At 37.5% G+C, this 262500-nt stretch overlaps 2 protein-coding genes and 1 long non-coding RNA gene across 4 annotated transcripts in view; 2 read left to right on the forward strand and 1 right to left on the reverse strand.

Annotated features, from left to right (window-relative positions):
- Nucleotides 1–26181: 26181 nt before the first annotated feature.
- pcdh1a (protocadherin 1a) lies at nucleotides 26182–135611 on the forward strand. The gene is made up of 5 exons (XM_077505467.1): nucleotides 26182–26993; nucleotides 37404–38218; nucleotides 38375–40558; nucleotides 106928–107147; nucleotides 131285–135611. The coding sequence occupies exons 2-5, from the start codon at nucleotides 37424–37426 to the stop codon at nucleotides 131653–131655; spliced, it is 3570 nt and encodes a 1189-aa protein (XP_077361593.1). The 5' UTR covers nucleotides 26182–26993; nucleotides 37404–37423; the 3' UTR covers nucleotides 131656–135611.
- Nucleotides 135612–140508: 4897 nt separating this feature from the next.
- Nucleotides 140509–177624, reverse strand: LOC144006078 (uncharacterized). Of its 2 annotated transcripts, none has more exons than XR_013279739.1 (5): nucleotides 177543–177624; nucleotides 175688–175837; nucleotides 166109–166290; nucleotides 165877–166023; nucleotides 140509–140628 (listed from the first exon to the last, which is right to left on the reverse strand). It is a non-coding gene; the product is annotated as an uncharacterized LOC144006078 (long non-coding RNA). The 2 variants fall into 2 exon arrangements; XR_013279738.1 differs by lacking the exon at nucleotides 140509–140628 and adding an exon at nucleotides 151634–151713.
- Nucleotides 177625–252786: 75162 nt separating this feature from the next.
- LOC144005811 (roundabout homolog 2-like) overlaps nucleotides 252787–262500 on the forward strand; it is a 101145-nt gene continuing 91431 nt past the window's right edge. The window contains exons 1-2 of the mRNA XM_077504177.1: nucleotides 252787–253308; nucleotides 259225–259551. Of these exons, the coding sequence (XP_077360303.1) occupies nucleotides 253251–253308; nucleotides 259225–259551 (385 nt within the window). The 5' untranslated portion in view covers nucleotides 252787–253250. The remainder of the gene's footprint in view (nucleotides 253309–259224; nucleotides 259552–262500) is intronic.

Genomic DNA, 262500 nt, shown 5'->3' on the forward strand with positions numbered 1-262500 from the left:
AGCAGAAACAACATTAAATAGGATCTACCTTCATGTTTAATAGGCAGTTATCCAGAGATATTTTGATAGCATTTTGGGAAATAAAAGCCTCTAAGGTATATAAAATTGAGGTGATGCCAGTACAAAAAAATTAACAGATGGCCTCTTCCACTAAATGACAGAGCATAGCCTTAAATGTGCAAATACATACATCATTCTCTGATATGGAGACTTCATACAGTAAATCGATACTTAATACTTGCTTGACAAATGCATGTTATGATGCAATGTGCCTTTTGTGTGATTTTGCATAATAAAAAAAAATGTATACAATATATTCAAACAACTCACATTGGTGCATAGTTTTGCATTTGTGTTGATATTGTTTTTCTTTTTTTTATTAAATTAAATTATTCAAACTCATTCGTAGCCAATATTCGTTATATTATTTAAGCTCTCCAACAACACCAATGTTCAGCTAAAATGGTCATTTTATTACTTGACACTGGAAATCGCAGCAAAATCCACAGTGCACAGAGAGCATAAAAGAACTAAAAAATCTGTGGGCTGACCAGTAGAGCTTTGGACAAACGAGATGACCTCACAATCAATATAGTTATTTGGTGTACAAGGAAGAGCGGGAAAATAAAAGCGAAGCCACGATTTGCACCTTGGTGGAATCTTTCCATTGAAAGGCTATATGGTCCCAAAAAAAATTTAAAAGAAGAATAATTATCTTCATTTGTCATTGACACAAAAAATTTGACCTCTGCTTTTGACCTATCACACTAGTGGGTACAACAAACACATTCAATATGGTGGATGTCATATTGTATTCAACCGCAATTATGATTAGATTACATCATCTGCAAGAGGAGATTTTAGGGCCCAAAAAGTTGAAAACATTATTGGCGGCGTTCTTTCCTGCTTTCCATCTTATAATACCTGAACGGTTTATCCACTCCTCTAATTGATCATTTGCACATGTGGACGATGTTTGCACCAGATGTGTTAAAACTGAAGTGAACACCCCCGGAGGAAGTGTGGTTTCACAGGAAGAAAAATGAGGATAAACGACAAAGTGGTTTGACAGTAATTGAGAAGCCAAAGAAGTTCAAGAAAAACAACTTTCGGCTATTTATGTCCCTAGTGAAGAATTACAACAAATAAAACAAGTATTTATGGATCTGTTACAATTTACATTTCAATCTGTGAATTTTAAATTGTGTGCTTGAACACAAGCACTTATACATTTATAATATGAAAACTATATTTATTATGTATTTTTTACCCTAACAAGCAATACATACTGATATTATTACTGATTGTTTTGTTTGTGAATTCCCTTTTGCACTGGCTTTCATCTACATTTCCATTTCATTTATTTTCTTTTTTTTTTAAATTAAGGTTCAGAACCTCCCTTGCCACTCATAAAACTATCACATTTATTAAGTTAAATTTGTTGCCTTTTCATTTATATTGCATACTGTAGTCAAATTTGTATTTTATTATTTAGTTTCCTCTTGTTAAATGTACAGCGTGTTAAGTGAAGATATATGACCCAAATAAATTGCAATTGCCTCCAAATTAAGACACCAAAAGCGGTGACGTTTTTCAAATGGGTTGTCCTCGGGGCCCTCCTGCCGGTGGGATATGTCCGGAACACCTCTCCGGGGAGACATCCTAACCAGATACGGGCATCTGGTTAGGATGTTTGGACCTCAGCTGGCTCCTCTGAAAAAGCAGTGGCTCGATTTCAGGGATCTTGTGCTCTGCGTTTGGCTGGCAACCAGCATGCCCAAGTGAACATATATAAATTTAAAGTGTAAACACAAATTAAATATGATGATAATAATAATAATAATAATAATAATAATAATAATAATAATACAATCAATTGCACTACCTGCACCACGACTTAGACCCGGTATCACCTGGTCTAATCCAATTGCCAGGTGTGCCCGAGTGATATAATAGTAAATGCCTTCTGCCCACCGGAATGCCAAGCACAAAAATGTTTATGTCTATTTTTTTACGCCGGGCCTGCCTGCGAAAATAAGCCCTAATGATTCAGCCACCTCAGATTTTTTTATATGACTTTTGAAGAATAATTTTCTAGAAATGTTGGACTAGACTCCAAATCATACCACGTTTGGGGTGTTGGACTTTGGAGGATTCAACGTATGATGTAGGCTACCTGCATCAATTTCGCTAAGCAAACTGTAACAAGTTCCAGGCAATTTGCCAAAGAACACTGCATTCTGTTACATACCAGATGCTCCCATTCCCAAGATTAATTTACACTAGAATAGAATGCAAACCCTGCGATGGCGAAAATCAGGTTTTATCAGCAGCACACAGGAATAGTATCACATAATAAAAAAATAAAAATAAAAAAAATCTACAATTCTCAACTTATTTGTAATCATACATACCGTATTTTCCGCACTATAAGGCGCACCTAAAAGCCTTCAATTTTTTGAAAAGCCGACCATGCGCCTTATAATCAGGTGCGCCTTATATATTGATCAATATTGAGCCGCAACAGGTCTCGCTATCGGTGACCCTGCACGATCGGTGACTCGCATGCGCAGAAGATCCCGCCATCTTGGATCGCTAGCTAATACTAATACTTCACCTCAGAGAAAATAATAAAACAGCTGTTTATTCATTTTGTGAGTGAATGGAGTTGTCAGAAATGTGTTTTTTAATCTATTAATAAAGTTTGACTGACCTATCTGACTTTTGTTGACATTTCCTGTAGCGCAGCACCATCTAATGGATGCATAACGTAACCCCAGCCTCTACTGTAGCGCCTTATACAGTATATGGAAAAAGTTTTAAAATATGTCATTCATTGAAGGTGCGCCTTATAGTGCGGTGCGCCTTATAGTGCGGAAAATACGGTATATTATATAAACTGATTAATTAATAAAAAAAAAACACATTAATTATGTATTAACGCAGACGAAAATCACACTATTAATTTTGACCACAGATGAGCCATTAGCTGGCAGCGTATGATTATGTTTAAGGTAGCACAGGTTGGGTTTGCGCAATAAACACAACTACATGCATTAAAGCAAACCCTTTATTTAATGTTTGTGTATGACATTCAGAATATTGGGGTCATTTTTTCCCCCCCATTTTAAATTATGCAGTGGATCAGAAAATGTTGAAGAATTAACACAACGGGTGCTCTTCATATTTGGCGGGGAAAAAAAATGTTGATAACATCAACACTAATATTCTCCATCTAACAGTTGATGGAGAATATTGAATGAACCTTCACATTCGTTTTGCATAATATCTATCAGTTATGTCCATGCACAGGGTCGAACACTTGGAAGACGTGCACATGAATGCCAGTTACGAACGCACCTGGACCTTGAGAAATGACGAAAACAAATTTATGAGTTCTGTCCCACTTTAACGGCATTCATATCCACCGCCACTTGGCCCAATGTGAATAGTCATTTTTGAATAGATGCAATTTGAGCAGACAATTCAAGAGGATGAATAAGAACAAAGTTCTAAACAAGAGCTGAAGGTGCACGTAAATGAGATTCATTTTTACGTCATTCGAAAGAGAATATTGCAGAACCCCAATGATCGCTGAAGAAAACATGAACAAGTGAGGGATTTTGAGGTTTAAATGGGTGACTACAAAAAGAAAAAATGTGAATAATTTGCTTTTGTTAGTGCTGGATTTCACTTTGATGGACTGGATGTACTGGTTTCTATGGATCTCACTCTGCCTCATCAATCCTTCCCTCCTTCCTCTCTTTAGTTTTTCCTCTGGTCTCCTGAGATCTCGTCAATTTGTTGGAATTTAGAGGCTTCTGGGGTTGGCGTAAGACTTTGATTTTGTAACCATGGGGAAGGCAGGAAGTGTTTGGTCGCTGCTGGATTTCACTTTGATTTATCTTTTTTATCTTTTCTGACCTTTTCTCTGGTCTCCTGACCATTTGAACCTCACGACTCTGGCGAGACTCTGAAGTACCTGGTTAAGGTGAAGGGTAATGGGATTTTTATGAGGTTTTAGGTGAATCACTGAGTGTAAATTTATTCGTATTTGCACGCGCAGAAAAAAAAAAAAATACATGGGATCCCAAAAATGCAGAACACAGAGAGACAATTGAATGATTTATTTTACAAGGGTAGGAACAAAAAGCGCTGGACGAAGCCAGGAGAAAAACAGGTAACAAAAAACACTTGCAAAAGCTGCAAGGAAGATAGTAACAAAAATATACCCGAGGGCTACAAAACCGTTACGCGAATAAACAAAAACTAAACACAAAACACGCTATGCAAAGCGGATAACTAAAGAAAACACGTGAATAACAATTCTCAAGCATAAAGCTGAGGAAACAACAGAAAACTGAATCAAAAGGACTCACGAAGATAACTAGAAACAAGAAACATGATCAACAGAATTCACATGAGGTCATCATAATGCACAAAGCAAAGTCGCAGCAAGGTCAACACTCCGACGAGGAGTGTCGGCAGTCACAGTCCTTATGAAGGCTTGATTGAGGATGGGAAACAGGTGAGGCGCAGGAGGACACGCCCCATCCCTCAATCAGAGGCTAATAGGAAAAAAAAAAAAAAAACACACAGCCTGAGAGCACAATCACAACAAAATCTGAGTGATCAATTTATGTTCTGTACCTCAATAATTTGTTTGCTAGTTCACTGACAAAGGGAAAAAAACTCTTAAAAAAATAACCAATTGGGATGTTATTGCTGAATAAGTTTGCTTTGCTTGAAATGATAGTATACTGTCAACAACGGTGTAGTTTTGTAGTGGGTAAGATCTGGAGCTGGGTTAGTCCTTAAAATTATAGATCTGTGACATAAACAGAATAAAAAGTGTGATTTTAAACAATGCAAACTCTGCCAGCCAATCACAGTTAACACATTCACTGCCAGCCCAGCAAAAATGCATTATTTGTCAATGGCAGTCAATGACTTAAGATGAGATGTAACCAAAATTGATAGATTTTTAAGCAACATTTGCCTTAAAAAAAAAAAGAAAAAAAGAAAAAAGGAAGCTGCAATATAATCACAAAATATATTGGCACATTGTGTTTAACACATTCACTGCCAGCCCAGCAAAAATACATTATTTGACGTCTTTTTCCATCAATGGCAGTCAATGAGTTAATTCACTCATTTTTATTTATTTATTTTCCATTTATAAGTCTTCTTGGTCATAAATAATTAAAATATTTTTACCATAATGCATCATGTTAAACAAATGTATCTGTCTGGCTCAAAATGTTGCCATCTTAAGACCTTTTTAATTTTTAAAATCCCATTTTAACATTAATATCTGTTATACAAGTATAAAGAGAGGTAAATTAGTGGAAAATGACCGACACCAGTGCCACAACTTAGACCTGATCTCACCTGGTCTAAAGTCTAGTCTACTTTCTTTCATGAAGTTGTCAAGTGTGCCGGTAGTATATAATAGCAAATGCCCTCTGTCTGCCAGAATGCCCAGCGAGATGGAGCATGTACTACCAAATGAATCGGTAAACCTGCACAGAAATGAAGATCCGCCATTTTTACGCTGAGCGTGCATGCGCCTGTCAATGAAAATAGAGAACAATGACTAAGCCACCTCCGGTTTTTCATGTGACTTTTGAACAATTATTTTCTAGAAATTTTGGGCTAGACTCCAAATCACCATTTTTGGGGTACACACATTATGGAGGACTAACGGGATAGTGTTGGCATTGGTGTCTCAGGCACACCTGTGAGGTGGGATGGATTATATCGGCAAAGGAGAAGTGCTCACTATCACATATTTAGAATGGCTCTTGAACAATATTTGAGAGAAATGGTGATATTGTGTACAAGTATGATAAGTAGGGGTGTGAATTGCCTAGTACCTGACGATTCGATTCGTATCACGATTCACAGGTCACGATTCGATTCGATACCGATTAATCCCGATACGAATTTATAAGTCGATTGTTGCGATTTTTTTTTCATTCAAATTTAGAAAATACTAATCAGTAAGCTTGTAGAGTGTAAGATTTATATGAAAATGTATTATTTATTTATCTGAAATTTCAGTCTTATAGAGGTTGTAATCTGTTTCATGTTTGAACAGCATTAAAATAAAATATTAAGGCTTAATGTTCCCTTCATATAACATTCTTCCATGCTCAAGGTGTGAATCCTAACCCAAAGTCAGACGTTTTGTTGAATATTTTTCCATTAAAAATGGAAGTTTAAAAATCGATTCACACACACAAAAAAAGAAAAAAGAAAAAAAAAGGCAATGATGATAAGACGTTGAATCGGTAAGACTACCGAATGAACAATTCTGAGCTCTTAAAAAAAAAAAAAAAAAAAAAAAAAAAAAAAAAAAAAAAACGATTTTTTTTAGTGAATCGATTCGAGAATCGCGCGATGTAGTATCGCGATATATCGCCGAATCGATTTTTTTTTTGACACCCCTATTAATGAGCGCAATCAGATAGAGACATTGAAAGAAATCTGAGCTGCTGTGTAAATCCAGCCTCAATTAGCATAACTGTATTATACTCAACATCACATCATCAATTCCAAGTGCGGTTTCCTAACTTTTCCACAAGCCATCGAGGTCCTGTTGTGGCCTTGATACAGAGTGTTCATATTTGTGTCTGTCACTCAGGGTGAACGAGACACTCTTGTCAATGTGTCCCGGTCGGGGAAGGTGGCATTAACCTCCTATTCTGCCTTTGTGAAAGCTATAGGCCATGAGTGCTGGTAGAATTAATGATCAGACTCAGGCATGAAAAAGGAATCAGGCTCTGCCAAAGGGTACACAGAGCTGTCAGCTGGAATAATGACTGTAGCGCTGCAGATCACTAATGAGAATTGTTCCGTAGTATTGCCAGAAGAGGAAGATTATGGCCAGCCGGCTTTCATGGTAATACAATTTTAACTTGATATGTTAACACTAAATTAGTCAAATGTGTTAATTCGGTGCATTTTGTTAAAAATGTGTGTTTACAAATATCGCAAAATATGATGTACCTATCCCCATAGTACGCACACATAGATATTATTTGAGGGAGAATATTCAAATCACAAGACAGAATTTGCAATTACCAATACATCAACGGACTCAAAAGCCCGGTTTCAAATTGGAACTCTTTGTCACAGCTCTCGTCTGCTGGCGTATTAAGCATATTGGGCGATGCTGTTTGGAGGGACAATGAATTCCAATTTTTCAGTCTTTTTCTCTTTTTACTTACCAATATCCACTGTCGACGTTTCTTTTAGCGGTGAGTTTGGAGAACCCTTTCTTCGTATAATATCTGCTCCTACAGCTGGCCAAGTGTCATCAGTATGCACTGTGCTAAAAAAAAAAAAAAAAAAAAAAAAAAAAAAAAAGTCAAGTAAAAGTTCAAACAGTATACTGCAGTTTGTCCAAGAAAATGGATGGATGGATAATTTGTTGGAGTATGGGACCAGTAAATTTCATGTTAAAAAAAGAAAAAGAAAAAAAAAATCCCAATATACTTTTTTCCCACTTCAGATCACTGATAATCTCTCTCTCTCTCTTTCTCTCTCTCTCTGCGTGATCAGCCAGAAAGGGATGTGCACCGCGCCACATGCACTGCTGTCATGATCCAGGGATTGAGGTTGCGCAGACTTTCCATAAACGTTATTTGCGTCACGCAAACTCCATGTGGCTATTAGACGCTGCAAATCAATGAGTCTCATTTGCATTGGGGTGGGCATATTTTGTGTCAAATGTATGCAAATTACCTAATTTACATATGCGCAAATAACACCGGCGCACCGTGGCGCAATCTGGTTGGCAGCACACTTAGTGACGGATGTCCCCATCTGCGCGTGTTTAGTGAATTAGGCACCCCCGGATTGCTCCATTTTTACCGGTTAGCGCCGTGCAAAGGTGACGCAAACCTTTAGTGAATAGGCCCCTAGGACTTTTCTTTCTTGAGCTCCAAAAGTCTTGATCTTGTCTCGGTCTTGACCTCCACAAGTCTTGGTCTTTTCTTGTCTCCTTCTCCAAAAGTCTTGGTCTTTCTCAGTCTCAACCTCCATTAGTTTTGGTTTGTCTTGGTCTCGATTGGTTTGGTCTTAACCACAACACTGCGATTCGATATTCGGACAGAACTGGATTCAGTCACATGGTGGGACCAATGTGGAAATGGCGACATGTCCAAGAAAACACAGAGGACTGTCGAATCATTACGTTCGATGAGCAACAACTCTCCGTCGTGGAAAACACTGGCTTTTGTATTCTAATGAACTTTTTGGAGCCAAGAGATGAACTTCCTTCTCGGCACTACATTTCAGAGACGCTACCAGATGCAACCGCTATTTCATTTACAACAAACATATGCTGACATTTGCCCCACGTGTCTGCTGAGCCTCGCAGCTCACACAATTGACGACACTTTGAGCCCGGTTAATGTTGTGCTTGAAGCCACCGAGTTCCGCGTCTTTCATACAACAGAACATAAAACCTGCCATCAAGGAAAATGGTAAATGGAGTGCATTTATATAGCACAATGAATGGCTGACAGCGGGTATACGTGATCTTATAGACAACATCAAAAACATGCGCAAAGTCATACATTACGACAAACAGTTTCTCCTTGTGACTCTAGAAAACAAGGACTCAAAGCAGGTTCAACAGGCTTTATCAAATTCAGTTAAACTCCCAATATGAGCTAACTGGTCTCACAAATGTGCTTAACTCTTTGACTGCCAAACGTTATCCAAAAACCCCAACGGTGCCAGCCGATTTGGAGCATTTCCACTCATCTTTCAAAGCAATATTGTGCGGTATGATGACATAAATATGGTGGATACCATATGAAAAATTGGATTCCATTCTTTCATGTTTCTACCTTATTCCGTTCTTTAGTAATCACCATTTGAAATTAGGTCATTGGAGTGACATAAGCGAAAATACAAAAATATTAACTCTTTTACTGTAACACGTTATCAAAGAAAAACTTTGATATGACAGAGGCTTTGATCATTGACGAAAAAGAGATACAATACTGGCCATAGTTTAGAGTGTTTTAGATTCCACAACCCATTGACCAGGCAGCGCTGCACTTAGACGTTGCACTGAGAAAAAAAAAAAAATTGTTGACGTTATTTAACGTTTATGGCAATAAACGTGGTGATTTTACTGATCATTATTAAACGTTTTTGGCAGTCAAAGAGTTAATGCTTCCGTCCCGGCTTGCAGCGTCCGACTCAGTGCACACACTCACAAAAGGGGACGCTTCACTCATCATTTTATGCAACACTACCCTCCTCCAAAGACATTCTATTAAATTTAAAGCTTCAGACTTCAGTGGATTTCTACCCCCCCAAAAAAGGCCCTTTTCCAGGTAGTGAATAGATGTTAACCAACAATGGCTTTTTTTTATGGGTAGTGTAAGGAGAAACTCAGGACATTAACTACTTTAGTCTGAAGCGAGTTTGGAACATAAGTTACAGTGATGGTCTTTCTGGGTTAATAGAGAGACGCCCTGGTGGTTTTATGCTCAACATACTTCGCTAACACACTAATCTCACACACTCAGTATTGAATACACCTTATAAGTCATTCTTTGCATTGCAATAAGGCCCAATGCGGCCAGTAGTTTCTTCTCTTCTGTAAAACATAAATAAATAAATAAATAAATAAATAATCCTAATTTTAAATGTTATTTAATATATTTATACCTATAATTATACTTAGAGATCATACTTCTCTTTTTTTTTTTTTTTTTAAACAAAATATACAAGTGCATTTAAATTTAGGCTTGAGTCAGTAAATCCAAATTGCAGAGCCATTATTCTCTTCTGGAACCAACAGAACAAAAATGTATTAAGAAGATCCAACATATGGCCCGGGTTACGTTATGTGTCCTAAACCAACATAGAAAAATTTCCCCCTACCTCTCTCTCTCTCTCTCTCTCTTTGTGATCAGCCAGAAAGGGACGTGCACCGTGCCACATGCACTGCTGTCATGATCCAGTTCCAGTTACAGTGGAACGAAACAGAACAAAAATGTTTTAAGAAGATCCAACATATCGCTACTTTGATCCATTAAGATTTCAAAGAAACAAATTGGTCTGCTCACAATAAATATGTTTTCTCTTTGCAGAAAAAAAATAAATAAATACAAGATTTACCAGAGATTGGATCTTTTTATTATACATAAAATCACGGGTTTGTTGGCTCCAATTGCAGCATGTCTTTGCATGAGAGGCAGGTTACATCCTGAACTGGTCACAGGCCACAACCAGACAAACATTTATAGTCTTCAACCGTGCATGTTTTTGGAACGTTGGACGAAACAGAAAGACCCGGGCAAAACCCGCGTAGGCATGGGTAGAACATGTAAACTCCACACAAACATGCATGCGCGTATATGCCGTGTTTAGTCTGGTCCTTTTCAGAAAAACCTTTCTGGGCTTTCATGCCTTGTGCATATCACCATGGCAACATACCAGACCCTACAGGCGTCTGATAAATTGACAGTGTAAAACAGAGCCCACTGTGCCATCCACCCGTTCATTCAGCTCCTACCCTGATTACCCTCTTTAAAGCAAAGATACTGGTTGTATAATTAATAAATATATATTCATGATCATTTGTCCAACGGCTTATTTTTTATATATATACAGCACCTTCTAAAAAAATCATCATCTGACTTGTTCTCATTTAGTGGTTCATATCTTGTGGATTAGGAGAAGCAAATTGCGAGAGGTGTTTCTGACCACAAGCCTTAGAGGTTGAGATGAAATCAGGCGTAGGAGCAGGATCACAGTGTAGGAGGATTTAATCGACTCTTACCTGCAGGGTACGCGAGCATTTTCAGCAATTGAGTCACAATGTTGGCATGAACGCTAGAGATGACATTAAGGCTGACAAAACAGGGCACCAGACTAACTTTTTTTAAATTTATTTATTTATTTATTTTTTGTTTTTTTTTGTTTTTTAAAGTCGTCCCTAACCTGAAATTTTAGGGACGCAAGTAAAAAAAATTTCGGGGTGCCCACCATATATAGACTTGCCAATTTGCTATCCACATTCTTACTATATTACCAATAAAGGTAATAAAATAAAAGGTTGGTTGAGGTGTGGAATATAAGTTTGTCAGCAACAACAACAAAATAATAATAATAATAATAATAATAATAATAATAATGATTCTACAAAAAAAAAAAAAATCGGCACATATACATACTGGTGAAACTAGGGCAAGTAGATGAAAAATTCTCAAATTTTAGAGGCAAAATGCCACCATTTAGCGGCACATACATGAAGGCAAGCCATGTATGAAAACAACTTCTATTGACTTACACAATTCCTTAAAAAAAAAAAAAAAATCAGACATTCAATGCCTGAATTTTTACTGTTGGATGCAGTTCAGTGAACACCAAATCGATGAGGCGTGCTTGTTTGAAGACATTTTTTTTTTCCAAGCTCTGTATACTGTGAAGTGAGCCTGCTGTGTGCAAGGTGTTTTTAATAGGCACTCCCAAAGGACTCTCGAGTTGTTTTTCATTTCAAGCAAATGTATGTTATCAGTTAAAACATTGAAGATTATGTATGGTCATGTCAGTGTTAAAATAGTCAGCACAGCACGTATATTTCAACATGAGCAATACGGTATCTGCAAATTCATGGTGCAATACTTTTATGAAGTGGTGGCTTCTATTGCAAACCAAAACAGCTGGCAAGACAACACCAGTCATAAACGTGCGGCGATATTTTCACTTATATGGTCTTTAACAGTGGATGGGGGGGAGGGTCACACTGTGCTAAAATTGAAATGATCTATGCTCATTAACAGTCCCTAGTGCGGTCTAATTAGCATGTAATAGGACACCCAATCTAGAACAGGAGGCTTGTTATTTAAGGATAAAGCCCATCTCTCATTTGAATGCATTTTTCATAAGCTTTTCTAATTACGTTTCATTAGCATTATTAATTAAACATGAAAAGCTTCCGATTTCCTCTGTTTCATGGCATCTACTTCAAAACAGCCCAGACTGACAGTCTTCATAGTTACAGGCGTCCTCGATTTCACAATATCTAATGTCCAGCACATAAATAACCTCCAGATCTTTCAACACAACTATCTCAGTATGAGGCATTTTTTTAAATGGTACATTTTTCTCAACATTTAATATAGGTACATGTAATTCCCAGTGTGATTAAAAAAAAAAAATGTTCCTACCACCATTCTAATACTCTGCCGACCCAAGATTTCTGACAAGTAATTGGCTTCAGCTTTGCTGTGTGAAGCTTGTTTGGCCAGCATGTTTGTTTCTGCACAGACAATCAAACCGCCCAGTCTTTTCCACCTTGCCTTAAAGGGGAGAGCAGTTTTGCAATACTGTGGAACATAAATTCGATGGAGCCCCACTTTTGGGAAGCACAAAAAACAAGTTGCAATCATCAGACCCCAGCAGAACAAACACGTTTGTTATGTCGTGGATTCGCATTATTCCTTGATGATGTCCAGAGTGAGCAGTGTTCGTCATGTTTTTCTTTCCTCTTTCATAAATTTCTACCCTGATTGTTGTAGGCGTTAGCGCAAAACGATATTTATGTTAATCATCGTCTACTTGTGCTCTGGCAAATATTGCGCTTCATCAGCGTTAAAATACAATCGCAGTCATCACAACAATCAAGAAAGCGTTGTTTTCTGACTGCACCCGTTGGTGCACTTGATATTCTATAGAAACTTTGTTGAGTGGGCTATTTCAAAAGCTTTCAGTTTATCAAACAACCAAAGACGCCATCGTGAAAGAAAACAACACAAACACTTAACGACTGACATTTTACGGACCATGAAACAAAAAGTTCAAGTGCACAGACATACATAAGTGATAAAAAAAAATCATTTTAACCCATTTTTTAAGCCGGAAATTTGTTTATATAAACACATTCGGGATACCTGCATTGGAAGGTGCCTTCTGCACATGCCCTCTTTGCAAAGAATCTTGGTTTTTGGAGTATAGTGACGACTTGTATGCATGGCGGAGGCCCACTCACGAAACGAGCCTCACTTCAATACATGGATTTCTCCACTGCGTTTTCACGTTATTTTAATTTCTCTTCGGCGAAAATGCCACAATGTGTACCGATAAACACTTTTGGAGCGAGGAGAAATTTGACTACTTTATTTAGCATGATGAGTGACATGAACATAATGTCTTCTATTGACTAGTGTTGTTCCGATACCGTTTTTTGGCCCCCGATATCGATACCCAGCTTTGCAGTATTGGCCGATACCGATACTATACCGATACTTCCGTTTTTTGTTTTTTTTCCTCAACATGAAAAAGCTGTCCTGCTATTGGTTCAGAGCATTCAAGGGCCAATAGGATATCTTAGATCGGCATGCAGTGAACATACCAGTGAATGTCGTGCACGAGCAAGACACAAGATGGTGCATCCAAAGTCCTATATTAGCGTTGGAATTAATGGTATCGGCATGTTACTCGTGAGTAGTCACCGATACCGATACCACTGTTTTAATGCAGTATCGGCACCTCTGCCGATACCAGTATCGGTATCGGAACAACACTACTATTGACCATAGAAAACTGAAAGTTAACTTAAAAAAAAAAAAAAAAAAAAAAAAAAAGGGAGCAATGATGATAAGACGTTGAATCGGTAAGACTACCGAATGAACAATTCTGAGCTCTCGAAAAAAAAACAAAAAAAAAACTAAAAAACTAAAAGTGGAAATAACATCTATTTGCATTGTCCGTGCGTTGAGGGTTTTTACAATGACCTTGTACCTTGTATGACCTTGCTGTCGGCAACAAACAGCAACAACAAAAAAGGAAGTAACTCACACATATAAACAGGTTATCCCAAATATTTCAGAAACTGAAATTTTGACTTTCAAACGGAAACAACAGATTGCGATAAATTTTAGTACTGTTTTTCTTGGCTAATTCACTGTAATATGTCCGTAGTTAGACTATTGAATTAAAGATTCAAGTTTGTACAATACATTTTGTAGCACACAAACCTTTTTTTCAGATATCCTTGCAGGTTCACCCATTGATTCACATATAGGTCACATAGAATCGCATTGACAAAGGGTCTTCAAATCAATATAGTTTCAAAAGTCACAGTGATTTGTTGTCACTCAATAGTGCAGCCGATGTATCATTCAAAGAAAAGCCACTTAAAACAGTTATCATTATGACCCAGACAAGGTCGTTTTTACAAATGACATGAAAAACGTTTTTTTTTTTTACAGCTTTGCCGCCTTTATTGAGGAGTTTTCAACAATACTTCCAACAACTTTAGCAAGTAGCCTCTTGAAGACTGTCAGTATTGTGTTACTTCCAAAGTTTCATTCAGTCAGCTGAATGGGAAAAAAGAAAAAAAGAAATAAAAAAAGTTTTAGGTTGAGTAAAAGCTAGTTCGTCTGCATATTTTCAAGGCTCTCCTCCTTTGCAAAGGTATAGCATTCTTGGGCTTGCAAGGTCAAAGCCGGTCAGTCTTGCAATGTCATGCATAATATTGACTGAACAAAATCAGGCTTGGGGAAGAGATTGATGCTTAAAACACTGAAGCCTTTTAGGGCAGTGAAGCAGCAGCTCTCCTCCCAGTGTGCTGTAAAATGTGTTTTTTCCGCTCCATTGCCAGTTGCACTTCAGATGAACTGGACTAATTTGCGCGTATAAAACTTCAAATCAAACAAACAACCTGACAAAATTGATTCGCTCGTGTACTTTGCCAAGTCTTGACTATATAATTGTCCCAAAAATACAAAATTGAATACTTATATTTGAATCCTTGCATATTTCCCAGAATTGTTTAGCTTTGTGTAATAAAGGAAAATGATTTCCACCTTACAAAAATACACATATATTATTTCTCACATGTTATCAAGTATTCCTATGGGATAAGGCACATCCCAGTTTGTAAAATGAAAGAACTCCCAGTGGTTAAATCTAATTAAAATTTGGAGGCCAGATGCTCTGCCTTCACTCTTTACCCTGATGAATACATTTGGCTGCCATCAGCTTTTACATTTTTCAAGAAGCTGTTTGGATTCACAATCAAGCAATACAAGTGTGTTGCATTTTCATCCAGTATCTATTCTCACACCAAAACCCTATGATAGTAACCTATGGTTTCATTGATACTGTATATGGGACATACAAATGGTTAAAATTACATTGTATCTTATTAGCGACATGCGTACTCAAATCACAATACATTTGGCTGTTTACCACACCAGTCCCCCACATAGTAAAATCTATAACAATGCTTTAATTGAAGACTCTGCATATTTACTCAAACTAGAAAAAATTTCCACGGAAGTTTTGGATGTGACTGCCGACTCTTGCAAGGTGGAAAGCTGCATGCACTGAACAGTTTGCCAAATCCTGTTGAAATCAAGTCACTTCCTGTTGAAATCAAGTCACTTCCTGTTGAAATCAAGGCACTTCCTGTTGAAATCAGGTCATTTCTGGGTCACTTCCTGTTGAAATCAGGTCACTTCCTATTGATTTTAGGCCCCTTCTGGGTCACTTCCTGTTGAAATCAGGTCACTTCTGGGTCACTTGCTGTTACTTCCTGTTGAAATCAGGTCACTTCCGGGTCACTTCCTATTGAATTAAGTCACTTCCTGTTGAAATCAGGTCATTTCTGGGTCACTTCCTGTTGAAATCAGGTCACTTCCTGTTGATTTTAGGCCACTTCCAGGTCACTTCCTGTTGAAATCAGGTCACTTCTGGGTCACTTGCAGTTACTTCCTGTTGAAATCAGGTCACTTCCGGTTCACTTCCTATTGAATTAAGTCACTTCCTGTTGAAATCAGGTCATTTCTGGGTCACTTCCTGTTGAAATCAGGTCACTTCCTGTTGATTTTAGGCCACTTCCAGGTCACTTCCTGTTGAAATCAGGTCACTTCTGGGTCACTTGCTGTTACTTCCTGTTGAAATAAGGTCACTTCCGGGTCACTTCCTATTGAATTCAAGTCACTTCCTGTTGAGATCAGGTCAATCCCTCGGTGCTTGATTTGTGGACCCCCCCTTTTCCATTCATTCTTATGGGACTTTTTGGCGGGGTTGTTTGGGAATTGTGTCGCCACGGTAACTCAAAATTCCGAAAAAAAATAATTCCCCGCCGAGTCAGATCGAGCGGCATCTTTTGATACCTCATTTGTGCCGGTACGTTCAACGGTTCGGGCCGCATTTTGTTTGAAAAATTCCGTTAAATAAAGAAAAATAATAAACGCTGTTTTCCCTTCTCAAACGGGAGCTCCACTACGACATCTTTCCAAATTCACGAGTGAATGTGTGTATTACCACACGCTGGTGTAGTCGTATAACCGTCAATAAGTGCCATCTTTCTTGATTAATACAGAGTCTCATTGTATTGATTGAATGTTTTTATTTATTATATTTTTTTAAGTCACTCTGGATTCTGTACTTGATGACATTATAAAGCCATTCTGACATAAGGATCTGAGATAAATTTTGACACCGCATTGGAGTGGCACTATGTGGTTAGACTTAGATAAATAACCTTCAGCGTTGGACCTTCTGCCCAGCGTTGCAACACTTTACTCTGCATATTAAACCGGTGACCTCAGGTGAGCTGCAACGGAGGAAAAACAACAGTGGAAAAACATGAAAATGCAACTAAGTTGTAAATAGTGTGACGCTTCACACATGATAGTAAGATTCGCACATATTTATAGTAAGCAATAATTATGATTTATTTTCATCAGATCTATTAGAGCAGTGTGAATTTAAATTGTTACTGTGCATAACGCAATGGCACTGCATTATACGGAAAGGTGTGCAAGGGTTGCCTCATGTTGTGACTGGAAATTATAAAACCGAACACCACCATATGACTGTCACATATTTATTATCCCTCTAAAAAATATACAGCAAATATAATATAATGTTCAAGGTGTGCTTCTATGAACGATTAAAAATTAACCCTCATTTTTCTGTTAACTGGCCTCATTAAATATATTGCAGGAACTAAAGTGAGGGTCAAAGTTCATTTCAATCACAGGATTACAGCTCAACGCATCTCAAAAGACAAACAGTTAAAATTTGAAGTGCAATAACCTTAACCTCAGCTTAACCTTGAGGTTTAAACAATGATGCCGATTACTTGTGGAATTTCCTCATTCCAGAAGTGTCATGGTCGCATCTAACGTCTCTGTAGCGCACCACAATTGTGTTTCTTGTTTATAAAATGTCAAGTGCGCACCCAAGTCATGTCAAGAATGTGGCATCATGCTTCCTGGACCTTATTTTTGTTGTGCATATTTTAAGGATGTTCAGTGCCACTTTTTTTTTCTTTTCTTTTTTTTTTCAGATCGATAACAGTCATGCTCAAGTTGAGTTATTAGTTTTGGTACATAAAAAAAAAAAAGACAGATAATTTGAAAGAAATACGTATATATCCCTATATAACAAATTTTATTTAATTAATTTAATTTAATTAATTTATTTTATTTTATTTATTTTATTTATTATAATTGCATGCAATTAATGGCAACTTCCTATTATTTCATTCTGTTCATATTCTAATCGAATAATCAAATCTATATTTTGTAAAGAACACACAATAAAATGAATTTAAATAAATACATTCTCAATGGACATCTGCTTTATGTTCCTGATTGTTTTTCTTTTGGCCTTTTCCAATTATGTTGTTTTCTTATTTGTGTTTTATTCATCTCATACTCTCACAATAGTATACAAGAAAAATAAATCCACCAGTAAAATTGAAAATTCAATAAAAATGAATAACAAAAAAATTGTGAACAGACGTATAGGTTAATTTATACGCAATATACAAGATAATAGTGCATATAAATTAGTACAGTATGTGTAAATTTAAATAGGCTGTACTCATATATCCACCTCAACACCTCCATACATATTTACTCTTAATATACCCCAATAATATATATAATCCGTATATACCGACCTGGCTATTCTTACTGCAAAATTTAGCACAATCTACATTTGGCATGACACAATGAAACATTGCCAAAACCAAAGCGAATATAATGTTTTATTTAGAAAGAGAGAGAAAGAATCCTGAGGCATTGTATCTGTTAATCTCCGTCTTCCCTTGCAACACATTTCTTGCATTTCACTTGAAGTCATTTAAAATTTTATACAAGATATTATATGGCATCTCACCACATGGAACTTAATTTCACACATCATTAGAGGATAACATCTTTTAAAGTACTGTCATTAAATGCAGCCTGTAATCGACTGACTGGTTTAACACAATGCATGATAAATAACCCCCCCCCCAAAAAAAAGTTTGAAGAAGGAGGGATAATAATTCAATTAATTGAACCCTGACTTAGGCTGGAAGGCTATGGATTCTGCCCGCCGATTTTGTTTATGACTTTTGTACATGTTTAATCCTTTCAAAATGAAATGCCATATTGTGAAGTAGTTTTTAATACGCTCTCTCCTTTTTATTCACTTTGGATGGCGGAAGAGTTAGCAGTAAACGAGTGCAGGAGAATCGAAAGTCGACTGTTTCACTATCAGCAATGTTATTGTTGCCGCTGATGCATGCCTAACTGTCAGGATCATGTGGATATAATCCGAGCCCAGTGGCAAATATAAACAATAAACTAAAAACAGAAATGCAAACTAAACCATAGCTATAAGCAATGTTAAAAATCACTCACCCTCCCCACCCCCCCAAATACCTAAAAGACAAATTCTGACATCCAGCACGACTGCACAGATAAACATTATGAATATGATGAAGACTCATAATACCGTACAAGACACGTTGATGGTAACTAAGAGGATTACTTCACTTGAACTCCACTCATCATAACCGCAGGCTTATTGTCAGGTCGTATTTAACCCCCGACCCTCCATTTTTTATTTTTTTTTTTTAATGATAGGCAAACTGAGTTGAGGAAAACAAAATTGTATTTGTTGCCCTTTTTCTTCTATAATTTAGCAGGCTAGAGCGGAGGTTCACAACTGAGGAAAAATAATGCAAAATACTGCATTTATACCCTTAACTATTGTTCAGTAGGTGAACATGAAGGTGCAATTCTTTCAAACAGTTATCATTATATAACGAATGTGATGATGCAAATTTGCAAGAAAAAAAAGGAAGCTAATATTGCCTTTTGCTTTTGTCTTTTGTTTTCTCATCATGGTAAGCATGGAATTTGAAACCTACGGGGGGGGGGGGGTCACGGGGGTGCTGGCGCCTATCTCAGCTAGCTCTGGGCAAAAAGGCAGGGGACACCCTGGACTGGTTGCCAGCCAATCGCAGTAAATCATATATAATAATAAATAATATCTAAATAAATATGTAAATAATAAATAATAATAAATGCCACAGCACTCTGTTTAATTAATTCATTACTTTTTGTATGTATTTATTTATTCATTCATTCAGTCAGAAATGCTTAGCGCTAGCTTAGCGCTAGTTACGGCTACTTCGCTGAGAAAATATTTCACAGTGCGTACATCACTGAAAAAAAGATTGAGAACCACTGGTTTAATACAACATATTAAAATGGGTGAAACTCATGTCCCATGCACTTGTTAAAAGCTCATTTCTGTCACTATTTTTATTCCTTGGAAAAAAATGTCCAGTAAAGGGTAAATTAATATTATTGGAGAATTTGGAAAATTAACAACAAGTGAACTAAAAACAGGCAACAAATAATGTCATGAAATCAGAATTTACCTGGAAAAACAAACAGAAAACAGGTCACTCTTGGTGCTTAAACAGTTAACTCATTCACTGCCAGTCATTATAGAAAATTTTTACATTTCCAATACTCACGTGATATTACATTCAATAATTATATATAAACCGAATCTACCAAATAACAGAATAGACTCCCTACTTTTTGTCCCGTCCCGTTCTTTTATAATTGACAGCAGAAAAATGTAGGTTTGCCAAAATACAGCCATTTCTCCCATGGACTCTGAAACTGTGTTTATTTCCTATAAAATGGGGCAATGATGTCATCTACCGGTGGTTGGGCATCAGTAAAGTTGTTTCCAAGTTTGATATTTACAGTGGAGCATGCTCAGATTCGCCCCCATTTAGCACCGCTCTAAAAAATACAATTGACAAGTATACTTGTCAAAGGCAGTGAATGAGTTAAAATACAACATTTCTCTCAGTCTACCAGCCGGACTGTCTTTCCTTCAGAAGCTTCAGTTTTCTCAGACTCTTAAGAAGTAAATCCATGTCCGTGCTAAATCACATAGCAGGTCCTACAGTGATTCCCGTTGGCTTAAATGTTGTAGCATGTCTTGCCACACCTTGGGATGCGAGCGCGGGTGTTTTCAATCAGCTGTCAAGGGCGAAATGCATGCTGTGAAAGCATCCTTGAAGATTTGTGCCCTCACAGAGCCGTACAGCAGCAGATTCTCATTCATAGTGGATTTATCCTCTGTTTGTGGACATCTTGTTTTTTGTGTCACCCCCCCCCCCCCAAATATACATTCTGTTGACTTATCTCCTCTTTTAAAATTTATCCTCAAATGCAATACATGTGCCCCATGTGTGTGTTTGTGGAGGTGGGGCAAGATGCTCCAGGTGTGTTGTGTGATAAGAGGTTAGAAAGATGCAAATGAGCGCAGATCACAGCCACATAGTGTGTCGCTCTGAAACCATCCGGATAAAAGGAAACATCTTGCGGGTGGGTGGAACCTCCATTCTGCTGATGATATTTTGTCAGATTTTCAGGCGGGTGAATTATGAGAGCTCACAAATTGTAGAACGCAAAATCTTTAATGCGTTTAGAAGATAAATATTTTACAAATGCACAACTTGTCAGACTATACTTTGACCATTTTCCTGACATCCTTATATCGATCTCATTGCAGTGATGGAAGTCTGGATTGGAAAACGAAAGATTTATTTTTTTTATTTTTTATTTTTTATTTTAATAGTCAAAGTTGAGATGAGGACAACTCAATGTTATCAGTCAATGAGCAGTTCCCAAATTGTTTTTGTGGAGGAATTCATGTAAGCATGTAATTTAACAGAGTGACTGAAATAAAACAAAAAACAACAAAAATAAAAGCATAATACTGAATTTAATTACTGCTGGTCTCATCTTGTGTTTTATAGCATAGCTTGTTGTTAACAATGTAGCCAGAAAATTAAGCATTTCTCTGTTTCACTGTTTTGTTTCACCTGTCTTGTATTTATATAGCTTGCGTGTGACTATGCTACCGGTCTTGTTTTTGGTGAAAGGTTTACACATGTGTACTAGGGATGTAACAATATCCAAATGTCACGATGCGATATTATCACGATATGAAGCTCACGATACGATAATTATCACGATATTGTGGGGAGGTTGCCGACATTTAAAAAAGGTCACAATATTGTAAAAAAAAAAAAAAAAAAAAAAAAAATAGCTCCTACTAAAAAAAGCACAATATTGTGCTTTTGTACATCACAGTAATATTATGTTATTATTAGGGATGTCACAATCAGGGCAATATCGTGATATCGTGATATTAAAACTGCCACAATATCGTCGTCGTCATGTTCACAATATTTAAAAGGAACACACCTGTTAAAAAAAATCAGGTTGATTTCCCTTTGTGCCATTCTAGCAACCTCTAGTAGCTATTTTATTAGTGCAATTTAATTTTCATTAGGGATGTTTTGGCCTTCTATGTTTAAAGTCATTTAAATATTGTCAACATGACGACGACGATATTGCGACAGTTTTATTATCACGATATTGCGCACTACTGGACCTGCACAGATGTGTAAAGCCTATCCTTTCGTTGGCTAGACAGTTTGCTACTCGACAGAGCATTACAGTGCGATGACAGCAGCAATCGGGCGAGTCAGAGGTCCTTTGTGAATTGGTCAAATGGAAGATGAAATGCTAAAAACACGTGATTACCGATTAGTCAACTTCAAGTGTGGAAAAATACCCTTCTATCATAATACAACTTTTTCCACTGTTTTAGGTACAACATGGAGGACCGTGGCCATCTCACGGTGTACTGTGCAAATGGTACGATTCCACGACAACCTAATAAATTTCAATGGAGCCAGCGAAATGAAGAGAGACGGTGGCCACAAAACGCCTGAACCGGAAATTAACCAATCAAGGGATATACGTTTATAATTAGGGGTGTTAAAAAAAAATTGATTCGGCAATATATCGTGATACTACATCGCGCAATTCTCGAATCGATTCAATAGGTGGCTGAATCGATTTTTAAACTTCCATTTTTAATGGGAAATATTCAACAAAACGTCTTACTTAAGCATGGAAGAATGTTATAAGAACGGAATATTTATTTTAATGCTGTTCAAACATGAAACAGATTACAACCTGTATAAGACTGAAGTTTCAGATAAATAAATAACACAGTTTCATACAAATCTTACACTCTACAAGTTTACTGATTAGTATTTTCTATATTTGAATGAAAAAAAATCACAACAATCGACTTATACATTTGTACCGGGATTAATCGGTATCGAATCGAATCGTGACCTGTGAATCGTGATACGAATCGAATCGTCAGGTACTAGGCAATTCACACCCCTATTTATAATAAAGGAGAACAGACCCAAAAAGCTTATTTACAAATTGTCACTTGATAGTGGCCCAAGTCATAAACATCTCCTCAGGATGCTAGCCAACTCTAGCTAGCTAACTCTTTAATTAACGCAAATAACATGGAAGTAATTGTGTAGTCCTGTTGTTCAAGAAGATCAATATTTTCATTACAAACATTTTTATTTTATTTTTTTGTCCGACACATGATTGCGATAGCACCTCGTCAGAGAGATTCTTGTTGAATCAGTGGCGCCGACTTCTACATATACGCGGAGTAAATTTAATTACGTTAAAACACCGCCTTGACGTCCTGTTTTGATTAATGCTTCTGGAAACGTAGTGACATGACACAAAACTGTTTACACAGCAACAGTGTAATAATAATGAATGTCTTTTCACTGAAATGGCTCATTTGAATTGTTATTGTTGCGTAGGATATCGTAGCTTATGGTAGATGGAGCGACAGATCATATTTTCTGACTCGTGTTTCTCTTTTGAGACAAAGGCATGGACCACCTGAGTAAAATGCTTTCATATATTAATATAGCTGGTTAGGAGCAGCTTTGCAGTAGTAGTGCGTAGGTGGGTGCTCTAATATGATTGGCTCTGGGACATGGTAAGCCTGAGTGGCAGCCCTTAATGGGAGCCCTGGAGAGGTAACCCAACAGCTGTGTGTTTGCAGCTAATGAGAGATGGGGGGTAAAAAAAAAAAAATGCAGAAAGAAAAGCCTATGATAAACTCTGGCTTCAGAACGACGGAGGGGAGATAGAAAAATCTAATTTTCTCCAGAGGACACCGCTCAAGGCTTTTTGCATTGTGGCAAAACACTGTGTTTGTCTCATTGCTCCTAGTTCATTACTTATGACTAAGCGTTTATGATCATTGCCATTAGTGTTTTGGAAGAAAGGAAGTCGAGAGTAATGTGGTGTGGGGATGGCTCTCACTCCCTGTAGAGCCATACTGATTTCGAGCCTCGAGCAAAGGTATCGGCTTTTTATTAGTGTTGTTCCGATACCGTTTTTTTGGCTCCCCATACCGATACTCAGATTTTCAGTATCGGCCGATACCGATACCATACCGATACTTAAGTTTTTTTTTCCTCAACATGAAAAAGCTGTCCTGCCATTGGTTTAGCGCATTCAAGGGCCAATAGAATATCTTAGATTGGCATGCAGTGAACAAGTCACATACCAGTGAATGTCGTGCACCAGCAAGACACAAGATACTGCATCCAAAATCCTATATTAGCGTTGGAATTAATGGTATCGGCATGTTACTTGTAAGTAGTCACCGATACCGATACCACTGTTTTAATGCAGTATCGGCACCTCTGCCGATACCAGTATCGGTATCGGAACAACACTAGTTTTTATGATTAGACTGGTGCAATTTTGGTTGGTGTCCGACTAACTAGTCAAGACAATGCAAGTCTATTTGGAGAGGCTCTCAAATGGCTTCACAAGCCCAGAGTTGACATCTTACTCTGATCGAAAATACGTAACTGGGCAGTGGGTGGGGGGTGGACAACAAAAATGTAAAAAATCGTCACGTCACGGTGTTTACTGGAGGCAACGAAGTGCAGCTAGAATGTAAACAACGCTGGTTATCTGTTTATTCTATTCTATTTTGATCAGTTTACTCACATATTAACTCAAATGGCCGTTTTCCGCGTCCTTTCCGAAGTGAACTTTCTGCGAAAATATTAGGGGTGTGCTAAAAAAAAAAATCGATACGGCAATATATCGTTGCGGGCCTCATTACAATACACGTATCGATACGCAGGCGTCAGAATCGATATCGCCCGTTAACTTTAAATCGGCAGTTAACGTTTGCCGTTGCAGCTTGCGTCGTCGCTAAAAAAATAAAAACCAGCAACGTCTTTGAAGTTAATTGCCTTCAATTAATGCAAAAATAGCTCACTCGTGATTGGACACTATCTTGCTAAGAAAAATTAAAGCAGAGGAAGAATATTAATATTTATTTACTTATAAACTTAACATGGCACGTGTCTTAATGTACCAGTTTTCCTATATTTTGTTTAAAAAAGAAAAAGAATGTGTTACATGAAAGAAAATGCTGTTATTATTTCCCCAAATATTTCAAATAAGCACATTTTAGAGCTGTAATTTTAACACTTTGACATTTTTGCTTATATCGGCTCATGCCTATTAATAAATGTTCCCGGTGTGTTTGTGAAAGCTGCAAATTTAGACCAGGTGGTAAACCAGAAGAGCTGTTAACAAAAATATTTTTGTCAGTCAGCATAACAAACATATCCTTTAGGCATACATATGACTGTTATTATAAAATGCAAGAAAATTAATGTAACATATTGGGATACGTATCGCCTTGAAGATCACGTATTGGGACACATATATATATATATATATATATATATATATATACTTTGGGATGGCTCTCTCTGTGAAATTTACATGTTCAGCAGCAATGAGAACAGATAATAAAATAAAAAATAATTCAATCAATCAATAAATAAGGTTATTACACAAGAGTTTTAATTAATAAGAAGAATAAGTAAAATAAATAAAATGAAAAATAAAAATTCAATCAATCAATAAATAAGGTTATTACACCAGAGATTTAATAAATAATAATAATAATAATAATAATAATAATAATAATAATAATAAGTAAAATAAATAAAATGAAAAAAAATAATTCAATAAATCAATAAATAAGGTTATTACACCAGAGTTTTAATTAATAATAATAATAATAATAAGAAGAAGAAGTAAAATAAATAAAATGAAAAATAAAAATTCAATCAATCAATAAATAAGGTTATTTACACCAGAGATTGAATTAATAATAATAATAATAATGATGATGATAAAAATAATATTAATAATAATAATAATAAGAAGAAAAATAAAATAAAAAAAATACAAATTCAAAATAATCGCAAATTAAATCATAATTTCAATATATATTGATTTTGAATCACAATGCGATTATTTTCCATAATTGCTCAAGTGTAATTTCCTTGCTGCACACATTATATCCAATGAGGACACAACAATACTACTAATTGCAGCATGAGATCATCAGGTCTCTATCAAAAATGCAGAATATACTCAATTTTGATGTAATATTTATGGTCAAGGGCTCGATCAAAAAACGCTCAGTTACTCCTGCAATATGTTTATTTTGACTGCTGTGTAGCTACAGGTAATTGGGGTAAATAAATACACATGCATCAACTCATCTTTTAGACTGCTAGTTGCATTGTTACCCATAAATAAATACATGTAACGTTAATGCCACTCTGGTTTTCAATTCAAGCTCAATATATTAAGACATTTTTTTTTTTTTTTTTTTGACAAAGCTCTTACATGGAATCCAATTTTATTGTGCTATTACATATTCCATGCATGGCCTCCTTCTAATAACCGCCTGAGGGTGGCGCCAAATGAATAAAGAGCAAAACCGGTGCAAGTGGCTTCATTTTTTTTCGGTCCTCTCATGTTCAACATGGAATGCATATCAACAAGTAAACTGTCAGCGCGTGATAACCTGTTGTTACTTCACATCCAAACAAGCGGCATCATCATTTCCATCATACCTCGAGTGGGTCTTTTTTTTTTTTTTTTGGCACGGAATTGAATGGTGACGTGCAAGAAAAGCGCATCCGAGTGAATTATTAGTGTGCTTGATTTGATGAAGTGACCATTTTGAGGTGACCCACTTTGATGGCATCTCGTTAAACTGCGGGAATCGGAACAATTTCGCGGTAGGCAGCCCGGGCGTAACGTGATGTTGAGTGTGAAGTTGCATGCGTACATGCAGCTGATGGGAGCCCCACCTCCTCCTCCCACCTTCTGATGGAGAGGAAGAGAGGCAGCGAAGGGAGCAAGTCAGCCAGCATCTCACCAACCACTTGCTCTCTGGAACTGCTTCAGATGCAGATCTTTTAAATATTGTTTTTTTTTTGGGTGGGCTGTTTACGCTCTCCTTCCACATACGTGTTGATCTCATTTAACCGACTGGTGTTGTCTTTGAGAGTGCGCTCCAGGCTACTTTTCTGGTGGACAAACTTGGGACCGAAAGCGATGCGCCAGCCAGTGCATTTTGGCTGAGGACTGAAGATGGCTCACAGGAACGCGATCCCCATTGGAACGAGGCCGCTCATTTCCCAGTTTAATCGTCAAATAATTTAAAGCAAACCGCAAACTTAGAATATTTCTCCTGAGAGGGAAAAGGAGGAGGAAAAAAAAATTAAATCAATCTCCCTTGACCACTGTCGGGAGAACCAGACGAGGTTGCAGTCTTGTGAATTTTAATGCGGGAAAGTTATAACCGGATTGAGTGACAGCTGAAGTTATTTTTGAGGAGGTATTCTGTTGGTGGATGTACCAGTTTTTTGGACCGATTGCCACCAAGCGCCCTTCCAAGTCGTTCAGGTACTGTACACAAATAATAATAATAATTAATAATACATGTTTAATCGCAGTGCTTTTTGTAAGTGCGGTGTTTATTTTGAATATATTTTTTATAGCCGACTGCATGATCCAGTAACAAGTTGCCCGCCGTGGCGCACTTCAGTCTAGATTAGAGGAATGTTAGACGTAATGATTGATTCACGTCTGCGAGTATAAAAAAACAAAAAAACAAAACAAAAGAAAACCGATGTCTCGCGCATACCATTGCACTTGACTTCAATTTCAAGAGAAGTCAATTGCACTGAACGCTATGCGGTAATTGCGTTATGATGCTGCGAAGCAGAAAATGGGATCCATATTGTTACATTTCTCTGCGGTCCTTTTTCTTTTTTAGCTACAAATCTCACACTAATTGCGCGCATTAGCTGCGTTTGCTCACGAGCAACATTTTGTGCGCAAAAAAAAACCGAATCATCGGCTCATGCGCGTCCATTCGGAGAGGGGAAGTGTGCGCGCGTCCACATGGGAAATCTCCCCCCCCCCCCCTCCCCTCGCTCCAAGTGAGAGTCTTGGGTGTTGTTTCTCCCCACTCCACCGAGCAATAGCCTCATTTTAATAGTCTGCTAGACACATTCGTGTACACACTACAAGGCCGTCAAAACAGTCCACAAAAACACAACAGGGTTGTAAAGCGTTCTAGCTCATATCCCGCAAACTGCCTGTAACATGAGCCCTCTCAATGTGGTGATCTCATCTGTGAAGAGCTCAAGGCAGTGGGCATGTTGAGAGATGAGATTTGGCCAAGCTTTGATAAGGGGGGGGGGGGGGGGGGGGGGGGGGGGTCTTTCAGCTTAATTTGATGTGCCATTAGAACTGCTTGCCATTATGATAATTAATGAAAAATTTGCTTTTGCACTCAAATGCAAAAAAAAATAAAAAAAATAAAAAGTTTTAGGTGTGTTAACTTGCAGTATTTTGTAGGGGTTAGTGTTGTTCAGATACCAATACTGGTATCGGCAGAGGTGCCGATACTGCATTAAAACAGTGGTATCGGTATCGGTGACTACTCACGAGTAACATGCCGATACCATTAATTCCAACGCTAATATAGGATTTTGGATGCAGCATCTTGTGTCTTGCTGGTGCACGACATTCACCGATATGTGACATGTTCACTGCATGCCGATCTCAGATATCCTATTGGCCCTTGAATGCTCTAAACCAATGGCAGGACAGCTTTTTCATGTTGAGGGAAAAAAAACAAAAAACGTAAGTATCGGTATAGTATCGGTATCGCCCGATACTGCAAAGCTGGGTATCGGTATCGGTATCGGTATCGGGGGCCAAAAAACGGTATCGGAACAACACTAGCCGATACTGCATTAAAACAGTGGTATCGGTATCGGTGGCTACTCACAAGTAACATGCCGAAACCATTAATTCCAACGCTAATATAGGATTTTGGATGCAGCATCTTGTGTCTTGCTCGTGCACAACATTCACCGATATGTGACATGTTCACTGCATGCCAATCTAAGATATCCTATTGGCCCTTGAATGCTCTAAACCAATGGCAGGACAGCTTTTTCATGTTGAGGAAAAAAAACCTTAAGTATCGGTATGGTATCGGCCGATACTGCAAAGCTGAGTATCGGTATCGGTAGCCAAAAAACAGTATCGGAACAATACTAGTCAGGGTGTGCCAAAAAATCGATTCCCAAAAGAATCGAGATTCTCATTTACTAATCGAATCAAATCGATATTAATATCCAAAAATCGATTTTATTTAAACTAGAAATGAAGAAAAAGGGGAAAAGGCAGTTGTAGCCCACATGCTGTTTTTTGTGGAAAAGGGCACTTACAATACAAAATTAATCAATGTTTAAAAAAATAAATTAAAAAAAAAAGACACTCATGTTTCTATTTGTCATTTTGTCTTGCAAATCAGACTGGAGTAGAGCATGGCAATGTTGTGCATATCTGTAAATTGAAGCAGAAATCATTTGTCAATCAAATCATTTTGAATCGAAAATCGTTTGAATCGAAAATTGATTCTGAATCGGATCGTAGACCCAAAAATCATAATCGAATCGAATCGTGAGACAGTCAAAGATTCCCAGCCCTAGTATTTTGACCACACAGCATGTTTTTGAACTGACACAGTAAAACAATTGTGCACAGTCAAAAAAAATAAATAAATTGAAATCAATTCTTTGCAAAGATCAACCCTTTGAGGTCACTCAATATAATTCCAGCCATTATAAAGGACGTGTGGGGGAGGGTAATGGATTTTTTAAAGGCTAAAGACAGCCAATATAGAAAATGACCCTATTTGAGAAAATCATAAAAATCGTCCATTATCATTATGTCCTCCAACCTGGGAGGAGCAGACCCCCCTACTTGAAACCTTCCCAGTTTTGCATAAAAGTCACAATAATGCTGTGTCCCACAAAATGATTAATTGATTCCTTTAATGACATTTCCCAATGCTAGTCTTACCCCTCTGCAACATCTTATTGTTAATTTACCAACATGCCTCGGTTGATTTTCTGCTTGACTCATTTTGGCTGTACCTGTAGCACAGCAAATGTCAGCCAGTCAGTCACTGCGTTGACTCAGTCCACAGATTCATAGATCATCTGTCTCTATGGTAACCGGGACAGGTGCAAAGGGGCTGCAGCATAATTATCTTAGACTTTCTTTTTAATACCCCTGTTATCGTCTCAAAAGATACACATTGCACGTTAAGACTTTGCGCGTGTTTAATTAAGATTAGGTTATAGAATGCACTTAAAATGGAACGAGGAATGGAATTAACAGTATAGATTGTTACACACAAAGATTTGTTTGCTTTTTAAAAGCGATAAACCTCACACATAAAAGGTAATACGCGGCACTCTTACTACCTCTTAAAGCAGCGGTGTCAAACATAAGGCGTGCCGGCCAGAACCGGCCCATCAGGGGGTCCAATGTGGCCCGTGAGGACAGAACATGAAGAGCAGTTTTTGCACTCAAATGAACTGTTGTTGCTAATTTTGTGTACTGAAAGGTGCACTAACCATTAAAATGTCATCAACATTCTGAAATTTTTATTTGAAAATAAAATAATAAAAATAATTTTGTAAAGATTTTTCAGATTACTCTGCAATAAAGTAATTATAGATGGGAATATTACCAAATTTGACGATTTGGAGAATTCTCACTCATCTTTCAAAGCAAACAGAATATTGTGCGGAATGACAACATAAACATATAAACATATAAAAGATTGGATTCCATTCTTTCATGAGAAAAAAAAGTATGTTTCTATCTTATTCCATTCTTTAGTAATCATCATTTGAAATTAGGTCATTTGAGTGACATAAGTGAAAATACAAAAATATGAAGAGGAAAAACAAGCTTTTTGTGAAAAGATTATTTTTTTTTGCACAACAGTGACTTTGACACGAATATTTTTTGTTTAGTGACAAGGCAGCTCAGCACAAGACGTTGCGCTGCCCGTTGAGAGAAAAACAAAAAACGTAATAAACGTAAATTACCGTTTTTGGCAGTATTCATGAGGATTTTAGAATACGTCATTAAACATTTTTGGCAGTCAAAGAGTTAAATGACAATGTGTTGAAAAATGCTTAATGTGCTATTTGGTAGCTATTATATGATTATGGTATTGTATAGAAATCATGAAAAGAAGGCTTTTTCCATATGTTTCAAAGTGGTTCAGATACCCAATTCATGCAGGGTTTGTACTGTTTACAAACTTGGCTGGTACATCCTTTTCAGAGGACCTTGTTACCTCTAAGGTCAGCACCGTCTGTACAATAAGGCTTGAAAGTGTAGCTCTCTCGGGACACACACTGCGCACAGTCTGATATATAGCTAAAAGTTGATAATAGACTTGTAGAAGTTGAAATCTGCTCCTGAACCACGGGGTCGCAAAGGTCGCACACTATGTGAGGGCTCCGGGTGAGAATCAATCACCTTGCAGTTAAACTGATGTTTTGCTGCAAGGAGCGTAGCTGTTAGTAATGGCACTGAAGGCACCGAAGCCTTGAGGGAGGCCTGCGGTCAGATGCTAAAAGGAATTGGAGGAGTTCACTGTCATTCAAAATGACATTGGAAGTGATGTGTGGAACAGCAGATGGAAAAAGATAGGAAAGAACCTACCATGCGTTTTCCTAAAAAAAAAAAAACAATATTTCAATGGTTTTACCACAAGTAACCATATTTATAACTCAATAAATGCGCCTACTTGACTGCACTTATTTTGGAATCGGTGAAGAAAAATACGGATAATTATGAAAAAATTACCGTGTATTTTTCTGTGCCCGTATATTTCCGTGGAACCTCTACTTACGAACGTCTCTTCATACGAAATTTTCGAGTTACGAAACGCCTCAACGGGAAAATATTGCCTCTTGTTACGAAATAAATTTCTAGATAAAGGTAAAAATACATTACCGAACGCGCAGCATACTTTCGGCTATGGCTATTACTACCATAGGACCTATGAGCGTAAATACTATCCAAATTTATTGTAAATACCATCTCAGTTCTTTACAAAACACCAGGCAAAAAAAAAAAAAAAACACTTCTGAGAGAGGAGAACATGAACCAAAGAGGGCAAAAAACGTAAATGACCATCATTTTTATTCTTTACTCTATTCTTTGTTTTTTACATTATGCACAACTCTCATTTATTGTGCAATAATCTAATTGTAACATGTATTTGTTACATGTTTTGATGCATTTTTATGCTTTATAAAACATTTATGTCTGAATTTTGGGAGGCTTGGAACGGATTAGGGCATTTACATGGAAAATGCGTCTCTACGTACAAAATTTTCTACTTAAGAACTTTCTTCCGAAACCAATTAATTTCGTAAGTAGAGGTACCACTGTATACGTTTCAAGTACCTGTTATTCAGTCGGTCCCATATTAAAGCCATATTTTCTACTTTATTCAGTTCCGATACTCTTTCAAACAAATCATTCGGTTCATGCATATAATGTTAAGGTTAAATTTCCGTGTTTAATCTTCAGCATCTATAATTGGAGCGGAGAGCTATTATGCAGATCTCATCAGTGACCACTGGACTCTCAAGTGACACATAGGAAGAGAGTGAGAAAACACTTTCCTTCCACTTTGAGCGATCCTTATCTATTGAGGTCATTGATCAGCGACGGGCTGTATTTGGGCGACCCTCTCCTGGCGCTTGTAGGTCAGCGAAGTGACGGCTTTGCTGTGCGTGAATCAATGCCTTTCTTGCCCCGTTTTCTCTTCGGGCTTGCCACCCCGATGGGCTTAATAAGCTGGCTTTTAGCCAGGTAGTTGTTTCTGCAAGCCTCATCTTTGCACTCCTCAGGGTCCTAAACCCCAGTGATGATTTATTTATTTATTTTTTTTTAAGCCTCAAATGCACTCTTTTCTGCAAAGTTGAACGTCTCTGCAGAAGATAGAGCACGTAGTACATAGATTAGGCCGTTATAGAGGCCCACTAGTATGCTTGCACTTTTTATTTATTTATTTATTTTTTGTCTGAGATGGAAGCGTCTGTACCATTCATTGCACGCTCACAGCACGAGGTTATACAGTATGATGAATGTTGATCTGATAGAGGTAAATGTCTCTCGATGTGTTATTGCTTTTTTTTGTATTCATTTATTTATTTATTTTTTCAAAAAAAGAAAAACTGTCTCATAGATAAAAAAAATATTTCATAACTAATAGGGATGTTCGAAACCACTTTTTTTCAGACCGATACCCAGACCCTCAGTACTCACCGATACCGATACCAACTGCCGATACCAGTAGTACATTTTGACAAATAAAAAAAAAAAAATACTAAAAGATGTTTTTAAACAAATATATTTCGTTTAATTTTGACAAAAAAAACAACAAAAAACAAGACAGTCACTCTTCAATAGTCTTAACGCTCAAAATAAAACACAAAAATGCTCTTTTAGTTTAAGATTCACAATTTTGAAGTATTTCCAAACCGGTGAAGTTTTGGTGAAAAACTGCTGCAAGCTAGCTAGCGCCACTTACAGGCAAGGAGGACTCACTTAACGTCTTCCCCCTCTGCCATCGGTCGCTTGTACTCGTCTGCGTCACGAGTACTCGAGTACTTGAAAAAAGGCTGGTATCGGTACTCGCCCATCCCTAACAGCTAACATATGCAGTATATAAGCTGCAGGAACATTTCTGCTCACATGGTGAACGTATGTCAATTAGCTTATTCCCTTTTTGGCACAGTAATCAATTTTTTTTTCCTTTTTTGTTAATGAAGTTCTTTAGGTCACTGTTAACCTTTTCTGGTTGCTGTTCACATACAATTCGAGAAGTGACACTGAAATTAAAAGTTAAATCTTCGTAGCTAAACAATGCTCTGGAAATTCACAAACCTCAGAGGGATTTTGAAAGTCATGTTGTGCACGGCATCCCTCCTACACTGAATATCATCATTTTGTTATATGAATGAGAAGGCAAGAGTTGTTTAACAATATCTGAAAGTACTGAGGTAGGGGCAGCAGAAAGGGCGCAAGCTTGATGTTTTTGTATAATAATCAAGTCAGATAAAAGACAAAACAACTTTGTAACGATTTTACCTCCAAACAAATTTCTCACTATAATAGAAAGTAGACTGGCTTATTATTAGGAGCATAGCTTTTATCTAATTGCCACGGCAACCACAGATAATGTGGTTGTACACATAAATTGGCATCATCATTGTGATTATGTATTTGGGTGACTGTTCTACGTTTCTTCATCTTGAAGTTCAGTATTCCAACTGATCAACTGAAATCAATAACAAATAAATGTAAATGATATGCAATGCAGTATATAACAGTTGTGGTCATCCATAGCCTTGTGTAAGTCTCCTCTATGAACAATTAAAAAAAATAAAAAATAAAAAATCCTTTTATGCTGAGTTATGTGGCACAGTCTGCCTGAATCAGCTTGTAGCCGTTCAGGTCGACCACACCATCTGGGTCGGCAGATGATAATCACATTTTTAGGGAGAATAAAGTGCTGAGTTGCAGGAAATTGCACGTCCTTGCAGTTGTTGCAGTTTTAATGTTGCCATTTTGCATTACGTTTCATAATTATAGTGAAACATAAAACGTCGACATCCTCCAAATTATGCTTCCACAACTGTTAGGTTGGGAAATTAGAATTGTCATCCTTTTAATAAAAAACAAAAAACAAATTGTGAGATAGTTGAGGAATGTTTTCTAAAACCTATAACAAAGTCTAAATAATAACATGCTCCACAAACAGCATGATGCTGAATTCAAATGTAAACAAAGGGAAAGAAAATAAGCTCAGTTTGCTGTGACTGCAAGGCATGATGCCATCTGGAAGACAGGCAAGAGGCCAACTGGAAGATATTAAGTCATGAGTGTCATCAACCATAACAATCATGTCACAATCAAGGCACGCCTATTAGTTCTGTAAATAGATGGAATGAAAATGGGGATGATTATGTCACACACAAAAAAAAAATACCGCAAGACACAATCTTGAGTTTAAGCTACAATTATGAGGGTTTTATGAAAAACTATTTATCCACAGTTTACTGAAATATAATGCAAAAACAAATACTGGAAAATCGCATAAAAACACTTTTTTTTTTTTTTTTTTTTGCCAAAAAACTCACTTTATTATTTTGATAACAAAAGAAACCAGCAAATCGGGTGCCCGTATAGATGGAAAAAAAAAAATAATATATATATATATATATATATATATATATATTTTTTTTTTTTAAGGGTGATTTTGTGCTTGCGTATTTATACACGGGTGCATGTTTTTCACAATATTTAAGGTATTATTAGTCACATAACTTCATTTACAGTTTACACTGTTTTTGTCCTTTTATTTGTTCTTAAATAATTAAAGAAAGTATTTAATATAGTGGTATTTTTTTTAATTATCTGTTCCTAACAATGTTTACTGTGAAACAGAGTGTCACTTGGTCTGTCCTTTCTGATTATCTTTCTGTCGTTCCCTTTTGAGCATACAAACACGCATAGAAATCATTCTTCCTTTTCATCGTACCTCTATATTGACTAAAGCTTCTCCTCCAAAAATTAGAATGGGACATATCGATAACTACGCGATTAGCCCATCAATACATACAATTTCATTTGATTGGGTTTGTGTGTGTTTTTGCTTTGTAGCTCGGCAAATATTTGCTTTGACCTCTGAAAAATTGGGTTCATGTGACAAAGACGTACTGCTTACTTCCTGAAGCTCAGCATAATTCAATAAAATGTCTCTATTCCTTTATTGCTGTCATACTACCAGAAATGTATTTCATAATTTTCCTTTTCATTACCTGATTAATAATTAATTTTATTGTGTGGTTGATGATTCAAAACGGGGGTGGAACAGCAGTTTTACAGCTTTGGCAAATCATTGACAAAGAAGCTGTGCTTATAATGGGGCAGGTCGATTATTTTCCCCCACTCGATCATTTGAAGGATTAATGCATCACTATCACGTTGCTGAAACACCACAAATTGAGGCAAAATCAAATGTAACTAGACTAAGTGCAATTTCTGAAGAAATTGCGTTGGAATGCTGAAAGCGGAATGCTAAGAGTTTGAATGTATGTGTAATGCTTATGAAGTAAATTGAGAGATAAATTATGAAATTATGACTTCCTGGTTACTGGGCAATGGGCTTTACCAACTGTGCCACCAAGCAGTATCAGACACCTGGTAATGATGATAAGTTATATGTATAGAAGTGACACTTAGAAAAAGTTCAGTGTCTGTCCCACTGAAAATGAATGGGGAAAAGTTGATATTTAACATTAAATTGTGTGAGTACTGTAAGTAATGTGGAATCAGGCGATTAATACCCCGGAAGGCGAGAATTTTTTAAGTAAGTTGAAATTTGAACGGCGTAAATTGGAAGTATTATGTGGGAGTTATTACGCGGCAAAAAAGTGTGGAGAATAAAAATCACAATAACATATGTGGGAATGCTTCAGCATTCTCACAATGATCTCGTGATTAAACAGCCCACATGCACATCCAAACATGACGAGTTTGTCCACCTAGAGGTTTTTCATAGCACGAGACCTTGATTGCCCCCCCAAAAGTGTGCTCTTATTTAAATTCTACTAATAACTCACTACTGTGTGGAAAAAAAGAATGCTGTAGGGAAAATGGATCAAAGGGCTGCAGTTAACATGCTGTAATTACAATTGTTGAAAGGTTAGAATTCAAACAAAATGACTCCGGTGTTGGAGTTTATCTGTAGCAATGGAGCATGGAAAGACATTTGAATTGTACAACAGGGCAAGTTTAGCTAAACACTAATACAATGGTGTACATTCTCTACAAGTGAGAAAAGTCTGACACCTCCAGTGCGTTAAATGTATCATTGCCACATTCAAAATGAAATGCGTTCGTATAACACCCTCTCACACATTTAGCATAATATATTTTTGAGAGCCTATTTTATATTGACAGTTAATTTCGGTTAACCTAATATAAGTCATTTTGATCTTGCTATTAACAGTTTTTTTCCCCTTTCTAAAGCTATACCACTAGGATAGTGATACCATTTTGAGCAATACTTATAGCACTCAGCATTTGTTAGTGCTAGAATTTATGAAAGGTTAGCATGAGCAGAAATAGCTGCAATTGATTCCCCGGGCAAACAGATGTGAAAGCCGATGTACCAATCTGACACACCCAGGAATGTGTCTGTCAAATGAGCAAAATTACCATGCACTTAAATTTCTGGGATAAATAGATGCAAATACATTTTGAAGCACGCACAATCCGACTTGTCAAATCTGATACTAATTTGATCTTTAAATACCGCACTCAGGCCAGGTTAAAATATGTATGTTTGGTGGTCTCCCACCACTTTTCCACTTGTTGCCAATGGCGCAGACAATCTGTAAGAATGACTGAATGTGTAATTTAGTGCCTGTTGTGATCTTATTAAATCAAGCCCTTGGGGTGCAAACTTTTGAAATCATGTGCAACACGTGGGCAACAATGTGGACAGGGTCAGTGTGAACATGCAATTTAACACTCGCTATTTGGGATCTAAGGTAAACCAGGCATAAAGTGTTTATTCAGTAGTTTTGAGTCCTTATTACATCTGTTACATTTGCATTTGATTATGCAACTGAAATAATCCATATGGACCCTGAGATTCTTTGAATCTCTGACCGAAAACATTGGAAAAATGTGTATTATTTTGCAATACTATATAACACTGCTTAAAGGCATTTTTTCTGGACTTACTTTATCACCCTGACTCACCCCGCTTTGTCTTTCGTGTTAAGTATATGAGAGATGTGAGATACTCTAGCGTTGGATGTGTAATGCACATCACAGCTATGCTTGTATAGTGTTCAGAATTGAATGTAAACATTGACAGAAATTATCTTTGTTGTTTTACAGGAAGATCTTCTCATGACCCCATGGAACAAAACTTACTAGTGATGCTGTTTTGGCTCCTGGTGCTGCTCTGCAGCTCTGCTGAAGGCAGCATTCTGTACCGTGTCCAGGAGGAGCAACCTCCCAACACCCTTATTGGTAGTCTGGCCGCAGACCAGGGGCTGCCGGACTCGGGTCATCTATACAAGCTGGAGGTTGGTGCCCCTTATCTACGTGTTGATGGAAAAACTGGAGATATTTTTACCACTGAGATCCCCATCGACAGAGAGACACTGAGAGACTGCCGGTTGCTTGTTAGGGGTAAGCCCTGCTACCTGGAATTTGAAGTATCTGTCACAGATCTGATACAGAATCAGAGCCCGAGACTCATTGAAGGACGCATCGAGGTGCAGGATATCAACGACAACACCCCTCAGTTCCCTTCTTCTGTGCTGACCATATCCGTCCCTGAAAACACGATCATGGGTGCACTGTTCTCCATACCTTTAGCAACCGACAGAGACACAGATAGGAATGGGGTGAGTGATTACGCCCTGACAGCGGGACAAGATGCAGCAACACTGTTTGGTTTACAAGTGGCGGATGACAGGGGTGGCAAGCTCCCACAGCTTATTGTTCTGGGCAACCTTGATCGCGAGTTAAAGGATTCCTATGACCTTACCATCAAGGCAGTGGATGGAGGAAACCCACAGCGCTACAGCAGTGCTTTGCTGCGAGTGGTCGTCACCGACGCCAATGACAATTCACCAAAGTTTGAAAAATTAACTTATGAGGCAGAAGTGTTGGAGAATAGTCCAGTGGGGCATTCTGTGCTGCAGGTAAGACTAAATAATATTTTATATAAAACTATTTTACTACATATGGTTTCATTCTTTGATTGCCAGAACAAATAATGATTGTTTATTGGCACATATTGGCATATAATTCACATATGTTAAGTGTAATTTCTACTGTTGTTTATGTTGTTGTTGTAGGTCAAAGCAAATGACTCTGACATGGGCCCTAACGGAGAAATTGAATACACACTTCATCAAGCAGGCGACCCCGTGCCAAAACTTTTACGAATTGATCGATCCACTGGTATCATCTATGTCAAAGGACCACTGGACCGAGAGGAGATTGACAGCTTGTCCTTCTATGTGGTAGCAAGGGACAAAGGTCCACAACCAAAGAGCTCAAAGACCTTTATTACTATTGAAGTGACTGACCAAAATGACAATCCCCCAGCTGTGGAGATAAGGGGAATTGGCCTTGTGACCCACACTGAAGGAGTAGCTAACATTTCAGAAGACATGCCGGTGGGTACAGCGGTTGCTTTGGTGCAAGTATCAGACAAGGATGAGGGAGAGAATGCTGTGGTCACGTGTGTGGTTGCAGGGGATGTGCCCTTCCAGCTTCGCCCTATCAGTGACTCATCCAGTGACAACAAGAGGAAGTACTTCCTCCAAACCACCACACCCCTCGACTATGAAAGGGTGAAAGATTATCGAGTGGAGATAGTGGCTGTAGATTCTGGAAATCCAGCACTCTCTGGTACCAACTCACTGAAGGTACAGGTAACTGATGTGAATGATAATTCTCCAGTGTTCTCCCCAACCTTGTTTGAGGTAGATTTTGCTGAAGAAAACCAACCTGGAGAAAAGGTTTTGGATGTTATAGCTTCAGATGCAGACAGTGGCACAAATGCAGACCTTCTCTACAACATTGTGGCAGACACATCCATCAAGGGTCTCTTTGAGATTGATCCAAATACGGGAGAAGTCAGAGCCCGGAACCCACTTGATCGTGAGCACAAAGAACACTATGAGTTCAGGGTCACCGCAGCTGATAAAGGGTCACCTGTCCATAAAGGAACAGCAAGTGTTGTAATAAAAGTCCTTGACCGCAATGACAATGACCCCAAATTCATGCTAAGTGGCTACAGCTTCTCAGTTTTAGAAAACATGCCTCCCCTCAGCCCAGTTGGCATGGTAACAGTCATGGATGTTGATAAAGGTGAAAATGCTCAAGTTCACCTCTCTGTTGAGTCAGATGGTGGGAAATTTGTTGTTCAAAATGGAACTGGCACCATTCTATCTAGCATATCTTTTGACAGAGAAAAAGAGAGTAGCTACACTTTCCGTCTAAAAGCAGTGGATGGAGGACAACCGCCTCGGTCGTCTTATGTGGGCGTTACCATCAATGTACTGGATGAAAATGACAATGATCCCGTCGTGACAAAGCCCTCCAACTCTTCCTTCAGGCTTTTATCACCCCTTGCTTCCCCTGATAGCCATGTGGAAATGGTAGAAGCTGAAGATTTGGACAGCGGGCCCAATGCAGAACTGATCTTCAGCATTTCAGGCGGCAACCCTTACCAGTTATTTCGCATCTCACCGTCCAGTGGAGAGATTACTCTAGCAAAGGAGATGGCCCCAAAATATGGTGGACTACATCGCCTGGTAGTAAAAGTGAGTGACAGAGGGAAGCCTGCACGTCACGCCACTGCCTTGGTCCATATCTATGTCAATGAGACCATTTCAAATGTCAGCTTAGTTGAGGCTCTAGTTGGACACAGTCTTTACACTCCTCTAGACAGGGATATTGCTGGTGATCCTGACAATGGCTTTGCTGCACAACGGAGCAACATTTTGTTCGGAAGCCTTGCTGGGGTAGCAGGTGTTGTCATGCTTATCTTGGTGGTGGTGTTTATTCGACACCGCATCCAAAGAGAAACAAAGAGTGGATACCAACCCGGCAAGAAGGAAACAAAGGACTTGTATGCACCCAAACAGGCACCAAAAAACGCCAAAGGAAAACGATGCAGGAAAGGAAAACCTCAGAAATCTCCAAAGCCACTAGGGGAGGAAGAGGAGGTCAGCCTCCAAAAAAGCCTCAAGTTCAACCTTGATGCAGTCAATGATAGCCCAAGGATACATCTGCCCCTGACTTACTCACCAGAAAGCCCTGATATAGGTCGGCACTACCGCTCCAACTCCCCGTTGCCCTCCATTCAGCTGCAGGCCCAGTCTCCCTCAGGCTCGCAAAAACATCAGGCAGTCCAGGACCTTCCAGCTACCAATACCTTTGTCGGGACTGGAGGAGATGACAACTCTACTGGGTCCGACCAATACTCTGATTACAGCTACAAGACCAGTCAACCCAAGTACAACAAACAGGTAAGGTTGAACAGTCTTGATGCACTGCGACAGAAATAGATGGTTGCGCTTCTGAAAAGCATAGCTACGTTTGTTTTTTTTAAAGAAATGATACATGTAGTTTATTGTTTATAGAGAAATAAAACATTTTGCATTCAAGTAACGCTACTTTCACAATATATCATGTCTTTTTCAAATCATTGACTACCAAGCTAACATTAGAGGCAGACCTTTTAATGCCACATCAGTTTAGTTTTCAATCATGTTGTTGTGACTTTCAGCTATCAGGGGTCACTACAGCGAGTCACTTGTTTGATTTGATTGACTTGGAACCCGCAGTGGCTTCTATTGGGGCACTGGCCACTATTCCGGTAATTCTGGATATGCCTACATTCCGAAAATATATTTTTTTAAAGACTCTAAATCGTAGATAGGAATGGTTAATGGTCAATTAATCCCTTGCTCACAGACTGAATTAAACTGTGAAACAATCTCTCTCTCTCTCTCTCTCTCTCTCTCTCTCTCTCTCTCTCTCTCTCTCTCTCTCTCTCTCTCTCTCTAAAATAAAATAAAATCAAATCCAGTAGTACTGCCATTGAGTGTCCAACACTTCAGTATGATCTCGAGTAGACTGCTCTCTTTGGGTCAAATGCTCATATCTTCCTTGTCCGTTTGCACTTATCTCCACTTATCCGTTTAGTATTTGGAAAAGTGCAAATTACCATGGAAACAGAAATAGACTCAGCTGGTTTACAAAAGGCAAAGTAGTATGATCTTGGGATTTATAGCCTGTGTGTCTCTGGGTTTATGGGCCATTTATGTCGGTGCATACACTCATTGGGCTTCACGGCACAAATTTATAATCCCTCCACCACCACCCCACGGCCACGGCTCAGCTATTGCTGGCTGGGGGCACACATGGACAAGAACAATCGGGGTGGAAGGTGGTCTTGAAGTGTGCACTCCACAGCTAAGATCACCCGCCTGTAAAGTACTGCGTGCCGTTCGTATAAATGTACTAGGCGCACTTTGACTTCCTGCAAGTTTCTTCTTAACATTGTCAAGGAGTCACCTCTCATTGTAGATCTATTGTATTGTTGATTGTAAAGGGAATACGATGAGTGGCTTCGATTGGTGGAAATTAAGTTGCCTCGCCCTCAACTCCGCAAAATGCTCGTTTTCAAAAGTGCCAATCTGCGTGTGTCTAAAACTTGGTCTAACATGCTTCCACAGAGATTTAGCTTACACCGGGTCTACATTTTATGAATTGCTGCTTTTAGTCCTTAAAAAAAAAAAAAAAAAAAAAAACAAGACTCAGATGCTCTGATTTTGTCTATTTATTTTAAATTCATTCAGAATTAACCAAACAACAAATGACGATCAAAATATTTGTTTATCACAAGTCATTATCCTGCATCAATATAGTATGTATGTTACATTTTCCTATAAATAGCATTTATTTATTTATGTATATGCATTGTCCAAAAAAGTTGAATTTTTCTAAATAGTATACTGTATAACTTTATGGAATACTGTACATGCAAAATTGAAATTCTTCTAGGCATTATTCATAAATAAATAAATAAATAAATAGACAAAGCTGACAACAATAGACAATAGACTGCCATGAGTATGAGAAGTAGGATTTTGTTTGTTTGTTTTTAATGAAGACATCAATAGTCCCAGTCTCACTGTAGGCTTGGTTGATACTTTCAGCAGATGCTACCTGACATCTTAGGCGATCACAAGCCTTTGTGGATGGCGTCAGTTAAGCAAACAATCACCACTGTCGCCTTGAATGACAACATGAGGGAACAAAAACCACAGGGTGTGTCTCTGTGCGTAGTTCCAGCATGTAGCGTAAGATGAAACTGCGACGCAGACGTAAGATCTCAGCACTTGACATTACTTTTTTTTTTTCCAATATGATAACACAAAGGACTACGAGAAAATACCCAATGACTGACAGGCTGTAAAACGTCAACAGATGTTGAAGCTCCGTGACATAACTCTACAGATGTTGTTTCATGTACGGCATCTCATCTCACATCAGGAAGAACAGATTGACCAAAATATATAATTAAAGCAGCTGCCAAGTAATGTGACAGCTGTAGCCTGGTGCCCTTTACCTTAATATTAACAATGTTGTTCTTGAGGGTGGCTTTTGTTGTAGCGAATGTGCTATTGTGTCTGATGTGTTGCATTTGCTTGTCACTGTTAAGGTCTGTTACATTTTTTTTTTACAATGGTGTTACTTTAGTCTTTATTTTATGAAATACAGTCCTATACTAGTTTAAAATAAGGTTTTACATATACACTTTAGATTTTATCGAACTAGAACGTTAGTTTACAATCAATACTCCCTTTACACCTAGTCTCAAATGTATTTTGGTTGGTAGCCTTGTGAACAATTTGAGAATGACTGCTCTGGGAAGTGTTCATCCACGATCAAGCCCCCCCAGTATTTGCATGTTAACATTTACGGAAAATATATGGCCATTTGTGTATGAAGAAAAAAAAAAAAGTTTTAGATCCTTGAGAACCCAAAAATGCAAAACACGGAGAGAACAATCGAACAATTTATTTGACAAGAAGTGGAAAAAAAAAAAAAAAGCGCTGGACGAAGCCAGAAGAAAAACAGTTAACAAAAAGACGCTTGCAAAAGCTGCAAGGTGAGAAAGTAACAAAATTACACCCGAGGGCTACAAAACCGCGCTACACGAATAAACAAAACCAAGACACAAAAAGCGCTACACGAATAAACAAAACCAAGACACAAAACGCGCTACACGAAAAACAAAACCAAGACACAAAACGCGCTATGCAAGGCGGAAAACTAAAGGCCACGTAGAAAACAACGTGAATAGCAAACTCTCAAGCGTAAAGCTGAGGAAACAAAAAAACTACGGAGCAGAAACGGCTCAACGCAAGAATAACAAACACTCGAGCAAAAAGCTGAGGAAATAACAGAAAACTATGAATCAAAAGGACTCACGAAACAAACTGGAAACAAGAGACGAGGCTATCGGTTTAACAAATTCACACGAGGTCAGAATAATGCATAAGGCGAAGACGTAGCAAGGTCAACACTCCGACGAGGAGCGTCGGCAGTCACAGTCCTTATGAAGGCTTGATTGAGGATGGGAAACAGGTGTGCCGCAGGAGGACACGCCCCATCCCTCAATCAGAGGCTAATAGAAAAAAAAAAAAAAAACACACAACCTGAGAGCACCATCACGACAGAGTCTAACTTTCAAAAAATGGGAGCAAAAACAAAACTGTTGTGTTTATATTTTTCTTCAGTGTAATTTTCATTGCTTTAGTTAAACCCAATTTTGTACGGAATTAGACAATTGCAACACTGGGAAAATTATGTATCGCCTCAGACATGCTGCCTACAAATATGGTCGGAGTTGTGATAATAAATGTAACTGCTTTGCAGCAAATAGAGGAAAGAAATGAGAAATAAGTCATTTTACGTAAATATTTACCAATATGATATCCCAAACTCTCAAAATCAATATTTGTCGGATGCCATATATGCATTTACTATTAATAAATGACAAAATTAATATATTTTAATATTTATCTGTAGCCAAGCAAACTGATCCACAAAAATGCAGCATGCAGCCTACTATAGATTGACTGCTGATGTAAGGTGCTGATGTTTGTCTCCATATTGCAATTCTGCATACAGGACATTAAGGTAATATTAATTAAAGTGGGGACACTGGGAATTTTCTTAAGGTCTGGGCAAGGTAAACAACTCTCCATTGTATAGAAGAGTTTTGCCACATACAGAAAATCAGAAGGACGCAAGGGCTACATAATGTTATGAAGAAAAATTGTATTTTGTCCTAAAAATTGTACAAATAATGTATTTGTGCTTTTGCATATTTAGAAAAATTCTACAGTATATAAACCAACTTATTTGTAATATGGCAGCAGGGTTATTAGAGTTTTAGAATTTTTCATTTTAGTTATTTTTTATTAGTTTTCAGGGTGGTTCTGTTAGTTTTTATTAATCATTCTTTAAAAAAATGCTTAGTTTGAGTTTAGTTTGTTTCAGTATTAGTATTATTTTTTTTTTTTGTTTATTTTATTTATTTATTTATTTTTTAATGTGTATTACTTGTGCGCAATATTTAAAAAAACACCATGGGAGCAACGTCATCTGAAGGTGCTTTTCTATTGGCTGCTGCTAGATGACGTCACTTTCAAACTTTCAAACGTCATTATTCCGGTTTATATAAAAATAAATCAGATTTAAAATCATCCCCTAAGTCTCATGCATTAAATTAATTGCCAAAGACTAAAACGAAGGACGTTTGCTATAATTAGAGTTAGTTTTAGTCAGTTTTGTTAACATAAAATGTAGTTTCAGTTTTCGTTTTTTAAAAAGCATTTTTGTTTATATTTTATTTCGGTAACAATATTGCTTTTCGAATTTTAGTTGTAGTTTTTTCATTAGTTTTAGTTAACTAAAATAACCTTTTTTTCGATACCCTCCCTTCTTACTTTGACCATCTCCAAACATTTTTGTTTTGTTTATTTTAATTGAACTGAGTCAAATGCCATTTTTAGCATATGTCGCGGGACACTGAAAAATGGACGGCGGGCCGCAAATGGCCCCCGAGCCGTAGTTTGGTTATGTGTTAATGTGTATGTACAATGCATATTTAACAGTATTGATGATACACTGCACCTCTCTGACAGTGTCGGGTTATTATTAAACTTGGAAAGTTCATTAGTGTGCAGGTGTACCTGATAAATTGTCTGCATGTGATTCATTCAGATGTAATAGCATGAAAGTTTTAGGGATTATTATAAAAATGAACCCGTGATTCATTTTATACGACATTTGTCTAAACCGCACTTCCTTCTTAGTCATCGTGAAAAAATAAATGCCACACGAGGTTATCACACCATTGCCGTGCCGTCATATCCAAAAACAACTGATTTTAACAACCAAGCTGATGGCTAACATCCTCTTATCTTTGCACAACTAGTTTTTCCTCTCGTCACATGCGAGCGTGTGATGTTGTGTGATGGTTGCTGCAGGAACCCGTGACTCACATCAGCAATTGGAAGATGATAATTAGCCCTGTTGGGTCCATGCGCTCGCACCTTTTTTCGCACCCGTCTAATGAGAGTTCCACATTTGTGGTAAAACGTGTGTTCCGTGTGACGTCATTGAAATCAGAAGTCCAAGCGTGGCGTTCCACTTTGGATGTTCATCTAATTTACGTGCTGCGTTCCCTAAAGCCAATCCAGAGGATTCATAGTGCCTTGGAGGGTAAAGAATGAGTGAGCCAGTCTTAATTAATCTGGCCTATTATTAACAAGGGCCATACTTTGTGAACTTTTGGCATTCCTTTAAAAGGGGATTACCGTATTTTCCGCACTATAAGGCGCACCTAAAAGCCTTCGATTTTTTCAAAAGCTGACCATGCGCCTTATAATCCAGTGCGCCTTATACATGGATCAATATTGAGCCGCAACAGGTCTCGCTGTCAAGACGCTATCGGCGACCCTGCACGATCGGTGATGCGCAGAAGATCCCGCCATCTTGGATCGCTAGCTAATACTAATACTTTACCTCAGAGAAAATAATAAAACAGCTGTTTATTCATTTTGGAGTTGTCAGAAATGTGGTTTGTAATCTATTAATAAAGTTTGACTGACCTATCTGACTGTTTTGTTGACATTCCCTTGAGCGCAGCACCATCTAATGGATGCATAACGTAACCCCAGCCTCTACTGTACCGTCTTATATATGGAAAAAGTTTGAAAATATGTCATTCATTGAAGGTGCGCCTTATAATGCGGTGCACCTTATATAAGGAAAAAGTTTGAAAATATGTAATATATTGAAGGTGCGCCTTATAATGAGGTGCGCCTTATAGTGCGGAAAATACGGTATGTCAAATTCGGGCAAAGTAAGTAGAATAGCCAAAAATCACTGTCTTACCTTTATAAAATAACATAAATGAATGCCAATTTAGCTACAAGAAATAATCTTTCTTTGGCCTGCCGAACATTGTGGTGAAAAAATGACATTCCTCACTATATTGTGACAAGGCAAATCTAGGATAACAAAACAGAGGTTTTAAAAGCCAGAATACATTTCTCTTTTTACCTCCTGATTTATTATGTGGACAGTAGAAAAGAAACTAGTCAGTTGAAGCAGTTTACTGAGTTTTCATGCCCCGTTATTCTGAAGTGCGCACTGCCGTTTTTCATTTAATTTCAATAAGAGTTTTTTTTAGTTTTTCATTTCTATTTAAATTTAATCAAGCATTTTACAGCAGGTCGTTGCACAACACAGCAAGGATGATTCTGCCCTCCGTGAGCATCCGGCTCTTAGTGCAGTTTGGCAGAGAGCTAGCAGTTACTTGCAAAGAGACCATCATGACATTTGCTGGCAACATTTGTAATTATTATTATTTTTTATTAATTTGATCGATTCCTTGTTGCAGCCTGAGTTGGCATAGTTAGTAGACGGGGATCATTTATTTGTGACAGACGTCGTTGGCGTGATGTCATCTTCAATGACAACATCCGAAATGACGACGTCGAGGCACAGATATTTCAATCCGCCAAACATTTGTCCCGCCTCTTTTGTTTCACTCAGTAAACAGAAGGCAATGGTTCAAATGCCACCTTAGACTCATTACACTTCAATATTTTAATAATAATAATAATAATAATAATAATAATAATAATAATTACGGTGAGCATTCATCTACAATTGAGCATTTGCAATTTTCACACAATTTATCTTTCAATATCCTTTGTAAGCATTTCACAAGCAATCCACGTGTATATTGGCATTCAGCTTTTGTTAGCATTCAGCTTTCAGCATTCACACACAATTTCTCCAGAAATTGCACATTGTCTCGTTAATGTTTGTTGTTTGTGTGTTTTAATTACTAGTTGTGGATGATTTTTTTTTTTACCTTGTATTTTTTTTCTCCTTCTTCATAAAAAATCCCTTAGTATTTTGCATTGAAACTACTCTGACAATTACAATTTATCTATCAGAAATGTTTCATCCCGACACGCGAAAGAATCCTTGAAAACATTAATTTTTGTAACAGTTGTCAATGCAAGAAAAAATGAGGAAGAACTTTGAATCCATTATTTCATCTCTTTATTGAATCTGGCTTTCAGTAGTTTTCTGACAGTCATGACACAGACGCATATATGCCCACGCAGACACCCACAGCTCTTTGTACTCTACATTTTTTTTTTCAGGAATTCCATCACTCAGAATAGGAAGTCTAAAATCAAAATGTGGATTGTATTTGCTGAAATAATTCGCATTTCCTGTAATTATCTCTGTATTGTTTTATAGATTCAAAATAAGGTACTGAATTTGTGAGGTTCTTTGAAAAAACGGCCATCACTGTACACCAAGGAGTACAATTCTTTGGTTTATGACTGGAGGCAGGTTTCAAATTGCACGTTCAAATTATTTCAATTTGAAAAGATTGCATGTGAAAAACACCCAATCGAAAAGTCGGCAGGCAGGATGGATGAGACGTCAACAACGCAGACGTCAATACTGAGAGAGCGGCTGATGAGTAGCGTTTTGAGTGAATGACTTTTCCAACTTAAAAGTACACAGCGAGCAAGTGATGAAGATGAAGGCGGCAGCAGGTTGACAGGATACAAGCAGTTCAATCAAGAAACAAACAATTGCGGGCAGGAACAAGGAGTATAGAAAGACAAATGTCTGACCCACTTCAAAAATTTAAAGCCGCCCTTTAGTGGCTATCAAATGTTGCGCAAAATACTTACATTAGAAAAAAAAAGTATGTTTCTACCTTATTCCGTTCTTTAGTAATCACCATTTGAAAAGAGGTCATTTGAGTGACATTGAGCGAAAATTGAAAATGAGAAAACAAGCTTTTTGTGACGAAATGCATTTTCTCCACAAAAGTGACTTTGACACTAATATTTTTTTTGTTTAGTGATGCTCTGTGAATTAGATTTAATGTGACAAAGGCTTTTTGATCATTCACGTCATCCTTGAAAAACGTTCGGTTTCATGTTTCATTGTAATTCCGTACACTGGCAGCCCCTTGAAAAGATACACAATGCTGCCATCTGCTGGCCATAGTTGGTGGCTGTTTGTAATTCCACAACCCATTGACCAGGCACTTAGACGTTGCACTGATTTAAAAAAAAAAAAACAAAAAAAAAAAAAAAACACGTTTATGGCGGCATACATCGTGATTTTACTAAACGTTATTAAACGTCTTTGGCGGTCAAAGAGTTAAATTCTACCCAAAAAACAAACGTTAACTTTTTTTTTAGTAGTGTATATGTCCCTGTTAAAACTTTGTCACAGAAAACACATCATTTATTGAATAAGTTCCCAGCTGAATGTCAAAAGAAAAAAAAAATGGTTTGATGTTGTTCACTATAGCAGCTAACTGCTATAATGATTTGGTTGGATGAGCACGGTGTAACATGACCTTGTTGAAGACTGTTAATCTGAACTCACTAATCTTCACCGATGCGACGCAGTGTTTCCAACAAATAACCACCACAACGGTGCTAAATGAGATGAATTTATTTCAGTCTCAATTTAATGCAGCTGCAGCGGACCCAAAATCTTCACATAGCATTGGCAAACATTCTTTGAAGTTGGTGGACAGATGGGCAAGGCGTGCGTTTGAGTCATGCAAGATGATGTCGTCAACTGTGTCTCTGGCTTTTCATGATATAAAAGAGCCCTTGCCTATTATGCAGATGACCGCCTGTTATACTCAGCGTATTTACATTTTCTCACAGCATTTTTAAAAAATTTTTTTTACCCTTCTGCTGATATCTTTATATGAGCTCCCTCCATGACTGCATGGACAGTACGTTAATACATTTCTGTTCCAAATGTTGGATTTGAATATCAATGTCTGGACTTGCTGTTTGAACAAAAGTAGAAGCGAATATATCAAATGCAATTGTTTATTTTTTTTTAATAACAGACTAAAAACATTATTTTCACAGATGTTCTCGAAACACAATGCAAAATAGCATCTGGTACCATTAGGGGTTTTAGTCTCAATACCTCTGAGCCAAAATTTGACCAAACAATGAGTTTTCAGGAGTTTTTTTTTTGTTTTTTTTTTGTGACAATGGAATAATTTAAGTGCAAAATGACAGACACTAAATCATAAATAAACTGTTGCATGTTGAAAAGAGTGGCACTATCGAATTATATATGCATCTACTATTGTGCCCATAAATTGACTTAATTTGACTGACCTATCTGACTGTTTTGTTGACATTCCCTTTAGCGCAGCACCATCTAATGGATGCATAACGTAACCCCAGCCTCTACTGTAGCGCCTTATATATGGAAAAAGTTTTAAAATATGGCATTCATTGAAGGTGCGCCTTATAATGGGTGCGCCTTATAACGCGGTGCGCCTTATATATGGAACAAGTTTTAGAATATGTTATTCATTGAAGGTGCGCCTTATAATGGGTGCGCCTTATAACGCGGTGGGCCTTATATATGGAACAAGTTTTAAAATATGTCATTCATTGAAGGTGCGCCTTATAATGGGTGCGCCTTATAACGCGGTGCGCCTTATATATGGAAAAAGTTTTACACTATGTTGTTCATTGAAGGTGCGCCTTATAATGCGGTGCACCTTATATATGGAAACGTTTTAAAATATGTCATTCATTGGAGGTGCGCCTTATAAAGGGTGTGCCTTATAATGGGTGCGCCTTATAACGCGGTGCGCCTTATATATGGAAAAAGATTTAAAATATGTTATTCATTGAAGGTGCGCCCTATAATGGGTGCGCCTTATAATGGGTGCGCCTTATATATGGAAAAAGTTTTAAAATATGTCATTCATTGAAGGTGCGCCTTATAATGGGTGCGCCGTATAGTGCGGAAAATACGGTACTGTGGAGAGCCATCTGGCTATTGCCAGGTTAGGATATATCGGTAGTTCTTTAAAATTATCTGTCATTATTTTTATTTATTTTATTTAGTTTATCAAAAGTAGTATCAAAACTGGTACTTGGAAATGGTATCGGTGGCTATTCAAGAGTTGAGTTTGAAAAAAAAAATATCACTACATTTTTTTTCACATTTCATGTGCTCTTTTTGTGATTGGCACATGCCAGACTCTCTCCGTTTATGCTAAAAAAAATAAATAAAATGAGCAACTCCTTTAGGTAAAGCTGTGTGAAGGCTCAGCTTTCTGACGGCGTTCCCCTCAGCTGCGATATTATATCACCGCACATCCCAGCCTCCTTACCTTCTGCCAGGCAGATTACTGCTTTTATCAATAAGCAGCTTAGCACCAAAGTGTCCCTCAATAATACGCCATGGTATTTTTCTTCCTCTGGCAGCTTTAATGTCTCCTTAGGTGTCCCCCCCACACACACCTCCCCACCCCCCTGCTATTAGAAATTCTCATAACCTTCCATTTCTGTGTTTTCACTCCCACAACACTTTCCACTTTATTTAACCCTCTCACCGAGAGAACGCACTGATACATTATGTATCCTTCTCTTCAGGTCACATTAGGAACCTAGAAACGGCCCAGGAGGGCCAGAGAGGAGCATCCCCATCAGACATACTGCCCCATTAGAAGTCTGTGCCGCACTATAAAACCCATTAAGGTCCATTAGGGAAGCGTTCTGGTCCACAGACACCTGTAAGGCCAGTCAGCCTCAAAGGTGCACGCTTACAGATGGTATAAAGCATATTTGATTTCTCATTAAAACGCCATGTATTATCTTTATCCCCAACCGTGTGTCAGAAGTAGTTTATCAAAAAAGCGTTTCAGTTTCAGGAAATGCAACCGTTGGGTCATAATCGCTCCAAAAATCGAGGATGCTTGGCGACAGCTCTTTTAACTATAGACTCATTAAATGATGTTTCTCATTAGGAAGGCAGTACATAATGCACAATATCATAAAATGTAAATCAGCGCGAGAAGAATCATTGCGCTTAAAGAGATCCCATCTGAGATTTCACACACCCTTTTATAGTTTGCGAGCATTCTCTTTAGCAAATGCCAGCTCGGTCACCTCCTCTATTGGGAACAAAACTGCATGCAGCTGTGAGGTTTCAGCACCGTGACTGGCGCACTGCTTATTATTGCTTGATGAGCTTGACCCAAATTTTCCACAGACCGACACATTTTCAAAGCGACTTTTAAAAATCTAAACCCTAGATCAGCTAAAGAGTGAAAACCTGGCTTGGCTGCGAATGAGATTTGATGGGCTTTTTTTTTTTTTTTTTCTGGGAGTCTTTTTTTTTTTTTTTTTAATGTCTAGTCTACCGTTGGGATATTTTTCTGACATAAAATGAATAAACATTGTTAGAACAGCTACAAATGTGCATATATTGTTTTGAAGCAATTCAATATGCCTCACGCTGACATCAAAACAGAAGTATTGGATTATTGCCGAACAAAATGAGTTTTTATTAGATCAAGGGGAAAGTTTTTGACAAACTATTCTGCACTAATGACTGTGCGTGTTATGAGTGTGTAGTATTATGTTGTAAAATAAGGGGGAAGCTTGAGTAATGAACATTGTCCTAGTAAATGAAATAATAAACAAATAACAATCTCGACAAAGTATGTAGTAATTTGTTTTTTGAGCTACTAAGTCATTTACCAACTGTCACATCAAAATTCATCTCGGAGACATTGCTTTCAATAAACAAGGCCCCGTTACCAAGCAATAGAGTGACTATAGCGGTGTTATTGACATTTGTTGGAAAATAAAAGATACACACAGTGAATAAATCACCAGCAGGAGAGATTAATGTCAACGTATATGAAGTGATGGCAAAAAGAAATGAAAGTTTATTGAATGAATAGTCCCGCTGTCAAAATGGCAAAGGCGGTTCGGAGAGAAAATACTTCCTCAAAGTTAAGTGAGACTCAAGACGTATGGTATGCTCACAAAGAGACAAACAACTTACTTATATTTGTGAGTAGCATATGTGATAGCATACACTATTGGAAACTGCAGGAGCAGCAAAATACATTTAAAAAAAAAAAATGTATCACACTCGGGTGCAGCAAATGTGGACTTACAAACACACTACAGACAATTCATGTTAATTACACCTGCGTGTACACATTTTCCACGGGGGAACAAACATGCAGAATAATTGCCAGTAGCTTCATGCTTCTTAAGCCAAAGAGCATTTTAAAACCTTTGAGTGGTTTTTACTGAAGGAAGCACCACCGTCGTATCAATTCCATTCCCCTCGTTGGGGTAGACATCCGGCCAATAAAAGCTTTTCTACAACTTTGTCAACATGCTACTGCCGCTGTGAAGAATATATATATATATATATATATATATATATATATATATATATCCTGCCATGCATGTCTTTGGAATGTGGGAGGAGACCAGAGTAACGTATATACACGTATATATATATATATATATATATATATATATATATATATATATATATATATATATATATATATATATATATATATATATATATATATATATAAAGACGTATAAGACGTATTTTTCCTTTTTTTTGTTTTTTTATTTTATGCTAGAGCATACAGAAGTCTTTGATGCAGCCTCTCAGCTGCAAAGAACGGTTGCAGAAATGGTAGTTATTACACAAACGTCCAGCGGGTGGCAGCAGAACAAAGGAGATCAACCAGGGCCATCTAGAAAAAAAGCTCAATTACTTCGAATTTTAAATAGATTTGTGAAAACTGATTAAACTTAGCTCTCTTCTAATGCTAATTGCTGCAAAACGGAAACAGATAGTAACATACTTTTTTTTTCCTGATGAAAGAAGAGACTTTAATCTTTCTTTTAGTAGGTTCCATGCTTTTATAGCAATAGAACACAATATTCTGTGGGCCTTGCAAAATCAGTCAAAATCCAGTAAAACGGCCGGGAGCGAACGGAATTGCTTCTGTGAAAATGGCTGGGAGTGAATGAGTTAAGAAGATATGCTGTATTGATATGGTATGCAATATCACATCCGTTTAGATCACCATCTTTGAAAGGACAAACATTTCACATTCATGTATCCCATAAAAGAAATGCTAGCATCACTCAGGCATGCCATTGGATAGATAATTCACCTTCAGGCTATATGTTGCGACTGCTGCTGGGACATGTATCGGATTAAGCTCAATGAACATGTCCACACAGGCAGACTAAATTGTGTGAGTGCAGAGTGCAGCGTTGCATGGGTTTATCCCCAGTGATGGGAGACAAGGCAGGTGCTGGCAGAGGTTGGAGGATGGAAGATGATGTGAGGATGGAGGCCCGGGTCGTGGGCCAGATCCCGTCCTTGCAGTTATGAAGGAGAAACTAACTGATGTGACAGTGACAAATGAAGCAACTCCAACGTCCCGAACTGCCACTTTTATGCCTCTCAAACTCAAGGAGTCTCTTCCAAACCCACCTACCATTTTCTTCTTGGGCGCTCTCAACCCTTCAAGTCTTCTTTATTCTTACCTACTGAGAGCTTTTCAGCTTTCAGTCCCCACTCTGTGCTACGCATTTTTAACTTTCACTTTGTACATCCTGTGGTGCTCTTTCACATCTCTGCCTTCCACAATCACCCCCTCCTCTCCTCTGTCTTCTCTTTTTGCTTGTGAAGGATTGGAATACCTTGCAGCAGAAGATGAGCCGTGCTGGATACCGTCCAATGAAAATTGTATATTTTTTCCCCATACTCCTGCATGTCATGTTGACATATGAAGCGAAATGAACGGAAAAATATTCCCAGATTTGCAGGATTCTATAATGACTAAATTTCTTACGTTTTTTGTCTCAAGATCTGTGCAAATCTTTTTTGTCTCTGTTTACTCGCCTTCTTCCCGGTCATTTTCAAACACCGTGACATGATTTTTCCCCATTTTTTTTTGGAGGTGGATATTCTGTGAAAGATTGGCAAAGCTCCTGAAGCCCGAGGTAACAGGTCAGTGTGACGATGTGGAAGTGTGCCTCGGGGTGCTTGGCAAGTGATTGACACCTCATTGGTGCCTTGTGTTTCGGATTGATTGTTTTTCAACTGCCTTGGGGATTTCTTTAAAAATCAAATTCGAGGTACAAGATGGGGCCAAATATTTTTTTTTCACAGGTCATCTTACTGATGTACGACTGTCAGGTCGTACAGAAAGTGTGGGATATATATATATATATATATATATATATATATATATATATATATATATATACCGTATTTTCCGCACTATAAGGTGCACCTAAAAGCCTTCAATTTTTTCAAAAGCTGACCATGCGCCTTATAATCCAGTGCGCCTTATATATGGATCAATATTGAGCCGCAACAGGTCTCACTGTCAAGACGCTATCGGTGACCCTGCACGATCAGTGACGCGCATGAGCAGAAGATCTCGCCATCTTGGATCGCTAGCTAATACTAATACTTTACCTCAGAGAAAATAATAAAACAGCTGTTTATTCATTTTGGGAGTGAATGGAGTTGTCAGAAAGCTGGTTTGTAATCTATTAATAAAGTTTGACTGACCTGTTTTGTTGACATTCCCTTTAGCGCAGCACCATCTAATGGATACATAACGTAACCCCAGCCTCTACTATAGCGCCTTATATATGAAAAAAGTTTTAAAATATGCCATTCATTGAAGGTGCGCTTTATAATGCGGTGCGCCTTATAGTGCGGAAAATACGGTGTGTATATATATATATATATATATATATATATATATATATATATATATATATATATATATATATATATATATATATATATATATGTTGCAAGCTTCGCCTTTAAAGTTGCAGTATGAATTTGCTCAAATGTTTAAATATACACACACAACATACAATTAAATTCATGTGTATGTTTCTCGTGGTAAATCTGTCAAGTTGTCGTAGTTGTTAGTAATGGGTTTCTCTTTATTGCTCCTGAAATTCCTTTGACAGCAACAATATACGAATACAGTTAAATAGTTTAGCGCTTACCAGGTTGTGTTCTATGGCGCTGATGCGACTAACGTGGCATTTACATCCTTTTACATTGATTCCCTGCATCAAAACTTGTACTGGTGAGTATAATTGACACGGTTGAGTGTCATTAAACAGGAGATGGTGAAGTAGCACAAAGGATGAAGGAATAGCTCAGCAGTGATTATTGTTGAGGTTTAATGACTGCCTTGCTCCTGTAATAGACCTTCTGGGCTGTTGAAATGAGATGCCAAGCAGAGAAGACAATTAATTGCTTGGCTTCCTTTTGTCCCTGCCCCCATGCCCATGTGTATTGGGCTGAAACTTGATAAGATAAAGGCTTAGGGCCACCCTAATACCTTCAGACACTCATCTCTCTATCTTGAATTTATTGTGGGTGCATTGTTTGAGTCAGGTGGGCCGGTGCTGCTGTTTGATACGCAGGAGGGAGCATCAAAATACTGTGGAGGTCCACAATGCCACAAACAGCTTTTATTAGACTATCTATCCAGTATGTAATATATTTTGAACACATTTAGAAGTATCTTGGCTGTGGAAGTGTGGAACTACCCATGTGGAGTAAACATTTTTGACTGGCGAGTACAATCGAACGTATTCGCAAGTATGTTTGAATGTATTTAAATATGTTCAAACATCATCTTCATACGTGCTCTCAAATACGTTTGAACGTCCTCGCGAGTAACCTTTGAACATACTTGTAGGCTAAATGTTGCAAACAGCATATTTTCCCGTAATGCAACGGGTTATCATTTGCCCATTTATAAGTCAATACCCGGTTGCATTATAGGGAAAAAATGCTGAACCTAAATCATGCAAGTGTAGACCAAGGGTGTCCAAACTACGGCCCGGGGGCCATTTGCAGCCTGCCGTCCATTTTTTACTGGCCCGCGACATATGCTAAAAATTGCATTTGACTCAGTTCAAATAAGATAAAAACAAAAATGTTTGGAGATGGCGAAAGTAATAAGGGAGAGTGTCAAAAAAAACACAGGTGCTATTAAATGTTATTTTAGTTAACTAAAACAAACAAACAACAACAAAAATTCAAAAAAACAATTTCATTAACGAAATAAAACAAAAACGAAGATGCTTTTAAAAAAAGAAAACTACTACAACTAATACTGAACCTAACTAAACTAAAACTAACCATTTATTAAATAACTAAAACTAATAAAAAAACTAACAGAACCACCCTGAAAAATAATTTAAAAAAACTAAAAACAAAAATGAAAAATTCTAAAACTACAATAGCCCTACTGCCATATTACAAATAAATTGGTTTATATACTATAGCATTTTTCTAAATATGCAAAAGCACAAATAAATTATTTGTACAATTTTTAGGACTAAACACAATTTCTCTTCATAACATTATGTGGCCCTTGTGTCCTTCTGATTTTCTGTATGTGGCCCTCAAATGAAAAAGTTTGGACACCCCTGGAGTAGACATAATAGTAAAGCATAAAAGTTACAAATAATATTTTTTATTTAACTTAAGAGCATATTAGTCGAATGTGGGTCAAATGCTTACAAAAAACTTGTTTTTCTTCTTTTTTTTTTTTGTTACTTGCAAACGTGCAAATAATACCCCTGGCATTCGGGGAAACTATGTTTGGAGCATTTAGCCTACAAGTACGTTCAAACGTACTCGCGAATATGTTGATATGAATTCTAACATATTCATTCCACACTTCCGTACTTGGCAGTGTTCTGCCCTGCATACATATTTGATCATATTTTTTAAAAACATCCATCCATCCGTTTCCGTAACCGCTCATATGAAGTAAAATTTATGATACCGGCTCTGTCGTGCCCTATGCAATATGTAGAGGTTTAGTGGCAAGTTATTAATAAACTACAGTAGATTATCATATGAAAGGCCTAAGCTCCCCCTATGGGCCAATCTGCATCTAAAATGCTCATTGCATTGTTAATGTGCATCACATCGCTGATCACTGGTGTGTGTACTTAATTTGTGCGTTGCTTGCAGGAAACAACTAATCAGTGTGATTTTGGAAATGTTTAAAAATGCATCACTCAGGTTTCCTTTGGTATCAAAACCTCAGGCCTTCAACGCCTGTGATGAGATGCACTATTATTTAGATGCGTCTTCCGAAGGCAGTCGTTTTTTTTTCCTATCGTAGGTGGCCGACTAATGACTAATCATTTAAACACAGCCGTTAACTAGTGGCGCACCTAAAATTAAACTCAACATCCGTCTTTGTGTTTTAGTGTCCCGTGACAGCAATATCCTACCAAAGCATGGCTGCAATTATCACAAGCACATGAACAGTTCAATGTCACCGTAACGCTGCGCACGTTCCTGTTTATGAACATTAAAAATGCATCGGTCTTCTCAATCATTATGATGCAAATGTGAGTCTGTTAAGCGGCAGTATATAGCACACATTAAACGAGTGCAAAATCCGTCAGGCAGAGCTAAGAAATGTCGCGTCCCGAATGTAATTGGAATAATAACGAGCGGACTGTACTTATTCGACGTATGGTCCACACAATACGCATCGCAGTCGAGATGAAAACTGAATAAGAAAATAGCCAAAATGTTTACCACATCGTATTCATCTGTGCACAGCACACACACAATGTAGCAGTGTTATCAAGAGGACAGCATGCAGCCGGTAATGGAAAGTGTGATAAATAATACGATCTCAAATAAATACGGCCATTCAGTTAAATATGCGGGCGTCAGGCTCCTAATGCCTGCACGGAGTTTCAATATTTTGCGTCGATTTATGCATTATTTAAAAATATACTCACATAATTGATTTAAAATCTGATCATTTTTTTTCTTTCTGCTTTAATATGAATTTGTTAAAGCAGCGCAGTGTGAAATTTCAGCCCTCAACATAATGACTCTGGAGCTGCGGTGACTCATATAGGGAAAGGGTTGTTTCTGGTCTGCAGCCATATGAAATGTCATCTGAAATTTGACAAGATATGAAGAAGCAATCCCCTTTGAGAGCTCCACTGAGCTGCACATTTTTCTTATATTGTTCCCGCATTATAATTGAGCCCCTTACGGGTGACCCGTGTCGTTCTGAGATAAAACTAATTATTTGCCAGAAGAATTACCGTTAGCGTCTCTGTCTTCAGGTCAGAATAACTGCTAGCTGCCTTGTTACAATAACGATGTAACCATGTGTCACATGGTCTTGTCTATTGAAGCTTTGTTGGAACACATTTTATTTCTCAAAGTCAGAGATGTCAGGCTTGTTCCTTTTTATTGAATGTTAGTTTAAAGACATAATCTTAAGGCCAATGGTTCCATTATGGGGATAGTTTATAGACAATTATACTTTTATCTGTATTAGGGATGCACGATAATGCTATTTTCAACCGATACCGATAAACCAACCATTTAGAAAGTGCCGGTGTCGATAACCGATAAGCAAGCCGATAATTGTTTGCAAAATGAAATTGAATACAAATATCGAGTCCTACTAAAAGTCTAACAAATACATTGAGACATTGTGTAAACAATGTATGTAAAGCACCACGAAGCTGAATTTTATTGATATGAGCCACAACCACAACAGATGGACCAACGGAGCATGTCGATTATTATCAGCCCGATTTTTTTATTCTTGGTTTATCTGTATGAAATCAAATTGGATGATAATTGCCGATAATTATCGGCGGATTTCTCTATTATCTGGTTTATCTGTTTGATGTCAAATTGGTCGATAATTGCCGATAATTATCGGTCACCGATATTATCGTGCATCCCTAATCTGTATGCATCCTTTTTGTATTCACATCATAGACTGACAATCATGGGAGTGGTCAAGATTCAAATCTCCCAAAGCTCAATGGTGCACAATTTCTCCAAGTGGTGTGATACGATTTAAGAATGGTGTATTTTCAAGTGGAATCGTTCAATTTGATTCAATTCACAAGGATTATGATTCAATTTGATATGGTAGGCTGTGGATTTTGTCATGATTATTAATATGTAACATGTAAAAGTTCTCTAAAGCCCCTAACTAGTCAAGCTACCGTATTTTCCGCACTATAAGGCGCACCGCATTATAGGGCGCACCTTCAATGAATGACATGTTTTAAAACTTTTTCCATATATAAGGCGCTACAGTAGAGGCTGGGGTTACGTTATGCATCCATTAGATGGTGCTGCGCTAAAGGGAATGTCAACAAAACTTTATTATTTTCTCTGAGGTTAAATATTAGTGTTAGCGAGCGATCCAAGATGGCGGGATCTTCTGCGCATGCATGTCACCGATCGTGCAGGGTCACCGATAGCGTCTTGACAGCGAGACCTGTTGCGGCTCAATATTGATCCATATATAAGGCGCACCGGATTATAAGGCGCATGGTCAGCTTTTGAAAAAATTGAAGGCTTTTAGGTGCGCCTTATAGTGCGGAAAATACGGTAATTAAATTCAAAGAAATAACTCGCCAACAACATCACTCACTGTGCATTACTCATAAAAATGATTTGATATTGGTACATGGCGTACAATACGATTCAGGGAACACACTTTTTTTTTAAAATGCAAAATCAAAACAATTTTCCTTACTCCCTTCGAAAAGAACCTTTTAAAATCAACAGAGGAATGGTGATGTGTTATGTCACTTTGATAATTATGCTGGTGCCAAGCGACATTACAGTATTTGTGAGTACATGTCAGCAACACATAAAAACAAATAAATAAATGAATGTGGAAGATTGGTCTGTTTCAAGAACCCCACTGTTCCAGAAGCACACCTTGCTTGTCCAGGTTTGGACCTTCAAGCGCCATCTTTAAGTGCCTTAATGCTTTGTGGCAGAGATTCAATAACAGGCTAGAATTGACCTGATCACATTATCCAGTTGGTGCAGATTCGTCGACTGCACATCTGTGATGCAAATCTCTTGTTCGTCACATCCCAAAGGTGTGCTTTTGGATTGACAACTGGTGACTCTGAAGGCCATTTGAGTAAGTTGAACTTGTCTTTAAAAAGAAAATAAACATCCCCCAACCCGCCCCATTAAACAAACATGAAACCACCAGCATGAGTCGAGCATTCAACTGTTGCAATGCAAACTTGGGCTGCTCAGACTAGCAAACATTTGTTCTGAAGGCTGAAGGAAAATTTTGCTTCATCCAGTTGCTATGTTGCTCTACAGAGTGACATACTAGGCTAATTGAACGGCTGCCATTTGGGGACATTGATAACTTATAACCGTGTGTCATCTGCATAACCAGGATAGCCAACATTGGCATTTGGAAGTACCCAAAGGTAACATATAGACGGAAAAAAAGGGGCTCAAGGACTGACCCTTGAGGTACCCCAAATGTCATCATGGCCATTTGATTGGATTTAAAATTTGCAATGGTCACAAACTAAGTGTACAGTATTTTTCGGATTATACGTCGCTCCGGATTATAAATCGAACCAGCCAAAAAAATGCATAATTAAGAAGGAAAAAACATAAATAAGTTGCACTGGAGTATAAGTCGCATTTTTGGGTGAAATTTATTTGGTAAAATCCAACACCAAAAACATACATGTCATCTTGAAAGGCAATTTAAAATAAAAATAAAAGAGAGAACAACAGGCTGAATAAGTGTACGTTACATGACTGACATGCCTGGTAATGTCAGTAACGACGTAACATATTAAGAGTTTGTAGCGAGCAGTGACGGGAGTCGGAGGCGGAGTGTTGAAGCACGGAACGTTTTATTGACATCAGCTTCTGAGGTCTTAACAGCAACTCCCCACTCAGCTCGAAGCTAACAGGCTAACTCCCCTTTTCCACATAACAAAACCTTCCCACCCGGAACTCTCCCTTCGTCCCAACGTTCCGTGGGGGAATTATGTTCCCATCACGACAAGTTATTCATATAACTCTAGCATAAAGAACATGCTAACACGTTTACCAAACTATCAGTTTCAATCTTCATCCTCTGTGTCACTTTTAAACAACTCCCCCAACTCGGGAGGTAGACGACGCAATGTTGAACTTATCAACACAGGCCTAGAGTGCCCTCTTGCGGTTTAGTGTGAAAATAACGTGAAATGATATAATAATGTGTTAATTTCAAACATAAGTCGCACCCCCGGCCAAACTATAAAAAAAAACTGCGATTTATAATCCGAAAAATACGGGAAGTACTTTTTAGAGTTCAAGTACAATACCCGTAACAAGCCACACCAGTCCACCTTCACTCTTAGGTAATTCTCCTGCACTGATAAATACCCGGTAGGTTAAATCTCACTCCGTACCGGAGGGATCACTCAACATTTCCACATCATAAATGGACACATTTGCATATAACAAGGTACGCTTACCTTTGAAATTAACATATAAGGATGACGACGATTAAACATTGAGCTACGTTCAAGTTTTTCTTGGCTTACCTTAACCGGAAACCGGGTTATACGAGTCATAATTGGTCACAAATGAAAAATTGTGAAATAGTGAATTTGCAATAACTGAACCTCAAAGCGGTCTCCGGTTCGAGTCCAGGCTCGGACCTTCCTGGGTGGAGTTTGCATGTTCTCCCCGTGCCCGCGTGGGTCTTCTCCGGGTACTCCGGTCTCCTCCCACATTCCAAAGACATGCATGGCAGGTTAATTGGGCGCTCCGAATTGTCCCTAGGTGTGCGTGTGAGTGTGGATGGTTGTTCGTCTCTGTGTGCCCTGCGATTGGTTGGCAACCAGTCCAGGGTGTCCCCCGCCTACTGCCCAGAGCCAGCTGAGATAGGCGCCAGCAGCCCCCGCGACCCTTGTGAGGAATAAGCGGTCAAGAAAATGGATGGATGGATGGATGAACCTCAAAACAGTGAGTTTATAATGTAATTCAAAATATTATTAAGCAGAAGTTAGTGCATGTTGTTAGTGTTGCTTATGTTTTCAGATTAGGCCGCCTCTCACTGCATTTTGGTCGGCACAAAAACTAGTACGTATTTTCCGCAGTGCTTTTATAAGGTTGAGCATAATCAATCAATCTCAGCTTTCTTTGTTGGTCTATCCAATTTCGGCCGGGGGCATTTTGGTCTTGAGCATTCATAAAACTCCTCGGAAATTGAATGTGAACTGAGAGAATGTGAATGGGCTCTGCAATACCAGGCACAGGGCCTGTGTAAAGTTAGCGTTTGGATTTGCATTCATAGAAAAAAAAAAAAAAAAAAAATCAACAGAACATCTCAGGCAAAAGTGAGTACGAAGCACATTTCACACAGAAGGCTCATTTTACCAATTACAGCTGAGGCCATTCATGTTGGCTAGTACTGGTTACACTCAACTCACAAAGGTATCACCACTTATCAGCACATTTTTAGTAATTAAGTTATAGTGCCCCAACATGGGCAGTTCTATTGCATTATTATAAAAAAGGTTATTGGAAGGTTCTACCATGTCTCAAGGGTACACGCTTGGGTATTACTGTTCCTCCCTAAGCAACACAAAAGAAACAACCATTACAGAGTTAATGTTATCTGATAAAGTGTACGCTGGTCCGTACGTAGCAATGCCCCCTTTTAACTTGCCCGTTTTAAGACGCTAAAGACGGTCTGCAAACACGGATAAGCTCACGATACAGTGCATCGCAGAACTAAGCAGTTCAACAGGTTTTGCACAAAAAAAAAAAATCCCATCCAAGAAAAGGTTTGCGTAAATCCATGCATTTAGAAGTGATTCTGTATGTGCTTGATAAGCATATTGTATGTGTTAGATCAATGGGCTGCAAATGTGTGATAAGACCCATATTTGATTACAGTTCTGCATAAAGCGTCTGATTGTGCCACCCCCCCCTTAAAGCCGATGGATTATTGTCTGTAACCGTGTGTCTTTTATCATGTTAAGCTGATTTGGTTGCATTTCATGTCACACTTGGGTTGCAGCACCTTCATTAAATCAACTTTCTAATACGGGCGCTGTGTAAGACTTACGTTGTTAATGCGTTACGTTACGTAAGACTGAGTCTCATTCACCTCAATCAGATGTAACGTACATGTGACTAGTGCTATCACAAATGTTTTTAAAATCGATTATTCAGTCGATTAATCGATTATTCATTTTAAATTTGCATTACAGTGTATTATAAAAGCATTATTTTCTCTGTTTACTGTTTATTAACCAGTGTTTATTCTATACTTCAGATTTATATAGTGATTTAAAAAAAAAAAAAAAAAGGGGCCGGTCCGGTCATTGTTTTCCAGAGTAAAAACAGGTGTTTGCATATGTCTTATTTTGATTAAACATGGAAAATAATCAATCTTCTTTCATGAAGGACAATAGAAATCAAAGAGCAATTACATACTGACATGCTGAAATCAGATGAATTGGACAATATTAAATAAAAAAAAATGGCTCAGAACAATTATTTGATTATTAAAATAGTTTAATTTAATAATTACTTAATTGATTAATTTGATAATCGATTACTTGTTGATTAATCAAGTAATTTGACAGCTCTATCTGTGACATTTTTGGGAAGAACCATACAAATAATAGTCTTGTCTTCCCTTTGCCTTTAACTCATTTGCTCCTAATAATGTGTAAATACGTTTTTTTTTTAATGTTCTAAGTGTCCCAAAGACGTATTTATACGGGTTTTTTTTGTGTGTTTTTTTTATGCTAGAGCATACAGAAGGCTTTGATGCAGCCTCTCAACTGCAAAGAACGGTTGCAGAAATGGTAGATATTACACAAACGGCCAGCAGGTGGCAGCAGAGCAAAGGAGATCAAAAAGCTCAATTACTTATCATTTTAAATAAATTTGTGAAAACTGACGAAACTTAGCTCTCTTCTAATGCTAATTGCTGCAAAACGGAAACTGATAGAAACATACTTTTTTTTTCCTGATGAAAGAAGAGACTTTAATCTTTCTTTTGATAGGTTCCATGCTTTTGTAGCAATAGAACACAAAATCAGTCAAAATCCAGTAAAACAGCCGGGAGCGAACGGGACTGCTTCTGTGAAAATGGCGGCGAGTGAATGAGTTAAGGTCTTATTTACATATAGACACATGTAGTCAATAGTCAAACCCTTTACAGCTCACATTTTCACCTGTGGACAATTGAAACCAGTCAATTAGCCTGAATGGGATAGTGGAGGAAGCCAGAGTACACACAGAAAATATACATTAAGAAATAGAAATGCTAACTCCACACAGGAAGACTACAACCAAGATTTGATATTGTGAACATGTAATACAGTCATGTATCGCAAAAATGGTGTGTATAATGTTTACCTTTAACTAAAAGCTTTGCTCCAAAAAGGGCTTTTTTTTCAGATTGTGTCCAATTAAAAATAGTGTAGATTCATCTTGGTGCTGCTCATAATCCCCTGATAAAATATTTACATATATTCCGATGATCTTGCATAAACAACATTAACACAATTGCTGTGTCATTATTATATTATGTAAGGTTTTATTCAAATGAATTGAGGAATTGCTATAATGGGCTGTTAAAAATGAGTATAATGATAATAAAATTTTACATTTTGGACTGACATGACCAACTGAACCGCAATGACTTTCTTTCCCTTGAAGCTTTTTTGATCAAAATATCATTCTAGTCTGTCAATACACTTTTATGGACACTATTGTACTCTTACAATCCAGCATGTTTTGTGTTTCTTTCATCACCTGATAAAAGCAGGGTCTTGATATTTGTGAGTTTTTGAAAAGATGAAAGAAATGATCGTCTTTTCTATGAATGTTGACGATTGTGTGTTTCCACTACGTGCTAGCTGAACAGCACAACATGGTGACTATATAAAGTTCGTGCCCAACACGGCAAGGAATTTGAGACAAATCGGGGGGGGAGGGGGGGGGGGGGACACATTACATTTTCAGCAGCAGAAGAAAAAGAACAGCGAGTGAGTGGGTTGAGGTGAAGAAAAAGTGTAGTCAGAGATCGGTGGTAGTGGCTCACCTGGGGATTAGGGCAGGTGCAGAGGGCATCGGAACATGAGTGGGCTCACAGAGTGGGTGGATTGTGTGTAAACGTTGCAGTTGTTACTACCAATGTTTAAAGTGCAGACAGTGTTGCTAGGCGACAGGAAATTAGAGAAAAATCTCTTGATTGAAATCGGACAAATTATTGTGCTGATTCCAAACAATTATAAATACATGTTTAGATCAGAAAAGAACGTTATAGACACTTATTAGGGCCCCAGCAGCGACCGCTGAGAGGTCCCTAATGTTCCTGAAGGAATTCTTATTATTCTGCTTCTTTGTTGTTATTATTCTTCTCCGCAAACGATCGCATTTTTGAGATTGAAAATAGGGATACCTATCAGCCTAAGACTTACAAAAAAGTATTCTGAAGTTGTATGCTAAACCAAACAGGAAGTCCGCCATTTTGATTTACTTTGGTATATGTAGCCATTTTTTGGGCCCTTTCATAGGGGTCTTATTTTCAGATCAGATCGTCTTCAACTTTGGCGTGTTTCATCTTGAAATATTTAAGATGTAAAGTTGACATTTTTTATTTTGCCGCACGCCTTTGCTGTAGCGATGCATTGTTTGCAAAGAAAAATGCTTTTTTTGAGAGTCTAAACATGGGCGAAAACTCAAAAAACTTTGCACACACATCAGACCTGTCACAAACATGAATATTTTAGAGATTTGTTGTGCAATTTGTAATAAATGGCTCAATAGCGCCCTCTAGACATTTTCATGAAGTATTTCCGATTATATGATTCAGCTAGATGTGTGAATATTTACAATTTTACAATTTAGACGGTTTCCTATGAAACAGTACCCCAACATGCAAGTACCCCAACGTGGCCCAGGATGCGAGGGCCCTTTATAGTCGCTTGCAGCTCTAGTTAGGGCCCGAGCAGCGACCGCTGCGAGGTCCCTATTGTTTGATGTTGAAATTTTTGACGGACAATGCACCACTAGAGTTTAATATATTGCAAATAATAATAATAGTTTGTTTGATTCCTCTTAGATCCATCCTCCACCGTAACAATAGTAACAACACAACACTATAGGTTTACATTTTGACTTTTGTTTTTTTGATATTTGTCCCAAATGGTCCAATAATAGTTACTGGAGGTGTGTTCCTTCACAAAAGACGATTCAATACGGGTTTCGATTTCAAAGTGGAGTAATTCTGTTCGACTCGTGGGGTTATAATTCAATTTGATATGGTAGGGCTCAGCTCAAGAGTGTCCGACGCAATTACTTTTTTTGTTGTTGTCATTTTACATCCATTTGAATAAACTTGACACTACTGTAAATGTGCCATTTCCTTCTAAGATTTATATTTCCAATAAAAGACAATTCAATATATGCCTCAATATATTTCAAAGTAGAATCCATTTCGGTTTGATTTGTTGCACTCACATCTTTTAAATCAGAAAAAAAAATTCCCGGTACACATCGTTTTTTGTCATGCCCCTGATAGTTAAAGAAAGGTTTTACAGATGAACTTTTGCCACCTTTAATGGAAAGAAAGATGGAGGCGTCACAAAATTCCGCTTGTGTACAATCATCAAATGAGCAAATAAAACCAACGTGTCAAAAGCAGAACCTTATCAGATTTCACATGATTCATTCTGAAATGGCACGGTTTTGATATGGTGAGCTATCGTAATTGAATAGTCTTCTCACTAATCGAAATGTGTCAAGACATCCGTTCTTACACCCAGCAGACTGCATGCAGACAGTGAGTGATGGAGCATAGAGATGAGTGAGTGAGACGTTGAAAGTAGAAGAAAGGAAATCCACACTTATTATTATTATTTTTTTTAACTTGGCCGTGGAGAAGATGTCATGATGAGAAAGAGTGGCGAGGTCATTCTGTTCCTTCTTTTTGATCTAATATTTATCTTACAATAAACTTACAGTTAGCTCCAGGGCTATCCGAGTCCTGTTGGTCTTGTTCTCATCAAAGCCCTCAGGGTTCTTGAGTTAGGTTTGACAGCAAACTGTGGGGAAAAAAAATAAAAAATGTGCTTTTCCCTTTAGTAGAACGACACATAGTATTTGCAGATAATTTACTAATGTAACAAATTACAGAAACGTTACGATCACTTGGGCTATGAAATGAATTAGTCGGATGACAACGGGTTTACGGATTGTAACTGTGATGCATATGTATGTGCTACAGCATGTACAATATACCGTATTTTCCGCACTATAAGGCGCACCTAAAAGCCTTCAATTTTTTCAAAAGCTGACCATGCGCCTTATAATCCAGTGCGCCTTATATATTAATCAATATTGAGCCGCAACAGGTCTCGCTGTCAAGACGCTATCGGTGACCCCGCACGATCGGTGACGCGCATGCGCAGAAGATCCCGCCATCTTGGATCGCTAGCTAATACTAATACTTTACCTCAGAGAAAATAATAAAACAGCTGTTTATTCATTTTGGAGTTGTCAGAAAGCGGGTTTGTAATCTATTAATAAAGTTTGACTGACCTATCTGACTGTTTTGTTGACATTCCCTTTAGCGCAGCACCATCTAATGGATGCAAAACGTAACCCCAGCCTCTACTGTAGCGCCTTATATATGGAAAAAGTTTGAAAAAATGTCATTCATTGAAGGTGCGCCTTATAGTGCGGAAAATACGGAAATCTTTTTGGTCATTTGAGGTCACTACGGCTGGCTATGTTTGTTGCACCTGCCGCATAACACGAATCAGACGATTTTGACACATGGTGAAACACGTCATTGTTAATAACCGTCTGTCCGATCCATTTGTTACAACATCAGGGAGTGAAGCGGAAATGATTTTTGTACAATAATGTGTTTATGTCATACAGCACAAGAGTACTAAGTCCTTCCCACACTGGAGGGGATAACAATTCACAGCTCTCTATTGACTATCTATTGCGCAGTGTCTCATCCCCCAGTGTGCAAAACAATGCCTTGAAAGCTCCCGTGTGTTGGAATGAAGCATCATCAACCAGGGAACAGACAAGAAAACAAACAAATTCATAATCGTAAACCTTTGTGAAGACACAATTTGAAGAATAACCGGGACGAATTGTGCATTTTGCAACAAATTAGAAGAGCTATGTGCAACAAATTTGACGATAGGAACAGCAAGGACTTTCTTGTTTTTTTTATACCCTATTTGCATTTATTGAACAAACTATTCAGTATTGTATAGAATACTATCATTGCAAATGCACACAAAATGGATGCCCCTCACTCCCATAGCAATGCCTGGTCGCAATATTAGTGTAAGTACTACATTACAATGTAGCTACATCTAATATTTAATTTTATGAAGCTACCAATGAATGTCCAAATATGACCTTTTCTCAACTGCGCTGCATTTCTATATCAATATAAGCTACAACAATAATAACACGAAGAGCTGGGAGCAGCTAGAAAGAGACCTCCCAAACTTGCCTGCGTCGGGGTACTGACATATAGGATAATAATGCTCTAAAATATTGTGTTTGCCAGACCTCATGTTTGTGCAATGTTCCATGAGTTTTCACCTAGGTTTAGACTCTCAAAAATCAAAAAGTGCATCGACGTGGCAACAGCGTGTGACGAAATGATATATTGTTTTAAACATCACGAGATGAAGCAAAGATCGAAGACGATCAGCTAAATACTGTGGAGTTTGTTAATGTGACCTCTACAAAATGCAAAAATGGCACCCAATTCCAAAATAAATTCAAAATGGCGGATTTCCCGTTAGGTTTAGAATACGGCTACAAAACACTTTTTTGAAGGTTGGGCTGTGTTATTTTCTCTGTAATTATCAATCAAAACAATATTATTATCCTTTGTAAAGACTGAGGGATATATTCACTAAGAATGCGCTGCGTAATAGCGCGAAATAATGCACCACAACTGCACCCGCAGTCTGCGCCCAGTTACCCACATATTCACTAAGGATATTGCTCTAATCATATACTGGCGCAAACACGTCCACAAAACTGACAGCTTGGAGCAAATTTGCACTTGATTTAACACACATGGCAATGGATTTGCGGCAAGAACATTGTGCACCATGCCATGCACTGCTGTCATGATCCCGGGATCGAGGTTGCGGCAGGTTAATACATGCTTTCCAAAAACATTATTTGCGTCACGCAAACTCCATGTGGCTATTAGTGCTGACGTTAGTGACGTATATCAATGAGTCTCATTTGCATTGGGGTGGGCATATTTTGCGTCAAATGTATGCAAATGACCTAATTTACATACGCGCAAATAATACCGGCGCACCGTGGCGCAATCTGGTTAGCAGGGCACTTAGTGACGGATTTCCCCATCTGCGTGTGTTTAGTGAATTAGGCGCTCCCGGATTGCTCCATTTTTAACGGTTAGCGCCGTGCAAAGGCGACGCAAACCTTTCGTGAATATGCCCCTCAATTTCTGCCACAATTCTTGTACTGGACCTCTTCAGATATCCAATCGTTCAGTCGTCGCCGAGAATTTTAAAAGTTGACTCAGTCCTGTTTCACTCACTATTTAGTGTGCAGGTCATGTTGCATTTACCACAAGATGCTGGCATGCCTAGTTGTAAAGCCGTCACTCTTAATTAACGGCCGCGTGTGTTTTTGTTCACATTAGTGAAAGGCATGTTGTTTGCTTTATTTGTCACCAAGCTGCTTCTGTCGCGGAACGGCCATTTCAAAGCATTACTACACAGGGAGCCATTGCAAATTCAGTGAGGACGGCACAGTAAAAAAATGAGATAATGAAAGCTCAGAAGCTTTTTTTTTTTTAAACCAAGCCAGTCAACCAAATTAGGTGTTTTTTCATGTGTCTTACGTTTTGTTTACACAAGAAAACATTTGGTTGATGGAAATGTAAGGATGCACTTCCAATTATCAACCATACTTTAATCAGAGATTATACAAATTTGGATGAGAAAAACTAATTACGAATGTATAAACTTGGTGAGGAGACTAAGGACTCATTCCCAAATAGGACTTCTCTTGAATGTTCAATTCCATGTAATGGCCAACAATATTTTGTTTTCTACAGTTCATTTTTAACATTATGTCCAGAGTTAAACTGTTGTCTAAGCATAACATTAAAGCTAAATGTTTCTCACCCTGGGACCCAAATTCTCATTAAGCTGTGACCTACTTTTATAGACATAAAAACCAGGCAAATATTTGGGTGGGGCCAAAAACGCATTTTTAAACATGAATATTAAATCCACATAATTACATGTACAAAGTGAATTTCAGAGCACGTTCTTTAAGACCTAAAGTGGATTCATACTGAATCTAAAAATGAAACCAAATAAATAAGGCCACAAAAATGTTATTTCACATCTGCATTCAGAGCACTGACTGAGAAGGAGCTTAACTGTGTGCACAAAGTCAATAAAATAAGTTATCAACACTGCACCACATAGCCTATATAGAGGTTGTAAACACAGCACAGCTGAGAAGAGAGAGATGACAGCTGCATGTATAAAATTGTTGGAAAAAATGCAACTTCATTGCATATCATGCAGTGGGCTTTCCTTATTAAAATCTACATTAAAATCTACAAAAAAAAAGTGTTGTACATTTTGCCACTTTTTATCTGAATATATTTATCTGAACAAACTAATACTATCCCATGCCTAGCCAGCTATACAGTTAAAACACATATTCCCATAAAATGATTTTCAAAATTTGAGTCCATCGTTGGATGGATCTGAATTATTATGTCGTGTTGCCCATGACCCAATTTTGGCTTGAGAATCATGGCTTTTTATTGTAACATTTTTACAGTTTGTTTTTTTTACAGGACACCAAGATTATTTTAGTAAAGGCCATTAACGAAATAACTACAACTAAAACTGTGTGTGTGGGGGGGGGACAAAACATTTTTATTAATAAAATAAAATAAAAACAAACAAACAAAAATTAACTGAATCTACATTTTATGTTAACAAAACTAGCTATAATTATTTCGTCTTTGGTAATACATTTAGTACATAAGCCTTTTTAAACGTGAGTTTTAAATATACCGTATTTTCCACACTATAAGGCGCACCTAAAAGCCTTCAATTTTTTCAAAAGCTGACCGTGCGCCTTATATATGGATCAATATTGAGCCGCAACAGGTCTCGCTGTCAATACGCTATCGGTGACCCTGCATGATCGGTGACGCGCATGCGCAGAAGATCTTGGATCGCTAGCTAATACTAATACTTTACATCAGAGAAAATAATAAAACAACTGTTATTCATTTTTGCAGTTGTCAGAAAGCTGGTTTGTAATCTATTAATAAAGTTTGACTGACCTATCTGACTGTTTTGTTGACATTCCCTTTAGCGCAGCACCATCTAATGGATGCATAACGTAACCCAAGCCTCTACTTTAGCGACTTTATATGGAAAAAGTTTGACAATATGTCATACATTGAAGGTGTGCCTTATAATGCGGTGCGCCTTATAGTGCGGAAAATACGGTATTTAATTTGCTATTACAGCACAGCTGTTAGCCGAAAGAAGGAAGGTCAAACAGGTTCAGTCGTCTGGAAGTTGTGGTCCTTTTCCTCTTTGTCACGTAGAAATGGCGTCATCTCGCGGCAGACAATAAAATAAAGCCAACAGATAATGTCCTTTTCCCCGCCAAAAACAATCACGGAAATTCCCCATATTGTCGCTTGGAACGAATGCATCACCCGTGAAAAGTGAGGGAACCCTGTACAGTAAAACCACGTTTAATACTTTTCAGTTCAGGCCACAGATCCACTTTAGAAATTGGCAACTTGGCAAACAGGGGCTGGAAAACGAAGTCCATCTTAATTTGGACATTTGGGTTCTGATGCGTCTAATGCGTCTAACTTTAGAAGCAAAATTATGCACTGCACTTATTGTAATTCAAAGTGTGGGCTGTTACGCAGCACTTGTATTGGATTTGCGTATGGTTGTTTTTTTACAGTAAATGACGCCAGGTGCTATGTATCGTCGCTTTTGACACTTTGCTTCACCCCAAAGTCCCCGTGCTTCGCAAAAGTGACGATGAAGGATTCAATTTTAACTTGAAATGTTTTTTCAGTTGAGTGACATGGAGATTGACAGATTAAAAGTCAATTTAGCTCTCTTAATGGCAAATAATAATATGACTCATTTGACAAATTGGAAGCAAATGTTCTCCGTTATAGTTACATGGAATAGTGTCATCACTTTATGCCTTTGGCACTTTTTTTTTTTTTTTTTTTTATCATGGCGATGATTGTTCCTCCCCTCCAGCGGGGCGGAGTTTTTTGAGAGTGATGTGTTGTGCTCTGTTTCTCCTGTTTGAGCAATGCAACACCCCAGCAAAATGTCGACAGTTGACAGGCCCGGTTGAATTCCATTTTCACCATGACAGCATAAGAAAAGAGGCACATAATGTGTTGTTTCGAGGGTTGTTAGCTCCTCTAGTGTATCATGTGAAAGTAAGAGTGACTGAAATGTCGATCTGAATGCTGCATTTTTATTTTTTCCCTCTCTGACAGTTCGACAATATTAAGCAGAGGTGAACAACGTTAATTTCCTGAAATATCGTGTTATTTTAGTAACCGCTGAAAACTATACTTACTCTTAAATGGCGGTTTACGTGAACACACGGTACAATTTTCTGTTTTGTCAACAACGGTAGCCTGTGCTCAGAGCATCTCTGCAGTTATTTTGTTCAAGCCTTGGTAATTACAAAATTCAATACCTCTTGTTCTTTATAAATCAAGTTAGCACATTGATCTACCAAGAAGCCGTTCTACAACAACAGTGAGTGGTCCAAGGAGAAAATAGCATCATCCGTCTTTTGAAGTTAGCAGCACTTTGCTGCATTTACAGTTATTGCAAACCTCATTTTTGTCCGCTGGGATTTTTTTTTTCGTCTTTTACTGCTGGATTTTATTGGTGTCATAATACGGATACCTGTACACAAAACCTGCACCTAGTAATAGTTGTATTTTTTTTTTTTTAAAGAAACTTATTGAACCCCATTTACATTAGTGAGGCGGAACAACCTTGTCGCCACAATGCATCAGGCAAAGACAAATGAATTGTAACTCCGAGATCTTCGCGAAAACAAACCGTCTTTTTGTTGAGGTGAAATACAAAATGTCAGCACTCTCTCCCGGCAGACAGCAGGCGTTGTTTCAGATGTTGCGAGCACGGTTCAGACTATTTCTGTTGTGATTGACTGGCATGTCAGCCACAGAGCAACCGTCAACAGCTGCTGAAATAACCCCATTTGGGGTTATCGCTGTTTGTTTTATGGTTTGATTTTTGTGGGTCAGAATGCAGAAGGAACATCACTTAGAAAGGAATATTTAACAATGTGCCAAAATGGAATATCTAGGGACATAGTCTGTTGAAACCAGGACATATTCATCTATTTCAAAGAGCCCTCTGGACTCCTACTGTGTCACTGAAACTAGAGGCGCGGGCTACATTTGAAGTTACCTCTCAAACAATTCCTGTTGTGACAGAATGCAGAAGAATTTTGTCTCTTTAAGCCAATCGAGTGAGTGGGCAATTCCCTCCTTTGCCACCAGGATAATGCGATTTAGTCACGGCGTGAAAAATTGCCTCGGTGGTGGCATAGTCGCGACGTGATTTATCTTCGCATTCTTCAGCAGATCCTCAGTTTCGGTTATTCTTAAACCGTCAATTTGCATCACTATGCCCAGCAATATATCTGTGTCTTCATCCACTAGGCAGGTAATGAAATCCTGTCTCCCTCTGTATACCTACAATTTAAGCGGGAGCATCAAAAGCATTACCCCGCAACGACCAAATATCTACTGCGGAATATCAGAGGGAAAACATAATGCTCAGACCATTAGTCAAGCAGTGGACAAATAATTATGCTGTGCGCTATTAAACCAAGAAATGGGAAACGCATAGCAGATAGGGTGCAAGAGAGCGATGGATTTGATGGTTGGGGGAAGGTAAGGTGGGTGGGGCAAAGAACAGTATGACACGAAAGAAATTAATCCTGAATATCCACTGCTCCCTGTGCACCTCTACTATTGAAGGCTCAGTCAGTCTAGTCCATTCATGAATCAGTGGGCCTTGGAGACACACTGGAGAAAAACCAGCAGCTCTCATAAATAAAGCAGCAACTTACTGCTGTCGTGCCAATGAGTCATCCAGGTCTGCTCTCGTTCACTTTTGAGATGTGGAAAAGCTTTTTAAATCACACACACACAAAAAAAAAATCCTATTTAGTTTTGTTGTGATGAGTAAGATGTTTTGTTTACTGAAAATTTGTACCAAAACATAAGCTCTACATAGAGTTGGACTGGCACCAAAAATTTACCCTGATATTTTAACCCGAATCCAAACCACCCCTGGCTACGTTATAGCTCTGCCACTGACGTTGATAGGTTCAGTTTGTTGTCTATATTTTAAATGGATTAATGGACTGTTCCGTCTAAATTGTGGGGTGGTATCTTGTGGAAAAATGGAGGACAATTATCATAAATTAGCATCACTGAGCCCCAAAAGGTGTCGGCCCACCGGGCATCTGCCCTCGATGCCAGATGGCCAGTCCAGGCCTGGCTCTATAATTACGTTTATAATAGATTCCAATAATGTCAGTGTTCTTTGCAAAAATCATAGTAACTCATACACAAAACGGTGAGCATTTTCAAAATATTATCCATGTTAATGAAAACGCGACACAGTAAACACCCGCAGGGTGCAATAGTGAAACGCCGTGAGAAATTGATGGTGCTCTAAAAAAACGTTATAATTGCCCATATTAATAGCGTGAGGGATTTGATTGTAAATATATCACAAACTATTATTGCAAATCACTTCAATACTTTAATTAACTTATCTTAAAATGTTACCCTTAAAAATAAACAATTGACAGATTATTTGATTTTGAAAAAAAAATAAAAATATTGGAAGTATGTGTATACATGTGGCAAAAAAAAAAAAAAAAACTGTGCTGAACTGACTCCCACAGAGTTGATTTTCACATTCCTTTGGATTTTATATAGTGCCCCACTCCAGCGTTTAATCAACACTTTTAAAATAGTCAAATATTTAACACTCGACTGTACATTTTTAACTCACTAAGTAGAGTAGCCAAATATTGTACTCAAGTAAGAGTTGTGTCACTTCAAAATAATATTACTCAAGTAAAAGTAATAAAGTAATCATCAAAAAAATCACTCAAGTACAGGAATAGGGGATTTTTTTTCTAACAAATACCTAAGGATAGTTTTCACAGAATAAAACAAAACAAAAGAAAACATGAATAGAGGAAGTTATTTTGTGCCCAGGGTTGTTCAATCCAACCATTATCCAACTGAGTTAAGGTCATTCTAACATTCGATTTATATAAAGTTCATTGTATTTTGGGATGGGTAAAACCGGTTCTTTTCGAGAACCAGTAAGTGTGGGACGATACTGGTAAACCACGATTCGATACTGTGACGATATTTGGCTCACAATATCGATAATATCACGATACACGGTATATATATATATATATATATATATATATATATATATATATATATATATATATATATATATATATATTAGGGGTGGGACGATATGGGTAAACCACGATTCGATACTGTGACGATATTTGTCTCACAATATCTCATAATATCACGATAAACGATATCTATGATTTTTTATATATTGTCCAAAATTCATATCACGATATGTGACTGAAAAAGCCAACAAATGCACATAGAAAATGTCTAATTATGCATTTATTCAATGCCAAAACTTTGTACAATGTACAAAGTTCTGCATAGTGCCTCGCTGCCTCTTTGTCTTTTCAATGTAAACGTAAAGTGAGAAAAAATAAAGTGCATAAACATTTATAACATAACACTGCGCAACTAGACACATTACATCGATAATTTATTGCAACAGAGAGCGCAACAATGTATCGCGACATCCATTTTTTTTTCTCCCACCCTATTTGCTACCTCTGTGAAAATGTTTGATGGGCCATTTAAATTTTTGTCATTTGAAGATAAGCACACATAACGTCAAAGTAAAATGCATAAATTTAGATATAATCGACAGGTGTGAGTTAAGGTAATATTTGATGGACGTTTTGCCAAAAATAGGTAGCTTTACATAAACAGTCTTATACTGCGATGATAGAAAACAGTTTTCTCTTCATAATCTCAACACTGCTTCCATTATACCAAGAACAGAGGCAGTCGTCATTACACACACACAATCCTCTTTGCTTCGAGGGAAACCTGGTTTAAAGATTAGATAAGAGGCGTGCATTTAATTCCATTTTATTGATTTAGTGTGGTCATCTGGAATTCGGCTCCTTCCATCGATCTGGGATAGATGATACAAGATGGTTATCAGGCCCCAACAACATTGTGTTTGAACATGTCAAAAAAATACTGTACCAGATTTCTGCTCAAATCACCGGAGAGGCTTCACAGCAAAATGTCACTAAAATGCCACTGGGGAAATTGAGCTGTTTCTTTCCCATAAGCCTCTAATGTTGGTAGCGGGGAGAACAGCAGAAAAAATCCTGCGGCGGTTGTTCATTATCTTTGTCAAATAACATTGCTATCAAACCGGGCATATCTGGCGATTGCTTTCTGGTCCGTTTAGATTTCGAACATGCGGCTTAAAGTGTCGGATGTCGCATGATTCTTACGTGCTCGTTTTTGCAATGTTGTGTCAATGTTTGATTTCATCCAACTATTATATATTATTTCACAATCTAATACAGTTTATATTGTATGTTCAAAAAAAAAAAAAAATACATTTAAGATTTATACGATACGATACGATACGATTTATACGATTTAATATTTATATGATACATTTAAGATACATTTAAGGTTACATTTAACCTTTAAGACCTTAACCTTGTTTGAGGAACGGAGCCCCACCACTTTTCTATGCGCATTCACCGAACCCTTCAATATTGAAAAATAAATATTTTAGGTATATTGTTCGTCACAATGGAAATTACATATTAACTTAGTTTTTTTTTGCATTCTCAAATTAAAAGGGCTTTTGTTTTCACTATTACAGTTTTATCGCATCTTGCTTGACTGACCTGGATAAATAGAACTTCAACTCATTACAAAATGTATTTGTGGCCCATTAGGATTTATATTTGACTACTCCTGGTTCAATTATGAACAATTTAAATTGCTCAGTTAAATTAGCATGCATGTCTTGGGAATGTGGGAGTACCAACACATGCACGGGGAAAAAAATGCAGACTCCACATGAAAAGTATGGGTCAAGATTTAAAAAAAAAAAACAACCTTTGAGTGTGAGGCAGAAGTGCTTATCAAATGCCCACCGTACCACCTTTTAAAAAGATGAATTATTTTTCTGGTTTTATGACATGGAGGTTGATGAATCCAGGATTGTTCTTGCAGTCGGAATGAATTCATTGTAATGTCACAATGACTGTCATATATCTAATTTGCCCATTTTAATGAATGATTGAACATAAATCTTCTTCTTGTTCAAGATAACATTATGCCACACTTCTGACTTGTGACCATTTTCTACTCTAATTTAAAACTGTTTCCAAGTTGAGATTTGGCATTTCAAAAATAATAGTCTCATAGGTTCTTCCAATGTTATTTTCTTTTTTTTAAATAATTTGTGTTCTGATTAGTTATAGTTAGTTTTTATGTTTTGGTTGATGGAATATCCTTTGGCTAGCGACTAGGCAGTGCAATCTGTGCATGGTTTAGTATTTGTATCTTTCTTTTGGTATTTTCTGAGGATTGAAGGGGCATTATTGTTAACTAGACTATTTTCTGGAGAAATTGCGTGAGAATGCTGAAAACACATTGAGAGATAAATTGTGAAATTCTAACCTCCTGGTTACTGGACAATGCGCTTTACCAACTGTGCCACCAAGCAGTATCAGACATCTGGTAATGATGATAAGTTATATATATGGAAGTGTGCGGGGAAAGTGTTACTTAGAAAAAGTTCAATGACTCTCCTATTGAAAATGGATGGGGAAAAGTTGATGTTAAATTGTGCAAATACTGTAAATAATGTGGAATCAAAGACTATATACCCCGGGAGGCCTGCATTTTTTAAGCTAGTTGAAATTTGAACAGTGTAAATTGGAAATATTATGTGGGAGTTGTTAGGCGGCAAAAAAAGTGTGGAGAATAAAAATCACAATAACATATGTGCGGAATGCTGAAGCATTCCCACAATTACCGGCCATTTCTTCTTTGGTTCTTTCTTACCATTGTTGATATATGCTTTTTGTTGTTTACCATGATGGTATATTATTTCCATTGCTATCGTTGAAATGGAATTATTGTTCAAATTGTTCTAAATTATGCAGACTATCATTTATAGAGTTACTATTTACAAGATGTTAATTTTCCTTAATCTGTTTACCATCTGCTATTTACAGTGTCATTTGTAGAGATGTAACTTTAGCAGTATGGAAGTTAAAGTAGTGTGTCATGTTTTATAAATGTGAGATTGGGGTTGGATTTAAGAAATTTCCTTCTTCCCACTCCTGTTTTGAGCGGTACGCATAGGCCTTGTTTTGTTGTCGCTGCTGTATACAATTGTTTTTTTTTGCCATGATCATTTTTTGCTTATTAATGCATTTGTGCTGTTGTTCGGCTTCTTGTATCAGTGAGATGTTTTGTTGTGCTCTGCTAAAAAAAAAAAAAAAAAAAATTAAAGTGAAATGACTACTTGAGAGAGAGAAGCCAACCCACATACTGTATATAGGTTGGATAATAGAGTCAATAGCTGTATGTGCCCTCTGACTTATCGACAAGTGAAGCTTACTGTTTCTTAAGAATGATGATAGCAGTGATAACTCATAAGACATATTAAAGGGCTGACAGCGATGTAAACGTATGCACTCGTCTCGAGACATTGTTACCCTGTGCATGTGAATGACCCCAGCTAGTTTGACATCATGACATCAGCCTTTCAGTATGTTGATGGACAGGGTCAAACACCACAATCTGTATTTATCAGCAAGATACTGTTCCTGTGCTGTAAATGTGATTCTAAAGCCTCTTTATCCTCTTTCCGCGGATTTGCAGTATAGCAGATCACATGTGAGTTTCCCTGCACTTAAGCCCAGTGGGCCGTCAACATGTGCAGGGACATCGTTTTATTTTTTTTTTGTGTGTATTTAACTCTTTGACTGCCAAAAACGTTTAATAACGACTAGTAAAGTCACGATGTATGCTGCCATAAACGTGAAATGACGTCATCTACGTTCTTTGTTTTCTTTTCTTTTCTTTTCTTAAATGGACGGAGCAACGTCTAAGTGCAGCGCTGCCTGGTCAATGAGTTGCGGAATCAAAAACGCCACCAAACTATGGCCAGCAGATGGCAGCATTGTGTCTCTTTTCAATGGGCTGTTGGTGTATGGAATTAAAATGAAATATGACGGAATCTGATGAATGCTCTTAATCAGCAAAATGGCACTGTTTTGTTTTGTTTTTTTTCCTAATGCGTGGCAGTAAAAGAGTTAATTTGAGCCTACACTCTTTGGAAAACTATGGAATGGTAAACCAAAGTGGCTTTAGGCTGAGTGCTTTCGGTTATTCGTAAAAACCTGTGACATAACTAAAAATATCAAAAAGTTACATGACATCACAGTCAAATTTGCTTTTCTTCTGATTTTTACAAACAAGTGTGGTTCAAATTACCACTCAAGGTTAACTCTATCCCGCTAAAAGCACAGTAAAACCAACGGATATCATCATGCTGGCTTGCGTTGGATTCCGGAACACTCTCTGAGGTAAATACTGCTGTGACTGTACGTTTTATTACGATGTCATCTTTGGGAAGTCTGCTTAAATGGTTGATTAACAGAATTAACAGAAAGGGTTCCACAGCAAGTCACTCGACTGATTTGCTTGGCACCGTTTTTACACCGTATGTCCTTCCTGAGGCAACGCTCCCATTTATTAAAGTTTGGGACCAGCAGTTGCCGGGTAATGGGACACGGGCAGAAAATCAAACCAGTGCTTGTCTGCGTGAAAATTATGCAAACTAACAGTGCACACAATTAATAGCAGGCGAGTACGTTTCCCAGATCTGCATCTTTATTTGCAATGGCACTAGAATTGATCTGTTATTTTAGATCAGGATATGACAAGGGCTTCCAAGTTTTGCGTAAATTATCAATTCAATTTTGTAGGGGCGTTCAATAGCACTTGTTGCTTTTCCTCAAAATGATACCGATAACAAGTAACGATACCGCTAGTATTAATTGAATAAACATAATGTAAATTTTCTAGTCCTCTAACTTTTATTTATTTATTTTTTTTAATTTGTATTTTTTTTTTTTTTTTTCTTTTCAGAATTGTTCATTCGGTAGTCTTACCAATTCAACGTCTTATTTATCATCATTGCTCTCTCTCTTTTTTTTTTTTTTTTTTTTTTTTTTAGTCCTCTAATTTCTAGTTCCTGATCATAAAACAGTTTCACGAGTGCCGATACCTTGAAATAAGGCCTGACATCAGCCCAATACCAATACCTTGCAACGGTACTCACCAATCCCTATACAGTATATAAATTTGGTAACTCACTAAATTTCAACCAAAAAATATATATATATATTATAGATGACAAGTATTCATAACAGATTTAAACACAATTACATGTGTGATAAAATTCAGATTCTGACCAAGGTTTTTAGACATTTCGTTCCAATTGAAATTTAACCTAGAATTTCATATTCCTGTCTGTCAAATGTTCAACATGAATATGGTATCAGAAGCAAAATCAAGTTTCTCCCTCGCCCATATCACTCATTTCATTTATTGGATGAGACCTGCAACCACGTATCAATATTGTGCTAATACCCGACTTTATTTCAAGGTTTCGGTACTCGTGATGCGGGCGCCTCTAAGTCTGATTTACAATCAGTAACTAGAAATTTGAAACCAGAAGAATAGAAAATTACTGTTTATTTCATGCAATTAAAAAAAAATGCTATTTTGGGATGTATAGGTCTTTAAAATGTTTTTGGGACATTTTTTGTATCACGAGTACGAGTGGTAGTTGGTATTGATATCGGTGACTACTCAAGTACTTTTTTTATTATTATTATTAATTCAATCTCTGGTGTAATAACCTTTTGCAGTAATTAATTGAATTTTTATTTTTTATTTTATTTTTATTTTATTATTATTATTATTAATTCAATCTCTGGTGTAATAACCCTTATTTATGAATTGATTGAATTATTTTTTTTTATTTTATTATGTTCTTATTGCTGCTGGATATGTAAATTTCCCAGAGGGAGCAATCCCAAATGGATCAATAAAGTCTTAAGTCTAAGTCATACTGGTATCGGACTGAAAAAAAGTGGCATCGAACATCCTTATGTCATAAATTGAACAAACATCAACACCACGTCGAAACAATTACTATTTCGTCAAATTTGATTTCATTTGAACATGAATTGGTTCTCTGCATTCTTACTGTGGCTGTCGTGTTTTTTACAGTCGACTATGTGTAAAATCAAGAATTCCGATGTCACATGACAAAAGAAGTCTGTAAAGCTCCAAAAGAATTCCATCCTATCATAGAGATGTCTTTCAAACATGACGCTGTACAAGCTTACCGAAAGAGAAGGTAGCATATAAAGGAATGTATTTTGGCAGCAAGTCCTGTAACCACCTAAAACAGACTTCACAGGGAATAAAGAAAGTTTGGGGATGCTGCAGGGACGAACGCGGCAGAGCAAGTCGCGGGGAACGGTGTGCTGTCAGAATTGTGTCTGTCTAAGCTTCAGGAATCTTGGAAGCTATAATTCCGTTTGATGTATTAAGCATGATGAAGGGGGCAGGGTCTGTTCGTTCACAGTCCTGCGAGGATTTGGGTACATTGTGTCTTTATTGTGCATGGTGGGTACGCTTGTTTGTCCACATACGTTTTTATGTTTGTGCCCAATTGATGGAGTAGAAAAGGATGTACTATTTATGTTGTTTGATGTATTAAAGATGCATATGCGGGATTGGGAGGCTTTCTCGCTACTGATTCTGCCATTCTATTAGATGCTCATTTGGGTCCCATGGTGTAAAACTTAAGTTTGTTTAGCAGAAAATAAACCAAAGCAGATTCTCCATCTAGTATATACATAAAGCAATCTCATTTTAAAGTGATATATTTCAACCAGCTCTCGATTGTCGTATGCAAACAGGAAATGTGTTTTCGAACAGCAGCTGAATAAATCAATAATTCAGAGGACATGTTCAGAAGGTATGTTGCTAACAGTGTTGCCGGTAACGCGTTACTAAGTAACGAGTTACTCAAAAAATGTTGCTTTTCAAAGTAACTAGTAGTCTAACGCGTTACTTTATTCTACAAAGTAGTCTGATTAAAGTTGCTGTCCAGAGATTCAATGCGTTACTCCACAAACAACTGCGGCTAACTACGAAGATGAGGCGGAAGTCATTGATCACCACACTGAATTCAGCCATGGTCTGGTCATGAATGGTTTGCACATTCAAAAAAAAAAAAAAGCTGATAATTTTACGACTAGTTTTATTAACCAACAGGCAACAAAAAAAAAGTGTACATTATGGACCATAAAAGTGGTAAAAAAATAATTTATTTCCATCCTCAACTGGTCCGTGAAGCATTCTGGGATGAGGTCGTCTCCGCCCTCTCGCCAGGGGGAGTGACGTCAGACAAGTCACGTTTTCAGCATGCACGAGTCCACTCAAGTGGACACACTTGGAATAGCGGAACAAACAATAGAGGAGTTAAGGGGATTTTCATTTTCAACCTGGATAGATTTTTATTGTTTGTTTTATAAAAAGTATTTACGTTACAAGAAGTCAAGAGAGACTGCCTATTTTGTTTTTCATTAAAAAAATCTTTTATTTTCATGTTAAAAATGCACTTTCAATAAAGTATTTGGAACGCCGTTTCTACCGCATTATTTTTATGTTGAGATGGTGGTGTTATCGGCAGCTGATGAAAGTACCTAAAAAAGTAACTTTTAATCTAACTTAGTTACTTTTAAAATCAAGTAATCAGTAACGCAATTTAGTTACTTTTAAAACCAAGTAATCAGTAAAGTAACTAAGTTACTTTTTCAAGGTAACCGTGGCAACACTGGTTGCTAATTTATAGCCTATCAGTCTGTCACCTCCATGTCCACCCATGTGATACAATCTATTCCATATGTGTGTAATCCACATTCATTAAGGTTGACCATTTTAAACCTGCACGTTTAATTTGCTGTCTTTCTTTTGTCTTTATCCAGGCACACTTTTATTGTAAATGGTCTTTCACTTGTATAGCACTTTTATACCTATTAGGGCACTCAAAGTGCTGGACACTGGCCTTACATTCACCAACTGATGACACAGCGTCAGAAGCAACTGGGGTTCAGTGTATTGCTCAATGACCACTCTACCACGGAGCCATGCCGCACTATTATAAGAACTTCCAAAAATCATTGAATCACGATTCTTTTTTTTGTTATTATTATAGATTAGGGCTGATCGAAATCACAATTACGACAATCATTTTTTTTTTTTTTGCAAGAAAAATAAAATTATTTGAAACACTATAATTATGCAAGTCCCTTTTAGATGAAACAAAATTTAATAGGTGTTTTAAATTTAAACAACTCCAAATTAGAAATAATAATCTCTTTTTGTGATCATGCTGATTGCTGCTAATTGTGGAATATAATAATTGAAATTGTAATTGCATTTCAATTAATTGTACAGCGTGCAATCTAATAATGTCCAATAAGAATCCAAAATGATTCCAGGTTGATTTTGGATTATACATGTATTTCATTTGACACCTTAATTCACTGCTGAGCTCTACTTCTGTTGCCAAGCAACTCTGTTAAGGTGCACACAAAAGGATCATTATAGATTTCTTGGATGCTAACCTGTACTTTAATAAAAAAAAAATAAAAAAATAAAAAATGCACAATTCTGCATCCAGACAAACCTTTAGAATGTGTATTCCTGTATGCGCCGTCACTAATGCAATCTATTAAGTTCAACAAGGTTGTTTTCGCTAAATAGATGTCCTCATAAAAATCATTTCCCGCCAGTAAATTCACTGGAACACAATCGGAGGAATCAAGTTGAGCTCCTCTTCTTATGCATCTTACAGACATATGTTGCTAACAGGATATGACAGCATGGCCCTGAGTATTTAAATGGTTCATGGTGCTTGTACTGTGATGTCTACGATACGACACAATGAGCCATAAATATGTCAGTTTTGACTCAAATGGGCTCTGAAAGGAGATGGCGATGGAGTATTCATGCTAGATGTTTTTTTTTTTTTTTGCTTTGGGGCTTTGTCTAAAGCCCATTTTGAAAGACTCTGCCAAAAAATCATCAGAAGATTAATCAGATCTGTCATCAATATCATACCATATCTGTATCAACTGGGTCTCATCAACCCCCCCCACAATATCAGAGCTAAAGACGGTCTGTGATCTGCTCTCATTTTTTTTCAGCATTTCAAAATGAGAGCTCCTTCTTTTAGTATGCTCAAGGCAGTCCACTTAGATGTCTTAATATATTTCTTTTTTTTTTTTTTTCCCGATAAATGTGGCATTAATAATAGTATCTGTTTTGCTGAGGCTGGGAATCTAAAGGCAATATGGGGCATACATCAAATATGTGTTCATTAACTCCCTAAACACGAGGGATGGAAGCTGCAAGTTGCTGTTGGCTGCCGTTGTATGTGATGGGAAACGGGGCCGCCGGATCCAAGAGGGGGGGGAACGATTTGAGGCAGTAACTGAGAAATGCAGTAGGATTTAATTTGCATGAAGACGGTGAGGCAGAGGGCATGACTCCGTGCTTATGTTCCGTTGCTTTTCCGAGATGATTTCAGATGCGCTAGTTGGATTACAGACCTCTCGCGCTCCTAAAGGCCACAAACTGAACACACAAAGCAGCTCACTCAAACGGCTTTAATCTTTTCATCTGATGATTGACAAGTTGTTTTTTCCGCATCGCTTCGCGGCGCAGGATTCTTCTCGACTGTTGGAAGTTTTGAAACACTTTCTGCTTTTCTGCAATCGTCTGGACAGCCAGACATGAAAAAGGTCATTGTGAATTTAATTAAGCGTGATTGTTTTTTTTTCTCCAATGTCTTGATAACATCGAGGAGCATGAGACCTCCCCATCGAGTTGCATCAAAATAATTACTTTGAGGGCGAGAATGAGATGCACACACGCTCTTTCGAAATAATCCAACCCTCGAAATGTATTGCCAATTGTCGCAAATCTTGACGAGCAGGACCATAAAAGATGCTATTATTAGCGCGGCGTATACGTCGGCATGCACGCGCACTGTGTAACGGTGACTCACATGCAGACAATATTAGGGGGGGACGAAATTTTAAGCATGGTTGAAGGATTTTTATCCCTTCTCCCCAATCCAATTATGTTCTAGTTCAAACAAAACATAAGTGTATGTATGCTTCTCATCCAGATGCTGCAGCAATAGATATTAACTCTGATGATGGGAACTTTGAGAGGCAATAAGGTATCCAGCAGAGAGGATATTGAGGATTAATTTCTCTCATGTCTGATTCTTTACAGCCCATTTTCGCCTTTGTTTTTAAGCTCCCTTCCGGCATTATTAACTCTTTCCACAGTCTGCGTGGAAGATTTCTTTTGCAGAATAGCAAAGGAAATGGAGTGATATGTGAGCAAGAGGCTAAATGTCATTCTCCGATATAAGTACGTACTTCAGGTAAGTTCAGGAAACGAGCCTTGTTGAAAACCTGTTGACAACGTGTACTATACGGATCAAGTCAAGAAAGAGCCACTACGTTGTTATGGCTGCACAACTCCTGCTTGAAAATATTGATCGGATTCACAGAACTTAAAACGGTGGTTCTTAGCCTGGGTTTGGTGGGTCAGTCTAAGGCAGGGTTGTCAAACTCATGTTAGCTCAGGGGCCGCATGGAGGTAAATATATTACCAAGTGGGCCGCATCGGTAAAATAACGGTCTATAACTTAAATACGATTGCTGTCAATTAGACGCAAATTTTTGCTATTTGTGTGCCCACCCTAAATTACGGAGTTCAGCTGTAATCATATTGTTCCAAAAAAATAATACAAACGCGGCAACACTGAGTTCCGGACGTGATAAATCGACCTGTTTTGCATGTATATTGTTCCCAGAATGCATTGCGTGGCGCAGTTAATAAGGACGCTAATCCTTGTCATATCTATTTGAGTTACCAGTAATTGAATTTGTGTCATATTTAACGACCCAGCCCGAGCCCGACCAATTAACTTGATTTGCAGGCCCGAGCCCGAAGCAAACCCGAAATTTCAATTTATCCCATAGTATTTTTGGCAAAAAAAAAAACACACAAGATTTTTTAAGGTTAAAATAATCGACATATTTTTATGATTGCACGACGAAATAACGCTGGAACACAGAATAAGAGGCCAGACAAAGAGAGTGAAAGAGAGATCTTGATGCGCACTCGCTTAATTAAGCGGATAAATACTGTAGCGCCGCCGCTCTTTTTTATCCAAATTATTTATTTACAACAAGTATTCCTTAGTTTAGTAACCACATATCGTTTTAGTATACATTTTTATAAACATATATTTATTTTTTTTTAAAAGTCAGCGAGAGAGAAGCCTGGCCCCACCCGACCCAAACATAGTGATTGACATTTTAGGCCGGGTCGGGCTCGGGCTAAAGATCTTACCTCTAATATGAATTCACGTGTAATGGGACACATGGTGTTCCACAGGGTTCAATTCTGGGGCCTCTGCTGTTTTCATTGCTGCTCTTGGGTTCCATCTGAAGAAAACAGCGGCAGTTGTTTTAAAGTGCTCTATAAATATCGAGTTGTGTTCAGGTATCAGCGTCCTAACGGCAAGATTTGCAATGCCAAGTTGCGCAATTCTCGTCCGGCACGTATAGCTATCTGATACTTTCTGAATTCAAGGTGAAGAAAGCCAGATTCAATCAAAAGGATATTCTCCCTGTTCATTTTATTACTACTATTATTATTTTATATACCTATGTCTTTAATTTAAAAAACAAACAAACAAACAAACATATTATTCTTCAATAAATAAGTGTTCGGTGACTGCGCATAGTTAACAGGTGGGGTTCAGTACCTCCAACAAGCCTACCACCGATGTAAAATCACTGCTTGCAATATTGTGTTGGTGAAACAATAATTTATCAGACAAATTATTCAATATAAGAGCGGCAACATGCTGGTCGTAATCACTATCAGCTGCAGACCGGAAGTGACGGCGAAGCGACGGTAAGCGGGTTGCCTGCTTATACGGCGCGTCATTGAACTGTGTCAGCTGACAGATTGCAGATAGCGCCGGATTTACTCGTTCGGGCCTGCGTACGGCTGAGGTGGAAAACATGCAGCTGTCATCAGAGGAAGCGTAGCGAAGAGTAAAAGTGATGTACATCAACTTCTTGATGTGAAACAGATCTGCTAAAAAGAGCACAGATCGGCTCGCAATTCTGTTGTATTGTAAATATGGAAGGAAGCTTTCTGGACTTTGGTATTAGGGATGTAACGATATCCAAACATCACTATATGATATTATCACGATATGCAGGTCACAATACAATATTATCACAATATTGTGGGGGCGTTGGCAATATTTAAAAAGATCACAATATTGTAAAAAAGAGAGTTCATACAAAAAAAAGATCAATATTTTGCTTTTGTACATAACAGCAATGCATATAAACAACCTACAATCTCTAATCTCTAATCTCTAATATTGAGGCACTTGCTAATGCAAGCACACATTGATCGCTTCACAAGCAAATTGGGTTCCCCTTCATCTGACAATTAGCACAGATTTTAAAACATAGAAGGCGAAAACATCCCTAATGAAAATTAACTTGCACTAATAAGTCACTAGAGGGTGCTAGAACTGCACAAATGGAAATCAACCTGACTTTTTTAACTAATGTGTTCCTTTTAAATATTGTGAACATGACGACGACGATATTGTGGCAGTTTTAATATTGCGATATCACGATATTGCCATTTGGTATAAGACTGAATGGTAGAATTTGATAATAATATTGCCACCTATCACATATTGCATTCTGGGCACTTCCTCTCTCCCGCTCCCAATAATACCAAATTGTGATGTACTTCAAGTCATATTTCCTCCCTGGTTTATGCCGTCCCCGCTAAGCGTATCCACTGTGAAGACCTGCGCTTAACTCAAGTCACATCCTCTTCAGTTTTCACTTTTGCTTAAATGACTCTCCTGATCCTCACTGTTCTTCGCAGACTGAAGCCGTGATGGTAATTTGTTGGAGCTCATCTTCGTTTAGTTTCGTCACCTCCACCTTGTGCCGTGACAGCCTGCTGCTTGCGTCTGACCATTTTAAATACCACTCACGGCTACCCAGAAGCATTTGCACGTTATGAAATGAATTTGGTTTCTCCCTTCATTTTTATGTCAAGGAAATTCCATTCATTTTAAATGTGTTATTGTATTTTATGTTTGAATGTATTTTTATGCTGTATAACAAAAAAAAATAAAATGTGATTCGTCTTCCACTATATGCCACTAGAGGGAGCCCACCACCCTGTTCTCACTGTTTGCGGACACTGTTGGGTGTGTTGCGCTTGATTTACTAAGATGGACAATTCTTTTCTCAGTATCCTAAATAGCTCTGATGGTTTTCAACATGGAAATGTTGGAACTTCTGGTGCTTCAGGTATAGCGAACAGTTGGCTGTTTGTGATGCCCTTACTATGCCCACGACTCAATCACATTTACTGTATTATTATTATTATTATTATTATTATTATTATGCGACCCTCTGAAAACTGGACCAATTGTCACAGTGCGCTAAAATGATCGAGGTGCATGAAAATGAAGTTGAAAGGAGTTTTATGACATGACTCCTTCTTGTGACTGCATGGCTCTAAGTCAGCATTTACTGTATACCAAATGTTTTCATTAAAGTTTGATTTAACAGGACTACAACATTCTATTGTCATTTACATCTACATTTACTTTAAGTGTGTGTTTTTCTTTGGTTTTTTGTTTTTTTAAGTTGCAGCAAAGCTCCTATTTAGTATTCAAATCCCGCCTTTGCTTTGTAGAATCGCCCCTCACGTATTCAACTCAATGTAAAAAACAAAACAAAACAAAAAAACAAAAAAAAAACGAGCTATTACGGTGTCACTCCAGTGTATTTATTTAAAAAGCAGGTTGAGTTTTGTGTCTCGTGCTATATGGGTCCAAGTTATGAAAACTTTTGTTTTCAAATTCAAAGCAGACAAAGCAAAACTTTCAGATATTCATTTGGACATCTTCGTAACATCTCACTTGTCTGAAAGAATAGTTCCTCACTTTACATCACCATGGCAATCTGTCAACGTCTCTTGATTTTTCTGGCAGACATTGACTTCTTGCACTTCCCTTTTTTGCTATTTTTCCCTTTTCTTTTTCATCTTCTCCATCTTGTCATCCATTTCGCTGCCCTCTTACCTTTTTGTTTCTCTGCATTAAGGAGTTATCCTTTTTTAGAATGTAGAGGCATGATGCCTACAAACCTCAAGTCATGTCAAGTAATGACTTTTCTTGTCCTTTGGGCTCCGATAAGCATATTTGGTCCCCGCTGTTTAAGAAAATGAGGGTCACGTAAAAAAAAAAAAGAGAGAATTCATTTTCTTAACCCAAAAACTAATCAAAATGTTAATCCTGTGCTCTTCCAATTAAGTTTTCCCACTGATCCTTTCTGTATTTTCCAAAAGCTGACAGACCAATCTCCCCTGACACCAAAGCATATTATATTTGTCTACCACTTTCCGTCATCTCATTTCATTTTGCCAGAGGAAATATTAATTGATGTATTTTGTGTGTTGTTAATTGACTCTTAGCCACAGTGTCTTCACCTAAACAGACTCATCATTAGAATCTCATCTTGGGCAAGACATTTTGTAATAGTGTTGTCCTACATCGCTGTATACAGAAAAAATGCAGGACATATATATAGATATATATATTAGTGTTGTTCCGATACCGTTTTTTGGCTCCCGATACCGATACCGATATCCAACTTTGCAGTATCGGCCGATACCATACCAATACCACTGTTTTAATGCAGTATCGGCACCTCTGCCGATACCGGAACAACACTATATATACATATATATATATATATATATATATATATATATATATATATATATATATATATATATATATATATATAAATTAAAAATACCACTTTTTTCAGATTTATACCGGTGTGACTAGACTTGAGTACTTACTAATACCGATACCAAGTATTGATACCACTGGTACTTTTGATCGATAAAATTTCCACAAAAAGAAAAAACAAACAAACAAAAAAACAGTCACAGCTAATTTTAAAGAAATTAGCTATGAGCGAATTAGCAAAAATTAAAGAAATTTGAAAATTACCTCAATATAGCATCTTTCCTTAAAATTACATTAAATTAATGGCAATTTTCTATTCTTACGATACAAAAAAGTTGCTCCATGTCAAGAACGCGGAAGTGTGGTGGTGGACCTAAATGCAGGAGGCGGACGAGTCAGGGAGGCAGAGGTGCGAAAAAAGAAGTAAATTTAATCCAACAAAACCAAAGTAGCAAACAGGGCTTGGTGACAACGAATACAAAAATACCAGAGGGAAAACTATACAGGAGCAGACGAAAACACTGACAACATGAACGTGGGGAAACAAGAATAATGAACCGACAAACACTGACACGAAAACCGATAACTAAATACACACACTAATTACACACGACGAGACACAGCTGGGCAAGACACAAGTGGAAGGAGGTGCTGATTGGTTGGCACATGAGGACGGGCAGGTAAACACAGGTGGACATGGAAAGGCTTAACGAGACTAGGGAAAACCAGGAAATCAAAACCTAAACATGACAAACTAAAAACCCAACAAAAACAAAGCAAAACCCACCCTAAACAGAACCAAAACATGACACTCCACAATGGTGAGGAGTGTGTGTATATGTATGTATTGTATATGTTAATGTAGATGTTGGACTTTTTTTGGACACATTTGGGCATTTTGAATCTGTACCAAAGTCTGGTTGGGCATCCCTTTTCATGTTTTGTCTATTGAAAGACAATGACAATTGTTAACTGTAATGGTTCAGGGTTTTTCGTCCTTTTTTTACCAACTGTTGCCACAGAACAACACAAAACATCTCATGGGCTAACACGTGTTGCAGTCCTGCCTGCGTCAAAACAAACAATATCATAACATTTATCAACATTACCAAATGGTGCAGGCAGGAGGATGTGTTTGTTCATGCAGGAAACCACTGTTTTTGATTGGTGCGAGGAAAAAAAAAAAATATTACCAATGGATTTTATTGTATTTTTCTTCCATACTGCGCTTCACAATTGATCATGCATTTAATATGTATTACGACTTCCTTCAAACTGAGCTGCCTTTGTCGGGAGGCTTCCACGAATTTGCTGTAGCAGGGGAGCCGGAATCATTACAAGATGATGGCCTGCAGCTCACCACGGTGAACCAAGAAGAATATTTTCCCCACACCGTCTTAAAACGTGTTCCACGGTGAGACGTGTCCTTGTAATGGAGAATAGACATCCATAGCTCATCGCAGGACAGAGCGGCTGACGAAGAGCTTTTTGTCAAAGGGTGATGCATTCACGGCAGCACTCCCACATCCTGTCATATGGAATGGCGTGAACGCTCCGATTTGTCATTAGATGTGGCAGCTATATTCACACTTGGTGGGTCCCGCTGCAGTAATACTTGATTTTACTGTAACAACATTATGGTATTTCAAGGCCAGTGCTTCCAGTGAAATGAAATTCTCTTTGGGGGTGGGGAGTGGTGGTGAAAGAAGCACTCCGGAATAGGTGACACAGACAGTGAAGGATGTGAATTCAGTCTTGCCTATCAAGACCATTAGTGCCCCGTGTGATTGTTTTTTAATGCATTCACTCTGGCCGTTTTTTCTCTCCATTAACAGCACGTGAACAAAGGGACTTGTGGTCTTTATCCACCTCCCTTTCCTCTTCCCCTGTCTGATCACTTCATCCTCCACCCAAACCCATGCTGACTCCCTTGCACTCTTCCCCCCTCCCCGCCTCTCGCTTATGTTCTTTCCCTCCCCCTCTGCAGCGTGTCCCCTAGTTTTCTGGTAGCTGTGTCTCTTTGATAATCCAAGACTCTTTGAAGACTCCAATTCCACACTGCTTGCCTCCGAGCTATTGCACCTACAAAAAAACAACTGTGTGTGTGTGTGTGCGTGTGTAGAAGTGTCTAAGGAGGAGGCAAGAGAGCAGTGGAAGGGATGGAAATGGAGGACATGATGGTGGAATTAAAAATACATATATATGCATTTTTTTGCGTAATACCTTGTGTCTTCATGGGATTATATGCTTGCTGGATACACTAAGGAGTGCATTTTTTTTCCATTGGCAACTTTGTTGGTTGAGCCAATTTTTTTCAGGTTCCGACTCATTGATCCCAGCATGTATGCAGGAAATGCCAGAACAAGTGAACTCCATATAAATGTAGGGATTTTTAAATGCATTTTTAAATTGGTATTATGGCTTTTCCAGAAATGACTTTCTGTACTATTATAAAGATTGTCATAATTATTTAAAATAATATCAGATCTTCAGTGTTTTGTTTGAAATACTATGACTCATGCTGTATTCACAGCAAAATGTGCACAATTTTGTATCAATCCTTTTTTTTTCTTTAGAAAAAAAGAAAAAGAAAAAAAAATTGTATCAACCGTAACGTTTCCATACATACGTTGAACCGTGTTTTGGTGAGGGAACACTGTACTTGAAGATGGTGAAGAATAATATACCCAATGTGCCATTTGGATAATAAACATCATGTTTGTAGCACATTTAGTGATAATAAATACGTTGAGAGAAGCATGAGCAGCTCTTAAACGAAGCCATTATGTACAAGTAGGCCTGTGCCCTCGAGTGGGCTTGCACATTCGAGGAAAGTCCGCTTAATGCTTTAAAATGTTACATGTACATACACAACAAAGTGTGGACAACAACAACAAAAAAGAGAGAAATGTATAGGGTATCCATATGATAGCAACAATTTAATTTAAAAAAAAAGTTGCATATATTAGCTTCCTAAAACCCGGTTGAAGCACTGTAGGCAACTAGACTAAGTGCAATTTCTGGAGAAATTGTGTGGGAATGCTGAAAGCTGAATGCTAAGATTTGAATGAATGTGGAATGCTTATGAATTTAATTGAGAGATAAATTATGAAACTATAACCTCCTGGTTGGACAATGCGCTTTACCAACTGTGCCACTATCAGACACCTGGTATTGATAATTTATGTGTGGAAGTGGGCATGGAAAGTGATACTTAGAAAAAGTTCAATGTCTGTCCCATTGAAAATGAATGAAAGTTGATATTACAAGTTAAATTGTGCAAATACGGTAAGTAATGTGGAATCAGACGATTTATTTACCCCAGGAGGCGTGAATTTTTTAAGCTAGTTGAAATTTGAACAATGTAAATTGGAAGTATTAAGTGGGAGTTGTTACATGGCAAAAAAGTGTGGAGAATAAAATTCATAATAATATATGAAAGCTACTTCTTGAGTAGATTCATGTGAAGGTTTACCAATTATATACACTCTTCTTAAATAACAAATGTGCTCAAATGACTTTCAATAAAATTATGTGTTATTGCTAACAAGTAATGCTATTCAATCATTTGAATCAGAATCAGATTTTTTGGCCAAGTATGTAAAAACACACAAAGAATTTATTTATCTTCACATGCACAACCCGTCCGAGAAACACGAACGATAACAGTGACCAACAGAGGGAGACAAAACAAGAAGCCTGGTGGTTCGCTAATTAGCGCCCTGAGTTGCTTACATGGAAAACAAAGAAACACGAGTAAGGAGGGAGAGAAAAAAACAAGGCCTAATCTTGATTTATACAAACAAACAGCAGAGAAACAAAAGAAGAAAGAAAAAAAAAAAAAAACTCATCACAGTTTACATGTTCCAAAGGGAGTAGGAAGAAGTTAAAAACGGATCTAGTCCTACCCCTTATACATTATATATTTAAACTTATTTCATTATTAATAATAATAATCTGTGCTCCTTGAAAGGGGAGCACAATATGGACCTGGAAAAAAATAGTTGTTCAGAATCATTAGGGAACAGATAAATGCTAATATGCGACATTTATCTTATACATTTTTTATGCAATCACTGCTGAGCAATTTTTAGAACAATCCTGCAGGCTACTCAAAGTGGTCCATGGGGCTACCGCCATGTTGCTGACCAGAGATGGCAAAACCAGGTCAAGAAAGTTAAAAACACTGCCAGAGTTTGGCTTGAGCCACAGGTGCTTCTCGTAATGACCTCGTTTACCTGCTGGAAGCTCAAGCCAAACTGTGGCAGGGTTTTTACTTTCTGGACCCGGATTTCCCATCTCTGTTGGTGACCCAGTTCTTCGATCTATACAAAACTGATTCAAGCACTGCGATGGCTGTCAGATGCTTGAAAGATGTAATTAGTGTGGCTGTTCCACAGTTGTGCCAAAGGTCAAAATGTATCTTTGCTCAAATCATTTCTGTCCACTTCTCCTCCACTTTGTCACTGCGACTCGGCTGCTATTTTCACCTTTGTTTCAGTCTCAATCTGTGGTCCCTCTTCTTCCGTCTTCGTCTGCAGCCCTCTCTGTTTGACTCCATCATGCCGCCTCACTTTGGAAGAGGAGCTTGCTCGCTGGGATTTCGAAGAAATTGAATTGAATTATGAAGGAATTTCTCTGCAGTACGATTGGCATCACTCCCTCCGCACAATATAACATCATTGTCATATCTCTCAGTGTGGGACGAATGAAAATGGGCCTCGCGCCATTCTTTCGCTCATCCTTTTAAATTGAATTTTTCATATCATGGGGGGCACCAAGACATCCGCCGTTTCCTTTAACATGGGCAGGAAACCCATTTCATAATATCTGAGTGACACATAACGATGATTCACGAGGAAATGGCCGGCTTCCAGCTCCAGTACACATTTGCTATACCGCAGCTAAAGGTTGATAAACAGGACCACATAGGTTTTCTCCAGTTTGAAATCTTAAAGTGTGAAAGCAGAGTATACGATATCACTTTTTTTTTTTGCTATAAAAAAAGATATAGGTCTTCTCGTGGAGGAGCATCGTACTCATAATCTTATACATCCACCTGTCCCCTTGTGTGAAGTCATGCACACTCGAAACATTCCAACTTCCAAAGCTCCCTGTTTAATTTTATTTGAAGAAAAATATATGGCTGCCAAGCTGTTTTTTTTGCAGAAGTTGTATTTTCCAGTTGCAAATTTCACTTGCAGAGTTGGTTATTATTCAGAGTTTATGAAACGATGTTGTGCTTTGAGCATGTTCCTGAAATTGTGTTTTCAGCATACAGGGCATCACTTAACTCTGCATAACGTGTTCAAATTCTAATAAGCGCACATGGACAAAACAAAAAAACAAAAACAGGACTAAATGTATTAGGCTACCATCTTTTTAACATGTTGAGTACCAAGAACATAAGTACCATATTTTCCGCACTATAAGGCGCACCTTCAATGAATGACATATTTTAAAACTTTTTCCAAATATAAGGCGCACCTTCAATGAATGACATATTTTAAAACTTTTTCCATATAGTCGCTAAAGTAGAGGCTGGGGTTGCGTTATGCATCCATTAGATGGTGCTGCGCTAAAGGGAACGTCAACAAAACAGTCAGATAGGTCAGTCAAACTTTATTAATAGATTACAAACCAGCTTTCTGACAACTCCATTCACTCCCAAAATGAATAAACAGCTGTTTTATTATTTTCTCTGATGTAAAGTATTAGCATTAGCTAGCGATCCAAGATGGCGGGATCTTCTGCGCATGCGCGTCACCGATCGTGCAGGGTCACCGATAGCGTCTTGACAGCGAGACCTGTTGCGGCTCAGTAATGATCCATATATAAGGCGCACTGGATTATAAGGCGCATGGTCAGCTTTTCAAAAAATTGAAGGCTTTTAGGTGCGCCTTATAGTGCGGAAAATAGGGTACATGAAATGTAATATGTAACTGGAAGGGAGGGTGACACGGTTATAACAGCATTTGGAATTGCCTCGTGTATAAGTATAATTTGGTGAGCTATCTTAAAAAAAAAACAAAAAAAAACATTAACTTACAGTTTCACTACATGTCTTGGCCTTTTCGAAGGTTTGAATTAGCTTATCGGTCTTAAAGAATTTACATGTACCGGTAGAATAGAATTGTGAGTTATATTGTGAATTAAAAAGGTAGCACACAACTATCTGGTAAAAGGTGATTTAAAAAAAATAAAAATAAGGAATTGCACATTGTGAGCCCACTTGCTTGCCCCTTTTGATGAAACGCTACCTTGATCCTTGAAGTTGATCGATGCGCCGTGTAGGTTGCACCATTTCGGGTCAGAAACTGACCCGTAACACTATTTCTGACAGCGTATGTGCTCCCACAACATATACACAAGAAAAACAAAAGGTACTCATACATAAACACATACTGCTTCTTAATCATAGTGCAGCTTATTTCGAAAGAGAAAGCAACAATAATAATACAAAAGCAACAACACAATAAAACATGGTAAGAGTTATTTCTAATTTAGGAGTCGAACTATTCTCTCAGCTTGCTTTTGGGGCTGATGCTGTCTTCCCTGAATGGGATCTTTGCTGGCTGCCCAAACTATTCTACTTGGCTGATTTTTATATTTAACGCTACAGCATCCAAACCAGGAAGTGAAACCGAGTGTTCGGGTGCTTGAGCGTAACAGTTTTTCCCCGAGTTTATGGACTGAATGGAGCCTCTGTTGTGCTTTCTTGGTTACCGCTCTGGCGTTTGTAGTTGAGTGGAGGTGATCAACAATACGCCCTCCCAGATACTTCACACTGCTGACTCTCTCCACAGCGGTCCCATCGACACGAGAGATGCAAATGCAAAAGGCTAGCTCACCGACCACTCTACAGAAAATATAAAGGTGACGGAGTTGATGAAAAACGCTTTCGAATCTGCATAAGTAGCGGCAGCCCGGTGCTGGCAATCAGTGAGGCTTGGCTGAGTGACAGGGGCACCTGACGGTAGAGTGGTGTCAGATAGCTCTGTGGCTTTCAAAAGTGGACTGAATAGTTGGTGCAGTGGGAAAGAACGGTAGCGCCGGGGTCCGATGTCCCACTCGGGACCAGTGGTGCAAATCAGCAGACGCTGCACAGATTCTTTCCTATCATCAGAATGGTTTCTTTTAGTGTGTGGCCCAGAAATTGATTTTATCATCTCATTGGCATTCTTCTAGACTGCAATTAGATATAACTATTACTGCTGTTGTGGAAACAACACGTGTTGACAATAGTGACGTGATAGTAGTCTGTAAAACTGAGTACCCTTTGGTGTGTCCTACGACTCCAACATGGCCGTCCATCAATGTGTCTGTCATTCGTCAGCAAAATGGGCATTCCGTCATTGACAGATTGACGAATAGATTGATAGCTTTGCGATTAGATTGACGGATGAAAACCCACACCTGGCAATGTTTAGTCCGTCAATTTTTTCCGTTTCCCGTTATTCGTCAGTTGTCAACATAATGGGTGTCCGTCATTGACGGATACACGGGAAACTGAAAAATTGACGAAAGTGGGTTTTCATACGTCAATGTAATCGTAAATCTACACGATTATATATTTACCTCTGCTTTTAACTCATTCACTGCCATTGACGGAAAAAGACGTCAAATGATGCTTTTTTTTTCTGGTCTGGCAATGAATGTGTTAATAAATAACTTAAAAAAAAATAAAAAATCAAAGTGGCCCTTGCAGCTTTCTATTTTTCTGTATGTGGCCCTCGGAGGAAAAAGTTTGGATACCCCTGCTGTACATTATATCAACAATTTATAATTGCTTCATTGATTTTTACCATGTTTAACTCATTCACTGCCATTGACGGAAAAAGACGTCAAATGATGCATTTTTTTTTTTTTATGCTGGTCTGGCAATGAATGTGTTAATTTGAATTTATCATACATATTTGTTATTGTTACTACTATATTCTGAAATACATACATACTAGGTACGGATTAAGAGGCAGGTTAACATTCAATTTGGCTGTGTTTTAAATAACCGGTAACTTAAATTATTTAAATTATTTAATTCAGTGCTAGAGGGCAAAAAAATGATTCTTCTTCTAATGTTATCAGTGCTTCTTGTTTACAACCAGCGCAATGCCTGGTCAAATTGTATGTGCACTGCACATTAAGGAGAAGTTTTCAGGGACCTTCTGGGAAACTTTAGAAATGAATGTGCAATATTGATTCAGACACCTACGTATCAATACGTGTATTGTAAATAGGTCCGCAACAATCTATTCCCGTCTCGATTTTTTTTTAGCACACCCCTAGGTGAACTCTATTGTACCATCCTTAGTAGACATTGCTACAAGTGTTGATCTCATCTTCCAAGTTCACAAAAAATAGCAATTAAAGATCGATTTAAATCCACATCATTATGCATCACATGATATCACATTAGACGTAAGTGGTGAAATGTTTGATATGTTTTTTTTTTGTTTTTTTTTTGTAGTCAGGAATAGAACTGTTTTATGTAAATGTGGAAATGCCCACCACAATGGAGTGATAAGGGACATCTTTCAATGATGATAAATCTCAAACTTAATCGGAATGCGCTTTGAATGTCATTTTTCGGTGTCTCTCATTTTGCATACTTTCATGGAATCAGGAAGTCTTCCTCGAGAGGATTCTCTATTTATTTATTTTCAACCGCAGCACTTGACACACCGTTTTACAGCTTACATGTGTAAAAAAATGTAGCAAGATGTAGGGTTTTTTTTTTTTTTTTGTTTAATATGAATTATGTTTGAAAGTGTTACAGCACAAGAGCATCAAACAGCAAGGATTAGACAAAACAATTTAACACTATAGGTGTTGACACCTGTGACGTAATGCACATGATAAGCCATTTTTATATCATTGAAAAAAAAGAACAATTTACAATAATTTTAAATGTTACTTTGTTGTTGCTTTTTAATGCAGAGTATTGGGGTGAACAAATACTAGAAAATATGCAATTGCTTGAGTGTCAATGCATTTAAAAGATTGTTGCCAGTATCTTTTTTCTTTTTTTTTTTTTTTGCATTGTGAAATACGGCACAAATGTGTTTGTGGAAATAAAAAATGAAAAGTAGAAGGCTGCGGCTACAATTCCTGCCATTGTGACCTGAAAAAATAAAAATAAAAAAATAAAAAAAGGTTTCTAAATGCTGTGGGAGCACTGCGTAGGAGGCTGAGCATGATTGGTGTTTATTACTACTTTCAAATATGCTTTGGCCCCCATGTGAAAAGAACATCCTTCTCCTTGCTTTAGGATCATAATATTATGTGCACAATGAAACAATTGAAGCTCGGGCTAATTGGAGGTATGCATATTTACTCCCCTACAACAGTAGTGTAACAATTATGCAAATTCCCGTTTGAATTTACATCAAACAATGAATATTATTTTATTTACTTACTGATCTGACTACCAATTTAGAGATAGCATTGTCCAACCATCCATTTTCTATACCAGCCCATTCCATCTGACTTTAGGCGAAAAGTACTTTGGACTGGTCACAGTCAATCACAGCCGACCTATCCAGGCTGTGTCCATTTTTTTTTTCTTGAGAACCATTTAGCTGAACCAGCCAGACAGAAAAATGCCAACATCACTCTAAGCCTTTGCAACTGCCAAGAGTGGTGAATCTGATTAACTTAAAAAAAATAAAATAAATAAATAAAATGCTGCTGATATTGTGTATGAGTCATGGGGCCATCACGCTTGACTCTGAAGGCCCTCGGCAGATTATATTGACATGGCAAGAAATAGAAGCTGAAATCTGAATGGGCAAGAAAACTATAACATACATATTACTAGAGGCTTGCCAGCCAAGAGAATGAGGATAAAAAAAACAAAAAAAACATACAATTTCATTGAAGTTGTAAATGTAGGTCAGTGATTCTGATCGCCTTGCAGGCCCGGACTGATTTAAACAGATAGACTTAAAATTGATTCAAGTGAATATGACTTTATTTACTTGCAAATAATTTGCTTCAGGCACGTGAGTCACTGACATCATGAAACATTTTGGGATGGGTTCAAATCATAAATAAAGGAATTAGCCTCACTGTTCCAATACTTTTAGAGGACAGTCTAGTTGTCATCATAAATGTTCCTTCTTTCATTCTTAGTCCCATAGCTAGCCACAATGGCTAAACAATCCCCTACGACCGCCTCCAGTCTCCCAGAATCCAATCCTTCTGCTTGTCCCCTCCAGCCAAAGTGTTGTCTTTGTCTGCCTGACCAACTCTCCACTCCTGACCGGCCTTCCCTTCCAATCCTTCTGTCTTGCCACATCCCTGCAGCCCCGAGGCCTGGCAAAGGATTTGCGCTCAGTCTAAAAAGAGAATCTATTTCCCATCTCGGCAGCCTTTGCTAGTTATCATACCCTGGAAACATGCTGACTCTTTGGAGTGAAGCCTTGAGGATAAGTTTAAGTAAGAACCCATATTTGAACAACTAAATGCTACATTCACATTTAAATAGTCACTGAGCCGTAGCATCATATTAAGAATGCGCCACTGAAATATAGTGCAGATTGCTAGGGCAGCTGCACGGGATGTTTGATTAAGTATCACAAAACATGACAACATTTTGGTAGAATTATGGTCTGTTATATTGACAGTGTGTTTTAATGTAAAATTAATCTTATTCCTAACACTATAGTACTCACTAGTCATGAAACAAAACAAAACAAACTATATAGAACATGTATGTGAGGGGAAGTGTGATATTTACAGCTTCATCATGGTGAAAGGCATTGTGGGAGTATTCAAAATCACATTACCGTCTGAGGGTGTGACCTCATCGTTTTCAGCCTATTGATTTACTCATGTGTCGATAAACAGCAATGGAGGAAGAGTCAAAGAGATTTGTGTTCTTTGTGTTAGATAAAAAAAAAAAGACATTAAAGGGTATGTAAAAAAAATGACATGTAAATGTGTTACTTTTACAATCAAGTTATCGATGAAGTAACTAAGCTACTTTGTGAAGTAATCATTAAAGTTACTTTTTAGGGTATCTGTTGCAACATTGGTGATTCTTCTTTCAGAGATACGGTTTTAAAACACTTTGCTCAAGCACTGACAAGGGATTTTGTTAGAAATTGTGGCTTTTCAGCTATACTCGCTTTAACGGGCACATTTAACTCTTATCCTGCCAAGAAGGGTAATTAACGTAAACGGAAATCACAACGAGTTCTGCCAATAACGTAAATTGACGTCAACTGTGTTTTTGTTTTTTGTTTTCCCAATGGGCACCACAACATCTTGTGCAGCTCTGGTTTCATGAATAAGTTGGAAAAAAAGAAAAAAAACAAAACCTAACTATGGCCAGTAGATGGCAGCATTGTATCTCTTGACAATGGTCTCCCGTAAATCAAATTACATGAAAACATGGCGGATCTTAGGAGATGCGTTTTCAAAGATATCGCAAATGAATAAAGCATTTGTCACGTTAAATCTTATTCACAGAGCGTCACTAAACAAAAAAAATATTAGTGTCAAAGTCACTGTTGTGCAGAAAATGTATCATTTCACAAAAAGCTTTTTGTCTCATTTTTTTCCATTATAGCTCGGTGTCACTCAAACTGCCCATTTTAAAATGGTAATTACTTAAGAATAAGGTAGAATCATACTTTTCTTTCCTAATGAGAGAATGGAATCCAGTCCTTCATATGGAATCCACCATGTTTACATAGTCATAGTGCCCAATATTCTGTTTGAATTGAAAGATGAGTAAAAATGCTCGAAATCGGCGCTCACTCTATAGGGGTTGTCTTTTTGGATAACGTTTGGCAGTAAAAGAGTTAATTGAAGAGATACAAATGGTTTATTCTTATCGGTCCATATGAACCCCTGCTCCCTTGTCTTGATGTTGCACCATGCATACAAATCATAAGGACTATAAGGAGCCATTGTTTGGTCAAGAATCGTTCACTTCTATTTGGAAGCCCACCTTCGTTTCCATTAAACTATAACGGATATACCGAAGACAGTTTTATATTGCATACTGGATTTGATGTATGGACGTAGCAGCACTACTTGCAGAAAAAAATATGATGCACACTAAAACTCAAATCAGATGAAAGATGAGGAGATGCGGCGGCACAACGCAGGAAAAAAAACAACCCATAGAGATAGCCGGAGATGAACAGAAAACATTTTGAAGCCCTTTAACTACATAAAGGACCCAGTGTTCGTAGCACTTACCGACACTCTAAAAGCATTTTCTCCATATCTGGCACGTATGCACTAAAAGGATGATGATTTGCGTGATTTCCAGCAGGGTTTGTGTTTGCCAGAAAAAGTGGTTTTTACACGGTGGAAAGCAGAGACCCACAGTATCGATCCAGGCTGGCGGGTCCAGCCCAGGCAGACCTGTTCTGCTGTCTCAGTGCTTTCCCGACTTTTGCAGGAGATGCACGTGCGGGGGCGGGGAGTTCGATTACACGTGCGGCGTACAGAGTCATCTTTCTGTTGTCGATTGGCGGTAAAGTCGACATTAGTAATCTGATCTTTAGAAGAAAGAATTTAATGGTCCCCTAACTGTATTTACAATCCATTCAATTTGATAAAGGGTGTGATCCTGAATGATTTATTATTTGCCGCCCCCTTCCTCCTCAAGCCATTGATTTCAAGATTCCATCGGTACTTGCATTCATGCATGTGGTCTTTTATTCTTTCATCAAATCTCATCAGCATGTAACGAGGAAATAGTGACTGTCACAAAGTATAATTGCCATGCTCCTTTTTATTCGTTTTTTTTTTCCTAGCACAGACACCTTAAGGATTAATTTTCCGCTAAATCACAGTCATATTTCCTGCCTTTTCTGCTTTGTTAAACTTCAAAATCTGTGGATAAGTATGCTAATATGGGGATTTAGAATGCCATTGGGGTTTGTGGGCTGATCACTGGCCTCGGAATACGTTTTAAATTAGCAAGACATAATTTTTTTTTTTTTAAAACATGGATGTAACACAAATAATATAAGAATTATTGCTGTTTTGAGCAGAAGAATAAATCAATAATAACATAAATAGACTAATAACATTTGAAATGATGCATCCGTACACAAAGCATAAATAATTACAACTAACTTAGCCTTCACTTACCACACTTAAAGTTACTTGGATTCAAAAAAATTTAAGCAACTTTAAAACTTAGCGACTACTGTAATTGCTGGACTATAAGCCGCACCTGACTATAAACCGCATGTGCCCACATTAAACATGAGATATTTACAAAGAAATATGGTACACAGAAAGAGTTTTCAAAGGTTGAATAATATACCTTAGCTTTTCTTTCCAAACAGTCACCGTGATGCGGCAGTAACACGGCAGCAATACGATAGTACGGTACGGTACGGTACGGTAATACGGTAGTAACTAACAGGGCTGGTTAACATGCCGGTAAAAGTCACTCAGACTGAGACTTCTTGTATTTTACATGACGAGGGTCTGTTTATGCTCATTTCAGTCATGCACAAAGAGCCAAGTTGCATTAAACTTGCGTCTTCCTCAACACATATATTGCAACTGTCTCACAAACTTTTCTGCTCAAGCTCCCCTTGCGGCTGTCAGAAAAAAATCCATATATAAGCCGCATCATTTTATAAGCCGCAGTGTTGAAAGCGTGTGAAAAAAAAGTCGCGGCTTATAGTCCGGCAATTACGGTAATTTTTCATAACATCAGTTATCACCAAATGTGGCCCCTTTTTCTGGTCCGTGGGTCGACTGTAAGACTCCTTTCAGATCAGGAAATGTTCACCGAGCAGTATCCAGTTTGCAAATTAATCACATGTGCGAAACCACCACTGTCCAATGTAATCATAACTCCTCCCATACAGAAATCCTCCATACATTTTTGAGTGAATATTCACTCGTGGATGCACCATTTCATCAGCCGCTGAATTATGTCAGTTAGTGTGTGGCTCCGTACACCGTCAAACACAAATATCCCCGATCATGCGTCGACAACTCATATTTTTACATGTGCCGGCTATCAGATTGCTAACATTGGTCTTATACATGCTAACATTGCAGCTCTGCTTACCTAATGTCAATTGACAATGGCATTAACGGACTTGCTGCTGTTCGGGAAGGAGATTGGAGCACAAAAAAGTACGTTTACGAGTACCTGCAAGATCCCTACTTGAGGATGATGTAAAGTTGGCCGCTACAAAGTGGGCACCTGGAAACTCGTGTTTGAGAGGGTTCCATGACATTTATTTATGAAATACAGTGGCATCCACCACATATCAGTGGAATGCAGAATCTGTCTTCCTGCGCCTGGATCAAATCCACCAAAATTGCTCTGCACCACAACTTAGACCTTGCTTTCACCTGGTCTAAGTCTCATCTAGTTTCTGTCTGAGAATATAAAACGTACTCAGTTTGCCAGAGGTCCTAGCAAGGCACAGTGCGGTCTTCCATATTCCAAACGTGAACTAGATTTTCTCCGGCATGAAAATGAAGATGTGCCAGTTTTTAGGTCAAGTGCAAGTGTGCCTATTTAAAAAAAAAAAATAGAGTCGTATGAGTGGGTAGCAACTCCAGACCCAACTTTTTGTGTGCATGCAATTGTCTGCTTTCGCATTCTTAGAGAAAATGTGATTGTGATTTTGACAGACTGCAATCTGCCTTGGCATAACGCCACGAGCCTGCCATCTGCATTGTTTTCCTTCTGTAATGTTCTACACTTTGACTGTTGTTTTGTTGTCACAGATGTTGTTGATGGCGTTTTTTTTTTCCCCATCACTTGTGTAGTTGGGGTGGACATTGATTAGTGTATTGTGATTATGCCCAGCTGACATTGGCTCCGTATGTACGTACAGTCAATTTACGGTGCATTTGCATGGACAGGTTAAAAGCTTCATAGAGGATTTAACCCACATTTTGAAGATTTCTGATACCAATCAGAGAACATTTTTGTCTGGGTATTGCCGTGACCTATCCAAATTTTGCCGTTTGGCAGCAAGCGGCAGTTTATAACATTGTCAGCGTAACCATTGTCCTCATTACACAATATCATCCAAACTGTGCAGGATACAGTCATGAGACTTGCCTGAGATCAAAAAATAAGAATGGAAATAAGAAAAATAGATGAAGCCCATGCGATGTTGGTAGAAGTAGTGGAATGTTTGGGAGTAGAAAATAAGCTACCCACTGACTAACCCTTTAATGTCACAAAGCTTTGTCCGGAGTATTGTGAAAAGGGGTAGGTTTGCGTCGTGCATGAGTTAGTGTAAGAGTCCCTCTCAACATGTTCTAGTTGCACATTGAAAATGGAAACATCACACAGAGCAATTAAATACAAAGACGTTCACATCTTATATAGTAATTTCCATTTTATAATGTATGCCAATTATCTCAATTTCTGCTACTGTTCATACGCTAGAACAGACCATGGCCTTTAACTCATTCAAACCCAAAACCGTATAAATACGTTTTTTAGTACTTTGTCCTGCACTACCAAAAATATATTTATACGTTTATTTATTTTTTTATTTTTATTTTTTTATGCTAGAGCATACAGAAGGCTTTGATGCTGCTTCTGACATGAAAAGGTAGCATAAAGTAATGGTAGTTATTGCAAAAAACGGCCAGTAGGTGGCAGTAGAGTATAAGAGATCAGCCAAGGCCATGTTGTCTTTTTGTTATTGTTTTCACCAGGAATGTGAATAATGGTGAAACTTAGCTATATGCCAATTGCTGCAAAACGGAAACAGATACAAACATACATTAATTTCCTGATGAAAGAAGAAACTCGTATCTTTCTTTTGGTAGGGTCCATGTTTTTATAGCAATAGAGTACAATATTCTGTGGGCTTTGCAAAATCAGTCAAAATCCAGTAAAACAGCCGGGAGTGAAGGGGGTTGCTTCTGTGAAAATGGCTGGGAGTGAATGAGTTAATATACCGTTTCAATCTAATAAAGCATAATTCCCTCGAAAGAGTAACATTCAGCAATATTTCCAAATACATCATGTGGTCAAAGATATCGCGACGCACTCCTTCAGTTTGCTAAATTAACTAATCAATCACAAGTTGAGACAGACCTCTTAGTTTCAACTTGGAAAATGTTGCGGAAAGTCATCTCAGATGAACAGGAGCTGTTATAGCTGCCAGGGGTACAACAACTTGATATTGTCTTCCGTTTTCAGCTCCTGTAGGTGCAATAGCGACGTGTACCAATACTTTTCTCTGTACACTGTATTTCATCTGTAACTCCAAGCATACAACCTGTTGTGTCTCTCAGCGGAGCACACAAACAAAAGGATAAGCGTAGCTGTGAAAAAAAAAAAAAAAAAAAAAATCATGTGTCTACTGTATTGTCTCTGTTTTGTAGCATCCCCATCGGCGAGTGACCTTCTCTACCACCAACCCCGTGCAGGACCTGCAGGACGCCTCACAGCATAGTTACTATGACAGCGGTTTGGAAGAATCAGAGACACCCAGCAGCAAGTCATCGTCTGGCCCTCGCATCGGACCCTTGACCCTGCCTGAAGACCATTACGAGCGAACCACTCCAGATGGCAGCATTGGAGAGAGCGAACACCCTGAAAACGGTACATGGATATTCTTTCTCCTATGAATATGTATTGAAATGCAAATGCCGCCATTAGGGGTTTTGCTTGTGTATGTTTTGAAGGCATTTGTGTGAGGTTTGTGTTTTTGCACCCCAGAAAATTGAAGAGTTGAAATGTTTTGGCACACTCGGTGTTAAGGCGCCATTTTTTGTCGAAGATCCTCATGAATTGTTAAAATGTTTTCAAGCGGCTTTGTTGCTCGTGTGGGCGATCCCGTGTTTGTGCATGGTATCAAATTTGGAGTTGGCCATGTCTCTGTCCCCTTCATGAGCAGGCCCTCTGTCGGGCATCATAATGACCCTCTTTCACGAGACTGCTAATTAAAAAGCCAAATCATGGAGCATTTGCCCTCTAAATGAATTCAAACCATGACATCTGTGCAGATGATACTGTGGCTCACAATCAATCACCCCTTGATTCTTGGACCCCCAAATCCACATTTGTTCCCCTAAAAGAGAGAAAAAAGTTCAGTATCATATCTGTCTATATTGAAAGAAAGTCATAGTCAAAGCTTTAACTGCCATTCTGTGAACTGACTGTGGCCTTAAGCTGTCCAACATTATTTGTAACACACTGATTCACCTAATGTGCTTCTGGTTTATTATAGCTTTTACATTGGACTGCCTCCGCAGAACAGACATTTTTACGTGGTTGTATCTTACCAGACCACTAGACCATTTTTCATTTCCATTTTTATTTGTGGTAATGTATAGTTTCAACGAAAAAAAACATGGTCACCTCTAGTAATGGGTGATACAAGACAATTTGAATTCAATATGACACCATTTACTGTTTTGACATTTTTTTTAATACCTATTTGATATGTGGTGTATTTAATTATTTATGTATTTATTTATTACCTAAAAATATTAATGTGTTTTGTTCCTTCGCATACTTAATTTCTATGTAAAAGACTAAACCTCCAAAAGGGGCACTTAAATTTTACTTGAACTAGCCACCATTACATTCAAAACAAAGTAATGAGAGAAATGTCAATAATAATGAATAAAGAAATAAATAATTAACACGAAAATTAATCAAATTAAATATGAATGAATTCAACAAAATTGCTCTTTATTAAATGGTTTTGGTAAAAATAATTATTCATCAAATGACCTGGCAGAAAAGCACATAAGTACTTCTAAAATTGTAAGTAATTGAGAAAATTATCAAATAAATTATCTTAAAAACAATATACAATTGATTTGAATATTTTGTTTTAGCAAAAGCAGCATCTTCACATTAATCTTATAGACTGTATGTAATAAATCCAAACAATCGTGCAAGTGACACATGCATGTTTTTAATGAATACGTTCAATTCAATCTAATTCTCCTACTCTACTCTTCTATTCTAAGAGGGATCCTTTTCTTCAAAAACGTTTTGTTGACAAATCCCCCATCAGCACACAACCCTTGCACCTTGCTTGTACAGCTTCCATCTTGTCCGGCCTGCCACACTGGTGCCCCATGTCCCCAATCATAGTAGCCAGAGGGCATTTCGGGAGCTCCCATATTTTGGAGAATAACTGAACGGCACATTTCAACAACACTCTAAATTTCCAAACGGTTGAAGTTGAGCAGAGCGCACTTGACTACATTTCGAAACGCATCACGGTATTGAGACTTTATCAGTGCAGTTGATATTCAAATGAAATTTATATCGCGATAGTTATACCATTTTATATATATATATATATATATATATATATATATATATATATATATATATATATATATATATATATATACACACATGGTATATATACGGTGTATATATATATATATATATATATATATATATATATATATACGGTGTACAAATATATATACGGTGTATAAATATATATACGGTGTATATATATATATATATATATATATATATATATATATATATATATATATACACACACATGGTATATATACGGTATATATATATATACGGTGTATAAATATATATACGGTGTATAAATATATATACGGTGTATATATATATATATGTATATATATATATATATATATATATATAAAATGGTATAACTATCGCGATATAAATTTCATTTACGGTATATAATGTTGGTATGTTGGTATACTGTGTGCACAACCTAATGATGTCTTTTTGTTTTTAAGTTTCCATTTTTGCTCCTGTTTTGCCCATCTGCAGAATGCAGGTTTTAGTCAGACAGGGCAGTCTTTGTTGTCAGCAGCAGGAGAGCCTGACTGTGAATGGAGATGGAGCCGTTACAGAATGAAAAGATGCACACAAGATGTGGGAGATGTTAGATTGTGACAGGAAGTGGGGACTAAGAGTCTCTGACACGCAAACCCATCGGGCATACACATAGGACAGGGAGATGCGATGATGAACCGCTAACCAAGGATAGACCTAAATGTGATTCCAACTTCAGGGAGATAACCTAGAGCCCAGATAAAAGGAAGGTTTAGACAGAAAAATCAAAAGAGACAGCTGAAATTCTCCCCAGCTCCACCTGAATAGTGACATGAAGTTCTTTTTAAGCATTTGAGTGACAGAGTGACAGGCTGCACTGGTGCAGGGTTGTGTTCATCACAGTCGAAATGACTGGCAGGCATAAAATGAGGCGGGGAGCATGATGTGTCACTCTATTAAAGTAAAATCAAACGCAGTGTGAACCTCAGACTCTACCCCTTTGCATCTCTGATCCCTGCTAATATCGACAGGTATGACTATTCAGTTATACAAGTTGAACTTTAACAGGAGTCTATTTATAGAGTGCCTTTGGCCCCGTATTAAAAGTATTAGATTAGAGTATCCTCTATTCATTTTTTATTATTATTGTGAAACAGCATCAAACAGCAACTCAGAGGGCCCTATTTTCAAAGATGTCGATGGGCGACTGTTGAAAGACATATTTGCACCGGCTCGGGTTTGAACACAGCCGGCATACTTCCAGGACAATGGAAAAAGCTCCATTCATTCGGTTTATATTCAGTACAGGAGAGGCACTCGGTCTTTGACATTGTGGAAGAAGAAATAGATTTGCACTAGTCCGTGCGGGAGTGCACGAAATATGGTTATAAGGAAATGCAAGCGGGTGATGTAAAGTTGATCACAGATCACCGCTGACGAAAATAGAGCGCAGACTTGAAGGGTTTTTGGGTTCTTTCTTACCGCACTTCTGAGTTCCTCATGGATTGCCCATCAAGAACACCAAGCATAAGGATGTCCATATGTGCACTTGTCAGTAGGTCACCCAAGGTCACAGTTCCATGTGGTGAGACTTAATTGTGGCTGCATGTCTTGGACATTTGGGCGAAGAGGGTTTGGAATAGGGATAGACCGATAATCGGCCCAGCCGATAATCGGTGCCGACATTTGGCATTTTGGCAAATATCGGCATCGGCCATTTTTTGAATCTGAAGTCCGATAAAGCTGGTATCTCACTGAGCGGTAAATACTTACGAACGTAGCGAATTTGGGGTTTTCATCAGTAATTGTAAGACGTTCACAGACAGTTTTTACTTGTCGTAAACACTTTTGGAACATATTCAGACAATTTTTCACTGCAAAGAGCTTTTGAAACGTTTCATGAACCCTAACAAAAACCCAAAATGAGCGACATTCACATGCATTTGTCACTCAGTGAGATGCAGGGAACTTTTCATTTATGGATTGATTTCAATTTCCACTTTATATAAAAATAGGAACTCCCTACAATTTTTATTAAAAAAATAAATAATAATAATCAAGAAATTATGTTGAAATTTTAGAAAACATTTACAGTAGAAATCTTTAGGGATCTATTTACTAGCCTTTTATGTTTTATTTATTTACTAATTTTAATTTAGCTTAACACATGCTAATGACCCTGGAAGCACACTGCAATTTTTGTTATAATTTTTTTAACAAATCTGTCAATATAGTTTAAAAGAAAAAGTTTTTTTTTTTTCCTATTATACTGCAAATGAATATCGGCTTGAAATATCGGTTATCGGCCTCCTTCACCACTAATAATCTGTATCGGTATCGGCCTTGAAAAAAAACATATCGGTCTATCACTAGTTTGGAGCTGTCAACGGATCACCACCTGGTAATGCGTTGGCTCCAATGTTAGGGGCGGATGTCGGTCAGCCCTGCCGGACCCAAACGTCTTGTTGGGGTCTGACGAGAACATCTGTCATACTCCCCCCTGTCAGAAGGAGTTCAAGCTCCCATTTTGGGCAGAAGACAGGGGACACGAAGCCCGAGTGGGCCTCCATTGTTGACGCAACCAACCTGAGCTGGGGCCTCAACGAGGATGTTGACTTATCATGGCGGTAGTCCCTGAACCCATTTGAAGACACCGATAGTGAGCGATTCTGTTAAACTTGAGAAGTCCACTCGGGCTTTTTAGCCTGAGATAAAAAAAAAAGAGAATGTTACACAACTCATCGATTGGTGACAAACACAAATGTTTTCAGTGCTGTACAACAATAATCACTCACTGTTTGAATACTTTTGGAGTGAGTGAATTTATATTAGGTGTCGGAGGTTGTCATAGCACTCCCCCGAATCGCCATACCATTTTGATTGCGGTGCTACTTTCCCGGGACTCGCATTATAATCATTGAGACAATCGGTAGTTATGTTTAAACAATTAGCTTTGAAAGCCATCAGACATCCAGCCGTGTGCGCGTTTGATTGTCGTCAAGGAGAATGGTTTGTCTATGACTCATTTTTTTTTATTCTTTCCAATCTGTCCATCCTCATTCAAGACACTGCATATTGATTAATGAACAGATACTTTGAAATTGTTCTCCTACCAGGATTGCTTTAATACGTACTGCATGGTATGTCATGTTTGTGCGTGGAAAATCTGAGAGATACGGTAAATCTGTGATTATACATTCCACTCTATAAAATATCAGTCAGTTTTAATTAGTTTTAATCCGAGTGTTTCTCTTACCTTTTCAAACCAACTGCGTTCTTGGAACACGCCAGCGGGATCTGGCCAACCTTCAAACTGATACGATTGATGTTGAACAGACCATTGACTGTCCTTTGAGTAGATCGTGAAGAAGTGACAAATGTGGTTTAGAAGCTGCACATAACATAGGATTTCTTTTTTAATCTAAACATGACATTTGACATTTCTTGGACGCTAATTGTCCAAAAAGGACAGTAATTGTCACGATGACATGATTTTAGCATGAGATTAGCTGATAATTAAGAACTGTTTAAAAAAAAAATGTTTTATTGATAATGACCAATAACAATAAGCAAATTGTCATTGAGCTTACTCTGTTCGTGGGGCATTAATTTGACCGGCGATTCTGTCATGCCTACTCCAAACAAATGAAGAACAACCAGAGATGTGAGAGACTTAAGTCGTTAATGTTTGAAACTTGTAACTGACCTTCCGACTCGTCCACTCAAGACTCGAGACTTGACCCGGACTATCCGTTGGGACTCTTGAACATTATGAGTCTGTATGGTGTGGCTTGCTTTCATTTTCTCAACGCACTTCAAATGTGTGTGCTGGCTCATACGTCGTCCCTCTCCCTACCTTTACGTGCACCAAAGTCCGATGTTAATGGCATAGAGTAGACAAATGTGGCTACAAGGAACAAACAATCACCAGCATGGCAAACTCAGAGCAACAGGCTGCTGCAGTGCTGCCATTTGTGATAGATTTTGCTTTTAAAGACTATCCAGCTTATGGTCTGGGACTTGGATTTGACTTGGACTCGTGTTCAGAGACTTGAAACTTGACTTGGACTTAGAACCTAAATACTTGGACTCGTGGGTCAGAGACTTGCGACTTGACTTGGACTTAGAACTTAAAAAACTTGGACTTGCGGGTGAAAGACGAGACTAGACTTGGACTTGGCCTGAGAGACTTGTGCCCATCTCTGCTCGTCTCTTCCCATCATTGACGGATGCTCACATTTCCTCGCCAAAAAAAAACAAAAAAAAAACGGGCATCCGTCAATGACTGGAAGAGACGAGAGACAGAAGTGTCCACCTTTGATAACAACTTTCTTGGTGATCAGCGGTTACGACACTCTAAACTCATTCACTGCCAGCCCAGTAAAAATGGATCTTTGACGTGTATAGCCGTCAATGGCACTGAAAGAGTTAATCACGTCTTAGAATTTTGATTAATCACCTAATCAAAAAGGATTTTTCAATATTTTTTGAAGAACACCTGTTATGTGTTCATTCTTTCTACATTTATAAGCACATCTTGAACATTTTTTGATCCACTGCACATTCGCTCATCCTCCTCTTATTTTAATCAGTTAATTACTTTCAAAATTTGATTTTTTTTTAAATAAATTTCCTCCATAAAACAATAACAGATCATTTTAAATGAAGACATAGATCCCAAAATAATATTTTACCTTAAAATTGCATGAAGTTAATAGCAATTTTCTGCTTCTAATTAATATTTCCTGTAAAACCACCACAAGGGGGTGTAAGAGTACATATACTTTGATTATTTTTTTTTTAACAAAAATTAGAGCTCTGAAGTGATTATTTTTTATAACCATTAACTCATTCACTGCCAGCCCAGTAAAATTGGATCTTTGACGTGTATAGCCGTCAATGGCACTGAATGAGTTAAAAAAAACAAAAGACCAATACATATATATATATATATATATATATATATATTGTGTCCACAGTTGAGGAATTTTGATATGGACGCTTGCCTCGCGTGCGGTCTCACTGTCACTTCCTCTGTGCGGACTCATTGCCACGTGGGATACCAAATAGGGTGAGATTAAATGGCATGAATGCCATTTGCATGATAATGAGGTTCTTTAGAAATGCTGTCTGATTTTCCAGCCTTAGATCTCTCAGAGGATGCATGTAGTGTCAAATGTTTGTTCTTTTTGAACCCCTGTCAGGGATTTCTTCTGTTTTTAATGACTGCCATACCAGTATCATGCAGGGATCAACCTTTTCAGCCTTTATTGCCTCTTCCTGGCAACAATCTGTTCTATGTTTATACGAAAAATAACGAGCAAAGCATGTGCAGTGCTTAAAGAGTTCTGGAGGAAGACAATGTGCCAGTGAGCGGATGTCACCCTAATGGGGCTTTTTGGCCTGTGAGTCACAGCTTGGGTCTCTGCCTGCTGACATAATATTACACTAATGCACAGGTGCAGGTGTCCTCGTACAGGTGCTGTGTCGTTTTTCTAGTTAAAACTGAAGTGGACTATGCCTGTCTGTACTAAGTGCTGGATTTGCTAGCAGAAAGGACAAGTCGTGGAATTTTTTTTTTTTTTTTTTTGTTTGTAGGAGGCATCTGTGGCAAAAAAAAAAAAAAAAAAAAGCCCCATCAAGTGGTCCCCTGCAGCGAGTTGTCTTGAGTAATATGTCTATAATTCTGAGATCATTCTTGCACACGCATTGTGTTGCTGCTGTTTGTTACCCCCCCCCCCCCCCCCCCCCTACTTGTTTGCAATTTTATTGCGGAGCAAATAGGTCACTGGAAGAACCTAACTGGAGCAGAATTAAACTTTCTAACCTGGATTAGGCTTTGACACCACAGATAGACAATGGTTTATCATCACCCGATTTTACCACTTTAAGTAACATGACATCTGGATGTGAAATTGAACCAATGGTGGAAGGAGGCATCATCATGTACATTTATTTTAAAAAAAAAAGGCTCTTGTTTGTGTGATCATAAACAGTGCGACTACACACTGAAAATTTGGTCCTGACTGTAGATAAACATAATTATCAAACAACCGCAGAAAGGCCAAACCTTTTGAATGGGGTAATATGAGACACGGGCTATTAACTGAATCAAATGATAAAATTGGCTGATTTTAAATATGAGCTGACATCTAATAGAGTAGCGGAGATTGCAGCCGCATGTGAAATCTAGAAGGAGCCGGAATAGAAACCCCATTATCTCAATAAATCTACCCCCTCCAATTTCATTTCACCTTCTTTTGCGCATTAAAGTGATTTCGCTGTAGTTTCATCATTGTGTCCTGCTGACATGAATAACAATAGTGATGATCATATTTTTTTCTGTAATAAAAACCTGAAAGTTGTTGAGGTTTTATTCCACCTACTCTGAAGTTTGAGAGAAAACATTGATAAAATATGTATAATGCATTAATGTAATGCTGTTTTAAAAATAACAGAGAAAGAAAGGGGTAAAACAACAAAAAAACATCAGCATAATTTATTAAGGAATCGCAGAGTTGAAGCCCCCTACACTTAAAACACATTCACTGCCATAGACGGCTTTAGACGTCAAAGATTCATTTTTTTTTTTTCTGGACTGGCAGTGAATGAGTTAAATGTAGATATACACCGCCGTTAACCCACTCGTGAATAACATTGGTAATTGATGAAAACTGATTAGTGTACTGAATAACTGTCAAAAAGAAAAGTACAGCAGACATTAAGCTCCAGCTGAATTGAACGCCACAGTGTTGTTCAAAATTTCTGGGTTTCGCACTAAGCTTCGAAAATTAGCGAGTGGTGCCTGAGTATCCCTAAAAAGCTTAAGACACGCTCATCAGTGGCGCTAGGGTGTTGCTCTCTCCTACAGCTGAGTCACACTTTGAAAAGGACAAAAATTAAATCATGAAAATACTTATTTGTGCGTGATAAATGGCATACAGTTATTGATGAGCTACTCTCATAGCTTTTGCTGCTCTTTGAATGGCTTAATAACGAAATGATTATTATTAGGGATGGGCGAGTACCGATACCAGGTATCGGTATTGGGCCGATACCAGCCTTTTTTCAAGTACTCGAGTACTCGTGACACAGACGAGTACAAGCGACCGATGGCAGAGGGGGAAGACGTTTTAAGTCAGTCCTCCTTGCCTGTAAGTGGCGCTAGCTAGCTTGCAGCAGTTTTTCACCAAAACTTCACCGGCTTGGAAATCAAAATTGTGAATCTTAAACTAAAAGAGCATTTTTGTGTTTTATTTTGAGCGTTAAAACTATTGAAGAGTGACTGTGCTGTTTTTTTTGGTCAAAATTAAAGGAAATATATTTGTTTAAAAATATCTTTTAGTGATTTTTTTATTTGTCAAAATGTACTACTGGTATCGGTAGTTGGTATCGGTATCGGTGAGTACTGAGGGTCTGAGTATCGGTATCGGTCTGAAAAAAAAGTGGTATCGAACATCCCTAATTATTATACATAATGATTGTAAATAATACATTTGGCTATATTTGTAACAGGTGATGATTTTTCTGCTGTGAGTTCGAGCCCAGCCAGTTCTCATGAGGTGTGGTCCTTTTCACTGCATATGTGATTTGCGGACGAGGTAGTGTTGTGCATCTCGGAGACAATGCTTAGTGAGGGGGGGCCCCGTTCAACCTCAGTTTGTCAAGCAGTCCAGGCAGGCATTATAGAGAAAAGCCCCAAGGGGTCATCCCGCCATGCTGCAGTGTTGGCTACCAAGAGCTGCTGGAACTCCCTCTCACTTGTGTTCTGACCCTTAATGATGGATAGAACCTGAGGGACTGGATTCACACTGTATTGGTCTGACATGAATTCCCTGATTTCCAGTGAGTTACAGAAGAATGGAGTGTCTTTTAGATGCGCTCAGTCAATTGAGAATATTGCCACATTCATTACACTTCAAGACTTACACTGCAAATTTAAGCTATCTAACCTAGACTTAAACATTTATATCAAGGCATAAAGTCTTATTGATCTTGTTATGAGAATTATTTACTCTGCAAGAGCAGAATTTCTAAGATTATTCATCTTGTTTTAAGATTGTCTTTTATTTCTTACTTAGTTTGTAAATCCTAAAATTTGTTAATTTTCACGCATAATAAGCTAAAATGCTCTAAGAGTCTATGTTCACTAAAAAAAAAAAAAAAAAAAAAATCTGACATCTAACCAAGATTAAATGCCAGCATTCTTGTTTTGAGAATTATATACTTTGCAAGAGCAGAATTTCCAAGATTGTTAATTTTGTTTTAAGATTATTTGACTCATTTCTTACTTAGTTTGTAAATCTTAAAATTGGTTAATTTTTATGCACAATAAGCTAAAACAACCCTACAACATACTGTTGCATTTTATTGTAATTTTCCTGGTCATAATTACTAAACTCATTTTCCCTCTTTCCGGTAAACAGGCTAACAGCTCTGTGGTCTATTGTTAGCGTGGTTGTGGGTTCGATCCCAGGCTGCGTCAAACCAAATGCACTTAGAAATGGTGCCATCTCCCTGCTTGACAGTCATTTTAAAGTACAAATAAAGATGCTCAGTTTAAGTAGTGACTTATGCTTTAAAAAAAAAAAAAACATTTAGTGTTTATGGCTTATTTTAAGATTTAATTGCTTGGTTTTTGTTACTTAGAATAAGTGCATACAGCTTATTTTAAGATTTAATTTCCTTGATTTGTTGCTTAGAATAAGTGTTTAAAGCTCATTTTAAGATTAATACAGAGCTAAAAAAATTTATTATTTCAAGAAATCTAAGTAAGTAAAATTATCTTACTGCACTGGATAATTTCACTTGTTTCTAGTAAATTTACACTAAGAACAAGTGAATTTTATCTCATATTAAGCAGATGTGTTTTTTGCAGTGTATCCGTACTGTGCAGTGCAGTGCAGTTATGTTCATTTCCTCCAAGATGAAAATTTTACCTCCCTGTGAAAGGATCAATTGTTAATTTACTGTATAAGTGTTGATGTATCTATATTCAACATGCCTTAAGCAACCGAGAACATGATGAGTTTGTGCCATGCATGCACGCGTGTCATGCGTCCAACATTTGTTCTACTGTGCCGTTAAAAACAAAACGCCACAATTCTTTTTTGAACAGTGTCAAATCTCACTAATCCCTTTGCCGTTGTTTAAAAACTTCTGTCTTTCAAAGCACACTTTCCCGTATGAGTTGTCCCTGAAGAGCTCTTGTTCTTCAAGAACACTGACAGAAATTTCCTATAATGAAACTTTCTTCCCGCGCCGGTTTCCTACTGAACGTCTGCTTTAATTAGGCAGTCGACTCCGCACCAGCAGAATATTGTCACTGATTTGTGAGGGTTTCCGTCAGAGATTCTTGTCGCTCTTTCAATTCATGGGTGAAAACCAGAGGTCTGTTGCGCTTTAAGCGATATATTGCGAGGCATCTACACTTGTCACTCATCTTGATGAGCTATCTACTTTGAAACTGTGTCTGGCAGGGAAATGAGGTAGCCATCATAGACAGGCACTGAAGAACAGATGGCAAGTACAGCCATAAAAAAAGACTGATGTTTACTCATGTTGTGCATTTTTTTTTTTCATGGGATTATTATTATTTCTTTTGATTTTACTTCTTAATTTTCTTACTGCATATATTTGAATGCCCTAATCTACCACATGCATATTTCCAAATGCTAATCATAGTCCCTGTTATTCCTATTCTTTATTATTATTGTGTGAATGCTGAAAACATTCACATGTAATTATTTTTCTCCTCACCTTTTCGGCAAGTGTGAATTTCCACATACAGCATCCGATTTTACACGGTTCAAATTTCAATATGTTCCATAAATTCATGCCTCCCCGGCTTGTATTTTTCCCATTCCATATACTGACATATTTCACACCTTACAACATTAAATATCAAAAGTCTGTCATTCATTTTCCATGGGTCAAGTTATTCAAAACTTTTCCTCAGCCACTTTTACCTCCCATTCCCTTACATACAACTTATCATCATTCCCAAGTGTTCATCTTTTTCCCACAATTTCATATTTTTCACCCAAATATTCCCCAAATCATTCCATATCATTCAACATTTTTCATACAATATATACCACATGCACACCACTATCATTCAAGATCATTCTAAATTCTAAATTCTATATCCTATCCTATCATATATATATATATATATATATATATATATATATATATATATATATATATATATATATATATATATATATATATACGGTATATAATGTTGGTATGTTGGTATACTGTGTGTTTGCACAACCTAATGATGTCTTTTTGTTTTTGTTTGTATATATATATATATATATATATATATGTATATATTAGGGGTGTGAATTGCCTAGTACCTGACGATTCGATCCGTATTACGATTCATAGGTCACGATTTGATTCGATACCGATTAATCCCGATGTGAATTTACAAGTGGATTGTTGCGATTTTTTTTACTCAGATTTAGAAAATATCATTCAGTAAACTCATACATGTACACTGTAAGATTTGTATGAAAATTTATTATTTATTGATCTGAAACTTTTGGTCTTATAACTGTAAGCCACTGTATTTAACAGGGTTAGGGTTAGGGTTAACAGGTTAACCCTAACCCTAACCCTGAACAGGTTGTAACATAGACGTTTTGTTGAATATTTTTCCATCAAAAATGGATGTTAAAAAATCGATTCGGCTGCCTATTGAATCGATTCGAGAATTGCGTGCTGTAGTATCGCAATATATTGCCGAATCAATTTTTTAACACCCCTAATATATATATATATATATATATATATATATATATATATATATATAATGTACATTGAATTGAAGCATTGAATTTATACATGGTTATGGGCAAAAGTAGACTCGTACGGTCTGCATTACCAAATGTGTCCCCATATTTATTAATAACGTTTCGTATCCCGTTGTGTTTGTCTGGCTGGGTACTGATTCTCTGGTCTCGTCATACTCAGCTGTGATCAATGAGCGTTCAAGATCATGACCTAATGGAGCCAACACAACCACTTTATCTGCAAAAGAACACAGACCAAAGACTGAGGTCAACAAACCGTTTATACGATCTACACTTGGGCTGGACTTAGAAATTCTGTTCAAGTCGGACTCATTGGTCTGGTACCCCAAACACCCAAACATTCAAAACGTGACTCAGTGAAGGCATTGTCCAAATCCTCAAAGCACATGTAGGCTAGTTTTGCAATCTCCAATATCTGTTCCGGGATTCTGCTCAGGGTGTAGTGCTGGTCCACAATTCAATTCTTTTGATGACACAACGAGCATTGATCAGAACCTGTTGTCCTGGATAAATCACTTTGCTGAGTAAACACTAGTTACAGCGGTGTTCCTTTGTCCTTTTCAATTGGGCTTTCATTGTGTTATGTCTTACATCTGGTACGCTGTATCGGATTCTGACTGTATTATAACCTTCTTCTATTCAGACTGTTGTTTGGTAGATCAAGCAGTGTTTCACACTGTTACGATCAAAGATATAATTAACCAAAGGGATACATGACGATCAATATGGGGCAGGGGGAAAAAAAAAGCTCATGGAAGACATCTGTTTTACATGTCAACACAATCTATCATTGGATGATAGGCAGAGCAGGGGACAGCTTTTCACCCCTATAATCCTATAACAGAAGTTTTTGACATCACATTTGGTGATGCTGATTTTTGGTTTCCAATTTAATGTCAATGAAAAATGTGCTTGTGTGTTTTATGCAAGCACTGCTTGGGAGCAAATTAACAATAACGCAATGCAACTTGTCTAGAAAAAATGTATTTCTGCATACTGTAGGTGAGACATTTGGTTCAACGATAAAACAAAAACAAAAACACAGCAGTAGGCCTAAATGTATGTGGGGCTAATTAGCTGTTGTTGCACATTGAGACATCAAGGACCTGCTGGGGCTGTAGGGTGATGCCACTATGGCACACGGGTCAATAGAGTGAAAACATAAAACGCCTGAAAGCTTTCAAACGTTTCAGCGGCAAGGGCCATTAAAGAAACGCTGCAAGAAAAAAAAACAAAAAAAACATCCTTGGTTAGAGATGGGAGTAGACACTCCTGGTCTCTTCAAATAAATGTCACATTCATCAGCAAAGGTCTGGGTGATTAAACACTCTGTTGAGCAATCATGGCAGTATTTTCTCAGGAATAAACCTCTCAAAAGTATATCGCTTATGTTGGTTATTTTATTCAGATGCACCTTGAGGTCCAAGATTAGTGCTGTCAAAAGACAAATAAAGCTGACGTGTTTGGTGGAATCGATACGGGTGGATGTCAGTTAATATGGACAATTCATAGCAGGCAGGGGTGCAGATCGAATTTTGGAGCTGGGGTTGGATGGATGGATGGATGGATGGATGGATGGATGGATGGATGGATGGATGGATGGATGGATGGATGGATGCCACAATCCCCATATAGCTTCGCTTGTGACATTTCTCTGGTTGGTAACTTCAGTCTAGTGGAACTTCATTTAACTCATTTGCTCCCAAAGACGTATTTATACGTTTTTTTTGTTTGTTTTTTTTTGTTTTTTTTATACTAGAGCATACAGAAGCCTTTGATGTAGCCTCTGAACTGAAGGAAACGCTTGAAGCAATGATAGTTATTACTAGTGTTGTTCCGATACCAATACTGGTATCGGCAGAGGTGCCGATACTGCATTAAAACAGTGGTATCGGTATCGGTGACTACTCACAAGTAACATGCCGATACCATTAATTCCAACGCTAATATAGGATTTTTGAAGCAGCATCTTGTGTCTTGCTGGTGCATGACATTCACTGATATGTGACATGTTCATTGCATGGCGATCTAAGATATCCTATTGGCCCTTGAATGCTCTGACCCAATGGCACGACAGCTTTTTCATGTTGAGGAGAAAAAAACGTAAGTATCGGTATGGTATCGGTATCGGCCGATACTGCAAACCTGGGTATCGTTATCGGTATCGGGAGCCAAAAAACAGTATTGAAACAACACTAGTTATTACAAAAACAGCCAACAGGTGGCAGCAGAGTATAAGAAATCAAACAGGGCAATGTTGCAAAAAACTATTTTCCCCACTGTTTTAAACATATTTGTAATGAAACTTAGCTACATTCTCATGCTAATTGCTGCAAAATGGAAACAGATAGAAATATACTTTTTTTTTTCTCCTGATGAAAGAAGAGATACTATTTTTTCTTTCGGTAGATTCCATGTTTTATAGCAATAGAACACAATACTCTGTGGGCCTTGCAAAATCAGTCAAAATCCAGTAAATTGATTGCTTCAGTGAAAATGGCTGGGACTGAATGAGTTAACATAGAATAAATTGTAGTTGAGCTCACAACGTTTTCCATGTAGCTTGCCCAACACTAGCATCGCCTAACACATCACATATCAACTCCTCAATTGGAGGAGCCAGTGCATAGCGTGATCTGTCAGAAGGTGCTAAGACTTTGTCAAACGCAAGCCGTCACAAAGCAGTCTTCAAAATTAAGGTCTTCTTCGACAAAATTGTGTATGTCGGAAGAACTGACAGGAGTTGTACCATCACTCAGTGAACCATCCGCAGCAGCTCTTCCTGACGTGCCACTGGCCGTCATGTCCGCTCATCAGGCGCTGACAGCATGTGGCCTTACCTGTTAAGGGAGACTTCAAACTTGCATCCATGACGTGAGGAAGAACACGACTTTTGTTAATCCCTCAAGAGGAGCGACTCAAGATGGAGTCAGAATCCACAAATAAGCACCATTAATGCAATTTTGGAAGTGGTATTTATTCCCAATTTGCACTGTGGGTCAACAATAACATTTTAAGAGCTCACACTATGTATGCCTGGGCAGTCGTGCACCAATTGTTCAAATGAATCAAAAAGACATTTCAGTGGACTCGGAATGCTAATTCTTAAAAGAAAGCTGAATTAACACTAATTTGGGAAACCTGGTGATGTTTGCACAACATATCATGTTTTGTGATTTGCCTCTTTATCTTCTTTCTGTGTGTTTAAGTTGGCCAGGCACCTTGCTCAAGAGTATATTGGAAGTGCTAAGGAAGTTGTTGCCTAATATGTCATAATTTGTTGTTGTGGTTCTCGATCGTTGAAATGTAAACAATTCACAATGAAAATAAGAGAGTTGAGGTAGCGACGTAAAAGAGTTTGTGTCACTTTTAATAATACTATCATCATTAACCCTATTTCACGCTAATTTTAAATGGCAACATTTAAGTAATAAGCACTAGAGATGTAACAATAACGGCAATATCACAACTTTGTAATATTGCCGCAATCTCGTCGTCGTCTTGTTACGATATTAAAAGGTACACGTCTGATAAAAAGGCCATCTTGTTTTCCATTTGTGCAGTGCGGCACCCTCTGGTGGTTTGTTTATTAGTTCAGCTTAATTTTAATTAGGTATGTTTTGTCCACTTATGTTTAAGACCCACACAAATGGTCGGATGAAGAGTAACATGTTTTAGTTTCTCCACATATTAACTTGATTGACCATGTGTGTGTGCATTAGCAAATGTTATTAGTGATTGCAGTTTGTTTAATGTACATTGAAGGTTAATGTTACCTGTAATATTTGAACAATAAGTATTATATGCATAATATTTATAATATGAATAATTATGACCGTAGCTAATCACCATTGTATCGACGGGATATTTACATGCGATTGCTCATTTTTACCTACACACAAGAAAATTAAACTGCAAAAATAAAACCTGGACAGTTTATTGCTCACATGGACATAACTATGTTCTAAGCTTCTTTTTTTTTTTTTTTACAATGTTGTGAGTTTTTATACAGTATGATGAACTTTTAAATATATATATATATATATATATATATATATATATATACAAAAAAAACAAAAAGACATCATTAGGTTTAGGTTGTGCAAACACACAGTATACCAACATACCAACATTATATACCGTATACCGTATATATATATATATATATATATATATATATATATATATATATATATATATATATATATATATATATATATATATATATATATATATATATATATACAAATATACAAACAAAAACAAAAAGACATAATTAGGTTGTGCAAACACACAGTATACCAACATACCAACATTATATACCGTATATATATATATATATATATATATATATATATATATATATATATATATATATATATATATATATCGCCAACCTCCCCACAATATTGTGATAATTATCGTTTCATGAGGTGTGTATCATAATAATATTGTTAGATCCCTAATAAGCAGTGTAAAATTAGTTGGTTGATGCTGATTCACTTATTTGGATATACATTAATTTGGTATGTAGCAGGCTAGGTTACATGCACTTAAAGATTGAGCCATACTGCTGCTCCAAACAACCACCAAGCCCTTCACTTCCTACAAGACTGATTGAAAACTAATTGTGAACCAGTTTCTGCCAAAACATGAAATCATTTACATTTCAGTCTTGCATTCATATCGTTAAGTTGTATATTTTGTTTTTGATACAAAATGCAAAAACACAAACGACCACTAGCGAATGCTGCTTATGTGCCTGCATATGTTAGAGGCTTTAAAAATAGACTCTCCCCCGAAAAAGCTGTCAAAGGCAGATGATGCTTTGTATTTGAGCCGCTGTATACAAAGCATGTTTTGGAATAAATGCATAAAATTATCCGCAAAGTACCACTCCAACATTATAACGAATAGGTAAATGGCTGCTTGACTTACAAGTTGAGGTGACTTTGACCGGAAACGTTCTAATCGTGCTTGTGAGATGTAAAAGAACAACTTGTCAGGTTAACTTTTTTTTGTGCGTGTGTGTTCTATTATTCTGCAAGGAGAATGTGTATGTCAACACTGCGTGTGTGCTTGTGTCTCTTAAAAAATGCACCCCTCTGGAGAACAAAAGGCTGTTTTTGGTTCCTTCTGCTTGCTGTGAGAAACTGTTCTGAGCACTTGTATAAAAAAAAAGGCTTGACATGTCACAGCTAAAGATATACAAAACCCTGCTCTCTTGTTGTTTGTCTTCTAAGTATGACAAACACAGTATACATTCACAGCCAGTTATTATACTGACAGCCAGAACCAGGCGCTAATGTCTGCTCAGATGTGGAGTATTTTTCTTCTTGGAACTTTTTTAGCCATTTGCCACATAAACTGTTTGCAGCGGCCGCAAACACACCCCATTAATATCACCCGCACAACTCCCAAACGATAGTGGCTGTTATCCCTCTATGAGCTGTGGCTCTCTCATATTTTTTCCACCATCGATCATAGCCGTGTGCCACGCGCGCTCGAAAGCAGCCCGGTGGGGAGACGCAGCATTTGCAATCAAACGGAGAGCGGCAGTGTGAAATCTCAGGAAGAGGCAGCTTCCCCCACCGCCACCTCCCGATGCCTTTGGGCAGGGGATCAGACGATGAGGAAGCCTGCCTCAGACACTCGACACCTCCCACTGGCACCCTGATGCAAGCGGCATGCAAACCCACCCTTCACATGTATCAGTCAGCCGTGGGGGTGGGGGGTTTGGGATTGGGCGGGGGGTTAAACTGTGCGAATGCCCTTACCCCGTGCGACTACGCTGCGGAGTGCATGTTATGCCAACACAGCCCAGGTGCTTTTAGGAGTTTGTGATGTGGTGGTGGAGGGGTGGAGGAATGTGAAGAAAATTACCTTTTTTTTTTTTGTGATGCATCATCTCAGATTGCACATGAGACTTATATAACATAAATGGAGAATACTACAGGTGCATTTGTTCTAATGCTGCAGACAGGACGATATTTGCGGCGCATACATATTGGAAGAAATACAACACCTCATTAAAGCCAAATCACAAAGCCCCTGAAACTGGCAGCCAATTCCGCTTGCAAAATAGAGCTGCAATTATTTGCTATTATCACTCCTCTTAAACACTCCTTCCATTAAATAATTCAAATAGAGACTCACTGGCCAACACATGCAAAAAAAAAAAGTCTGTGTCAAATTTGCAGTCCGAATCCCACTGTGCAAAAATAAATTGCAAGTTAGCGATGCCAGTCAGCTTCAGTTTTTTATTTTTTTTATTTTTTGCTGTTGTTTTCTTTCTAAGGCAGAAGGAAAGGTTCACTCATGACTTGAAAATTTCCTCGAATGAAAGTAAACACATCATGGAATGCCATATTCGTGTTTGTCCATCCATATTTGGTTCCTAATAGGTTGATGGGCCTCAACCATCATAATTTAAAAACAAGACATTAATTCATTTGTTTGTGTTTTAAAATGATTTGCATAAAAACATTTTTATAGTCAATTAATTCTACATTTGCCACTCCACAATCACGAAAAATGCATTTTCTCCAGAATGCAGCTTAACTCTTTGGCTGCCCAAACCATTTAATAACGATTAGTAAAATCACGACGTATGCTGCCGTAAACGTGAAATGACGTCATCTACGTTCTTTTTTTTTTTTTTTTTCCTTAAATGGACGGAGCGACGTCTAAGTTCAGCGCTGCCTGGTCAATGGGTTGCGGAATCAAAAACACCACCTAATTATGGCCAGCAGATGGCAGCATTGTGTCTCTTTTCAATGGGCTGTTGGTGTATGGAATTAAAATGAAATGTGACGGAATCTGATGAATGCTAGTAATCAGTGAAATGGCACTTTTTTTTATTTTTTTTCCTAACGTGTGGCAGTAAAAGAGTTAATAACCAGCGGTGGATAGAGCAACCAAAATATATACTCAAGTAAGAGTAATGGAAAGATATAATTCACTTTGAAAGTAAAATGTAGTCCTCCAAATAATTTCCTGAATAAAAGTATGTAGATGATAAATAATTTCTGGTTTTTTGTTTGTTTGTTTTTTAAACTAGAGCATGCATAACAGAGAGAGATATAAACTAAGAATGTGCAAATTCGGATGTTGTTGAACAATAACTAATGTCATGGAGTAAAAGTAATGTTTCTTCTGAACAGAAATACTTCGGTAAACTTAAAAAGTGTTGTCTATTGCATTGAAAGTGCCCTGACAAGCATAAATTATCCAAAAAGTATAATATTAATAATAATAATATTTTGAATTTTTTTTTTTTTTTTTTTACATTTAACGTTTATGATCACCAGCGCAGGAGTTTGCTTTGAAGAGCAAAGCAGATCGTGCTCTTTTGTGTACATCAGCTTCAGTCAACCTCTATTCAATTATTCATCTCTTTCAGTGCGTTAGAAAGAGGGGAAAAAAAAAAAGGTTCACACAAGCATGTGCATTAGTATTATTGCATGTTGACAAGTGTCTGTAAGCCGACATGCATGGGCTTGAAACGACACGCACGCAAATGACAGCGACAACTCTTGACGCGGCGGGATTGCGGTTCCTGAATTTAGACCTCTCGCTTGTTTAATTATCAACACTATTTCTCAAGCAAAAAGCATGCGAAAATTGAGATGAAACGCAAACGGAGAGGGTACTTTTTTGAGTATTAAAATAGCTGCTCTTTGAACATCCACGTCGTCTCCTGGTACAGTGCAATACGCGCTTTGACATTGCGAGAAGAAAATGTCAGACTTTGGCAGGCTGCGCGGTGCATTTAGCTGTCATTGCTTATTTTACGGCTGTTGATGTTGTTGATGAGCACTCAGTGGTCCTTGGCATCGGGATGCATTACATGCTTTCTTTTTAGTTTCATTAAAACATGTCCAGCGCCTTAAAAAAAAAAACTTGAGTCAATTAGTAAAACTGACAATCAGTAAAGATATGTTAATGTTTTGACCCTCTTTGCAGTTCACCAGTGCATTAAATATAAATGCGTGCACATACACAGTTGTCAGAAAAAAGTACATCCTTAATTGGAGCATAAAGATGCGTAAATGATTTCTGGTCTTGCAGCGATGCAGAATTTGACACGAGGCGGCTTGGTGTGGAGTAAACCTCCTGGAAGCTGCGGAGAGGTTTTAATCAAGTGTGAAATCCTTTTGGAGTCTTTTGCCTACACAAGTGTGCTCGCGCTCAGGCGCTCGACAATTCACCCAAACTCTCCTCCCTGGAACGTATTTTGTAGCAGGGGTCCATTTCGGCACTGTGATGCATAGAGACAATATTCTTGGAAGAGATGAGAAATAAAACTCCAGTCATCAAGCGTGAGCTATGCCCACAGTCTCGCATTGTTTTCTTGGCTTTTGCAGAAGATTCACATTTTGTGCATTTTGCGTTTTAGACATTTGGCTCAAATTAATTTGAAAAAATATAATTGTAAGTGAATGATATAATTAAGCGGGAATATGAAAAGCATTGCTTAGTTGTGAATCAAAGGACTTGAGACGCCTTATAACGAGCAATTAGGATTAAGGGAACAATGAGATTAAGGGCCACAAAAGATAGAGCAACGGCCTTTGAACAGTAATTATCATTCTGACAAACAATTGGCCATGCCATATGGATTATTGCGTGTATGTGGGATCATTTTACCTTAAAATAACTGTGACAGAAATCAATAGTACACTGGCTTGTGAGATAAGCAAAGAACTTCTCTGTCATTGCCATGGCAACCCGTATTGCCTACAGATGTGGTCTTATAACTCATTTGCTCCCAATAACGTGTAAATACGTTTTTTTAATGTTCTAAGTGTCCCAAAGACGTATTTATACGTTTTTGTGTGTGTTTTTTTTTTTTTTATGCTAGAGCATACAGAAGACTTTGATTCAGCCTCTCAACTGCAAAGAACTGTTGCAGAAATGGTAGTTATTACAGAAACGGCCAGCAGGTGGCAGCAGAGCAAAGGAGATCAACCAGGGCCATGTAGAAAAAAAGCTCAATTACTTACAATTTTGAATAGATTTGTGAAAACTGATGAAACTTAGCTCTCTTCTAATGCTAATTGCTGCAAAACGGAAACAGATAGAAACATACTTTTTTTTTCTTGATGAAAGAAGAGACTTTAATCTTTCCTTTGATAGGTTCCATGCTTTTATAGCAATTGAACACAATATTCTGTGGGCCTTGCAAAATCAGTCAAAATCCAGTAAAACAGCCGGGAGCGAACGTGACTGCTTCTGTGAAAAGGGCTGGGAGTGAATGAGATAATAGTGGTGGACCAGTTGGGGACAAGTCATGTTAGCAATAGCATCAGTGCTAGCATTCCCATTGAGAAATGTGTGCCTTTCTCATTTTAGTCAGCTATATTCAACATGTTTACAACCAAGAGATATTTACTTTAGAATTAAAAAAAAAAAAAAATGTTTTGCAACGAACTGTTTTTGCCCTCTGCAGAGAACTTGTTACAAATGCCAGAGAACAATTTCAACCAAATACTCATATCATTTTTTTGGGGTTGTTCCGAAGCAAATGTCTTTCTAGCATTTGTGAAATGACTAATTTCCCCGAGGTCCAATAAACAAAATGTCTGAACTGTCAAGAACAGAAAAGGCATCAGTGATGGGCATGCTCTTTTATTGCACGTGCAACGCTGACATGACATCACACTAATGTATTTATCGTAGCGATCAGAACGTTACACATGGCTCGTGTCAGCGGGATGCTGTCTGTTCTTTTGCTTTACAGACATTGATTGCCTGTCCTTGTCAGACTATGAAGGGATAACAAAGACAAATTCCAAACGTTTTCCATTTAACCACATCCAAAAAAGTGTTGTCTGTCAACAGGTAGGCTGTGTGAAGTCAGCCGGCTGCCTGCTGCACATAAATGACGGCACATTCTTTGTATGTGCATATATATATATATATATATATATATATATATATATATATATATATATATATATATATATATATATACACACACACACACACACCATATTTTCCGCACTATAAGGCGCACCTCATTATAAGGCGCACCTTCAATGACTGACATATTTTAAAACTTTTTCCATATAAAGTCGCTAAAGTAGAGGCTTGGGTTACGTTATGCATCCATTAGATGGTGCTGCGCTAAAGGGAGCGTCAACAAAACAGTCAGATAGGTCAGTCAAACTTTATTAATAGATTACAAACCAGCTTTCTGACAACTCCAAAATGAAAAAAACAGCTGTTTCATTATTTTCTCTGAGGTAAAGTATTAGTATTAGCTAGCGATCCAAGATGGCGGGATCTTCTGCGCATGCGCGTCACCGATCGTGAAGGGTCACCAATAGCGTCTTGACAGCGAGACCTGTTGCGGCTCAATATTGATCCATATATAAGGCGCGCTGGATTATAAGGCGCATGGTCAGCTTTTGAAAAAACTGAAGGCTTTTTGGTGCACCTTGTAGTGCGGAAAATACGGTATATATATATATATATATATATATATATATATAATTGAAAAATTTAAAAACAAAACAGACTAAGCATGGAGAAGTGGTTTTTCATCGTTATAGTAATGATGGTCAAAAACCAGGTCAAATACCGACGGACCTCGCAGTCTGTCGTCACTGACGGATGCCCGTTTTGTTGAGGAATGACGGAATGCTGACGGAATGCTGACCTTTGTCTGTCAGTGCTAACATAGTGGTGAGGAAGTGACGACAGAAGTGTTGTTAAAATACAATGACGATTACAGTTTGGTTCGGTTTGAAAAAATGACGGGTGAATGAAGGACGAATGATGGCAAAATAAAACATTTTGCCGACCTCTGACACATATAGTTAATAACATATCATTCAGGGTAATTTCGCAAGAAGTAGCGCTGACTCCCAAACATGTTTCTGACCCCTGTGTGAGTTAGCTAGCTAGCTAGCTAGCTAGTGACAAGATTTTGCATTAACAGATTAATAAGTTTTGATTGATTTACGCTAGTTAATTTATTATCAGGAGTTATATTGGAGTTTGTTTTTTTTTCACATGGAAATGAGTTCACTGGTTCATGGACTCGTTTTATTTAATTAGGAATATTTGAATTAATATGGGTGATAATGAAGTGTAGAGAATTTCTGTGCTGCCAATCAATAACGCTTGCGCTGTTTGTCTTGCTTTTATATATTTATGTATGCATTTATAGATTTGTTTGGGAGTACCTTTTTTTTTTTTTTTTTTTTTCCTGAATACAAATCGCATGTCATCGAAGTCAATACGCTGCTGTTGAAACTGTTAGCGGTCCAGTGATATAGTATTTCAAGCATGCCAGACTAACTGCTGCTGGATACTCCTAAATGACACACACACAGCACGCCATCTCCTGAATGTATCACATCAGCTAGTGGACTACACACAGTCGTGCTCATTACACAGCCATAGCAACAGCTACATAGCAACTGCTGCTCACTGCATAGCAACAGCTGCAAAGACCTCAAAAGTGGAAGGGTGGTGGGGGGGTGGGGGTTCTTTGTGTTCAGATGACATCATTTCTGATCGGAGATGGATTTTAAAGATGTTTTTCAATGTTTATGTTTGATGAATGCGATGTTTCGTAACAAACTAACAATGCCGTATTCTCTCTTCTGCCTACAGACATTCGCTCACTGCCTGATGTGGCAATGACCGGAAACTGTACGACCGAGTGCAGTGAATTGGGCCACTCAGATGCTTGTTGGATGCCCGGGCATCCCTCCCCCGTACGCAGGACGAGGAACCCCCCGAAACTCTCCACCTTTGTGCCTTACCAGGAGAGAGGGAGTCTGGGACGCCTGGCAAATGGCAACGCCATTCTGGGTGGCGAAGAGCACCGGCCACGCCTTCCACCCTCTCGCAGTGCCTATACGAGCGGCGGTCACGATGCCGGTCAGGACTGCCCCTTGGAGGAGATGCCGCTCAGCGTGACCTCCGAGTTCCCGCCCACCTCGCCGTCTGCCCACACCCCGAAAAGAGAAATCTATCTGTGAATATCAGCCTCCAATCGGTGCGGAAATGAAGAAAAGATCAACCACGGCAGTAGAACAAATCAGGCTGCCCACCTGCCAATGCCCAGTTGAAATTAACAGTAATCAGTCATTCATTCAATTACCGGCGTGATCACTTGGGTCATCTGCCATCTCCACCTTCGATTAATTTATTCGCATATTTATTACAAATTCCACAAGGTTAATTAATATACGCTCGCCTTTATTTATTCATAAGGACATGGATCAAAATGAGTTTGGTCTTGACTACTTTGGTAGTAACTAATAATTGTTGTAGTTAGCCAAGTCGGACGCTGTCAAGTGATCTTTTGAATTGAAATTTGTGACCAGTGCTCTTGTGCCATTGTTAGATCGTTTTGATAGACAGCCGCTAAGGCCCTATCAGATGGCATCATGCTTTTAAACTAACAATCAAATGAAATGTTCTCTTGTTGTACAGTGATGTAAATACATTTTGAATGGTGTACTCTACCTATATTTTTGTCTGATAGAAGCCGATAAAACAAAAAAAAACAAACAAACAAAAGAAAGTAATTTGGCGCCGAACTTTGCCGTAGTTAAGGTTTTCTTTGCTGCTGCCGCTGTTTAAAACTTGATTGAAAACATCTCCGGGAGAGAAGCTCAATATCGTGGAAAGCATTTATCCGCCCCATATAATCACAAACACCTTCAACCCCTAATCATAGCAAAATGGCCTTTACCTCTGCTCCCTGCGGAGTTTCACCACGGGTGGAGAAAGCTCTGCAGCAACATTTGAACAGACATGATGTTCCATTGACTCTCAGCACTGTGACCTATAGTTTATCATCAAAACGCTTGACTTGGCCATAGTCCCCTGGAGTCACAATGACCAAATTGGAATTGTTTTTTTTGTTTTTTGTTTTTTTTGCCTCAAATACTTGTGACTCACTCAAAATATACCACCAGTGTGTCATTTTTGGGCGATTTGTTTTTAACTCATTCACTGCCAGCCCAGTAAAAATGGATCTTTGACGTAGGGCTGCTCGATTATGGGGAAAAATAATAATGATGATTATTTTTGGCAGTAGTTGAAATCACGATTATTCAAACGGTTATTTTTGTTTTAGCACAAAACAAGAAAATGTTTAAGCGTTTAAAAATATTCGGACCAAATTAGAAAAAAAAATAGAAACACTATAATTAAGTTTTGGACCAAACAGAATTTATAAAAATAGATATTTATTTATGTTGGCAAAAACGTGAAAGTTGGAGTGCAGCATATGCACTGTGCAGTAAGGCAATATTTTTTGTATTTTTTATTTTTTGGTACAAAACAAGAACATTTTTAAAAGTAAAAAAACAAATAAAAAAATAATAAGACAAATAAAATTATTTGAAACACTATATTTATGCAAGTTCCTTTTGGATGAAACAAAAAAAGGTGCAAAAGTATAAATTTAAACAACTCAATAATCTTTTTACTTTGCGATTATACTGATTTTGTAATTGTGGGAGTGTAATCGTTGAAATTATAATTGAATTTCGATTAATTGCACAGCCCTACTTTTGACGTGTATAGCCGTCAATGGCACTGAATGAGTTAAGCTCTTCTCTATCCACAGACAATCTTGCTCGGGCTTTCCCTTCACAAGCTATGAGGACGCCTCTTGAATTAATGAATATGTAAGGTTATTTATCAGAGTGCTTCAAAACAAAAAAACATAAAAAACAACACTCGGATCTTAAGTGGGGAATTGGAGTTCACGTTGCGCTTAATGTAGTCCTCTTCATTCTGAGCACTTTCATTGGTTTTTTTTTTCAAAGTATCCTAATATAACTGCAGCTGTTTTCAGAGGTAAATTCAGTGTCGATGCGCATGGTCATTGAAGAGCACCGTTCAAGTAAAACGACATTAACATAACATAAACAGACTTGTATTCAAGCCAGCATTCTCAGTACATCTGTGATTTTTTTTTTTTTCCATTTGGCTACAAAAATGTCGGGATTTGTTTCCCCTAGTGGAGATTTTCCAAGTCAATCTGAAGGATATGCCTGAAGGACACTTTGTATTAGTCAGTAATTGGAAGCCAGTAACGTCTACATTAGCCTGCCTTGCAAGCGTGGTACAGCGCCAGGCGGTTTCTTTGATTCAAACATTGATTTGATTAGACTTGTAGATACCTTTCACCTCTGCAGAAAATTTCCATTGGTGAGATTGTGTCTCTAAGTAAGGAAGAAAGATCCCCCCCCGAATAGACGCATCCTAATTAGGGTGAGTAATGAGTCCTGAGCTGTGGCGTGCGTGCGAAGCGCCTCCCCAGGACAAGGCGGCCACCGAATAATGCACATCTACCCGCAGCGTTACAATCAGTTATAAAGGATCGGCACTTACCTCATCACGCCGCCATTGAAAACTGCATTTAGAGTAATTGAACTGAATACATATGGAAATGACTGGACATGGCCATGATTAAATAACGTGGGCGATTATCCTGCCTTGAGGGGGGGAGAGAGAGCGCTTTATGCCATTTTCAAAGCCATTTAGTGACTGAAATAAAATTCAAACAACAGCCATGATGCACTGTGATTAAACCCCCGGCGAGTACCCCCCCTTCGGATAGCCGCTTCACGGCCCGGAAGCAGCGGGTGCGATCACTGACCTGGAATTAACGACAGACTGGAAAGACGGCAAGGAGTGATAAAGCCAATGCCACATCGCCTCAGTCACAACTTTTATCTGTTTATGTGTCTTGACTCGTTTATTTAGGACGTGCAACTTGCTTTGCATAGATCCTTTTTTTTTTTTTTTTCTTCTTCAGGGATTAATCGGAACCTGATACCAGCCCAAGTAGACGCTTATCACTGGCACATATCTGAAATGTATCGCCTTGCTTGATCACCTAATTGGGGCACTGAATGGAAAAACAGGAGGCTGATTTACCGCGCGTCCACAAAATAACGCTTGTTTTTCCTCTATCTCTTGATGAGTCAGACTTGTTAAACTGAAGCCGCCATAAATGGAACGAAATCTACCTTTACATGTCATATTTTGATTTGAAGTCATACTGAATAATCCCTCTGCAGGGGGCGGACTGGCCATCGGGAATTTCAGGAGTTTTGTTTTTTTCCGGCGTTCCCGCAACATATTACACTCCGTCCTCCAGCGCGGAGCGACGAATAGCAATCGCCGATTACGATTCATCATCTCGTCGAAATATTTTCCCGGCCCGAATTTATTTTCCAGTCCGTCCCGTTAAAAGAGGATGACCCTGATCAAAAGGATAGGACGTCACAAAGCACTGAAATACACTCAAAATATGTTTGAAATAATGTTTAATTTGTACTTTGCATTGATTTAATGTTGAATTCACTTGAGTATATTTTGCCTCTCTGTGGTCTGTATTGTAAAGTGATCATTTCTGTGGACAGATGGAAAAATTACCGTGCTGAAATTGGCGAGCGGTTTTGTTTTCGTGTCAGTCAAAGACTCTTAGCAAAAGCAGTTGTGTGAAGAAAAAAAATAAAAAATAAAAAATAAAAATATCTGTTGGTGGTGTTAGTGTACATAGATCTCCACAACCCTTCGTCTGCTGTCAAAGCAGGCTGGGATTTTCGCATGGATTCCAAAGATAATTGGTAGAAACTGTTTACTGTTTCTTTTCTTTCAGTTTCTGAAATGTCAGTGCTGGTTTCTATTCAAAACGGCCCTATCCTCTTGGAACAGAAATTAAGTGCACATATATTTTCATCTTTTTCACACTCCATGGAAAACAAAGACAATTGCCTTGAGAATACGTCTTTGCAAGAGAGAATCTAGTTGTTATCCTGATTATTGGTATATTTATATAGGACAAAACTGCTTGTGATGCCATGTTTTTTGTACAGTTTTATGTACATACAAGTGACGCTTTCTAAAAGTTCCGAGAAAAGCCGATGGCACATAAAAATTGTAACCTGTTTTCTTGAGCTGTGCACATCTTTGCCTTGGTTGGATTGACCTTTGCTGAGTCGGTGTGAATGTGGCCGTTCTATGCCTGCACTGTAGTCATTCACTGGCTCCCACTTCCTGAAGACTTAATCGAGTTATGTTTATTGTGAACAGTGGATTGTCTTTATCTTACAAGTTTGTTCAACTCCTGTGTTCAACTTTGTTCTGTTTTAGCATGTTGACAACTTCTCTTGTAATACTGTCCTCATGAACTTTGTAATAAAATTACTTCAGGGAAAAAAAAAACACGTCTCGTTTGTCTGTTTTATCACCACTGTCATGCCGAGGTGGACAAAATGTGAACCACCAGTTTCTGATACACATTTACTGAACCCTTCTTTGTTGAAAAAATAATCCATCCATCCATTTTCTTGACCGCTTATTCCTCACAAGGGGTGCTGGAGTCTATCTCAGCTGGCAGTAGGTTGCCAGGCCTGGTTGCCAGCCAATCGCAGGGCTGAAAAAATAATATACCGTATTTTCCGCACTATAAGGTGCACCGCATTATAAGGCGCACCTTCAATGAATGACATATTTTAGAACTTTTTTTCATATACTACAGTAGAGGCTGGGGGTTACATTATGCATCCATTAGATGGTGCTGCGCTAAAGGGAACGTCAACAAAGCAGTCAGATAGGTCAGTCAACCTTTAATAATAGATTACAAACCAGCTTTCTGACAACCCCATTCACTCCCAAAATGAATAAACAGCTGTTTTATTATTTTCTCTGAGGTAAAGAAATGTATGCTAACAAGTTTACCAAACTATTAGTTTCACTCCAAATCACTAAATCCAATGAAATCTTCCATCCTCGGTGTCACTTTTAAACAACTCCCCCAAATCGGGAGGTAGCTCTTCTACAGGCAATGTTGAACTTATCAACAAAAGGACGAGGGCGCCCTCTTGCCGTTTAGTGTGAAAATAACATGTGAAATGATATAATAATGTGTTAATTTCACACATAAGTCGCACCAGAGTATAAGTCGCACCCCCGGCCAAACTGCGACTTATAATCCGAAAAATACGGTACTTTATTTAGCGTGGTGACTGACATAAATATGTTTTTTATTCAACATAGAGCAAGATAAAAGCGGAAATGACATTATTTACGTAATTACGTTGTTAGCACGTCGCGGTCAAACCGAATATTCCAATCGAGCACAAATGAGCATGTAAACGGGAGTAACTCTGTCCGTCACGCGTGTAAACATGTTACCTCGATTGTTTCAGAAACCGGAATTCTGAACTTAAACCGAATAATGACTGCATGTATACGTAGTCACTGAAAATAGCAGAGGCCCCAGTATTGAACCCTGTGGATCGCCATATTTTACTGTCATACATGTGAATTCATATTGCACTTTTTTTTTTCTTTCTCAACACTTAGAATGAAGGGATTACAATACTAAAAAACTGAAAACTGTTTGTATAAGACCCTACTATATTTTCATGAGTGTGCACGACAAGAACTCATTTTCTGATAAAGAAAGGAAGGGCATCCAATTTTCTTGCGAAGAAAGATCCATTATATTGCGAAAGGACATATCCCAGGACCTGCATTTAGAACTTCTCTTACTTGAAAAACAAAGTACTCGAAGTGGATAATCCCCATCCAACACTCACAGCCTAATTAGAGCAATTCTATAAAGCATTGATGAGCTGGCCTCAACTCCACAATGAGCATTGCTGTGTTGTGATGTTAATTTTAAGATGCTTGTTTGTCTTATTTTGTAGCTTGTTTTTTTTTTTCTTTGAGTACTCAGAGTGAAAGTGTCCTTTCAGTTTCTGAATGGCAACACTTTGTATTGCATTCACAGCAGCTGCACTGCTAAAGTGGTTCAGTAGTGGAGGACAACCAGCCATATTAGGCTGGCAATAGAGTGTTTGCAATTGAATTAATTAGGCCAACAGAACCTTTTCATTTGAGTATGGTTCGTCTTTAACACGTTGTCATCAGCTGCCAAAACAAAGCTGACACATTCTTCTGGTATGCAGACCTTGCTTTTACATTCTCCTTCCTCATTTGTGTGCTTTTTTGTGCCATTAAAATCCGTGTCCGGTCATATATGACAGGCAGACCCAGCAGATTTCTATTTATTTATTTGCAATTAATAAATAAAAGGAAAGTGGATGATGCACACATCAGGAAGAGAAAAGTTATAACTCTCCTTTAGGAAGTGTTAAACAGAGTACACTAAACTAAACATCAAAGTCCTGTCATCCAAACTGTTGACAAATACTTTGGTATCGAATGAAAGCAGCTTGCCAGGATTTAAAGTGAACTGTTTCACTTTATTCGCATTTTTGTATTGTGTGAAATGTTTCCATCACTTCTTAAGTATACATTTGGCTTCATTATGAAGAACACATTTATTAGTTCCCATTTGTTTTTCTAAAGTCATTCCACAGAATATTTGTCTTCTTTTGGGGTACTTGTTAAGGTTACTGGAGAGTTATCATTTACCAAACATCAAATATACAGGACTGTCTCAGAAAATTAGAATATTGTAATAAAGTCCTTTATTTTCTGCAATGCAATAAAAAAAAAAAATGTCATGCATTCTGGATTCACTTGGAAACACTTGCAGGTGTTTCGAGTTAATTAGACGATTCAAGTGATTAGTTGAATAGCTTACTAGTATATTTTTTCATGATATTCTAATATTTTGAGATCGGATATTTGAGTTTTGTTTAAGCTGTAAGCTAAAATCAGCAATATTAAAATAATAAAAGGCTTGCAATATTTCAGTTGATTTGTAATGAATCCGGAATGTATGATGATTTTGTTTTTTTCAATTGCATTACAGAAAATAATGGACTTTATCACAATAGTCTAATTTTCTGAGACAGTCCTGTATGCATTTATGACGGACAAACTAAATTGGGAAAAATATCTCACACGTCAGTTTATTTTATTTTATTTTTATTTTTTATTTTTTATTTTTTTTACTCTCAACATAATATGCTACTACTGTTAATCGAAACTGTATGTACCATTGTAAACATCTAAATATATTAAAAGAAAAAAAAATACATAAATTAAAAAAAAAAAATCTTTGTTCTGTACTTTGGTCTTCAAACTGGTCTTTATTTATTTATTTATTTATTTATTTATTTATTTATTTATTTTTAATGAACTTCACATCAACACCAAACAAAAAATCTATCTGGAAAAATTTGAACAATTGAAATTATAATCACTATTATAATGAAGACTATGTATTTTTGTGGTTTGTAGACTTTTTTTTTTTTTCTTTATACAGAATTGTTGTCATTTGTGTGTGTTACTGTATATGTAAATCAAAAACCTTTTGTTGATTGAAACTGTCATGTTAAGGATTTTGTTGATGTTCAGGCTCAATGTACGACTCTCACTTTGCACCGTTTTTCTTTTCTTTTTCGTTTTTTTCTCGGTTTTGACTTTTAGAACAGCGATTCAATTCTCGCCAGCACGGAAGGAATCTGGGCTGGAGTGCATGGTCGAGAGGCTCCAAATAGATGGAGTCGGGCTCGCCTTGACACGCAGTTCTGAATTAGCCCTCTTGAGAGAGTTTCGACTCTTATCCACTCTGGAGTTTCCATCAGTGAGAGGCGTGGAGTAAATTTGTGAATACACGGCTTGGTGCTGTACATTGGGCTTAAACCAGGTAGCCTACCGCCACTGGCTGAACCACTATTGCGACAAATAGAGGTGACTGTCACACTGTCAAAAAGTCATTAGAGTTGCATGTGTCATGATTGTCCAAACAGCTGCAGATTTTTACTGTTTATCCTGCAATCTATCTATTTAGCCACACGTGATTCATCACAAAGGGAAATGTTTTTAAAGTCAACGAATTTGAAGTTCGATCAGCATTACTGAAGAGTCTCGATCAGAGGTGTCCAAACTACGGCCCGGGGGCCATTTGCGGCCCGCCGTCTATTTTTCAGTGGCCCGCGACATATGCTAAAAATGGCATTTGACTCAATTCAAATAAAATAAACAAAACAAAAATGTTTGTAGATGGTCAAAGTAAGAAGGGAGGGTATCGAAAAACAGGTTCCATTAAAGGTTATTTTAGTTAACTAATACTAAAATCAAAAAACAATATTGTTACCGAAATAAAATAAAAACAAAAATGCTTTTTAAAAAACTAAAACTAACTGAAACTACATTTTATGTTTACAAAACGAATTAAAACTCTAATTATAGCAAACATGTCCTTCGTTTTAGTTTTTGGTCATTAATTTAATTTGGGGATGATTTTTAGTGGATTTAATTTGATATAAACCGGGAAAATGACGTTTGAAAGTATGTCACACAGAAGTGACGTCATCTAGCAGCAGCCAATAGAAAAGCACCTTCAGATGACATCGCACCCATGAAACTAACAAAGTAAACTAAAACTAAGCATTTTTTAAATGACTAAACTAATAAAAACTAACAGAACCACCCTGAAAACTAATAAAAACGAACTAAAATGAAAAATTACCCTCCTGCCATATTACAAATAAATTGGTTTATATACTGTAACATTTTTCGAAATATGCAAAAGCACAAATAAATAATTTGTACAATTTTTAGGACTAAACACAATTCCTCTTCATAACATTATGTGGCCCTTGCGTTGTCCTGATTTCCTGTATGTTGCCCTCAAATGAAAAAGTTTGGACACCCCCTGGGTCTAGATACAATTCAAATGTTGGATTTTATAAAGATAAGCAGATGGTGCCATTTAAAAATGCGTTGTGTGCTACAGAGTTCAGACATTGATTCTTTACAACGGTCTGTTTGCAAAGGCTGTCATCACCAGTTGAACATACAAAGTCAGCATCTTGTGTTGTGCGGTGAGCTCTACGGCAGCATTGGAAATGTTGCAGTTAAGCCATTTTCAAAACCAGAATGCAATATTTCATGTTTGACTTGCTGTGATGTCTCCGAGCCTCTGAGCTCATCCATCTTGTTTAGCTCAGTGTGTAGCCCCAGCTTGCTATCCCCGCCTTTGTGTTGGCTCCTTCCACTACCTGCAACAAAAAAATGATCCCAAGCGCACTGATCAGCTCCACTGGCATCCCCCTTGTAGTGAAGGTGTGAGGCGATTCGATCTGCTGTGGATTTTTTTAGGAGATTATGGTAGTTGTAGGATGAGAACGTGTTTGTGGACCGCTTGGGAATGAAATCTCATCCTGGGTATTTGTATGAACTTTCTAGCTTAAGTATTTCCCTCAAGCGCAGGCAAACCTTGTATTTTTGCAGCTCTCAGATTTTTGTTGGTCCGTCATATATTTGTTACGCTCCTTTAAATTGATATTTGAAGGCATAGTTATTGATACTGCTACATTTGGATATTGTGTTTCACAAAATAACACGGAATTGTGGGTGATGTTTTTCTAGAGGTGTTAAATGTTGCCACGTCGTGTTTGTATCTAATTGTTTTTTTAGAGTGACATGCCTTGTTTGTAGTTTACAGTGTGTGTGACTAGCTGAATAATGAACATTAACATTCACTCGCAGCCATTTTCACGGAAGCAATCCTGTTCGCTCCCGGCTGTTTTACTGGATTTTGACTGATTTTGAAAGGCCCACAGAATAATGTGCTCTATTGTTATAAAAGCATGGAATCTATCAAAAGAAAGATTAAAGTCTCTTCTTTCATCAGGAAAAAAAAGTGTGTTTCAATCTGTTTCTGTTTTGCAGCAATTAGCATTAGAAGAGAGCTAAGTTTCATCAGTTTTCACAAATCTATTTAAAATTTGCTCTGCTGCCACCTGCTGGCCGTTTGTGTAATAATTATCATTTCTGTAACCGTTGAGAGGCTGCATCAAAGCCTTATGCATGCTCTAGCATAAAAAACCCAAAAAACCAAAAACAAAAAAACGTATAAATACGTCTTTGGGGCACTTAAAACAATAAAAAAAAACGTATTTACACGTTATTGGGAGCAAATGAGTTAAGTTCAGTTTTTTTTGTGATGAGGGGACATACATTGCATTACAATCTGTCTCTGTGGGGGGAAAAAAAATATTTGAACAAAATATACATTTGAACAAAAAGTGTCAGGTCCAAAATTATTCATATCTTTCTCCTAAAAAATTATCAGAAACGCCTTTATTGGCAAATAAAACGCATCATATAGTTGCTGATCAGCTTTTTTGCATGGCTCGGTTGATATTTTTGCCCATTCATCTTTAAGCAATGAGCTCTTCTTGTCATCAACGTTAAAATTTTCGTACACAAACCATTTCTTAACCACTATTGCTGTATGTTTTGGGATTTTGTCATGCTAAAATGTCCACATACTCAAAAGTTTGCCAGGGGTATGAATAATTTCAGGCTTGTTTTTTAAATTTGCTTGGTCAGGTGTTTTTTTTTGTTTGTTTTTTTGTTTTGTTTTTGTTGTTGTTGTTTTTTACCACAAATCCAATGTGGCAACCCTACTTTATGACTTCACTCAAAATAAATAAATAAATAAATAAATAAATAAATAAATAAAAATTGGGACCTGCATAAAGACGGGACAAGCCAACAGGGCTGGTAAAAATTTATGTAATAATCTTGTGTGCTGCTTCCGACAGTAATATGGTAAAAAAAAAAAAAAACTACATGATTAATTTTGCACACTGGCTTTCGTGCTTGCAAATCAAGTGTCTTTCTTCCGGAACACTGCATTCATAGTATTTTATTTTTCTCCTATTGGAAGCTTTGCTGGCAATTGACCAATGAGACGTTTGGTCAGACAAGACAATAACCTCCAAATGAGCAATGTAGCGTATGATTGTGATGCATGGTCCCCCCCCCCAATCGAGATGGATGATGAAAGGCATCCAAGTGGACCATCCTCAACCCAAAAGAAATCCCAATAGTTTTGGTATGAAGGATGGAGTATGTCACAGTCACCCTGATGAGAATGTAATGAACCAAGAGAACAAAAATACTTTTTTAGCTTTCGTTTGTCATTCTGCAGAAACTAAACATGCTATCCTTGAATTATAATGTGTTTAAGAATAAAACACAAGCAGGGGTATGATGGCATTGTAGTTATTTTTGTTCAATTGTAAATCAATCCTCACAAAGTGAGAGCATTTGGTGACAGTGAGTGGCTGTTATACAAGACAACCTCTATTATCCTTTCCGCTGAACCTTCTCACGGAGATGAACACGCGTCTTGTTGTCGTGCACCTCGGCTCGTTGAATCAGGCACCAAACAAAAGTGCACCACCTGTGTCTGTTTGAAGGCTTGTTAGCTAATAAGCCTCTCAGCTACAGAGCGTAAACACAGAATGCAAATGTTGCTTTTATCTTGTACAATGTTTCATTGTTTTTCCAAAGACCCATGAGCAGCACAGAACGAATCCGTAATGTCAATCACAGGCTGTGGTGTGGGTATACTGTCAGTTTTTACATTTTTTTTTTTTTAGTGTAGTCCCAAAAAAAAAATGCCCTCTTGCTCACAATAATAAATTATCTTGACTTGTTAAGAACACTTTGGGAACAAAAGCAACCTGGAAATAATGTCAAATGTATTGATCATGATAATATAATATAAAACAAATTCCAATATGTAGTCAACAATGAATAAAAATAGTGAAAAACACTATTGCTTTGTAGGGATATAAAGATATCCAAACATCACAATACGATATCACAATATGAAGGTCACAAGCAAATTAGTTTCCCCTTCATCTTACAATTAGCATAGATTTTAAACATAGAAGGACAAAACATCCCTAATGAAAATTCAATTGCACTAATAAAATAGCCACTAGAGGGTGCTAGAACTGCACAAATGGAAATCAACTTGAATTTTTTTAACAGATATGTTCCTTTTAAATATTGTGAACATGATGACGACGATATTGTGGCAGTTTTAATATCACGATATTGCCCTTATCGTCATCCCTATTGTTTTGCGCTGAATCTTAAACTATCTGTCCCCATTCTTGTGTTTTAATTTGTATTTTAAAATAAAATGCCAGCCCATAGCTACTATAAAACTTAACTAGGGCATGTAGTTAGTGTGTAATCGGCAGCGTCCACTCCGGGAATCGAACCCACGTCGCGATCAAGTATCCCGTATATACGAGGGCGAATCAGTTCACCTGAGCTAAATTTCTAAGTCACCTTTGTGGCTCGTGGGAGCATTTGAAGGATCGTTTTCCTCGACATGACCCGCCCTACTCTGCCTCCGATTGGCTCATCAGTCCTCGTGCCAAAAGTTAGCCAATCAAATCAGTGTATGCAGGGGATACCAGCCAATTAGAAATACAGGATGAAGATGGCAAATATGATTAAATTATTTTCTGATTTAAAAGGAGTGGTGATCTTATTTAAATCTCGTTACCTTCCACATACACCTGCGATTGGCTAGCAACCAATCCAGAGTTTACTGTATACCATCTTTCCCATTAAGTCTACTGCAATAGGCTCTAGCTGACCCGCGACCCTAACGGTGTCAAGACGTAGAGAAAACGGGTGGATCTAACCACAAAACTGAGAATGTCGATTGGACCCCGGCGAGTAGACTGGGGGTATCTCAAAACAACACATCCTGACATTTACAATGCTGGACTTATAGATGCAATTAAGAGACGTATTACCATACCACTTGAGTTCAGGTCTAATTAGTCTCTCTTTCATCCAAGTAATAGGGTATAAGGAGCGAACACTTCTTATCTTTCCCAAGCTTGTTTCGGAGGATGTGGAAGGAAACCAATCAATATCATATACGGTAAACGTGATCGGACAGGCAGGCGATAGATAGCTTGATACTTTTCTGTATGTTGCTGTGAACAGGTACAGAAAAATATGGTCAGGAATTTAATACTAAGATTGATCCAATGACCTCCAGATGGAAACGTCTGTTTTTGCTAGCGTGCTAGCCCTCATTCTCTCTAGAATATTTAAAGAATAAATATGTAGCCTACAGGAAACAATTATTTACCTACATGACATTGTTGTCCTTTGTAATGGATTTGAATTTTCACGCTAATCTTTTAACTCATTCACTCCCAACCATTTTCACTTAAGTGTTTGCCTGGATTTTGACTGATTTTTCAAGGCCCGCGAAGTATTATGTTCTATTGCTATAAAAATATGGAACATAACCAAAAGAGAGATTAGAGTCTCGGGTGTTTATCAGGGAAAAAAAAGTATTTCCCTATCTGTTTCCACTGTGCAGCAATTAGCAATAGAACATAGCTAAGTTTCATCGTTTTTCCACAATTCTGCTTAGAACTGTGGGGAAATCAGCTTGTTTTAACATGGCCTGTTTGATCTCTTATACTCTGCTTCCACTCAACCATTTTCTGCAGTAGAGGGACTGCGTCAAAGCCTTCTCTATGCTCTGGCATAAAAACAACAACAACAACAACAACAACAAAACGTATAAATACGTCTTTGGGACACTTAAAACATTTAAAATATGACGTATTTATTCGTTTTTGGGAGCTAATGAGTTAAGGTGGAGTAGAGCATGAGCTAAGTCAAGCCATGTGCAGACGTGTCACATAACTTTGACATAAAACTCCATAAGTGTTTTTTTTTTTTATGCACATACAGAAGTGGATTTTTACTTCTGTTAATCGCAAAGTATTTTAGCTAGAGAGCTGCTGCTTCGTAAACCTAGACAAAACTTCTTTAAGGAGGACATTTATTTTTTTTAAAACGAATCATACTCTAGGGTAACGGTCCCAATTCGTTAAGTTGTTGATAATTTCACTTCCCTTTTTGTAGTAACGGATGACATAACAGGCACCTATTGGCTTCTGGGAATTTCTCCTGTGGTAGGCGCAGGGCTTCTCAGAATAGCTGCGTAGTGCCGGCTTTCTATCTATCAATTATTAATGCGTCAATGTTCTTTTGGAGACCCTCTCACATGAGGGATGTGCTGTCTCAGTATTATGGTTATTATCTGCTTTTTGACTCATGGAAGTGTTTTTGTATTCAGGGTAGTCGTCTCCCAGAATTGTGTGAGGGAGACCCAGGACCATGTGATCATCGACAATCCGATAAAGATGGGACGGGATGATGATAAATTAAAGATGTTAAATCCAGTCAATGGCTCCAGCTCATAACTCTTGAGCTTTTCTGGCTTCTAATGTTTTACAGCTCGTATTATTTTTAACTGTGTAGGCTGCATGCTAGCTGTAAGATGTCAAATTGCTGTAAGGTTACGCATTAGGTGAATGTAGAGCACATATTACAGTATGGTAAAGACAAAAAAAATGATGAATGAGGTTGAGCAATTATTCAATCGTAATACAAATTTTCAGTCATAAGAGTGCAGTATATGGAGTAATGCAAGAACTATCACTATATCAATTGAAATCGGACTTTGTTTGACCAACTTTGACGCTTTAAAAGTTGGATTATCACACCCAAACTATTCAATTGAAAAAAAAAAAATCCACTTGCATGTACACAGTTCCATCGATCAAATATTATAGCCGGCGGACTTATGGCAGACCTTAACAACATTCAATTCACAAGAGAAGAAGACTGAGCTGGAGGTAGGCAGGGGGCGTGTTTGGGCCGACAAGGTAATAAATTCATGCGCCATAAGCTTAAAGCCGATGTTTTAAAGTAGAAGGGAGGGAAATATTTCTGGCGGAACATCAATAAAAATAATAAACTGTGAGATGACAACATTTGGCAACATTTTAAACATCGAACCTGCAATTCTCTGTTCACATTTGAAAGAAGGAAAATAATATCTATACTCAGTTAATCAATGATTAAGGAAATGTGTCTGTTTGTTTAATTAAACTTTAGTTCATCAAGGGGGGGCGGCACGGTGGTTAGCACGTCCGCCTCGCAGTTCTGAGGACACGGGTTCGAGTCCAGGCTCCGGCCTTCCTGGGTGGAGTTTGCATGCTCTCTCCGGGTACTCCGGTCTCCTCCCACATTCCAAAGACATGCATGGCAGGTTAATTGTCCCTTGGTGTGCTTGTGTGTGTGGATGGTTGTTCGCCCTGCGATTGGCTGGCAACCAGTTCAGGGTGTACCCCGCCTACTGCCCAGCTGAGATAGGCTCCAGCACCCCCCCTTGTGAGGAATAAGCGGTCAAAAAAAATGGATGGATGGATAGATAGTTCATCAACTTAGCATTCCCCATACAAACATTTACCGTATTTTCACGACTATAAGGCGCACCGCATTATAAGGCAACTTCAATGAATGACATATTTTAAAACTTTTTCCATTTATAAGGCGCACCACATTATAAGGGGCACCACATTATAAGACGCACCTTCAATAAATGACATATTTAACTTTTTCCATATATACGGCGCTACACTAGAGCCTGGGGTTACGTTATGCATCCATTAGATGGTGCTGCGTTAAAGGGAACGTCAACAAAACAGTCAGCTAGGTCAGTCAAACTTTATTAATAGATTACAAACCAGCTTTCTGACAACTCCATTCACTCCCAAAATGAATAAACAGCTGTTTTATTATTTTCTCTGAGGTAAAGTATTAGTATTAGCTAGCGATGGCTAAATGGTGTGAAAGTAGCGGAATCATACCGAGCATTGGAAAACTGTATTTTGGCGAAAAAGTGCAACTAATACTGGGATGTCACATAAATGTGCACAATTGAAGAGCTGATTTGTGTGCATGTAAACAAACCTGGTGGCATCAAAGCAACCAACTCGACCACCACTTATGGCAAGATGTAATTTCTCGACAAACTACACACTTAAGTTGTCCAGAACCTTTCGATTTTTGTGACCCTACTCTTCAGGTTTCTATTTCAATTTTTCCAGCCTCGAAACATTTGAACAAATATAACAATTACAGTATACTGTAGGCATTTATTATAGAGCTTCGGGAAGCACAGCAGGGAAGCACAGCTCTCCTGTAGCCTTTTCCTCTAGATGAAAACACTACTTGGCTACCGCTGCTGTTGCCTTGGAAACCTGGTCACTCGCACTCCTTTACCCACACTCTTCCCCACTCGCTTCATTAAGTGCATTGCTACTGGCAATTAGAATGAAACCAGCGGCAGGCCTGGCTGTCTTGAAACGCAGTCTCCAATTAAATACTTTCAAATCGCAATGTTCCTTCAAGCTACATCTGCTCTCTATATAATAAACCACGCACCTGGGAGCTATGTTTCTAAGAGCTTGCACAGTGTTTGCTATATTGATGAATTACCTCAAAATCCATGCTTTCTTTTATTTATTTATTTTTTTTTAGCTTGTTTTAACATTGTGAATACCACAGAAAGGTGTCTTGCCTTGTTTCCGCGATGCTTTTTCAAGGCTGCACTGCAAACATAAAAAGGTAAAGCTATGCTCCCAACATACCTACAATATTTCACAGAAAGGAAGGTTGATCAAGTCCAATATGTGTTCTTATATATTAAATAGCGTATCAAAACAAACAAAATGATTTGTCATCGTAAAACTAAATATTAATAAATCAGGATCACACAATTACCATATTTTTTTCGTTGCACTTTTTTTCATAGGTTGGCCGTTCCAGCGTCTTATACTCAGGTGTGACTTGGATATATTAAAATTACAACTTGGGACTGGCACCAAAAATCTTCGTTCCCTAGGTGGATTTCGAAATACGCTGGGCGTGCACAGCTTCACTCCGATCGTTCGGAAACACAGAGCGTTGTTGAATTATGCCGTACGGTTATTCAGAGGGCCCCAGAAAACGGAGGACCGGAACCCGGTGCATCAGGAAGTACAAGGAAAGGAAACAGTTCCAGAACGAGCTGCTTTATAATATAGACTGCATTCGGAAATTAATGGGTGGGGAGCGCTATGCCGCTCTGAACATACACAAGTGGTGTCGGGTCGTTAGAGTAAATTTCAGCAAACTATAACTATGCTAAAATTCTTCTGTTTAGTTAAAAAACAAAACAAACAAACAAAAAAAGCTTAACTTGAATTCTGCATCACATTTTGGCCAAAGTTTTTGTTTGGTTTGTAATCCGTGTTGCGGTGTAAGGAAACCAAATATTAGTCGTCATGATTACCATACTCCTGTTATAGAAAAAGTACGGTAGTTATGGCAATAATTTATCCCACCAAAAGGTTTAGTAAGTTACCAGGATTCTACTTTTCACCACAATGTGATGCAGGATTCTAGATAAAGTAATCCAGATTAAAAAAGAAAACCTTTACGTAGTTCTAAGCGGAAGTTTGACCATCCCCGTTTGCAACCGGGTGTTTTCGTGAATTCTCTCTGCCGACCTGACACCACTCAGTGTGTGTGTTTTCGGAAGCAATCAGCAGCTCATGCTTGAACTGTTTCCTTTCGTTGTACTGCCTGATGCACTGGGGTGCGGTACACCTTTTTTTGGGGTACTCTAGTCTGTACCCAGCAACACATTCGAACAATGCTCGGAGTTTCCGAATATTCAACGTGAAGCAGTTCACGCTCAAAGTGTATTTCCGAATGCACAGACGATGAGGGAGAGTATTTTGGGGGCGACGATACAGTTCTTGATCTCATTTTTGAAAAAAATTGATTTCTCCTGAAAAACAATAAAAATAAATAAACAATAAAGTGATATGTTTTTTCCTTATTAATGATGCATTGCTTGACTGATAGGTGTTTTTACATTAATTACCAAGTGGCAATATGGTGAAGAAGTGAATGACATTGCTTTATAAGTGCACTTGAGATCCGCACTAGATATATTTCATGTATAGCCGCGACACAGGAGGTTTAATGGCTTATCCTGTAATGAGACCGTTCATGGGTTGATCCTGCACTGGAATTGTTGCGTCCTTGAGCATGACGCTAAGCACCTAACCACCACTCAAGCCTTTGCCACCAGTGTATCGATGCAATCGAAAAATGCGAAATCAAAGTAATTCTTTTACCATTACCTTTCAGCTTTGCTTGCTCATATCGGAAAAAAAATCTACTTTGTGAGAGCTGATACAGTCTTCCCCGAATCACCTACAGTATCTAGCTGTACATCATAACACAAAAAAATCATGTTTATTTGGTTGTTATTCGACTATAAACCCTTGCAGCATTGTGCAGGATACAGTAATATAAAAATAATGGCTGCCACTTATGGTGACTCTATAAACATCTTAGAAATTAATTCCCAAGTCAATATCCTCACTTCAATAAATCACTGTCCCAATGGAGCTAGTGGCTGAATACTACTCAACATTAAGTCAAATGAAGCACAAGAACAATCTGATGAAGCGTCTGTGGCGACACGCCGGCTCTTGGTAAGATTGGCGTCATGATTTGTTTTACTTGTAAGAGACAAGAATGGCTGAGGTTAATAAGGAAAGGATCACTTGAATCTGTGGAAATGTACACAAGGAAGCGTTGGTTTTCATTTTTAATGCCACTTGTTTTAAAACGAGTGTAAAATAAGTGCAAAAATAACTGTAATATTTACGTTAATGGATGGATGTTTAATAAACAGGCTAACAGAAATGAGTTAAAATGCTGCAATGTCTATGCCAGGCCAGTAGTTGGCGATGTTATGCCAGCGAAACTAACAAGGTTGTTGGAATAGAAGTAGAGGAAGTGGCATGCTTTGCAAAACGGTGTTCCGTTCACTCAGCATCATCTTTTTTTTTTCTTTTTTCTTTTTTATTGAGATAAAATTAGCCCATCCATCATGACTAATGGCAAGTAATGATAGTGGCAGTTGTAAAAAACCAGCAAGCAATGTCAATCTCAAAGAGACTGTCCAGACAATGACATTGTCTGGCAAATAATGGGAAGAAAAACTGTCCGTGTTCAAAAGACGGCAGTCGGGAATATATACAATGTGACCGGTTGGTACGTTTATTCCTTTTTCATCCGTCAAGAAATGTGCTAATATGCAGCAAGCGCCGACACAAAAGCAGAGAAATTCAGGAACTTAATACGTGAATGGCAAAATCACTTAAGAACAAGTTAGACTTGGAGCGTACATGTTTATTGTCTATGCATAGAATAGTGCTAGTGCCGCATATTAGCTAGTGACGCATATTAGCATAAAATGTTGACTACTTTACAATGTAGCACTAATTGCGTGTTAGTGACAAAGTAAAAGCTACAATCTACCTTTTAAAAAAGTGAGGAAAAACAACTGCCATTGGTACCTCCTCCACAATAATAACTTTGATGTCATAATATAGTACGCAAATAATCTACTTGCACAATTTGGTACAATCTTAATCTAAAAGATGTAGTTTGCTACTATCGTAACTTAGAAGACAAAAACTCTGAATATTTACTTAATTTTGTTATTCTTTATGCTAAGTTTTGTTTATTCACAAACAAAAGTTTTCCAAGTCCAACCCCAGATTTGTGTGCTTCCTTTTGGAATTGAAATCTATTTTCAAAGTTGTAAAATTTATCAACAATAAGAAAAGCAGTAAACTGTCAAATCTGTTGGAAGTTTTTCTCTTATGATGCTTCGTTTGTGTAATATCCAATGATGGTTGACCTGTGTTCATGTCAATGTTTATTTTTTATTTTACTATCTTTAAACTGTATAACGATTTTCGTATCTTTTATGTATGTAAGACGTATTCTTAAATGTAAAGCTGTGTTGAACTGTGTTAATAAAAGCATTTCCAAAAAAAAAAAAAAAAATAAAAAAAAAAAACTTGCACAATTTGGATTTATTTGAACATTGGCAGAAGTATTTTTAATACACTGACAGGAAATCCTAACCCATCAACACTGGAATCATTGAAAAGAAGAATGGGACGTCCGGTGTCTTTGACTAATGACATAATCAGCTGACGCGGCTCCCCGTTGTATTTATTGCTTAATTTTCCTTTTATACAAGGCTTCCGAACACCCCAAATCTGCATCTCATTAAATATATTAAACAACTTGTCTTTCCCTTTGACACGAGCCATGTCTCATCCGCTGGTAGCAGCACACCTTCCCCAAAGTGCGCCGCGCTGACGTTCCATTGGCGCCGAGGAGTTAATGCAGCTCAGGTGTTGTATTAAAGATTGCCCCCAGCTGGTTGTGGCATGCTTGGCAAGGCAAGGCCAGAAAGTAGTGGGCTGCCAAGGCGAGAGTGGGCTGTCTGAGTAGGTGAGCGGTGCTTGGAATGCTATTAGTCTTGCTTTTAAATGGAGAAGCACTTACATGCCGCGGCGCTCGCAGGAAAATAACTGAAAAATGAAAGGGAATTTTAATCCAAAATGTGAAATAAAATGGATGAAGAATTCAACTGTTGGATGTTTGGTTGAAAATACCAAAATACTGCTTTCTTCTTCAAATACTTCCTTTGCTTAAAAGACTGCAAATACTCATTAAAGTTTGATGTTAATCATCTCCAGATTCAAATGTATGAGAGAACCAGATTGAATTAAATCAGCCACCAACTACATGACCCCTACTTAGCGACTGGACAAATGTTCAGTGCAGCCTTAAATGATACATTTAATGCTTTTCATTTGCATTTCTTAACCTTACAAACATGGCATTTAAGCAATAATCTAATGAGGCGGCACTTACGGTCTATTAAGGCATTCAGAAGTTCCCTAATATCAATTCTGCATACAGATATGTTAAAATGTTTCAACTGCATTTTTTTTTCTTTGCCAATTATAATCAGCGTAGCGCTGCTGTGCATTTGCAAGTTAACAGCTCTCGACTATTTTAATATGCAGTATGTGACCATGGAAGTCTTTTACTTATTGTTTATTCATGCATATACAGTACATGATTGTACCTGTTGGCGTTTTAATCTTGTTCTGTTGGTCGATAATGGTTGCTCCGTGCTAGCTGACTATTTACCTTTTTTTTTTTAAGTACATGGAGTACTTTAATCAAATATGCAGTTAACTTTTTTTTTTTTTTTTTTAGTTATTTTATGCAAATACATCTCAATGTATTATGTGGGTTCAAATGACAGAATACAGAACTTTTATAAACCCGTGAAAATGTTATGTTAATTCTCTGTGCTTTTATAAACAAGCAATGGATTTTTTTATTTTATTTTATTTTATTTTATTTTATTTTATTTTATTTTATTTTATTTTATTTTATTTTATTTTATTTTATTTTATTTTATTTTATTTTATTTTATTTTTGACCGCACTGAAATTGCCTCATGGCCCTGAACACTCCTTCACGTATGCGGACAAAACCCGATAGGAAGTGCTGCAGGGAGTGAAGATGTGGGACACTTTATGTAACCAGCAGCCTCCTCGGCTGCCCTCGAGAAATTTCAAATCGATCATTGCACTCACACAAGGTGGCACTTGGGTGGGGATGGGTGCAGCACCATTCAGTTGAGAGACAGGTCAATAAGCAGCTATTGTGAGAAGCTAGTTGTTTTTTCAACTGAGAGGAAAAAAAAAAAAAAAAAAAGAACCCTTAACAACATTTCAGATACGGAACACGGTGCACAGAAAACATGTAGGAAAGGAGTATAAATGATTGATAAAAGCGGTCAATACTATAATATTTGGTCTATTTAACACACTGGAATAGCTGCACAAACAAACAAAACAAAATGCATCTGAACTTTTTTTTCACACTTGCCACACTGGGTTATATTTGTTGCCCGTTGTATATTAGCATTAGCTGAGGATAATGGCACTGATGCTGTATTGAACGTGACAAATAAACAGCTCGAATCCATCTTGGATAAGTGTTAGCTATCTGAGATCCAAATACGTTATACAACTACAAGAGAAAGTTTAAAAATGTCAAACTTGGGGAAAAAAAAACACAAACAAAAATACTGTTTGGACAACAAAAATGTGTTGAGTTTTTGACATGCTGAGGATAAGGTAAGAGTACTTAAGAAGAATAAACTTGAATAGCGATCTGAATGCTTCAATGTGTGCAGATTTCATTTAAAAATATGAATAGTTAATGCTTAAACATGGAGCTCATTGGGAAAAAATAAAGAGTAAACACAAATTTGGTGAGTATTAATGAAAGACTTAGAATAAAACGGGTTGAAAATGCAGGGGTTAAAGCTAGTGGCAAAAGTTGCGGCTATAGCACTTTAGCATCATTCCATTTTTAGCTACTTCATGCTGTGTCCGCTACTGTGATGATGGGGACAATGCAGAAGTCAAATTTGATGTATGTGTATGTACATGACAAATAATGATTTTTCTTCTTCTTAAATATAAACACATTTATTTGATAAGATTTGTAGAAGCATGACTGCATGAAATTGTTTTCATAGCAATTTGTCATATCCATTTTTTTTTTTTTTTCATTTTTATGTTTTTGGGACGTCTGCATTCAGTTTCATCCGGAAAATATAAAAATGTGTAAAAAAAAAAAAATGACAAAAATGGACAGCAGTGTTTTTTAGTGTTGTTCCGATACTTTTTTTTGCCCCCGTTACCGATTCCGATACCCAGCTTTGCAGTATCGGCCGATACCGATACCATACCGATACTTGAGTTTTTTTTCCCTCAACATGAAAAAGCTGTCCTGCCATTGGTTCAGAGCATTCAAGGGCCAATAGGATATCTTAGATCGACATGCAGTGAGCATGTCACATATCAGTGAATGTCGTGCAGGAGCAAGACACAAGATGCTGCATCCAAAATCCTATATTTGCATCGGAAATAATGGTATCGGCATACTTGTGAGTAGGCACCGATACCGAGACCACTGTTTTAATGTCGTATCGGCACCTCTGCCGATACCAGTATCGGAACAACACTAGTGTTTTTCCACATAGCAGAGACAATATGCATTATTACATGCTCCAAGAATGTTGTGTGCTTAAAAATACTGAAAAAAAAACAATAAAATAATATATATATATATATATATATATATATATATATATATATATATATATATATATATATATATATATATATATTTTTTTTTTTTTTGTCCTAATAATTGGTGGAATTTGATTTGATATTATTGTCTCCCCAATAGTGTTGCAGCCATGCACAAAATTCAACCTAACTTCATTCACATAAATATGCGGTATTAAAAAAAATAAATACATAAAATATTAAAAAAAAAAAATAGTGAACACAACCTTCTGCATATGTGAGGTTTGTGAACTATACACGCTTCAACTGACATAGAACAAGTAAACATGTCAAGAGCTATTCATTAAGAAATGAGGTGCATCTGCAAGTGAAACAGCATAACAACCTGGAAATCTCACAGCAAATAAAATGTTAACGCAGTGTAGAGTACTATAATGACCTCGGGCATTTACAGGCTACTGTTGGATTATTTGCTTCGTTATGATAGTCTACCCGCCTCTGATTTGTAATTAAATGTTAAAACAAATTGCCGTTGATGGATTTCTATACAAGTCTACAGGAACCTCAGCCACTTGTAACTGCGGGGTTACATCGTTGCTCCTACTGTGGGGTAATTAAAGTACTGTACCCGTGGCACTGTAAAGGGGTTTTCGTGATATCGGCCAAAGAAAGTAGCTTCGACACTTCCAAGTGCTTGCACGTCTTAAAGTGAAGTGCAAGCTTGTTAGGGGGACTTTTTCAGTGGCGTATTAGTTTTCTCTCCTTTAAACCTGGTAATAGTTCGCTAAGCACAGAGTTCATAGCCAAAACAGCTGAACTAATCACCTGCCTTACACAATCTGTCAACCTTTCATGGAAGCCTCCAGGTGACAGAATAATTGGTTGTGCTTTGCTTTCTTCTTGTAAGGAATTCCTCTTTTGTTTTATGTTTCTCCCTCTCTGAGGATATTTTGGTTTTGGTGACAGTGGAGTCTGTCTTGTGCATAAAAGAAAACTCCCAGTGCCATTTTGAAGGCCGTAAAACTTTGCTGAACGCTGCACTGAACGGAGCCAACTGCCAGCACATCTCAATAATTGATTGGCTAATTAGCGCTGGTCCCTGCGTATTGCACCCGTGGGACCATTCGTGTAGTTTTTAATAATCTCATAACTGTTTAAACAAGGTTGATTCTGCACATAATTCACCGATGGTTTTTGACAGTCTTTTGAAACTTACTCGAATGTTTAACATCAAACTGTGCAGATTATATTGTTGGGAATTGGCCCAAAGGCTGTGGACTTTAAAGCCTTTGAACATTTTTCAAACATTTATCTATTTACCATCTCTGAGGTGCACTTTCTGTGGGAATAATATCAGTATTACATACAGAAGTGCTTAATATTCATTAACTTTCAGATGCAATTACATAACATAGACATTCATGTGTGAACGAGGCAGCAGGTCTGTATTCAGTTCATTACACTTTTCTCATTTGTTACTTTGAGTTGTGTTGAATGTCTTACCCCCCCCCCCCCCCCCCACTGTTGTTTTACCAAGAAGCCAAGCTGAGTGTTTGCAGCATTTTAGTCCAAAGGAAGGAGGAAATATTACATTTATGAGATCTACAAAAGCATTCCAGAATAATACTCGCATAAACTGTGGTTTGATTGGAAATGATTTGTCCTGACGGCAAACCTAATTTGTTTTGGCAGCCAATGTAGCAATGGCGAAGCGTGGGTTGAGTCAAACATTTGTGCCCTCTAATCGGATATACTTCCATATATTTACATAACATTTCGGTTGTCTGCACGTTGGTTTTTCAGGTGTATGCGACATGGTGTATTGAAATGGAGATGGGAAGGATAGCGCACTAAATCAGACCTGAATGTTAAAAATGCTGAATCGACATTCTTGCGTAACTTCAGAATCAGTACTTCGGGAAAGTGGATATATCAGTTTGCCCCCTGTGTAAGGACTTTAAGTGGCTTTGCACTGTAATTCCAAGGAATTTCTAATTTGAAAACATCCATCGATTTTCCAAACTGGTTGTCTGTATTAAAGTCATGTGTAACGAGAGCCTATCCCATCGGATTTGGGTAAGAGACATGGTATAGCATGATTACCAGTCATTTGCGGGGTACACTTTGAAAACAATTTTCTCATGATGTAAACTTAAAAGTAAGTTTGCAGTTTAAAAAAAAAAAAAATCTCTGTCATCTTTGTCAAAACACTGTGCGGTATATTCACTAAGAATGCACTGCGTCCGGTAATAGCGCGAAATATTCAGAAACACAGACAGCTTGGAGCAAACTTGCACCTGATTTACCAAACATGGCAATGGACTTGAGATGACATTATCAGAAAGCGAGGTTGGACCGAGAGTAAGCGTTTATAGCGCCATTAAGCTGTACAGAGCAGAGAGGACGACAATGACGTCATTCATTCATAAAGTACAAATTATTGGTGCGATCGGTTTTTAGAAATATATTTTCAGAGGTTGGCGTGGGCATACAGTATGCATGAGGCAGGTAAAAATTATCGTAAAATGCCTCCCCGCCATTGCCGATCAGCCCGGGTTGCATTATGTGTCCTAAACCAACATGGAAAAGTCCCCCTCTCTCTCTCTCTCTCTCTCTCTCTCTCTCCTCTCTGCGTGATCATGTTGTGCCGCAAATGGCATGCACTGCTGTCATGATCCCGGGATCGAGGTTGCGGCATGTTTATACATGTTTTCCATAAACTTTATTTACGTCACGCAAACTACATGTCGCTATTTGCACTGGCGTTAGTAAATTAGACGCTCAATGAGTCTCATTTGCATTGGGGTGGGCATATTTTGCGTCAAATGACTGCAAATTACCTAATTTACATGCGTGCAAATAACACCGCGCGCACCGTGGCGCAATCTGGTTGGCAGAGCACTTAGTGACGGATTTCCCCATCTGCGCGTTTAGTGAATTAGGCGCTCCCGGATTGCTCCATTTTTACTGGTCAGAGCCGTGCAAAGGCGACGCAAACCTTTAGTGAATATGCCCCTCAGTATATAATTGACAGTAGTTAAGAAGTATTTGGGGAAAAACAATCATCCATCTCTTCATTTTTTTTTTTTAACCACGCTTCCATCATAACTTTGTCACCGCTATTTTAGGACCAACAGACAAAGGTGGGCATTCCATCCGTACTGATGGGCTGTCCGTCTTTCATCAATAAAACGGGGTGGTCGGTCCGACTTAATGTGACAATGGGGATGTCTTAAAGTCACCTAATATCTGGTGGTTGGATGTTTTGTTGTGTTCACGAGTGATGGTGTTCAATATTTAGGTTTTAACTTATGCAATTAATTTTGCCAGAAAAGTAATCTAAACTGTACATGTGGTGTGTTTTTTTATTGTTCATTTAGTGTGTGTCTAAGTGTCTACCCTTTTTCAAACAGCACATTTCCCAGGTGTATTTCTTTCACAAAACCATCTGCTGTGTGGTGTTAATCATGCGTTGCTTTAAAGATGAATGCTCATATTGTTTTTATAATTTCTAGAGAAGAAAAACTGTTTCGCTGGAATTTTCACACTATTAGTGAACCTTTTAGCAGCCCTTCATTATTCAGACACGCACACCTTTTGTGGTTATCACCATGAAGACCTTCCTATGGAATAACACAGTCTAACCTTTAGAAAGAACTGACCCTCCCCTCCAGGGACAGTCAGTGTAGACAGCAAATTCACAGCAAGCAAGTCTTTTAAGTCAGCCAAAAGGGCACAAGATTGTTGCATACAACTCGCATATGTCAAATCCTTGGAGCGTTTCCTGCTCATCGCTTGATAATTGGTCGTCCAGCTACTCTCTATTGATCGCCAATTTAGGTGCACCTCCTTGGGTGAGGCAGTTATTTTTGGATGAAGTTGTAGCTTGGGTTTTCCACCCGTGTGGGCAGCTGTTTACTTCTGGTCCCCTGACCAAGACGCATTTCTGAGGTTGCAGTCAGTAGTTCATGGCGGGTTTCAAGGAGATTGTGAAAGATTTGGGGGGCGGATGCAGACAGTCCTCAGATGATATTATGGACTGGGTCTATAAGCTAGAGGCGGGCAACCATCTTCCAATTATCCTTTAGTCTAGTCCCGTAAGGGGTGGCCATAGTACATCATCCTTTTCTGTTTAAGACTATCTTCTGCATCCTCCTCTCAAACACCAACTGCAGCTTCAATCATCAGTCTGAAATCTTCCTCTGCCTCTGTTTCTTGGCAGCTTCATTCTGTTCACCTGTCAGCATGTCCATTATTGTGGGAATGCTGAAAGCATTCCCACAATAATTCAAGTAATAATCCTAAAATTCAAGCCTCCCGGGGTATATATCGTCTGATTCCACATTATTTACAGTATTTGCACAATTTAACTTGTAACATCGACTTCCCCATTCATTTTCAATGGGACGGATATTGCACTTTTTCTAAGTATCACTTTCCACGTCCACTTCCATACATATAACTTATCATCATTACCAGGTGTCTTACACTGCTCGGTGGCACAGTTGGTAAAGTGCATTGTCCAGTAACCAGGAGGTCATAATTTCACAATTTATATCTCAATATACTTCATAAGCATTCCACATTCAGCTTTCAGCATTCCCACGCAATTTCTCCAGAAATTGCACATAGTCTAGTTGTTGTAAAGAGTAAGGAAGGGGCTTACAGGTGAACCCTGATGCAGTTCCACCTGCACCAAACTCCCCTATCACACCTACTGCACAACTCACCAATATTCTGCTACCCTCATATATGTCCTAACAGACTTTTCTACCACTCCAGATTTTCTCATGCAGTACCACAGTCCCTCTCTGTGTACCATAGCATATAGGCTTTCTCTTGATCTCCAAAGACACAATGCAGCTCCTTCTGGCATTCTCTGGACTTCTCCATCAACACCCTCAAGGCAAATACTGCATCTGTGGTTCTCTTCCAAAGTTATACCATTGCAGTAGTTTTTATTTTTTATATATGAAATACATGGTGGAATTTTCAGCAGCTATGCCAGATCAATATAATAGTCTGGAAAATAAATTGTTTTTGGTTTCTTTTTATTCGAAACTTCAAATTGAAGTCTTACAGAGTAGTCTACAAGGTAGTGGTCTGTGACAGTGTGCAGACAAATATCATGCAAAGATTCTTATGCAGACAGGAATATAGGAGGTTACTATTTACAGGAACATAGCAATCCTAAAAGAAAGAGGTACTTTACTACTGCATTACTTTACATAATATATTAATTCTTAGAAATGATGTAGAAGATGTGACCCAATTGTCTGTCAATCATTTGCATTCACGGTTTAGCTCAGTCTGCCGGCACGCTGTCACTCTGATAGTTTTCTTGGCTGGATTACTCTGGTTATCAACAATAATTAAAAATAAGGATTCTGAAAGCCCTAAATATATGTTCTGGTGATTTCCTATGTGGACAGCTGCACTAGTGGGCCTGGAAAACTACCACCAAAGTCAATGTTCTCACTGGGTTGTCAGGAAAGTTGATTACACCTCTCATATTTTTAATTGATCATACTATGTTTAAAAAAAAAGAAAATGCAACATGACATTTCATGTTTGGCAATTTTTCCACAAGATTTATTGAACATTAGTTGGACGTGCTACAGAATAATTCTGTATGAAAATGTTAAAATATCCAATTGTCCACCAGACACGATGTGCGTACTAGTTTTAAAGTGTTTTGTGCACGTGTAAGCCCTCAAAAAAAGTGTTATTCCTATAACCTAGTGTGAGGAGGAAAATCTTACATATAACGAGAAGCCAGTGAAGTTGCTGTCGAGCTGGTGTGATGTGACTTGTGTGAGGTGGATCTTTGCGAGAATGCGGGTGGCAGAGTTTTGGACCAGTTGCATTTTATGGATGGATTTATTCAGTGGGGCCACTGAGAAGTGAGTTGCAGTAATCAAGATGGGATGTGACTAGTGTATGAATAAGAGTGCCAGGGTTGTTATGGAAGAAGGATGGACAGAAACGCGGTAGATGTGGAGGTGAAAAAAAAAAAAAAGACAGACCGAGTGATAGAGTAAATGTGTGACTGAAATTAGAGAGTGATATTGAGGATGGCATCCGGACTCTTAACCTGTAAGTTGGGGGGGTTGGGGAGGAGGAGTTGTTGATCTATGCTAAACAGAGAGAGGGCAGTTTTGGTGCAATTGAGAAGAATTTTGTTGTTTTTACCGTTAAATCTGATAAAGTTAATGGCATGGCATTATTGGATTTTCTTATAAATTCAGTTGGAGAAGTGGGTGGCTGGATGGAGGCGGTAGCAGGATGTAAATCAGGGGTCGTCGACTTTTTTGAAACTGACATCCCGAGTTCTAATTACAGAGTTACATTCCTAATTGTATATTATCATATTGTTATATGTGATGAGAATTGTCATATTGTTCTCACAATAATAATCAATAACATTTAAACAGGGTAGATGAGTGGTTTGCACGTCCGCCTCCCAGTACTGAGGACTCGTGTTCGAGTCCAGGCTCCGGCCTTCCTGGGTGGAGTTTGCATGTTCTCCCCGTCCCTGCGTGGGTTTTCTCCGGGTTCTCCGGCTCCTGTCAATTCTCCCTAGTAGGTTGTTTGTCTCTGTGTGCCCTGCGATTGGCTGGCGACCATTTTAGGGTGTACCCCGCCTAATGCCCGAAGCCAGCTGGGATAGGCTCCAGCACCCTCCGCGACCCTTGTGAGGAGCAAGCGGTTCAGAAAATGGATGGATGGACGGATGGACGAATGGAATTTCATCATTATATTACATGTGGTCCGCAACCTGTGTCCTGCAGATACATGATGGGATGATGTAGATTAAGAAAGGAACGGGACCAAGGACGGTGCCTTGGGGGACACCGAAGGAAAGGTGACTCATTTTAAATGAATACATTTAAAACGGTCAGAGTGAGAGGTGGTGAAGCAGTGAATCAGTCATTTCAGACTAAAATTTTGTCACTTGAGTAATTGTTGGAAAGGTGAGCATGGATATGGAAATGAGCGGGACTTTGGAGATACGATTGTTGGGTTGTTGAAGTTGTTGTGGTCAGCATCAGGTGAGGTGTGTGTGAGATGTACGCTAATTATAGATGGAGATTGACGATTTATGTGTTAAAATATGTCATGGCACAACGTTAAATCCTTATCAATTCGTATTTTTCATACTTTCGAAACGTTTGCATAGTGACTGTTAACATTTCAACAACTGTTATTTACTATTGGACCATTTCTTTACCTTTTGTTGAGGGCAAACCGTTCTAAAAGTCAACCCCAATTCCAAATAAATCGTTCCAAAAATCCAGGCAAACTGTTTAGAAGGCTCAGTAAAAATGTCTTTCGTTTGATAAGTTTACAAGTTCAAAAAAATCTTAGATTCTCTCCTTGAATGAACGTGTTCAATGCTGTGCTTCTTATTTTGTTTATTCTTGCAATTCCAAGACAATTCTTTTGAACATATTTGTGAATCAGACACTTACGCAGTCCAACATTCAAATTTAACTCGGAGCACATTTGCGCCTCAGGGAAGCCCGTCGCGATAAATCGTCTGCCGAAACACTTATCTCTGCGAGTGTACAGCACAATTCTTTGGTGCCAAATTGTCCAATTTGTATTGACATTTCCCTTTAGTGTGCTTCTACTCACATTTGGTCGCAAGTGATGTCGGAGAGTGCCCCTGATTTTACCAAATGTGCCCGGGAAGGACAATATCTCGTGGCCAATAAAGTTGTCACTTTACAGTGTTGGTCTGGGACCAAATGACAGCACTCTGTGTAATGAAAATTAAATTGACAGGAAACTAATTTGCTAGCGAAACAGACTATAAGATCTAATCACTTATTCTATGAAATGCCACCCATTGTGATTGAGAAGATACACTATCTACTCTTGCTCCTTGTGTTTCATTCAGTTATAATGAAAATTCTCATACAGTTGAGTGATCTCACACTTTTTTTTTTCCTTCACCCAATTAGAATCTACTACCTCTTTGCTTCACTTGTTAAAGGTCTCTGAGTGTCTTTCTTCTCCTCTTGTCATCATTTAAAGGTCTGAATCACACCCGTTTTCTAATGCAGCCCGTTAAATACCATATGATTTCCATACTTTTTTTTGTTGAACAAACTACAAATCTATTTCTTTTGATAAAATATTAAATCTGCATAGTACGATCACACCGCCACATTGAGAAATACAATAAATGCTTTCTCATTGGCTTAACATGTGGAATGCAATTTTGTTTTTAATATAGGCCAAGTTATTTTCGCTGCAGTTCATCACTGTTTAGTTCAATACATACAATGTCTATATATCGATTTCAGGGATGTTAGCATTATTATTGCAAGTGTCATTTACAACTCGGGCTGTCAAAGTTAAAGCGTTAATAAATGAATTAATCACAGAAAAATGTCGCATTAATCACGTATTAATGCAGATTAATCGCACTTTTTTTTGACCGCACTTGAGACTTGAACGTAACCGCGGATGGTTACATTGAAGGCTGCGCAGGTCAGTGATGAGGTCAATGCACGGCATTTCCTACGCCAGTTGTTCCAAAATGAGCGGGTGACTCCGGTTGGTGTGCTCGGTGGTAAATTTCACTTTAAAAAAAAACACCCCGACGGGACTTTAGATAAAACAAAAGTCATTTGCGTTTAATTAATAATTGCTGAATTGCACCCAATTGATATGATGCTGTTACGTTTTGAGCAATACACGCGTGCATGCAATTGTGCACATGCATTTAATCAATGTTTGAAAATGACATTCAGATAATAAAATGCATTAATGTCAAAATATTACGGTATTTTGTATTTATTTTATATTACGCGAATACGCAAGTAATTTAGCTGATTAATCATGATTGATCAAAATTAAAAAGTGTGATTAATCAGATTAAAAAATGTAATCGTTTGACAGCACTATTTACAACCCAAATAATATTTGAGTTTGGGAATTTCAGATCATATTTACAAAGATGATAATTGTAAAAGTAATATGACCTGTCATCATTATGATGCAGTTGTGTTCCTGACAATCTCAAGACAAACTACAATAATAAACTTGTAGCTTAATGCTTCTCTGGTGTTAGTGGAAACTCGTCATGATTATCTATTTGATGGCTGAATTTTTTTTTCTTTCAATTGTTTATTGTTACATGTCTACAAAGTGCGCCTAATGTAGTATCTAGTATGTCATTTCTTGTATTTGCTTATATTCGCGTTGAATTGCTCAATGCAGGCCAAGACGATGGCCGAGCAGCCCGCGAGCCAGCTGAAATCCTGATAAGAACAAAGAGCATCCACTGCAGACTTAATTTCCCAGAAGGCTTTGCAGATTTCACAGCAATGTGCGAGCTTTTATCATTTGGTGGAAGCGGCAAAACCACAGGGTCAACAGTGATGTCACTAAAAAAAAAAGGACTAGCCTAACTACAACAAAGAGTCTCTCATCGTAAACTAAGTTAAAGGAAGGAGACAAAGCATCAACGGCAGTGACTCAGTGAACTGAATCAGTTTAATGAGTGAGTCAGAGTATCATGAGTCAATAAAGTTAATCAAGTTTACCAGCAGTCAAAGTAATTGATATCGATATAGTGTTGCTGCAAAAAGTAACTTGGGTAGATTACAAGGTACATTCAGCAGATACCTGCTGAAGTTTATTTCATTTAATTCCATAAGTTCATTTATTGCTAAATGTGTTGCCATAGTTACCTTAAAATGTAACTTAGTTACCTTACCAATTGCTTTAAAATTTAACTAAGTTAAATTACTGAAAAAGTAACTTAGATTACAAGTTACTTTACTAGTCAGATTCAACAGATACCGACAACCCTGCTTAACATAAAAATGAAACCCGTTTTTTTTACTGTGACATTTATGAACATTTATTTTTCTTAAAATAAAATAAAGACAACCTTTTTGACAAATAATTATTATATCAGGCAACGACCAATCACAGCTCACCTGTTTTCTGAAGCTGAGCTGTGATTGGTTGTTACCAGAGTAACATTTATTAGAAATAATTATATTAATTTAAAGAAATGGTCTTTTCAGGATTTCACCTAATGTAAATTTACAATTTTCTAGACTTCACTTAAAAATACATTTTGTAATAATTTCTAAAATCATGTCAGTCTTTTTGACTTGACGTATAAAACTACTAATGCTCTAATGACAAAATTCAACATTTATAATCGACATTGGTTATAAATCTAACGATTAAATTTGGGGACCTACGAGCAGTTACACAATCTGGTGTGACACCCGTGAGTCGTCGGTGCGCTGAAAACGATGACGTCACTCCCTCTGAGCAGAATTTTAATACGCCCAGAATGCATTTCACTATGGTCAATGTCTGGTTTCTCCTTTCTTCCGTGTTCTATAATGCACCGTATTTTCCGCACTATAAGGCGCACCGCATAATAAGGCGCACCTTCAATGAATGACATATGTTAAAACTTTTTCCGTATATAAGGCGCACCGCATTATAAGGTGCACCTTCAATGAATGACATATTTTAAAATTCCATATATAAGGCGCTACAGTAGAGGCTGGGGTTACGTTATGCATCCATTAGATGGTGCTGCGCTAAAGGGAATGTCAACAAAACAGTCAGATAGGTCAGTCAAACTTTATTAATAGATTACAAACCAGCTTTCTGACAACTCCATTCACTCCCAAAATGAATAAACAGCTGTTTTAGTATTTTCTCTGAGGTAAAGTATTAGTATTAGCTAGCGATCCAAGATGGCGGGATCTTCTGCGCATGCGCGTCACCGATCGTGCAACGGTCACCGATAGCGAGACCTGTTGCGGCTCAATATTGATCCATATATGATTTTAAGGCGCATGGTCAGCTTTTGAAAAAATTGAAGGCTTTTAGGTGCGCCTTATAGTGCGGAAAATACGGTATGCATATTTTTTGTGACGTCAGTGAGTACTATAGTGTTAGGAATCAGGTGGTAGTTTTACAATATACGTAATGCGTGTGTGACCGTTGCAAATTCTCTCTCACTACAGTGTTCTCCTGAATTCAGACACTTTTCCCACATAAGTTGTGGCGATCACGATAAACTGTGGCTGAGGAGATTCACTTTGTATTTATTCCTAAGCTACCGAGGCCTCCCGATTTCCACCAAGGAGCAGGAGTCTAAGCGATAACGTGATCGCTTGCTACGATTAAATGTGATGTGAATTTAAATGCGGTTTTATTAAATGAAGCTCACTGACAACACTTGTTTAGTTGTGGGAGGTGTACGTCTTTCTCCCCGGCAGTTTGTGCCTCACGCTGCGTGCGACGATATGGGGGCTACGCTAAAGTGCATCTGCGTGTTCGACGGAGATAACGGCTCGCGTACTCCACTTTGGCTGTTTGTATCCTCCGGAACAGGAAGTGTCTCGGAAAGCTAAACGCAGCCAAATTAAAAGCTTCACATCTCACTCCAAATGGTTTATTGATTTATTGCATTTGGCGTAATCACGGTGAGCGCAACATGGATGACAGCTGTGTGTTTGCTACAAAACACGCCAGGCACGGACAAGCTAATTACAGTACCTGGTTAATGAAAAAAAACCTCACCGATTGAAGGGCTTTCTCCTGGTGGACAGAGAAGGTGCTGGTTGGGGGGGGATATTCTGATGCATCCAATCTGTGAGACGAGGCGATGGAGAAAACAATCCCTCAGCAGCTTTCACACAGTGCCAGGGATCAACTGAAGCCAGCTACCTGGAAAGTAAAGACATGGCATTATCCCCTCACTCAAAGGAACTCGTTCGTGTAGTTGTTAATAACGCTGTGTGAAGTCACTCACCAGGTGGTTTTCCGCTGGAAGCGCTCCAAAACTAACGCCGTGGTATGCAAATGGCGAGGCCTGTCTTTTAAGCAGCAAGCCCGCGCACGTGTAATTCAATCGATGGCGCCGTTGAAACAGAGTCGCTCTCAGGTGCGGCCAAACGATGATGGAGATTCCTCCAACGAAGCGGCGCTTTCCACCTGGCCAAGTCATGCAAAAAAAAAAAAAAAAAAAAGACACGGTTGTCTCTCGTGTGTTTAGGAGTCCAACTATGTGTGCTGAGTCTGCTTGGCAATACTATGCAAGAGTAGTAACTAATTTAATTACTCAACGTTAACTGCTGTTGTTTATCAAGATTAGTGCTTATGGTGTTCGATTTAATTGTGACTGCTATTACAACCTCAACGTTTTGTGATGTGAATATACCGCTGGCGTCAAGCTAAAACCTAAGTCACAATTTGGTGAAATCACTTTTTTTTTTTTTTCCCTAAATCTGTACCATTGGACATTCGAATGTGGGTATTATTATTATTATTATTATTATTATTATTATTATTATTATTATTTACCAGTCAGTGTGGTGGCCGATACCTCTTGTGTTTTTTGTTTTTTTGTTTTTTTCCGATCAATTTCTTAAAATTAGAAAAAAATGAAAATTAAATGCGAAATCAACCTTTTACATTTTTAGAGTATGAATTATGAAGCAAAATCCAGCGATTTTGATAACATCAATGTTGCTCAGGGCAATGAAATGACCAATCACAGCTCACCTGTTTTCTGAAGATGAGCTTTGATTGGTTGGTACCCGAGCAAACTGAACATTGTTTGACTTCCTCTTTAATTATATGCAAATTCAAGTACATAGGTATTTCTTTAAAATTATGTAATTGTTTTATTTAGGTGAAATGTTATGTATCAAAAGTACGAACGATATTGGTACTTATGTATCGGTGGCTCCTCAAAAGTTGAGTACTTGTACTGGTATTGATCTGAAAAGTGTCATCGAACATCCGTATAACAATAATTTAGGAGGATTTCTTACCAAAATACTACAAAATGTAATTGGTAGGATACACACAAAGTTTTAATTAAAGGCGCAGTCTGCCGGTTTCACTCAGGAAAATGCACTTTTTAAATACAGGATGTACACACTTTAACTTTCTCTCAGTCTACACATCTGTGTTTATGTTAATCTTTGGTGGTGATTTAGACCCCCTCCGCCGCCTGTATATTGCCATTTTGTGTTTGCCACCCCCCTCTGTGCGATTGGCTGGAGGGTTGTAAACACTGTCTTTCCACAGAAACGTCCCGCTGTTTACAAAACAAACACAAAATGGCAAAATACAGGCTGGGGGGGTGGCGGTTTAGGACGAAATCACCACCAAATATTAACATAAACACAGATGTGTAGACTGAGAGAAAGTTAAAGTGTGTACATCCTGTATTTAAAAAGTGCATTTTCCTGAGTGAATCCGGCAGACAGCCCCTTTAATGTAATAGGAATGATATACCGTGTTCCCACAACATTTACAATATAATATAAATAATGTTTTAAGTGCAGAATGGATGAAAATATAAAATGATCCCCACTGTTTTTGTCCATCACTAATGCTGGCTTGCTTCTGCCCAAATGTAATATTTTTAATATTCTCTGTCACGTTGCATAACAAAAAAAATAATTGTGGCTTTCTCCTTCCAGAAGCAGAATATGCCCTGTCAAAAAGTAACCTTTTAAAATAACGTGTGCCTGTTTGTAATGATAGCGCAGCCTGTGTGTGTTGACTCTTTTTGTTGTGTTTTCGCCCATTGGGCTTTGGCAAAGTTTGACAGTAAGCGAGATACGGAAAGGTGTTTGCACTGCACCTGCTTTCTGTGGACACATTCGCATTTTATCTTATCTGATTCCGCGGCATAAATCAAATCTTTTTTTTTTTTTTGATGCGCACGACTCATTGCTCCGAGCCAGCGTCTCTTATCAATTCTAAATGTTGTCACCTTCACTGTAATTTGTAACACTATCTATTGTAAGACAGGAGATTAATAGCATTGGGCTAAGGACAGCCAATAATACGCGTGTAAACTCGACCACCAGATCGGATCTGTGCTGGAAGTCGATGTTGCTAAATGAGTGTTAAGTTTGAGTTAAGTGTTCCATAATGAGTCATTTGCAAAGAGGCAATGTTTAAATTTCAGACACTACATTTAAAAATAACATTTTTTGGGAGCTTCAACTATGAGATTTCAATATGATAAGAAAGCTTATTTTTCACATCACTGTATTTACTTTTTTTTTTTTTTTTTTGAGAGCTCAGAATTGTTCATTCGGAAGTCTTACCGATTCAACGTCGTATCATCATTTTTTTTTACGTGTAGGGGTGCGTTTGTGTGCGTATACTCATTTCATTCACCTAAAACCTCATAAAAATCCCATTACCCTTCACCTTAACCAGATACTTCAGTCTTGCCAGAGTCGTGAGGTTCAAACGGTCAGGAGACCAGAGAAAAGGTCAGAAAAGATAAAAAGAAAAGAAAGATAAATCAAAGTGAAATCCAGCACCAACCAAACACTTCCTGCCTTCCCCATGGTTACAAAATCAAAGTCTTACGCCAACCCCAGAAGCCTCTAAATTCCAACAAATTGACGAGATCTCAAGAGACCAGAGGAAAAACTAAAGAGAGGAAGGAGGGAAGGATCGATGAGGCAGAGTGAGATCCACAGAAACCAGTCCATCCAGTCCATCAAAGTGAAATCCAGCACCAACCAAACACCTCCTGCATGACTGTATTTCCTTATACGCTTGGAAGACAGCGGCCACTATTACCCAGCACGGGAACGTTCAAGTGCTGTCGATTTGACAAGCCTGGCAGGTTACTCCTAGTCAACCTCAAATTGAAGAGGAGAAAGCTTCAACTTCTGAAGCCAATTACTTAAGTTTGCCCTATTTTCTTTCACCCTCCTCTCACAAGAAAGGATTCAAAGAAACAGGCGTCTTATCATATGATAATAACGTACCATGGCCTGCATGTTTTTATGTGCCAAGTCATCTTCACATCATCCATTCCCTTTATTTTTGGTGGTGAATTGTAATGCCACCCTCTTCGTCTGGAGGGAAAAGGAAAAAAAAAAAAAAAAAAGGTACTTAGAAGATCCTTCAGCTGAATAGTCAGTTTCTGTGCCGCTGAAGTGTGCCAAGAGAGAACATTTACTCTGAGATTCTTTGCACTATTCTGTTAAGACTCTGGATGCTGGTGACAAATCAAATGCATGTCAGTGGGAGTGTGAGAGGACAGCGAGAGAGCCAATCATGCAAAGCTGCATGGCCAAGCTGCCAAAAAAAGATTCCTATCATGAGTTGAATAGCTGTTTTCTGGAGGGGGAAAGAAAAAAAAAAAAAAAAGAAAACGCAGAATAGTACAAAACACCCACCAGCTATAGCACCCACCACTTAGAAAGTCTTAAAAATATCTATATTGGTGCCAAATAAATAAACAATGGACTCAACTTAAATAAAATGTTTAATTTCTAAACAGATGCCCACTTATGTTTGATGTATTTTTTATTATTTTTTTAAACTGAATGAGTTGGCAAATTTGAGTAAAAACACGCACATTAAATCTATATTATTTGAAAAAATAATAGCATGAGACGACTTTTGTCAAACTGGATAATTATGTTACTGTCAACAAAACCATATTTATCACTGGTGCATGAGGCGATATCAGGTCTGCAATGTGTTTTATTTTGAAATTAAATGAAATGTCCACATTTGGTCAGCGAGAGACAAGCAATGCATGATAAAGCTGTTTTTTTTTTTTTTTTGTTTTTTGTGTAGTCTCAAATGTTAACACAAGTCGCACACTGAACAACATTTATGAGTTACTTTGACAGGTCTGTCAAAATGTGCGCGGTCATGTGACTGCATGGTGCCATTTGATTGGTGAAATGGAGTCAAATGTCATCATAGGTCAGGACTCGAGGAGGAAATCTCTCTAATGAACCAAAACCAAATACGTCACAAATTATAACAATGTTTCATTAAAACTATTCTACAGTTTATCCAAAAAGTTACTTGAGTCTTGCATTGCATTTTTTATTATTATTATTATTATTAATGGTTGCTACTTGGTTATTTCAATGCAAACTTTAATTAATTTAAAAAACGTTCACTTCATCTGACTATGGAAGCTCATTCCCGCCAGTAAAAAAATTAAAAAAAATTAAAAAAGGGGAGTTTTTTTTTTTTTTTCGCCGTCAGAAACCGGCAGTGGAAATTTGTATTTATTTATTTATTTTTAACACGTTAGAACGAGAATCCGCCAGTGATATTATTATTTTTTATTTTTTACACCGTCAGTAACCGCCAGTGTTTTTTTTTTTTTTTCTTTACTGGCAGGAATTGGGCTTCCATATCTGACAAACTAATTTGTAAAACTGACATTTAGAAACAATTGTTTTCTCAAGTCAATATTGTGTGCTCAACTTTCTGGATTGCGTAGACAAAGTATACATGAGGGTCCAGGTGTAACGTGTCACGAGAGGCATTTGATATGTTTTAATTGGACTTGTCAACCAGCTGGCACTGTCATATGCTGAGGATCCGCAGGGGGAATGTCAATTGCTTTGAGATTTAATATATCATTTAATGATACCCGCCACTGGACAGGACGTCATTGCTCTGCAGCGACTTTCTAGTCATGTTATAAGAAGTGGGAAAAAAATATTGAAGACATTTGATTGACTGTGTTGTTTGTGTTTCCTTTTCTGTGTAAAATATATGGGAAATAAAGTCCCACACATTCAATGTGTCCTACCAAGCAAAAGTAGCATGTTCATTTAAAAAAAAAATAATAATAATAAAATACAGGACATTTCGGATTAACTGTGGCACATGTTCCGTCTCAAAGGACTGTAACTCGTGTTTGTGACATTTCAAAATGGACCATGTGTTTGTTTCAGAATGACAGCCAGGAACCATTTTGGTGGAGATGCAAACCTTTTCCAAGCATGGAAACCCAAATCATGTTTTTGACCTTTCCCACATTCTGACAGTCTGTGGCTAAAATTATCAATACTGTGTAAATGTGAGATTTATTTTTATTTTTTGCTGCAAATGAATCACATGAAAAGAATTATCCCTGCATTGTTTCATTCTGATGTACTAATTTAATTTAATTAAATTTTTCCCATGCTTCATCTTCCTTCGGTTTTTGTCTTCAATATTTTCCCTTGCGGTTTGTTTGCATAGTTTTCATCTCATTTGGAAACAGCAACAATGAAAATGTTACAACTACAGAACTGCTGTAATAATACATTGCAGACTTGACAGCATACACCTTTGAAAATTGAGATGTCTTGTCTCTCAGCTAGACCTTGTGAAATGATTGCTGAACCTCATTATGGTGAATGTTTGTTTACATGAAAAAAAAAAAAAAGGTTCCAAACATACACAGCCCACAAGCAGCCGCAATGCACAATTGTGACATTGGGTCTCAGGTGAAAAGAGAAATCTTGTAATGTAACCTTAAAATATTACAACTTGGCCCGGAATGTAATGCTAAGATTAGAGTCTGTTCTTTTATCAGGAAAAAAATATATATATTCCTATCTGTTTAGCAATAGAACATAGCTAAGTTTCATCATTATTCACAATTCTGCTTAGAACTGTGGGGAAATCAGCTTGTTTTAACATGGCCTGGTTGATCTCTTATACTCTGCTGCCACTCAACCATTTTCTGCAGTAGATGGACTGCATCAAAGCCTTCTCTATACTCTGGCATAAAAAAACAACAACAATAAAAAACATATAAATACGTCTTTGGGACACTTAAAACATTTAAAATATGACGTATTTATACGTTTTTGGAGCTAATGAGTTAACTATTAACAAAAAGGGCACTTCCAGGCATGCTGGGTATTTCAAACAACACATGGCTCGAAATATGTGTTTTTGCGTAGCACTTTCCGAGTCTTAATTTGTATTCCGTGCCGCATCAAAACACAATAAATAGAAAAACAGAGGATTTTTAAAGTTTTCCAATAAACAACAGAGACGGTCCTCAAAAGCTTCACTGTATTTGACGCTCTCGCCTCAGCTCCACGCAAGTAGTCGGAGGTCAAGGCAAGTTTCAATGCTATTTACGCCGCACAAGCTAGCTAGCAACAAGTTTCCGCTGTCTACTGCTACGGCGGAACCTAAATCAGTAATCATAGTCTCCATGGTGGCGAAAAAGATTCACTTCTTAAACGTATTGTTCTCACAAAGGGATTTGGAGGAGTAATTCGCAGAGGGAAAGCCGGAGAAACAATGCAAATTTCTAAGCTAACCGGCTAACGTTATCCATGAAACATCGGAAGTGCTTGGCTGATCAAGCACACGTTTTAATAACAGAAAACTGGTTGGAGCTATATTAAGTGTAGCAAATCCAGCTTTGAACAGCAAAATAGCAAGCAAATTAATTGGAAAAAAGTCTGGAGAGAAAATTATACAAAATATTGCTAGGACATAGCTAAGTAGGGCAGGAAATGGGTTGTTAGGGCATACCGCAAGTCACCCGAGAGGTATGTAAATATGATATTGTAAAGGTGGGCGTGTCAGTGAACTTCCATCATTCGCCAGTGGCGGACCCGGAAGTCTGACATCATCAGTCCGTCATTATCTCAGGACGTCCCAGTCCGTCACGCCATCACTCCGTAATTTTAATCGCGCTTTTCATATCTAAATTAAATTTTGACACTGCTGTTTTTAAGGGTAGTTATAAATACAATTTTATTTTTTTAGAAAATAATTACACTAGGGTAGAGCTAATCTTTTCTTGAAATAAATTTCTTTCTGAAACATTCATTTGTTGTCTTATTTAAAATCCACGTTTGTGCCAAAATATGTGGGCTACTGTGCCTCTTCTGTTTACATTTCCGAATTTTATAAAGCACACTGCTGGGTGCATTATTATTTGATAGAGGTCTATTTAATGATCAAATAAAGTGAGAATAGGTGAGCTGTGTTATTTTTTCATCGAGTAACCGAAAATCTTGTATACGTAATCATGATATACAATAAAATTCTCTATATCGTATTTTTTCCATATTACCCAACTCTGTCAGTGTTAATTCATGCATTTTTTTAATAGAGTTTTTAAACTTACTCAACGCTCCGATGAGCAAGATCCTTCAAGGCTTTTGCGCAATGGGTTGTTTTTCTGTTGCGTTTTAATCCTCTCAGTGAAAGCTAAAAGTTTTGTGTGAGTGGCCTTTTATTGCAACATGCATATTCATGTTCTGTGGTGTCCTTCACGTTTCACAAGTGAGCAACCGGGCCACTGAAAATACTCTTACATAACTTTCATGACGAGTTATTTGAGGAGTCTTTGAATAACCTTCAATTGCAAAGATTTGCGAGAATAGAGTTTTCAAAATCAATGATTTTGACAAATTATGGACTGATATCACCATTCTTATTAACTCATTGACTGCCATTGACGGCTCTAGACGTCAAACGATTCATTTGAACTGGGCTGGCATTGAACGAGTTAGGGGTCAACACAATGAGTAGATTCTGAACTTTAAATATGATTTATGGAAAATTTGACACATTCTGATTTTTAGAGTGATAAAATTATCCAGAATAAATAAATATGAATATAAAAATACCATTGTGATCAAGAGGGAGATTAAAACTGTCCCGACAACTGTATGTACCCACCAAGCAGGCCATTGAATAGAGATACAATGCTGCCATCTGCTGGCCATTGTTAGTGGCTGTTTTTGATTCCACAACCCATTGACCAGGCAGCGCTGCACTTACCATTGCTAAAAAAAAAAAAAACTTAGCTGACGTCATTTAACATTTATGGCGGCATCCATCGGGATTTTACTCATCGTTATGAAACATTTTTGGCGGTCAAAGAGTTAATGAATTGTTGTATTATGGTATACAAACATAGGAAAAATAAGCACTGTATAACATTCACACTTCCTTTTCAGGTTTCAGCTCTTCTCTAAGATGCATTTTACTCTTTGATTGATTTGCTCTCATTGATCTAATCGACGGCAATGGATAAAGACACGTCAAATCACCTAGCTTCCGATTGTTTTTTTTTTTCTTTTTGAAATTTGCGTGTCGTTTCTATTAGCACTGCAGTCCCAGATGGATTTATGAAATGCTCTTGTAAAACAAGCCATCTGGCATGTTAAGTTGGTTCATTTCCTCATACATAACTCTGCTTATCATAGCAAACCGGATTTCTCCATGATTTGGAGAAAAGGCCAAAACACTTGTCCTAATTACAGAAGCTCATGCGGTACCTCTGGCTGTTTGTGCCGCAGTGACGAACATCAACAAATCACTTTGCTATATTTAATTGTGACTCCTCCTCCTTGGTGGAGTTATATAGGGATATTGGAAGCATTTGAGAGAAAACTAATTCCGATGCGTTAGTTGCGGAATGTCATGTTATGAAACTTTTCATGGGCTGTGATGAGAGCAAGATTTTACAAGCAAAGTATAAAAAAGACGTACAAATGAAATGAATCATCATGACATGGTAAAATATTCATTATTTGGGCCGTATTTTAATCTGCTCTAATTTAAACGTTAAATAGCCAATTGTAAACCGTTAAACCAAGCGTACGACCAGTTGTATTATTAATTATTAGGGATGTTCAATGCCATGTTTTTTTTTTTTTTTTTTTTTTTTTTTTTTCAGACCAATACCAGAACGAACACTCAACTGTTGAGTGGTCAATGATACCAACAATCAATACCACTCGTACTTGACACATAAAAAAAGACAATTTTAAAGGAAGACAAATATTTTGCAATGTAGTATTTTTACTTGAAATTTAATTTGTCCATTCATCTATTTTTTTTTTTTTTTCTAGTTCGTGAGTACCAATATCTTGTCACAATACCTGGTATCGGACTTGCCTGTCCCTAATGAAAAGTATATAATTGAAATGCATCGTCTGGTAGAATATGAACTAGAATATCTGGGCCATAGTTTAATCTGATCTAATTTAGACATTATATATGAGAACCAAACCATTGGCTTGCTATCCTCTATGAAGTACTACAAATATCATTTATAGAAACAATGTAAGTTGAAATACAGGAAGGTAATTGGTCGCATTATTAATGAAATAATAATAATGAATGAAATGAAATTAGAGATGTTCCGAGTATATATTGTTTGTCCCAAGCCAGAGTCCAGGTCATTTGTTGCTAAGTATTCCTGATAACATGTCTCGATCCGATACCTCGGCTAGGGATTACGAAGAAAGACTGAATGCATCCAAATTGTCTTAATTATCTCATCTATTATCTAATAATATATGTGCATAATTTAAACTTGTGTGTAAAACTTGCATGTCATGACAGGTGCTTGTCATTCCATGACAGCCCATCTGGCTCCTTCTTCCCTATTTCTGCTGCCTATATTTTTTTGTGTGTATTTTATTCATCATTTTGTATTTATTTTGATTCAAATAAATATTATTCCAACACGAAAACTTTTTACATGGCTGTAAGTGTTGTTTTTGTCCCAGCAGCAGTACAAACATGATACTGGGGGAAGTATGTACCTGCACTGTAATGTACTTACTGTCTAATTTGTGTCTCAGTGTGGGGCCATATATCCTGTTTAGGGACTGACACCTCTCCTCCTCCACTTTATGGTGCTGTGCAGGCATTTGATGAGGACGTGAACACGCTGTGCTGATGGATGAGCTTGTCAAGGTGCCACCACGGCGCTCTGCTCTCCCCACAGAATGCACATGGCGAAGGAAACACAATATAGGGCACAGCATCACTTGCAACAGTATGTTAGTCAAAACAGATACAAATATTTTACGGGGGGTATCTGCTTTTAGTTGGAAATGTATGAGCTATATTGCCATAATTTATCCTCCACTTGAAGATGTTTGAGAAAGAAAGAGAAATGCAAATTTACGGTCGTGACAGCTCCCAACGTACGTCAACAAGCTTTTATTTATTATTTATCAAATCATGCCTTTTTTTTGTTGTTCCTTCTGTTTGCTTTCACTTCTCCGTGTCAGCTGCCAGTGTGCAATTGTGTACTTTGTGCCTCTATAGTCAGAAATTCAGCGCAGGAATAGGTGTGTGATTCCCTGAGGCAGAAGTTCTGAATCACTGACAGGTATTTCAAAGTGTTCAATTTGTGCAGGTTCTAAAACAAATCCTTGGGAAAAAAAAAAAAAAAAAAAAGTTTAACATGTCTTGCTTGTGTTTTCTTTCAACACTATTTTGGTGCTTCTATTTTCGCTCTTGAATTTTGGATTGTAAAACAGCAACAGCAGAGGCCCGTAACCACATTTGTTTGTACTTTTATCTCAAAACCCAACAACAAATTGTTGTTGATATAATGTGAAATATGTATCGTGTATCTTTTATAATCTAGCACATGATGCATATGTATGTATCCTTGTCATATTCTAGAGTTTATCCACATAAATGGCAGGTTAAGCTCCTTTGCAAAGCAGCATGATGTGGTCTTAATTTAGAAAACAAAAAAACATATCTTTACAGCATTGTTAAGGCATATTATTAGTTTAAAAGAAATATTATTATGTATTTGTGCATTATACAAATATGCACGGCAAGATCTGTTATAAAAATCTGTTATAAAACGTTTATCTCAACTAAACTAAAACACTTTCTTATCAGCAATTTGTAACGCACAGCAAAAAAAATATAAATAAAAATGCATTTCTTGAATGTACTAAAACTCTGTATTACCTTTGTGATAAACATAATTAGCGTTTAGGGACAATAAAAGGCTGATAATACTGATTACAGACTTTTTTTTTTTTTTTTTGCCTTGTCCAATAGAATTGTCGATATTTAAACACAATATTTTAAAATGAATACATCTGTTAAAAAAAAAAAGTCACGTTGATTTCCATTTGAGCAGTTCTAGCACCAATCTAGTGGCTAGATTTAATTTACATTAGAGATATTTTGGCCTTCTATTTTTCAAATCTATGCTAATTGTCCGATGAAGGGGAACCTAATTTGCTTGTGAAGCGATCAATATGTGCTTGCATTAGCAAGTAAGTGCCTCAATATTGTTATGAGAGATTGTAGGTGGTTTATATGCATTGCTGTCATGTACAAAAGCACAATATTGTGCTTTTTTTTTTTAGTATGAGCTCTCTTTTTTTACAATATTGTGATCTTTTTTTAAATATCGTCAACGCCCCCACAACATTGTGATAATTATCGTATTGTGACTTTTATATCGTGGTAATATCGTATCGTGATGTTTTGATATCCCTACAACCAAACAACTTGTAGAGGCCTGACACTGGATAGTTAATGGAGGGAATTAATCTACAAGGACAACAAATCTAAAACTGAAATGCAATTTGCGCCACTTAACACCATAGGTAGCGTTTGGCAAATCAACATAATATTAAAAACAAAACACTTTGTCATACCTCATAAATATGCAGACCCCATGTGTCCATTACAAGCGCTGACGGATGACAGGTGAATTGTGAAATTCTAATCGGTCCCATCAACTTGCCTCTCGGCTCCTGCCTCCTCACTTCATAAAATGAAGTCATCACAAAAGCTCTGTCACTGTTTCGCTGCAGTTTGGGGAAGACAAAGGAGGAGAACGCAAGATGGAGTGGAGCTTGCCTGGGCCAGTCTCAATCAACAAGTGAGGACGGATTGTGGCCGCTGGTCTTGTGCTCTCGAAGCAGCATCAGATGGCGGCTGCAGGTCTTTTGCACCCCCCCGAAGGAGAGAAATCAGGCATGGAAGGGTGACGGCACAGCTGGGACAGGGACTGGCGCAGTTCCAGCTGTGAAGCGGGAACTGGGGTCACGGGGGAGCGTGCATCAACATTAAATTGTTGTGAAATGTGTCACGGTTTGGGTTGGGTTTTGGTTGTTTTTTTATTTTTACTTACGTCATGGTTTAGGGTTAGTTTGGGTTTTGTTAGATTTTATCCTTGTTTTTCTTTCATTTATGATCTGTGTTTTGCGTTGTGTGCCCCCCTCGTCTTGTCAAGCATTGTCATGTCCACCTGTGTTTGCCCAACCTTCCTCATGTGTCCACCAATCAGCACCTTCTGCCACTTGTGCCTTGCCCAGCTGTGTCTCGTTTTGTCAATTAGTGTGTGTGTATTTAGTCTCTTGTCTCCCCTCTGTCCGTGTTGATTCATTATTATTTTCTCCTTACATGCTGCTGCATTTTTTTCCCCCCATAGTTCTCCCAAGTTTGCCTCATTTGCCTTCCCGGAGTTTGTTTGTTGTTTCAGTACCTCGTTTACCTCCTTGTTTTTGTTCTATTAAAACCCTCTTGGTTAGGGTTAGGGTTAGTCATTTGCCTCTTTGCCTTGCTTCCCTGCATTTGGGCCCACCACCACACCTCAAAATGTGCTCTCGAAATAAACCGTTTTTATTTGTAATAATGTCAACGAAATCATAATAACCAATTACAAAATCTCATACTCATCCAGATCGTGCTTTAACAAATATTTTGGTCTGAAAACAGAACAACACCCAAATTGCAAAATTACATGCAGTGCAATAGATTTGCACCCGATGGTTGGTGGTGTATTTTAACAAGATTGAACCATGAGCAAAATGTTGCACGGCTCCCATTTGTAACGAGGTTTCGTGTTATTGAATGGTTGAGGTATGCAAAAAGTCAGGCTGGCAGGTCATTTGTTTTGAAACTAACCTTTGCCAAGGAGATACAGACTTCCATGCAATTGGAATGAGGGTACTGTATGAGTGGGAAATTTTTATGTTTTCAAACTACTCATACCAGATACCTGATTATACAATTATTTATTTATTGATTTTATTTTTATTTTTTCAAATCCAGTGACAATCCTATCTGCAACGTGATGACAAAAACAGGAAAAAAAAAAAACTGAAAGCATCCTCACCCCATGCAATTCAGTCAATCTGCTAATTAGGCACATTACACATCCCAAGTCATGGAACAAACCCTGCAGCATTATTTGCTACCACTTTTGCTGTGTGTGCGCGTGTGTGAGTGAATCTCAATTTTCCCACCGAGGCAAAAAAACGCAACCACTATGACATCCGTATGCTTGGATGGAGATGTCACGATGATAAAATGATGTCTGACAGTTTAGAAATCTGACCAAATGATTCATGAAAGTGCATCACTCCGTCAAATGACAAGCCATACAAGCTATAGCTAAGGCGAGGATTGACCTCCATGCGTTGGCTCCAACAGCAAAAGGAAAAGTACTGTGGAAGGTTGTTTCCTTTTGCTGTGGACAGAAAGACTGCAAAACACTTTCAGGCAACTAAAGTCTGGTACACGCAACAAAAAGCCAAAAAATGTCACAACATAAATTGAATTTTTTTTTAACGTTTTAAGTGACTGTTTTAAACACACATTTGAATGTGTTATGATGATCGTGTTTTGGATTGGGTCGCTCTGGCGTAGGTGAACTGTTCAGGTGCATGAATTCAGTAGAATTATTACGAAAACTCCCAACCAACGCGGACATATTTCAAAATAATTCCACGAGGGAAAGCAAATATTCTCAGTCATTCAATAAGCTTGTCGATAAAATGGTACATGTGCACTACAACTTGTTTCCCAAGGGAGACAATAACCAAAAAGCACAACAGCTGCGTGTCATCTCGAGTGTCTCATTAAAGCTCAGATGACTGATTAAAAGAAGGTAAAATTTCTGTCGTGGTCTGAATCTTGTCCTGATATTTAAAGTTTAAATCCCTGTTTTAAAGAGGACTAACTCAAAGGAGCTCAGTTTTATTTGTGATAAATGTTAAGAAATATGAAATATATATTTTTCTTTAATTTATATGATTTATTTTGAGGGCAAATTTTTTTTTACGTTTAAATGGTATTTACAAAAAAAAGACTAACTGCAAATTAAATGTTGAAATCAAGGAGATAAAATAAAATGACTTTCATGTTGGTGAATCGAATCATCAACACGTACGGGTGATGGTGCGGGTACGGGTATAAGTGACCCACGACAAAAAAATGGTTGGGAAATACTGCCCTAACTAAAGATTGACTAGTGGCTGGTAGCGATGTCACGATATATCGTGATATCGCGATATTAAAACTGCCACAATATCGTCGTCGTCATGTTCACAATATTTAAAAGGAACACATTTGTTAAAAAAAAAAAAGTTGTTGATTTCCATTTGTGCAGTTCTAGCACCCTCTAGTGGCTAGTTTATTAGTGCAATTTAATTTTCATTAGGGATGTTTTGGCCTTCTATGTTTAAAATCTACGCTAATTGTCAAATGAAGGGCAACCTAATTTGCTAGTGAAGCGATCAATGCGTGCTTGCATGACCAAGTAAGTGCCTCAATATTGTTATTAGAGATTGTAGGTGGTTTATATGCATTGCTGTTATGTACAAAAGCACAATCTTGTGCTTTTTTTTTTTTTTTTTTTTTTTAGTGTGAGCTCTCTTTTTTTACAATATTGTGATCTTTTTTAAATATCGCCAAGGCCCCCACAATATCGTGATAATTATCGTATGGTGACCTTCTTCATATCGTGATAATATCGTATCGTGAAGTTTGGATATCGTTACATCCCTAGTGGCTGGTATGACCGTCATATTACTTGTCACATTCATCTTGCCACGAAAGCCTCTAATTTATTAGGACATGTTGAGTTATTGCGATGAAAACTGGAAGATGAGAGTTGAGAGTGTCGACTGTGATGAAGCCACAAGTGAGAGAACGAGGCTGGTCAGTTGCTGAATCCATACAACCCCAGATATGTGTACTCCATGTGTTTATATTTTGTTTAAAATGCTCTAAAAGGCATCATTTCATTCAAAGGATTTTTGGGTGCGCACAGCGGTTATATTTTGGTCAACGATCTGTTCACTTCCTTAACTCATTTACTCCCAAAAACGTATAAATACGTTCTATTTTAAATATTACCATGCTCCCAAAGATGTATTTATACGTTTTAGCTTTGATGCAACCTCTGAACTGAAGAGAATGCTTGAGCAATGGTAGTTATTACAAAAACGGCCAGCAGATGGCAGCAGAGTATAAGAGACCAAAAAGCTCTTTTCCCTACAGTTTTAAACAGATTTGTGAATAATGATGAAACTTAGCCATATTCTAATGCTAATTGATGCAAAATGGAAAAAGATAGAAATACATTTTTCTTTCCTGATGAAAGAAGAGACTCTAATCTTTCTTTTGGTAGGGTCCATGTTTTTATAGCAATAGGACACAATATTCTATGATCCATGCAAAATCGGTCCAAATCCAGTAAAACAGCGAAAATGAGTTAATAAACATCTTGTTTGTAACTCATTCCGTTTGGAAGACAAATTTATCACATATTGACATATTTTTAGGGCTCCAGCAAATCACAGTGTCTATGGTGAGATAATACTCACCTAATAGACCTTTATCACAATATTGATATACTCCAGGATTTTATTTCACGTCATTGGCAGTAGGATATGACCAGCATCATAATTCACTCACATCATCCCTGCAATTAAACTGAAGGTCTACGACGAAGGCACTCTTCTATTCGCTTCACCTAATTTGCTGAAAGGAATAATAATTTCACTCTGTTCCTGACATCACTGAGCACCGACTCACTAGATCAGGAAACAACCGAGCACAAGTTGTCAGAAATTCATTGTCTTCATTAAAACATCATGATGTATTCTATGATTCATGATGCCCATGTAGAAGAGTCATGTAATTGGAGTGTGATTTAAAAAAAAAAAAAAATGCTCCGGTACACTCAACAGGATTTCAACTGAGTCGTTACCGTTCCTGCGTCATTTCTTCGTTCCCTTTCTACTTGCACATCACATCCACATCAAAGTCACATTTCAAGCAGTGCCCAGCAGTAATGATTGCCCCACATTTCTGAAGCTTAAACGCAAGGCGCCATTGAAGTTGTTTTTTTCTTTTTTCTCCACAACTGTTTCCTGGCAATCTAATGTCAGTTTTCCGATATTAGAACATTGTGTTGAACGTTCATAATGACTACCTCCTGCAGTATTAGCATGAAGGGGAAGGTAGGAGGTATATTGTCAAGAGAAAAATGCTTGGAGTTACGGGTACACGTGAAGCAGTACCTTTTGAGTGTATCATTGCAGTGACAAGTCAATATATCAGTCGAGAAAAGGTAAAAATTGTTTTTAGCTGGTAGGTGGAGAAAAATAGAACCCAGCAGTTATCATTTTGTTTTGCATACTCCAACAGAAACTTTGCTATTTCATTACCCCATCTACTTTCAGATTTGACCTTGAAATCCTCACACTAGTTGTCATAATATCGACATCAAAACAGGTAGGGGACAGCGAGTGTCACAATCTCAACAATAGCCTGCTTGTGGCTTAATCTGATATTACTTTTCCCATTACCATTCAGTGGAAGTCTGTCATCCGGGAGGCAAATTTATGATAATTCAAAGAGCCATTCAGAGGCATCAAACTGCTGATCAGCCAGTGATCAGCAGTTTGCGTTAATGCTTATACATCACCAAAGCGGTCTACTTGCACCCTTTGTTGAGTGTATTCGCACATTGTTATTGTTTTGCTATCGCTTTCGTTGACTCAGATACCGTATTTTCACGACTATAAGGCGCACCTAAAAGCCTTACATTTTTTCAAAAGCTGACCATGCGTCTTATTTACGGATCAATATTGAGCCGCAACAGGTCTCGCTATCGGTGAACCCTGCACGATCGGTGACGCGCATGCGCAGAAGATCCCGCCATCTTGGATCGCTAGCTAATACTAATACTTTAGCTCAGAGAAAATAATAAAACGGCTGTTTATTCATTTTGGGAGTGAATGGAGTTGTCAGAAAGCTGGTTTGTAATCTATTAATAAAGTTTGACTGACCTAGCTGACTGTTTTGTTGACATTCCCTTTAGCGCAGCACCATCTAATGGTTGCATAACGTAACCCCAGCCTCTACTGTAGCGCCTTATATATGGAAAAAGTTTTAAAATATGTCAGTCATTGAATGTGCGCCTTATAATGAGGTGCGCCTTATAGTGCGGAAAATGCGGTAATATGTTACTCTGGCTCATTCATAAAGGACGTCAGACAAAAGGAGTGAGGTCAAAAACCACAAGCTTTATTTACCTCAGTCAAAAATAAGTTGAAATGAACAACAACAAAAAGGGACACTCGACCACAATAAAATCGGTTCTAGTGTTTCCCCCCCTAACCTATGAAAAGGTGAAAATCTAGATGAACAAAGTGTATAAATGGTGCTACCGGCAGTCACAACCCTAAACTAAAACAAGAAAAGCTCCAGCATTCTACTTGCGGCTGGAGTTGGGCAGCTGTTGGAAAGAAAAAAAAAAGGTTAGACAATGCAGAAGAAAATGAACCTCACCGCTAACGTTGTGCCATCTTATGTCAAAGGAAAAATGCAAAAGAAAGGCACAAAAGAATTTTTAGCCAAAAGGCAACAAGAATGCAGTCAGTGTGATGAAAATGCCTAGAATTTTTTTTAATTAAAAATCACTCCATAACAGGGCAAAAACACTTTCAGAAGAGCCCCCAAATATTAGTAGTAGTAATAATTCGCCAATACTCAGTAAGGTAAACTACAATTGCCAAACGATTGTTCCACCTTCCTTGTTCTGTACGGCCAAACAGAAAGACCGAAATAAACGTTTTAAATGAACCCTGAAAACTCATGTATGATCTTAAATGACAAAAACAAAAAAATGAAGGACATTTACGTTATAATTATAGTTTGGCTTAGTTAGTTTTATAATTAAAATATTAATTTAATTTTTATTCTAATTGTTAACGGAAATGTTTTTCTTTTTTTTTTTATGTTAGTTTCATCATTAATTTGCATACAGGTCTTAATAGTTGTGATAACTTCATCAAGCATTTGACCCATTGACACCAGAAAATGTATGCAATATTGTGCACGTTCGATAAGGTTTAAGTCCTTTGACTTATTATCCTTGATAAACTCCTTTGGGGTTTGGCAGTGTGCTTTGGGTCCTTATCGTGCACCAATGATGAAAGACCTCCCAATTAGTTTGATTGCATCCCGCTTTAAATTAGCAGACAGAATGTTTCTGTAGTCTTCTCAGCTCATTTTTTTTTTTGCTGCAGCCCATAATGTTGTTCGTCAATTAGAATTGTGATTAGTGCGCCTTTCCCAGAAGGAACCACGCAAGTCCAAGCCATGACATTACCGCCGCTGTGTTTCACAGATGAATCACGATCATAGGCTTTATTTATTTATTTATATTTCAAAGACCGTCACACTTTCTTCTAGGATTTTTTTTTTTTTTTTTAATGTTTGTCACCGCACTGCCAAATTCCAGCTTGGCTTTCCTATTCTGCTAGCTAATTAGCGTTTTTGCATCTTGTGGTGTATTCTCTGTACTTTATTCTGCAAACATGAGATTGTGCTACCATTACTTTTACCCTCTGGAGTTTGTTGCCGATGTCACTAGCAGTTGTTTTGGGGTCTTTTGACAGCTCTGAAAATGTTTTCCTTGGTCTACACATTCAGCATATGTTACAAGGGGATTCTTCTCCAGGACCTTCCAAATTGTTGGGCTTCGGTCAAAGTCTATGCAATTGTTTTGAACATTTTTTCATAAATTTGAACTGACCTTGACCCAAGCTTTATCACACAGACGTGCGCAGTAAGAAGGCACTACGCGTCCGTCCATTGTAGTCATCGGGCCACTTTTGCACGGCAAGTCGGGACGATTAACTCATTTACTCCCAATAACGTATAAATACGTTTTGTTTTTTGTTTTTTTTCTAAGTATCCCAAAGACGTATTTATACGTTTTTTTTGTTTTTTGTTTTTTTATGCTAGAGCATACAGAGGGCTTTGATGCAGCCTCTCAACTGCAAAGAACGGTTGCAGAAATGGTAGTTATTACACAAACGGCCAGCAGGTGGCAGCAAAGCAAAGGAGATCAACCAGAGCCATGTAGAAAAAAAGCTCAATTACTTACAATTTTAAATAGATTTGTGAAAACTGATGAAACTTAGCTCTCTTCTAATTCTAATTGTTGCAAAACGGAAACATATAGAAACATACTTTTTTTTTTTTCCCCGATGAAAGAAGAGACTTTAATTTTTCTTTTGATAGGTTCCATGCTTTTATAGCAATAGAACACAATATTCTGTGGGCCTTGTAAAATCAGTCAAAATCCAGTAAAACAGCCGGGAGCGAACGGGATTGTTTCTGTGAAAATGGTTGGGAGTGAATGAGTTAAGGATTGCATCAAAAAAAAAAAAAAAAAAAAAAAAGCACAAGGAATGTTAAGGACAGCAAGTGGGGATGTCGTGGCAGTCTATTTGTAAGTAGTGTGGTTACTGTTTCGCAAAGACAAGACTCTATGGGTGCATTCGCATTGGGCCAGTTGTCTTTTATACTGTGCTGCACTCACACTGCGTTAGACTCAACTGAGCCGAAGCACGTCATGTTATGACAAAGCAACACTGCAACCGCTGTGCTATATATAGGCAGATTTTGAGTCAGTCTGGTTATTTTGATTTTAAAAGTGGCTGTTATCAGCAAGCCAGGCCAAGAACTTCGCATCAGACCATTAAAGTCAATATTTGTTTTTAACTCATTCACTCCCGTTGACAAATATACTTGTCAATTATAATTTTTCAGAGTGGGGATAGATGGCAAGAATCTGATTATGCTCCACTGTAAATGTCAAACTTGGAAACAACTTTACTGATGCCTAACAACCGGTAGATGACATCATTGCCCCATTTTATACGAAACAAACACAGTTTCGGAGTCAGTGGGAGAAATGGCTGTATTTTGGCAAAACTACATTTTTCTACTGTCAATTATAAAAGAACGGGACAGGGCAAAAAGTATTCTATTCTATTCTGTCATTTGGTAGATTTGGCTTATATATAATTATTGAACGTAATTAGTGTTTTATCCGATACCGATACTGGTGTCGGCAGAGGCGCCGATACTGCATCGTAACTGTGGTATCGGTGAGTACTCACAAGTAACATGCCGATACCGTTAATTCCAACGCTAGTATAGGATTTTGGATGCAGCATCTTGTGTCTTGCTCGTGAACAACATTCACTGATATGTCTTATATTCACTGCATGCCAATCTAAGATATCCGATTGGCCCTTGAATGCTCTGAACCAATGGCAGGACAGTTTATTTTATGTTGAGGAAAAAAAAAACTTAAATATCAGTATGGTATCGGTATCGGCCGATACTGCAAAGCTGGGCATCGGAATCAGTATCGGGGGCCAAAAAACGGTATCGGAACAACACTAAACGTAATATCGCGTGGGTATTGAAAATTTTGAAATTTTCTAAAATGGCTGGAAGTGAAAGAGTTAATTGGGCAAATTGCGCACATCATTGTGTAGTAAGATTAAAATTGTTTTTGACGTACTTGAAAACGATTAATTTTTAATAAAATCTTTGTTATGTCTGTAACAGTTTAACAATTAAGATATGAAAAAGCCTTTTGTGCGTACTAGGTCTACGATGCCAAATGATAAAGCTTTTGCCCTGAAGCACACACCATGATTTTACAATGAATACAGCCAATCCCTAGAAATTAGTATGTGATTGGGCGGCATGGCTCAGTGGTAGAGTGGTTGTCTCCCATCCGTGAGGTTGTGGGGTCCGATCCTCACCCGCGGTGACCATGTTGAACCCCGATTTTCTCTCAGTGGACCTGGCAGTGTGTGAATCTGTGTGTGAATGGGTGAATGTGAGGCTTTGTAAAGCTCTTTGGGCGCCATATGTTGTAGTTAAAGTGCTTTATAAAAAGCAGTCAATTTTACCATCTACCATTGAATCATCCAGTAGCCTCAACACAGACTTTCCCGAACTAAACTTTTGTCTCAACCATATTAAAACGCAAAGATCTTAGAAAAAAAAATGTTCACTATGTGTTTTAGACACTTAGACCTCATGAAATATTTCCGAGAGTGCAATGAAGCGACCAAATGAGGCAAGGCGACGACTTCTTCCAGGCCTGGCCGCAGTTCTCACATTAGACAGCCCATCAACGGCCACATTTGCACAGGGGGGGGGGGGGGGGGTGGTGGAAGCACTGATGGTGTGATGAGGCTGGAGGTGAATCCCAAGGCGTGAGACAGCAGTTTATATCTTGGAATTCAAAGGCCGTAAATGTCTTATATCGTCCACCCTGCTACTTGGCTAGATTGCTGTTTTTCTTATTCTATTCCCACCAGTTGCAATTCATTATCAAGTAACATGTCTGAAATAATGTAAATCACATTTTTTATTTTATTTTTTTTTCCCCAGCTCAACATTAGAAAGCAGAGAGCATTTGCAACATTAGCTATGAGACTTGAATGGTGGTGGAAGGACACAAGGCAAATCTTTTAATCCTGTACAATCTGGACACCAATTGGAAAGAAAAAAGAAAAAAGGATGAGTGAATCTGAAAATATCCATCTGGGTCCACAAATCAAGTGCAGCTGTTGCCAGTACGTTCACAAATTCGACATCACAGTATTATTAACTCATTCAGTGCCATTGACGGCTATACACGTCAAGGTAGGGCTGTGTTAATCGAAATTCAATTATAATTTCAATGATTACACTCCACAATTACAAAATCAGCATAATCGCAATTAAAAAGATTATTGAGTTGTTTACATTTATACATTTGCACCTTTTTTTTGTTTCATCCAAAAGAAACTTGCATAAATATAGTGTTTCAAATAATTTTATTTGTCTCATTATTTTTTTATTTGTTTTTTACCTTTAAAAATTTTCTTGTTTTGTACCATAAAATAAAAAATACAAAAAATATTGCCTTACTGCACAGTGCATATGCTGCACTCCAACTTTCACATTTTTGCCCACATAAATAAATATATATTATTATAAATTCTGTTTGGTCCAAAACTAAATGATAGTGTTTCTATTTTTTTTCTAATTTGGTCCTAATATTTTTAAACACTGAAACATTTTCTTGTTTTGTGCTAAAACATAAATAGCCGTTTGAATAATCGTGATTTCAACTATTGCCAAAAATAATCATCATTATTATTTTTCCCCATAATCGAGCAGCCGTACATCAAAGATCCATTTTTACTGGGCTGGCAGTGAATGAGTTAAAAACAGGTAACCATTTTGGGAATGACACAAGTATAATATTTTTGAAAACATTTTTTTTTTTTCTTCATAATTTCAAACCCGGGTCATCAGCAAGATTCTTCATCATCTAGATTCAGTATCACACTTCACCAAACACAAATTCCCCAGTCCCCATTTGAACAAATTCACAGCTAAATCTGACATCTAACATTGTAACTCTCCTTAGCTTGCTTCGTCCAACGACGGAACTTTAGCTGAGAAGTGAAACGAGGCAGCTCAAAATAGATTTACTTACTTTAATTCAAACTTGATGGTTGGACATGCCCTGCAGCGACCTAACTATGCATAGTTAATTAAAGTCAATTTGCCATTATGTATGCCCTTTAAAACCTAGCTGTATAACTTGATGTTTGAAGACTTAAGCTTTGGAAAATATCTAACAGAATATGACTATTAAAATATATTATCATGATCCTTTCCCATTTCTTAAACCTTGTGTTGATTTGCGTTTGATTTTTTTTTTCCTTTTGTTCAGGCACAAAAGCAACAAGGTAATGGCATTTTATAAAGTGAAGTTTTATCTCGCACTCGCAGGGAAATAAGTTTTATGTGAGCAAATCTTTTTTTTTTTTTTGACAGAACAAATATCAGAAAGTTTCAGGGCTTCCAAACAAAACAGAATCTAGACAGTCCATAATAAAATGAGAACAGAGAGAGTGGCATTCATATCATCATAATAATATTTCAACAGCATACAATTTTGGATAAATCCTGACAAATAATGAAAATAATAATAGTAACGACATTATCAACAATAACAAAAACACACACGGTGATGCTGCATTTAGCCTCTTTGGTCCCCAGCTATGGTCCGCAGAAGCTTTTGATATTTTTAAGAAGAGGCTAAGTCACACCTTTTTACTTTGGCATTTAAATGACCTTTTTAACCCCTTTTATTTCTTTTCTTAGTTCGTAGTTTTTGCCTTTTTGCCATTTGTTCTGCTTCATTTTAGCCTTTAACAGCTTTTATTTCGTTGTCTTTTAGTTTTTAGCTCCAGTGTTTCTTGAGTGCCTTTCCTCACATGGTTTCTCTGTGCCCCACCATGTTTTTTTTTCGTTTTGTTTTAATTGTTTAGCACCTTGAGTTGCATTTGAATGTCTGTAAGGTGCTATATAAATTTTTTATTGATTGAACAATCACAATAACAACAATAAATAATTCATTTACTTTATTGAGTGTTTTTACGGGGTGCTTAGACACTACAAATAATCAATAACTGAAAAAAAAATACAATCTAAAAACAAGCAGAAAATGTGGAAAACTAAAAGCTAAATTTTGAGCAATGATTTGAAGATTGAAAGATCTGAATCGCCACAAAAGGGCTTCAATTTTGTATAAATCCTGACAAATAATGAAAATAATAATAGTAATGACATTATCAACAACAACAAAAACACTTTTTAACCCCTTTTATTTCTTTTCTTAGTTCGTAGTTTTTGCCTTTTCTTCTGTTTTCTTTTAGCCTTTAACAGTTTTTATTTTGTTGTCTTTTAGTTTTTAGCTCCAGGGTTTCCTGGGTGCCTTTCCTCACATGGTTTCTCTGTGCCCCACCACGTTTTTTTTGTTTTTTGTTTTTTTCCTGTTTGGTTGTTTTAATTGTTTAGCACCTTGAGTTGCATTTTAATGGCTGTAAGGTGCTATATAAAAGTTTTATTGATTGAACAATCACAATAACAACAATAAATAATTCATTTGCTTTTACGGGGTGCTGAGAAACTACAAATAATCAATAACTGAAAAAAATACAATTTAAAAACAAGCAGAAAATGTGGAAAACTAAAAGCTGAATTTTGAGCAACGATTTGAAGAAGATCTGAATCGCCACAAAGGGCTTGTGAGTGTGAGCGCCAGAGGGTGGGGCTAGCAATGCTGCAGGCTCCGTCCCACGAGTTTCGATGCTTGGCATGGTGAGGTGGAGGGAGGATGTTGACGTCTGAGAAGTGCAGAATGTAGGAGAAGGTTTGGACTTGGAATAGGTCATAAAGGTAGAAGTGCGGCCGATTGTTTGGGGCCATGTGAGAGAGAAGAAAGACTTTGAAGCGGGTGTGTGGTCACAGCCGACTTATCATTTACTGCAAAATGCTACATTTCAAATATGAAGGAAAAAACATGTTGGATTCACAACCCTCTTCCTGTGTATACTGATAATGTATATTGACTGATAACAACATTAGTCCATTACAAATCAAAGTTATCCAATTAACATAATTAGCTGCACTTTTTTATCCAACCGGACTGTCATATACAAACCTCGCTGATATGGATTTTCTCTTTCATTTTTGCAGGCCTCATCAAATCTATGCGCACAAAGGCAGGTGAGCTTTCTATTGTTTTAGAAAACGCACAGCGTCGTGCAAAAGCTGTCGACAGCACTTTCATACAATAACAGCCGCAAGGAGCAAAGAAATGAATGTGAGTCGCTACACTTGGCTTTGTCCATTGTACTCACTTTTCCCTCCCCCACAGACCAATCAACAATCTACTGCACGCCAGCTAAGAAAACCTGCACGGAGACACAAGCTGGAGGAGTCCGAACAGTCAAGTCTGGATATTAATTATCTTTTAATTAGGCTACTTTTATCATTATATATCTCTGCTTAAAAGAATGACAGAAAAAAAATAGCATAACGAGCAGCTATAAAGGGTCTTGCAACCGTAGCCACATTGCGGTACTGTCACATGTTAGAGGCTATAAATGGTGCGCAATTAAAATCAAAATGGCAAACTTACATTTAGGTTTAGCATACGGCTAAATACGACTTTTTAAGGTCTTGGACTGATAGCTATGTCTCCCGATTTTCACAATTTCCCCAAATCTAGTGAAACATACAACCGGGAATGCTTCGTTAAGATTTGTGGAATTTGCTATTGACCTATTATTGTAAATTGCACAAGAAATCTCTAAAATATTGTTAGAAAGATGCCCGTAAATAAAATTGGCTTAAATTTGAGTACCGTATTTTCCGCACTATAAGACGCACTTAAAAGCCTTCAATTTTTTCAAAAGCTGACCATGCGCCTTATAATCCAGTGCGCCTTATATATGGATCGATATTGAGCCGCAACAGGTCGCACGATCGGTGACGCGCATGCGCAGAAGATCCCGCCATCTTGGATCGCTAGCTAATACTAATACTTTACCTCAGAGAAAATAATAAAACAGCTGTTTATTCATTTTGGAGTTGTCAGAAAGCTGGTTTGTAATCTATTAATAACGTTTGACTGACCTATCTGACTGTTTTGTTGACATTCCCTTTGGCGCAGCACCATCTAATGGATGCATAACGTAACTCCAGCCTCTACTGTAGCGCCTTATATATGAAAAAAGTTTTAAAATATGTCATTCATTGAAGGTGCGCCTTATAATGAGGTGCGCCTAATAGTGCGGAAAATACGGTAGATATATTTTGCTTTTATATAATGTTATTTTTTAATAATTATGCCTATAAATTAATAAATATAAAGAAAAACAGTTTTGGAAAGTCTCACCAATTTGCTATATTTGTATGTGCACTATATAGAGTATGTATTTATTCATTTGGTAAAGTCAATTTTCTGTGACCTATAGAGTTATTGTGTGCACGAAAGGCCAAAAAGCATATACAAATATTAGTTATACCTTAAAAAAAAAAAAAAAAAAAAAACACCTGTGTTTACGTTTGGCCAAAGTCTACAACAAAGAAAGGAAGCTGCTTAGGCAAATCTGGTCAGAGAACTGATGCTTGCGTGACCTTCTGCCACCCACCCAAGCTGAAATGCCCCAGGCAAGACTTTAAAACAAGGCACGGACAAACTGCAGTGCGAAGTTCGTTCCCGAGACCAACAAGACTACCTCAAATCTGCAAGTGTAGGCATGCTTACTCCGTAGCCACCTCCCCCATAGCTATTCTCAAATAGAGGAATGTATTTTTGAGAGAACACACATTTTTTTTATCCTTGCTATTTTTGTTTTGTGTGTGAGTGCTGCCTCTGCAGTGACAATGGGTTTGGTAGCCCCTTAATTATTTGAATAGTGGTAGTCTCCATGCACTCCAGGCCTTTTTTTTTTTTTTTTTCCTCGGGATGGGCACAAGTTTAGTCAGCAATCTCAAATATTTGGCGTAATTGAGTGTCACCATTCCAACAACTTGTGCTCAGCAGGATATAACTTGGCCCCCCAGGCCTGATTTTGTATAGCTCCTTTGTTACTGTGTGTGATATTGAATAGAATACAGTATGAACACACTACATTCTTGCTACTGTACGTGCTAGGAAATATTTCTATTAGGGGTGTCAAAGTTAGAGTGTTAATTTTGAATTCATTTAAGTTCCTTTAACACCACTATTTTTTTTTAATGTGCGATTAATGACCGTCTAGTTGGAAAGCCTGTACTGGGAGAATTACAGTCACAATGCAACAGACACATCCAGGTCAATATTTAGCAGTAATGAATTTAATAAAAATGAATATATTTGTGAAGACTGGGGTCAAGTTGTATTGTACAATTTTAAAAATGTGCAGAATTTCACAAGTTACTTCATGTTAAAGATTAGAAAGCTGTCACCAATGTCTTACAAATGCCATTATGCCATCTAGTGGCAGAATAATGACCTAAACACAAATCAATATCACACTCATTTTTTTTTACCGTACAATAAATTTTTGAATTTTAACTCAATCTTAAGAATTATTATGAAATTACTGCACCAATGACTAAACGATGCAGCCATATTTCTATTAGTTTAACTTTTTTTCCCCCCACTTTTATGTTAACAAGAATTGAAAAAACTTCGGGAAAAATATTTTATTGACATTTTATTGTACATTTAGAACAGAAAGTTTTCGATTAACTATTGAAGTCATGTGATTAATTACGATTAAAGACTTTAATTGCCTGACACCCCTAATTTCTATAGAAAAACAATGTGGGAGGTAGAGACAAGGAGAAGGGCTATTAATGAGAGCATGTTATACAAAATCATCACACTGTAATAACTGCAGTTAATTAGTGAGATGGGGTCTGCCTTGTTCGTATTGGCTAATGAAAAAGGAGATACTTCACAACAGGGCAAACAAATTGCTCTGTTTCAGAGATTACTTGGAGCTTTAAATCATATCAGATGTGGGGCAAGTCTCCCGAAGCAGTCAGCGATAACATCCTCGGCGATCCATATTTGTCGGGAGTAATTAACTCAAGGTGAAGATTGTTGGAGATTTCCTGCTTACACACGACGCAGAATTCACATTATGACCTATAAGGCCAACACAATGAGACTCAGTGTAATTGTTTAGATCAGAGGTGTCCAAACTACGGCCCGGGGGCCATTTGCGGCCCGCCGTCCATTTTTCAGTGGCATATGCTAAAAATGGCATTTGACTCAGTTCAAATAAATTAACAAAAACAAAAGTGTTTGGAGATGGTCAAAGTAAGAAAGGATGGTGTCGAAAAACACAGGTGCCATTGAAGGTTATTTTAGTTAACTAAAACTAAAATTCAAAAAAACAATTTTGTTAACGAAATAAAATAAAAACAAAAACGCATGTAAAAAAACAAAAACGAACAAACTACATTTTATGTTTACAAAACGAACTATAATATAATTATAGCAAACGTGATTCGTTTTAGTCTTTGGTAATTAATCTAATGCAGGAGCCTTTGGGGATGATTTCAAATGTGATTTTTAGCAGATTTATTTTGATAAAACCCGGAATAATGACGATTGAAAGTATGTCACACAGAAGTGATGTCATCTAGCAGCAGCCAATAGAAAAGCACCTTCACATGACGTCGCTCCCATGCATGGTGTTTTTTAAATAGTGCGCACAAGTAATACGCATTTAAAAAAAACACACAACTAAAACTAACACTGATACTAACCAAACTAAAACTAAGCATTTATTAAAGAACTAAAACTAATAAAAACTAACAGAACCACCCTGAAAACTAATAAAAACTAACTAAAATGAAAAATTCCAAAATTATAATAACCCTACTGCCATATTACAAATAAATTAGTTTATATGCTGTAGCATTTTTCGAAATAAAAAATAAATAATTTGTACAATTTTTATGACTAAACACAATTTCTCTTTATAACATTATGTGGCCCTTGCGTCCCTCTGCTTTTCTGTATGTGGCCCTCAAATGAAAGAGTTTGGACACCCCTGGTTTAGATAAATATATTGAAATAAAACTTGGTAATGTTGCAATATTATTACGTTTTTGTATCGTGTGTTACAATGTAAAAAAATTGAAAACAGTATATTTGAACCCCCCTTGAACTTGAGACAGCTTTCTAACGTTTGAAAGCCTGCACGAGCTCAAAGGTTTCTGTATAGCCTTGTAGTTGTAAAGAAGCAAGAAATGAGAGCGTCTATCAATTGTGAAAAGAATTTTACACAAACAATAGCTGTCATAACTCAATTTTTTTGAGGTGATGTGAAATTCCTTTGAATAAAATATTTTGTAAGTAGCAGAAATATGTATGCGGACACATCTGTATAAATATTCTTGTGTCAGTAAAACAGATTGGGGTCATGACATAGATAAAAGCAACTAATTTGGAATATTGCAATGTGAATGGCAATCCACCAGAATCCAACAATTCTAAATGAAACATTTTTTTTTTTTATTTACAAAAAGGTACAGAAAAGATACCATTTAGTGCTCTTTGTAATTTAAAGAGGACAAACACCTACACTACTCATTTGAATATCACCATGAAATGTGAAGTACTGGAGAAAAAAAAAATGACCAATGTGGTTGAAAATTTGAACTTTACTTGACTGAATACCACTTCATTAAAACATAATATTCTTTTTAGGTAGGAGTCTATCAGCATGGCACATTGACTTGGCTTTATCGGTCCAATCCTTCTTGTAATAGCAATCCAAATCTATCAGATTGCAGTGACAACCGTCTTTCGGTCACCCAGATGATTTTCAATTACCGTATTTTTCAGATTATACGTCGCGCCGGATTATAAATCGAACCAGACAAAAAATGCATAATTAAGAAGGAAAAAAAACATATATAAGTCGCACTGGAGTAAGTAAGTCGCATTTTTGGGGGAAATTTATTTGGTGAAATCCAACAACAAAAACATACATGTCATCTTGAAAGGCAATGTAAAATAAAAATAAAAGAGATAACAACAGGCTGAATAAGTGTACGGTATACGAACGTTACATGACTGACATGCCTGGTAATGTCAGTAACGACGTAACATATTAAGAGTTTGTAGCGAGTGACGGGAGTCGGAGGCGGAGTGTCGAAGCACGGAGCGTTTTATTGACATCAGCTTCTGAGGTTTTAACAGCAACTCCCCACTCAGCTAGAAGCTAACAGGCTAACTCCCCTTTTCCACATAACAAAACCTTCCCTCCGTCCCAACGTTCCGTGGGTGAATTATGTTCCCATCACTACAAGTTATTCATATAACTCTAGCATAAAGAACATGCTAACAAGTTTACCAAACTATCATTTTCAATCTTCATCCTCTGTGTCACTTTTAAACAACTCCCCCAACTCGGGAGGTAGACGATGCTCTTCTACCGGCAATGTTGAACTTATCAACACAGGCCTAGAGCGCCCTCTTGCGGTTTAGTGAGAAAATAACATGTCAAATGATATAATAATGTGTTCATTTCACACATAAGTCGCACCAGAGTATAAGTCGCACCCCCGGCCAAACTATGAAAAAAACTGCGATTTATAATCCGAAAAATACGGTAGATGCATTCCTCTTCTCGTAGAGAAGACATTTTTTTTTTTTCATTTGGCAGTCTTACCGATTCAACATCTTATCATCATTGCTCTCTTTTTCTCTTTTTTTTGTGACATTCTTTCTTTTCTTTGTTTGAATTAAAAGGTTCCCACTTAAATCAGTCAAGCAATTAATTTCGTGTTTTGGGGTTTATGCTTTTGGTCAATGTGACATCCTCTTCATTTGCAGCTTCCAAGCACGTAAGGAGTTTTGATTGTTTGTACAGCTGGATACGGCCCCAAAGTTTGACGCCGCCATCATCTCGCCCCATTGTAAGTATGGTTCACTTTTGGTGAGTGGTTTTGTTAGAAATCGGCCTAAAAAGTGAGTTGGTTAAAAGTTACGTAGTTGATGCCCAGATTTACAGACCAGTTCTTCATGAATCGAGAAGTAGCCTGTTAACTAACAAACAGATGGACAAACACAAGCTGTCCCAGTTCGGCTTTGGCAGAGGCTTGGGGGGGCTATACGAGTGCCATATTTTTAGTTACTAGTAACTCCGCTGCTCCAACATCACAGTCAGAGCCAGTTTTCCTCTGGTCCCTTTCAGTCCTCTCCTCTGTGCTGCGGCTGCCATCTGTTGCGATCTATTGCCTGGCCCAGGCATCCTGGTTGGCCCCGGTGTCCCCTAGAATCACCTTGGTGATTCCCCTTGTACCGTTTCTCCTCAGACAGTCCCCTTGTACTAGATAATGAGCTGTCCTCTAGACTCATGACCTTCCTTTGGACAACCTTCCACCCACCCAGTTTTGTTTTGTCTTAACAGTTTTGGATACGATATCAAAGATTATGTTGACTCTATGTAGCTAAAACAAATATTGTCATGCAGCTCTGGAGTTCAGCTATGCATAAATCCCCTTTCATACATGTCGACCAGTGATAACTTCGTCACCGAAAAATTTTCATCACGAAGATGAAACGAAAACTAAAATAGAAGCCATTAACTCATTCAGTGCCATTAACGGCTATACACGTCAAAGTCGGGCTGTGCAATTAATCGAAATTCAATTATAATTTCAATGATTACACTCCACAATTACAAAATCAGCACAATATTATGATTTTTTTTTTTAGTATGAGCTCTTTTTTTACAATATTGTGACCTTTTTTTTAAATAACGCCCCACCACAATATCGTGATAATATCGTATCGTGATTTTTGGACATTGTTACATCCCTATTAATCAGTTAATTACTTGCATAATTTAAAATGGAAAAAATAATGACCCCAATATTTTGCTTTAGCTTTAAAAACACTAGTTAATAGTTTCCATGGTCAATACTCAGTAGAATTCTGCATGTATCTAATGCCGACTGTATATACAGAAGCATTTATATCGAGTGTATTCAAATTAAGCTTATGTCAAAACAATTGCAGTGACTACCAAAAGACCGGGTGAGTGGCTTTTAGCTAAAAGTCATTGACTATAAAAATTTTGCAATAAAAATTGGTGTGCTGTGAGGCCTTGCATGAATAGCCCAATCATGAATTAAATATAAAGAGGCAAGACTTTTTATGATTACACATTAGCTGCTTCAAGAACAATTGAAAGCTTTGTGTGTCACTTCCCAATCCATTATATATCAATCACCAAGCTTACAAAAAAGCCATCTCTTCTGCTCTGTGATTACTACCTACCCCGGCAACGGGTTTGAATATTGAAGTCGCTCGCTGCTATTAACGGAATTAACTTCAGCCAGAAACACATCTCAGGGAGAACATACCAATTCCATTATCTCAGCTGGACGGTGGCCATTCTGAGCTTCTCTTCCGCTCTGCTTCCAAAGTGCTCCAAGCATGGAGCCCAACATGAGCATGGCGCTGCGATGCGGCATGCACCTACTCTCAAATGCGCTCGATCAAAGCCGTTCTGCTTGAAATATTCATCCAGCTGGAAAACCACATTTGAGTCTTTTTGAAAAAAAAAAAAAAAAAGTACAAATATTTAATTTGTTTTGCTGTTCCTTGAGTGTGTTTAAATGAAATACAGTGGAATAATTGGTCCACTTTTATTTGCAGTTCCTTTCTTTGGGCACTTTGAAATATGTATTTTTTTATTTTATTTTTTTTACATTCCTTGCTGTTGAATGCAGTAATGGAAACAAATACACTTTTCAAAGTTGCAAAATCGTTATTATAAAACAGTCATGGAATGGTGCAGAAATGAAACTTTAATAACCAACACTTTTAATAGAAATAGCATTATTGTGAAATCTATGGTTGCCATATTCTTTCCGTTCAGAATGACACGAGCGCTTTTAACTCATTCACTCCCAAAAACGTATTTATACGTTTTTTTTTGTTTTTTTTTTTTTTTTTTAAATGCTAGAGCATACAGAAGGCTTTGATGCAGCTACAGACCTGAAAAGGTCGCTTAAAGCAATGGTAGTTATTACAAAAAACGGCCAGCAGGTGGCAACAGAGTATAAGAGCTCTCTTTTTCCCAGCGTTCTCAAACAGGTTTGTGAATAATGATGAAACGCAGCTGTCTCATGCTAATTGCTGCAAAACAAACAGATAAATATATACCTTTTTTTTCCTGATGAAAGAAGAGACTAATCTTTTTTTTTTTTTGGTAGGTTCCGTGTTGTTATAGCAATAGAACACAATATCCTGTGGGCAAGGCAAAATCAGTCAAAAAACAAAACAGTGAAAACGCCTGGGAGTGAATGAGTTAATAAAGGAAACATATCAAAACAATATTCAGTTACTTATCATTTGAAAAATAAATAAATAAATACTTGTGACACCCACAGTGTTTTTTGTTTTTTTTCCATCATAAAAAAAACAGCTTGGCATTTCTCTGTCGCTCCTTTGAGGAGGCACGGCTTGTTTGTGCTTCACAGTCAATTCATCACTTATACAGTCGAAATGCATGAGGGAAATAAAGACACTGAAGAGTGCAATTATTTTCATTTGACAGGTTGTGCACTTCATGCCTCATGTAATTCCTGAAGAGGATGTTTATTATTGACTGTGTTAGGTACATGTAGTTTGTGTGTGTGCGTGGGGGGTGCACATGTGTGGGTGTGTACTGCACTTCCATCACACAATGCAGTAAGTGACGGAAGAGAAAACATAGAAGTCCTAAAAACAGTATTTGTACTTGCTATTTTTTTTAAAATGATTCCTCTTGGGCTCATTTTTAAAATCACAAAAAAAACAAAAAAAATGGGAGAAGGAGCCAGATGGGCTGTCATGGAATGACAAGCACCTGGCATGACATGAAAGTTTTGAAAACAGTATTATTTTCTTAATTTAGTAAGATTTATTTAAAAATTAAATTTACTGTAAATCAACATCTTTTTAACATGTTTTTAAATGATTCCTCTTGGGCTCATTTTTAAAATCACAACAACAACAAAATCGGGAGAAGGAGCCAGATGGGCTGTCATGGAATGACAAGCACCTGGCATGACATGAAAGTTTTAAAAACAGTGATTATTTTCTTAATTTAGTAAGATGTATTTAAAAATTTAATTTACTGTAATTCAACATCTTGATGACATAATTATCACATGTGCTTATTTACAACACAGAGATATTACCAGTTGCAACAATCAACTGATATAAAAAAAAAAGCCGCATTCACAAAAATATTACATGTTGACTTTTTATTGACACTGTCGTGAAGTCATTAATAAAACAAAATATTGTGGTTAGTTTGTGATTGTCATGATCAGTGTTTGTGAATTTGGTTTTGAATGGATATCAATTAGCTCCCTCGGCCACATGTGCCATGTACAGGTGTTCCACATTTTCTCGTTAGTGTGCTTGTATTGCGGTTCTGTCTTTGTCGTTTCAGCTGCCGTGTCTTGAATCTTGGTAATCGTTTTGTTGTGAGTTTATTCCTTTTTTTGTCTATGCATTTAGAAAGTGAAGAAAGAAAGTGTCATCTTAAACAATCAAGTGCAACACTCTTTTTTTGAGAACTGGAAATGTTGGAGAAACACAACGGGAAGTCACAAAACAGTGCTGCATCCTTTCACAATATCCAGAAATGCGACAAAGATTTATTACCATTTGTTTGACATAGGCAACTTTTGTTCCTTCTCACACAGAGGGGAAAGTGCACTCTGTCAAAAGGAAAACTACAAAAAAAAGAGAACCCTCAATTCTGTCTAAGACAAAAACAGAACAAGTGTATATCTCAGTGCTCTTCAGAGCAAGCATCAAAGGGAGACGTACACACGACCTGACAAACACTGAGAGGAAGGAGCATTATTTCATATACAGCACACTCTTGTAAGATTGTCTGCTTCATGTGGGAAAAATCATAGGGAGTGCGAGATCAAAACAAAATGCAGTGCTGGAGTCTTATGCGGAGGATGTAGGCACACACTTTCAAGGGAGGCAGAGAACATAAGTGACCAAGTTGCTCACATTGTCAAAGACAGCATCAAGTGTGGGCGCACAAAACAATAACGCATTCATCTGCCGAGAAGATTATTAGAAATTTGAAAGTCCTGGCATTCGTATTTGACATATAAAACTTTTTTTTTTTTGTGCCGGTGTTATTTGCGCGTATGTAAATTAGGTAATTTGCATACGTTTGACGCAAAATATGCCCACCCCAATGCAAATGCTCATTGATATACAGCGTCTAATTCACTAACGGCAGCGCAAATAACCACACCGAGTTTGCGTGACGCAAACAACGTTTTTGGGAAGCATGTATTAACCTGACGCAACCTGGATCATGACAGCAGTGCATGCCATTTGCGACACAACATGAGCGGCTGTTCACGCAGAGAGGAGAGAAAGAGAGAGGGGGGGGGGGGGGGGTATTTTTCCGTGTTAGTTTCGGACACATAACGTAACCCAGGCTGATCGGCAATGGTGGGGAGGCATTTTACGATCATTCTTACATACCAGATGCATACTGTACGCCCACGCCAACCTCTGAAAATATATTTTTTTTAAACGCACCAATAATTTGTACTTTATGAATGAATGACGTTGTTGTCGTCTTCTCTGCTCTGTTCAGCTTAATGGCGCTATAAACGCTTATTCTTGGTCCAACCTCGCTTTCTGATCTTTCTCGCAACTGTTACTATAACAACCATGGTCTTGGCGCAAATCCATTGCCATGTGTGGTCAATCAGGTGCAAATTTGCTCTAAGCTGTCATTTTTGCGGTCGTGTTTGCGCCAGTATATGATTAGAGCAATATCCTTAGTGAATAGGTGGGTAACTGGGTGCAGACTGCGGGTGCAATATTTCGTGCTATTACCGGACGCAGCGCATTCTTAGTGAATATACCCCAGAGTGTTAATATACAAAATTTTAAAGCAACAACAGAGAGCAGGGCTGGATTCCGATAGCCTCGAAGAAAAAAAAATGACAAACCTTGACTTGAGTACCTTGATGGTGCTGGATGCAGAACTCAAAAGTACAAAGTAATAACAACGAGCAGGACTGGATGTACTGACAAAAGCGTCACTCAGTAACTCTCGCTAGGGCAATGCACAATTCAATATGACAGAATAAAGGCCTATGTGACAAAATAAGAGTCACAAATACAAAACATAAACAAGGATGCAAGCGACAATTACAGGGCAACTGCATAGTAACTGACTACATCATAACATCACCATAAGAGACATAGAAACTGCATACCAACTTACAACATCATAATCACAATAACCCATTGACCCAGCCCACATCACCCAATGACGCAACCCAAAACACAGTCACAACACTCGCGACCAATTTTTTAAAATGCCCACAAGAATTATTGCAACATATCGTCTGTTCAGCAATGCAATTTTGGAGCTTGTGAATAATGTAAGGGTTGACTTGGAGCCTGTCACGGAAGGAGGCATACGATTTCACCTATGACAAAATTCCTTTCGACTGCGTTTTCGAGCACTGGCGCTGGCCTCCTCCTTCACTTTTGCAGGTGTTGCATAATAATAAGAAGTGTGATTGAGACACATCCCGGTAAATGTTTCAAGTAAAAGGTGTGATGGACGGCCAAATGCTCGCTGTATCTGGAGCACCAGAAGGAAAAGATCAGCAAAGGCAGTCACAAAATATCACACGGTCCACAATCATGCGAGGTCCACACTGATACACATTGGCCGCATGTGAGCATTTTCCTTCCCTTACAATCAAAGTCAGCGAATCAGATGTCTCTTTATAGATTAACTTGAGTGTTTTGTACCAAGTTTTAAACGCGGTGTTACGCAGGATGGGCACATCCTACAATCAATTGTCACAGACAAGTTAAATCAAACAAAACGTGTTGTCGATGCGGTTGCCGACTTTCCCAAAAACTATCAGAGCGACTGATTTAATTTTTGTAACTCACTAATATACCTGCTTGCCTCTTGCACTATCACCTCCAATTCCATCAATTCAAACTTGATTTTGCACGTGTTTGCACTCCCAAAATTTCAATGGTTGAAAACCTTCAGAGCTACTACCTGAAGTACAAAACTCTCTTTTAAATACGTTTCCACCACAGTTACAACTGTTGCCAGTAGCCCGGGCATTCTCTTTATTTTCATTCCCACATGGAGTTTTTGTTCTCTTGGTATCTTGCGTTAATGCACTGTTGTCATATTTATGAATGAAATAGATGACATTTACCACACAACGCAGAATTTGCCTGCACCTCCATCAAATCCACCAAAATTGCGTTACACCACCTGCACCACTCGGTGGACCTGTTTTGTCATGACTGGGTCATGCCAGGGTTAAGTTTGGGTCATGCAAGGGTTGACCGTGAGGTCAAGTGTCTGTTTTGAACTGATGTAACCATCATCTGGTTTCAACTGGAAAAATGCTACGTGATGTCAAGAATCTTTCATCTCTTTACTGGGTCAACAGCCAATCAGATCATTCCATGTCAGTCCTGTTACCCACATGTCTAGCCACAGCCAATCCGATCAATTCACTGTCTATTTAAGCCAAACCGAGAAGTGTGTGGTTTGTCGGATTATTGCGTCTGTTACCTCTGTGCATCTCTTCTCAAGGGGGCTTGGCGTCTCTTGATTCTCGATGCGTTCTCATTGTTTCTCGTCTAGTCAAGTTTGTTCTACGCCTCTTGATATTATGCGAATAAAGAGTTAAAATCTTATTTGTGTCTGCACTTTTGGGATCCAACCTCAGAACGTAACATGTTTTTTTTGCGAGTCTCAAATCTAAACTAGACTTGCCCCAGCACCAAAATAAATTTGCAGCAGTTTTTTCGCCGAGCCAGTCTATTAAAATTGGGCCGTTTGAGTGAAAGAACACAAAATGTATCACTTGCTTTTTTGACATATTCAAAATGACACACAGCATGACCGTTAACCTACCAAAGGCTACATGATTTTGGAAAGTGGGAAGAACAAAATGTTCAACACCTCTGGTTGTAAGTTATTGTGTTAAAAGCAAGTCATAAGGTATGCTTGGATGTATGAAGCAGTCTGCTGCCGTTTCATTATCCATGCATACGCTCATTTTCAATTAAGTTAAATGATCTGCGAGCTGCAGAAACGCACATCTGGTCACGGGGTAATATTGAGTGTAGAAACAGGAAATTTCCTCCTTACAGAGTTTTATGGCGGCTCGCCAAAGATTGCGCATATTGTTCATCGTGTTAACTGTATCGGAAGAAAGGTGACTCGGGTTGGCTCTGAAGCCTTCATGCAAAGCTTTTAAAGCTTTGGAGAAAATATCAAGGGGTTGCACAGGTCAGGTAACAAATGGCAAAGTGGTGTTGCGAAGTTCTAAACACAAACTTTGAGAAATGCGGTGCAGTGAGTTGATATTAAGCCATCTTATTGACAAAAGTATAATTAGTTATTAGTCATATATATATATATACATATATATATATATATATATATATATATATATATATATATATATATATATATATATATATATACATATATATATATATATAAAACGCATATTAATCGCACTATTTTTTGGGACCGCACTTAAGCCTTGAACGTAACCGCAGATGGTTACATTGAAGGCTGTGCAGATCAGTGATTAGGTGTCAATGCACGGCATTTCCTACGCCTGTTGTTCCAAAATGAGCGGTAAAACGGTAAAGCGGTGGTAAATTTCGCTTTAAAAAAAAAACAAAACACCCCAACGGGACTTTGGATAAAACAAAAGTAATTTGCATTTAATAATTGCCGAATTGCACCCAGTTGATATGATGGTGTTACGTTTTGAGCAATACACGCATGCATGCAATTGCGTAAATATTACGGTATTTTTGTATTTATTTTATGTTACACAAGTAATTTAGCTGATTAATCGTGATTAGGGTTAGGGTTAGGGTCAAAATTAAAGTGTGATTAATCAGATTGAATTAAATATATATATATATATATATATATATATATATATATACATATACATATACGTACGTACGTACGTACGTATGTATATTACGTCTACATAATTCTCTTGCAACATTGTAGGAATATTGGCAGTGATGTATCATCGCCCACAAAATGCTGCATGCTGCTTTCCACCCTCATGCCCACCTGTCTATGCTCTAATCTTAATAAGTTGCAAAAATGTTGACTGATATTATTGTGCTGCACGACCAACCAAAAGGGAATACAAACACTGACAGAAGATTAATGTAGTGAAACGCTGCAGACCTCAAAGGTCCGACAAGGTGCACAATCCAATTCCTTTCTGCCTCCAAAGTATAAGCATCGCGTCTTACTCGTATTTATTGGATATTATTAATAGAGAATTTTTAAAAGGACTTGCCGATTTAAATACTTCAAAGAAGAGCACTTTGAAACTTGGAAATTAGGTTGACAAAGTTGCGCTCTTAAATTTGGCAACAACTGTTTGAATAAATTAAAAGACTGCAGAATTCTCCTTCCTTTTTGAATTTATTGACAATGATGATGATGAAAGCCACTTTAGTTGGAAACACAATTAAATGGAAATTGGTGTGGGAAGATGATTCTTTTACTTATTCTGCAAGCTGTCCTAGTGCAGTGAATGCACTCAGGGCCGGTTCATTTAATTCCTGATTAATTCCAGCAAATGTGGCTGATCAACCACATGTTTTTCAGCAGTCTGCCAGAATTGAAGTAATTCTCAAAGGTGGGCCGAAAATAATTGTGTTTGTACTTTGAGCATGTTTTGTGTTAGCAAACTTCCCAGCATGTTTGGATCTGTAAAGAGTCGGCACTTGTGAAGCCACAGTCATTGATCTATTTGCGGTTTCAACTCCATTAAGATGTGGTCATCCATTGCAACAAATTAATTAGTGATCCAGAAATGTCAATGCTTATTTGAATAAAAATGCCAGTCTATATAAAGCCCATGCATCACAATCTTACTATTGTCATACTGTAGCTATTGTTTTCTCATTTGAAAATTTTTTGCACAAAAGCTGTCCAACAAAGCTTTTTTTCCCAGCCTTTTATCTTTGGAAGACCAAAAGTGCCAACATTATATAAATAAATACACCGTTAAATAATTAAAAAAAAAAAAGTGTCATTAATTAATTAAATGTTTCATGTATTAATTAAATGTGGAGTTGAAGAAATCAATGTTAATAAAATGTGTCATTAATTAATTAAATTTCCTATGATTATTTATTCATTTATTTATTTATTTCTCTCTCTATTTAATACTTTCATGGTGACTGCGTTGTGGTGTTTCATGAATTTATTTTATCTGTCAAACTCGCCCGTCAAAGTTAGTGGGCGGGGCTAAAGCCTGATTCACTCAAAATCTTATCTAATCGACTGCTTCGGCCTGAAGGGATTAGAAACATGGCGGTTACGGTGATGGATGTTTTTTTTGTTTTTTTTTATCGATAAAAAGTGATCGGGGCTTGTTGTTCTGCAAAACTAACATAAAAATAAAAGTGATATTTCTTCTATTTCGATAAAGTACAATTTTGTCTTGTAGGCGTTTCCATTGAAGAGTAATTTGCTTCTTCTGACTCTCGCAACATTACCAATAAAAAAAAATCTATATATATCTAAATATATATATATATATATATATATATATATATATATATATATATATATATTTTTTTTGGGGGGGGTGGTACATTCTGAGGGAAAAAAACTCACACATTTTCCATTTTAGAAAAAGAAACTCGTAAATTTGCCATTTTATAAAGTGGCAGATTTCGGAGAAAAAAAAAAATACCCGTAGCTTACTACTCAGATGTTTGTGCCAAATATTTTTGGGTCTGGTTTTCAAATAAGGAGGTAATAATTGCTTTAGCGGAGATTAAGCATATAATGTTAAGAATTCACACTTTGAGGCGTTGGGTACTGCCAGCGACTAAGACAGGACCTCACTTTTGCGAAGGTCCATACCCTGACGATCAAGCATTTAAGTTGTTGAATTGTATATTTACTTGAACATTTTTGTTTCCAGAATGATTTAAACATTCAATACATTTTTTATTTTTTTTTGTACAAAGTTGATGTGTCAAATCTGCTGTTCTCAGTCATTCGCTTTGCATTGACCTAAAGTATGCTAGCTTCTGATTGGTTAATGTTAGTTAGCTAATAGGAAGTGTTGTTGCCGAGTAAAGTTTAAATGAAGAAGTCCTTCTCCATCCTGCCTGTTCATTTTATAAAGAGCGTCCCTTTAACCACCAACAAATCGTTACGTTAGCTCCTGGTGGACAACAGCCAGTACCTCGTCCAGACTATAGCGACACTTTCTGTATTTCTCGCAAGTTTCAGAGTTGTTGTTTTTTTTTTTTCTTATAAATCTGCCACTTTATAAACTCGCAAATATTCCACTTTATAAACTCGCAAATTTGCCGTTTTATAGAGTGGCAAATTTACAAGTTTTTTTTTGTTTTTTTTTGTCGTCATCTGGCCAGATATAATTGTCAGCAGGCCAATTTTGGCCTATAAGGCCTTATGTTGCCGACCGCTGCTCCCAGGAGACAAAATAATGCAAAAAGTTTCATTCATGTTAATGTACTCCCAGGTCAACTTTCTGTTAACGTTGCCGCTCATTTTCCCCGCCCCGTGGGAGAGGATAATTGAGCTTTAAAATAAGTGTGAGGCATTTGAAGCGCCTGCTTAACACAAGAGGGCACTTTGGGTTGGAAAACGTTCTGTAACTTCACAGTCCTAGTTGAATTCATTTGCATGGGCAGCTCCATGTTCACCGCTGCTACAGATCAAATGGCTCCCAGATCAACTTCAACCGGCTCCCGATTCACGCTGTGACCAGTCTGTCCGCAATTTTTGCTCTTCATATCTGCAAATCTGTCAGTTCTGCAAAGTGCCACATTGAAATTGTTTAACTATACGAGTGTCCATATTTTCAAGAAGCATGTGAAACACTTTCTGCTTAGTTCTCATAATTCAAGTAAACGTTGTAAACAAAAAAAAAAGATAAATAAATAAAATGCAAAATGTAGATGTGGCGAATAATGTAGAAATAAGAATAAATCTGTTTGTCGAAGCAGTACTGTAATCAATTTTGTGCGTTAAGTCTGACATGAAAGATTTGCTTTCACCGCTGTCGTTCGGTGTGGGGCAAAATGTGGGTGGATACACACGATTTTAGCATGCAATGTAGAAATATACAATTCAAAGAAGAGACAGTGATGCTCAATTGGACCGGCAAATTGGTCCCGTTGTTAAATTGTTGTTCTTCTCTTCGGCATGATCTCCTGCTAAATGTTAGGCAAGCCTCCTCTATGTCATTTTAAGAAATCTTCTTAATTATGCATTGTTTTTAGTGTCTTATTTTCTTTTCTGTTTTTACGTTATTAATTTATTGGCTTAAATATTATTACATGTCTGATTTTTCTTCGTGTATTTGGTTGTTTTTAAAGGTCTCTATAAAGTTCAGTTGAGTTTTTAGTAGGGATGGGCGAGTACCGATATCAGGTATGTGGACGATACCAGCCTTTTTTTCAAGTACTCGAGTACTCGTGACGCAGACGAGTACAAGCGACCGATGGCAGAGGGGGAAGACGTTAAATGAATCCTCCTTGCCTGTAAGTGGCGCTAGCTTGCAGCAGTTTTTCACCAAAACTTCACCGGTTTGGAAATACTTCAAAATTCAGTCAGTTGAAAACAAAAATTAAGATAATTAGATTGACTGGAGTGCAAAACTGTTAATAAATATTGAGCGCCCTAACATGCTTCTTGAGAAACCCGCGCTCTTATAAAGCTAGAATACACATTTAACTCATTTACTCCCAATAACGTATGAATACGTTTTTTTTAATGTTCTAAGTGTCCCAAAGACGTATTTATACGTGTTTTTTTTGTTTTTGTTTTTTTGTTTTTTTTTTTTATGCTAGAGCATACAGAAGGTTTTGATGCAGCCTCTCAACTGCAAAGAACGGTTGCAGAAACGGTAGTTATTACACAAACGTCCAGCAGGTGGCAGCAGAGCAAAGGAGATCAACCAGGGCCATGTAGAAAAAAAGCTCAATTACTTACAATTTTAAATAGATTTGTGAAAACTGATGAAACTTAGCTCTCTTCTAATGCTAATTGCTGCAAAACGGAAACAGATAGAAACAGACTTTTTTTTTTCCCGATGAAAGAAGAGACTAATCTTTCTTTTGATAGGTTCCATGCTTTTATAGCATAACTTTTATAGTTAAAGACTTGAGCACTGCAAAGTGTTTATTGTTGTGCTGTATTCTGCCGCACACCCATCGTAATGATCTCATCCTAAAGAGATCATCTCAACAGAGTCATTAAAAGCTAAGTAATTAAATACGTGTTGTATGCCTGCCAACCTGATAATTTCTGAAAAATCATAACACTTTCCAAGCCAGTATGATTTTAAATGGAGCAAATTGTTTCCAAAATTCCTTTCGATTGTCTCTTCTTTGTATTCAGAATTTGAAATGTATTCCCTCTCCGCGGATACTTATGGGCTCGCTTCTGTTCTTTCAGATCTTGAGATTGGAAACTGCTGTGCACAGTTTTTTGGGTCTTCAGTGTATACAAGCCTTATAAATGAGCCTGCAGAGATCCCCGTGTATGATCTGTGATGTCACATTGATGTACAGCCCGAAGCAGTTCTTTTACTTCAATGGGCGGCAAACTGTGCTGGTTGGATTTTTTTTTTTTTTTTTTTTCAACCAGTGTTTATCCATTACAAGGAATATCGCTCGAGCTATTGAGAGGTGGTGATTGCACTCCCAACGCCTCTCAGGTACAGCTATTGTCACCTCACATTAAATATCTACTTGGAAGTGTTTAAAAAGCAGAAAAAAAATGCTTATTCCATTCATTACATATCATTAAATCACAACCCCACACTCATTAAGACATTTTTTTTTTCAATACAATCGAAAGGCTAGCACACCCCAAATTAAAACCATCTATCTAATACAAGAGCCGCACCAACAAGTATACGATTAGAAAAGCTTAACATTTGCCCCACAATTTTTATCGTCATTCCTATACTGCTCAAAAAGTCCCAAGGGCATAATTTGCACACAATTTAGGGATTGCTGTGATGTATTTACTGGTGGTCCCCAAGGAAATGCTTTCTCTGGCATGTTGGGTTAGACACAGCTTCTCAGCATTCTGAAACGCTTCATGTGGAATGTTCTTTCAAGCTCAACAATATGTGTATTATTCTATATTTGTGCCACATTATTTTCCTAATATTTTTGTTTGCCTTTTCGACACATGAGACAAAGCTATACAAGTGGAGTGGAGCAAAATTTTTGATACACTTTTGTATCTAGTTGTATCATGAACTAAGATGTACGGCACATCTGGTTAAGTTTTATCTTTAACTCATTCACAGAAGCAATCCCGTTCGCTACCGGCTGTTTTACGGGATTTTTACTGATTTTGCAAGGCCCACAGAATATTGTGTTCAATTGATATAAAAGCATGGAACCTACCAAAAGAAAGATTAAAGTCTCTTCTGTCATTAGGAAAAAAAAGTATGTTTCTATCTGATTCCGTTTTGCAGCAATTAGCATTAGAAGAGAGCTAAGTTTCATCAGTTTTCGCAAATCTATTTAAAATTGTCAACGTATAAATACGTCTTTGGGACACTTAAAACATAAACCAAAAAACGTATTTACACGTTATTGGGAGCAAATTAGTTAATATGTGTAGAGATGCCATTATAATATAACTGAATGTTTTTTTTTATGTTTCCCCCATGCTCACTTTTTATTCCCTAATTGCGACAACTGTTGTGATTGTGCGCTCAGGCAGGTGTGTTTTTGTTTTGTTTTTTTCTATTAGCCTCTGATTGAGGGATGGGGCGTGTACTCCTGCGCCTCACCTGTTTCCCATCCTCAATCAAGCCTTCATAAGGACTGTGACTGCCAACACTCCTCGTCGGAGTGTTGACCTTGCTGCGACTTTGCTTTGTGCATTATTCTGACCATGTGTGAATTCTGTTGATCATATAGCCTCGTTTCTTGTTTCTAGTTATCTTCGTGAGTCCTTTTGATTCATAGTTTTTTGTTGTTTCCTTAACTTTTATGCTTGAGAATTGTTATTCACGTGTTTTCTACGTCGTCTTTAGTTATTCGCGTTTTTCACGATTTTGTAGCCCTCGGGTATATTTTTGTTACTATCTTCCTTGCAGCTTTTGCAAGCGTTTTCTGTTAACTGTTTTTCTCCTGGCTTCGTCCAGCGCTTTTTGTTCCTACCCTTGTAAAATAAATCATTCAATTGTCTCTCTGTGTTCTGCATTTTTGGGATCCCCCCACCGGTTCCACCGGAACCCCTAACAACAACATAATGGCAGCTTATTAAAACAATACAATTTAAATCATGCTATCTATATTATAAAAAATAAAGGCGAACAGGCTGTCTTAAAGTGACACACTTGTGAATACTTTTGTTTACTAATATATATATATATATATATATATACATACATTCCGGACTATGAGTCACACTTTTTTTTTTTTTTCTCATAGGTAGGTTGTTCCTGCGAATTATACACCGGAGCGACTTATACATGGTAAAAAAAATATACCGGGGGGGTATAGAATTTCACAGACAGCCACAAAAGGGAACTTTAGACTTATACTATAACGTACTTTATATACTCCAGTGTGACTTATGTAGTTTTTTCTACCTAATTAGAAATTTTTGGCCTCGTGTGCCATCAGGAAAATAGGGTGTACACATATATATATATATATATATATATATATATATATATATATATATATATATATATATATATATATATATTGTAGCTTATGTACATACTCCTGTTTTTCCACTCGACATGTCTTGTTTTCTTGCTTGTTCTTACTTCCCTGGTTTAATTTAATCAGAGTTGTTGTTGTCGTTTTTGTAAATACGGTACTGTACGTCGCTGTGTGATCGTGTTTGTAGCTATTCTGAGTTTTTGCTTTCTGAATTTTTGTTTCTTCCGTTAATTATGGTGTATCTTGCTTGATTTGGGATGTGAGTTGTTTTATTCGTACATTTTTTATGTAATTAAATAACCCACCATAAAAAAAAAAAAAAAAACGAGCACAGGGAGAACACAGATTAGAAGACAGAATCCACTTGCTGTGAGGCAACCGCATTCAATGAGAGATCAAATTACATTATTGATTCCTATTTTAAGATGTGTATGTTTATTAGATTATATGGAAGTCAAACATACTGTAAATGCAAAAGAGACAATTTCGTCTATTCACACTTATGGATTATTTTTGATTCTTCAACTACACAATCATGCATCTAGCATCTCAGTCTTTTTTTATCTTTTTGATATGGCACACAGATGCACTATTTATTTTTTCCTAATCAATTAAAAATCACGCCTCCGTGAGCTGAATTCCCAGCCGCATCTTTTGGACGCGTAATATCTTTGCTGCAATTCAATGAAGCGGTTGTGATTTACAATTTGAAAAGCTGCAAATGATCTCTGTAGAAAGAAAAGCAGCATCTGCATGTTAAATGCCACTGAACAATTTCTGCTTTTATGGTGACTAAAAGGTTAAAGGCTTTTCATCCAGGAGGAAAAATGCTCCCGCCATGCATTTATTTATACTGCGGCCGTAACGGCTTTTTCAAGTGTCCCTACAGGGATGTCTGCACTTCCAGCACCTCTCCACTCCAACACACTTCCCCTAGTGGGCCTTGACTGTGCTTGTGCACATGTAAAACTCGTCTCGGAGCACTTTCCTTTCTGCCTGGGGAATGACACCCTCAGAAAACACCTACATGAAAATGCAATTAAAAGCTTCATCTCAGAATGGCACGGACGGTTTTTCGGGGGCCGGTGGCAGGAAATGTAGGGAGAGAGAGAGAGCAACGTCGTGCAGGATGGACAAGAGGAGGAGGAGGGAGTGAGGTGGGGAGGAGTACATGCCATCTGCATTCTCCATCTCCAGCTACTCATCTTACATCCATCATTTCAGCACTCTGACTTAATTTTACCATTTTTTTTTTCTGATGAGAGACACACAAGCACACTCTTCCTATTTATAGCAGTACTAAACTCAGTTTGCGTTCTGCTACATCCAAAAATGCAATATTTAACAGGCCTTTTTTTTTTGGGGGGGGGGGGGTATTTTAATGGAGACGGCAACAGTTTTCAATTGATTTGGCCTGCCTACTGATCCATAGCAACGTAAAACAAATTGAACATATATATATATATATATATATATATATATATATATATATATATATATATATATATATCTGTAAAAAATCAAAATCATTCTCTACACGTTTGAAAGCTATAACAAGCCAAGAATGAGCAAGGTAGGGTAGTCGATGTGAACCAAATATCCAATTACGTAAATGTTTCTGTGAGGGATTAGTCCATCTCTACAGAATTCCTGGAAGGATGTTTCAACTACATGCGGCTTTAGTTATTGATTTTTACGCTTTAGCGAGCCCCAGAGCTTCCACGTTTTTATATACTGGAGCTTACATTTACAGTATATATTCATTAATCTAGATTTTATTTACCTGACCAATTAACTCATTCACTCCCAGCCATTTTCACAGAAGCAGTCCCGTTCGCTCCCGGCTGTTTTACTGGATTTTGACTGATTTTGCAAGGCCCACAGAATATTGTGTTTGATTGCTATAAAAGCATGGAACCTATCGAAAGAAAGATTAAAGTCTCTTCTTTCATCAGGAAAAAAAAAAAAGTATGTTTCTATCTGTTTACATTTTGCAGCAATTATCATTAGAAGAGAGCTAAGTTTCATCAGTTTTCGCAAATCTATTTAAAATTGTAAGTAATTGAGCTTTTTTTCGACATGGCCCTGGTTGATCTCCTTTGCTCTGCTGCCACCTGCTGGTCGTTTGTGTAATAACTACCATTTCTGCAACCGTGCTTTGCAGTTGAGAGGCTGCGTCAAAGCCTTCTGTATGCTCTAGCATAAAAAAACAAACAAAAACAAAAACAAAAAAACGTATAAATACGACTTTGGGACTCTTATGGCATTAAAAAAAAGTATTTATACGTTATTGGGAGTAAATGAGTTAAACGACCTCAGTTGTCACATTATTCATTTGAACACAACTATATGAAGACTTTTCAAAAAGAATACAACATTTTGGACAGATATTGTGCTCGAATATACGCTACTAAGATGTCATGATCTTTTGTCGTCTAGATTGTATTTAGTTTTGTTTCATGTTACGGCTTCTTTTCTTGTGGCTCGAGATTTCCTGTCTTTCTCGTTATGCTTTTGTTTCCTCCTGTTCTCGTCAACCCGGTACCTTGTGTCCACCAATCGGCCCCCTCAGCCACTGCGTCTTGTCCAGATGTTTCTCGTCTCGTCAGTTTGTTTGTATAAGTTCGTTGATTTCTTTCAATGCGATTGGCTGGCGACCAGTTCAGGGTGTACCCAACCTACTGCCCGAAACCAGCTGGAATAGGCTCCAGCACCCACCCCCCACCCCCCACCCCACCCTATTCCCTTGTTGGTTCATTGTTTTTTGCTTCTGTCTTGCTTCTGTAGATAAAATGAAAACAGCAGAGGCCCCAGAATTGAACCTTGTGGAACGCCATATGTCCTCTTATACATGTGATTTCATATTGCACATATTTGTACGCCCACTTTCAAGATAGTTAGTATGAAGGTATTACAAGCTACAATAACCACAATTCAGAATGACTCATAGAGTAAGTGATTCTTCTTGTTGCATTTACTGGATGATTTACAGCATGAAACTTGAGCAGCAAACAATTTTGGCCTGTCAAGCTCAGGACTCCCTCGGTTATCGTGCAACATCCGCCCATCCAATTTCTATACTGCTTGTCCTCATTAGTGTTGTGGGTGAGCTGAAACCTATCCCAGCGGACTTTGGGCGAGAGGAGGCGTACGCCCTGGACTGACAGACACAAGGCGCATATAGACAAACAACAGATGGAGAGTCTTCAACTCAACCCAACGTATATTTTTGGGAATGTGGGAGAAAGTCGGGAGTATAAAGAGGAAGGTCAGAGTCAAGATTTTGAACCCTGAATCTCAGAAGACAAGATGCTCGGACCATTACAACAACCAAAAATTTTTTTTAAAGAAAATATTTTGGTAAGATGTTGCTCATTTATCATCAACGTTCTACTCTGAAATAATCAAAACTAAGGCCCATACATGAGTTTATAGAATCAGAACTACCCATAACTTCACATTGGGCTGTTTAGCTACTGTATCTCGGCACCACTGGAACGCGATCAAAAAGTAATTCTCCCAAAACAACATGAATTGTTGCTCTTTTTTTAAGTGGTGAGTATGAAAAAAAAAAACAAAAACGAGAGAAAGTTGTAATTACGGTTAGAATATCGTCATTTCTTCCAACTTTCCTATCCTTCCTCATGTTTGAAGGCAACACGCTGTGTTGGTGCTTGCCTGCATATGTTAAGAACTTGAGAATGTCGACATTCATATTGCAGATCAATTTGCATTTCTTAAATGCATCATTAACAAGCACTGCTGTATTGTTGTTCTTTTTGTTACTTGAGCTTTTCACGCGGCACGAGCTGAGATGTTTTCATGTCTTGTCTTTTCTTTTTTAATTAGTTTACTTGTTGCTTGAAGTTTGGAAGCCTTACTTGTCTTTTTTTTCTTACCTTAGTAAAAGATACGGATGGGCGATCGCAATCTTTTGGGGATTTAATAAGAAGTAGAAATTAGGAGAATAGTAAATTGCCATTAACTAATTTGCTCCCAATAACGTATAAATACGTTTTTTTTAATGTTCTAAGTGTCCCAAAGACGTATTTATACGGGGTTTTTTTTTTGGTTTTTTTTATGCTAGAGCATACAGAAGGCTTTGATGCAGCCTCTCAACTGCAAAGAACGGTTGCAGAAATTGTAGTTATTACAAAAACGGCCAGCAGGTGGGAGCAGAGCAAAGGATATCAACCAGGGCCATCTAGAAAAAAAAGCTCAATTACTTACAATTTTAAATAGATTTGTGAAAACTGATCCTTCTAATGCTAATTGCTGCAATATGGAAACAGATAGAAACATATTTTTTTTCCTGATGAAAGAAGAGACTTTAATCTTTCTTTTGATAGGTTCCATGCTTTTATAGCAACAATATTCTGTGGGCCTTGCAAAATCAGTCAAAATCGAGTAAAACAGCCGGGAGCGAACGGGATTGCTTCTGTGAAAATGACTGGGAGTGAATGAGTGAATTACATTTAGTTTTAAGGAAAAATGCTATATTGTGATATATTGGTCTTTCTTTGAAATTATGTGTTATTGTTTTGGGGGAATTAAAAAAATATATATAACAACTGCGGCTAATACTAAAATCAGTAATGTGTTTTATAATTATTTCTTATATGGAAAGTTTTGTATGACCATTTTAAATAGTCTTAGGTGTAAATGATGGGAGTAATATAAGTTGTTTTTATTATATTGTAAATACATTAATATTAAAAAAACAAAAAACAAAAAAAACACATTTCACCACCTTGAGTCTCTTTTTCAATGTCTGTGACAAGTTTGGCCCAACATGTGCAGTACAACATTTGTCCATTACCACTAAAGAAAGCAATCTTGGGTTGCCATGGCAATGGCGGAGGCACTATTCTCCTTAGAACAAATCAGTGTACCAACCTAACAAATGGAGCATAATACAGTGCTGCGTGGATCCCCAGCAACCTACAACACATTCGATTTAGATGTCATTTCATTTGACCTAGAAATTGCCGTCAACGTCTTCCTATTTACTTGCTTGCTAATTAAAATGTAGAAGTGGCCTTTCGTCATTGGAGGCACCCACAATCTACATTAAAAAATAAGAAGCACGAGGCTTTTTTTTTTTCCCCATTTGCCACCAGGAATCTGGATGGCCTTGCCCTGAAAACATATTCATAATTAATATGCAAAGTCTGGTGGTAAGTGGCTTCTTCGATTGAAAGGTCTCTGCACGACTCCAGCTAAATACGAAAAGAAGATGTAAACCTGACATGCACGACTATTGCATTTGAAATCGGAGCGTGCATTTCTCATCACATTGGCGTAGAAGGCACGCCGTTGGGCTAGTTGTGAGATGTAAACAACAGGTTCGCCAGCACTAAGCATCGCGACTCATTTTAATCTGTAAATTTCAAACTGAAATGAAACGAGACAACGCTCACAATGGTCAGACCCAGTTCTATCTTAACTGCTTACAATCATAAATAAAGCAGTGTAAAAGTCGCTTTGCGGTTGAAGGTGCTGCCATCTTCGGAATTCAAACGGATGTAGAAGGAGGTAAGCAAGGGCTTGGTGGACCTGATGAATATGAATGGACCATGTGGCGCAGCGACAGACATTAAAAATCAAGAAGCGTCGTCGTGCTTGTGTGTCGCAACATTTGGAAATGTGGGCATTCCAAAAAGCGGCGACTGCCACCAATGACTATGTTACAGCAAGGCAGGAGCGGCTAATGGAGACAAGCTCTTTCCATTAGAACACCATCTGTTCCTCCGCAACCCTACTGTTGGCAGCTGCACACATGTTGGAGCAAAGACCCGCAAATTGGATGGAAACGTCCGTGCCCTGGCAGGAGATGACGACCTCATTGGGTCAGTCATTTTAGGAAAAAAAAAAAGATACATTTGGCTTCATTGATCATCAGGGTTCTCCTGAAAGGGGAAGTCAACACAAAAATGTGCTTTACAATAATAAATACATTAACTCATTCACTCCCAGCCATTTTCATGTTCTATTGCTATAAAAACATGGAACCTACCAATCGAAAAATGTGACTCCTCTTTCATCAGGAAAAAAAAAAAAAGTACGGTATATTTGTTTTATCTGTTAGAATTAGCATTAGAATTAGCTAAGTTTCATCATTATTCACAAACCTGTTGAAAATACTTGGAAAAAGAGCTTGTTGCAACATGGACCTGGTTGATCTCTTATACTTTGCTGCCACTTTCTGGCCGTTTTTTTTTTTTTTTTTTTTTGGTAATAACTACCATCTCTTTAAGCGGCCACTTCAGGTCAGAAACTGCATCAAAGCCTTAATACAAAAACTCTAGCAAACAAAAACCTAAAAAACGTATAAATACGTTTTTGGGAGTGAATGAGTTAAGCATTTTTTTGTACATTTAGCGCTGCTCGATTTATGAAGAAAATATTAATCACAATTAATTTGGTAATAATTGAAATCACCATTAGGACAATCATTTGTTTTGTTTTTGTGCAAAATAAACGTTAAAAAAAAAAAAAACATTAAGACAAATACATTTCATTGAAACACTAATGTAAGTTAAGTAAAATGTATCAAATTAGTCATTTTAAAATAAAAAAAAGTGCACATATCTAGATTTTAAACAACTCAAAAATGTGTTTACGATTATGCTGATTTTGCAATTGTGGAGTGTAATAATTGACATTGTAATATATGTTTAGATTTTTGTCCACAAATCCAATTATGGATCCATTTTATTCATTTTAATGGATATTTAGCCTGAATCAATAATAAAAAATTTAAGCTCTTGACTACAATTCTATTTTTGTAAAGTGTGAATCAACCCAAAAATAATCTTTACAATAATATAAATATGTCATTCTGATTAATATTGATTGTGGAATACACATTAAGCAGTCAAATCCACCTGTTTTTATCATTCTCAGGGGGCGGCCATTTTGCCACTTGCTATCACCTGGCAACAAACCAGGCTCAGGTAACGACCAATCCCGGCACACCTGTATTCTGAGTTTGGTCATGTGACGTTTGCAAGCTGAGCCGTGATTGGTCATTATCTTAGCCCTGCGAAACTGTGATGTCATTTTCAGTTAACGGAAAGCAGCAAAATGGCTTCCCCCTCAGATGGATGAAACAAAGTATTCTTATTCTGAAAAATCAATATTCATCAATGCTTTTTTTTTAGACTAATGAGGACACATAAAACATTTTGTAAAGATTATTTTGGGATTGATTTGCCATTTAAATTCTCTTATTTGCAAAATAGAATTGTAGACTTGAGCATTAAATTTTACCATTAATGTTAAAAAAAACTCAAATAAAAATCCATAATTGGGCTGGTGCACCAAAAAAAGCCCACAAGTCATTAGCTACTGTACAAACAAAATGCATAATTAATTAAGAATATTGATTCTGGAAAAAAATAAAAATAAAATAATCTACACTGCGCGACTCCAGTTTGTTTGTAGATCGTAGACCGGTCAAAAGATCAACTATGAAAGCATCCTTCTCCATTCAATAGTTCAGTATTTCAACTCATTTTCCTCGCAGAACTTTTGAGCGGTAATAACGTGTTTCTTTCCGCTTGGTCGTGCCAGTTGAACGACAGGAAGACTGTAGGCCATAATTATCCTGTTTGTTCAGCGGCCCAGCGCTTTTTATTATTTAAATCTCCCAGGGCTGTGTAAGTGCTGAGAGGCGATGCTTTCTCCCCATTTTTCGCCATGCTGCGTTAGTCAATGTTAATGCTGCTCTGTAATTTTGTTGCTCTGTTTGCCTGGTGTTCATCATCAAGAATGGGATAGATGCCTTAACCAAAAAAAAAAAAAAAAAAAAAAGTGTCATGACTGTGTAAACAAATAAGACGAACAAATTGCCTTCCAGACAGAATGCGGCAGTAGAAGGAGATTAAAAAAAGAAGTGCTAGCGTCCGTTACCTTTACACTTGAGCGGAAACGACCATTACGTGTCAGCCCGAGCCAGGAAGAACAGAGCTACCTGAGGAGAGAGCTGTGACAGGTTAGTGAAAAGTTCCCGCGGCGAACCCCCTGGAATGAGAGCCCAGCAGGGCAGTACTGTATCCTCTGTTAACTCAAGTGTGCAGCGGTAAGTGAAAAGGCCATAAGCTGTGCCTTGGTTAAACCCTCTTGTCATTAGTAGTCATGCATGTCTTCCCATCCCTCGCTGTGTGGTTTTTACTTCTCTCCAGACGACAATTTGCACAAGTTTTTAACAAACTTCAGGAATTCTTCGCACGTGCGGGGTTAATGTGGTGAAGGCCCCTGCACAACCACTTACATTAACTATTACATGATTTACATAATAGGGATGTAAAGATATCCAAATATCACGATACGATATTATCATGATATGAAGCTCACGATACGATAATTATCACGATAATGTGGGGAGGTTGGCGATATTTAAAAAAGGTCACAATATTGTAAAAAAAAAAAAAAAACGAGCTCATGCAAAAAAAAAAATCACAATATTGTGCTTTTGTACATAACAGCAATACAAATAAACTACCTTCAATCTCTAATAACGCTTAATTTTGAGGCACTTAAGCGCTAACGCAAGACCACATTGAGTTCCTCCACATATTTACTCGCTTCAAAGCATTTTACAATCCCCTTCATCTGACAATTAGTGTATTTTAAACAATGAAGGGCCAAAACATACCTAATGAAAATTAAACTGCAGTAAAAAAAAATTAAAAAAATAATAAATAGCCACCAGAGGGTGCTATAACTGCCCAAATGGAAATCAACTTGACCTTTTTTTTAATAGATGTGTAGCTTTTAAATATCGTGAACATGACGACGACGATATTGTGGCAGTTTTAATATCACGATATTGCCGGTATCGTTACATCCCTATTACATAACATATATAAAAAATATATATAATAGTTTTCTTATAAATCCATGCAGTTCACAGTTAGAATTCCATTTACTAAGTCATATTAAAAAAAGACATGTCCACGACATGACATGAGACAGCTCACATTGGCTATCAATGGGCTATTGGTAACGTCAAATCTCCTAACCTTGATGCCACTTGTCATAGGTCATCAGGTCAAGGAGAGATAAAAAGGGTGCTTCCTCTGCCAGCCCTGTTTCAATGAATTCAACGCCACTGAAGTATATTTTAAAACAATTCACAATTCTATCCATTAGATGGGATTGATTCTGGTTTTGTTTTGAACACATTTTGTTTGGCTTAATTAAGCATCCACTTGTGAACAGGAAATCAATTTTACATGATTATTTTTCGCATACAATTTTGGCAAAGTGTCATTCTGATATTGTCGTGAAAACCGTTCATTTGCGTTGTTCAAAATGAAGTGAAACAGTATGCAAAAAGCATTAAATCCCTGGATATTTGTGCTCTTTATAACTGTAATACAATATTCCGTCTTTTGTTAGTGATTGTAACCCTGCGGTGATTGTGATGAAGGTTCTGTTTTCTGAATAAATATTAATGGGGGGAAAAGTCCAGCTTTCTTTCTTTCTTTGTGTCCTTTTTTCTCCCACTTGAAATTATATCCCTCGCACGATTCTGTATTTAATATTATTTTGTGTTTACAGCCATTTTTTTTTCCTGTAATGACAGTAATGTTTTTCTTACAGTAATGAGACAAATTTGTACTTCTGCTGTTCACTGCGATTTCATTCCCAATGCATGTTTTATACTGTTCTATTATTTTTTTAAATTAAGATAATAGTGATTTTATTACTATTATTGTTGACTGTGTTTTGTTTTAGATTTTGTTTTGTTTCATGTTATGTCATGATTTCCTGTGTCCTTTTGCATGCTGTAAAGTTCTGAGGGTAACTTTCACCTGTTCTTTTATCTTTAATGTTCACTATCTAATCATTACAACCACGAGAGGAGGAGAGTGAGGAAGGTCTAATCTGTTCATAATGGTCTCTACTCTTATACTGTCTTGGCCGCCCACCCCCACACTTAAAAAGATTCCTGTTATGTTACTTATAAAAAAAACATGTTCTGTAAATAGTTCCTTTACTATTGTGATCAAAAACAGTGAATCTTAATTCTGAGACTTTTCTGTAAATATTTAATCATACACATACATTTTGAGTTCACAAAATCTTTCTTTTGTAATCAAATGCATTGATTTGAATCTTAATGAGGTTTTGTCAATAGTTTTCAAATAAACAAAAAATATAGCAACTTTTGATCAATCCATAATTTGAAACTGTTTTTGTTTTTTTCAATGTTACACTAACAAAAGCAATGTATTGATGTAAACCCCACCCATTTTGCGGTTAAACTACGCCCACTTCCAGTTTAGGCCCCGCCTCCTCCGAATACAGATACAGATAACATATGATTCGTCAGTCTGTTTCAGGTTTTAGTTTTTATTGTTGAGGGTTTTGTTTCTCCCGTGTTTCTGTGACTTGAAGTGAATTGGGAACTTATTATTATTATTATTATTATTATTATTATTATTATTATTATTATTATTATTATTATTGCTGTAGTACTTTTGTTTTCTTTTTTTTTTCCTAATAAATCCATTGCCCGTCCCAAAAAAGTGCACAAAACAAAAAATCTCAACTAAAACCTGTAAGAGCCTCAACACGCTATGAAACCATCCAACAAAAATCAAACATAACGTTTTCATGAAAGTCTTTAACCCTTGTGCCATTTGCTTAGCCAAATATGTAAATTAGGAGTTGATTGTGCAGGGGGAAAACAAAAAAAAACAAAAAAACAAAAAAAAATGAGCCACGGCTTTGGAAAACTGGGGGACCGTCAAAATGCGAGTGTGCCAACATTTCTCAGCCATTGCATGAGGGAGATATCTATTATAATATCCCTGGAATTGGCGTTAGCCAACCGCGTAACATTAATGTACATTATAAGTGACATTTTTGGACCGATTGGACACTGCATGTATTTTATTGCAATTTCCGTGATTTCTGCATGAAATCCTTCTATGGACATTCCTCGACGGTGCCATGGCCATGAGAAAGATTTCGCACCCCAAATCCACCAGGTGGCGGTAGAGGCCAATTAATGATTTTCCTTGCAAACGCCGCACTGATTCCAGCACGCCATATTCCACACAGACTTATTTCTTCGTGCTTTTTACTGATTGTGCATTCGACAGGATGTTAGTGGATGCGCGTGCACGTTAGTGGGCGCGCGTGCGTGTTCGTGGATGCGCGTACACGCGCGCCACTTATATTTTTGTGCAGAAAAAGGTATTGCGAGCTATTGACTTATGTTTCGTGTTGGGATATGCTGTTTGTTTGTCTGCATGGACGTGGGAAGCACGTTCCCTAGTGGGAGGGGTCGAATGGCAATGCTCTTTGCCGTTGTTATGTCCCAAAAATGAGCCACTGTTAGAGGTGGGCGTCGTTGCAATACAGCGGTTTTCCTCAGTGTGTGAAGGCTGTTATTTAATTTTTTTTTTCTCTTTCTTCACTTCAGAACTTCAGAATTAATAGCGTGCATATTCCACACGCATGCACAGTTCGCTCATCCATTTTGAACAGCCGAGCATTGACATTTGCTCTGCCAAGGCTGCAGGGGGCAGGCGTGCCATTGTGGCCAAACGTGCGTGCAACGTGGAGGTGACGTATTTCCCTTCGTGCATTCTTCAAAACATGGCAAGGAGCATGGATCGGTGAAAACAATAAGCAGAAGGGATAAGACAAAACAAAAAAAACGTTTTTTTTTTGCAACTTATGAAGTGTAACATGTAACGGTTGTCGAGATGAATTCCTCGTCGGTTATCTTATCTGGCCGTTGCATTTCTACGTGTGAAAGTGCTAAGCTTCGATTTTTATTCGGCTAGTTTGTATTCACAACAACGTGCTAACGTGCTAAGAGGCTAACGTGCACGAGACATGAGCTTCCTGGATCTAAGGAAAAGAACGGCGATCGGAGACACAAAAAGCTGCAAATGCAAGTTGGCAAGTAAGTACTTCTACAAAATAAACATAAACGAACATATGAGCACGTCCTGGAATGCCGCGGGGGCCGTGTAGCTTCCCAACGGTATGTAGCTCGTCGCTGTGTTGACTTCCGTTCGCCGGATACAATTGGATACAGGCGGTGTAAATTTATCCGAAAAACACGCACGATTTCCGGGTAAAGTAAACGGACGGATCGGTGTAATGGAGCTTTTTCTTTCCGTTATTTGTCCGGAATCGTACGTCCTACGGGGAAAATGACACATATCTGACACATATCTGGAACCGTGAGCACAAGAGATACGTGGCTCGTTGAAGTGCGACGCCGGATATGGGGGTGTAAATCGGGCCTTCCTGTACCCGAAAATCAAACACAATTTGCGGCTAAAGTCACGGAGGGTCCCGGTGCCGCTCCGGAGCCCCACAAAAAGTACTTTTTTCCCCAAAGTTTTCTATCAAAGCTACCGTGTTGCCTGATGCTCTAACTATGTCATATGAAAGATTCAAATTTATTTCTTTATTATACATATATACAACACAGTTAATTTTCTTCATAATCTATTATTTGGCTTCTGTTGTCCTATGGTGGGGGGAAATAATAATAATAAATAAATATACTATATTTATGCATAGTTTTGATGCCAATGAACATTTTGGGTGGTTGAAAGAAAAAAAAATGTTAAAAAATGACTTAGTTATCACACCTCAAAGTAGAATTACTTATTTGGCTAAAATGTACTCTTCGAGGGTGTTCTGAGTTAAATTGCCATTGTCAAAAAATTTGGCATGCATTGAAAAAATTGTTGTTATAACTTATTGCCTTATTCGAAGCTCTAATTATGTCATATGAAGTATTAATTTTTTATTTATTTTTTATACATGTATACAGCACAGTTCGTTTTCTTCATAGTCCATTCTTTGGGCTTGTATTGTCCTAAGAGGGGGGAATACATAAAAAAAAAAAAAAAACTTCATATGTATGGATAGTTCTGATGCCAATGAACATTTTGAGTGGTTGAAATAAAAAAAAATGTTAAAAATTGACTTAGTTATCACACCTCAAAGTAGAATTACTTATTTGGCTAAAATGTACTCTTCGAGGGTGTTCTGAGTTAAATTGCCATTGTCAAAAAATTTGGCATGCATTGAAAAAATTGTTGTTATAACTTATTGCCTTATTCGAAGCTCTAATTATGTCATATGAAGTATTAATTTTTTATTTATTTTTTATACATGTATACAGCACAGTTCGTTTTCTTCATAGTCCATTCTTTGGGCTTGTATTGTCCTAAGAGGGGGGAATACATAAAAAAAAAAAAAAACTTCATATGTATGGATAGTTCTGATGCCAATGAACATTTTGAGTGGTTGAAATAAAAAAAAATGTTAAAAATTGACTTAGTTATCACACCTCAAAGTAGAATTACTTATTTGGCTAAAATGTACTCTTAGAGGGTGTTCTGAGTTAAATTGCCATTGTCAAAAAATTTGGCATGCATTGAAAAAATTGTTGTTATAACTTATTGCCTTATTCGAAGCTCTAATTATGTCATATGAAGTATTAATTTTTTATTTATTTTTTATACATGTATACAGCACAGTTCGTTTTCTTCATAGTCCATTCTTTGGGCTTGTATTGTCCTAAGAGGGGGGAATACATAAAAAAAAAAAAAAACTTCATATGTATGGATAGTTCTGATGCCAATGAACATTTTGAGTGGTTGAAATAAAAAAAAATGTTAAAAATTGACTTAGTTATCACACCTCAAAGTAGAATTACTTATTTGGCTAAAATGTACTCTTAGAGGGTGTTCTGAGTTAAATTGCCATTGTCAAAAAATTTGGCATGCATTGAAAAAATTGTTGTTATAACTTATTGCCTTATTCGAAGCTCTAATTATGTCATATGAAGTATTATTTTTTTATTTATTTTTTATACATGTATACAGCACAGTTCGTTTTCTTCATAGTCCATTCTTTGGGCTTGTATTGTCCTAAGAGGGGGGAATACATAAAAAAAAAAAAAAACTTCATATGTATGGATAGTTCTGATGCCAATGAACATTTTGAGTGGTTGAAATAAAAAAAAATGTTAAAAATTGACTTAGTTATCACACCTCAAAGTAGAATTACTTATTTGGCTAAAATGTACTCTTAGAGGGTGTCACTGATTCCAAGGCACAAGGGTTAATAAAGCGAGGTGTTCTGTCCAATTTAGTAGGTAATAAATAGGAAATCCTCCAGAAAATAGCAGTGGGAACTGCTGCTTGATCGACCTCAGGTACCAATCGAGGTCTGCTTTCAGGTCCTCATTCGAGCTGTCATGCTCCATTATGATCTCCTTCAGGAGGCATTTGGGGGTGCGCTCAATGATGCTGCACAGGGCTGTTTTGAGGATAGAGAGCACCTCCTCATTCCTCATTCAGATATAGTTAGACTAAATTCTGGAGTTTTATACATTTCTTCGTGTGTTCTAATGCAGACTGAGATATATATTGTCACTATTAACTCATTTACTCCCAAAAGCGTGTAAATACGTTCTATTTTAAATATTACCATGGTCCCAAAGACGTATTTATACGTTGTTTTTTTGTTTGTTTTGTTTTTTCATGCTAGAGCATACAGAAGGCTTTGATGCAGCCTCTCAACTGAAGAGAACGCTTGAAGCAATGGTAGTTATTCCAAAAACGGCCAGCAGCTGGCAGCAGAGTATAAGAGATCAACCAGGGCCATTTCGCAAACAAGCTCTTTTCTCCACAGATTTGTGAATAATAATGAAACTTAGCTATATTCTAATGCTACAAATACAAATATACTTTTTTTTTCCAGATGAAAAAAGAGACTCTAATCTTTCTTTTGGTAGGTTCCATGTTTTTATAGCAATAGAACACAATATTCTGTGCAAAATCAGTCAAAATCGCTGGGAGTGAATGAGTTAATGAAATAGCAACTTTTGTGAACTATTATACAGTCCTCTCTATCAATAGACAACAAGCGTATATGATGTTTACATGTTGGTTGGGGGTGACAAACTCAAAGGAGATCTGTTAACATATTTTTAGTATAATCTCGCCATCTATCATTAAAGGTGGGACATACAGGTAGCAATGAGAGCTTTACGATTTACTTTATATTGCAACAAAATATTGATAAATACATATTTTGCATAGAACACGCAATATAATTTAAGTGGTCAGAAAAAAAAAAGTGGCAATCAAATTATGGTTTGTAGCACCCTGTAATCTAAAAATGCCTTTAAAAATGTCAATAATACCCAATTATGTAATAATTTCACCAATAATGTAAGACAAAGATTCTCTCTCTCTCTCTCTCTCTCTATATATATATATATATATGTATATATATATATATATATATATATATATATATATATATATATATATATATATATATATATATATATATATATATATATATATATACATTAAAATTCTGCAAACAATTTGGTCTGTTCTTGCCACTTCATGTTTTCTTTTATCTCCGAGTTCCCACAATAAATAGATGTACTTTCTTGCCTCTCCAATCCTTTCCTTTACCTGCTCGATAAATCTGTCTCTAAATTTATACCTGCCTGATATTTACTACCCTTAAAAGCCATTTGACGGCCCCACTATCAATTTCACTGGCATTTTTATCAGGACCAAACCACACCCAACGTTTAAAAGAAACTATCCTTAACAGATACAGCAGTTGTTGTTGTTGTTCGAGAATTGCCTGGACTCCCACTGTAAGAAAACCAACCACAACAAGGGAAACCATTATCTTTTTCTTCTTCTTCTTCTTCTTCTTCTTCTTGACTCCGAGGACACTAACATACAGCATGACATTAAAGTCCAAGACCTAAGGGGAGAATTGTCCTTTTTTATAAATGCTGAGAAGGCACAATGGCATCCCCTCCTCTCTTATGCGGGTTGTTTACAGTAGGCTGAGTAACAGACTTTAGGATTTATTGGCAGTTGTGCTATGGCTGAGCACAAACACATGAAAATGTCACAGTTTGTTAAATGGCTTCTGACCTGAAAAGGAGGAAAAAAAAAAAAAAAAAAAGGTGTCGAGCAGCGTAAGCAGCACAGTGTTCATTATAGCACAATCACCACAAACAAATGCACCTTTATTTGAATACACTTTTTGCATCAAAGGGCTCACTCATATGCAAAATAGATGTATTTTCATTGTACTCTGTGGGTAACATGCTTGACGGTCCTCTAGCAGCCGTGTGAACAAAAACACAACACGCGTCGTCTTTTGCATGAATATCTATTATCTTCCTGCAGTGTCAAATTAACCGTGCATGCGGACAGCCAATCATTCCACCGTCAACAGAAATAGTGCAAAAACACGCATAGTCAAATAAAGCACAGCACACCGCTTTCCTCCTGGGTTAACAGCATTTCATTGTGACAGAATGAGTGGCACCTGCATGCGTTTAAGCCTCCACAAAACTGAAGACCAGGGGATGTAAATGATGTCCGTCGTGTTAAAATCGTGTTCATTTTAAACCAAAATGCTTTGGTCACGTGTGGAGATTTGCCATGTGTGCCTTTTTTTTGTCCTCATTTGAACTGAGCTTATGATAATTACGCACATCTGGTTATTCATCATTAACTCATTTGCTCCCAATAACGTGTAAATACGTTTTTTTTCATGTTTTAAGTGTCCCAAAGACGTATTTATACGTTTTTTTTGTTTTTTTGTTTTATGCTAGAGCATACAGAAGGCTTTGATGCAGCCTCTCAACTGCAAAGAACGGTTGCAGAAATGGTAGTTATTACACAAACGGCCAGCAGCTGGCAGCAGAGCAAAGGAGATCAAAAAGCTCAATTACTTAGAATTTTGAATAGATTTGTGAAAACTGATGAAACTTAGCTCTCTTCTAATGCTAATTGCTGCAAAACGGAACAGATAGGAACATACTTATTTTTCCCTGATGAAAGAAGAGACTTTAATCTTTCTTTTGAAAGTTTCCATGCTTTTATAGCAATTGAAGACAATTTTCTGTGGGCCTTGCAAAATCTGTCAAAATTCAGTAAAACAGCCGGGGAGCGAACGGGATTGCTTCTGTGAAAATGGCTGGGAGTGAATGAGTTAAGTGAGCTGTTTCACTATATTTGTGGGTGTAATGAGGAAGTGTCCGATTACTTTTGTCCAAAGTGGCCTACAGTTCCATTCTTTGAACTGAGGATGAATGTCACTTTTGTTCCACTTCCTGGAGGTAATCATTTATACTTTTTATCCACACACTGAAAATGTATGGACAGAAATATATAGCACGAAGGGAGGTTAAAGCCGATGTCTTATGAATTATAGAAAATACGAGTGCCATCTTTGTATGCAGCTGCACAGAACTACTGAGCAAGTAATGCTGCATTGTGATGCTGCACTGCGATTGCATTAGCACAGTTCATGAACCTTTTTTTTTTTTTTTTAAACTTTTATATTGCCCACAACAGAGAATAAACATTAAAAAAAATGAGGTGTCATAATTACAAACTATCTTCATTTCAAGGGAAAGTAATATAGAAAGCCATTATCAAAGCAACTTTCATTAAATTGATAACTTCAAATGGCTGTTATCAGTGTTCTGGACCATTTCTTAATTTGCTTGTTGAGATCAATTATGGCTAATGAATCCTGCTGAGTGGGCTGTGGGATTGAAGGAGAGACAGCTGCGCAAATCTTACATTTGAGAAACTGATTGTTCGGAGCGGGGATCAGCTTGTTATGCATCGCAGTCATTTTTTTTTACAAACAAATGTTGAAATATTGAGGTGGAAACAATTAGTATGTTTACAGTTTCATGAATATTGGTGAGATGATGAAATGAGTCAATGGTGTCTCTATGTGGGAAAAAATATACTAAACTATAATCTGATTTATTTTTCCAACAACATTGCATCATATAGATGACACAACTAATTTGTGATTTCATTATAACACGTCATCCATCTATTTTTATATCCAGTTTTCTCTATTGATATTCACGTTAACAAACAAAATACTTGTTGTGTGCTGAGGGGTTGGATCCCAAGGCGCAGACACAAATTGGGTTTTTATCTATTTATTCGCATCGAGAAGCAGAAACTAAGAGAGCGGTACACAGAAACAGTTGGACAATAATCCGGCAAACCACACACAATTTGCAGACTGCACCTACAGACAGGGACTAAAGAACGACATCACATAGGTTCAGACATCACCTAAAGGATTAAAGGTTGACATCACGAACATCACGTTTTGTAAACAGACACTTGTTACATCAGTACCTAAACAGACACATAACAGGTCATGAACTCTGGCGCATGTGACCCAGGTCATGACAGGTTTGGTTTGATTCAGGTCATGGACTTGAATCTTTAATTTGATCAAAAGTGCACTTTACAAAGCATCATTAATTCTCTTACTTGAAAATATATTTATTTATTGAACTGAAGGTGCTAGCAGTCATCCTACAGATTTTTTTTTTTTCGTTTATAATAGGGAAGTCAACCTTGAACATTTCTTGAGAATAATATGTTATATGTAACCTCACTAATCTAAACACGACTCTGATTAATATTACATTTGTGGAATATGAGTTATGAAGCAAAATCCAGCCATTTTTATCCTTCTTCGGAGTGGCCATTTTACCACTTCCTGTCGACTGAAGATGACATCACAGTTGCTCAGGCAACAACCAATCAACAGCTCACCTTTTCTACCTTTTCTCTGAAGCTGAGCTGTGATCGGTTGTTACCTGAGCAACACTGATGTCATCTTCAGCCGACAGCAAGTGGCAAAATGGCCGCAACCCTGAGATGGATAAAAATGGCTGGATTTCATTTATGTAAATAATTTATTAATAAAATATTTAGACTAGAGTGGGTGCATAGAACATATTACTGTTAAAAAAAAAATGTTTTGGGTTGACTTCCCCTTTAACTCATTGACTGCCATTGACGGAAAAAGACGTCAAATAATGCATTTTTGCTGGGCTGGCAGTGAATGTTTTAAACACAATGTGCCAATATGTTTTGTGATTATATTGCAGCATCCTTTTTTCCCTTTTTCTTTTTTTAAGGCAAATTTTGCTTAAAAATCCGTCAATTTTGGTTACATCTCATCTTAACTCATTGACTGCCATTGACGGAAAAAGACGTCAAATAATGCATTTTTGCTGGGCTGGCAGTGAATGTGTTAACTTCCAGGATCCTGGCCAACGGGAGAATCCAGAGTGCGTATCTTGCTTTGTTCCAGTAAATCCCTCAATATTATGTCGTACCATGTAGCTAGCGCTAAGATAACCTGTCACCTCTGGTCCGGCTCACATCCAAGTAGGCAAACACCCTTCGTATGCTCCTGTAACGGCATGAGAGGCCAACCATGAAGTTGCGAAACCAAAGACATTGATACACTGCCTGGCTGGGCTTTATTGACTGACTTCTAAACAGTTTCATTTAATGCTCATTAGCCAGCTAAATATTCCAATGCACGCACAAACAGTTCTAGGCGTACACGCGCGCGCACACATGTACAAAGTAGTGAAAAATACACTGAAGTGGGCTTTATGTTTTCTTTTAGATAAACTGAATTCCAAACAAATAAGAATACAGCAAAGAATTTAAAAAAGAAGAAGAAATCAATGGATCTTTTTTTGCCATTATTTTGGATTTGTTTACCAGTGTGCTTGCTTTCGTGTTTGTTAAGGATTAGATTATTTCAAAAGGTCTACTTTCTGGCTTTACTTCATGCAAAATTAATTGTTACTAAGTTTTCGATGATTTTAAGCGGCAACCTCCAGATGGGTTTTTTTCTAAACTGAATTTCTAGAAGTAGTTCAGAAGATGTCATTTATTGTGTTGTTTAACTCATTGACTGCCATTGACGGAAAAAGACGTCAAATAATGCATTTTTGCTGGGCTGGCAGTGAATGTGTTAAACACAATGTGCCAATATATTTTGTGATTATATTGCAGCCTCCTTTTTTCATTTTTTTTTTTTAAGGCAAATGTTGCTTAAAAATCCATAAATTTTGGTTACATCTCATCTTAAGTCATTGACTGCCATTGACGGAAAAAGACGTCAAATAATGCATTTTTTGCTGGGCTGGCAGTGAATGTGTTAATCAAGGCATTTTCTTCCATGATTCATCCCTGATGTTAAATTACATTCTGTGGCATGTTTACGGAGTGACGGACAGTACATCAGCCTGCATTGGAAGCTCTTCTACATGGGGGTGCAAATTGCACAAATATTGATGAACGACATTACACAATAGGAAACCATTTTAAATGTTTTATTTATTTATTTATTTTTTTTTTATTTTACATTATGGCCTCCCCAGCAAAGCTTCCAACCAGACGCCAACATACGGTGTCAATGTTGAGTCGCACAAAGGTATGAGCGGAGGCGTTTCCGCTTTGTTTCGGGAAGAGGCTCGTTTATCGATCAAGTAACCGCCAGCAGCGTCTCGCAATGATCTTAAACAAGTGGAAATGAATGAACAGGGGGGGTCATTACACAAAACATTAACTTAACGTAGGGTACAACAAACTGGTGCACAACAAGTAAGTAAAACAAATTATTACTAACTACAACTATTATTAGCCTGTACTACAGGGAAATGCAAGCAAGAACTAACGCGAGTGAGAAAGAGTGAGTAAGAGTGAGTATGTTGTATGTGACATCACTAGCCTAAAAAGATGACATTCCGATTAATATTACGTTTGTCATAGAAACTGACTTTAGTCTGTTTAATCCAGCCATTTTTATCCATCTCAGGGGACGGCCATTTTGCCACTTTGCTGTCTCGACTGAAGATGACATCAATTTAGCTTGGGGTTCAGGCGCCAACCAATCACTGCTCGCCTGTTTTCTGAAGCTGTGTTGTGATTTTAACCTGGCAATATAGCCAGATGGACAAGCTTCGCAATTTCCATTTGGTACCGCTCCACAGTCATTTCGTCTGGAAGAGGCGGGACATTCTGTACAATAACCCGAGCTGATTGGACGATGCAACATTCTACATGTTTGATTTAACCAATCACAGCCACGGGTGAAAATTTCAAAATGTCATCTACGTTCATGTCGAAGGGAGGGGGGGGAGGGGGGGGGGGGGGGGCACGAAAGCCCCTCGCTGTTCAACATTCAACAAGGAAATGATGAGTCATTCTGAGAGAACAGAATCAATTGTAGCGTCTATCCGTCCATGTTGGGTTTTGTTTGTAAGCTCCGGCGTCTGCGCTGGCTTCCTGGTTTCGTCACAGATGCATATCCTGCATAGAATATGTTATTGTCAAAAAAAATAAATAAATAAAAATGGTTGACTTTCTCTTTAAATATCTACAACAGATGCAACCAGACTCAACTAAAATGGTAGCATTTTGCCTCTAAAATTTGAGATGGCGCAACTAAATTGTGCATCTACTCGCACGTGTGACCAATAATAGATTTTTATTTATTTTTTTAATGATTCTTGAATATGCTTTGTTTCTAACAAACTTCTGCTCCACACTTCCACTCATTTAACAGTAATATAGTGATAATGAGTGGAAATGTGAATGTTTACCTTGCAAGTCAATTTATGATTCATATGTGCCCCTAAAATTTCATGTTAGTGATCATTGTGCTTCCATAAAAGGGAAAAAAAAAATGTCTGGAGCCCTTCAGTTATTTGCAAATATTCCCGGTGGTACCTAGTTGTATTTTGTTAATAGTATTAGAAATTGTGTTTATCATCGTTGGTTGGTTGTTGTATTAGTAGCGGGTTTGATTCATAAATAACTAAATAAATAGGTGGGTTGCATCAGGCCCTTTAAGCCAATGTAAATAAAAAAAATAATGTGCCAAACAAATCACGTGACTCCTGCCATACACTTGGAATGAGCCTGATAGCAGAATCAGTCCCATAAATTTCAACACAAAGAATACACAAGATATTATCACTACTCTGTATTAAGACACAGATTGGAAAGAAAGAAAAAAACAAACAGTGCCATCAGGTGGAAATTGACTAATTAGAATGAGGTGATGCAAAGGTAGTTTTTTCCAACATCTGACTACGTTTTCAATCAACAGCATGCGTACACAGACAAAAGAAAGTGAAATATGTCAGGTTGTGATGTGGTGGGTGTGTGCTGTTTTGCAACTAGTCTTCATGAGCTGCCAGCCGTCTGTTTGGCTGCATTTCAAAATTCGACGCCGGCCCGACGCCCCCGAGCTGTGTTATGTGCGTGCGTTTGTTTTAAAGACTTAACTATACAGCATTTATATTTCCGTACAGTATGCGTCTAAAAAAAGCGAAGTGTAGGGAGTCTTCTTCCCAGCCCAAATGGATGCAATGTAGTCAATCATTGAGTTTTATCATTGCCAGCAACCTCTCAGATATCCACAGTCTTTCCTTTCTTTTGTGTTGTCCGCCAATGGAGAAATATATAGCGACAATACGGCAAGCCAGGGCCAGTTACTTACTCACTCGTAAATTGCATCATGTTGTTTAGGGTTCAATAAATTGTACTAAATTATATGTGGCATTTGAAAATGTTGTAAGCTTATGTAGCTACGAATTCAAAGACTAATGGGTTGATTCTGCATCGCTTCAAACTCTTAATCTTTACTTATTTAGCCATTTTTGACAGTCAAACATTCATATTTTGCCTATAATAAATCTGATATTTTCATTATTTTTCATGTACAATTAGTTCCTTTAAAAAACACATTTTGCAACTCGCTGTCGACTGAAAATGACATCACAGGGGCTCAGGTAACCAATCGCAGCTCAGCTTGTGAATGTCACATGACCAAACCTAGAAAACAGGTGAGCTGTGATTGGTTACTTGAGCCCTTGTGATGTCATTTTCAGTTGATAGCAATTTGCAAAATGTGTTTTTAAAGGTATTAATTAGGGATGGGACCAGCCTTTTTTCAAGTAATCGAGTACTCGTGACGCAGACGAGTATAAGCGAGCGATGGCAGAGGGGGAAAGACGTTAAGTGAGTCCTCCTTGCCTGTAAGTGGGGCTAGCTTGCAGCAGTTTTTCACCAAAACTTCACCGGTTTGGAAATACTTCAAAATTGTGAATCTTAAACTAAACTTTTATTTTGAGCGTTAAGACTATTGAAGAGTGACTTGCTGGTTTTTTTGTTTTTTTGTTTTGTTTTGTTTTTGTCAAAATGAAACGAAATGTATCTGTTTACAAATATCTTTTTGTGATTTTTTTTTTTTTTTTATTTGTCAAAATGCACTACTGGTATCGGCAGTTGGTATCGGTATCGGTGAGTACTGAGGGTCTGAGTATCGGTATCGTTCTGAAAAAAAGTGGTATCGAACATCCGTAGTATTAATTGTACGTGAAAACTAATGAAAGTATCAAATTAACTCATTTGCTCCCAATAACGTGTAAAGACGTTTTTTTTTTAAAGTGCCCGAAAGACGTATTTATACGTTTTTTTGGTTTTTGGTTGTTTGTTTTTTTTATGCTAGAGCATACAGAAGGCTTTGATGCAGCCTCTCAGCTGCAAAGAAGAGTTGCAGAAATGATAGTTATTACACAAACGGCCAGCAGGTGGCAGCAGAACAAAGGAGATCAACCAGGGCCATCTAGAAAAAAAGCTCAATTACTTACAATTTTCAATAGATTTGTGAAAACTGATGAAACTTAGCTCTCTTCTAATGCTGCAAAACGGAAACAGATAGAAACATACTTTTTTTTCCTGATGAAAGAAGAGACTTTAATCTTTCTTTTGGTAGGTTCCATGCTTTTAGAGCAATTGAACACAATATTCTGTGGGCCTTGCAAAATCAGTCAAAATCCAGTAAAACAGCCGGGAGCGAACGGAACTGCTTCTGTGAAAATGGCTGTGAGTGAATGAGTTAATTATAGACAAAATATCAACTTTTTATTGCTATAATGGGCTAAATAAGTGAAGTATCCCTTTAAGAATTCAAGGGGTTGGAATTCTGTTATTGGTTTGTTGATAGGTGCGCCGTTCGAGATTGTCCGGTTCACTTTGATATTTCTCGAGCATGTTCTTATTTCAGCAAGCACGTCCGCCGTCATCTTGACATTTCAGGCCAAGTCGTTTCACATGCCAATACCAATAACTTTCCCTCCCCGTCTTCCTCATTGCCACCTTCCTCTCGGAATCTGTACGCCCACGTGGCTTTGAAGGCAACTGAATGTCAAGACATTTCACAAAGCAACAATCAACCTCCTGGTTATGAGTGCTGCCTGCAGCAAACTTTCTCCGCTATTTTTTCTTTTTTTTTTTTCTTTTCCTCCTGCTGCTTTTGTTCCTGCTTGTCAACAGACTTCACCGCCACGCTTGTCGAAAATAGTGACACAGCAGTGAAGACGGATCGGAGACAAAGGGTCCAAGTCCTAATTATCGTTGACTTATTTTTCTTATTCTAAAGCAGTAAACATGACAGAACACGTACATATGTATGTGCTGCTGCACAATAAAAGAGGCCTATTGAAACTGTTGCATTCATACTCGGTTTTGATTGACCACTCACAGGGCTATTAACTCATTCACTGCCATTGTTTAAACATGGTAAAAATCAATGAAACAATTCTAAATTGTTGATATAATGTACAGCAGGGGTTTCCAAACTTTTTCCTCTGAGGGCCACATACAGAAAAATAGAAAGCTGCAAGGGCCAATTTGATTTCTTTTTTTTTTAGTTATTTATTAACACATTCATTTGCCAAACTAGCAAAAAATGCATCATTTGACGTCTTTTTCCGTCAATGGCAGTGAATGAGTTAAGGGGCACGTGCACAGATACATCCGTAGTGTTGTTCAAGCATCTACCATTTTGCCTTGAGAAAAGTGCCCTCTCTGCCAGAATAGATTTTTTTTTTTCTCTCCATTCATCAATATTTGTAAGACATAGCCGACACAGCTTGCACTAATGCAAGCTGTGATTTCAATGTTTTGTCCAGCTGTTCACATTTTTCATGTTTAATGGAGAGAAGGGCAAGAGATGTGTCATGTTTTGGTTTTGTGGGGGTGGGATTTTGTTTTCTTTTGGTTATTTGTCTTGTGTTCCTTGTCTCTTCCCTTGTCCCGTTATGTGTAACCACGTCCACCTGAGTGTCTTCCCTTCCCAGTGTGTTGACCAATCAGCTCCCCAAGCCTCTTGTATCTTGCAAAGGTGTCTGTTGTTTTCTCGTTACCACGTGTATTTAGTTACCCTGCTTTCTTTCAGTTCTGGTTGAGTCGCTGTTGCTGTTCCTGTTATTCATTGTTTTTGACCTTGTTAATATGTATTTTTCCATAGTACCTTGTTTACATTTTTTGTTAATTAAATCCCCTTATTTTACTTGCATCCCTTCCTTGCCCTGTTTTTGTTGCCCACCGCAATTGGGTCCTGAGTCCCCCCCCCCCCCCCCCCCCCCCCCATCGTGACAGTGATGATGCACAACAAAGAGACTGAATAAAAGACAGCTTCAGTGTTTTGCAAGACAAGTTCATGAGTTTTACTTCATTCAAAATCTCAAATGTTTTGATGGGAATTAGTCTAAAAAATAATGTTGTACTATGTGGAAAAACACTTGTATCCATGTTTGTCTTTTTTTTTTTTTTTTTTTTACATTTTTACAGTTGAAATGGAATGCATACATTCAAAAAATGTAAAAATGTTTAATGAAGAAAAAATGGACGTATTTTTCACATAGCAGCAACGATATGCAAACATAGACTGTGAATGAGGTTATAGAAATCTAAATAGGGAAGGTGACAAAGGAGCTGACCCTGTGAAGTACTTGAATGGTCATGATCCCTTCACCTCATTTGTATTTTTTTTTTCAATAGAATATATTCAATATTTCATTTTTTATTTCTTTTATCCACAACAGTTTGTTCATTTTTGAGTTACAATATTTTTATGTTTTTTTTTTTTTTTTTGCCTGTTCAATTATTTATTCAACTTGATCATTATATCAACTCTATGTAATTAGATGCTGTGGACAGAGTTTAAAAAATAAATATATCCTATTTTTTTTCTTCTTAATTTTACAAATAATTTTGGTAATGGGTGATTTTGTTTTTTTTTTGCTAAAAATAAACATTCTCAAAAATGCAAGTACAAATGCTCTTGTTAGAGATGACTCAGAATATTGTTATTCAATATATGATAACTAAACACAATAAATTAAGAAATGTATTTAGTTATGATTTGTTCTTGCAGTTTCTGATGATGTATTGGTTCATTTTCCAGAATTTTGTGCAATCAGTATGGGCTCAGTTCAGTTGTTTTTCTCGTAATACGTCTATACGTATTATCTGTGATTGAAATTTACAGTTAAAAAAAATGTTATTGCAGATTATTTTATCCATCCATCCATCCATCCATTTTCTTGACCGCTTATTCCTCACAAGGGTCGCGGGGGCTGCTGGCGCCTATCTCAGCTGGCTCTGGGCAGTAGGCGGGGGACACCCTGGACTGGTTGCCAACCAGTCGCAGGGCACAGATTATTTAATTTTTATTTATTTCTGATTTCATACTTCTCACCATTGAAACCGGCTTACTGCATAATAGCATGCCGTCATAAATGCATTGTGTCTTTACAACCACAAGATGACAGCAATGGGCTTAAGTGTGGGTTTGGGCACTGATGGATCTACGTCACGTGTTAACATTTTTAGCATACTGTGTTAATAATCGTAAAATAACATCATTTAATTTATTTTATTTTTTTTACAGTTAAATTACACTTCTTAATCAAATGATGCAAATCAGACACAAAATGCAAATAAATTATCCTCAAAGCAGTGCCATCTGGAGCAAATGCAAACAGGTTTTAAAATATCAGACGTGTACCATTATCTTGAATGTGTTTTAATGTACAGTATTGTCTTACCTTTAATTTTGTTGAAAATAATGTCCGGCAATCAACAACACAATCAAACACCATCCATGTAAATGTATTTGAAGAACCTAATTAAATCTTCCTGATATGAAAAAACTATTTTTATTATTATTATTATTATTATTATTATTATTATTATTTTTATTTTTGTGTGTGTGGCGCAGAATAATGCCTACATTTGAACATACAGACGTGAGTGTATCTGAAATGTCAAACGGGCAAACTACCGTACTGCGTTTCACCACTTGATGGCAGTGCAACTAAAGGGATGAACGGTTACTCAAACGAACGCTGCCTTTGTCATAAAACAAATCAAAATGTATGTATTGAAAATATGAACGTTGTACATTCCAGTTGGATAAAGCAAATAGGCCACATGAAATGACACAAATGGGAGTATGTTTGATCATTTAATACAAAAAAGTTGTGACTATATATCTTCTTCCAAATGCTTCAATGCACACACTGGATTGTGTATCTTTCTCGTTCATTGGAGCACAAGTCCAGCAGGCGTGTTGCTGTGTTTGAAATACAACAGTAAACAGCACAGCAGAGCCGCCATCGCTGTTGTGAAGACTTAACGCAGCAGCTGCTGGCCACGTTTTCATGTTAAACAGGCCAGTGTTTACTATACCCATATGAATATTTTACGCTGCAGCGGCATGCAGTGCGATGACCTCCGTGCGGAATAGAATTTTATTATTAGCAGTCCGTGTTTATGTATGCTGATTGCTATCATGGGTTTTATAGGGGAGGTAGATAAAGACATAAATGTTAACTCCAGCCCAGTAAAAATGGATCTTTGCCGTCGATTATGGGAAGAATAATAATCGGGATTATTTTTGGCAATAGTTGAAATCACGATTATTTATGTTTTGATGCAAAACAAGAACATGTTTAAGCGTTTAAAAATATTAGGACCAAATTTAAAAAAAAAATAGAAACACTATAATTAAATTTTGGACCAAACAGAATTTATAATAATATATGTTTATTTATGTTGGCAAAAATTTGAAAGTTGTAGTGCAGCATACGCACTGTGCAGTAGGGCAATATTTTATTTCTTTTTTTTTTTTTTTTGGTACAGAACAAGAAAATTTTTAAAGATAAAAAAACTAATATAAAATATTAAGACAAATAAAATGATTTGAAACACTATTTATGCAAGTTCCTTTTGGATGAAACAAAATTAATCAAATTAGTTATTTTAAAATTTAAAAAAAAGGTGCAAATGTATAAATTTAAACAACTCAATAATATTTTTACTTTGCGATTATGCTGATTTTGTCGTTGTGGAGTGTAATAATTAGAATTAGAATTGAATTTCAATTAATTGCACAGCCCTACTTTGACGTGTATACCCGTCAATGGCACTGAATGAGTTAATAATGTTATATTGACGTAAGAAAACTGTAGAAAGCATTGAAATAATTTATGCCTGGCATTATGGTACATTTTCTCTGCCAAAATCAAATAGCCAAATTGCAAATTAACTGAGTTTTTCCACATTTTATTTTTTTTTTTTGGTACAGAACAAGAAAAATTTTAAAGATAAAAAAAACTAATATAAAATATTAAGACAAATAAAATGATTTGAAACACTATTTATGCAAGTTCCTTTTGGATGAAACAAAATTGATCAAATTAGTTATTTTAAAATTTAAAAAAAAGGTGCAAATGTATAAATTTAAACAACTCAATAATATTTTTACTTTGCGATTATGCTGATTTTGTCGTTGTGGAGTGTAATAATTAGAATTCTAATTGAATTTCAATTAATTGCACAGCCCTACTTTGACGTGTATACCCGTCAATGGCACTGAATGAGTTAATAATGTTATATTGACGTAAGAAAACTGTAGAAAGCATTGAAATAATTTATGCCTGTCATTATGGTACATTTTCTCTGCCAAAATCAAATAGCCAAGTTGCAAATTAACTGAGTTTTTCCACTTTTTATCATTTTTTTCCCCCCCTCAGAAGAAAGATGAAGAGAACTGGAAATATACCGCAATCCAGTCAGAGAACAGTTTTCTATGTGCTTCTGCGCCCTGTCAATCACACCTCACCAAAAACAACAGGAGGTCATGTGCGCTTGACCTCCGAGGTCAGCCTTCCTTTAACCCTCAATGAATTTCAAATCCTTGATTTTGAAATCCCACAACTGCTCTTGCAAAGTCAGCGCTCATGTCCCGGTGTCGCTTGTGGAATACACACTTAGCGTTCTGTCTCTCGCATTGATGTGCTCGATGCATGGTTCCGTTTTCATTAGCATCTCCAGCAGAGTTGATCACAGACATATTGATATTGTCTGAATGCTTTGGTCTGCCGCAGCGATAGGTAAACATTGTCATGTTAGCGTAGCTGTTTGTGTGTATGTATATGTTATATGGGTGTCATGCGATTAAATTTTTTTTTAATCATAATTAATCGCATGACTTGAATAGTCAAATGTCATATCTGTTCTAAATCTATATAACAAAATGTACAATTCAATATTTTGTCCAGTTTCCATAGTCTTGTTCACATAAAAATGGAAAACAATGTTAAACTATTAGAAATATGGTGGCATCTTTTAGTCATCGATACAGTAATTTCCTAATAATTGAGTTAAAATTAAAAAATTGTACTGTACTGTAAAAACAAGTGTGAAACTGATTTGTATTGAGGTAAATTTTCTGCCCCTAGATGGCATAATTGCATTTGTAGGACGTTGGTGACAGCTCAGTACATTTTTCTTTTCATATTCAGAGCCAGTAACTTGTAAAATTCTGCACATTTTTAAAATAAAATATATGCATTATTATTAGAGCTGTCAAACAATCACATTTTTAATCTGATTTATCACATCTTAGAATTTGGATTAATCGCGATTAATCGCTTAACTCAAAAGTTTTTTGGGGGGTTTTTTTTTGCTTTTGTTTTTATCAACATCTTTTGGCTGCCAAATTTGAGCAGCTCTTATGTGTTAATTCTGCTGACATGTGATCTTTTTATAATCAGTTAATTACTTTTTTATTTTAATGCATTTAAAATGAAAAAAAAAAACTATTTTTGACATGAACAAATATTTTTATTAAATTTTAATAACTTTTATTAAATGTTTTACTTGCATATAGTTATGCAGTTATGCATATAGTTTAACGTAACCATCTGCTGTCAGGCTAAAGGGTCATCTGTGGTCAAAATTAATAATGTGATCTATCAGCGTTAATACATGATTAATGCAATTAATTTTTTTGTGTATTAATTAAGTAGTTAACGCTTTAACTTTGACAGCATTAAGTATTATAAAATGTATATGATATATTTTTACATGACAAAGGGATTAGCTCTCGATTTAATTGTATAAAAAAATATATTTGACTTATTATATGCGTAAAAATGAATAATAGGTTAAATGTCCTCAAGTGTTACGCTGGCGATGACTTTGTCGTAGGTTTTGTCAACTAGTACATTAGCATGAGCATCGAACCCCACTAAAAGTGCACTTGAGAAAATCCCCCTTTTTATTAAAGATACACCTGCACCAAGTGAAAATTGATTTTCTGCGCGATTCTGCAAATAAAAGCCACACAAAAACTGCAATGTTTGCATTTTCTCCTGGATGGATGTTTCTAAACCTGATTTTGAGACTTGACGCTCAGATGTATTTTCCTATTTTCAGCTTGAGGATGCACAGTACAGCGTTAGCGGGTTATATGGAGGAAGCCGTTACAGGGAAAAAAAAAAAAAAAAACATCAAATACCGTAATTAACATGCAAATAAAAGCTCATCGTTTTCTTCCGACAACGTTTTCTGTGCTGGCATTTTATTGCGGCGCCGTGCGGTTTGGTTAATTGAAAAACCTCGGTTTGCACTTGTGTCAATGTTTAGGGCAAATTAACTTTTCTTAAGTCCTTCCTGTCATCCCGAGTTAGGCTCTGTGGCTGTCATTCACGGGGGAAAACATGGGCAAGTAGTACAAGGTGTGTCAGTGAGATACCGCCGAGTCAAAAGCCCTCGGCACCGCGTGTGCATTAAGGTTAATTTGAACTGATTAGATGAAGCAGGGAGGGGGTTGTTGCTGTGGGGAGTGGAGAGCATTGTGCTGTGTCTGGCTGTGAAGTGGGATTTATCGTTTTTTTTTTGTTTTTTTTAAGTGTCGTGTTGGAGTTCCTGTTGAAGAATAACAGGTCGAATGGGTTCACTTTTGATGGAAAAGTCCTTTTGCCGGCGTCCAACTAGCAAGGAGCACTCACTCCTCCATACTAAATGTTTATTGTATTCGATTCCTTCCTGGTGAAGAAGTCATTTCAAGGTGAAACACGATGTCTTTCATTCACTCTTGTCCCAAATCAGGGGTGTCCAAACTACGGCCCGGGGGCCATTTGCGGCCCGCCATCCATTTTTTTAGTGGCCAGCAACATATGCTAAAAATGGCATTTGACTCAGTTTAAATAAAATAAAAACAAAAATGTTTGGAGATGGTCAAAGCAAGAAGGGAGGGTGTCTATTAAAGTTTATTTTAGTTCACTAAAATAAAAAAAAAAACAACTAAAATTCAAAACTACAATTTCGTTAACGAAATAAAAAAACGAAGATGTTTTTTAAAAAAGAAGAAAACTGAAACTACATTTTACGTTTACAAAACTAACTAAAAATAAAACTAACTATAATTATAGCAAAAATGTCCTTGGTTTTAGTCTTTGGTAATTAATTTAATGCATGAGCCTTTGGGGATGATTTTAAATGTGATTTTTAGTAGATTTATTTTGATATAAACCAGAATAATAACGTTGCACCCATGGTGTTTTTTAAATATTGTGCACAAGTAATACACATTAAAAAAACAAAAAAACTAAAAAACTAAAAACTAAAACTAATACTGAAACTAACTAAGCTAAAACTAAGCATTTATTAAAGAACTAAAACTAATTAAAAAAAACTGACAGAACCACCCTGAAAACTAATTAAAACTAACTAAATTTAAAAAAAAAAAAACTCAAAACAAAATAAAAACTAAAATGAAAAATTCCAAAACTATAATAACCCTATTGTCGTATTACAAATAAATTGGTTTATATACTGTACCATTTTTATAAATATGCAAAAGGACAAATAAATTATTTGGACAATTTTTAGGACGAAACACAATTTTTCTTCATAACATTATGTGGCCCTTGCGTCCTTCTGATTTTCTGTATGTGGCCCTCAAATGAAAGAATTTGGACACCCCTGTCCTAAATGCTTATTCCAAACCATGTTTCTCCTCCTTTTGAGGTTGGTGGTCACGTCATGAGCAAACTTCTAATAAAACAAAACAGCTTAAACATCGCCAAGGTTAAACATGTCCAAACAAACCTCAAAGAAAATCCACATTCCAACACTTGCAATAAAATTCCCTTACTAAGCTACCGATTGTCGTTAATGGCGCTATTCTGTCACTAACCCAAGAGTCTGCCAAAAAATACGACTTGCAGATAATTTATGGTAATCCATCTCGCAGTTGTCAAGACGTTTCACAAAAGACTGAAATGGCGGCGGATGAATTTTAGTCTTGTGTGAAAAGTCTCACAATGACCATGTATTTATTTTATTATTGGGAAGTGGTAAGATAAAAACACGTCTATAAAATATAAATAATAATTCCAGCATAGTCATGATTGCTTTTTTATTGACTACTTTGGCTGAAATAATTATTTTGCTTTCATAGGTCTAATTACACATGAATGAAAAATGAGAGGAAAACAATGAGAGTCAATACCGATCTGCATTCAGCAAAATGTGTGCGAGAGAAAAACCCTCCAAGATGCTTGAAGAAACGATTAGCAGCTTGGATAAGCTGGCAGGTCTTAAATCTGTTGCCGCACGCTGTATGGTTGGAATTTTGCTCAAGCCTGGTTATTTAGAATGATGGCGACAGCTGGGAATGGCAGGAAGAGGCGCACCGCATTGCAATTATGTCAAATTACCTGGAAATATCGATATTGGAGCAATGTGAAACATAAACTGAGCACTAATAATAGTGTTCATTTGGCTTGCGTTGGTTATTGGCGAGCAATGTCCATGTTTGAAAAGAGCACATTAACTTTTTCTGTTTTGCAGCAATTAGCATTTGAATATAGCTAAGTTTCATCATTATTCACAAATCTGCTAAATCTGCATGTTTTCATCATGGCCCTGGTTGATCCGTTATACTCTGCTGCCACCTGCTGGCCGTTTTTTCACCCATTCTCTGCAGTTTAGGGGGTGCATCAAAGCTTTTATGCTCTAGCATAAAAAAAAAAAAAAACATAAAAAAAAAACCAACGTATAAATACGTCTTTGGGACACTTAATACATTTAAAATAGAACGTATTTATACGTATTTGGGAGCAAATGAGTTAAATAGCTTTAACAAGACAGAATCTGTGAATTGATAGCGCCTCATGATCATTACTAATTTAGTCGGCAGCGTTTGTGAACCAAAATGCCCTTAGTTCGTTTGTTATCAAGTGAAACAATGCTCTCTGAAATATCATTTTGTCTTTCGGGCAGTTTTACCAATGCCCCAAGACACGCTTGGCAGCCATACATACAAAAAATGAGGCTGTTTCTTTCACCAATTAGATTTTGAATTCGATCCCCTAAAGGCCAGCCCCTTGAATTAGGGGCCAACGAGCAACCCCTGATGACATCAACGTTTTTCTATCCTCTGATTGGATGGAGAGGAAAACTCGTTTCAATCAACTTTGACTTGCACACAACACAGCTGTAATCAGCATCTCTGGTAATTTTGATGTCTTTTATTTAAAAGTTTTATTTTTATTTTTTTTTTAAAGGTTATTATGTCGATTATGGATGTAGATATGCAGATACTTTTTACTTGATACAGATAACCTGATTATCCAAAAAAGAAAAAAGAAAAAAAATCAATCATCTTTTTTTTTCCAATTCAATTCAAAATTTTGATTTCATTTATTAAAAAAGAAATGAAAGGGGGCAGAAAGAAGTGAAACATATCTGCCCATGATAATAAATAAATAAATAAATAAATAAATAAATAAATAAGCGATAATAAAAATAATAATAATAATAATAATAATAATAATAATAATAATAATAATAATAATAATAATAATAATAATAATAATGATGATGATGATGAGGATGATAATAATAATAATCAACAGAATAAATGACAGTAAGCAGTCAATATGTTTTCATGGTAACAATTAAACAAAATGATTCAACCTTGTGCTATATATATTTTTTTCCAGTAATTGAGCTTTTATCCTTTTTTTAAAAATGCAAATGGACTGGGATGATTTAGTTTTATAATCCAGATTGTTCCACAAACTGACACCTTGAGTTGAAATATATTGTTCTTTTTGTTTTGTTTTGGTATTTAGGTTTGGAAAACTAAATCTGTTCCTTTTAATTTGAGCTCATTTTCCCTTTTTTTTTTTTTTTTTTTTTTTTTTTTTTTTTTTTTAATTTGATTTTGAATGTTAATGCTTTTCTACATTATTTTAAGGCGGTTAAACTCCATCACTTCATTGAATTGTATAAATATTGGATTAGTGTGGTCTCTGTATCCACATCCAAACACGACACGAATCGCACGTTTCTGTAAAAGAAAAATGGGTTTTTCAGGCACACCCCAACACTTCAATGCGATAAGTCAGATATGGAACATTCAATAAATTATATTATACAAAGGATTTGCATTGGAGTGCACCAATAAGAACCCACTTTACACAGTGTAATCCAAAAGTTTTAGGGTTAATTCTGCTGCAATTCTGGACTACTCCTTGCTATGTGGAAGTCACTTTGACTGCTTGTAGGCTTGCTTTTTCCACACCAAGGAACTGTATGTGTAATAGGACGGCAACTTTAAGCTGAATTTCAAATATACCTATCGCAAGACGAAATTAAATCTCACAGCGACAGGCTGCGTTTGGGTGCTTCACTTGCATTAATGTTAACATTGAGAAAATTGCATCAGCCAGGAATGAAAGCGTCGACGTTTCCTTCCCAATTAAGCTCCCTTGACTACGTATTAAGTGTTCAGCATAAGCTGTAGAAAGCATTGGATGAATTTCATCTTAGCCGGATGTCCTTTCATTTGGTTTGGCATCGCTTTATTTTTAAAGACGACTACGCTCCTATGAAGTTAGTTGGAAGAAAATGTTGCATGCGTGTTTCACTTATTGATTTCTCCGCCCACATAATCCTCACTGGTTTATTGCCAAATCTCGGGTTTGTTTTTCATTTGAACAAAGGGTATTGATCATGAGGTCAACTCCTTTAAAATAATTGATTTTTAAGAGAGAATATGGTGATCATTCTATTTGGGTTGCCATGTTTGTGTTTCAAAAGAGATTCTAAAATATGCTGCATCAATTAAACAGGATATGGATATTTTCTCCAAGAAAGAATGTTTGCTTTTTCCCCACGTCATATTTATTGATTTAAAAGACCGCGGATTCCTACCATGTGTATTTGCTTCTTGAGCAGAACACCATATTTTATGTATGTGGAAGGAATATCATTTTTTTTTTTTTTTCCTCTCCACTGAATAATCTAAGAATAGTCTGATTTTCAAGCGAGATATGCCTCGCGCCTCTCCTGGGAATGAATGCAAATGTGTTGGATAAATTCCTTTTGTTTCTTTTGCGGTCTTGAGAGTGCCATCTATTTTATATTTATGTTTCAGCTTCTTGCATGTCTGTTTGACACCCAAAACAAAAGCACTGAAGTGTCGAGAAGCTGCTGGGAGACACTAACATCTTCTGTCGTTTTTATTTTTGTACATTGTTTTGCATCAAATGGGGAAAAAATATTCTAAAGTCTTGCATATATTTTAAACTTAAAAAAAAAAAATCTGTTTCTTGCCATTCGTGGTTGATGCACAAATGTATTTTGCATATTCATGAGATTCTTTTTTTTTTTTTTTTTTTTTTTTTTTTTTGCTGAACTAACCTTTTTATCTATTGCAGAGCTGAAAAGGAATGTAAAAAATAGTGAACTGTCCTAATCTTGCTTCCTTATCAATAAAGTATGTTTCAAACTTTATTGAGTCAAGGCACATAAATTGTATAAATCATAATAAAAAATACTAATAATAATGATGATGATGATGATGGTGATGATGATAATAATAATAACAACAGGGTGGACAGCACGATCGAGTTCGGGCTCCAGCACCCCCGACAGAATGTTATTATTAATTATTTATGTTATTGAAAAGCACATAAATGTAATGTCAAATATATGCATTAAGTTCCTTTGTGGTGCTACTTTGATCATTGCTACTTTTTGCTTACATCATAACAATTTGTCCGCTTTGTTGTCTGTCAGTCAAAACATCACAAGACAAGAGACTCCTGTCTTTTTTTTTTTTTTGATAATACAACTATCAATTACTCGGAAACATTATTTTGGATTACGTGTAACTGAAGTGATTTCAGTGAGACCTTCAAACATGGCAGTACTGATTTAGCATCTGTGATAAATGTTGTCAAGCAGATATTGATGAACCTCTGATTGCTTAGAACACACACTTTTTCCAATAAAATGTGTGATAAATATGCCGGCAAGTAATTACAAAGTGACCAGAAACCCTGCTAACTATTTCATTTTGACGCTTTTTAACCGAGAAGTTTGTCAGACATGTCTCTCCTTACTTTATTTTTTTCAAGGGTGCTCACATGGTTGCAGATAACCGTAAAAGCGCAGCATGAACCACATTCACTTAAACAGCTTCATTCAATTTGTTCTGCTACCCAGCTCACGTTTCCCAAGAGAAAAATGAAGCCTTGGAACGTGTCTACATTAGAATAAAAGTTCTCTCCTTGGGAAAAATCGAGCTATGATTTTTGTGCTTTATTTGACAAAATAAAGTCATATTGTTAAGATTAATGCTGATTTGGGACTACTGGGACATTTGTTGTTTGGCGCTTACAAGGTCTGGCCTCTGCTTTAGGCAAACAAAGTTGAATTATAAACAAAAGAACGTGGCTCATTAAGTGATAAAATGTGATTTTTTGGGGGGGATGGAGGGGGTGGAGATAATAATAATAATTTATAATAATTATATTTATAATATTAATAATAATAATAATAATAATAATAATAATAATACATTATTTATTATTATTAACTCATTAGCTCCCAAAAACGTATAAATACGTCATATTTTAAATGTTTTAAGTGTCCCAAAGGCTTATTTATTTACGATTTATATGTTTTTTTTTTTGTTGTTGTTTTTTATGCCAGAGCATAGAGAAGGCTTTTATGCAGTCTCTCTCCTGCAGAAAATGGTTGAGTGGCAGCAGAGTATAAGAGATCAAGCTGATTTCCCCAGAATTGTGAATAATGATGAAACTTAGCAATGTTCTATTACTAATAGCTGCACAGCGGAAACAGATAGCAATATACTTTTTTTTTTCCTGATTTAAAAAAAAAAAAAAGAGACTAATCTCTCTTTTGGTAGGTTCCATATTTTTTATAGCAATATAACATAATATTTCGCGGGTCTTGCAAAATCAGTCAAAATCCAGGAAAACACTTCAGTGAAAATGGTTGGGAGTGAATGAGTTAATAATAAATAATGATAAATGACACTTCTGTGGTGCTTTTCAGGACACCCTTGGCTCCATTTGCGGGCGAGTCAAGGTGGGAGACGCAGCCTGCAGACTGTCACCATGACCAGAGCGTGTCAGGATGCGGCCTGAGCCAGCTCAATGGTGGCGTCAGCTTCCCTAAAGGCCTCAGGGATTTTGTTGTTGATGCTTAGGTCGTTGGGGACAGCTAACCACTGGGGTGGGGGCCGGCTGCGTAGCCTGTTGGGGATCATGTTTGCAGTGCTTAACAGCATGGCTCGTGGTTGTTTAGTAGTAATTGTGTGTTGTATTTTGTAGCAAATGAGAGCTCTATCTAGTTCAAGAGCAGCTGGATAACCCAACATAAATGTGCTTATATCACATGAAAGAATAAAATACCATCTTTTGCAAGGAAAAAAAGTAAGTTTGATTCTACCATTTTTCTGTTCTTTACAAATGCTGCCATCTACTGGTGATTGTGTGTCATTAACTCATTCACTCGCAGTCATTTTCAATGAAGCAACCCCCTTCACTCCCGGGCTGTTTTCCTGGATTTTGACTGATTTTGCAAGGCCCACAGAATATTGTGTTCTATTGCTATAAAACCATGCAAGCTACCAACCTCAAGCGCTTCACAAGGCTTGAACAAACAGCGTTATAAGTAGGTAATGGTGCAGACACAAGTCCTGACCTTGACATTGTCTCCTACGTGTGATCAACGCTGAGCGAGAGAGAGTGCGAGAGCGCTCCAGTAGATTGATGAGAGGAGTCGGGAGCCCTTTTGATTTTGGCTTGCGTGTGAGGAAGCATCCCACGTTGCTTGGTAACCCGTCCGCGGGTGATGAAATATGAGGGAGTCTTATCTTGATGCAAATCAAATCACATCACTCAATAGACATACACTTTTTTTTTTCTTTTTTTTTTTACCTGATGTTGGAAATTAAATGCCATCATGCATTCATAATTCCAACATGGAATTTTCATCTGGATTCATACATTTTAATGCAAAATTAACCGTATGAGAGTGCTTGTTCCAGATGTAATATGCTTGTTTTCAGAAGATCATAAGGGAGGTGCTTTTGGATCAAGCGAGTGTATTTATTTATCATATACTCATTTGCTCCCAATAACGTGTAAATACGTTTTTTTTTTATGTTCTAAGTGTCCCAAAGACGTATTTATACGTTTTTTTTGTTTGTTTTTTTAAATGCTAGAGCATACATAAGGCTTTGATGCAGCCTCTCAACTGCAACAAACGGTTGCAGAAATGGTAGTTATTACACAAACGGCCAGCAGGTGGCAGCAGAGCAAAGGAGATCAAACAGGGCCATGTCGAAAAAAAGCTCAATTACTTACAATTTTGAATAGATTTGTTAAAACTGATGAAATTTAGCTCTCTTCTAATGCTAATTGCTGCAAAACGGAAACAGATAGAAACATACTTTGTTTTCTGATGAAAGGATGTATTAGGACAATACAGCATGCATCAATTCATGTAGGGGTAACAAACATAGAGCCCGCGGGCCAGAACTGGCCCGTCAGGGGTCCGATCTGGCCCACGAGGACAGATCATAAACTGCAGTTTTTCATTAAAATGAACTGTGATTGCTAATTTTTTCCACTGGAGGGCACTCTGACGACCACTTAAATGACACTCTGAAACTTGCCCACAACGGCATCAACCCAAGGTTGTAACTGTGCTTGCGCTTGAAAATAAAAAAGAAAACTCCAACCATGCGCACCACTAGACAACCTCTTGTTTTATTTTATTTTTTTTGTTTCATATTGCAAACAAAACAAAAAAAATCCACCCACACTATTTTTCAATAATATTAAGAGCATTGTTTCCTTCTTGAATGTTTCTAAGACATTTCAAATGGTTACCAAAATCTGTAAACATGCAAACTATAATCCGAAAAGACACAACCACACGCTATGGTGTCTTTTTTTAATTTTATTTTTTAATTGATTTATTTTTTTTGGCAGCCGTTGCTTGACGAATGACACAAAAACAATGATATGGATTAACACATACGAAACGTAAATCCAGTTGCATTGAACAAAAATGAAACATTTGTATCCCACTGAACAATAATGCCTGTAATAATAATTTATTTAATGTATTGCATAAATCGGATTTTGAGTGGTGTGCTAAGCAATGAACAGCATTTGTGTTTTTTTGTTGTTTTTTTTTAACTGGGATAAACTCCATATTGACCTTCCCCTAACATTTAATCCTTGACATTATACTTTGAATTTTTAGCTCCTTCACAGTTTCCTTAAATGTCTCAATGATGGGGGAAGATGTCTGGAAGTGAAAAACTGACCCAGTAATTACAATAAGTGCTAATAACAGATGGTTAATATTGCAGAGTGTTAGATAATTGCCACAATTAACACAAAGCATGCTCTTCAAATTTCCTCTGGTTCCATTTGATTGATTTTAGGAGTCTTTTTCATTTCTTTTCAAAGCTAATTTATCATCCTCCTTCCTTGAGCTTTAAGTTAAGGTCACATCGAAGCTGCTTGCATGCAATTATGTTATTTTTGTTTAGTGCGGAACATGCCACTTATCTGCACCCTGCACTTTGGATCTTGCAAAGGTGTGAGCTGTCTCAATAAGAACCATCAGAATGGGAAATGCTGTCAAACACATCATCCCTTGATGAGTGAGACCGCTCCAATTTTTAAGATCGTGTTCACTTTCCAGCTTTAGTCACATGCTGACTCAATTGTCTGTAATTATTATTCGATCCACTGCTATGAATACTGTGCCAGAAAAAAAATGGTTTAATGTCAGCTTCTTCTGGATCAATAGCAGCTCATGCAGCACATCTTTCTGGTTTTAGGGTAAAGCTGCTTTTATATCACCCATTGACGATATTGAGCGATATTGACAACCAGCACCTTGGGCAGTGGGAAGGACGAAACTGCCATTTCCTTTGCCATACACTTTTAATGGCTCTTTCTAGCAGCGTATGAAATCATCAGTGTGTGAAACCAAAGTACAAGATTTATTTCATCGTACTTATTTTGCTTAACCAACTGTGTGATTTGATTATCTTTTTCATATTAGTGTTGGACTACTGAGAAAAGCTGTCACCCAGGCCAATGAAAAAATATAAAAATGAGGACAAAAATGCTGACTTATTATTCTCAGGCTACAATATGTATAATAATAATAATAATAATAATAATAATAATAATAATAATAATAATTATTATTATTATTATTATTATTATTATTATTATTAATATTAGTTGAATATAACTCAATTATTTTATGGATGTGTCCTGTGACTGGTTGAAAAAAAAACACTTCTGAGAGAGGAGAACATGAACCAAAGAGAACCAAAAACCGATGAGGACAGCAGTTAAAAATGTAAATGACCATCATTTTTATTCTTTACTCTATTCTTTGTTTTTCACATTATGCACAATTCTCATTTATTGTGCAATAATTTAATTGTAACAAGTATTTGTTACATGTTTTGATGCATTTTTATGCTTTATAAAACATTTATGTCTGAATTTTGGGAGGCTTGGAACGGATTAGGGCATTTACATGGAAAATGCGTCTCTACTTACAAAATTTTCTACTTAAGAACTTTCTTCCAGAACCAATTAATTTCGTAAGTGGAGGTACCACTGTATCCTCGAATGCAGCATTTGACCCGAAGCGGCATTGTAAGATTTTCAAGGGGCGGGACCGGAAGTGACATCATCAACCAAACAATTTCCTTCAGAGTGAATGTAAAGGTCCAAAAATCCACTCATATTTCTCATATCCACTAGGGGGCGTATTCGCAATAGTATCATCTTGGGATTGCTATATATATATATATATATATATATATATATATATATATATATATATATATATATATATATATATATATATATATATATATATATATATTTATTTATTTATTTATTTTTTATTGATTTTTTTTTTAAACTTTTTAATTAAAAAAAATAGAAAAAAATAGAAAAAAAGGGATTGCTATGATATATATATTTTTTTTATTGAAATTTTTTTTTTTTTACATTTTTAATAAAAAAAAAAAAGCAAAAAAAAAAGAAGAAAAAAAAGGGATTGCTATGATATACTGTGATCCACCTATAAAATTTCTGTACAAACACAATAGGCTATACTTATGAGTTCAACGTGAATATTACATAGCTCATTCAGTCGGTTCCATTCCCCGTTTGTTCCCCCTCTCCCAGCTGAGCGTGGAGAAGGAGGGGCTGATGTGAGCTGCTGCACCGCCGCCGCTTCTCAGTCTCACCTCCTCCAACAACCCCATCAGCGCCTCCTCTCATCCCGCAACTTGTCCCGGCATGGCGAAGGCTGCGCTTCCGGCTCCTTGAGAGCAGCTAAAAAAAAAATAATAATAAATAAAAAAAAGTCCCGCTTGTAGGAGAAGAAGAATGCGGTCGGGGCCGCCCGGATCCGCGTTTAAGTGGAGCGCGCGGGGCGTCGCTGGTGTTGTTTGCAGTTGGTGACTGCAGAAATAACACCAACGTCGCTCGTGCGCTTTTGATTGGAGAAGGATGAAACGCGAACGAAGAACGCTGCTGGCTTTTCCTTCCCTCGCTGCAACATTCAGTGCCTTGATGGCTAACTTGAAACAGTAGACATTTCAAAGTCGCAAAGGATTGATTGATGAATTGATCGCCCTTTTTTTTTTTTTTTTTTTTTTTTTCCGCTTGAGGAGAAGGAATTCATGCGTCGCTAGCTGAAGGGGTCAATATGCCAGAATGGGTCCTTTACAATATTTGTTTCTCTGTGGACTTCTGTACGCCAAAATGAGCAATGGTAAGCATAAAAAAAAATTACACTTATGATTTTTACAATCTTTTGTCTCTAATGTATCTCCATTGGAATCTATTATGTGTAGTGCTTTATTTGTATGACATGTTTCTCCTCAAGCGCACCAGATTCTCCCACTTGCACATACCAACGTGTCGGATCACCAATTGCATGCATATTATTAGCATAACGGTTTAGAAAGTGCTCATGTAAAACTTGAGGGATGACTTCATTGGAACACTTTAACTCCCTTATTGCTTATTCCAAAGTGTTACAAATCAGGTCATAATTCAGATTATGAGTTGCTTTCCTCAATATTGCCTTAGCATGGCTCATTATTGTATGATGTGACGCAACAATTCATTTGCACAGGCAGATATGATAGAGTTTATGATGTCCTGCAGTAATAATGGCTAATGTGCTGTGAAGAAGGTGCTTAGTCTGAAAATTCTCCTCTTGAGAATTTATTCTACAGGTTACTCATAAAAGGGAAAGGGATTGTTGCCACCTGTATTATGAATTGTGGTGGTGTGATTGCAAAAAAAAAAAAAAAAAAAAGTGTGGGTGGACTTTTCGAGTGGTCATTGCTGTTAATTAGCATACTATAGAAATTATCGACTAATTGTTTCTGTTTTGGGCTCATCGGGTGTATTGTGAATGAGAACTGACTGATTATTAATGCCCCATATCTTAACATGAACATTTTTTTTTAGGCACATTGTTCATCATATTTCTCAAATCAAGCACCATAGAAGCTACCATGATATTGCATTTATGCCTATGTGTATATTGTTTTTCATATAAAATAATAAGGAAAAAAAAATCAAAGTTCTTTAATGTGTACTATTTCAATTTTAGTGAGCACTCAACTTTTTACCATTTTGTAGAGGAATTTTTGAGTGGCTTCATCCTATGAAGTTGAGTACTGCGATGTGGCATATTTCGTGAATATGTACATAAAAAAAATAACGATGAATAATCAATAATATAATTCGAAGTATATTGCTATGAGTCGTTGAGTTCACCTCCAATTCAGCACCATGGAAAGTTCCCGAACAACAACCTATTTACGGAAGTTCCTTTAGAAGCACTTTCGATGAGGAAAACTACTTGAAATACTTTACAAATTTCTTCTTCTTCTTCTCTGCTTGTATTTCTGAAAGCGAAACAAACTAAACACAACAACCAACAGAAAAAGAAGCAGCGTTGATGTAAAAAACAAAAAAACAACAAAAGTTCAGTAATAACATGAACCTTCAGTTTACCTTCAGACAAACTAATATGACGGCAATGAACATGAGATTGTATTTCCGAGGCACGCATTCATCTCCTAAAAGGAATTATATCACATTACGGATGTACGAGAGCTCGCAAAGAATGACCAAAAGGCTTGCTGAGATTGCTCTGCTTTAAACGGAGGCATGTACTGATCCCATCTCTCTCTAAATGAAGGAATCAAAATGGGTCACATCACTACAAAGGGACAATTAAGCAATTTTCAGTGCACAATTGCCAAGGTCGAAGCCAGGAAGCTGCATGGTCAACCTTTCATTTATTCGAATTGCAAAACAATGTTTGGAGGGAATGAACTCCACTCGTTTCCTATGTGCATTCACTGAAACGTTCTTTATTGAAAAATAAAATGATTTTTTTTTTCAAATTCAAAAAAAGGGTTTACTGGTGGACAAAATGTAAAAGGAAAAAAAAGCCTTTTCTTAAAATCTGGCACGAGTATTGAGTACGATGAGCAATGCAGCATGATCACTTGCAGCCAATGATGGCCAAGCGGGGCGAAGCGTCATGAATCATTTGAGTCGGTTCGGTGTCTTGACCTCTATCGAACCCCTGAAACTGACTCGCCGAACCCCCGGGGTTCAATCGAACGCAGGTGAGAAGGATACTTGAGTCATTGAGGCCGTTTTCAGAAGTAAAATGTTAATATTTTGATAGAATTAATTTGATAACTTAATTATGTTTTAAGAACAATACCTTTAAAGGCAAATTTTCCCACGGATGGATGGATGGATGGATGGATGGATGGATGGATGGATGGATGGATGGATGGATGGATGGATGGATGGATGGATGTTTGGATGGATGGATGGATGGATGGAGGTTTGGATGGATGGATGGATGTTTGGATGGATGGATGGATGGATGTTTGGATGGATGGATGGATGGAGGTTTGGATGGATGGATGGATGGATGTTTGGATGTTTGGATGGATGGATGGGTGGATGGACAGATGGACGGATGGATGGATGGATGGATGGATGGATGTTTGGATGGATGGATGGATGGATGGAGGTTTGAATGGATGGATGGATGGATGTTTGGACAGATGGACGGATGGATGGATGGATGGATGGATGGATGGATGTTTGGATGGATGGATGGGTGGATGGACAGATGGACGGATGGATGGATGGATGGATGGATGGATGGATGGATGTTTGGATGGATGGATGGATGGATGGATGGAGGTTTGGATGGATGGATGGATGGATGTTTGGATGGATGGATGGATGGATGTTTAGATGGATAGATGGATGGATGGATGGAGGTTTGGATGGATGGATGGATGGATGTTTGGATGGATGGATGGGTGGATGGACAGATGGACGGATGGATGGATGGATGGATGTTTGGATGGATGGATGGGTGGATGGACAGATGGATGGATGGATGGATGGATGGATGGATGGATGGATGGATGGATGGATGTTTGGATGGATGGATGGATGTTTGGATGGATGGATGGATGGATGTTTGGATGGATGGATGGATGGGTGGATGTTTGGATAGATAGATAGATAGATAGATAAATAGATAGATAATATCTTGCTTATACAGTATTGATCAAACAACCAAAGATACCATATGATGAAACTATCATAAAATGTAATGTTTTCTTGTCCATCATAGACATACTGCGGGATCTTTCCAAAATTCCCAAATAAATGTTGCAACTTGGCCATCAAGGACAAAAAAAAAAAAAAAGTAGATAAAGGCAAACATCTCCATTGTTTTACAGTACAAAGTGAAGCATTTGATGTCTCTGTTGTACATTCACAGTGACAACATCTTTGATGATATCAGCGTTTGATAGAACCTGTTAATGGAAAAGTTAATGAGACGTAATGACTTCTCAGCTCCTGCATGTGATGGCAAACATTAAAGCCTGCGTGTGAGAACACTGCACAGTCAAAAAGACCCTGATGCTAATTAATTTGGCTCTCAAGGACAGTACCCAAATGATCATTTGTTCCATCTGAAATCACAAATACACATTGGTATCCATGGATTATTTACAGTAAATAGGTTTCGAAAGTATCGTCTATAGGGGTGTCAAAATTAGTGTGTTAATTTAAAGTTTTTGTAATGCTACTATTTTTTTATTTTTATTTTTTTACGTGGGATTAATGACCGCCCTTTACTTGAAAAGCCTGTAATGGGAGAATTCCAGTCGCAACATTATTTAGTAGAAATTTATTAGTCATGAATTTAATAATAATGCAAATATTTGTGGAGACTGAGGTCAAGTTGTATTTTACAATTTTAAAAATGAGCAGCATTTCATGTTCATGTTAACGATTAGATAGCTCTTAACATGAAAAGAAAAATGCACTGCGCTGTCACCGTCTTACAAATACAATTATGCCATCTAGTGGCAAAAAGTGACCAACACAAATCAATATCACCCTTTTTTTTTTTTTTTTTTTTTTTCAGTGCACTTCTTTTTCAATTTTAACTCAGTTTTATTAAATTACTGTATCAATGTCTAAAATTAGCGGCCATAGACTTTTTCACCGTCTGAACTTTTGGAGAACCTTTCAGTTGACCTTGGTAAAATTCAGTTTACATCGACTGGGCTCATCAACCTCATTTGAATTAATTACCGAGAACTCTAAGACGCTGTGGAAACACAATAATAGCCGTTTTTTCACCAACAAGCCCAGGATCTTTGAGTTCTGGGTAAAGGGTAAAGTTCTTGCTTGTAAAAGTTCAGCAGGGAATTTAGAATTGTGTTTCCACAGCGTCTTCAAGTTATCGGTAATTAATTCAAATGAGTTTGATTGAGACCAGCCGTTGTAAAAACAACGCCCCCAAATTTGACCAATCAGCCGTGGTCATTGCGGCCCGCCCCCTCAAAGTTCCTGCCTGGCTCAGCAAGACCCTGCTGCTGAGATATTATGTACTTGGATGTACTTGGTACGAATACTTGGATGACCCCTGGGGAATTTAATTACCCTGATAATTGTTGTTGCTGGAAAAACTTGAGGACTGAATTTTACCAAGGTAAACTGAAACAACAGTATGAAGACTTATGTTATTATACATTTTCTTCTACGTGTAGAACAGATAAAAATGTGCAATTAATCGGCAGTTAACTATTGAAGTTGTGCAATTAGTTACAATTAAAAATTGTAATCGTCTGACACCCTACTATCATAATTTAAATTGGATATTAAAAAGTAGGGATGGGCGAGTACCGATCGGTATCGGGCCGATACCAGCCTTTTTTCAAGTACTCGAGTACTCGTGACACAGACGAGTACAAGCGATCGATGGCAGAGGGGGAAGACGTTAAGTGAGTCCTCCTTGCCTGTAAGTGGCGCTAGCTTGCAGCAGTTTTTCACCAAAACTTCACTGGTTTGGAAATACTTCAAAATTGTGAATCTTTAACTAAAAGAGCATTTTTGTGTTTTATTTTGAGCGTTAAGACTATTGCAGAGTGACTGTGCTGTTTTTTTTTGTGTGTGTCAAATTTAAAGGAAATATTTTTGTTTAAAAATATCTTTTAGTGATTTTTTTTTTTATTTGTCAAAATGTACTACTGATATCGACAGTTGGTGTCGGTATCGGTGAGTACCGAGGGTCTGAGTATCGGTGTCGGTATCGGTCTGAAAAAAAGTGGTATCGAATATCCCTATTAAAAAAGCTTGCATGATTATTTTCCACCAAAAAACAGTCATTGATTATATGTACCGTATTTTCCGCACTATAAGGCGCACCTAAAAGCCTTCAATTTTTTCAAAAGCTGACCATGCGCCTTATAATCCAGTGCGCCTTATATATGGATCAATATTGAGCCGCAGCAGGTCTCGCTGTCAAGCCACGATCGGTGACGCGCATGCGCAGAAGATCCCGCCATCTTGGATCGCTAGCTAATACTAATACTTTACCTCAGAGAAAATAATAAAACAGCTGTTTATTCATTTTGGGAGTGAATGGAGTTGTCAGAAAGCTGGTTTGTAATCTATTAATAATGTTTGACTGACCTATCTGACTGTTTTGTTGACGTTCCCTTTAGCGCAGCACCATCTAATGGATGCATAACGTAACCCCAGCCTTTACTGTAGCGCCTTATATATGGAAAAAGTTTTAAAATATGTCATTGCGTGAAGGTGCGCCTTATAATGTGGTGCGCCTTATAGTGTGGTGCGCCTTATATATTGAAAGTTATTAAGATATGTCATTGTGTGAAGGTGCGCCTTTTAATGCGGTGCGCCTTATAGTGTGGCGCGCCTTATATATTGAAAAAGTTATTAGAATATGTCATTGAGTGAAGGTGCGCCTTGTTATGTGGTGCGCCTTATAGTGTGGTGTGCCTTATATATTGAAAAAGTTATTAAACTATTTCATTGGGTAAAGGTGCGCCTTATAATGCGGTGCGCCTTATAGTGTGGTGTGCCTTATATATTAAAAGTTATTAAGATGTGTCATTGGGTGAAGGTGCGCCTTTTAATGCGGTGCGCCTTATAGTGTGGTGTGCCTTATATATTGAAAAGAGTTATTGAAATACGTCATTGAGTAAAGGTGCGCCTTATAATGTGGTGCGCCTTATAGTGCGGAAAATACGTTGCTATCATTGTTGTTATGACTTACAATGGGCTGCTTTCCTTCCTTCTTGCCCTCAAGGATCTCGTCTTCGCCAGGAAGACTCCCCTCCCCGCATTGTTGAGCACCCCTCTGACCTGATTGTGTCCAAGGGGGAACCGGCCACTCTCAACTGCAAGGCGGAGGGCCGGCCAGCCCCTACGGTGGAATGGTACAAGGACGGGGAGCGCGTGGAGACGGACCGCGACAACCCTCGCTCGCACCGCATGCTGCTGCCCAGGGGGTCCCTCTTCTTCCTACGCATCGTCCACGGACGCCGGAGTAAGCCCGACGACGGCAACTACGTGTGCGTGGCCCGTAACTATCTGGGGGAGGCCGTGAGCCGGAACGCGTCTCTAGAAGTCGCACGTAAGTCTCACATTTCCTCGTACTCTTCTTGGCGTAACGTTGTCGCCCTGGCCCAACACTGCATGACAATACAATGTGAAAATAAATGACCGTATATTATAATCGTGTGCACTGTTGGCGTGTTGCAATCTTTAAAAAGGTAGATTTGACACTAAATTAGGCGTAACATTTTGTCGCTTTGGGATCCATAGATTTCATCTGTCATAATATGTGCAATGTCACCTATTCACTGAACCTGCAACTGAGTGAGCGCGTGTGCTTATGTTGTGTGAATATGCTTTCCACCCTGCTTGTGAGACCTGTTTGGATGACCTGTTTGAGTAATGTATGGGCAAAGCTGTGAATTGCTCCAGGCGGAGGAGAGAGAGAAAGGAGCCCGGATTTTAACCTAGCAAACTCCCTTTTCACTGTTTGGATTTGGGAAGATGCATCCCCGCTCCCAGCCAGCGCTCTCCCTGTGTGGGAAGAGGGGGCTTGGGGCGATTCACATTTCCATTATGTGCTAAACTGAGCTGATTTCTTGCCATGGACAAGATGCACTCGCGCTCGGACGCGCACACGCAAACGGCGCAGATACTCGCTGGCGCACATCAACACCCACACTTGTTTCTCCCGCTCTCCGTTTCTCATCTCGTCGTGAAATGAAAGAGGTGGGAAGTGGAAATTCCACGCGGACGCAATTGTTCTGACTGAAAATGTAATTTAAATTACACGGCCATTGACTGGTGACCAATTCTGGGGTGCTGTTAACTGGGATTGGCTACAACATACACTAATAATTTAACAAAATCCTTCATCAAAAAAGGTTAAATAATTGACTTCTGCTTGGCCAAAGAACACTTTATGCAGCTGTTTTTTTTTTTTACTGATTAACTATTGCATGAATGCATTATTTATATAATTTATATAACCCGCCCTTTGCTCAACTACCACAGACTCAGATTTACGTCCTTGTGACATCCCGTGCTTTTTCAGCCTCTTGTTAAATTGGAAGATTAAATTAAATAAGATGACCAGACTCTAATGGGCCTTTCTGACATCTTGGTGTAATTTCTAAACCCCATTCACTACATCCTCTTTTTTTTAATTTATTTATTTTTTTTGCACATACATTTTGCGTTTTGGGTTGGGTCATCAGGTCATCATTTTGTTATGATGATGCAGTTGCTTTTGTCCCTTGTGATGATATTTGTAGTTGCTGTCCAGTTGCCATGCTCCTTGTGATGATGACATTTTCAGATGCTATACCGTTATATCGTTGTTATGATGTTGTAATTTGCTATGCAGTTAGTATATCCCTTGTGATGCTGACATTGTTAGTTGCAATGCAGTTGCTATGTCTCTTGTGATATTTGAAGTTTCTACGCAGTGGTCGTGTCCGTTTTGATGATGACATTGTCAGTTACTATGCCGTTTTATCCCCTTTTATGATGCTGTAATTTGCTATGCAGTTACTATGTACCTTGTGATGCTGACATTGTTATTTGCCATGCAGTCGCTATGTCTCTTGTGATATTTGAAGTTGCTATGCGGTTACCATGTCCATTTTTGATGATGACATTGTCAGTTGCTATGCCGTTTTGTCCCTTGTGATGTTGTAATTTGCTATGCAGTTACTATGTACCTTGTGATGCTGACATTGTCAGTTGCCATGCTGTCGCTATGTCTCTTCTGATATTTGAAGTTGCTATGCAGTTGCCATGTCCGTTTTTGATGATGGAATTGTCAGTTGCTATGCCGTTGTGTACCTTGTTGTGATGTGTATGCAGTTACTATGTCCCTTGTGATGTTGACATTAGTTGCCATGAAGTTGCTATGTCTCTTGTGATATTTGAAGTTGCTATGCAAGTTGCCATGTCTGTTTTGATAATGACATTGTCAGTTGCTATGCCGTTTTCTCCCTTGTGATGTTGTAATTTGCTATGCAGTTACTATGTACCTTGTGATGCTGAGATTATTTGCCATGCAGTTGCTATGTGTCTTGTGATATTTGTAGTTGCTATGCAGTTGCCATTTCACCTGTGATGATTAAGTTGTCAGTTGCTATGCTGCTTTAATTGCCAGTCCTGTATTTTAGATTGTGTATTTGTGACTCTAATTTTATCATATAGGCCTTTATTCTGTCATACAGTTATGTTTGAAACCCTAGCTTGCGCACAGTACATCAAGGTTTTTGTTTTGTTTTGTTTTTTATCCCTATTCTTCCATGCGTTCAAAGTTGCTTCCATGCATCCAGCCCATCTCTCTCGTGGTTCTAAAAATGGATGGATGGATGTATTTGAGTATCGCAAGTAGTAAATGATGCTACCTACAGTGCATCCTTTTCATTTGGCAAATCAGGGATGGCACTTGAAGATAATGGATAAGAAGGAAACCAAAGAATCAAGATTTTTTTTCCACTGATCCCCTTGACTGAAAAGAGCCCAACTCTTTGCACAAGTGCGATGTAATAGCACATTCATTTGGTGGTGATTTCCTGGTGCTGCTTTCAATAATATAAAGCTAATTTGCATTTCTTAGCTCCGTCAGTCATTTGTAATTCAAAATCTCAGTTAATCGCCACATACTGTACCTTGTCTGAGCTTCAGCTATTTTGGTTGTTCTTGTTTTGGCAACAAGAAGAAAAGGATGCAGCAAAGATCAAAAAGAAAATTTACAGCACCCAAATCACGTTTGTTTTGACACAATCTGGAATTATGTAGCATAGAAATAATGAATCATTTATGAGACTTTGGTTACATGAATACATTTGAATTTCTCCCAAAAAATAGTGTGAGGTTTATCTCCCCCAAGAGCATCCTGTGGGAAGAAGAGAAGTGAAGCATTATCCCCCGCATGATAGTTAAAGGCCTGAGTACCCACATCCCCAGTGTACATTCAATTTCAAGCATCTGCTGAACTATGTGGGATTTTAATTGTTTCATTGTCAACTCTCGTCACGATACTTAT

This window comes from Festucalex cinctus, chromosome 18, assembly GCF_051991245.1.
Source record: "Festucalex cinctus isolate MCC-2025b chromosome 18, RoL_Fcin_1.0, whole genome shotgun sequence".
NCBI lineage: Eukaryota > Metazoa > Chordata > Actinopteri > Syngnathiformes > Syngnathidae > Festucalex > Festucalex cinctus.

Coding starts and splice junctions, on each gene's coding strand:
- pcdh1a (XM_077505467.1), top strand. CDS start 37,424: ATGGAACAAAACTTACTAGTGATGCTGTTTTGGCTCCTGGTGCTGCTC. Junction 38,219..38,374: donor TGGGGCATTCTGTGCTGCAG/GTAAGACTAAAT, acceptor TTGTTGTTGTAG/GTCAAAGCAAATGACTCTGA. Junction 40,559..106,927: donor AACCCAAGTACAACAAACAG/GTAAGGTTGAAC, acceptor TCTGTTTTGTAG/CATCCCCATCGGCGAGTGAC.